Raw genomic sequence first — 288,358 nt, forward strand, 5'->3', positions numbered from 1 at the left:
AGGGGAGACTCCACACCAAAGGCCTTTGTAAAACCATTGAGGGTCTTGAGCAGCAGTGGGAACTCCAGATGTGCTGAGGATGTCATAATTTAGGTAATCTGGGCAGAAGCAAAACATGATCTACAACAGCTACAAGGAAGTTCACAGATCCTCTGAGAACTGGCTTGGGTCCTGCCAGCTCACTTTAGCATAAAAGTATGTTTTAAAAGTATTGTTTTACCTTGATTTTGTTCTAAGACTAAGAAATGGATGTGTACATATTTAAAGAAGCCAGGTGTTACATTCAACATCACATTATGGTCTATGAGGGGAGGAAAATAAGTTATTTCTTCCACAACACAATAAAACATCGTGCACAGTTGTTCCTACAAGACACGCTCCAGAACACACTCTGCTGATATCAGTGCTGTCATCTAAGGATCATTTCATGAGGAAGAGTTGGGGAAAAAAAAATTTAAAAAAATCAGGGAGTTGATATCTTATTTGTTGAACTCTCTTATATAGTCTGTTGGACCACTTATTGTGTTACATCTCTTCTCCTTAGCCTTTTGCTGTCTTTCCTACTCATATGGCAAATCACTTGAAGCAAATAGAATTTTTCCATACGGTGCTCTGTAACAAAAACCAGTGGGTCAGAGCTGTCTATAGAATCCTACAATAAGTAGATTAAAAGGGATTTGTGGCGATCCTGCAGTTCAAGCCCCTGCCCACAGCAGGGTTAATTTTGAAATCACACAAAATGAGAATGTAACCTCATCTTTCTACAGTGACTACACTAATGAAACACAAGTCTCATTCCGGCAATGATATAAATCATACACATGCCTAGAGTAAAGACATATGGAAATCATTTAGATAGAAGACCTGCATTAAATTATTTGATGTTTCCTTTCAATATGCATTCATAAGATGGCACTGACTGCATTGTTGGACTCCAATTATAAAGCACGTATTATCAAAACCCACACTAAAATGAGGCTATCATTAGAATCGTTATTTCCTGAGTTCTGTGTGCTGAAGACCCTCATTTACATAGTTTCAAAAATGTGATTATTTGTAGATGGAATTCAGGAAATAACGCAGAAGAGGAAAGAAGGGGAAAATTCCAAACTGGAAAAAACGGTTACTTTACTCGGCACAGTGGAAAACACTATATGTCATGTACCTCATACAGCCTTCAAGAAGGTGTTCCTCTTCTAAATACTTAGAAAGTCTGCAGAAGAAGGTTTTGAGAGTCAGAAACCATAGGAACTGTGCAGCTTTTGTCCTTCAAGATGCATTTTGATCATGGCGAGGCTTTTCTCACAGGCTGTGCAGTGAGAAAATTGCCAGTGGCAGGAATTACTCTTCACAAGACTTAAACAAGGCCCATGCACTGCTACATGGAGATTTAACCAAGCAAAACAGGGATTAATGTGATTACTTCCATGATGGATGAGATGAATTTTTTTTCAAATTGAATACATCTAAAAACTTTATCAACACTGCAATTCTTCTTCCATACGAAAAAAAATCAAAAACCCTGTTATGCTCACCGCACTTCCATTTTCTGCTCTGCTCTCTATCAGTTTCTTGTATCTACTTTACTTGCATTCAGATTTAAGGACTAGAATGCTCAGATTCATTACTACTGCATATATTGCTGTATTTAATTATGGTGGGCTGTCTCTTTTGCCTTGACAGATAAGCCTTGTCTTTTAGTTTAGCTTTACAAAAATGATTATACTCAATAAAGTGATCATCTTTGTAAAAGAAGCTAATCCACAAATATCCACAAAGCATTTACTGAATTTTGGAATACTGTTTTCTTGGTTTCTCTGTCTGATGGTGGTTGGACTTTGCTCATCTCTACAGCTTAGAAAGGAAAGCAGTGGATGCTCAGCCCTTCCGAAACTTGAGTCAGTGAAGCATCCAAGATTGCAGAGCAGAAGATGATGCATTCAAAACCACTTCCTAAAAATATCATGCCAGTATTTACATTGAAAAGGAGAATAACATTTCAAAAGAACATTCTGCTCAAAAGTTAAAAACCATTTCAAGCAAAAAAGTTAAACATACAAACAAAACTGTTCAAACCATCAGTATTTCATTAGGAAAATAACCATTTCTCATTCCAAGAGATTCCCAATGCATTTAACAAATCATGAAATATATTCAGACTCACTTTGAGTATCTGGTATCCTGATAGACTCCATTGGGATGGGGATGCAGCTGTACTAGACACAGACCACACTGCTGTATAGCTTCTTCCTGGTGTGTTTTAAAGAATTACAGCTGTTCCTTAGCCTTTGCTTGCTAAAACTGCCCAGCACTTTAATGTAGAAGCCCTGTTTTGAGCTCTGGTGTTTTTTCCTGCAGCCTACTGAAAATAACACTTATCTGGACACGCCTGGTATGGGTTAGCTGAACTGGTAAGTCTGAATGTTAAAATATTATGACTGTGTCCTTTGACCCCAGCTTTAGCCTGGAGGACACCTCTAATTTGGCGGCTGCTTTCCCCGACTCTATTTATCCCTTTATCTAACAATGAAATCCATCCTCCAGTGATTTTCAGCAGTGCACAGCAGGTTAGGAGCAGAAGCAACGACTGCCCAATTAAAATTGAAATGTCAGATATGCAGAAGGCAAACTGTAATCAAACTGACCTGCCTGGGTTATCAGGGCAAGATGCCTTTAGGCTTATGCAATTAACTGAAGGATAATTGATGACCACAGGCAACCAACCTACAGATGTGGGTTTCACGTGCAAGAAGTGTGCTCGGGCATTCACTATTGACTCAGAGAAAAGGGCTTGACTCTGTTTGAGTCAAGCACCTCCTAAAGCACTGAGGTTTTCCTTAGAAATCTCCCCAAAATTACCAGCTGAAATCACAAAGCAGTGGCTACAAGTGTGCTACCATTCCCAGTGTCTCTGTGTGGTGTGCAAGGAATGGTAAAATCTGTTTAGCTGGTGGTGGAGACAAAAGGGTCCTTCAGTTGAGGGTGGTGCCCTGATGACTTATTACAGTGAGACAAAATAAAAGCAGATATGGGGAGCTTTCAGGCACTACCAAAGAAAAAGAAATCAAGCCAGAAAAAGGATTATTTTTTTCTAGTGTACTGAAACAACTGCCCTGGGATAACACTGGGAGAGCTCCTCATCAAAACAATCTCTTTATCTTTCCTCCCTTCTACTTCCCACTCTTCCTTTACCCCTCTCTTTAGAAAGAGCTTGCTGAGGCCCAGGTTTTCTTCTGCTATGATTTTGCCTGTATCTCAAGAACGGATGTGTTTAGCTGGTTTTCTGTTTTCTTTTTTACATTAAGACAACCACTGCTTATTAAATTGCCTATGAAATTATTACTGAGCTGTTGCAGGTACACCTCCAAGGAGGCATACTGCGTTAGGCACAGCTAGCTACAATGCCATGAAATCACCTGTGTCTTTTCTTCCCTGAGATTCCATATGGAGCAGTACACCTGGAGAAAACCACTTGACTATTAAACACTGCTTGTTTTTGGCAATGAAGATATAACTTCTAGTACAGAGCCTCCAACGTCAGCAGTGTCTGAAAGTCAGTTGAAGCTTTTCTGTAAAAGAACTAATTAATAATAAAACTCAGGATGCTTAAACAACTGACCCTCAAAAGCCCTGGAGATCTAAGAAAGTATTTCTGAACCCATTCCACAGTTGCAGTTATTAATGAATGATTAATTTCTACAGACATCATCTTGTGCTTGCTTCAACCTTGTTTGCTCCGGTGACTTCTACAGTCAAGGGAAACATCAGAACAATGTTGAAAATTAGTTGGAAAATAAAAATAATTTAATTAGTATGCACTATGGAGATGCTAGTCATGTCTGTGTACCTTCAGCTGACGTGAGCTTTGAACTTAAAATACAGATTCAGTGGTTTTGCTGCGTATGAGAAACAGCATACATTAAGAATTCCAGCACTAACTGTATGGGCACATAATGAATTTCCTGAGATGTAAATCTATTACATGTAACTCTATTAATCTATTACATGTAAATATATTAAATAACTTACTAAGTAAAATTATTCTTAAATATGGGTTTTTTAAGAAACTCGACACTTTGGGTTTGATCTTTAATTTGTTTTTATGGCCACAATAATGGAATAAATAATCCAGATTTTTATTCTGCTTAAAGATCACAGAAATCTTGCATAGACAACACATGAAGATTTTTTCCAAGGCTTTTTTACCTTTACAATACTTTTAATTAGAAAATTTCCCTTCATAAAGCACTTGGAGTTTGATTTACTCCTTCTGATGATGTGAAACTACAAATAGAGTTTTCAAGACACCTGAACTGCCCACAGTTAGAATGGTCCTTTCAAAATGTTCATCACTTCACACCAGGGTTCTCAGCAGGCAGTAGAACCTGCACCAGCTTTCAGAAGGAGCAGTTGGCTTCTCTACTGCTGGAAACAGAGTGAAGCAGCTGCTGCTCGGAATGAGGAAACTCCGTGAGCAACAGTGTCAACACCACTGAATTAAGATTCATCTTCTGTCTAAGATGGGAAAGTATTTACAGACTAGACTCAGTTATCTTTGAGAGTTGAGGAAACTGGGAGGTTTTTTTTGTTTTGATAGATTTAATCTCAGAGATCTGTTACACTATTAGAATTATCAAGAAAGTGCATTCCAAACAGTGTAATGACAATACAGCTTGAAACTTGATAATACCACTTGAAACTGTAAACTAATCTCCCTGACAGAATTAGAAAGCATTTCTTCCATCCCCGTGTGGAGCTCTGCATGTTTGGTTCATAGAGGGTTCGGTCACCTTTCTCAGAATAATACTTTTGACCACTGCTAGTGAAGTGTAGTGAATGTGAAAGACAAACAGTGTGATGTGGTACAGCAAGTGCCATGTACAAACAGCGAGAGAGAAGCCTCCAGTGTCCTGGCTTTAGACGCTCTACACTTCACATGAAAAACAATTACCAGAGCCCGATTACACACAGAGACAATTTCAGAAGTTGGTCCATATCCTAAAATAATCCCTGTTTGGTTTGCAAGTGCCTCTGACCTGGAAACATGATGTTATTTATGTTGCTAGATTTTAAAAGTAAAAAAGGAATGTCAGAGTTCTGAGGGTTTAAGTTCGTACTCTACGAGTTACTGGTGGATTTTTCATGATGAGATAATCAAATGAAATGACTGGGGAACTGGAAAAGAAAGACTAGAGAATGTAAGGTATACAATGCCTAGGGGGGAAAAAGTGGCATGTTATTAGTACTGTACACTGCTCCAAAAAAGTAAAGTCATTTATAAAAAAAACACTGAGTTGGGGAGAGAGAGGAAGGATGGATCTTAGAATTCCAAGAGAGATAAAAAAGAGTTTCATCATGTGTTAGCACATGATGTTCATTTAGGCATTCAACTTATTTTCTTTTACCTCATAATACTTTGCAGCACTGACCTCTGATTTTAGTGCCGGGATAATGTGTCCCTTCTTAGCAAGCTTATTCCTCAAATATTAGTCCCTCCTGCTTAGATATTATTTAAAAGGTACTTTAGTATGGTTCTCCAATTAGCAGAACAATTAAAAAAAAAGGCTACAGGAAGAATTCAGACCATTCCAAAACATATTTTTTTTAAATTCTCATCTCTCTGAAATCCCTCTAGAAATAATAGACAGCAACTATGCTTCAGAGAGAGCATTCTGGGCAAACGTCAAAAGAAAAGGAAGACACCCTTCCTCTCCACCAGATTACCCAGTGGGGTCAGTTCAACATCCCTAGGACAGTAGCAATCAATCATCAGAAGTATTTGAGTACAAAATCAGCCCCCTAGAAGGGCTGTACCGTGGGAATTTGTGTCTTGAACCATGAAATTTATTGTACACACATTTGTTAGCTTAGCTGATGTCTCTACCAATTTTACTCACATTTGTACATGTCTCTTTCCCTCACCCCCCCTTTAAAAAAACACTTGTTTAGTGGTGAGAAAAGAAGAGTAGGCATCCATTTTGCAAGTCCATTTTGCTGTGCATTCCTGGGCAAGTCACTTCACCTCTCTGAACTATAGGACACATTTAAAAAGTTCAGTGCAGCCATATATAGAGATATTTCAATGGAATGAGGTACCAAAACCCATAATACTGCCTTCTCAGGGCAGCAGGGGGTTTTTTGCAGATTGTCAAGTTAGGCTGGTACAGCTTTAGTGCTTCTGTCATCTCAATGTCATCACACTCATGTACGTGGGCCTGATTATAAAGTGAAAGCGTTCACACTCACCTGTCTTAAAGGCTGGGCAAAACACCCATTAACAGGCAAAAATGTGTGCAGACATTAAGATGAAAGGCTTGTGCAGGAAAGACAGTTACTGATGGTAATATACTTCCTTTCCTGCTGGCCAAATATACAAAGAATGGTGGAAAGCTAAGCTAAAAAGATGCTGAGGACTCTTTCAATGGAGCTACAAAATAAAGATTTTGGAAAGGAATCAAGGGACTTACGCAGAAAATTTGTGCTGACTGGGATATGGCTGACAGTCAACCCTGAGCTTTAAATCAAGTGTGTTGCCATCATTATATTGAACATAGATGTGGCACTTTGGGACATGGCTTAGCAGTGAACATGGCAGTGCTGGGTTAACAGTCAGACTCGATTTCAGGAGGCTTCTCCGACCTTAACGATTCTTTGATTCTATAGAGAAATTTGATGAACAAGACAGAATTGCTACATTCTTCTTAGACCAAAACCAGACTTTGGAGATGAGGAAGAAAGGTAGAAGAAATCAGAGCCTAATTTAGATTTATAAAAACCTAAGTAAACTAAAATGAGGTGCAAAGGCCCAGGCATATCAACTGTTGGTAGCAATACTCCCTTACTTGTCAAACGTGGTGTTTTGTCAGCCACAGTGGGTAGGTTTTTCTAACTAATACCAGAGACTGAACTTGCCAGTAAGCGTATTTTATGGTGTGTGTATATGTATATATATGTGTATACATATAAAAATATGTATATATATATATATATATATATATATTTATACATACACACACACACACACATACATATATATATATTACAGCTCCACTAAGAGGAGAATTTCAAGTGAGAACAATGTTAAGGGAAGAAACACAGGGAAGAGAATGAAGACAATTTTCATTGTATCAGGCAATAAAAATAAACCAAAAGAGACTGCCTACAGGAGTAGTCCCAGAACAGTGGCTTAATAGCAACCCCTTGCCTGCCAAACTTTCAGATATTGCTTGTGGCTAAGGAGAGCTGCTGTCAAGCTGCAAGTTGATTGGGAAGGTGAAGTGTAGCATTGTACAGGGGACATCACAACTGCACTGCTGGCCCTTGAATCAGCAAAAACAGAGGGCATTGTTGTATGGTTGCAAGAGCCAGTGTAATCATCAGGGAAAAAAAAAAAAGAAATTCCGTGTAACCAGGTAAAGGAAGATGAAGTTTGAAGAGGAAAGTGATGTCTCTTGCTAGAGTAATGGCTGTAACTCACAGGAACCAGACAAGCCTGCAGACCTGCTATACCTTATGCAAACTAAAGTGAGAAGGCGTAGGAGATCAGGACAAACAGCCTGCTTGAGCAGCAGAGCCCCATTTTTCTGGAAGTTGCCTGTTTTGTCCAGGCAGATCCGTCAGTCTTAACAATTTCAGGAGATGTGTGCAGAAGGGTGTGGTAGAGATGAAAGTAAATCCAAAATCTAGACAGCAAAACTAAGCTAAATTTATCTGTGTGCATTTCACAGTGCATATCCATCCATCTCCAGGTTATTGTGCTTTCCTGATAAAAAAGGGAATGACAGTGCTTGTGCTTGTGCCTAATCTCTTCTTTGTGGGATTGTCAAGTTCAAATGCAAGAATGAAAGAGAAATAAATGTCACCAAATGGGAAAGCCAAGGGAATTTCTTCACTGCAAGAGCAATGCATTTGTTCTCTGAGCCACTGCTAAGGAAACAGGTTCCTCCCTTTCTGTTCCACAGCTCATTTTGCCATCTCATGATAGCCAGAGGTTTTGTCCTATTCGGAAACCTGGGAGCAGAGGCTAAAGCAGGAGTTTCTCTCTTTTCCACTTTCAAGTGGATGACTGGCACTGCCGGCTTCATCACCCATGGTCTTCCATGCCAAAACATAACTGGTAGGCAACTCTTTCTCATCCCAAAGCCTAGTTCCTCCTGCCATGCCCATTTACTAAAAGATGAATTATCATTAAACCTTTCTTCAATGGACAATTATAAATGTGACAGGCTCTCCTGCTGCTGCTGAGGAGAACTTACATGATTGTTTTTTCTAAGAAAATATCGTACTGATAGGATGCTACTAAATCATGTCTTGGAGATGATGTGGCTTTGCTCCTACAAGACAAGCATTATGAACTTTATGCACACAAACACACATGAAACACATGCAGGACCTTGCCATACAGCTCTATAGCACTCCAGTCTAAAGATGTGTCTCATAACAATACTGCCAGTTATTCTTACAATGCATCAAATAGCTTTACAACAACATTAAAAAACATTTGAGGAAAAATTACACCCTGGTCTGACCCCTTGAGAAACCACCACATTTCACAGAAGACATGAGATCAGGAAAAGCAGCTTACTTCAGCAGCAGAGCCCTGGTTCTGAGCAAAAGGAGGGTCAACAATGCTGAATCCCCAGTTGCCTAAAGCATTTTTCTTTCTAGGCATCTTGCCCCTTTCAGTATGATCACAATGGGTGTCTTGGAGACACAATAGCATGATCTCTGCTAGAGCAACCTTAAATTTTTCCCAACCAGGGAAAACTGATTATTTCTTTGCCTTGTGCTTGTGACTAATAAAATAAAAAAAAATTAGTATTCATTATTTTCTTTGCTCTGTTCCAATAAATACACTCCTCCTGAGCACAGCTCTGATCCCCCACTGACAAGAAGAAAAACCTGATGCACCTGCAGTGGAAAAGAAAACTGAATCTCAAGCCTTGCAGATAAGCCCTTACTTGTTTAACTCTGTAGAAAATGCAATGCTAATTTAGCCAATGCATCTACCCGTAAAACCACACAGCAAAAGAAGCAAGCCCCCAAGCAGATCTGTACCTTTGTGGCAGGTAGTTACACTCTGGTCTTTCAGGATCTGTGATGGGAAAAAACAGTGGGGGAATGGCACGAGTCTCATAACAACCTGTCTTCAGCACAAATGCTTAGCAAGGACCAAAGTCAGTGGAGCCATTCGGGACACAAATCTTCAGCCCAGCATCTCAGCCTCTCCCTCATGAAGTGCAGCCAATCGAGCTGGTAGAGTGCAAACCACAAACCACACAGGAACTCACAGTCAGAGCAGCTTATTGAGCTGGGTATGGGACTCAGCTTAGTGTGGTTTTACTGTCTTAGTGCGAGGGAAACTGCTTGAGAGCAGTTCCTCTGAATGCTACAGCTGTGCTGGGGCACCTCACAACTTGCTCAGTGTTCAGTTATTTAATATATCTGTCTGGAAAGCACTGGCCCCTTCAGATTTTAGTAGCGATCCATCCCCAAGAGCAAGCCATCACAGGTGTCCCAAAATGTGCCCTCCTCTCTGTTGTGGGGGGACAGCAATGGCCATAAGCCATCAGCAGGTGAATTGGTGGAGCACCTCTGGTGCCACACACCCCCTGTGACGTGACAGGGTCCATGGGTGTGTGTGCACAGTGCACCCGTGAGCTTGGACACCCGTAAGCAAACGCAGGCGGACGCAGGGATCATCTTGTGCCTGTGTAGGCACGGAGCGAGAGGGAGTAGTTGTGAGAGAGAAACCAGGATGCCACCAGATTCTGCAATAAGTGTGAACCAGGGGGCTGTCTTCAAGCTGTGAGAAAAAGAGCTATAAAAATGTGATTCTTACAAGAACACAGAGAAGGCACATTTGCTGATTTAGTTGTTGCATCAGTTTGGTTGCTACCAAGAGTGTATTGGGGTGGCCTCTGACTGGCAGTTTCCCTCCCATCTTTTCTTCTCTGCTCTCTGAGCTCCAGTCCCTCCTCCTGAAGGCAGCTTGAGGGCTGCCAGGGGTCAGTGTGGCCCCAGAGGGAGAATGATCATTGGTGGTTGGAAAAATGATTGCTACAGGAGAGCAGAAATCCGCCTTTGGAAACGCCAGCCCCTGCCCTGGCCCTGCCTGGTGCTCTGTCTGCAGTCGTTAACATGAGGCATTTCAGAGGAAACAAAAAGGAGTTGACATCAAGTGAAATTTCCCCCTGCAGCCACCAGTCGAGGACCTTTTAAAACCGTAGCCTAAAAACATCATCTAAATTCTGCTGGGAAGCTGTAAGCCGTGAAAGGGCCATTTGCTGCAGCTGAAATAGATTCATAAATTACTGAGTTCCTGAGCCAGTGAGATCCACATGGCTCTGAGTTCCTGAAGCCACTTTTCTTTCTACCATTTCCTTGGATATGGTTCAGAGCCTGGCCAAATGGTCTGTGCTTTTTCCAGTCTCTTGCTCAAAAGCAGCAAAAAACCCCCAAACTTTAACACCTAATTACTGTTGACTTTGTAGAACAAGCAGCCAGGTTGATGAAGTTCCACCTGTGTTCTTCAAAAGAGCACAGGTGTTGCAAACTGAAATGGGCAGAATTTTATTGATAATATTGAACTACCTAGTATTGAAAAAAGTATCCTTAATTATATCTTCAAAATGTTCAAAAAGTCACAGAAACCAATTAAGGTATTTTGTAATTGCTATTAAATTACTCTTTTGCCATTTTAAATAGTTTAAGTACTTTCAATATGAAATGTTCTGATTTTCCAGCTAAAAACAGCTCTCTATCTCACAATTTACTTTGATTTGAATAAAAAGGTAAAAACAAATTATACAATAAAAAATGCTTTTGGGCAAAGCATAACTTTCCATTTGGCTTAAGAGAAAATACTCTTAGTTATTCAGGCAAAAATATTTTTTGTTTTGCATTAGAGGTGTCAATCTTAGCAGCAAACTAAAAATCAGTTACACATGCACCATTGGAGCATTAGTCACATGGAGCTGGCTCAAGAACAGAGGCACAGAATGCAACAATCAAATGCTGATGTCTTTTCTACTGGCACTACGACTTATACAGTGTTCAGCTTCATTGGTATGGCATGATGTGTCTGACATTAACTGACAAACAAAAGCAAAAGGCTGGAAGTTAATGCATGGCTATATCCAGGCTTCACGCTTTCATAGTCCCAATGGCTTAATTTGAATATTACTTAAATGCAGACACCTACAAAATTTTGTATTTCAGAGTGGAGTTTTTTGTTTGTTTGTTGGCTTGTTTTTTGGTTTTTTTATTTTTAATTTTCAGAGGAAGATCTTTTAGGCTCATAACTTCTTTTAATTATGATTCAACTATTTTGATATATTGCCACCAAAACACTGATATTGTAAATGCTATATCAGTTAGTATGTTCTTTTTACACCTCTGAAATATTCCTGAGATCCTGAAGTGAGGAGGAGGAGGAGTATGCTGGCATTGTTCATGTTGTTCCTTTTGTGTGTGTATAGACCCTCAAGCTGTCACTCTTGAAGTTTTCACCATTTACTAAAAACAAAGAAACAGAAGGAAGTGTGGCATACATATCAAAATCCTAGACCTACAAAAATCAAACCACATGTGGACCCAGCTAAGGATAACATGGGGACCAAGGTTTTTGTAAAGCAAGGCTCCATCGCAGGAGGATTAGCTAATCAAGTCGTGAAGCAAATAAAATCAATGTATCCTGCCTTAGAACCAGTGTCACTCTAACAAAGAGAGAGGGGGGAGAGAAACATACAAAGGGAAAGAAGAATTTAGTGATTGAAGTTTTTTAATAGCTTCCTTGAAACACATGATAAAATCAGATTCTCTCAGCAGGAGATAGACAGATAAAAATGGACTCCATTTGAAGTGCAAACAAGAAAAAGACAGGGAGTTGTAAAGTATACAGCACCTTCCTCATAAACATCCCACTTTCTCTCTGTTCCAAGTGTTTGCAACTGTCTCTCCCCACGAAATCTTAATTAAACCAGTATATTTCCCATTTAAGTAATTTGAAAATGTGTAGTTTGATAAAAAGGTTAATTAGCTCTATTCTTTAGAAATGTGAAAAGGTACCATTTTGATCTTTTGCTTGATATTTATGCCAATCCTCGCATTAAAAATATCTCTCAATCTGGACTGCGGTAGGTAGCACACAAGAGAAATATGTTCATAAGGGGCACTGTGGGAAGGGGGCTCACATGGAAAACAAAATTTATTAGGAGTTTTAATATTTTTACTTTTTGTTTTCATAAAGTATATCACACATTGTCTCCCTTCCTGAGGCTGGGTGTTTGTCAGGGCTTGAAATCAAATTGATACATGATGAAAATGGACCTTTTCTGGTGATTCAGCTGGGAATTGCACAGAAACCCACCCAGCCTTATGCTAACCAATAAAAGGAAGGGATGGGAACAGGAACATCTCATAAAGCTGTGAAATAACAATTCACAAGCATCATTTAAATCATTTGGAGGCTGCATTCTCTCTATATGCTACTGCTGCATTGACCAAAATGCATCTCCTATTGAGTATTGAGCTGGGAAAGCTGAGGGATCCGAGCCGATTGGTCTGGAAAAACTGGTGTTACCATTTAGCAGCGCGATTCAATGACAAATGGATGCTCTTGTTGTAATTCATTCACCTCTCTGCTCCTTTTTAGAGCCCTTCCACAATTCCGTAAATAGAAGGGCTGCACTAGACTGACAAGAGACATTTCCTTCCCTTCTCCCTAGTTGCAGATGTTGTTCTTTTGCTGTAATGTAACTTTCACTGACTCTGACATTTGCATTTGGATCTTGTCATAGGTGTGATCAAAATGCTAACTACATTAGCACCATAAGTCTATGGAAGCAGTGGTTAAACAGTTGAAGGTGTTAGGCTGTGTTTAAACAAACTTACTGGGCACTAAAATAATCCAGTTATTTTTTTACTTGCTGGTGGTGCTCTCCATGCTTTTAATTGACTTTTCATAGTGGAACACCTGAATATTGTGTTTTTAACCTGTAAATGTCAAAGTACTAAATTATTATGGCCTACATTATTGAGTAGAACCAAGTCACTTTCCTTCTAGTTTGGTATCAAACTGTACTCTTTCCAAAATGAGAGGCTAGACATATTCTAGCTTCTCCTTGGGTCTGTTATGTTTGCTGTATTTTTGGTTAAGGACAGTTGAATGGGACCAAAAGGTTATTGCAGAAACAATATTCACTTCTCCTGTCCATTAATTTTGCTACCAAGGAATCCTGATTTTGTCTTCCTTATTCAGATAAGAAATGGAGGATGAAATGATTTCTGCCTCTGCTTCTTTCTCCAGAATTTTAAGTAAATGATATCACAGAATTATGGATAACATGAGCATTCCTGCCATCTCCCTTAGTATCCTTGGGTGGGTCCCATTCAGCCCCACAGACTTGTGTGTGTGTCTCAGTGGTGTAGCAGGTCACTGACCATTTCCCCTTGGGTTTTGGGATCTTTATTCTGCTCTCTGTCCCTGTCTTCCAGCTCAGGGGTATGGTACTCCCTGAACAGCTGGTCTTGTTATTAAAAGATAAGAGAGAGAAGGCATCCAGTATCTCAGCCTTTTCCTCATCCTTTGTCACTATGTTTCCCTCTACATCCAAAAAAGGATGGAGATTCTCCATGGCCCTCCCTTTGCTGCTGATGTATTTTTTATTGTCTTTCATGACAGCAGCCAGATTAAGTTCTAGTTGGTCTTTGGCCCTTCTAATTTTCTTTCTGCATAACCTCACAACATCCTTGTAATCCTCCTGAGTTTACTGCCCCTTCTTCCGTGGATCACAAACTCTCCCTTTTTCTTGAGTTCCAGTCAAAGCTCTCTGTTCAGCCTGACCAATCTTTCCTCCTTTTTGGCTTGTCTTTCAGCACATGGGGACAGCCTGCTACTGCACCTTCAAGGTTTCCTTCCTGAAGAATGTCTCCCAAGGGACTCCGAAAACTCATATAATTTCATGACTGCTGTGCCCAAGGTGGCTTCCACTGTATCACCCACCAGTCCTTCTCTGTTCACAAACACCAGACCCAGTGGATGCCTTCCCTAGCTGTCACCCTCACCAGCTGTGTCAGGAGTTCTCTTCCACACACTCTAGGAACCTCCTGGACTGTTTTTCTCTGCTGCGCTGTACTTACAGCAGACACCTGGTAAGTTGAAGTTCCCCACAAGAAAAAGGGCCAACAATTATGACACTTAGCCCATCTCCCTACAGAATATTTTGTCTGCCTCTTCACCCTGGTTGGGTGTAACAGACTCCCACCTTATTGGCCTTCCCCCAATTCCTACCCATAGCCACTCAACCCTATCATTAAACTCCAGACAGTGAAAACACTCCCTAACACACAGGGCTCCCCCACTGCCTCTCCTTCCTCACCTGGCCCTCCTGAAGAGTTTACAGACATCCACTGCCAGCACTCCAGTTGTGTGAGTGATCCCACTGTGTTTCTCTGATGGCAGCTATATCACAGTCTTCTATGTCCTCAATGGCTTTCAGCTCCTGCTGTTTATTCCCCATGTTGCAGGTGCATTGGTGTAGGTGCACTTCAGCTGGGCTATTCATCCTGCCACCTTTTTCAGGACAGAAACCCTAGTTCCTAATTTGAGTGGTTACATTTGCAGATGTGCATTGAGTTTTGTCATTTCAAGAATAAAATAAGCACCATGAGATGTGCCTGGCACTACTTACTGACTAAAACTAGATATAGCTAGAAAATAACTAGAAAAAGTGCAAAAACCTTTATTAAAAAAATCTAAAAAAAAGGTTAAAGTTAGAAAAGCAGCCACTAGCAATTCTTGGGGCCTCCCAAGTTCATTAATGTGGGAGATCACTGAACTAACAGACAGTGCACTTTCTCATTCTGGATTATGGACACAGTTATGCCACTGGATGAATGGCTGCAGAAAGGCCTGGAGGTTTGTGTTCCAGTGCCTCACATGGTTGGACTATTTTATAAATAATGCATCAGAGAAAGTCAGACACCAATATAAACAGGGTTTCTTCAACACTGAGACACTGCAAAATTTTCAATATATGGATAACACTGAAAGGAATCAAGGATGACTTGAGAAGGCCTGTCAATTAGAATTAGTAAATTTGGAGTTGATTATTTAAATAAATTGCTCAAGGGAAAAATAGCAAGTTAGAAAAAGCGTAAGAATAAACAACTTTTCCATGTTATTCTCAGAAAGCAACACTTAAAAATACCAATGCCTTTACGAATAAGAACTTAGGAAAAATGGCATCACTGTTGGTTTTAGGCTTACATAGAGATGGAAGTATTTTTGAATATAAAGACAGATGAGCTAAAATGCTGAAAATTGAAAAGAAACTAGCATCCATTTGGCATTTCTGAAAATTAGTGGCTTGAAAGTAAGCAAGACAAACTAATATTTTCTGACTCTACAGCACATATTAAAATAGATTGGCTTTTATATTACTCTCCCATAGCTGTGTTTTCCTAGATTAATGAAGGGAATTGGACCAAAGGCAGTTAGAAGGCATTTTTGTATACAAATTCCTAGTTACATGAGTACTGATATGAGAATAGGATAAGTAACGTGGCTGCTCAGTTAATGAGAGCCCAGTTAATTCAAGTTACCAAGCAGCACCCCCGGTGTCTGTCAGCTGGCAAGCACGTGCTGAAGCAGCTTCAGCCAGCAAGTTTGCTCATTCTGCAGTTCTGACAGATGCCACAGGTAGAAACAAGTCTGTTTTGAAGCTCATGTGATTTGGCCAAGGAATCATCATGAAGATGCCATAAAAGAGCACAGAAAGAGCACTGCAGCAGTGAAGAGTCAGGCAAAAAGCCCACTTGGCCCAGTGTCCCCTCGCTGGGAGTGCCAACATGATCTGTTTACAGAAAATGGCAGGAGGAAAGGAAACAAAGCAAGCCTTCCTGACATTCCTTCCAGGAATTCTTCACTGCAACAAGTCTGACTTGACTGGTTGAGCCAGAGATTGTATCTGAACAATTATTTAAAAGAGCCATTTATTTCCTGTAAGTTTGTCTATGTTTTTGTCCTTTGTTACGTTCCACGGCAACAAATGCGATGACTTACTTACTGCATGGTATGTAAGAACACTTCCTTCTTTTTGTCTAAAAACTGTGTCTGGTAATTTTGATAAGTCTGTTTCTCCTGGAAGAGCTGGGTTATGCTAACCTAATGGACTTCAAGTTGGTAGTCCAGTGAAGTTTACAGGTAAAGACAATATTTAGTGTTTACCACTCAAAAATCTTTACCATTGGCATTTAAGTAACTTCTACTTTATAATTAAAAAATTGGTTGAGAAACATAGTAGTTTAGGAAATTGTAAGAACATGTAAAAGGTGTTGCCTTTATTTTCAATATAATATCTAGACAATGATTTTAACTCTGAACCTGGAAGAAGATCTTGATAATTACAAATATCTTTATGGAGAAAAGAAATGGAAATGCCAATCAGTTAATAGCAGAAAAGTATCTATACTACAAAACCAAGTATCCAATTCATGTAAATTATTCCAGCTGCTGGAAAACCCCACAGAGAACCTGTACCTAAAAGGGACCATGGAAAGTAAACTCTCTTGTGCATCCTAGTATAGTGTTTCCTCTAACCCATTACTGACACTGCTGGAAGAACAAGAATCATGTTCTATTCTCACTCCTATGATAATTGGTATCTACTAGCTAGAGGAATTGTGCATTTTAGATGTTGTCATCTGGCATATCATATCAGAACCAGATTTTGAAAACTTTTTCTAAAGAATTTTTTTCTAAGAAAAAGGGAGAATGAAGCATCAGTAGACCACTGGAGATTTTGTTAAAAAAGAAATCAAGGCAGCTGTTGCCTATATTTTCTATATGAGAGGTTTAAAAAAATGTAAACAAAACATCCTGCAACAACTATCAGAAAGTCAAAGCCAGAGACAATTTTCTTTTCCCTTCCCCATCTGCACTGAAAATACAGCTCTCTCAATTAGAAGTGGGGTTATTTACATAGCACATGGAATTGTTTATCAAGTCAATTTGCATTCTGGGGAACAAATAGATGGATTACAGTATTATGCATACAACTTATTCCTGCTGTAGTGACCCATGAAATTGCAGTTAATTTTCCTGAAACAGAACATTATATTTTTAAGTGAAAATGAAAGAAAATGAGAAGGAGGAGGTAAGCCATAGGAACTGAACTTCAAATACAAGATTAAATGATTAGCAAGAACACAGCACTGCTGGGAGCAGCATGAGCTGCTCCATGAGGCCACTGACCTGTTGGCTTTCAGACACAATCAAGTATCCTCCTCGCCATGGCAAATTCGATGAATGATGGGTAGCAATGGGCCTGTCACGTTGCACATTCCTGTCCTCAAGTGATGCATGTGAGAGTGAATTCCTGCTGATGCAAACTCCATGCAGCTCCTATGGGCTCTGACAGGCCAGCAGCACGCATCTGCTCTGTGCAATGAAATAATTGCATTTGATGTTCTACGGTACAGCTGCACATAATGATTTTCTTGGTTTTATACTGATGAGATAAATTCAAGACTATTTAGTGACTGTACAAAAATCTGGAGGCTATGAGATTAAACTAAGGAAAACTCTAACTATACCACAAAAATTTGCATTTCAATTCCTTTTTTTCCCCTCTCTCAGCAAAAGAAGGCATGTGCTTCCATCTCCACTAACTTCATGCTAACTTGAAAGTAGTATGTGCCTTAATGTGGTTTCAGAACAAGTCAGAAAAAAACAACTAACATTTGGTCACTCATTTCTAAGTTGCTGTCACTGTCTGAAATTGTTATTGCCCTTCACCTGAGTTTTGTTAACTGACAATACATGTAGCCTTACTCCCTCCTATTTGTGAACTAAAATATCCCAACTTCAAAATCCCTCTGAAGAGGAATTTGAAAGCCCTGTTCTCATCAGTGACAGAAGTAACCACCTGAATTACCATCTACAAACTCATTATATTTGTCCATGGTGTCACTGTATTTAGCTCACCCCAGACTTCATTAGTCTGATGCTGTCAGATTCAGGGCTTGTAAAACTTAGCAACAGAAAGCAGGGATGAAAGAGGAAAAGTAAAGTTACACAGAGAGGGAGATCTTAGTACTGAATTTTCAGGTTTACAGTTGCAAGAGAGGAGGGAACCAGAGGTCTTTCTGTGCCTGCAACCTGTCTCATGAGGCATTTTATAGCACATGTTAATGTCTTTACTCAGCATCCAAAAACCAGGAAAAATCTGCTTTATCTTCCCTTTCCAGTGATTTCTGACAATATCAGAAGTAGTAATATGACAAACAGGCATCAAGACAACTAAAACATAATTAGATGTTGTATCTCTTATATTATGTTCTCCCCTAGGAGACCTACTATCAAAGGCTGCTCACCAATATTTAATTTTGTTTTACTCCTACCAGACTTTCTTTCTACAAACTTCAGCCTAAAGAATTCAATCTTATATTTTAAAATTATCTTTGCTAAATTTTTAGTTGTTTTAAAATGAAAAAGCTTTTCATGCTAAGAAAAGTGGTATTTGTTAAAATAAAGCTTAAAAATACACATAGTGCAAAAAGTAAAAAGGATAGGTCAATGGTTTTAGAAAAAGAGAAAAATAGAAGTATTTAGGAATTAAGCAACGGTCTGTTATAGTACTCTTTTGTTATAAATACAGTTGTGGGTGTTTAAATCTAGCAGAGATTTCTCTGTCTCAATCGGTTTTTCTGTTGTATTAGTCCCTGTTTGATAAAGCTTGGTTTGACCAAAGGATTTAATTAAAAAACTGGGGTAGCAGGGCCTATTGATGATTAGTCTTAAAATAGCTTGACAGAAAGTCCTCTGGGATCCCACAGCTAGGAAGACAAAGACTTGCTTTGGGTCAAGACCAAGGTGCCTGTGCAGAACTAGGAACAGAGCATCAGTAGGGAATAACAAGTAATCAGTGCAAGGGACTCTTGTTGGAATGTGCAATAGCACTGGGACTGAAAGGTACTAGAAGAACAGACATGCTGCAGAAACCATATTAAATGCTCTGAAAAGGTGGGTAGAGATCAATAGAGTGCTTACAGCAGATTTGTAACAACTTTCTTTATGCTTTATTCCAGCTACAGATGTCTTACATAATTTAAACTACTGGTGTTCATACAAACTATACAGGATATATAGATAAAAGGAGAAAATAATTCTTTGGAATTAAGAAAAAGTTTTCCACTTTCCAGGTAGCTCACTACTTTCAGAATAAAATGTCAGGTGATGTTCACTCTGGAATAACGTGGGAATAGGATGTCTGGGTTAACAGGATTCTAGTGTTTAGCTAAATCACTATGGCTCTGTGCCACAAAACAAAGAGAAATTGCCCACTTGTAGCATATTTTCAGTTATTTTTGTGCAGCTTTTGCATATATTGGATACAACAGAAGTCTAAAAAAAAATCACGACTATTTATTAATGAGTAAATAACTCTACATAACATTTAAACCGTAAAATGGAAGAAGGAGCTTGTGAATACTTAATATTAGCAGGAGTTAGTTTTGTTAGGATAATCTTCTAAGATGCTGTAAATTTCACTTGAGCTGAAGTTGCAGTAGGAAATTTCCCCAAACAAGCCAGTCTGTAATATGAGAAAAAAAATACTCAGAATTTTTGCCTTGATTTTCTAAGACTGAAATGCCAGATATTGAATACAAAGTTACAGGACATGACTCTTCAAGCTGACACACCGTCCAAACCAACCAAAGTCACTGTGTACAGCATTTAGTCTCTTGCTGCACTTTTGAGCCTTACCCATCAGTCCTAAATATTTTTGCATTTTGGAAGCAGTCAGTATAACATAAAGGTTGTAATGTTGTCTAGTTTCATCAAGAGAAAAACAGAAGTGCTGCAATTTTAGGACAGGGTGAAAACAAATCTTTTGTGATGTGACAAACTCATTTCAAACAGAAGATTATATCCGCTTTTATTGCTGGGGGATGTGTGGTGTACTTGCTGCATCTATTGCTAACAGAAGTATATGAAGTCCTTGCTCTGCAGTAACATGTGGGAATTATCTGTGAGCAAATCCAGGTGCAGGAAAGCAGGAGGCAGCTCCATGTTTCCGTCAGCTGCAGCGTATGGTCACCAGTTGGCCGGCATGCGGTGTTTGGGCGTTTTGAGGTCTTCAAACACCCCTTAATGTTTCCATACCATATGTACTGTAGTATCTAATCACCATGGGAGTAGAGACTAATGTTTCAGTACAATTTATTTGTTGGCTAATGAAAAACTAGCTAACACTCAAAATGCTATTCGCTATTAGTCTTTTTTTTTTTCCTTTTTCTTGTTTTTAAACCAAGGCAGAGAAAACCACTATAATCTGCAGCTTTTCTGCATTCTGCCTCCCTGAGCTGCTTTCTTATTCTCACCAGACATGAGCTACAACCTTTTCCCTCTTCCAGAAAGGAAACATTTTCACACAAGTAGTTTCAGCTGATCTGTTTCTCAAATATTTGGAACACTGTGTAGCTCCTAACTGAAGAAACTTCAGAAATGTATTTTCTATGGGAGATTGAATCATCCTGATATAAAAGAAATTCCTAACATCTTATGTCCTTTTTTTTTGTTGTTGTTGTTTCATGTCAATAGTTCCATATTGTAATATTGAATTCAAACCATCTGGGAACCACCATAATCTTAGAAATCATTGGTTGGGTGTTTTTTTTGCCCACACTGAATTCTGTTCGCAGCTATCTGTGGAAAAACCAAAATTAAGAAACTGAAGAAAAAGAGAGCCTTCAGTGTGTGCTCCACAATGCCTTAAAGAATATGCTGGATAATAAAATTGTATTTTAGGACTCAGAAGTCCTAGAGGTGGTGAATTGAAACTTTTTTGATCAGTGGAGTGCTAACAATTGCACAGTTACATTGCAGTTTTTTGCCCAGAAAAGGTCTGATATCACCACGATGGTGGTGGTCTTATTTTTTCTGAGCTTTCGGATCCCTTAGAAGCAGATGATGCAATTGGTAGATGTACCTTGAAAATATGGATGAAAGACAGAGAACCCCTTATTAGAGTGAGTTAATAGGGCTAATAAAAGCTGCATCAATCTTCTTCCATGTACTACAGCAGTTTCAATATGGATGTGCAAGTCCTTCATAAAAATCTCACTTAACCATATTGAATGTGGTCACAAGGTGATTCTCACTGGAGGCAACATAAATAATGACATGTGCTCAGATCACAGTGCATGACAACTGTCTCCTTCAGAGCTATGCACAAAATGTGGTCAGCTCACCCAGCAATCCCAATGACTGAGTTTTAACAGAGAGATAATGCTTGTATACAACCTTAGCAATGTATGCTTAAAAACTGAAGGAAAACACAAAACGGGAAAATTTTATTTAAATAACATGATTTTTGTCCTATTTTCAAGTATTAGTCATGCTGCTTTAACTCCAACTGGAACAATAAATAGGACATTTTTTTCCTTTTTGTGTTAGCTATATCTGTCATTTATCAATCTAAAGGGCTTTAACTTCCTGCAATGTGGGTGTTATCATCTTCACTGCATACAAGTTTTCTATCTTTTCATAAAATGACCACATGAAGACAAAGCTCAAAACAGTCTCAGATTTCATTATAAGGGTCTTGGCTTATTAAGACTGGTTACCATCAGAGATACCCAGAAAGGGCTAGCTGAAAATCCATTTATGGCACTGCCTTTAATCAAAACACAAGAAAAAAGATAGATTTTCCCTGACAAGCAGAATTACATAACTGTCCCCATCTATACTTGGGGGCAGTCTCTCATCAGCTTCTCTCCTTTGGCTGTGAATTGTACCAACAACCCTCCCTTAGTGCCCTGCAACTCTGAAAGAAGATAGGCTGGTTTTATGGTTGAGTCACTGCACTGAATGCAGGCCTGCTTTATTATAAATCACAGATTTCCTCTGTACTTTTAGATAAATAATCTCTTTATTCCTCCAATGATAAAACAAGGCTCAAATCTCTTAAACTCATAAGGATATTGTGAAGACCAACTGATTAGTCTTTACAAGATATTCTGATATTAGTGAAGAGATACTTCAAAAAAGTTGGTAAATATACAGTGATCTTTGATTTCTGGACTTCCACAGGTTTTGTTAAAAAACCCCTTAGCTTGCCACATAATAAATCCCAGCTGGGTGACTGCTTTTTTTTCACTCAGCATCTCTCACATTGCTTTCCTAAGTTGGAGCCCATTTTCTTCTCTTCTCCTTTTTGAAGCTCCTTACCCTTTGCCGATTTAGTACAACATATGCTTTCCAAACATATTTATTTGCTGCTTTTTCTCCTCACATTCCCAAGTGTCTTATAAATGCATGTGTGTAAAAGACTTCAAACAAAGAAATGAGACTGCTGCAGGGATACCACATAGCAAACAGATAAACAAGCTATTAAATAATTAGCTATCTGCTCCCTTCATTACCCTATCCGAGCACCCACCATGGGAAGTCTTGGAGAAGAAATAGCATAAATTCTATAGAAACTAGAGGGAGGAACTTTTAATTGTGTATAATGTAATATTATCATGGTCCTAAAGTTAATCACTTATCCTTTCAAGTTTAATTTAGGATTACTAGCCACTCAAAGTATTAAGTATTTTGGGGTTTATGTCTCATCCATAGTTGATTCCAAGGTCAGCATCTTCTGTGAATATTGTGAATAGAAACTCAGAAAAGTAGTCTGAATACTAAACTGTCATAACCCATTGCAGCAAAATTTGTCTTGGAGACTCCTAGCTTAGAACAAACAAGGAAGGCGTGGTCCTCATAGCCTAAGTGAAATATGGAGATAAGAACCCAAAATAGGTGCACATACAGCCCATGTCAGCCTATATCCCCACCGCTATACACCTCTTTGCTGAGCTGCAATGCAGAAGTGAACAAGGACTGCCTGCTTTCCCTAGGAAAGACACTATGATTCAGAACACTGTCTGTATCCTGTACAAAAAAAAACAACAACCAAAAAAACCTATTAAAAGCTTTCATGTAGCCAACAAAAGAACATGCATACATGAAATAACACCAACATCTTTTCCTTTTCCTTTGGTATTTTTTTTTTCATATTTGTCTTATGAATAAAGATTTCTCTCCGGAAATGTAATCCTTAAAATTTGTTTTTCAGCTGTTCCCCACTCTCCTGTTTTGCTCCATGTGTCATGAAGCACATGTGTCTGACATAATGCTGCAATAGCATTAATTTTAAAGTACTACCTGGAAGTGAGGAGGAGAGCCCGATCCTGGTTTACTGAGTGTATAATTTTTACACAAATAAGCAAACCAACATCGCTTCTTATATTCATGTCTCCTTATTCAAAAAGGAAGCACACTGCAGACAGTGGAGATATAGACACAGGAGGCAGCAGGTAAGAACAGGAGGGCCAGGCTGAGCTGTGAATGTCTGGCTTTGTCTATTACTGTAAAGAGCTATAAAGTCTGTTAGAATTCAACTCCAGCCACTGGCTGTTGGCATTGCACTTAATGGACCGAGTGATGCCTCAAAGGCATTTTTCTACTCGATTAATTCTAGGAAATTTAACATCTGTGTAAAAAAAAAATCCCCCCTTCCCCCCCCCCCCAATAATTAAAAAAATATTTCTCAGCAGAACACTTTCCAGGGCAGCATCCCTGTCATATCAAAATCAGCTTTCTCCAGCGCCCAGGCAAAAGCTGCAGTAGCCCAAGCCAGACAAGTTCTCTGAAAATGTGAAATCATCAGAGACCTATTTTATAAGTAATACTGATGTACTTAGAAGGGAAGAGCTGATGGTTATCTAACAGATTTATTTAATCATCATTCTATTCCCCCACCTTCCAAGTAATTAACTAACAAATATCAAACCGATGATGTTAGCACTCAAATGCTTCAAATAAGGATGTTGCTCAGGGGTAGAATTGTGGGACCCAAACAATGAAATGAAGGTAGTGATTTCATATGTCATCTGTTCCCTCTGGTTTAAATGCAGTAAGAACAACAATTAAAACATGTCTTCATGGGTGACTACAATAATACTGAATTTGAGGGACCAAGGTAGTTTCCTGCCTGACTTCCTCTGACAGCAATCAAACACGCATTAAAAAATTGTACAAAATTACCATTTAAAAATTATGTTTGAGATAAAACGTTGTAGTATGAGCATTAACACTTTCTCCAAGTCCTCTGTTGCTCTCTTGGAACTGCAAAGAACGATGTGCAGCTCAGAATATTTCAGTATAGGTTTTACTGAGATATTGTGGTATCTTGGGCTAGAGTTAATTTTCTTTCACATTGTTAAATTTTACTCTGACATTCCAGTGAGACACCCATTTTGAATTGTGCCTTGTACTCACTCATGTTTAGTGCTACCTCACAGCATGGGTAATCCTGTTTAAATTGACCAGGTGCTACCTAATACCAACAAAATATCACAATTTGACTCAGCAACATAAACAAGGGATTAGGTAAATTGACTAATCTGGCATCTGGTTACCAGTCAGCAGAGTTGAAGCCTTCTAGAAAGTAAAATGCTCTCTGATTTTCAGAATTACATTTAATAATAGTGAATGAGTGCACAATAATACATAGCTATAAAACTGCATTGGTATTCTATAGAAAAACTCTTTACCTGCTTCACGCTCCATTGGATGCTAGGGTTCTAGTTTCTGCACAAGACTATTTTTAAACTGGTTAATTAGTATCTAGTTATCAGTGTCTTACATCTGCCATGTGTGAGAAATATTTCACCTAGTTAAAATGTTCAATTTAGAAGATGTTTTATACATAAATATGTCATCTGTGTTACTCAAGGTATGTGCATAATAACAGAGTGCTGAAAGACTTCAAAGCTTTGAAGAATCAACAGTCATCACGTAAGGTAAACATGCTTGTGCTCCTCCCTTGGTGCCAAAACTAGAGAAGGACACTGGTATGACCTATATTGAAACTAGCAAACTGAAAAAAAAAATCTATGAAATTACCAAGGAGCTATTCATTTCTTAGGGCTTTTACAACAGAGAATACAGACCATGGCTGGATCCAAATTCAAACATTGAGTAAATGAGATTTTCAGCCATTGAATTGCAGAGCAGGAGAAAAGAGGAATAAAAAAAGGGGAAGAAAATTCAAGTCCAAAAGATTTTTATCTGTCCTGAGAGAAGCACTTTTTAAACAAATTGTAACTGTTTATAGCTCTACGCTCTATGACTCTGAGGACATATTCTCCAGGCAAGGCAGGTAATTTTTTGTGCACTCAGGAGGGTAGGAATATGCCCCCAAATATGTTACAACATCTTATAAGGAAACAGAGGGCAAACTCATCTCTGTATTATTCCTACCTGCCTGTGATGATCATTTCAATGGGCTTTGTGAAAACCTGTTGTAACTGATTTGCCACTTTCTTGAATACAAATAATTTCCTATAAATTGTGCCTCGTGCATTTCAAAGAGGTTTGGTAATGATTTTTTTTGTTTGTGCTAAAAACATTATTGTATTATAGCAATATTCCACCATATTCTTGCCAAGTTTCTTATTAATATCAGCAGCATCCAATACTATCTAACTCTTCCCTCTGCTCAGCAAGCTGCCTTCTCAGCGGATGATGAAACTTGGCATGGATAAAGAGTAAATCTTATTAGCGATGCCCACACGTGCTGTGCAAGGACTTGTACATGAGCTACAGTGCTGGAGGAAGATGTGCACACTGGTTACAAAAGGGGAACTTGGAAAGGTTTCATCTCTATGGCTGCTCAGTCAGCATGGGCAAAGCTTCCACATCTCTGTTTTTAAGCGGCTTGTGATAAAATCTGCTTCAGTCCATCTTGATTTCTATGCATTGGCTGCAGGAATTTAGGAAAGCAGGGCTTTCCTTTTTCTGGTTTTTCATGCTTTGGAATACTAATATTTAGCATTTAGAAAGTACTTTACTGTTTCAACTCACTGTCCAATTAAATTTCACTGTGCGATGCTAAACCCCTAAAAATGCAGCAGTTGTTCAGGCACAGTACTGCAGAATATTATCTGATGTTTGGCACTTCTGTTCTAAAAATAGGAAATTGCTGTGATTTCTCACAATATGATAGCAGCACTTTTTGACAATAATGACATTAAGTGGTACTCTTCCTGAGGTTAGGGGCCTAGTTCTTATTGATGGGAGCACTACTGCAAGGCAACATAAAGAGGTTTCTTACGTGTTTGAACGCTATCAGGTAGTTTCATTCCCAGTTTTGCATTCTGCACCAAGTTCCCCCACTGCCCAACCTGCTTGCAGGCTCCCGAGCTATAGCTGGAACCACATGCAGAAGTTCTTGTAAGGAGAGTGTGATCCCAGCTCAGATATGACTGTGGGCAATGCCTAGAACCACCTCTTCTATTGTGTCCTGACAGTCCCACCCCCAGTGTGGCCCAGAGCACGTGTGAAATGCTGCCAGCAGCAAACTGGTTGGTTTGTTTACTTGCTGGTAGACTAAATATCAGCCTTCACTTTATATGGGGCTCTGCCACAGGATCACAAAATGGCTGAGTTTGGAAGTGACCTCTGGAGGACCATCTGGTTCAAACCTATGCTCCAGCAGGGCCACCTAGAGCTGGCTGTCCAGGATCATGTCCAGATGGTTTTTGCATATCTCCAAGGTGGGGGAAGACTCTACAGCCTTCCTGGGCAATGTGTGTCACACTCACAGTAAAACAGTGTTTCCTGAAGCTCAGATGGAGCCTCCTGTATTTCAGTTTGTGCCCATTGCCTTTGGTCCTGTCAGTTAAAGGGGATGGAGTAGCCTGCAGCTAGGTGGAAGCCAATCCAAGTATTTCATTCCAGTTTCCAATTGCAGTGTGTGGCACAGGACCATCTCTCACAAAATATTGGGTTAATTTCAGGGAAAGATAGATGCAAGTGTTGCAGCTGAAGAATCTTCAGCTGATGACATAAAATGTGTCAGTCACCTCTGCATGCAAGGTTTGGCATTTGCCATGTCTCTTATACCAAGGGTGTAAAGTATTCAGTGAACTTGACAAGATATTTTCTGCCCAAATTTAGCCTTCAAACTCATAAGTCTCAGCAACAAGTGTCACATGATGACAGCAGTAAGGCTGCAGCACAAGCAGCGTTGCTGTGCTTTTACTGCCAAGGCTGTGGTATCAACACTTGTGCAACCAGCGACTTGCAGCCGCAAATGCAGCTTGCCATGTGAGCATGGATAAACTGCCAGAAAAGCAACGAGATTACAGTGCAATTGTGGGGTTGCTGGGCCATAAAGAGAGGAGGAGACAGAAGCAAAACCTCACCCAGGTGTGGTGCTGATAATTGCATCCACTTAAGGAGAGAATCTTGCACGCACGGGTCCAGATTTTTAACCCCCATCAAAGAAAGTAGCTCTGCTGAGATTAACACAGTGCTGCCTCACACTGTATGAGGATCTCCCTATTGGCAAAAATCAGCCTTCAGAAATTCAGGCTCTTATTTATTTTGCTGACTCCTTCCCCAAACACAACTGTTATTTCAGCAGAGCCCTGCCTATCCCTCTGCATGTTCCTGTAACCACTAAAGAGCACATAAGCAATTACTGCTGCAGTGGTAAAAGAAAGATGTAAAAGACAATTTGAAAGTTTCTACAAAACAAAAATGCATATCCTAAACCTGCCGATTAAAGACAAACCATAACCACTATTTAAGCCACCTTGCTTATAGGTAAATTACAGCACACCAATGCTTTATCTCTGGTAAGCATGAGTGAGAGTCCTACACTGTGGAATTTTATAAGACATAACTAGAGTGAGAAAAATAGCTCTGCTCAATAAACATATGAAAATAACCACAGCAGGAAACTACCATTAATAAAGTTCAGTTAGAAACACATCTCCCAGATTACCCAGAGTTACTTCTCTTTCCATTTTCTTGCTAGTTTTTCGAAATATAATCATCTTTTTTCAAAACTTCACACAAACAAAACTTTTCCTTGGAGTAGTGATTCTTACATTGCTCAAGACCAACATGTCTGCTCTGGTGAGATCAAATGGTGTCAAGGAAGATGAAGCCCAAATCTTCAGGAGATAAATCACTCACTACACTTCAATATAGGAACAGGTTTCTGAGCATAATGTCAAAATGACATCATTCAGGGAATGTAACAATAATGGCACAAAATTAGACCAAAGGTTCCCCTAGTTGAGTATTCTCTGTTCAGCTGAAGGAGAACATAAGTACTATTTTAGGAAGGACTACAAAAGCAGGATAAATTCTGGGTGATCTTTTCCTGAAATAATCTTGTAACTTCAAACCAAGTAATAGCTCTGAAGAACTGACAGAAGCGGTGAGTGTAGAGCATCATGTCCAGTAGCCACAAATTTATTTCTCCTCTGAATTTGTTCAGGCTGCTTTTGACACCCATTCTGATCTTGGCCCCCTCAAAACCCTGTGGTGCTGAGTTTCAATTATGTGCTGTGAGGAAAGCTGCTGTTTTGAGTTTGCATTGAAGCAAATTTATTAGAGCTTATAAATTCTCTGCATGTCCTTTACTTCCTGTGTTGCAAGAAATAATGAGTAGTCATTTCCTATTCACTTTCTGCGCTCCACATGTCCTCTATAGATCCAGAAAACATCTCCTGCTTTTCATTTTGCCAAGCTAATGAAACTATTGAGTACTTCCTCATAGTATATATATATATATATATATAGGGTGTATAAACCACCCTATACCTTAAATCACACTCACACTCCTTCTCTATAGTATTTCTAGTTCTTTGCAATAGTCGAGGTTGGAAATGCCCCAGGAATTTGGTACGATGACAGTTTCTACCCTATTCTTTTCTTTTCTTAGTAACTCTTAACATTCCCTTTGACCTTTTCATCTCTGTGCAACACTGAGCTGATGTTTTGTAATGTGGACAACTGGAGACTAACACTATTTATTATTAGACTAAATATTATGAACAAAGGAAAAGGTGGAATATTAGAGAATAGGAAAAGTGTCAACAGAAGAGACTATTACAACAGGAACTTATAGGAAGAACATTTTGGACAAATTGTTAACACAACATTGTATTTTAAATACATGGTAGGGTGACAAATTAGATGATTTTACTTCTGTAATGATGTTTAAATTTTTTCTTTATGCTTAATGAATGAAAAAAAGCCCTAAGCATATTTTACTGGGAAAATTATATACAAGCAATGCAGAGCATGAGTGAGCAAAACCACAAAGTTTTTTAAACTACCAACACCAAGCTGTGAAACACATATTTTTAAATATTTCAGAGATGTTAATTAATTTAGTATAAAATCTCCCACTTCCCCCACTTCACCACTGCAGGTCTAAGAAGACAAGTTGAGAAAGGCAAAAAAAAAAAAAAAAAGCACACACAAAAAATATATCAGCTTAGACATTAAGCTTTGAAGGAATACATTTCAACCATAGAACCACAGAGTGCTGGACCTACACAACAACACCCATGCAGATGCTGAATTTTGAAGTAGATCAGCCCTTTTCCTTAGTTTTTGGAACATGCCTCTGCTTTCTTGCTGGAACCTTCAAAAGTAAATGGCCTGATTGAGGGTCTCTGTTCATCATGGCCATTGCTCAAATTTTTCTCATATGAATCTAACACTCTCATTTCTCCTTACTGTTTTGTGTAAATTCTAAAATACCTCCTTAGGAACTCTGAAAATGGCCTCCACACTGAACTGGAATACTAGAGCAGAAGAAAAGGCTATTTTGCCTCAGATGGGGAATTATTGTTTACAGGCTCGTGGCTATTTTATTGATAGCAGACATCTCAGAACACACATGATGTGCTGCCTGGATTTATAGGGAACACAGATATGTACAGAATACTGATTTTGGACTTTTTCTTCTCATGACTGTTGGAGGTGAGACAAGATACAGCGGACAAATAGGAAGGCTTCAGGCAGAAGAACTGAATTACTGCTAGGAAAGTGTTGGAATGAGAAAGAAATGCAGACAGTGACCAGGTAACTCCAAAAAGACACTTTCCATAGACACACACAGTTTAAGCAAAACAAACTACAGTGCTGAACTCAAACAGTTCAGTTGCTGCCCAGTGCATTGGTCTCAATGCAGGCAATGCTACGTGATGGATGACAGTGGATTCCACAGCTCCTGACAGCTTTGGAGAGGAGAACTGAAATTGCAGGAACATGTCCTTCTGAACATGGGAGTTATCACTGGTATTGATCTTCCTTGTCTACTTTTGTAGCTGGCTTTGCATCTTCTGCATCCTTAAAAACCTCTAAGAATTCTTTTGCTGACTTCTAAGAATTCATCAGGTCAGAGGGAATAGCCAGAAGTTTGGACTTAAAGTCTAGAATTAAGCAGCTACAAAAAATTTAGACATTGGGCAAAATATTAACTAAAAATATCTACTACCTATCATTTTGTAATTATATCAGTTCTTCAGATTGTTTTAATTACAACTACTCTGCACTAAGACAGACCTTAAAATACAAAGTGATTTCAATCCCAAACATCGTTAATTTATCTCTTTTAGCATTTCATAAAAGTAGCAGCCTCCTTTGGTTTTTTTCCTTCCAGCAGATCCTGCCAGGATAGAGCATGGCCATTGGAATAATATGCCTGTCAAGGGTAGCCTGATTCTGATTTAGAAAAAAAATAAAAAATAGCAAGCCATTGTCTTAAATTGGAATGAAACCTAAACAAATAATTTCAGAGACTCAAGAATGATTTGTCAGGTTTTCCACTCATTTTTTTATTTAAAAGTTCTTTGTTTTCTTTTCAGTGTGAAACAAAACGCAGAAATGCTGGAATGAATCCCCCTCTTCCCTCAGTAATTCTGGGCTACTATTTCAAGACTAAGAGGAAGAGGCAAAACAGAGATCAGCCAAACTTTTAGATGCTTACATGAATTAAACTACCAAGACTTTAAAGTTGTGCCAGTGTGAGAGCAATGTGAAAGAATTTGGACTTCTCTGATATGCTCTTTCTATGTTGTGACAAAAAGGAGAAGACAAGGATGTGGGCTATTCTTTTTTGGTTTTTTGTCAGCTTTTCATCTTGTTGTTATATTGTCTTGAAGAAAGATAGACAAAGACAAGTATGAATTTCAGGGCACTTCCTGAAGAGCTTTGTGTTCAAACTTGCATCCTGTGCAGCATCAAGAAATTGCTTTTCACTTCTACATGTCTGTGTCTGTTAATCCACCCACATTGCAGTCCTATAAGATCATACACATTTATGTCACTCAAAATTCTGCTGCTTCCAGTTATATGTCAATCACAGTTACTCCCTGTTTCACTGGGTGGCTGTCAATTTGTTACCAGGGCAGAATCACTTTCACCTACTCTGAGAATTTATGCCTTTCATCACTACTGCAGAACAGAAATATCCTTTGCTAATAACAGGTGTTAGCAGCGTAGAGTCATGCAATGGTCTGGGTAGGAAGGGTCCTTGTCCTGATATACTCAAGGGTTATTAATATTCCTTCAATTGTATTTTCTTTCTCATCATCCTCCTTTAAGCAAGTTACTTTTATTGTAGCATAGAAAAAAAAAAATAAAAGCCTTATTTTCCTGTTCAACTGCTCTTAGCAGTGCATTGATAAACCCAATCTATTCAAACAACTGGTGGCTTGCTGTAGACTTTAAGCCTTTTCTGTAAACAGAGATAAACATCTCAAACACTACATGCTTGGATTCTAGTTGTGTGTGTTATCAGCCAGTACACAAGCAGAGAAACCTATTACCAATTTCTGATTCTGCTTTTAAAAATCAAACCAACTCCAGGGGCCAGTCAACTAGAATTTCATTTTATGAAAACAGACACAAATTGACTGACTTCACTGGGTCAATACCCCCTCACTTCACATGAAGACTTGGCCTACCATTTCAACAGAGTTAAGAGACCTGTCTCTGTGTGACTCCAGATATAATTCGCTGACAGGTGATGAAGCTTCTTTATCAGGTATTAATTTCCTGATAAAGATTTAAGATTTAAGCAAAACAAACTACAGTGCTGAACTCAAACAGTTCAGTTGCTGCCCAGTGCATCGGTCTCAAAGCAGGCAATGCTACGTTTCCTTAGCTTACGTACCTATTCCCTTCCTTAGCTACTGGAGATGCTCTGGGTGTGATTACACAGTGTCTTCTCCCACTCCAGATATGTCTAGGCCTTTCAAAGCCTATTACACAATAGTGCAATGCAGCTCATTTAATTTAATTCTTGAGGGCATTAACACAAAGGATATGATAAAACACAAGGCATTAATTAGAAGCACTACCAACAGCAGTAAAACTGTCAACTGGAACAAAGACAGCTGTGTCAAAACTTAGCTTTCCAATAACAGCTATGAAAAAGCATTACAAATATTCTATATTTTTTAGAATAAATTTTTTTAAGCATGAAAGAAGCCCTTTAGTTTATCAGGCCTACTAAATAGATCCTCTTTTTGTTTTAAAGGTGGTCAGAGAAGCCTGTGAGTGGTAACTGAAGGGTGCTGTCTTCTTGCTTTAGCAACACAAAGGAGGATCTGCTATAGTTGCAGTAGAAGCACTGGTGATATTACTGCATGCTGCAGGGGAAACATCCTACTCCTCCTGAGCCCTTGTGGCAGAGGAGAGAAAGAAACAGTCAATGTTTTTGTCTCTGTTAAATACCTGTGTCTCATCATCTGAATTTCTCGTGGCTACCTATGCAATCATCTCCTGTCTTAAGCATTTTACGAACATTGGCACTTGGGCCAACTAGTTCATTGCACACCAATACCAGTTAAATATGTTGGAATTTGCAGCTACCTTGCCCTTCTTCCTCCCCTCATAACTTAAAATGGATGAAATTATATCCTCAGAACAGAGTGACTTGTGTATGAACATTCACTGTGTCCTTTATCATTTCTGTATTTATTTCTCATCACAGTGTTCAGGGAAGGTGAGCAGAATACTCCCACAATATCTTCAAACTGTTTTGCCAGAAGCTCTGCAGATGAAAGGTGGATAACAATGCTGTCATGGTGCCTGGAGCAAACAGACACCTTTGCTTGCCCATAGGCATCTTTTACCTTTACACTTTCCAGCTTCTCATGTTCAAAAGCTTATCACTACATTCCATATTGCAAAGTAGAGAACAATGCACTGAGGTATTGTTCATGAAACTCAGCCTCTAGACACATCCAGTACACCACGGGGGGCATTCTCCAAAGACAGTGAAGGCTAGTTTGGGAAGGATGTGTAGCAGGGGAACTTGTTTGGAATCAGACAGTCATAGGGAGAGAGGAACACTGGACAGAAAAATAGAATCAAGGATCAGAGCCAACTAACATGAAAGGGGATTTAAGGCCAGGGTGCCTGAAAGGAAAAGTCTTATGTTTACTGAGAATAAATTATTGTTAATATTTTTAAGATCAGTTTTGCATAGTGCTAGCATGATGCAAGCAGTCCCTGAAACTGAGTTTTCTGTATATGGATTTCTAACAGCTGACATGAGCTTAAAATATCTTTTTATGTAGGAGCAGTTCAACTTCTCCCCAATATGTTCTGTGCTTTCCTTCCTTCTACTTCACTGGGAAATCACTCATCTTCTTTGAGGACAGTCCACCTCTGCCTCCTGCTGCCTTGTCTCCTGCACCTCCAATCAAAATCTTCTGGAAAATCACCATTGATGTCACTAGCAGATGGCTTAGACAATAAATTAAGGCAAGGGGTGAAAAAAGTATTTGTAGTGGGAACTAGTCAACTATCAAGAAACCAAGAGCCTATTTTCATGGCAAAATGAATGCTTGTTTCCTTAGAGATGAAAAATGAGAAGGAGTCAGATGAAGGAAATCTTAGTGATTACAAAGTGAATTGCATTTAGAATTTTTTTTATGTATTCAGAGAGATTTCAGTAACTGTTTGCATTCATAATGAAGACATGAAATTGAAGATATGGAACTGGAGGCTTAGCTTAGCTGTAAAATTGCTTTTAGGTAAGTGTACAGGAAATGTATACAGAAGAAAAAAGTTCTATTGAATTTTATTCCTTTCCTTTGACTATAAAAACATAGGAGAATGTGTTACTATTAATTGTGCATATAAAGCAGGCTGTAAATTTCTTTCCAAAAAGTCTGTGAAAAAACTGTGGGTGGAGGTGGTGGTGCTGCAATGACAAAAAGGTTCATTTTTACTCCTGTTAATGCAATAAGTCATCACAAAAGCTGCTGCAGTAAAAACCAGTTAAAGAACCAAAAGAATGGGAAAAGCTTAACTATACACTATAGCACTGCAGTCCCCTTGCATTTATCCTGAAGAGAGAAACAATCTTTCTATCATATTAGAAAGCCTTCAATAAATTGAATGGAATGCAGGAAATTGTCACGCTGTTCTATATACTGTTGCTTACCTCTCTTATTGTCAATTTGACTGTATCACATGCAGATTCCTGCCCTCACCACACAAGAAAAGCATAGAACAGAATCTAGCCAGAGGGAGCAATGCAACATAAACACCCTAACAAATTAATAAAAAAAAGGCAGAGCTCTAACAGGTCACCTGCATTAATTATACTTCTTCTCATATATCTCCCGCACCCCAAATTTTATACGTTGCCATCACTTGGTATTAATTGCAAACTGGATCATCAGTCTCACATACTAGCAGTTACATTACCAGCATCTAGAAAGCAAACAGCTCTGCATCTAACTGCTGGGTACACATTCACTTGGCAATAATCTCAATTAAATCAAGTCATTGTCTTCTCCAAACTGCTTGTTACTGTCTTTTTCGTGAAGATTATGACCTGTACACTCAAACCTTGCAAAACAAAAGATATGGATACTTTCCCCATGCTTCAGTGTGAAGCCAGCTCATTAGCTTAAAGAGGTGAGGCTTTGAAGCAATTTAGCTGACCTATGAATATCCACACTTGAAATGTGAAAAGGTGTTTTTGTGTTACTAGAAGTAGGGAAATTTAAAAATATTTTTAAATTATTACCGTTTTTTAATGTTAGAACTTGTATTTTGGCAGGATATTATAAATTAGGCTATTGTTCTTGATTTTCCATCCTGATCTTCACTAAACCTCTTTTCTGTACATTTTGTCCCTGATTACCACTATGGTAGGAAAGCAAGAACTCTAGGAAAAAAGCCAGTGATGAGGAAAGTAATTTATTTAAATAATGACTTGTACTGTGGTAGCACTTAGAGACTCCTATGAGGTCTTCATTTTGCTATGAGCCGTGATTTAAAAATCACTCTTTGAAAAGCATAATTTTGTTTTGTGAGAAGGCAACAAGCAAATCGTGAGGAGATGAAGGGAGCAAGTGACACGATTTTGATTAGATTCATGAACAGCAGAATTGTCTGTGGCTGCCTGAACACTTCTTGCCTGAGTTGCAGCTTACTGGTGAGTTCCTAATTTCATTGCTAGAAACAACGACAGTACAAACAAGAATACTTCTATTTCAGTCAGGTTTTCCGTGCTGACAAAATGGTGGAAAACCAGCATTGCTCTCCTTTCAAGTCCTTCTAGCTTTGCAAATGCAGCCCCCAATGCCACTCTTCCTTGTGCAGTCCAGTAACTGCCGTGTGTATTTCCTCACAAACGTGATCTCGGAACCTCAGCTACATCCCTTGAGAAGAGAGAAAAGGTATAGTTCAATTTTTAATAAGCAGCAGCCACCTGAAATTGATGCAAGCTGCTTAGCTCCAGATAAAGCTACAGCAGTTAAACCACAGTTAAAACCTCAAAGAGAAAATGGCTGAGAATCAGGAGTACATCCAAAAAACCTGCAGATTTAATTGCCTCTCCTGATACACTGTAAGCAAGGCATGACTGTGGTCATAGGAAAGTTAAGTAACCTTTATTCTGTTTTCTAGATCTTTCTGTTCTTTGAAAACGAAATTAATTTTGTTGCTCACATTTCCCATGCTGGAGGTTTGCTACCTGCGGTGCATTGCAGTAAAATTCAATGCTGGCCTCTTTAACAAAACAAAAAAATGGGTTATAAATGAAACTCTTGTATTTCCCAGGGGTAACTTTAAAAACAGATCTAGCAGCTTACTTTTGCCTTTCTGTGACCAGAAAGTCTCCAGAACACAAGTTGCCCTGCCTTACATTACCCATAGCACAGCACTTGAATTTTACCTCCCCTTAAAATGCCTTGCCCTTAAAGAAAACCCACCAAGATCGCTGGAGATGGCCCCCAGTCATGACACAGAAATGGGATTTTTTGCTTGGTTATGACTAAAGTGGTGACTTCTCTGCCTCTGTATTTCCCCAGCATCTTCAGTGGTTGCTCTGTGAAAGCAGCCCCAAGTTTGCCAGCAGGCATTTCTCTGAAGGGAGGAACAGCCCTAAAGCATGGGCCTTGGAATAGAGCTGCAGTGAGAAGTCATTCTTTTAGCTGCATTTAGAGATGAATTTTTTTCACGTACCAGTGCACTAAAGAAGTAATTCTGTGTTTGAATGTCAGATTTCTACCCACTGCAAGTTGGGGCAAGTCAGACCTGTAGCCTTTCCTGTGATATTCTTCTCAGACTCAGCACGGATGAATTACGGTAGTCAGACCACTGGCCTGGTCTTCCAAGCTTTCTCCTAGAACAGACAAGTTTGATGAAGTGCTGCTTTCTGCAAGGTGGGCACTGACAGTAAGAATTTCTTTCATCTTCAAAATGTCCAGAGCAACTTGACTTTTCCCTGACTTAAACTAGATTCAGCTACTGAAACTTGGAGTCTAAATAAACCCACTGTCCTACCATTCTCCTTGACCTAATTGTACTCTGGGGTTCTTTTCTTCTTTTAAAAGTTGCTATGGATTTGTTGAAAATTTTTGGCTTTATTGGGACATCAGTGAGATTTGAGTATGCAATTTTTTCTTAATTAATTTTCCAGCCCATGAGACATGAAGCATGCTTGAGGATGACAAACATCAAATTCATTCACCCTTGTCTAAGATGCACCAAAGCTTCTCACAGCCTTAGGAGCAAGAAAAAACAACTTTGAGACACTCAAGCCCTAACTAGAACACTGTACTGCAGTAGTGCAGCAAAAAGAGAACTGCATAAAGCAAAATTATACTGCTTTTAGCTTTCCTATGTCTCCTTGCAGGCACCCAGCCCATTTCTAAGCTCAGACACAATAATTTCTGAGTTAGTTTCCCTTGATGTCAGAGGAGCAGCTGAGCAATTAATTCTTCTTTATTTCATTTTGAAAATGAAAAAAGATGAGTAGCAAACTCTTCAACTACATTATAGGCAGCTTTTGCAAGCAAAGTAGTCAGATCTATTACTGTTTAGATAAAAGAGAATATATTTCTTCTGAGGTAAAGAAAACAAAACAAAAAAAAAAGTGTTTTTTAAACATTAACTCCCTGACAGTGTAAGTGCAGTGAACTGCTCTGCATCTTGTGCTATGAAGCATTTAAAATAATTTCCAGGTACCTTTGAGAGACAGAACTGAAAATAACTGTCTAAACAGCCAAATACTTCCATCATCAGTGCTGGGACTAAAGCTGCATTTTCAGATCACATCCCCAGCACTGTGCTTCTCTGAGAAAGACTCTCCTCAGTTACACCTTTTTGTTCATAACATAAAAAAAAAGGTCTAAAATGACTGTTGAGCAATATTGAACAGCTAAAGACAGAGCCAAGTCTTCCTTTAATTTTAACAGGTCTGTTAAATGCAGAGATCTGGTCTGCAGAGAGCATTTGCTCAGGCTGCTGACTTCCTGTGGGTGTTTGGGGATCTGCAGCAGGGTGCAGTGCAGGGTGCCCCCAGCTGCTGCCAGGGCAGGGCGAGTTCACCAAGCCCAGCACTGCAAGGAGCCGGTGAGGATGCAGAAGCAGCAGTGCCACATCCACAGATGGCTGACTCGGGGCCAAAGAGCCCTGCTCTTTCCATGCCACCTCCCATGCACAGCTCTGTCCAGTCTGGCTGCCAGCCAGGCACGAGGAAGCAATGTGAGCAGTGCATAAAAGCCAAACGTGAGATTTGTCTCCATAATCTCTGTCCTTGCTTGCTGGCTTTCTTGCTACACACATGGATGGCCACTGGAACAGACCTGACTTCTAAAACATATTTGACATCATGGATGTCACCACTAGCTAAGGATGTTGCACTTGCAGAAAGATCACTGAACACAGATAAATCCTGTTCTCTCTTTTTTTCACCCCCAGTGAAAAATGGCTGGTATTAGGGTTGCATGAACAATTTCACCCATCTGTTTCCACATGCAGAACAAAAGTACTTTCCTTTGTCAGATCCAAGCCAAGTTTCTTTTAAAAATAAAAAATTAAAAGTTCAATTCAAACCAAATTATTTTTTCCCCTGTTCTGGGCATCTTTAACCAAAATTAAAGCAAAGGAAGGGAATGACTATGAACCTTAACAAATGTATTCACTCAAGTGTTCACAACTAAAACACAGTTCATGGCATAACTACAATTATCCCACTTCCCAGATTAGTGCCAGGCAATTCACCCCAGTTTTTGGCTCAGTGAATATTTAAATTGTCCCATGCAAAGTAGAAAAGTCGATCAGTAAATTTCTGAAATGTATTTGTGTGCTAGTCTCATAGAGCCTCTCCCTCACATCTAGGATTCCCTTGTGGGTTTGGTAGGTCTCCTTGGTTAAGAAAAGGAATTTTATTTTCTTGGATGATCCTGGGTGAAAATGGAAAACACTAATTCCTTCAAATTCCCTGCCCAGCAAATTCAATGTTAATTCTTGAGTTGTTGTGAAAAGATAAAACAAATTACTGAATAAAAAGTCACCAAACCTTTATCTCTATACTCACTAGACAAAAAGATGTCACCAAAGAGGAAAAATACCCAGGAACTAACATTTGTAGTGTACACTGTCAGTAAGATTAATTTCATGATCTGTGGGAAAAACAGTAATTTATGCCAGCAGGCATCCAGCTTTGTGTTCAAATAGTAAGGCTCTTGTAAGGAGTAATTTTTATTCCTGGTCACAGATAAGTAAGTTGTGGCAGGTTTCTTCTGTCCATCACAATACCATCTATACCCTCTGGCTGGTTTCAGCTATTGCTCCTCACTCAGGTCACTGTGTGACCCTTTCCTAGCCCTGCAGATCATGGTCACTGACTGATTGTCTGCTTTATTTGAACATGTGGACGTTCATTTTTTCTTAGCACCTGTGGTGGGTACGACACCATCCTCCAATGTTAACCACACTGTTAAGAAGACTGTGCTTCTCTTCAGCTCAAAGAGGTGTGAACAACTGATTTGTCACTTATTACCTCAGAAGTGCAGCTTCTTTATCAGAGTTTCTAACCCCTTGGCTACCAGAAAGCTTTGCATGGTCAGGTGGCTGATTCAGTGGGTAATTTGGGCAGGAAGCTGCTTAAGTAATGCAGGGAGTCTTGCCTTCCACCCTTGTCTGTGAATAAAGACAAGTTGGCAGTGACTTCGACCTTTTTGTTGACATATCATGCATCACTGAAGAGCTTCACTATATTACAGTGGGGAGGGTTCGCATTTTCGTTTGTTCAGCCCAAGGCAGGCAACTCTGGACACTTCAGAGGCTGCCAGGAGACTTTGCTGAAGCCTCATGGCACCTGCAATAACTGCAAGGGCTGTTCGAGCATGGGGCCTGCCTTTGGGCCCACGTGCAAGCAGCACTCCAGCAGGAGGTGACGGCAACATAGCAGTTCCAGGGAAGGAGGCAACACTGGGAGGTCTTTGCCCAGAGAAGGGAGGGCCCTGCGTGGGCAAGATGGCAGAGTGTTATTTACAACATTTTCACACTCCTGGCTTGTGACAGACAAACAAACCTGTGCTTCTCACAAGTGGGGAGCATGTGAATGCGCCTGAAAAGAGCGTCTGAGGCTTCACGTGCTGCGAGAGGCTGCGAGCAGCTGTCCCTAAGCCTGCTGTGAGCAGAGGGTAAGGCTCCAAACCCCTTCTGGTCACAGAGCAGCAGGTCTTACCCAGCTCCTCCTCACACCTCTGGCTTAAGAGACCTTTTCTAATGATGGAGACAAAATATGTTTTTTCAGTGGGAGCTCCTGCATCCCTTGGAAACAACTCCATATTCTCTCTGTTTTTTGCTTCCTGTTCTGAGGATATTGCTTGAATATCCTCAAGTAATTAGATATTTTTTTTCCTGATACCACAAAATACACCTCTCTCCTGCCTGACTGTATACCACATATTCTGATAAAAAGAGTATGTGCTCACATCTACAAACACTTTTTTTGGCTTTGCTTTTACAGCCTATAATTGCTTTCCAAGTCCCACTTTGCTGGCTTGTGCTCCTGCCTTTAACTGAAACTGAGCACACTTTGTTTTGATAGCCCACTAATCTTCCACTGCAGCACTGTCCACCGAGTCCCAAAGAGACAGTAACACTTCTTGTGTTTTTGGTATATGCTGAATACACTTTGCCAAAATTAAATTCCTGCCAAACAACAGAATCTGTAAGAACCACAGCTATTCTTCTACAGGAAGGGGAATGTCCTGGCTTTTTTCTTTGTTTTTCATAACATAAATAGCTTTACACATGGAGGTCTTTTTGTGTGGACTCTGCCTTTTTCATTTTCTCCAATATCTTTTCTTACAGTATTTTGAACTTACTTGAGAGAATGCCCAACCTTTTCTCTAGCAATGAGACACTAATTTTATAGCAACTTTTGTTGCACACGAGAAGTGTAGCAGAGCAGGTTTTTCTCTATAGATGTACATTTGAACCTGTCTAGGTCTCTCTCAACCCAAATAAAATCAACATCTCAAGGACACAAAACATGAGCTGCTCTACGGGCTACCAAATTTCTTTTTAACCATTAGGTTTGGTTCTCTGATGTCTTTTTCATGGCCTTGAAATGTTACTACTGCCTGATTTTTCATGAAGGACAAGAGGTAGGCGAAAATATGGATTGCCTCCTCAAACCATTTGCAACCCACTCTCAGTTCTCCCAGAGTTTCCATCTTTGTGCAAATATAATACCTTTCAGATTTCTTGAACATGGTTTCATAACTAGTTTTACTGTTTGAGTTGAAACTATTTAACACATCTAGTGCTTCAAACCCAGCTATTGTCAGAAAATAAAGATCTATTCTGATTGCCTTCCATTTCTGGCAACCATTCCTTGTAGCAACAAAGTTCTGTTTAAATTCTTTCCAACTGTCTCCCATAATTCTAGGAGAAAAAAAAAGAATAATTGTCTCAGATGAGGCTTTTAATGGTGCCATTTTTCCATTTGGGGAATTTTAAAATTTCACTTAACTCCTAGTACTATTATCACTCAGCTGTCATTTAATATCTAATACAAATCTGCTTCATTGAGTCTCTGATAAGAACTGCATACCCTGAGCTGCTGCACAAGAAAAGTGACCTAATTGTTTCAGGTGGTTGGGCCAGAGCTTCTTAATTCACTAAAAAACTCAGGGCTAGAAGGCAGCAGAACGAATGGCAGAATGCTCTGCCATTCCCCCTCTCCTGTCCACATTTTGAGTCACCCAAAACAAATGCACCGGGCCCAAACACTTGAAGTTTTGTGCGCTGATTAAAACACACCTTTTGTTCTTTCGGAAAAGATTTGCAGAAAAACAAAGTGAGTGGTTGTCAAACTCCTCCAGGTGACCCTTCCCCCCTGCAATCCCATCATAGAAGACAAAAACGAGATGCCTAAGTATGTATAGAAAAAGCAGGAATAAATGGCCCATGGCTTTTCAAGAGTGCCTGGCAGTCACTGGCTCAGGGTGTGCAGTGTGAATGCCATGATCAGCTCTGCAGTGCAGGAACCAGGCTGCATCCCAGAGCTGGGGATGCTGCAGCCTCAAGTGTCCTGCACAATCTCATACCTTGGATATTGAGATCACAGCACACCCCGTCTCCTTCCTGCCTGGGCATGTAAAAAGGACCACACACACACCTTCTCATCTAAACCTGCAGCTTGGGCAGGGGTCTGGGCACACAGAGCAGGGCAAACTATGCTGTGGAGCCACCTGCTTCAGCTTTGACAGAAATGCTGAGTTCAAGCACTGGCAGCACTCCTGAAAGCCAAAGACTCTTGAAAATCTACAGAAGAATTTAGCACCCCAACTTCCAAGCATTTGATCTTTAATAACCTTGATATTTTCCCAGTAGGCCTGCTCCCCTGCTTGCAGAAGGTGACAGCTGTCACCTCCCTTGAGCATAAAGTTCAGGACAGTCCTCCACAGAAGCTGTAGCCAGCCCTTTGCACATAATCTCGGTTGGTTTTTTTTTTTTTTTTCAGGAGGTTTATAGAGCTTCACAGAATTGCAGAGGCTTGTCTGATAGCACATTTGCCTGCTTAACTGTCTTTGCTGTCCTTTCATACCAAAGGAAATGAGTGTTTGAGGGGAGGGAGAAGGATGAAGATAGAGGAGGAGAAAGGCAGGAGACAAATGAAATGAAGGTGAATAATCGAGGCCACCTTTCCTGGTATCAGATGTTCTGTAGGAAAGTTTTGGGTGGGTAGGCCTGGAGATACACTACAACATACTAGCATAAGAACTATAGTCCAGGGAAGACCTACAAGAGAAGAAAAGGATCAGCACCTATGACATTTTTTCAGACAGAACTCTACTTTAAAGAGGTTATACTCATCCACTTCACACCAGGTTCACCCCACGTGAAACCAGAAGGCATCAGCTAGCATATATGTGTATTGTTACCTAACTGGAAGACCTTTGGATGTGTTTTCTGCTGAAGCTGGAGCCTGCAAGTCCAGAGTGAAAACATCTACCCAAATTTAAGATGCTTAAAGCTTTTTCAAAATGTGTAGATTTTTACAGTTATTTTATAATTTCCCGTTGCTGGAGGGATATCATTGCCTCATCTTTGTGTAAGAGGTGGAAGATAGAGAAAAAAGAGAATTAAAACTTGTCTCAAATGAGATGTCTGGTAGGACATTGGCAGTTGCTGTTAAAGGACATAACATCTCTACCTTTAAATCAGCTCATTAAACAATTCAAATTTCCCACTGTATCAACTGTTTAATACTACAAGCAATTACTACACTGGCCTTTCCATTATCTCTGAACTCTATATCTTTCAGCAATATAGTTATTGGAGGCAAGATTTTCTTCAGTTGCACATTTTCAAATCAAGAGATAAACCTCTTTTTTTTTTTTTTTTTTTTTTAATCCCTAGTCATCCTTGCTGGCTCTGCTTTGTAAGCTTTAATGGGATATGGCATATCAGGCTACTGGAGAAATTGCTTACAGAGACAATCTCTGAAAAAATCTAGCTTTCTGAAAGCAAGCTCTGGTTAGAGCGCACGAAGAGCAACACAGTGTGTGCCTGTAATGAAAGTAAATCAGCAATCAGGAGGAAGCAGCAGCTCAGGTCTGTCCGAACCGCAGGTGCAGGGACTCACATGGCATCAGCTTGTGCAGCCCAGAATTACATTTCAGCTGTTAGAAGAGACTCCACAGGATCACTTCTCATCTCCTGCATGACAAATTGAGCTGTCTCCCCATACAGGACTGTTTCTCATCATTTTGAAGAGGCCTGGATTTGAATATAAGCTCCAAGTCACATGTAAATTTGTGCTTAGTACTTCTGCAGCCAGAGCTCTCCATGAACACCACCGAACTGTGCCACAAAAGATGCAGCTTTGCTGTTGCAGTGATACAGTGAGGCACAGGGGATATTCTGGGTTTGGAGATGCCCATGGAAGGTCAGAGAAACTCCTTGCATTGGGGTCTTCTGCATATCAGTCTTGACAAGCCTGTGCCTCTTACGATACCTGTGTTGTCCCAGTCAAGAAAAAGTAACTGAGAGAACCTACTAAGGGAGAGAAGCCACATCAACAGACTTCCTGCCATTTAAATGAAAGGAGGAAAAAATACTACCATATGCTGTATGGCTTTTGGATTTCTGCAGATGGTACCTTCTGTTGCACAGTTAAAAAAAAAAATATTTTACTCAATTTTTACACAGATCCTACAAAATTTGCACACATCCCTTGTGTGCAAAGTAGGAGAAAGTATGCTTACTCCTCTTTTTAATTTCCCACACTTGCCTTGCATGCCTACAGCTGCATGTTGTATTTTATTCCCTGTCACAGTGAGACAACACAATGCTGTGGGGCAGCCTCTGGATTTATATACAGCTCTTTTGTCTTTTTATGCAAGCAACTTCCAATGATTCTTGCTCTGGGACTGTTTTCTGGGCAAGCTGGAAATCTCTGCTACCTTCCCTTCTCCACATGGCTCTGAGTTTGCTAACGATCACATTTAAGACCATTTGGTGCCAGCAGCTAACTTCCAGTGAGCGTGCTGTATCAATGTGGGATGAGTGGGTGGAATGTTTTCTACTGTTTCACTTTTTAGGGGAAAATAGAACTAATCTGGTGGTTTTAACAGTTGTGCTGTTACTGGTACGGACACAGTGATGATGAATAAATTGTTCAGTCTTGACAAGACCTTCATCAGCAACAGCAAGATTGCTCATTAGATTTCACAGCATACACACTTCAACTACATTCTGTGCATCTGTGGTACAGTCAACTGATTAGGACATTTCTTATATACACACAGACATCTTCTTTGACTTCAAGCTTTGATGTTTGTGGCTTAGTTTATAAACAAACAGGAGCCTGAATCTTGCCATTTTACTTCATTGCTAATGCATAATACTCTGTACTCTGGCTGGAACTTAGTGTGTTGATGGGAATTACTCCATTAAGAACCACAACAGAATAATCAGAAAAACTTTTTTTTGCAAGAGGCTGAGCAAAATCAATTTTACTGGTTGGTTTTAGTTTATTATTTCCAAACTGTGATAGGTATTTGTTTTCATGCCAAATGTTTCTGTAAATCACCTGTATTTCGATGTATTAAAGCACTGACAATTTGATAGTTTGAATTAAAAGGAGTTACATAAGTAACCCAAAGTCTCTGTGTCACTCCACAGTGCATTACATTAATTGGCAAAAAAAAAAATATTTTGCCCTTCCAGTGCTGGCAGGTCCCTTCACACGTGCAAAGGCAGCCAGTGTTCAGGGCTAACTGTGGGTGGACAAAGAAATGTGCCATTTTACAAATGCTTTCAGTGTGGGCCTTGGAATTACCTTCTCAAAGGACAGAACAAACATCTGAAGCATGATATCTTCCTTAACGTTAAAATATTTCTCAAAAAAAAGTTTCAAGGCTATTGTCTAGAGGAGCAGCAGAACATATTTTCCTCAGGAAATAATAATAAAGCATATTCTGTGATCCTGTGGGTGCGTAAAAGTCCTACCATGAATGCTTTCAGCAGGAAAAACCAGCTCCGAATGACTTTCACCTTCTCCTGGGATTCAGTTCACCTAATGCCTTTAAATCAGTTACTAACACGTGGCATGAATGCCACTAAACTTTATAAGTGTTATTTTTCCTGAAGTTTTTGGAAAGGTTCATTGCTCCCTTTCTGATGTAAAAAAGAATTGAATCAGCTGTTATCCCTGTTTTCTAACCAAGACTAGCAGACCTGTTTGTTTCAAAAGATCACAGGATGATGAATCATGACGAGATGAGAGGCCCGTGCTCAGAAGCTGCAGATTAATTTGCAATATTTGATCACTTCCACTCACTTGCTAGAGCATTGATCATAAAACCCCACATTAGTGACACCATGCAAGTACTTATTTTTCTCACTCTGAGATACACAAGGAAAACCTTTTTCAGCAAATCAGGCACTGCCTTGGAACACCATAATGGCAGTTCTGGTTCAACAGCTAATGAAAAATTATTCATAAAGAGTTATTGTTATACAGATACTGGATTGCAGCCCTGTGGAAAGCATCTATTTTGTTGATGAATTGGGTTAAAGTTTCACTTTTTTTTTTTTTTTTTTTTTTCCCCCAAGAAAGCTTTCTCATAGTTTTGCTGGTCAGGAACTATTGGCACCAAACGATCCTCTGATCCTATTACAAGTAATTGTCTGGGAACATCTTAATCCACTCGGAATGGACAAAATTTTCCTTACCTTCACAGTGGCATACTGATACTGAATAATAAAAATCAACTTCAATAGTTACAAAGAATTTTTTTAAAGTGTTCAAATTATAAAAAACATTGTGTTTTTTTTCTGGAGTATTCTACCACTCTTGCTTCATAGTTTTGTTTGATTTTTTTTTTTCTTGCCATTACCCCTGAGCTAGTGAGAGTTAAATAAAATTGCTAAGAGATTCCTAACCTCTAAACTGTATTTACAATTTCCCCATGATAAAGAAACCCTTACTGTCCTCCTGGACATAAATTTTGCACAGTTCTGTCCTGGCTCAAATGTAATGAAGCCATCAGGGTCTTCCTGACTGTAACTAAGTTACAAAAAAAAAGCCTCCATTCTCTGTAAACACAGACCATTTAGCAGGAGAATAAGACAGTCTAATCTATGGCAATTTAGCTATCTTAAATATAGCTGTTTTATCATATTTTTAAAAATTCAATAGTAAAAGAATCCCAGGGAGTGCTAAATCATTCTCAACTTCATCAGAATTCACTGAAAAGAACCTTTTTAGCTGTACTGCCTTGTTTCAGAACCAAGAGTACTGGCATGATAAATTGCTATTGCCTTCATGTCACCCCACACTTAATTTTTCCAAATTGATTTATCTTGAGAAGCAGCAACAATTACCCGAACACAGTGTTTCCTGTATTGTTATGGATTGTCAAAGCATGTTGGAGAGTGATGTGCCCCACTGCTGCACTATATTAATTTTTTTTCTTTTACTAACCTGTTTCATCAATATTACTACTTGTAGGTAACTTTCTGGCAACAGGGATCTTTAGACTACACAGCAGTCTGAATACATTTCAAGCCTTTCCCACCTGTTGAGCTGTACCATAACTGACAAGACTTACATAATTTCATTTATTAGGCAAGGAGATGGCTTTCAAGTAATTTATCTAGCTGAACTAGAAAATTCACTTTCCTAAATTTCTGAACATGTAGAGGCTTATTGCAATATCCCTTTCTCATGTCAGCTATAAGTATTCATTCACCTCTCTCTTTTTCATAAAATTGCACAAAATTCTCTGTTGATAGGACTGGAGTTGGAATAAGCCAATAATATATGGGGAGCAATGATTCATTTTCATCTCATTTAGTATATTTTACTTTCCTCCTGTGGGGTTAGTGTCTCTCTGGCTGGAAGTCTGTCATGCAGTTTCATTCCAGTTGCACATTTCACATCATGCAAACATCTAAGTGATCTTAACATGTGTCATTGGAGAAGAATAAAAAGAACAGACTTGGGTCACTCACAAGGCCGCCTGGGTTCACTTAGTATTAAGAAATGAGTCCTTAACAGTCACTGTGTGAAGGGGGAAGGGAGTGACATCACTATAATAGAATACAGTACCATATGGTTTATCAGCAGGTCAGGCTTTATCCTCTGATCACCCCAGTCATGATTCAACAACATTTTAAAAAAATTTCAGATCGATCATATCAATGAGGAAACAAAACTCTTTCAATACCTTACAATGCAGAATTCATTCTGAATGCATAGAATAAGCATAAACTTAAGATTATAGCCATGTAAACTCTATATCCTGATTAGTTAAGATAGCTTAGCAGTGGATATTGCAGATGAGACCTCTTCTCTCCCCATTTAAGTACATCAGGACTGTCTTTCTGATTGCAATATTAAATCTCATTGAATTGCAATATTAAATCTCATTTTTCTTAGGTAATCCAGTACCAGAATAACAAAACAGAAACTTTTTGATTCTTGATGTTCTATTAATGGAAAATAAACCCAGATTTAGCAACTTATACTTATGTGCAATTTGCTATAGTGATTGCAATTTACTGTTCATTTCAGTTTCCCTTAAATTATTCTAAAGAACTACTTGATGGCAGTCAGTTTTAGACCAGTTGTGGCGTGGCACAGCTGGAACAGACACTCGCTGTGGGAATTTTAAATCTTCCTCCTTCAGAAATACAAAGCAATTCAACAATATCTTCAGCTAAGATTCTTTAAAAAAGTAACCTGCTATAGCATAATGGAACTCAAACGGATCATGTAACAGGCAAAAGAGAAGAAAGGGGTCATCCAAAAAGTCCTTTTGGAATCTGCACTGGGATATGTCCTACTCATCATATACAGAAATGATCTAGGAAAAAAAAAACATACCATGTAATGACAGTTTTCTGAGAAGCATAAACTAATCAGATTATTAAGACAAAGATTGACCACAAAGAGCTGCCAAAATACTGAACAGAAGCGTTGTAAAAAGGCAGAGGGGGTACAGTGTAGGTAAAGCACTCCCCATGAGGAAAACCAACAACTTTACATACACTGTGGGTAGTTTTGACAATCACTCCTTTGAAGCAAGGGCTTAGCATCATAAGAGAACTGTGGAAACGTGAGTTCATTGCTCATCAGTGGCCAGAAAGCAAATATAATGCCATGACCAATTAGGAATGGAATAGAGACCAAAGGGGATCATTGTTATGCACCTGTACACATTTATGGTGTGCCCACATTTTGCATACTGCATCGTGTCCCCAGAGTCATGTAACAGAACTCTGAAAGCTAGGGAGTGACATCAGACCCTGCAGGAAAAATAGGAAGTGAGGAATGACTTGGATACAAAAGCAAACAAGAGAGACATTAAAAAAACCCAAAGAGTAGCCCTTTCAGTAAGGCATAGATGATCTGTGGAACTCCTTGCCAAAGGATGTTACGAACACCAGAAATTTACCTAGATGCAAGAAGTGTCTGAACACATGTGAGAAATAATCTAATCAGTATCACCACATCTAAAAGCACCACCTCTATCCGAAGGTCCCTGAGCAGTAATGGGGCTAGCTGGCCATCTGGCTTGTCAGGTCAGATGTCTTTCTGGCACAATCTCATTTGCAGATTACATCAAAAGACATAATCATTTTTATGTTGAGACACTTACACTCTGACCCACATGATTAAAACATCCCCCACACCCCACCTGTGGCACATTCCCTTTCTGTGACATTATTTTCATTTGCTGCCTTACAGGTGCCACTTCCTGCCCTTCAGAGACAAACCAAACTACTTCTCAAGCAGGGGATTTAAACAGAAAAGGAGATAATCTTGCCTCAAACCCAGCTTCCTATGCCACCCTGAATCCTCCTTCCAAGAAACAGTTAGCAAGCAAAGGAAAGACACACAACCCATCTTGCTTGATCCCTGATTGCCAGTGCCAAAAAATGTCACGATTTCCATCAAAACCCAAAGTCAGGGATCTTTTTCCACACAGTAGCAAAGCTTCTGTGAAGACCATCTAGGCTATTTCATTGAATGCCTCTCAATCTCTGGAAACACTTCAGTGAGCAAAGCAATTCTGAAGCCAACTCCTTCCTCTTGGGACAGCATGCAAGCATCTGGTAAATCTCTCTTTCTCCAGGGCAAGGAGAGTTTACACAGTCAATGCCACATGGATTTCTTAAATCTGCCCACTCCCAGTCTACTTCCTAGGGCTTGCTGGATGAGAATCCTCTGCTAGCTCAGCTAACAACATTAGCCCTTCACAGTTTAGTGTCTGTTATCAGCATCACCTTTTATGCTGCAGGCAATTCTTACTGTCTCCCCAGGTGAGTACAGTACTGAATTTGCTAAGTTGCTTCAAGACAGTTCAGGCTGCCCAGGGTTTAAGTAATCATAATTTAAATCATCATTTTTCAACAGTAGGTCTTTTTATTAAAGGCTGAAATCTAGTCATGAATATGAGTAACAATAATCTTTAACAGAGCATGTCAAAATCAGGCAATGCACTTGTGTGCACTTAGGTGGTTTTAACTCTGTGCAGAGGCTCTGTCTTGCCAATCACAAACCTCTTCAGCCTCACTGGGGACACAACCAGCCCTTCCTTGCCCCAGACCCCTCTGTCCTTGAGGGACTTCAAACCTTACAGTTATTTCTAGACATTAAGGATTGAAAATGTTCAAAATTATAATTTTTCATTTGGCAAAGTGAGTGAGATGTTCTTAGACTGACATGAAAACAAAAAACGCCTTTGTTTTGTTAGCTGAGCTCAGGAACTGCCTCTTGCTTTCTCCTTGCCACACGACAGCATCACTCACCACTGGGGAATGGCAGTGGCACTCAGAGCACTCGTGCTGCTGGAGGAGAGGGCACTCTGCCAGATAAATTTTCATATCCTCCACATGGCCATTCTGCCACAGAAAATCATTTCAGAGCATCCTAGGGAGAGTGCCACTTTGAAGATGCTGAAAGATGCACTTTATTCCAGTAGAGAGACATTACTGCCAGCAAGAAAATTCTGTACATACCCAGAATAAAAGAGAAGCCATTACAATAGAAGTAAAGAGAAGAGAAGCTTTTGTCTCAAATAGACTGTTAAAAAAAAAGAAAAAGAAAAAAGAAAAAAAATATCCTGTATCATTACTAGCAATTGGAAGTACACAGTCAAAAAGCCAATATTGCTTGCTGGAAAAGGCCAAGGTGACAGTTAAATCCTCTTCTATCTGAAGTACCTTTGAAATCAAGAAATGGACTTCTATTTAAATTATGAATATTATTTTCATAGTCATAATATAATAATAAAAATACATAACATAATCTCACAAAATGATTGCATCTGATGTGCTTTCTCATGCGAGTCAGAGCAGGGCCTTCTTATGCACCATTATCTTGCATCAGCACATTACAGTGTGACAAGGGCAGATCACTGCCCACAAGGACTCCGTCATGTCTCCTGGTGAAAATGAGCCATAAAACTTTTCTAAAAGAGACATCATTGCATTCCTTCATAGGCAGGGAATTACACCTGTTTCAGACACGCTCCTGCATCCCAAAGAAGAAATATTCTGAACAGTAATAAATGACTGAAGGCTTATTTCCAGCCAGCATAATTAATTAGCTAAGAGGCTGAACACATCCCCAGTTGGCCCTAGGAGGTAGAGGAAGGATATAAAGGTGGTGTTCCCACTTGCACAGTTAGTCCTCAGTGTAATCTTGTCATTGGGTTGCAAGGCAGTGCTCAGAGGAGTGATGTAGGAGATAAAACTCACAGGTGGAGAGGGAGAGGGAATCATACGTGACTCCTGAAGCCAGCAGCTGCTCTGCCTGTAAATCTGCACCTCGATGTGCTGCTGTTTAGTATGCTATGGGCTGGGGAAGCACTTCTGGGACATAGGTGAGGCCAACATCAAGCCTGGGACTGTGCCAAGGTCAGTGTGGCACACTGTGACAAGTGAGACTATTGTGCCTAGACTTTTTGAGGATTTCTTTTTTTTTTTTTTTTTTTTTTCCTGCAGGTAATAGCTGCTCTGGGAAACAGGAACCAAATCCTCATTAAATCTCCAGGCACTTTTGCTGACAGCAGCTCCCATTTAACTCTCAGCCCTCTTTCCCCTATTCTGATACCCTCAGGCTGCCCTTAAGAGATGAATGTTTCATTGCTCTCCAGCGACAGGCCCTCAATCCCACAGCTGTCACCAGCTGGTGGTGCAGCTCCACCTCTGTCAAATCGCACATTCCACCCTGCAGGTTACAAAACTCCATGTGAAGGAGCATGTGAGAGCTCCCTCCTTCCACCTGGAGGAACAGCTCCAAGGTTTCTGCTGGGGCCACTGCTAGTGTGCTGCCTAAAGCTTTTTGCATCTATAAGATATGACCCCTGTGGAAGGTATGTCTGATGAGGATTTGGCCTCCCCTCTCCCGGAACACAAAGATGCCCAAAATAAATTCAAGCAACAAGGCAGGACATGGAGATCTAATGATGCAGAAAAGATGAAGAGCAAACAAGCACAAAGATAATTATCCTGATTCTAGAACCCTCTCTTCATTCTCTGTTAAAGCAACAAGCCAGATGTGGTTGTGCAAATAAAACCCCACAGCCAGACAGTTCTTCTGCAGCACACAGTTGTCTTCTTCTCATATAAAACTACTGGCAAATATTTTTGCTCGACATTAATCTTTCTCCATGACCCAATTTCTACCTCCTCCACAATTTCGGATATTTTCGCAGATGCCTGTAATTTTTATGAATTAAAGTAAATGTCAGAAGGAAAGCTGCTCCTCCCATTCCTCTCAAAGAGTTGGAAATAAAACCCCATTTCTAAGTTATAAAGCACAACTCTCCATTTTGGAAAATTGCTAGAACAAGTTTGCTTAGCAGCTCCACATTAAAAAAAATGTTTCCAGAAGAGTTTCTGAATTCTCTCAAACTAAATCAAAGACCAACACAAGCTATATCCCAATATCATTTTTGCAAATGCTTTTTCCCATAGCAGAGTCAGTCTGCACACTCATTTTAACATCAGTGCCTTAATATTTTATACCTTTTCAGACAGATTTGTAACCATATGATTCTTGAAACAGAATTTTTAAAGCCAAGCTGGTTGCAAGCTGAACTATCTGTATTGCATTGATCCCAAATCTCAAGAAGAGTAAGGAAAAAAAACTGTCTCATGGTTGGAGGTGCAAAACTACAGAAACAGGTGTAACTTCATATCCATTCTTAGGAGTCTCATAGGGTAGAGATGGACCCTCTCTCATCAGCCCCACTTTTTCTAGTTTTCCTCCAAGCCAGCTATTTCCCCACAAAATGCAAAGAAAAGGGCTTTCCCTGCCTGGACAAGAAGCTTGTATACCATAAGTCGTTGTCCCTTACAGGCAGCAGTTGAGTCACTCTGAGTACTTTTTGAGATCTGTAGCAGTCCCCTTCTGTTGCCTAAAAATTATTCCCACGGTCTGACTTCAGCTCCTTTTTATTAGGAGGGATAAATTACTTAGCAATGGGGAGAAGAGAAAATGTTAAAAGACATTAATTTTTTTTCCCAGACAGTGTGATGGGACAGAAGGGCACCAAGCCAACCAAGTACTTACAGCTCTGCAAGTTACTTGGGTTTTCTTCCCTTCTGTCCTTAACATAGTAAACCTTATTTATAGGCAGCCCTTGATTTGGAGCTCTCAGAGGAACTGACCAGTCTGGAGTCCCTCAAGACACTGTACTGGGACAAATTATTACAGCAATGGCATATCTTTTTTTTCTACATAACTATAGAACACACATAACTTCTAAATACCTTCAAAGAACAGAGATCCCATTTTAAAATATAACACATTTTGAAATTCTCATTTAGTAGTGTTGGGCTACAATTTCTGAAAAAAACCCCAGTGAGTCTGCAATACTAGATGAACACTTCTAGTCTCAAGATTAATTACGTTAATGGTCTAAACAGAACTAATCTCCTCTAACCCAGACAAATTAGAGTTTCTGTGTGGCTCATTAATCCCTGCTTCTTCATCTGAAGAGGCCACGTTGCACAGCACCAATATATGCAAAAGAACAGCATGCTAGGAATATCTCAGATTGGAAGTGCTGAAAACAGTAGAAGCATTACCCAGTTTGATCTAGACATCTATGGGAGCACTTTGTGCTTTTTCCACCTTTCATTTATCCATGACTCCCTCCTGCCAGTTTAAAGAAGCCTGGAGTATACCACCAAATGCTGTGATCTACTGCAATCCCATTGAGAATAGAAACAGAAATTTAATGAAAAGCTATGTACTGCACATTTCATCAGAGAAAGCTGCTGCCAGCATGACAAAGGAGGAAGGAGCCACCATCTGTAAATCTAATGACGTTGCCACTGAGCTTCATTCATTAATAACAGTTAAGGATCACATTGCTGACAGACCTTCATGTATGTTTCAGTATAAAACAACTGAAGAAACTTTTTTCTTAACCCCTTTCAGTCTTCCTTTGGAGGTTGGACTATCCTGTCCCTGCCAGCTCACCCAGGCACAACTCCTTGAGTGAAGGAGCAGCCCAGCACTGAGCTCGGGTTCACCTCCAGCCAACTGCTGCCTACATTGTGCCTGTGCACACTGAGAATGTGCCTGGCTGTCAGTACCAAAGCAACAAGCACAGGACCTCTCAAGGTGCTGCTGGGATGGTGCAAAAAGTTACAGTAGAATGAAGTTACACCTGTGGTAATTCTTGATTTAAAGTGACTTTACTCTTCTCTCAAGGTGTTTGATCCCTGAGGCCTGAAATCCTCAGTGTGGGTGCAACTTCTGGCAAATCAATTGTTACTGTCAGATATTGTATTGATTCCTGTGGTGCAGTGTCTGTGAGCAGCAAAAGCAAAAACGCCAATTTCAATTACTAAGCAAAACAGAAGATTTCTTTGTGATTAGATGGCAAGAAGAAGACCACTACTCAATACATTCTTGGGAAGAAAAGAAAATCCAAAGTCCTTTGCAAAAAGGACAGAAACTTATAGATTTCTACACTAGATCTATCCAGCTACATTGTTCTTTTTTCCACATTTTTGAAATAAATGATAAATATACATATAAAGACATTAAAAAAATATATAGATATACACACACAATTATGCCATAACATACCCATCTGAATGAATTTAGACCAGAGAGAGAAGTGTAACAGAGTGATTTTCCCTTGAACTCCCCAGTACTACACAAAATTTGGTGAATCAACCACACTCTTGATGCCCTCCATCATCTCTGTGCCATCACTGGCATCACTGAATTTAGCCTGACAAAGCACTTCCATGTGGGAAGTTATCTCATTGTATATCCTGGAGATGAGTGGAGATGAAAGAATAGGTCCAAGAACAACACAGCTGGGTGTCCTTTGGCAAAGAGGAGAACCATGGCTAAATCTTCAGGCATCTGATGTCACCCTCTCTCAAAGGACAACCCACACTAGAAGAACCACATCATTTCCTGGCAAACAGCTAGGCAAAAATTTCTTTTTTTTTTCCCATCGTGTTTTGGCCACTTTTCCCACTGACACTTTTACAGCCCTAACTGTGCCAACAATGACCTCCCTTTCTGAGCTGTCTTTCCCAATGTGGCCTCAAAGGACTGCGTTGCACCGTGCAACGTGCTGACTGCTGCAATGAGCCATCAGCAACCAGCCAGCCCTGGCAATGGCAGTGACAACGCCATCCCCAGGGAGGGGACAGCAGCAGGACAGACTGGAACAAAGCCTCCCTGCCTTGGGCCCAGCAGACTCTGCTCTCACTGACAGGCGCAGACAAGGCTCAGGGCTCTCGGGCTCCCTGCTCCTCTGGGCCTGCAGCTGGGACGCGAGTGCCGCCCATGCGGGCCTGGCTTCACAGAGGTGACAGCGACGGGGACACCGCGGAGACAGCCGAGCCTCCGTGCTCTCCTCACAGATATTTCCTGCCTATGGCTTAATCTACCTGGGGCACGCCTCTGTGGGCTGCAGCTGGGCTTCCTGCCACTGTCTAGAGAAACCTCAGCTGTGTCGCGGTGGGCACATTGGCACTGCATGAGGCGGCCTTGCCGGAGTCACCATGACTGACCGAGCACAGCCCACCGGGAACATGGGCAAGGAGCAGAATGCAGACACTGCAGTGGAGATGTCCTCTTGTTTCTTGGCATGGGGACACCTGCAGTCCCTGGCCTTGGCTCACGTGTCATACCACAAAACTGTTCTTGCATCTAAACTGCAGTACTGGTGGGAGTGGGCTAAGCAGCAAGATCCAAGGAAGGCTACAGAGCATTATGCAGGGAAGAAGGCCCACTCAATTTCATGTTTTCTCTTCTGCTGGAAGGGTAGGTAGGGAAAGCAAGAGAAAAGCTGGCTGGATATGCTTCAGCTTTTATTAAGAGAAAGAATACTCCAGGCTGCTTTCAGCAGCTTCTGATTCAGCTCAGAGCACAGCTGCAGGGGACACAAAGCAATGCTGTGAAGGGCAACATCTGAGGCACAAGAGATATAGAACACAATCTGCACATCCTCATACTTTCTCTTACTCTACACTCCTCTTTCCTTTTAAAAAATAACATTGCTTTTTTGATCTAGGAACACCAACAAATTAGCCTGTTAATAACACACATAGGAAAAAACATTATTTTCATGCCATTTCACACCCTTGTGCTGGTCCCTGTACCATTGCATAGTTGTTGAAGAATTGTTGTACAGAGTTGAACTTTTTTCTAAGATTGTTAAAGCAAAAGGAACATTTTCCTGAATCTACTTTGCAGAGATATTATGTGCAGGAGATGAGTTTAGAGATCTAGAGAAATTTGCAATTAGACATTAATTTTTCCATTGAATGTAAAACTGGACTAAGGTTGTTTACAAACTCCAGTACTTGGGCAGAGTGCAGTAGTCCCCTGTCAAGGGAGAAGGGCTCAGCAAGAGTTCCCCAAATTCACAGGCAGTGCTAGGAGAACACATAACCACTTTGGACACAAATGCTCAGCTGCTGCAATATAATCTGTTTGCAAGAGCGCAGCTTGAACAACTGCCCACTCGGTAAACCAAGAGGCAGGGCTTACATGGTTTGGGAACATCACTCCCTCTTCCATAGCCCAGCACCACCAGCCTAAGGAACAATTTTTTGGATAGGACCTTGGAGGAGGCTTTGCTGTGGTCCAGAGTTTGCTCTGTGGAAAGCTAAGCAGGTACAGATGAGAACAATAGGTAAGTGCCAGATGCTCTGAAAAATTCTGTCTTTAAGGTCTGCAGCCAGTACTACAAAAACTTGAAGAGGCCTTGGCAAATGCTTAAAAAACCCCATTTCCTAAGTTGATCTGAAGTCATGCCAGAATATCATTAAGGATTCTTGCAAAAGTGAACTTCTAGGCCAAGTCACTTTTCAGACAGAGCTTGAGAAAGAAGCATTTGTAAAAAGCAAACGGCACAGCTGATATTAGGGTTTCCTTTCTTCAAAACAGCTTTCAATTGCCAGAAATACAGTTTATTGGCCACATATCACACAAACAAACAATCAAGAGGATGGACTTTGTTACTGAGGGGATTTAGAAGGCTTCAAAATTGGATGCAAAGCTAGTTAAAATCATTACCACATAGGCATCGCCAATTCTCCACGCTGCATGCACATGTACCCTTGAAGTTGTGCAGTCATAAAGGCCAACTGGCTGACAAAGTATAAGACAGTATTCCACTTTTGCAGGAATGTTTACTTCAGGGACACAATATGTTCTCCTGACAAGGAAGGATTATACTACACATGATTAGGAGTATCTCAGTGCAGCTCTCATAAAAATTGGTCTCTGACAACACCAGAGTTGTTTAATAGCACTTGACATATTAGAAGCACATACAGTATTAGCAAGAGTGTAACAGTCTTTGCTAAATAATCTGTGTAGCTTTATCAATGAGCAAACACTTCAGATGCACCAAAATCTTTATATGACACGCTTCACATATGTGAGCAAGAACAATATTTTCAAATCCTCTCTCAGCTGTGACATCTTCTTGTAAGATGGACATGCCTAATATTGTTGGAAAACACTTCTGCCAAGGGAAAAGGCTCCTTCTCTGATAAGCTTGAGTTTTAATGGGGTGAACAATCCTCATTTATAGCGTAGTGCACACTTGTCCTCATTTATTTAGTTTAACTGTTAGACATTAGGCAGTATGTTTTTAGGAGCTCCCACTTTCAAGGTCACATGGCTTCAAGCAAACTCTATTAGGGAGGCATTTGCAAGGCTGAATGAATCAGAATTCTTGCCTAAAGACCTGCACATATCCTGATTGGCATGCATGCACTGGTAGGTTCAAGACATACATGATATAAAGGCAGAGTAGCCCACTCTTTGCTTTCCCAATGTCACTGGGAAATGCTCCATTTAGCAAGACCTGAACATATTTCCTTTAGCCTAAGGACAGCCTGAAGCCTGTGTCTAGCCTAGAAGATTAGGATTTATTTTCTGGGGTCACATGGCAAATATCCTCAGTCCATGATCCTTGTGATGGCCAGACTTGCTGTAGGCTGTAGCGCTTCATATTGATGAAATTAATATCTGCATTGGAATCCTTGAAGCACTGAGAAGCAAATTCACCCACCTGACCTAAAGCCAGCCAAAAACTAAAATATGGTGAAAGGGTGTAAATAGGATGCCATCCAGGGAAAGATGAGCTTGTCAACACAAAGGCTCACTCAGTAATAATATTTCTTGGGTGACTATAATAAGCTGGAGTTCAGACTGGATGAAGATAATATAAAATTTGCAAAAAATTCAAATGTCTTTTTTAAACTTATTACAGAGATGACTCAGAGTATTCTGGCATGGGTTAAGAGACGCCCTAGTCTGAACTTTGCAACCTGTCAATTGACTAAACTGCATCAAAAACTGAATCATAAAATTTTTAAACTCTTGCCCTCTGTTGTTTCATAACACCAACCATGCCATTCTGCCAGAAGAATCCTCTAAGTGAACAGAAAAATCCAGTTTCTCCTCTGCCTTGCCCTGCTTGCCTCCTTTCCCCCCCTCTCAGTAATGCAGCAGGACACTCTTTGGACACCAGGCACTCCTTGGCAGCCAGTGACATGATTTACATTTCTATGGCACATTTCACCCTAATGGATACCAAAGGACACTTCAAGAGGTCTTTCACAGATAAAGTCTTATACCTGAGTTATGATAAAACACTGCAGCACGTGTTACACAGTAACCTTATAACAAGCAGCAGAGATGAGTATTAAATATCTACAAAGGGAATTCTGGAAGGAGGAGTGCGGTTTCTTCCAATGGTTCTGGCCAGTACATCGGAACCACTACCAGCCCAATTCTTACAAAGGGTACCACAGACGTCTCAGTAGCTACAAGATTTTCTGTCTTAGAAGATATGTGCTGAGACAAAAATCATACAGAGAAACTGGAATTAGCAATAAATCCAAAATAAATGAGTTCCACTTACTGGGTCAGTCCCCACCACAACCTGTCACAAGCCTATGTCTTCTCTTCAGCACACTCTCATCAGTTTCATAATGACTTGTGGCGAGATCCCAACCCAGCTCAAGGCAGCATGTCTGGAAGCAGAGGGCTAATCCTCTGCTGATGCACACCGACCAGACGTCACTGGGGTGATGAAGTGGGAGCAACTTACAGCAGCTGAGAGTGTGTCACATAAGGCAATCAGACTTAAAAGAAGTGTGATGACAAGGGTCCTAAACATTTTTAAAACACTGCTGTCAGAACAAATCTCAGTCTACAAAACCCTTCTTTGAGAAGCTGTCAGAGACCCAGATGGGTTACTGGCTTATTCTGCTCTTCCTGGAACACCGTGCATTGTGCTCCCTTTCAGTTATTATTATTCCTGTACCCTAAACCCCCACTGTGAGGAGTCTCTGGTATGACATCATCCTCAACACTGAGCTTAAGACTGGCCAAATATTTCTGCTGAGCTTTCTTTCCCTCCCTGCCTTCATAGCTAAAACTCCAGTTTAAAACTTTCATTTTTCATTATGTCTGTGAAACGAGGAGTTTAAAAACAGATGGAACAACAACCTGTAAAAGGCAATTAATAAAACGCACCAGCAGTCCTAAAACTGCTCAGAACACTTCATTCAGCAATGCATTGAGACAGAACTTCAGCAAAGCTACTAAATAACATGTGACAAAGCGAAATCCAGGAAAAGGCAAAATAACAACTTGTGATTTTTACCATCTTTTATCCAAAGTGCTTTGCAGCCATATATGCATATTATATAGGGATCATTCATCTAGCTGAAATATAGCTGGCGTCACTTCAGAATTAAGTTGTATAACTGCAGACAATAAAACTATATGGCAAAGTCAGAGAGAGGAAAATGAAAAGCAACTGTTCTAGTTGGATTACAGAACAAATGCCAAGTCAGCAGAACACCACTCTTGCTAGGTGAAAATTAGAGGAACATTGAGGATTGCATTCAAACTTGTGGGGAAGATATCGTGGCATCACTAAGGACCCAGCCTTTTACTGTACCTCTAAATGAAAAGATAGTAGCTCTGGCAGCACAATGTCTCAGTTAGCCTTAGAGAGGGCCCAGGTGATACCCAGTGAGTGGTCAACATTAATTTCTGAATTGCTTGCCTTCCCTCAAAAGTGTCCACATAGCTTAGCATCAGACACTGCAGCCTGGTGAAGATTTGTATTTCTCAAGAGCCAGTATGAGCATAGCCCAAGCACAAAACTGCTTCTAACACTTCTGTTGGGCCAGGAGCACTCAATAGAGTTTCAGAGAGGCCAGTCAGGTACAGAATGTGGTTGCTTTTACTCTAAATACTGTGGTTAATAGCATGATGGGAATGAAGTCCCTCATATTCCAGTGTGATTGCGTGGAGAAGGTGGTACTATATTCCCAGCTGTGGATCACATTAGCTAGTTAAGGGGCATGATCCCCTCTAGCTTCTGGAGATCTGCACAAAGGTTGCTGACAGGCCACCACACTCCTCCAAAACTGCAATGGTAATTGGTGTTATTCACATAGAAAATTTCTGTTGCATTCTCCATCACAAAATGCACATTACAGGCAGGAGCCTTGCTCTTAGGTGGCTCTTAATTTTCCTCACTGCCTTCAAGTGCCCAGCTCTCAAATATTTGCATTATAACAAATTTCACATATTCAAGTGACCAGCATTTTATTCAGAAACCTTTGATGATGGATGTTTGGGGGAGTCAGCTCTGCTGAAAAGCCCTAATTCTGGTGATTTGCGATTTCAAGCCTCAAAGTGCATTGGTTATAAGTGGTTCCCATGTGGAGGTTTTCCTTTGCAAACAAAGGCTTAAAACATCACCTGTGATACAGCAGAACCTAAATCTATTTCACAGAGCAAGGTTAGTAGCCCTGCATTGGGAATTTCCTTTATCTTACAATACACTGCACTTCTAATGGCCTATCACAGCACTGGAGCCAGAAACTCCTCTTACAGGAAGCCCCTTGCCTCTTTACACTTTCAGCAGGCTCAGAAGATTGCAGAAACACAAGACAGTAGAAACACCAAGTGTTATTCATCCTTCCTCCTGACCAGAGGTTCCCCAGACAAGCCACTTTTCATTTCCTTTTCCCTAAGGATGTTCCCTGAGGATGTTATTGAGTGGCAAGGAGTAAATGGGATACCTGGGCTGGTGTCTCATCACAACACTCCTGTCTGTTGAGGATCCGGCTCACAGTGAGGTGCAGGCCCTGCTGAAGCAATATCACTTTCTGCCACCTTTGTCTCTGTCCTTGCCTCCTCCTCCAGCCTCACAGCACAATTACACAATTACAGGGCAGCTGCAGGTATATTTGCCCTCTTTCCTTTACACAGTCTGTTTCTCTTCCTCATTCACACATATCAATAAGGTGATTGTTTTCTGGGGTTAAAATTATATCCCCAGACATTTTAAAGCTGTAGTCAAAGTAGATTTGACTAGTCTGAATTCAGCTTTGAAGAACAAATAGGAACATGGAAAGGTACTGGAATAAAAGCTATCACAATCAAAGACTAGAGATTTCCAGCTATGTCTTGAGAGACTTTATCTGGAAATAAGAGAGCCCTTCCAATTCAAGGAAGAACAACTGCTGTGTGACTCCTTCACCTCCAAGTCCTCTTATAATTTCTCATCTCCACGTTGGTTTTCTTGTTCCTAAAAGCCATCCCTTTCCAAGCTATTTACTATGGCCTATTTACTATTTACACCATCCTGAACACAGAAAAACCTCCTCATCCAGGGAGCTTACTGGGACAGACACGAGTCAGTCAGCACCATCTGATAAGGAATAATTCAATACAGTCTATTCTGCACTCCCTGGCCCTGGGACACTAATCCAGAGGCTAATAAAGCAGTAATCCCTTGCTGATCCGCAGGCTCTGTTTCCCACATCACTACTCCAGGTTATATCTGCTCTCACCACCCTAAATCTCCTTTGCTCCCCTCTTCCCCACCTTGCACTGTCCTCACTAGTGTGACATCATTACAGGCACCTTCCAGGACCCACAAATGGAGCCAACTGACACTCAGTTATTTCAGCCTTCCCTCCCGAATTGCTGCTATCCCAAAGCACAGGCTATTTGGTTGGCTTTTTGAGCTGGTGGGTTTCAGCTTGTCTCAGAAATGCCGCTTCTACCCCAGCATGCTTCTGGTTCCCAGGGAGCTGCCAAGAGACAGTAAAAAATAAGTTTCCACCTCCAAAAGCATTTCCCCTGCTTTTCCAGGCACCCCAACCTGCCCCTGAAGGGGAGATGTACAAATTATCCAACCAGAGGTCCAGGTTACAATCTTGTAATCTCCATTTACTATGTCAGCTGCTCACTCATCTGCAACAGGAAGCTCTAAACCTTGTCATGAACTGAACTGGAGGTTGGCTGATCCATCTTCCTGTAAACATCTCTGGCAGGCACAAGGAAGGCAGGAGGAAGGGAAGAAGACATGCAGCTCCCTGGCAAAGCATGGCTCCACTGCCCCGGGTCAAACCCTTCACATGGTTTGGTTTTCCTGTGACCACTGCCTGATGCTACAGAGAAGGTAAATTATGCAAAAGCATCGATCTTCTGTGTTAGTCTTATCAGGCTTCTTGTAAATAAGAATTGCTCAAGGACCTGAAGGACAGAGTTTAGCATAACATTAGTAAATATTACATATTCTGAAATACCTGGATTTTCTCAGTCAGATCTCAGATCCAGCACAAACAGATCTTGCAGAGGTCTTGCTTTCAGTGGTGTGCTGGAACAGGGAGTTAGTTTTACAGCATGCTTTTACTTAGCAATGATCTGGAGCTTGGTTCCAAGCTTGCCATCTCTTAATTTAATCAGATGCCCTTTGTATAAGGTGCTGTATTTTAGGCATGCCAAAGAGGCTGATACAGGGAAAGCTGAAATGCTGCTTCTCTCTCACTTTTGAAAAAGCTCATCACCTGAATTTATCCTGAGACACAAGAGCCAAAGAGCAAAGACAACAGCAGCTTGAAAAGCATACAGGAAAAGAGATACCAAATGCTCCCAACATCCATCAATGTGTAAGCACAAACTATTTGCTTTCAGCAGGAGTCTCAGGGTGTCACTTACCAGCAGTGAGTACAAGGGTTACAGGGTACATTACTACATGGCAGGGTAGGCTGTTCTGAGCTCTCTCCCTTGCTTTTGGGGTTAAGAAAGACTTTCCATCTTTCACATGGATTTAACTTCGCTCCAATTTTTAGAAACAAAGCAGCACTCAAAGTGATCTGTGTGCTTCAAATCACAAATTCATGAGCCATGGGAGTTGCCCTCATTGGTAAACCGCTATTTAAAGAGGACTAAAGCTGACTGCAATCCTCATCTCATTTTCTATCTGTCCTTTCTGCATCCCTTTCTTCTTACCATCTCTCCACATGACAAGGAAAAAGGATGCACTATAAAAGTCCACAGGTTAAGATGCACAAGCCACTTCTTTCCTGCTGACTAGGAAGGAATAGAAATGCAAAAGCAAGTACACAGATTATCAGCCTGTCCTTCCTGACAACTCACTGCAGCTCTCAAATACATATCCTCCCATCATCCCATGAGGGTAAGGAGACACCATATCCCTGCTGGCCCAGAACTGAGCCTAGGAAGAAACTTGATGACCTGGGACAACCTGAGAGTACAGGCATCTGACACAGAAGGACATCACGACATCTCATGGCTTTTGAAATAAACAGAACAAAAATGCCAAAACACTTCTAGGCCCCAAGCTGCCACCTCTTTGATATGTTCTGTGGCTGCTAACCTGCCTGTAAACTCTGCAGTTACAAAGCAGGTGGGCAATTCATCAGCCAGCTGCATCCTCCCAAGTGCCACTATTTCCTTTAATCCCGCAGTGAGGAGAATTTGCCAGCTCTTTCATCTCTCTGACAAGAGCACAGGACCCTCACAGCTCCATCCACAGCTCCTAGCTACCTGTTGGCCCTCAATGTGACCTGCCTGCATTTGATGGCACTTGTGTGAACTGAACACAAGGACTGTGAGGAAGCCATGCTGCCGCATTGATGTCTGAAGATGTAAAATTCAGGTAACCTCTTCCGACCCTATTGCCCACTCCTCCCTCATAGAGGCCAAACTTGTGATGGCAAGGCAATCCCTCCCCATGAACACCTTGCATCAGTCCAACTGCCCCTACTGGGAACAGCTTCTGTCCTTAAGCACCTGACTAGATCATTTGGGATTACAGGCACAGCATATGTTTGCTGCATCCCTGTCTGTAAGCTCTTTATGGAACCCTGGCAGCATGAGGATGCAGCACACAGAGGTGGCAGGGGGCTGGAGAGAGGGGAAGGATATTGGAGTGCTGACTAGGCTGTCCTCCTGAAAGGACAATGACAACTCAGGATTCATCCACTGCAGCTGCTCCCTTTTAAATGCTTATTTTGAATATTTACAGAAGAAGAGGAGAAGTCATGAAATTACCTATTGGGATATTTTTTCCAGCAGGTTTTCTTCCAGAGAAGAGGCCAGCCTGACAGCAGCCAGGCTGCCTCCAGCCCTCTGTACCTACCCAGCTGGCTGAGGCACTGCAAGTTGGTGTGTACACACATCTCACCCACCTCAATACTGCCCTGCAGAAGGCTGAGGGAGGAGGTACAAAAGTCAGGGGCTGATGAAGACACTGCTTAATACTGTATTGATTTTTCTGACCTGGCACTGACAGCTCTAAACCAAAGCCCAAAGCTGTCAGACCACTGCCAAATCTCAGTCCGGTGTTGATGACTTGTTACACTGCTGACCTGGGCTGGACCCACAGTACAAGTAAGCCTGAGAGGCTTAATGGCTCCCCTCAAAGGGCTTATCATCTGACACTTCCCTACTAGAAGGCAACCTGAAGCATTAACCAGAAACTCAGGGGTCATGCAATAAATCTGCCTTTCTTGGGCATTCACCTTCAGCTCAGTCATTGGCTGCAAGAGAATCATGGCTTGGCAAGCTTCCTCTCATAGCTGAGATCACAGAATCAATTAGGTTGGAAAAGACATTCAAGATCATCAAGTCAACTGTTAATGTAGCACTGCCAAGTCCACCACTAAAACATGTCCCCAAGTGCCACATCTACACACCTCTTAAATACCTCCAGGGATGGTGACTCAACCACTTCCCTAGGCAGCCTGTTATAGTGCTTCAGAATGCTTTTGGTGAAGAAATTTTTCCTAATTTCATATCAACCCCTTCCCTGGCACACTTGAGGCCATTTCCTCTTGTCACTTGGGAGATCAACCTCATCTCACTACGACCTCCTTTCAGGCAGTGGGAGAAAGCAACAATATCTCCCCATAGCCTCCTTTTCTCCAGCCTGCTCAGATCCCACTCTAGTGCTTTCTTGCCTCAAGCAGATCAACCCTCCTGCCCAGCTTGGTGTTGTCTGCAATCTGACTGAGGGAACACTCAATTCCCTTGTCCAGAGCACTGGTGAAGATTTTAAAGACTGGCCCCAGTACTGAGCCCTGTGGAACACCACTGATGAGTGGCCACCAGCTGGATGCAATTCCATTCAGCAGCATGCTTTGGGGTTGGTCATCCAGCAAGTTTTTTACCTAGCAAAGTGAACATCCACCCGAGGCACTAGCAGCAGTTATTTGGCTTTTTGGCCTTCCCCTTGATTCTGATTCATAAACACCCAACCCTATTGTCACCATCATTAAGGTAGTTTAAATCTCTTTCCACACATCTGATTAACTCCTTTGGAAAGATCCTTTCCCCCTTTTGAATCAGGTGTGCTGTAACCATCACCAGCAGGCCTGATGTTATGCAAATTGATCCTTGACCAAAACCCAAAAATTCTGCCAGTGACAGCAGGCTTGTATTGATCTGCTGGCTTTTCCCATTTCTTCCCTCATCCTTCCCTGCAACTGGAAGGACAGAGGAGAACACTACTTGTGCTCCTGTTCCCTTAACCAGTTGTCCCAAGGCCCCGAAGTCTCTCTTGACCTCCCTTGGGTTTGTTACTTGATCGCTCCCACCTGAAAAATCAATAATGAAAAAAATCCAAGGGCCATATCAGAGTAGGACACATCTTTAACCCAGGCCCCAGGAAGGCAGCAGACTTCCCTAAGAAGAGTGTCCAGCCTGCATATGGGGTCTTCTATGATTTTGTTCCCTCAGAAGGGAGTGTCCTATGAGAACGACCAAGCCTTTCATGGAGAAGGAGTTTTGATGCAGGGTGGAGGCTGATTTAACATCACTGACACCTCCAAACTAGATGAACCATCATCCCTCACTATTGCTTAGCTCCACTTGCAGAGCCTTGTACCTGTTGTGCAAGGGCATCTTGAGATACAGCACAGCTGAGGCAGGACTTAGCCAGGATGGATTCCTGACAGAATCCTGTTTTCCTCATCTCAGGAAGGGGAGTCAAATTCATGAGAGAGCTTGTTTTGCTCCTTCTCATCTGTCTGAGCTGCACATCCCCTTGCACAGCTCTCTATTCCTCCTTGCTTTTCCAGGCTGTGCACACAGAATCACATTCCTGATCTCCAGGCTACATTTAACATCACTTTACAATAGTCCTCAAGGGGAAAGCTGAGCACCTGTTCTGCTGACCCCTGTGGTCTGGAGCAGATGCAAGCCAGTTTACTTTGTTAGGCAGTCCCGCAGGTTTGTTCTGCCCTCAGCCCCATGATGTTGGAGTTTGGAAGGAAGACAGAATCTGCTGGAGGAGCAAGGGTACCAGCCCCTCCCCAGCTTTTGAGCCAGAAAAGCCTTAGCCACAAGGATATCTTCTCCCCCATGAGATATCACCCCCCATGAGAGGGTGGCAGCAACTCTCCAACAGGCTAAAATACAGATCCTCCAAGCTCCCACCCTTACCTTAAGGCTGACAAGAACTCTCCTGCTCTCTAAATCACCAGTGAGCATTGCCCATGGGGTTTTTCCACTTTCTCCCCCAGCTGTGGAGTCCTCTGTAAGCACAGGCATTTTGTGCAGGCTGATGGATGCTGATTGCCGTGGATGAGAGGGTGACTGTGCATGAAGAGAACTCCAGCAAAGTTCAGTGGCTTGGAAGAGTTTTCCTCAAGGGGACAGACTAGTACAAGCACAGGATTGTCCCTGTCAGACAGCTCATTTTCCTTACCCCTGTCCAAGAGAGTGAGAGAGCACTGTCTGCCTGCATTAAGGTGGTTGCACTGTTGATAATTTGCAAACAGGCAGAGTTCACTTGGGGAAAAATGCAAAGCATGGCAGGGCAGGAGAGGAGAGACTCTATTAAAACATTTTGTCTTTTGTTAAACAAAGTTGTAAGACCTCTGGGGGAAAATCTATACCTAATTAAAAGTTTAGCAAGTCCAAGGAGATAGTCAAGGCCACAGAAACCAATTGGTGGGAGTCTGAGACTTACTCACTAGTCCTTAATATGCTATTTCACAATGTTTGAGAGAAGAACATGACCCAGAGCTGCACAAAGTGTCTAAGGCACTGCTTCTAGGAGGATCAAGTAAAAAGTTCTCAAGTTGTTGGCGAAAGCAGCCATTGTTCCTTCAGGAAAAAAGACAAATAGAAGCTGTCCAGCTATTTCGAAATAGACAATTGCAAGAAAAAACAAACCTGCCTGAATCAGTCTTGCAATCACCAAGGCTGATCAGCCTGAGTTTCCATGGTAAGCATTCCATGCCAGGAGCTTAAAGCAAATGGTGATGGCAGTTTTGATGGAGGGATGCAGGGAAAGACAGAGAGAGCAGGATGGGAGAGGCAGGCAGGAAGCCAGGGAAGCTCTTCCCACACATAGAGGGCAAGCCGGGGCTGAAAGAGACACAGAGGCTTGGGCAGCTGTGCTCAGGGAAACGTGTTCCTTGTCAACAAAGAAAGCTGCACCAAGGACAGACTCTCCTGCACTATCAACTACTTATTGAAAGAGCCCCTGCTTTCCTGAGCCCATTGTTCAGGCCTGGGTGTGGCACTGGCTCTGGAAAGGTTTGGGGAATGCTGCGTCCCCTGCAGCAAGCACCACAAAGCAAACCCCAACAGGAGGGCTGGTAATGTAACTCAGCTGAAGGGAGACAAAGCTGCCACTCATACAACCAAAGAGTCACTTAGCTTGGAAAAGCTTTAAGATCATCAAGGTCAGCTGTTTACCCAGCTCTGCCAAATTCATCACAGCTACACATCTTATAAATCTGCTCAGCACCTCCAGCCCCAAGCCCAGGGCACACAGGATCACAGATGCAGCTCAACAAATACAGAAGAGTAGCTGGAGGGTTTTACTGTGGTCCCCAGTAGCCCCAGAATCCACCTCTGAACCCCTCCGAGGCCAGCAGCAAAGATGCACACAAAGGATCAGTGCCCCCACCCCACTAAAACAGTCCCAGCACAGCCGTGGCTTGGTTATGCACACACACTGCTGGGAAGAGGAAAACCAACCCGATTTGCTCTGCTGCTTGGGCACCCATCCCTGAGTTATTGAGAAATGACCATCACTTGTGCAACAGAGCCTTTCCGTGCCAGCAGTAGCAGGAGGCAGACACAGCACAGGGGACAGAGACTGCCAGCCCCCCTCAGCCCCCGCAGCACAGGCAGACACACAAACTTACCTTTCACTCCTTCCTTCACAAACTGTCTTATCGCCATAGCAACTGTAATCCTAGGTCATGCAGCTAGGAAAAAGCATAAATATAGCACAAATGAAGATATACACTATCGCCAAACACAGCCTCAGTGGTAGAATCTAATTTTCATTAGAGGCATAACAGTGGTTTTGCATAATTATACATATATTAATGCCCAACATGCCCATCTTCAGTGGGAGTTCATTAATTCAGTTCTAAATAAAAAGGGTTGCTCATTATAAGTTAATTTTTTTTTTATTTTAAAGCAGAAAATATTTCTAAAAGCTCAAATCATACTTTCACAGCTTTTCCTTAATCCTGAGATTAACAGAGAAAGGAAAACATGAAGATTAGGTTGGCTCTGAAGTAAAAACATGGAAAAACACATAACAGCAAACTTTGCTGCTTTTGAAATGTGAGGAGAAAGAGCAAAGAAAGAGCAAGCAATAAAAAAAATTGCACTGTACCTGGAATTGAGTCCCAAAGGAAAGTGTCTAACAGCCTTTGGTCCTTGTGGTGAAAGCAATACAGCAGCATCATACTGAGAAGAACACACCACTGCAAGTGGTGGCACAGATTTGGCTGGCACCAGAATTTACTACACAGCTTGAGGTCAGCGCTTACAAAGGAGGCTTATTTGCTCTGATGGCACAGATATAAGACAGCAGCACCAAGGGATGGCCTCAGCCAAGCACACTGTAAGGCAGAGAAACCCTTCCTCTGCATCTTTCCTTCTTTAATTTACTCCTCAGGTTCCTTCACTACCTACTAAGTACAAACACCTTGAGGTTGGCACCTCTTTATTACTGTTTCCAGGTGGGCCTCATCTGAGTGATGGGGAGCCCCTGGTGCTGGTCTGACTCCACCTTTCCTGTGTGTGTGGGGTGTGCCTGGGAGGTGGTTATTGTCACGACCGGTGGTTATTGTCACGACAGGTGCCTGGGTATGTGGGTGCTCTGGGACTTCACACTGAGCTTTTTTATTGCAAGCCTGCATGTGGCTCTAAGGATGCTCCCAAAGTCCTGACCTGGTGCATGCTGGACTAAATAATAAAATAAAAACAGCATCCCAAGGAGATGTCTCTTCACTAACTTCATCAACATCCTAGCCAGGGACGCAAGGGAGAATCTACTATTTGGTTTTGTCTCCACAGAGGCTTATTTAATTCCTCGCTTACTGGAAAGGCAAGAACTAGGACAAAGGGAAGAGGAGGGCTGGGCTGGAGGAAAGGGTTTGGAGGAAGGAAAAAAAGGGAGGTGCAGAATAAATGGAAAGACAGAAGAAGAGATGGAGAGAGGTCTGTCCTAAACAGCAACAAAAATCTCTTGTGGCTGTCAATCTCTAGTTCCTCTCCTCTTTGTATTGTCATTAGTACACAGCTCAAAGCTCAGCCACTGTGAGGGAGACACCTCCCTTCTCACCCAAGCTTCTACAGGAGGGAGAGGGAACTCGCTGCCCACCTGTCCAAGCCAGGGTCTTGATTGTTCTTCCCTGTGCTGCAGTGAGCCCTCCCTGACATGGACTTTTGGGATGTGCAGCAGGTCCAAATGTGGCCCCTTCACTCCACATTGTGAGCAAGTCCTGCCCTTGTCCTGGAGGTACCTGAGCCCTGGAAGCCCACCTATCCACGATGAAAAGAGAAATAGCAGCTTGCTCCAGATGCTGCTGGTCAAAAACAGGGATTTTTTTTATACAATGCACATACACCTCTGACACACTTGTGCCTACTGTGTCTGTCCTCCCCTCTTGAGTGCCAGCCTAGACGAAGAGGAGCTTCTTAGAGAGGTCAGATGGGGCCTGGCAGAGGGTTCTGCTGGGCATGAGCTGTGAGCTCAGTGGAGGAAAGATTCCACCTTCTCTCTGTGAAGATGTGCTGTAGGTATGGGGGGGCTGTTTGCCCAGGATTGCCACTGACTCCAAAGGCTACTCAGCCTTCTGCATGGCCAGAGAGCAGTGGCAGTGTCCACCAGAAAAACAGAAAACCTCCAGAAAAACAGGGTCAGTGTTCAAATGTCTGCGATAAAGTTTACCTGTGGGAGCAGGACAGGCATTGAGATATATTGGCTAATCCAAAGAAAAGATTCAAAATCTTATCTGAACTGGTGAAGAGAACAAAACCAGCCACTCCTCTGATTTTCATGTTGTCTGCAATTACCACCTCTGGCTGCCAAAACTAATAGGTAGGCCCTGGGATGGGGAAATGAGACAGACAGGGACTTGCTCTATCCCTGGAATTATTCAAGGCCAGATTGAACAGGGCTTTGAGCAACTTGGTCTAAGTGGAAGGAGTCCCCACCCATGTAGGAAGGAATTGGGATACTTTCAAGGAGGAGATGAAATATGACTTAGGAAGCTTGTGGAGACAAGCTTGTAGAGTCCCAGAAATATTGTTATCCCCTGCTTCCCGCCCAGTGGCTCCTGCAGTTTTGATACAAGTTTGGTCTCTCCTTAGATGTTCCTTTCCTGCAGATATCCCTGCACATACAACTCCCTTGACATGGAAAACCAAGCCCCAGTATCCCTCCCCACTTGACCTCTCAGGGGATTTTTACCCGTGTTACTTGCTGTGACTCCATAGTGCTGTGGCAGCAGCAGGGAGAGGTACAGCACTGCTGGGAAATCCGCCAGGGTGGTCCCCTCCCTCAAACATGGTCACTGAGCCACACTGAGGAAAAGCAAAGCAGTGAGGATTCAAGGGACACAGTCCCTGTTCCCCTTTGGAGGGACATTTAAGCCAGCTGAAGAGGCAGAGGGGATGTGTGAGCAAATCCAGCAGGATGAGCTTTATGATTTAGGCAAACAGTGTAAATGCTTAAGTACTTACATCTAATACTGTTCCTGGCACTCTCACAAATGGACTTTCCTGCCCAGCCATGCACAGCAGTCTCAGATGCCATCTCACAGCAGGGACCTATGGAATTCCATCCTTCTGCCTACAGGCACACCTGGAAATCTTGCACGTGCAGTGTGGCCCTCTCCTCCTGCCCTGCCTCCCCACCAGAGGGGACAGGCAAGTGATGCTCAGTCTGTCTCACAGCAGCTGGGGATCTCTGTGCCATGTGCATGGCACCTTGGAGGGCGGTATCACGGGCTATAAACATGAGCCAGGGGAGCAGGTGATTTGTTCCAATGTTTTGCTGAAGTCAAGCAGCAATTCCTGACCAGACAGAGAAACGGAAGGTGTGGCAAACCTGCTCTTCCTGGTCCAGTGTTGAGCTGAAGCTGATGCATGCCCATACCAGGGTAGGGGCTCTCCTACCCCTCATGGACTGTCACGTGTTCCCACAGCAGCAGCGAGGCAATCACATTCCTCCTTCTCTCTCGTGCACACTGATTAAAATCATGCTCATCACAAGTACCTCAGCTTGAGCACCCAGCCCTTTAATTGCTGCAATGAAGGATATGAATGTAGGCTATTCCGAGGTCAGCAAAGCAGAAAATTAGCATTTAGCGTGAAAATGATACCACTGCATTATCACCAGTGCAAAGCAAACAACACAACCAGCCAGGCTGCTTCTTTCCCTCCCTACCTGCATGCTTGGACTCATCCAGTGCTGCAACATCCCCAATGCTTTCCACACACGTGGGCCTGTCTCTCTGAGGCTGCCACCAGGAGACAGGCAGGGGCTGCAAGGTGGCATCTGCTTGCTGACTCTGAGCTTTTGATGAAGCAGGTTTATAAACGCCTGGTGAAATAATCCTCCCTCAGATGTCAAAATGCCACATTAGCTGCTGCGTTGATTCCTGTGGTATTTACAGAGCAGAAGAAAGCAGCAGCAAGCGGGGGTGAGGATGGAGGGAAGAAACCTGCACCCCTGGTGTGTCCTGTCCCTCAAGGTCAATCATCCATACGAAGCCAGGGGTCAGATCTTCTTCTCCAGACCCTTAACTCTCTCAGACATTACTGCAAATTCCCCTCAGGCCCTCTCCCCTCTTTGTTACCTAGGCTGCTTGGACACAAATAAACATTAAAATGCTGTGTCCACAGAAGCCTAAAAGAAAAGGCTGGCTTTTTACCAGTCAGGCTGGGATGGAGCCATCATCTGGGTAGACAATAACTGACCTTCCAAATCTGTGAGCAGTGCAAGCATGACTGCCACACTTTCCCACTGCAGCCAGGGCTCTGCATGCTGGTGGTTTCTACTTCAGGGAGAGCTGCCATTTCCCTGCCCTCACAGTGGAGGTGCCTGAACATCCTTGCCCAAAAGGGAGAGTATTTCAACATGTTTCGACATGGATCTGTGACCTCTTTGTGTTCCTGAGCAAATCGATGGTGCTGAAGTGCCAGAGTTTCAGTTCTGATTAGCAGATGGAGTAACAATTTACACAGCATGAGGAGGGTCCTGCTGGTCCCCAACACTGCAAGTGCACACACACAAACACACACGCAGACACACACACACAAACACACACGTGGGGGTCCCACAGCCCCAGGTCCCCACATACCCCACCACTGATCAGCTCAGCTCCCTGCCAACCCAATGCCCCTCTTTCCTCTGCCCACTGCAGCAGGCTGGACAGCACAGGTTGCAGCCCAGCTGTGCCCAGCCTCCAGGCTGCCATGCTTGGAGGATGCCCCTTGTCCCAGGCCCATGGTACACAGCTGGACAGGAGTTCACTGCCCTGGGGCATGCAGAGACCTTTGCAACTCCTTACAGACAGTGCTGCCCAGACATTGCCTGTCTCAGTGCTATGGGCTCTGCTGGTGAGCAGTGTCCCGAGTCAGCAGTTTGGGCTGCTTTAATATATCCTTGAAAAAAGAGACCAGTGGGAGATCTGTTTATAAGCCACAACCACCCTGAAACAAGTATATGCCTACACCCACGCAATACACAAAGCAGCAGTGACTATGGAAGCATATGAATAAATATTGAGCAGACACCAAGGGATTTTCAGAATAGTCTCTCTGGTTTTTTTATTCAATGCCATGTTGTTTGTTGTTGGCTGCTTTTTTTTTTTTTTTTTTTTTTTTTTTTTTTTACCTTCCTGATTTATTTCCTGTGCCTGGGCTTACAATAACAGCTGAAACTAATCAGTGGCCAATGATGATTAACAGTCTCACATGTTATTAACTCTACATTCAGGGTAAGGTAATTTGAAAGAAATTACCAAAAAATATTGGTGTACAGGGAGGACGGGGTAGTTGTATGTATGTAGAGGGATTATACACACAAAAGCAGATCTTTTATCCACACCACCCCATTTACACTGCACTCAGCTCTTCTTCTTCGAAATATCTATTATTAACTAGAATATGTGTGTAGATCATCTTGAAATGAACCCTTCATATGATTCAGATAAGGAGGCGAGAAAAGAAGTAAGTGAAAAAATAAATTAACTGTGTTGGTGAAGAAATTGAGAGGAGAAATGGGATCACCCACTTTCATTGTTATCCCAGTGATTATTAGATGCAGCTAAGGATGACAGTGGTAGTTTTAGAGGGAAGTCCACCTGGTGCTTTATCTCCAAAGCTGTGATAGCTCAAAGCAAGCCTTATACCAAGGACTTGCGTGGTAATAAAAATGTTTGCCTGTGCATGGACCATGTACCTTGAGTTCTTCCACGATGCTTCCCTTCCTTGTGTGTGGGTGTCTCTCTCTAAACAGGCACTTTTCAATTTAAGAGCATTGGATTAAAGATGTTTCACTAAAAATCAGTTTCTCCTCAGATTGGCATCCACAGAGCCCATAGGATCACTGATCATTTATTTTGAAGTAGCATCTTAGCCTCTCTGAGTGTTTCTGAGTGAAGGAAGAGGGGCTGCCCTGCCTGCTTGTGCTGGGTGGTTGCTTTTTGAAGCTACTCTGCCAGACTTTGTGAAGGAACAGTGCTATTCCCTTAGCAGCATAAGAAACAGAAGAACAGAAAGTAAGTTGTGGCAGCAGAACTGTGAAAAATCCCACCTCACTGTGGTCAGCACAAGCAGGTAACTTACAGTTCAAAAATTTCATCCAGGACGAGTCAACTGGAGGAAAGAAAGGGGAAGGGCTGCAGGAAGAGATACTTCGTTTGCGTGGCGCACTACGTGCACCGACACTGCCCCAGCAACCAGAAGCAGAACAGAACAAAACAACAAAACACAGCTGCAGCATCTTTCAAAGTTCTCCAAAATAATGCAGATAGTTAAAGCGGCATTAGATAGAAGGTTAAAGTGCTCTGGTCTCTGAAAATGTCCTTGGTAAAACAGTGCCTCTCCCTCTGCTATCATTCTGCTCTGTGGACCGTGAGAAAAAGGGAGACTACAGACAAAACCACTAAGGAAAAAGATTTGTATTCCTCTGTGTCAACAGCACTGCCCAGCAAAGGGGGAATGTGAGCTGGAGCCTGCTGTGCTTTTCATGGCAACAGCCCAGCTGCTCATGGGAGCAACTGCAGGAGGCATGGAGTCCTCCTTGCCCTTACTGATGCCATGGGCATGAAAGATGCTCAGCAGCGCTGCTGACATGCAAAGCAAGGCTGAGAACGAACCCTGTGTACGGTCCATGTTCGCAACCCCATCGCTGGCATTAGGTGAAGGGCAGATTGTTATTGCTTATTGCTGCAGCTGATGTTGGAGCAAAAGCAGAGGTGTGCCGCAAACCAGTGTCTGGGATGCTGGTTTTGGTGGGGGGGAGAGCTCCTTCCCTGTAAACTGAGCACATCTGCTCTAGAAGTGGCTGGGAGGCATAAATATTGAATAGCAGATTGCCAGCTCCAGCTTCTGTGTGGCAGGATCTCGGTAAATGTAAACAGGGGCTTGGAAATATGCAGAAGAAGGAAAAAGTGCTAGAGAAGAAATATATATATATCTAAATGGGGTGGGAGAAATGAGTGATAACTCAAAGATATGGAGATAGTGAGTTCCTACTGGAAACCAGTGCCTAGCAAGGAACAAAAATAACATAGAAAAAGGAGAAGCAAGGCAGATCTCATAAAGTATTTGTGAAGAGCAGGGAAGGGAGACACTTGGAAAGTCAGGTCACATATAGATAAACTGAACTGGGTGGCACACATCCAGGTGCCTGACTTTGCAAGGTACAAGCTCTCCCTACAAGGTTCACTGTGTTTTGTATCACAGCTAGTTAAAAAATCTACAGGGTTCAATTTTTTCCTTCTCTGTGGAATTCTTGTGATGAACCCAAGTGAACCCAAGCTACTTACCTCCATATCTTCCATAATAAATGTTGAGTTTTTAGTTACATTGGCTAAAAATAAATCTCTGCTTCTGATCCAGTGTTAGGACAACTTTTGCTCTCATTGTACGGTGCGTGTGCAGGGCATATTTCCTGCAGGCATCTCACTGCCTGGGACCCATCTTCAGTGCCCCATCAGGTGGACAACTGGCCTGGGGTCTTGAGGATTCAGTCACCAGAGGCCAACGAGGCCACAATACCTATGTGATGCCCTTTGGGAGAATTTTGAATGTGAGAGCCATTTTGGTGGGAAAAATACAAAATTCCTTGAAACGCTTCAAGGTTTTCTGCTTCGTGTTGCTTCTATTTGAAAATTATTTTCTTGCTCAATTGTGTTTTCAGTTCCTCCCCTCCCACCAAGTCCTGCTCAGCTCAGAAGAATTTCACAGAGAGCTGGGAGTGTGCAGTCGTCTACATGGGCCTCAAAAAAACCTCCAAAACAAACAAAAAACCCTCTCCCCTAAAGCCCAAATACACAGAGCAATATCAGCTAATGACAGCAAAGAGCACCCTGGCAGGAATTGCCTGTGATACAGTCCCTTGTGGGAAGTGGGGAGTATTAGAGGCTGAGTAGATGCCAGGGCAAATCCTAAGGTGCCCTCAGGTGTTGTCTGGGAGGTGGGTGGGTGATGACAGAGGTTTTGTGTGCCAACAGCCAGGCATAGCTGGGAAAGGCAGCTCGTGCCAGGAGAAGCTGCACAATCTGAAGCACTGCAGAAATCCTCAGTAAAAACCACAAAGTTCTTGCTGGGGTTTAGTGTTCTGCCTCTTCTTTGGGAAGGATAGATGTTTTCTGCTTCTTATTGAAACAGTTGGTAAATAATTAAAAGAAAGAGACAAAATATTCTTTAAGGATAATCTAGTCTTCTGTTTCTATGACAACCTCTTCCCTATGCCAGAAGCCTTTTACTCCAGTCATAGAGGGGAGGGTGAAAGCCCTTTTGCAAGGAGGCGGGTGAGGTGGCATGACCCTTTTGGGGGGTGAAGGGGAAGGACTGCCATAAACCCCAAACCACAGGAGAAACAAAGACGTCCCTTCCAGGGACAATCAGGAATAAGCCTAGAGGTATCCATCCAAGGGACTGTAGTCACCCCATGAGGTCACCACCACCATATTTTCACCCTTCTTCCCTCCCAGCTATCCCAAGTGCAGGCCATGCTTCTCTCATGATCAAATATTGGGGTAATTTCTAGCAGTCCACTAATCTCTGATGTTTCTCCCATTGCTCAGTTGAAACATTTCACATCCCATACAACTGCCAGGACAGCTTGGACCTCCATGTTCTCTTGTGACAAACGTCCAAGGAGCACTCTGTGCATTGAAGTGTCTGGGGTTTGGATGGGTTTCAACTCTTTGGGTTTTTCGGTAAGCCCTACCAAGCCCTTCAAAGCAGCTCTGGATTTGGGTTGAAGCCTTGTGCAACTCAAGTTGGTTGTTCAGCCATTTAGGGACTGACTTCCTTCCCTGAGGATGTGAAACCATGTGTCGTGTCCCTCCTCTCTGCCCACGGGAGCAGGGGCAACTCACCCAAAGAACCACCAGTGCAAAAAAAGCATTTAAAGACCCTTATTATTGCTTTAATAAACCTGTATTTGCATCCTTTCTGCAAGGACAAGGACCCAGGCTCTCCTGTCCTCTACTCACAGGTCTGGCCTCCCTGCAGTCAGCATGCACACTTGCAACACAGCAAATGAATTAAGTCCCCACAGTAATTATCCTTTTCCTGGCTGCTGGTCCCAAGTGATGTGCTCGCTTTCTACAACCCTGGTTTGCAAGATGCAGCAGCTGCTTTAAAGTCAGACAGGTCACAATAAAATCAGAACATCTTTTGTGCTGCCCTCTTCACAACGCTTCATATGCCAGCTGGGAGACCTCTGTGAGGGCTGCAGAGAACCTCTTGGTCTGACAGAAAAAATGGGACAGGGAACCCTGCTCCTTCTCCTCAGGGCTCTAAACATTTCTGTCTCCATAGGTTCCTATCATCTTCCTGCTGCCCTTCCCAGTGTGTCTTCTCTGACACACCTGAGTGGAACATCCCTGGGGTGGTACATGACATCCAAAATCCTTTGTTCCCCTCAGGTGGTCGGTTTTCCTACCCACTTGCAAATCTGGGAAGGGTACAAAACCTTGGAGCCGCTGCAGGAGGAAATCCAGGCTGGCCCTGCCAGGAAGGAGACTTGTGCAGTGGTACCACTGGAAAAGCAAGGAGGGATGCAGCTTCTGGAAGCCTTGTTGCAACCACATTGGGAGAGGATCATGCTGGACAGAACCTGGATTCTGAGGCAGGTCATGGTTTGAGGGTTGTTCTGCTCTCACCCTCTGCAATCCTCCCCACACCCACTGCCCTGCAAGGCAGAGACAAGCACAGCTGCAGTTCTCCTTGTCCCTGTCACCCGTTGGTCCAGCAGGTGAGCCAGCTGGCCTGGACACAGCACACATCAGCATCCTTACAATGGCATGTACACACAAACACACACACGCTCTCCAGTATTCTCCAATATTCGCTGCTCTCCATGCCCATGGTTGGCACTGATTAGGACTCTGGTCCCAGCTACACTGATGCAAACCAAGAAAATTCCAGGGGATAATGCTAGGGAGGAGACAGAACCACCACTAAGCTGATGATGTCCTTGCAGGGTCTTCCCACTGGAACTCAGAACAGGGTTAGCCCTCAGTCAAGGGACTGACTGCGTTTTGTGTTGTTGAAGCCCCCTTTGCTTTTATATCTTTTTTAATATTCTAGGTTTTGTATTCTTTTAATATATATAGCTATAGATACAAAAATAACAGATAGGTTTCTCTAGCGATAATTTTTGCACCTTTGGGCTTCTAAAATAAAATATCACAATTACTGCAAATAAAAGGGGGAAAAGTTCAATTTCCTCTCCCCTTTTTACCTCCCCCTTCCCTTCCACCCTACTTCTCCCACTCCAAATATCCCCATGAGCCTTGTAATTTTTTTCCCTTTGTAGTTTTCTTTCTTTGGAAAATGAAAAAACCAAACCCACAAAACAACAACAAAAATAAGCCATGTAGCCTCCATCCCTCCTTCTATGAACGTGCCCGCTGTGTTCACACATTCCCTTCAAAGCAAGGCTTTTCACCTCAAAACGTTTCCCTGTGGTCCATGGCTATTTGCTTTTCTCTGTTGCTGGGGCCAGATTTTCACCTGCTGTAAATCAGCATGAATCCACCTCAAGCCAGAACTCTGCTGCTTTACACCAACAGCATGTTTTGCCAATTTATGCTCATCCTGAAGATCTGGCCCACAATTTTTAACCTTGGAAATGGAAGCATGGACAATAAAGAAGTTCCCAGAAACACACAAGGCAAGCCCCAGGTGCTCTTCTCTTGCCGCTTACCCTGCTTCCCTTCCCTTCACCCCACCCTCACGGTTTGGTGTAGCAGCTCCTTCAGGCCCCCCATTCTCTTGTTCCTCCTCAGCACTTTCTGAAATTCATAATCTCTCAGTAAAAAAAATAAATAAATCGATCTCTCTATATATGTATATGTATATAACTAAACAGCTGCCACGTAGCAGTCACCTGGCTGGAGGGTGCTGTCCCTGCCAGCCCATGGCCTTTCCTTGTCACTATAGTCTCTGGGGTGATGGCCCAGGTCTTGCCCTCAGGCAGGACTGTTCCCGTATTGCTTGCACTCTCCCACACCTCTGAGGTACGGTACCAGAATATTTATTATATATATATATATGTATATATATATATATATATATATATTTACGTATATATATATATATATATTTATAAATTTTTGTTTGCCTGTTTTCTTTTTCTTGCAAATCCTTTGGAATTGCTGCCAGGGAGAAGCTAGTGAAACATGCTCCCCATGCCAGCGGCCAAATGCTCCCTCCCTGCCCCTCAGGGACCCTCATCTGTTCCTCTTGCTGACTCCGTCTCCCAGCTCCAGCTCGGAAGGGAGCGGGGAGCTGCGGTCCCCTGTCCCCAGTCTGCCGGGGCCATCCGGCTCCTCTCCTTCCCTGGGCGAGGGGGTGTCCTTGCAGAAGTCCGTCACCCAGGAGGGCATCGAGAGGAAGCCCCGAGGGTCGACGGTGTAGAAGGGCTTGGCGTGGTGAGCGGCGGGGCGGCGGGGCGAGGGGCTGGCCTGCAGGCTGCTGGTGCTGCTGCACTTCTTCACCAGGCCCAGCGCCGGGGCGGGCGGCGAGAAGAGCGAGGTCAGCGAGAGGCTGCTGAGCGTCTCCGAGGGCTCGCTGTTGTTGCCACCCCCGCGCAGGCTGCTGCCCGCCCCCTCCTCGTCCGAAGGGTCCATGGAGTCGTGGTGGGTGCAGCCGGGGCTGGTGCTGCCGCCGCTGCTGTGGCTGCGCTGGTGGCGGCACAGGCTCCGCAGGTTGAAGAGGCCCCGGCCCCGCAGGCTCCGGCGGCGGGAGGCGGGGGACAGGGGGGCTGCCAGGGGTCTGTGGCTGCCCGCCGCCGGCACGGGGCACAGAGCCACCGGCAGGTCCAGGGTGCACTGCGGAGAGTCGCTGAGGTTGAGGCTGTTGTCCTCCAGCGTGGTCTGCAGGCTGCCGGCCGAGCTGCTGCTCCGGCTGTCCAGCGACGTGTCGCTCTCGGGGGACTGCGGAGCGGGAGCACAAAAACACAGTTCTCAGGAAGGAGGTGGGCAGTGGGCAAGAGACTTTGCCTTATTGGTCTTGGGGGTACTTAGGGACGTGAAAATAAGCCACCATTACGGGATGGGGGGGAAACTGCATTCCTCTCTCACTCTTCTTTGGTGGGGGAGGGAGCCATAAACCAACCAATGCTGGAAAGCACTAGCCATGCACCTGCCATGGGGATTTCTTCCTGGGTAAGGAGGAGGAAAGGATTCAGAATGAATCTGCCCCTCCCACGTGAAGTGCTCCACCAGAGGGAAGCGATGCTGAATCTGTGAGCCCTGCAGCACCCACCACTATGCTCTCCCTGAGCACTGATGGTCCAGGAGGCACCAGAGCAAAGGTTCCCTGTGGGTCCTCACTCACGGCTTGCCTATAAACCTGCCACACAGACTGGGGACACATCTATCAGCTGCAAAAGAAACAAGGAACTTCTGTACAGACCTCCTCTCATTTAAAAAAATCAGCAATATCTGGGGAGAGAAAAGAGGCCCCCATGGTTCTTTCGACCAGCACTAGCAGGAATTACCTTTTCATTTAGGCTACAAAGGTGGGGTCCCCTTCCAGCAGGAAGAGGAAACAGCCTTCATTTCCTTGTATCCGGGCTCATCTAGTTAAGCTGCATTTTAGTTGTTTCTAGGAAATTGGTCTGCACGGTATGATCATCACTGGGACACTGCACTGGGAATGATGCATGTAGGGCTGGAAGCAGTCTCCTGAAGCAGTCTCCACAGTTATTCCACACCCAGTGGTGTGCCAGCTCCAGGGCTCTACCTCTTTTGTGTCTTAATTTAAACCAGAAGTTGCAACAACTCAATCTCAGACCAAGGCTAAATTTATCCTTGGTGAATTTATACACATTTGTATTGTGCCAACAGTGCCTGTCATATATAGCTGAATAACACCTGATTTTATTTTTTCAGTTTGTCTGGAACAATGTGCCCCTGTTCATGGAGTATCTTCCAAGAACAATAACAGGGATCTCTACTGGGCTTTCATCTCTGCATCTTCAGAGATACCTGACGTCCCCCCAATGATTTTATTCTTCTCTTTTGTTAGTGAGAAATAGCTGCCTTTTCAGAAGGAGATTACACCTTTCTAGGATGTGAGAGTTAAGTGGGCAGTGCAAAACAGTGAGCTTAGGGACACAGTGTGTGGATGGGCACTAAGGGATGTGGAGGATGCAGGTGGGAAAAGCCTGTTCCATCCAAGAAGGTGCACGATTTGGAGTCAGTGCTAAGAGGACCCGAGGAGGCTGTGCAGCTGTCACCTCCCTGGCCCACACCATGGCTGCTGTGCATGCAGGTGTCTGCAGCACACCCAGTGCCAGGGACCCAGGGGGGAGCTACAGAGTGATGTGATTTCATCTTCATGTGGGGCCCACTGCAGCTGTCAAACTATTTGTTGATCCAAAGCAGAGGAACAAATGACTTCACGGGTGAGAGCTATCCAACACCCCTTTATTATACTACCCTCTCTCCTCCCCTACCCTTCTGCATTCTGCAGTCCACTGTGCGCCTCCTAGAGATCCAGGTTATCCAGGCTACCCAGCCTGTAACCACAGCTGCCTCTCTCCTTCCTCTGCCCTCCTCCTCGTTCAGCCCCTCTGTTTGGGTGGGATGTGAAAACTGAGTTTTCCTAGCAGACAGAAGCAGGGTTCCTTACCTGATGGAGAAGTGAGCAGTTCACACCTGGAGATCTCAGTGATGCCCACGAGCCTTGCAGAGAGATCTTAGGAAGGTTGTGTGGACATGAGGCTTCCTCAGGCCCTGTTTGGGTGGCAGAGATGGCTGGGTGGAAAAATTCTGTTGGTACAGGTAACAGAGGGGAAGATGCACCTGGAGAGAAGGGGCTGGGACGGACTGACAGAGCGTCAAAAGAAAAGGGAGGAGAACAGAAATAGAAGAAAATAAAAGTTGAAGAGTCCTCTGATTTTATTTTGTGCCTTTGCTGCTGTTACACTGAGCAAAGTCTCAGGTCCAGTGAACAAAGGATATTCAGGAACATGCACTCTTGGCCAAGAAGCCTCAGTCTGGTGTTCACACTAAGGATCCCACTTTTTGCACAAAAACCTGCACCAGACCAGGAAGACCTAACACAGCTCAGAGCCATATGGTAACAGGCTAGCTCTCTTGTTGCTCTCACAGAGAAATGCTGAGAGCTATAAAGCCTTGATTCAAATATGTATTGCTGGCAGAGGACATTCATCCAGATCCTGTAAGGCAAGGGATGAAGGGAGATGTCAGAGCCCAGGACATCTCCCTGACAGTCCTGGATGATCCGAGCCCCAGCTAGGGGGCTTTGAAGCCCTGGCAGGGGGGTTGGAGACCCTGGCATGCAGCCAGAGACCCCTGTGGCTTTGAGTTTGACCCATGGAACAAATTACCACCTTTGTATGAAGGTCACAAATTTAGATAACATAACAGTAGTTGTCATAGGGTGAAAGGTGAAATTTTGAAGAATTTTACTATGGGCGTCTAGGGGGCAAGATGGAGGGATTTGGGCATTGTCCTGTTCTTCTCCCTTCTTCTTCCTAGCCTCCATCTTCTTGGTGATGGCAGCACTTTGGGATTGGTTTAGAGTAGAAATTCACTGTCTAACATAGGTGACAGGTATTGGAACATAACTGTAAATGTCGAATACGTAATTTATAGTATAAAAGACAACACCAGCCCAGGGGTGGGCAGTGTGCCACAGACTGACCAGCTGAACAGGCCTTGGCAGGCCAGACAGAAAATGTTTTAGATAAGAAATAATAAACAACCTTGAGAACGTGAGCCGAAGACTTCTGATTTCTTCTTCGACAGCTGGGTTGGGGAAAAGAGACTTTTAATATATCTCGGGGTCATCTTGACCAGAGGAGATCCCGAGAGGGAGAAAAATTAAGTGGTGGTTTGGGAAAGCTGGGGACTACAGGCAACCAGGGCATGCTCAAGAGTAGAACAGGGACACTTCCACCAAGACATGTGTTACATGTTCCCTGAACCTTTACTTGGTCTCAGGGGGCAGCAGAGTTTTTCTGTGCTGAGTGAGCACAGTTCATCCATCTGGCATGTCAGGATAATCTGTCCCCACTCTTTTCTGACCATGCATGGGTGCACTACTGCAAATGGAGATCAGCACTTTCACAACATTGCAGAGTAATGTCTGAGGGAAGATACAAAAACTAGAAACAAAAATTAAGGAACTGCTCCTGCACAGAGTCATGTCTGAGGGAAGATATAAAAATTAGCAACAAAAATGAAGGAACTGCTCCTCCCCCCATTCCTGAAGCAAATTAGCAAACTGAAAGCTAATTATTGGTTAGTGTAACCCCAAATCACATTAACTCTCCCCCTGGCAGATGGAAAGCAGGAGAAAAACAGAGCTGAACCAAGCCACAGTTTCAGCAGATGTGGAGAATGAGAGCCTGCTCACCTTTGCTACTTTCATGCTTTAGCCAAGACTGAACTGAGTCGAAAGGTGTATTCTCCATTTCACACAGGTAACTGTCTGGGTTTGTAGAGCCATCCTCACTGGATGCTGGAAGCAGGCATTCCCCCAGATTGTCTGCCCCAGTGGAATCAGGGTTGTCCTGGCCATCCTGCTGGAAAAAAAGTGAGGACAAAGTGAAATTTAATGGAAGATGATAGAGCAGACTTTTCAAAGCCTCAAGAAGAACAGATTCTGATAATAACTTCAACCTAGCTAAGAGATGCTCAGTTTTCCAGCCCAAATCACCATTTGACTAATTCAGAGGAAGTTACTAACAGTAGTGAAGAGAACTTTCAAATACATGTATTCTTTTGTTCTCCTCAAATCCTACTCCACAGTATGTCTCTATGGAGAAGCTCTTGAAAAATGACCAGAATTATATTCCTCAGCAGGGACTCCTGGATGAATACAGAACATGTGAAATGAGCATGGCTGTAAGATGCCCATGGCTGTCTGAGGCTAACCTTGATCTCCTTAGGATTCTGCTGAGCAGCGTTTCGATTGTCTGCCTCATCTCCTAGAAGGATGGAAGAGGACTTGTCTGAGTTGAGGGATAATGCTTCCATTTCAGCCAGTTGGACCTGCAGGAAGGGAAAGGAGCTGTCACAGGTCATGCCTGGAATCCACATTTCAAGCAGTCACACTGTTGATGGTGGATAAGTGAGAGCCTGTAGACCCAAAATCAATTTAGGTTATATTCCTTGGATATATCAGGAACTGCCTAACCCAGAACTGGGCTGGGCAGGAGAATTCACTTTTTAAGAAAGGTTGAATATACGATCTGCAAGCAGGCTGCTATCACTCCATGCTCCTCTAGTGCCAGAATTGGAGGAACGAGTCCTGTATCTGTCACAGTGGTACAGCTGGCCCAAAGCCCTGCAAATAAAGCCAGGCAGGCAGATGTCACCTCAGGCTGGTGACAGGGCAGCCAGCTCTGCTTAGGGATAAGGAGTAGACTCCTCTTTCTGAAGGCACCACAGACAGCCCTGCTTCAACATGAAGGTGCTTTCATTCCAGGGAAAGTCATGCCTTTTGCAATCCATGCCAGTGTCATGCTTTTCATATTCTCTTACCTTCATTACTGAAACCCTGTTTCTCTCCAGCTTTCCTGCATCTTGCCTTTCCCCTCTCCTCTAACCTACCCAAGATCTTACCCAACACCGTCTTCCATTCTGTGCTCCATCTCTAAACTCAGCCCCTTCCCATACACCCACACTTGAGCTCTCCTGCTTTCTGAAAGCAAGTCTGACCACTGCATCTCTCTCATTCTTGTGCTTCAGCTCTGCTCCAGTCCTATGCCTGATCTTGCTTCACCTTTTGGCCTGTTTCATACCACATGTGCCCCTCTCCCATCCTTCTTCCTCCAAGCTTTTAAATCCCCTCTGCCTGACAACTCTTTCTCACAATGCCTGAAAAGCATCTTTTTCTACCAGCCTAAGCAGTTACTCTGTCCCTCCTGGGCTTGGATTTCCATCACTGGTCTCTGGAGTGCCAGAAGTTTGCACCACCAGCAGCTAACTCTTGAGAGGTGTATTCTGGGTTGTCTCAGCTGGGACAGCTTCTGGCCATGTGTTTGTGTTTGCAAGAAGCAGGTACAGCTCTTGCACCATGACAGCAGGTGAAACATTTGGAGAGGTGACTTTTGAGCTGGAAGTTTAGTGGCTTCTGCCAATGCCAGAGGCTGGAAGAGGTCTCCATCTGAGCGATAATGCACTTTAAACAAACAGAATGGAAAAGCGGAGCTGGATTTAAATAAAGTGCACAAATGACATCCTCATTTGAGATATTATTCTGACACAGGAACACCGTGCTGTTCAACCATGGAGAGAGCCCAAAACCAACAACTGCTCCTCAGAGCACGAATGCACAAAGAGCCCACAATGAGCTTATGCCAGGGATGCCACACAACCACCAGTCAGCAACAACTCCTGCAGAGAACCACAGTCTTCATTCAGTCCCACTTAATGTGCGTACTCATATATTACTCTCACAAGTGATTGCTACACCAAAGCAGCCTTACAGCTGTGCATGTAGAGAAGCGAGCATGGCATGGTAACATCTGTGACTACCTTTGCCGTCCATAAAATAGGATTTCTACAAAAGCCAGAACAGTCTGTTTGTCACTGAACCACTTGCTTGAAAATTCAGACCACCCTGAGATCTACATAAAATCCGCAATCAACAAAGTCATGACTAAATGAACTGCAGGTGTGAAAACACATTTCACTGGTGCTCACTGACAAACTCCTACCATGGCTGAACACACTTCAGTCATCCATATACAAAAGCCTGTCAACCATCCCAAGAGTGAAATGATGGAAATGACAAGAAGAGTTTAGCATCATGAAAAAAGGAGGTTTTGTTCTTTTTGCTTCACTTACAGTAGAATGTTTTAAAATCTGCTGACTAAAGATGAGGAACAAAAAAGTATTTTAAATTGCAGTGGGGACGAAGGGGCTTTTGACCAGATCCCAGTCCATGAAACCTGCCAGGAGCATCAACCTGAAATACTGAACAATGCACACATATCCCTTAGAAAACTACTACTTGCAGATATTGCTTTAAGAACAGACCCACGATCACAAAAAATCCTTAATTATACAAATAATTGGTTTGAAAATAAAGTATCAGGAGCATAATTGGGAAAGGCACTGTGCGCTTCTGCTCGATGCTACAAAAAACTTAGCACACATTAACGGGTTTGAGCGTGTTTAAATGTTGTGTCCATCCACTGTGCTCATCATCTTGGTGAATTTATCTACCAATGAAATTGGAGGGGACATTTCTGCCCAATATGTGATTTTTGTCAGAAGGGCAGTTTAAGGCTGACTGGGTGGACAGCAAGCATACTGGTTTCTCTAACACAGACGCACTTAGAGCACTGGATAGATAGTTTGCCTATGTAACTTGGTGTCAATTGCTTCTGGGACTGTACAATTCAGTCTGTGTACAATGCTCATGTTGATATACCAGAGTACACTACAATTTAATAACTCTGTGCATTGCTGATGTTAGCTATGACTCCATATAGTGATTTACTATTTAAATTTCCTCAATTCTTTTTTTCTACTATAAAATATGAAGAGAAGGTCATGGGCAGTCCTGGCTTAAAATCCTAAGGTATCACTTTGACTTATTTAATCCAAAATAAAACATCTGTATTTTATTACTAAACCCATTATTGCATAGATAGTTCTTTTCAATTCCACATTTTAGATGTACTGAAATACCATTTTTGAAAGTAATTTATGGCTCTATAACACCCATTAGAATGTATGATCTAAGAATAATTTTTCAGTTGTGATAATTACATCAAATTCTTTGCTCTGGCTGTGGGTTGCATTTGAAGATTTTGCTAATCTAATTTCTTTGCTGGAAAGGTAAGAAAATGGGTTGTTCACTCGTAGGTGGGATACTGAAGACTGTCTGTGAGGTTTTCAAATGTAGCAAACTAGCTGCAAATGACTTGAGGGCAGTCATTCTGGACTGCCTTAGATCTCATTTGCTGAGAAAGCTGAGCACCAATGGCTGAACATAAAGACTTAAGTAAAGCAGTGGAAATTGCAGTTAATTGAAAACTAGTTATTTGGTTGCATTAATGCAGAATTCATTTGCTAAGTGTCTCAATAAGGATAAACTACAGCAATGTTTGCATTTCGATCGTTTCAAAAGGAAGCAATAGAGAAAAGCAGACAGCTGAGAAGCTGAAAAAATATCAGAGCTTCAGAACTAGGCATCTGAGACCAAACAAAATAGAACTTTCTTCAAACATGAATAGAATGATCTGCCAATAAGAGCGCTTTCCCCAAGTTTCCTTGTTTCTTTATAAGCTATAACAACATATCAAGTCAGTTATGGGGAAGGAGAGGGTGAAGTTTACCACTGATGTACCAATTTACTGTCAGAAGAGCCACACTACTGCTACAAGTCTGACCACACAAAATCAGAGCACCTACATACCATAAAATGTTAGCAGAAATAAATTAGTTCTGCTACTCACCTAACCCTTCCCAGACTGTTTTGCTCCTCAAGTTTCACAGCCTGAAAAGACTAATTGCTTAGGAAGAAGTTTTCCAAAGCCTCTACCAACTTTGGTAGCTGAAGTCTAACCCATTTGGTCCTGCTCTTAGCAACAACCCATTTGTCAGCTAACAAACTTTCTCAGTGGGCTCACTTTTATTTAGTTTTTGCTCAAACTAATTAACTGGTTTTCACCACAAACCAATCCTTGCTCACAGACATGACTCTATTCAACAAAGCATTTATACATGTGCTTAACTGATTGACCTCAACAGCAATAAACAAGCACATGCTTAAAATGAGGACAAAACACAAGCTTAAATCTCCCACTGTATTGCTCCTGAGTGGTCTCATTGGGGTGAGATCCTTAGAGTCCTCTGTCTAACATGAGCCTGAACCTAGACTTTTCTTGCAGAATTGAACACAACAAGAGCTGCCAAGGGATGCCTTCATAGTCATTTCTCTACAGGTCATTCAGTCCCTCCTGACACGTGTCCTGTCACATCTCACTTTTCCACCACCTCAAACATCCACGTGTGGCTGAGGAGGGCAGGCCTGTACTAGAGGCAGTGCCAGCACTTCACAACAGATAACAAACACAGGTCAACAAGCTCTACTGTCTACACAATCTACAGCGAGGAGCACACATGGGACGACCTGCGGGCACGTGGGTGTGCGTGTGCAGGTCTGGGGGAAGAGTCCCCTCACACATCCTCGTACGCAGGTTACCTCTTGCTTGTCATGGTTACACTTCTCGCACATGGCCGGCGAGGAGTAATGATGGAAGACGGAGCCCGATAGGTTATCGATGATCATTAACTCCCCGTCGAAGGAGTCCTTAATAATTAAAGAGACACTGTCCAGCCATAAGTTCTCCTAGGGGACAAGAAAGGGGGGAGGATGGGAGAGATCATTTTAAGAATGTCGAGTTTTTTGCTTTCAAGTTTCATGTGAATTTGGGGCTGGGTTCTCCACCCTGACTCATCTGGAGCAGCATCTTGTTCTGCAGGTACTTGCACAGGGTCACTGGGGGAAACATTTGCTCCACAGGGTGTGTAAAAGTGCCAGAGTTCAATGAAAAAAAAAAAAAAGGAGGGACAGTCTTCACTCACTTTCAGTGCTCACGTCTCCCTTCCAGCTCTGCTGGAGTCACTGACTCTTGATCTGCCATTTCTCCTGCACTCTTCTCCTGAGCTCCCCTCTCAAATTTGCTCCTGTCACACCTTTAGCTGATCTGCTCCATCCCTCCTCTGCTGGCCCTCAGGCTCCTACACCATGATGACAATGAACAGGACACACTGCTGTCATAGCCTTGTCCCTACATGATCCTATAAACTCAGAAGTCTACTGCTGAAAGCAAACCTTTCACCCTGAGGTGGAAGACTCTGCTACTGCTAAGCCCTCAGTCATCTGAGCTGCCCAGCTAATGCCCACAGCTCCTTGCTGCAGTCTGGTTAATAAGTTCAAAGGTGTACTCACCTGGGCTGGAGAGTAACATCTCATGCACAGATGTCCTTCTGGTTCTGTTCTATCACCACCTCCTCCTGTTCCTGCTCCTTTTCCCTGTCCTGAGTTTGGAGAGCCTGACTTGTGGGAGCACAGCCCGTGAGTAATTTCCATCTCAAGCTCAGCATCCATCTCTGCATCCTCCTGGGCCTCCTTGTTGCTGTCGTCGAGATGTTTCATGAGCACAGCTACCACCACATTGATGAGGACAAACTGGGCTGTGAGCACAAAGCTGACAAAGTACAGTGGGGAGATGAACTGCAGGTTGCTGAGACAGCTCCGGTCATCGTGGCTGCAGTCACGCAAGGTATCCTTGAGGAGAAGTTTGGATTGAGAGGGAATGATGGAAGAAAGGAAAGATTAAAGTAAGAACAGAAGATTGGCTGTTCTCTCTGTCAAAAAACATTGATGCTAATGGAAAGAACAAAGCAGATACTTCTATCACCCCATACCTTTTGGCATAATTCCCCAAAGAACCTGGAACACTCTCTGTTCATACGCTGTTTGCTTCAGAGCAAAACCATCCAAAGGCATATGAAGCAAACTTTCAGACCATGACATGCTGCTGCCACCGCAGCCCCACACAAGTGAACACGACGAAAAATGAGCAGGCTGGTACTACCTTCTGCCATCTATTCTCAAAAGCACCATTTCCTTTCTCCATGTCCTCTGAAGGAAGGATTTATTTTGTGTTTTCCTGCTAGCTTTGCAGATGAGTGCCATGTCCAATGCACATGTCCTATGCAGTCCTGACTAGACTGGATATTCTCTCAGCCTAAATGATTTTCTTGTTCCTCCCAAGGAAAATTTGCACTTTTCTCAATCGGATGTCTCTAGGACTAGATGAATTACCATAGTGGGGAGAGAGACTCTGCACCAAGCAGGGACCTCATCTAGCCAACGTGGCTTCTGTGATCTGTTCCCCTCCCCTTTGCTAGCCCAAGCTCTGTTGAACAGACCACACCTCAGAATTTCTCTTTCCCCACAAGTAGGAGATCCTTGCCTCCATGTCCCAGTTACCTTCATGATCCCATTCCAGTTGTCACCCGTGGACACCTGGAAGAGTGTGAGGAAGGCCATCCCAAAGTTCTCGAAGGTGGCGTGGCGGCTCATGCCCTCACAGGGGTTCTCATCGTTGCACACTGAAAAACATGGGGAGCGCAGAGTGCAACACTCAGGGGAGGACACACTACCAGCCCTGAGACCAACAACATGAACCCACAACCTGAAGACCTCTGGTAATGAATGGTATCAGCCCCCTGCCCAACAGTTGGCTGTTGGCCATCAGTATGGAAAAATCCCTGATGGCCCAGCCCCAGGATATCAGCCAGTGTAACTGCTGCTCAGGGGGATTCTCCCAGCATGTCGTTGTGCTGCCTTTCTTCTTGGTCAATATTCCATGGCAAGAGATGTAAATAAAATTTCACAAACATTTTCTTGTAATCTTGAAGGCAGTGTCAGGAGCAGAGTGCAGGAAAAGCAAATGTTTAAGAATGTAAGAGAAAACAGAGGCTGCTCTTATTTTGTTAGCCTGTTAGGACAACAACAATTTAGAGGGAAATTCCTCTTACATCAATTATGCATAAGGGAGAATAAAGTTCATCAAATAATTCAGTCTCTTTATTGAAGAGTTCTGATTTTGAGAAACCCCAACCAGCATGTCTGTGGCTCACACTGAAGCATGGTCTACTTGAGACTTACCCAATTTTCCAAAGAGCTCCACTCCTAGAGCAGCGTAGATGAAAAAGAGGAGCATGAAAAGGAGTCCAAGATTTCCCACCTGAAAGCAAAGGCACTGTCAGCCTATCCCAAAGCTTATTTCTTCTGTACAGAAAGTGTTTCTGCATTTCCAAGTCTGAAGAGAACAGCAGTGAAATCCCGATATACAAATGCAACCAAACAATTGCTCAACACTTGAGAAGTGTTCAGGGATGGCTCCAGTTGCCATCAGGGCTGGGGGAGGAGCAGGAAGGTGGGAACAGAAGGCATGGAAAAATTAAGGACTTAATGGGTTTTTTGAAACACTAAACAGTTTCTGATCTGAATGCATGTGGTCACTGGCCTATGTTAGGATCATCACATCAGGAATCTAATTTAGTCATTGCAACTGCTGTGCCATCCAAATTCAGGAGAGAAATAAATGATTCAGCCCACCTACTCCCCTGGACTGCCACATCCTGGCTCCTTGCATACTCACTGGAAGGAATTATTTCTGATGATGACTAAATTAGACACTATAGTAAATGCTGTGAAAGCACAGTGCTGGGTCTGTGTCTACAGGGCGTTAAGAAAAGGGAGTTAATAAAACTTAGCTAAGGACTACATTTCCAAAGGGCTCTTTAAAATTAAACCTCTATTCACTATTAAGAATTGCTACAGTGTAACAAAGACAGAAAGGGAATTGAAACAGGACAACTGGAGATGCCTTGTATGCCATTAGCAAGCCAAAATCCCTGATTTGAGTCTGTGCTCTAGGAACAAAAAGAGAAAGATCAGGAAGAGGAGAAAGTGCAAGGGAAAGGACAGCTTATTTTAAACTACTTTTGGCAAAGCCAATAAATCTTAGAGAATAATATTACAGATAATTCAATTGTCCCCTGAAGACCTGGTGTATAAAATATGGAGACTAAATTCATTCTTTTAACACTGAAACTGGTGGATTTTAGACCTTTAAATTCAGATTTTTACGCACCTATAAGTATGGAGGGATTTTTTTAGCCCTGCTACACAACTTTATTAATCAAAGCCAACCTGCAATAGGAAGTAGCAAAAGCCATTCAATAGGAAGTCATGGGCTTTGATACTGGGGGGAATAAGTACTGCTTGTTATTATCTTCCAGGGAATACCTAGAGACCAAACTTTCAGACATCTACTTGCTTTTAGGCAGGTGTTACTGACCTCCAAAAGACCTGAGCCACAAACTTGGTTAGCAAAGGAGCTGTAGGCAAATGGGAGACAGAAAAATCAGAAATGAGAAAGTGTGGAAGAATATACTTGTGGTACCAGAAACAGAGACTCACAGATCCCAGCTGTGCTCTTTGCCATCTTGAAGAAAACACTTAACTGTCTAACAACTCTGTTTCTCTGTCTACCTGACAGGGATATGAATATTTCCTCCTCTCTTATTTATTATCTGTATTTTGGGGGTAGAAATTGAATCTCATCATTTAAGTGCAAATATACTGCAGAGTCCTCTTACCAACAGTTTCTGGATACTATTTCTTAATATCTGTGTGCATTTCTCTGGGTTTCAGAATAAACATGCCATAGACATGCAGACACTGGATCTGAAGACCTGCTCTGTCCCAGATCCTTTCCTGAGAAAAATTGTCTGTTGTGGCTCCTGGAATGGAAAAGAGCAAGGTGCAAAGAAGCTGCACTGAGCCAGTCTGTGGCAGCAGAGCCAGAACTAATAAAAATTTACATTCCAGATTTGCCTGCACTAAGAACATCCTTCACCTTCCCTTCCTTCTATTGTCCAGTGTATCTCAGCCCACAACTATCCTAAATGATGTTGTATATCCTACACATGAATTATTAATATTGTTGTTATTACTATTATTATAATAAACCACAAATAAATATTGCTTAATAAAAAGCATGGAAGATCAGATAGAGCTCAGGATCCATAAAAGATCACAGAGTTTCCTCTTCACTTTTGTGTCATCATATACCACTAATTCAGATTGACATTTATTGTCACCAGCACCAGAAGTAAATTCCCTGGGTAACTACTCATGCTGTTTTCAGATTGATTCCCAGCTCATCATCACTCACCAGCACTGGCACATTAGCTGATAAATCAACTGACAAATGCCTGTGCATTTTGATATCACGCAGTAGAGCTGCCTTCTCAGGGCCTGCCAAGGGACCAGTCTGATGTATGATCCGCAGAGCCACTCGGTGCCATTACTCCTTGCTTAGCAATTCTCCCTCAACCATCCAAAAGGAAGGGGACCAGACTCCCTGACTGCTCATCCATCACGGAGGATGCATCACAGTGGGCTTGAAGCCTGTTTAAAGCACCATGTCAGCATCTCGTTTGGGAGCAGCTGCCACTCACAGCTCATGAGATCCTTCTGTCTCGATGTCTTGCAGCAGACACTTAACTGCCGGCTGTGTGAGCCACAACAGAGCGTGTCACTGCTTCTCATGCATGAGATGCTCAGAAACACAAAGGGATCCAGGAGGAGAAAAGAAGAAAAAATAGGAAGGGGGAAGCACTGTCTAAGTAAAGGAGAGTGCAAATGAAAGACAAGGAGGGCAAAGGTGACACATTTGGGGAAGGGTGAGAGCTGCAGTGATGGAAAGATGTCCTTTCCTCCTGAAATGGCTTCCAATCTCTCTTGCCTTTTTATGGAGAGGGGAGAAAGGAGCCAAGGACTAGTTGCAAACAGTTAGACACTAGCTAGACGTGATGGGAGGAAACCTACCCTTATCCAAGGGTCAAGCCTTATTTCTTTCACGTGCTGGAGAAAAAAGATGTGAGGTGAGCTGTAACCCCAGGAATGACACGAGAACTTGGACATGACCTTCAGGCAGTTGCCTGCACACCACAGTAGACACCACCTCTGACACCCTAGAAGAATCAACCCTTTGGAAAAAGGGACAGAAGAGGAGAGTCTTTTGGGAAGATGTTTTACCTGCGGCAGGGCTTGAACAACTGTATCCAGCAGCGCTCGCATTCCTGTGGCCATCTTCAGTAGCTTCAGGACTGCGACAACAAGCACAAGAGAAGTGTCAGTCAGACTGAGCTCAGAGGCATCCTTTGTGTGACTTACTAATAACAGTAGCATAAGACAGATGTCCTGTCTCTTGTTCCCCTAGAAAAACTGGATTTTCTCCTCATTCCTCTTCTTGCTTTTGATGGTACAACCCCAGTTGTTCCTTCTCCTCAAGTTGATATCCTTTTTACAAAATATTTTGTTTCTGCCACCCATATCAGTTGGGTTGCTTCTGCTTCACCCTGACACTCCAGCCACATGCTTCTTCCCAGGAATGAGCATTCTAATTATCCTTCTGCTTTGAATTTTCCTTCCATCACTTTCTCTCCCTTCAGCCATCGTTGTTATGCCATCTTGGCACACCTTGGCCACCACCTTACCTAGCATATTTCAACCTGCTCGGTGGCCTCTGCTCACCACACCACTACTATAGTTGCCCCAGAAATGAATAACAGAGAAAGTTCAGCTCTCACATGATCTGCCCACCCTCCCAGTGCTTCACCTCCCAGGGAACCAGAAAGCCTGAGCTTCTAGGCTGTCCTAGATCCTAGAATCCCTGCTGGGATGTGATGAAGGACACCCCAGAGGCTCCTCAAGGGCTGGGGACAGGGCAAGCTCACAAATTTACAGCCACTGCTCAATGAGTCATGGCACCAAGTTGCACTTGATGGCCACATACATCCCTGCTCTGGCCAGAGTCTCTCTCACCCCGGGCAATACGCAGCACCCTCATGATCCGGATGATAGTGGGGTTAATTGGGAGAGCAGCATTGATTTCAATCTCTTCCAATGTGATGCCCATGACAGACAGCAGCACAATGGCCAGATCTAGCTGGTTCCACCTTTAGGAGAAAAATTGAAGAAAATAAATGAAGACAGAATTTTTCCATTTTCCTGAGAAAGAAAGGTACTTGTCTCCACTTCATCCTAAACATTTCCTTACGTGTGAGTTCAAGCCCACTCTGAGTCAGCCTATATGGGCTTTTCCAGAGAAACAGAAATTCACTTTGCACACCCTGAGCAGCCAGAGGCAAGCCAGCCTGATTTGAAAGCATGGAGCTGTGTTACTATGGTGCTATGCTTTGACTAATGGGCTCAGCTTTTTACGGCCTTACTACCTTGAATCAACTTTGCTATATATGTTCTGCTTTAGCATGCTCACAGTTTGCCTCAAGGGCAGGAAAAAAAATGTCTCTCTCTAACCTCATCTCCTTTGCTTTCTAGTCTAACCAGCAGACTGTAACCAAGAGGCAATTTTTGGACAACTCTTGGCATTGCCTAAGCATTGCAGCTTGTGGAGGATGAGGTCAGGTCCATGTGGAACTGGGAGGCAGTCAGAGCACTCTGCCACCACTTCACAGACTAGATAGGGCACCATCCTCAAACCTCTACCTCAAACCCAGCTGTTCCACAGGCACAGCTGACAAGCCACTGCTCACCTGTCTTTGAAGAATCGACGCAGACCAAATGCCACCAGCTTGAGGACTGCCTCAAACACGAAGACAGTGGTGAACAGGTAGTTGCAGTATTTGAGGGCGGTCTCCAGGGACTGCCACAGAAAGAGAGGGAAAAGAATTGAGGCAAAAGCAACATCAAACACACAACCCCCCTGTGTAGGGAGACTCTCCTAAGTGCCAGGAATTCATCCTGGGGTGTGGAAGCTGCCGCAGGTATTCACTGTGGGGTGGGGAGGCTGCCCCACGCTTCCTACCTACTTGAATGTGGAGGTTGCCTACTAAGGGCAACCACCAGCCAGCCCCTTTGCCCATGTTCTTCTCAGGATCAGTTACTGCTCCTTTCTTCTGTACTGTTCAGCATAATCAGGAGGAGGAGGCTATTGCAAGAGAATCCAAAAAATTCCATCAGGCTTTTCTTCTGCCAGTAGCCCATGCCACCTGAATGACACCTTGTTAATGGCACTGGCATAGCTATCAACCAGGAGTGAAGCACAGAGGTTACTCTGGTTGTGGATTCAGGTCATCTCTGACCAGAGATGTGCCTTGGTCTGGTGCCAGCACATCGCATCTCTGAGCTGTTTGGTTCCTGGTTCTTTCACAACTACCAAGAACCAGTGTGAGCAGTGGGCAGCTTTTGGTGGCATTTTGTACTGGAAGGGTTTGAAGTGCTTTGAGAAGATTGTTTAACAGAGCCTGACAGCAGGCTGGCTTGGCTGCAGCTGTGTTCCAGGGAAAGGAGCTGAAGAGTAAGGAAGAGGAGTGACTTGTTGAGGAACAAAAATCTGATGTGAGGATGCCAACAGATAAAGCTTGAGAGTTCCTCAAATATAAAGCTAGGCACCATCTAGGCAAGATGAGAGCTGGGCAGCTGGACAAGGTGAGAGGAGCCCAGCAATAGATTTGAATGAGAACAGACAGATTCAGCTCCTGATCAAAGCCTGAGTTACCTCAGATAATGTGTTCAGACACCAAAGCTATCACCTAAACCAAGGGTCTTCTGAAGAGAAAACTGAAATGTTGCTGGGCAGATGTCATGATGAATGCTTTGTCTGCATATGGAGGCAGATGTGCAGTTTTCCCACCAAAGGCATCTGCAGCTTTGCCAGGAGCACTGATTGGTACATGGTCTGTACCGAAGCAAAGTGAAAAACTTATCTGGCCTCCAAGGTGCTGTATTTGGGACCACACCCTGCAGCTGAGAGAGGCTCTGCTCAGCACTTTGGCCCTGCAGTTTCTCTTATGAAGAAAAGTGGCTTGGTAAAGATGGCCCATCCCATGACATACAACCAGCCACTCTGGTTCTCTCAGCTGAGGCCATAAGGCAGGGGAATTGGGCTGACATTTGGAAATCTGATGCAAAGCCTGAAGCTCCCAGGACACTGCTGCTTCCACAACTCCTATTAGGAACAAGGGAAACATAAAAGCAGAGCAGGCAGCTAAATTTGGGTGACCCACATATCCACTTACTAATATAAAGTACAGAGACTTAATTGTACCATGCTTTCTAGGGGCTTGACTCTTGCTCAGACACCTACTCTCTATTGATTTTAATGGATAACAAGTGTCTGAGTAGGAGCTACCTTTCTGGAAACACATGAAAATCTTCACACAAATTTGCCTACTACAAAACTAATTCCTACAAAACAGTAGTTTTTAGAGATACCGAAGTGTCCTACTTATGCTGGTGGGCAGTGGTCACCAAAGAGCTGTACCAAAATGACAGTGTCTGGCAGGACTTATCTCCACGATCTCACTCACCACAGGTTGGTTGTAGTGCTCCAAGGACATAGTGACCACGTTGAGGCAGATGATGAAAGTGATGAAGATGTCCAGATAGTGGCTGGTGCAGACCGAATGGATAAGGAGGCGTATGTGGCAGTAGGTAGCGTAGTACGGCAAACGCTGCGCCTCTTCAGTGGAAAGAGGGATATGGGCAGAGTTAGGAAGAAATCAGAAGAAAGAGAGAAATGAGTAAGAAACACTGAGGAGGAAGAAGGTGTAAGCTTGGTCATAGGTATTGAAAGAAACTGGAATGTAGTTGGGAGGGAGAAAAACCAGAAAAGAATTGGTAAAGGACATAGGGAAGAGGGGAAAAAATGAAAAAAAAAAAAAAAAAAAAAACCAAAACCAACAACAAAAAAAAAAACACACTGAAAGAAGAAATGGGGAAAAATATGTAGGAAAATAGACAAAGAACGGAATATTAGGAAAAAAATCTTTAGACTGTGTTTGTGGGAATGATGCTAAATCAGCATTTCATGTCTTGACAAATTAAGATCACTTTTCATAAAAGGGAGCAGATGGTTCACGGAGAGGCCCTGGGGTGTTATAGGAGAGAAGGGGAAAACTGGAGCAGAGGCAAGGAAAGCATGCCCATAGGCTGTGAATGGAAGTCTGGGTAGTAGGGATGATTTCCAGGAGCAAGCATGCTTCAGCAATTTTTATCTAAAGGTAACACAAAACAGGACAGAAACACTAGGAATACAAGGTTTCCTTCGCCACAGAGGGTTTTAGATCCCAAGGAGTGACACTGCAACACTGGGGTCAGTGAGACACAAAACACAGGGGTCTTCCTCTTTTTTTTTTTCCCCTCTTATTTAGATTTGGGTTTAAACACAAAGAATGGTCTGTCCAGGTTCTTCTTCAACCACCAGCTGAGCTGCAGGAAGCCCAGGTGGGACTCACCCCAAGCACAGGAAGCATATAGATGTGTGCACGCTCCATGCCAGCAGTGCCTGTCGGCATGTGCATAGGGGTGTTTTTGGTACGTTATCTCCTGAGGAGCAGCGTGCTAAAACCCTTCCCAAGCGCCTTCCCTGGAGTCCCAGCAGACCTCCTCAGCCACCCCTCTTCCCCAGACCGCCCCAGTGAGGTGTGTGGTGACACAGCAGTGGTGCGGGGAGGAAGGCTGAGAGCACGGCCATGAGCGATGGATTTTGGAGACCAAGTCATTGGGAAAGAAAAATAAGAGGAAAAGGTTTTTCTCAAAAAACCTTGGCCTACGAACCAAACAAACACTTAGGCTGTGCCTTACTCCTTCGCTTCTTCTCCAAGCGTCGCAGGCGCTTCTCCTCCCGCCGGCGCGCCTCCTCAGCCTCCTGGTGCTGCCGGCACTTGTGGAAGTTCTCCACCACCACCCCCACGAACATGTTGAGCACAAAGAAGCTGACGATGAGGAGAAAGGAGATGAAGTAAAGTAGCATCCAGGGGTTGTTGTTGATCACTGGCTGGAGTGGGAGGAGAACAGAGGCAGACATTGTCTTAGCAGTAAAGGAATAGGGATGCAGTGGGTGGCAGCCCAACAGATCCTGCTTTACAAGGTATTGAAATAACCATGTGTGGGCCAGGAGGGAGCCAGCATGCCCAGAAAGACACATGGTATTATTGCTTCTTCATTACAAATAGATAAAGGCCCACTGACCCTACCACAGACACCCACAGCATAGCCAGAGCTACACCTTCCTGCATGGACTAGACAAGGCCATGGACCTGACCCCTTGCAAATAGGTGAGCCAAGGATTCAGAAGAGGCCTGGAAGGGACTCTTGGTTTGAGGGAGGTACTGAAGCAGGATGCTAAAGGATGCTTCTGCCTTACAGGCACAAGGAAAGTGAAAAGATCGTTTCACAAGAAAGTCCATGTACCTGCTGGTCAACAGCCACAGCATCGAGTCCATTATACATAATATTGACCCAGCCGTCCTTGGAAGCCAGAACAAAGAGGGACATCAGAGCCTGCAACATAAAAAGCAAAGCTGATGTGGAGCAGGTGCATCTGTCAGGCAGAAAAAAAATTATTGTGGGTTTATGCTCTAACACACACAGTACTGAAATACTCTTCCTGTGTCTCTGCACACATCAAAACCTGCTCTTTCCCCTGTGGAGGACAGGGACGGGGTGACAGGAAGCCATGTGCAGCCAGACCCACCAGAGGAGACAGTTTGTGAAGAACATCATCTTCATAGCAGGAGAAAAGAGAAAATCAAGCTCTCTGCTGCCACCGCTTTTCTTTCCCACTCATCCTCTAAGTGTCATTCTGATACCAACCCACTAGTGGCACAGCTTCTGCATGGGCATGCATGCCAAATAACTGCTCCTTCTGGCCCAGGCATTGGCTTTCCAGGCACTGCATCTGTTCCCTGGGGAGGAGACAAACCCTGTGTTGGGTTCCCATGAGAGGGAGGGGCTGTGGGCCAACTCACCTGTCCCAGGTTGTCGAAGTTATACTTGTGGTGCACCCACTTGTAGTTGGCTGCCACGCAGTCAGACCGGTTGGTGATGTTCCTGATGTCGACCCCCAGGCAGTGGTAGAACTTGCCCTTGAAAAGCTGCAGAAGGGGAGTGACCCCATCAGCCCCTTTCCCCACAGAGTTCCCCATGCTCCCTGGGTTGTACAGAAGCTGCCAAGATGCTGCATGGCCCACAAGACTGCAAGCCACAGAGAGCACGACAGGGACACTACCAACACAATGTACAGCACAGGCTCAACCATTGCACAGGAGTCAGGACCACCCTTGTAAGCTCACAGCTGCCTTTTCAGCCTCCTCCATTGCTCCAGGCCAGCAGTGACTGTAAGCCCACCATCTGACAGCCCTTAAGGCAGCCTTTCTGGGTACAAAGGGAAAAAGTATCTTCTAATCAGTCGCCCAGAGTAATCTTCACTCCCTGCTTCCCAGTTACTGAGAGCACTGATGGGAAAAGAAGATCTCATCTAAGGGTAAAGAACCAGAAAAAAACATCCTCTTCCTCTCATATATATTTTTTCACAAAGCTGCTCTGCACTTCTTTGACTCTTCTGCCCAGGGCTCTTTTCCCCATATGGAAGGTACTGGATTGTGCATTTGTACAGATGCATCAGAGCAAACTAAGTATAGCGCATTCCCTGAGATGGAAGTAACGCCCACACCCTTGCTCCTCTGCAATGCAACAGCCAAAAATAAGGAGGATTAAATAAAAAAATTAAAGAAGTTTGTGGGTGGATTTAGGGCTCAGAGGGGGAGAAAAAAAGCTGACTGGGGGCAGGGTTCATGCAAGGAGGCACTGAGCTGCTTGCCCTTGTGGGGTGACATGAGTGGGTCCAGGGAGCCCTGTGCTGTGCCAGCCCTGGGCTCTCACTATGACACTAAATCCTATGAGCCCTAACTCCTCTCTCTCATGTCCAGCAATGCCTGCACTTGCTGAGCACCTGTCTGTGCTTGCCAAAGGCTGTGTCATGATGGAGATGATTTGTGGAAGAGGGTAAACGCAGAAAATTCACTGGCTTCGCTGCCTCTCCTGCTCTACTTGGCTGCCTGTGTCTGTTATAGGACCTGGGTGCTCTTGGGGTGGGGGCTCAAGGGCTGTTTGATGGACAGTAACAACCTACCTGCACACCCAGGATGCCAAAGATGATGAAGAAAGCACAGCAGATGAGGACAATATTTCCTATGGGCTTGAGGGAAGAAATGAGTGTCTCCACCACCAGCTTCAGACCAGGGGCTCGACTGATGACTCTGGAAAGGAAGGAAGGGGAAGGGTGACAGAGGGACAGGGCAGGGACATTTGGCCTAAGCTAAGCATTTTCAGCAGCAGCAGACTCCTGTCTCCATGTGCAGTGACCCCTCAGTGAAGATCTCTCCCCTGTGATCAAAAAGCCTTTTCTCTCCCATGGATTTGTTCTTTGATGAGGCACCTCCAGCATCAGGCCCATATGGCTAAGGGGGACCTACTTGTGGCTTATTACTTGTTAAAGACCACATTTTGCCTGGCACAGCTGGATCTAACCCTGGGACCCGTCCTGGGGATAACCAGTGGGAAGAGGGGGCCAAGCAGGGCTCGGTGGGGTTCTGACCGGAGGGGACGTAGGGTGCGCAGCAACCGCAGCACTCGCAGCACCCCCAGGATTTTGGCACCGCCAGCAGAGGCCACTGAGACCACAATGTCAATGAGAGACACAAAGACCAAGAAGCCATCCAAGATGTTCCAACTGCTGCGGAGATAAGCCTGGTCCCCAAAATACAGGCCTAGGGAGACCACCTGGAAGAGAGGGGAGAGAAGAGGGGGTGAAACAGCTCCTCTGTTACCTGGTAGAGGACAACTATGGAGAGAATGGGAGGAGGGGGAATAGTTATCAACTCCTCACGACACTGAAGTGTCATCTCATTATCTTTTCCTTTCACCTGGATGTCTGTGAAGGAAAACACCTTTTTTCTGTCTCTCTGAGTAACATGACACTGTAGGGGACACACAGGAAATCTCTCCCTGCCACACCAGAGACTTGGGGACAGTCTCCCAGTTCAGAGATCACACAGGAGGTAAAGTCAGGCACCAAATCCATACTTTGGCTCTAAAAGGGGTAATTTGTTTGTCAGCAGGTCTCAAAAACAGTGGGTGCTACAGAAATTGGTGGTCATGGGGAGGTATTACCATCCTGCAAATCACAGTCAAAATTCAGATATGAATTTTAGGGATTTAACTTCCAGCACACAATTTTAGGACTTTTTCCTAAATATGAGAAGGGAATAACAAGGTTTTCTGATTGTTGCAAAGTACTTTGACATCTATTGAATAATTATCTCAACGTTGAGCATGTCATTAATATTATTGTAATGTCCCCCATTCTTACTCCAGGAGAAAGGGAATGGACATTTGACATCGTTACAAAATCCATACTTGAATGTCAGCTATCCTTCGTGAATACGAAGATCCAACTGGATCTAATGCCTACGATAAACATCCCCTCTATGCCTAACAAGACAGGACTGAACCCCAGGCAGTATCTGCCTTTATAAAGGTAGAGGGAAGGACTGGCACACCAAAAAGATGAACACATTTTAAAAGGGTGCTGAGCAAAGATGAACAGTGTTTGACACTGGGAAAAGGCTCTGAGCTGTTCTCCAGTAACTTACCTTCAGTGTCATCTCAGCTACAAATATTGCTGTGAAAATGTAGTTGGACACAGTGAGAAAGATTCTTTCCTAGAAAAAAAACAAAAAAAACAAAACAGAGAAAGACCTTAAATGTATTTTGACTACTTCTTGTTACTCTGCCAGTCCCCTCTGATGATCTTGATATTTTTGCATTCCTGTGGAGTGTCTGAAAGTTGTTGAAATAAGGGAGATATCCCTGGCAGAGGTCAGTGCTAGGCAGATTTCAGCTCATATACCTTGGCTGGGACAGGATCCTATGCAGCTCTGCCAGACCATAGTGGATGGGATTTTTTTTGCATCCTGCAGATCTGGTTTTAAGGCAGCCTCTGCCCTTTTCCATCAGTGCTACTCAGGCCTAACCTGCTGCACTGACCTGGCACTCCTTCCCAAAGAGCTGCTGAGCACAGACCACTGATTGCGTCCAAGTGCAGCAAAGTCTGGGAGTCAGCTAAGGCAGACAAGCAGAAAAAGTAATTTCACTTGCCAGCTTAAGCCACCTCCGAGACAGCTCAAGAGCAGCATACATGAATGATGATGTGCCATTCCTACAGCATGGAAGTTACTTCTATCTCTCAGTTCCACTCCTTGTCCCTTTTGCCATTCATCCCTTATATGCAGGTTCCTGGAGGAGACACTTACTTTCCAAGACAGAAGGAACTAGGCTTTCTGTATTATAAAGTGGGTTGCCCCATACAGGAGCCTGCAGGGGAAACACATATTTATGTCAATTACTAATATTGAGGTATTTGAACAGATGAGTCAGAGCTGGTGTTTAATGCTGAAATTCTTCCAGAGATCATACCAGTACCAGGAACACTTAGGAACCACTGTTAGAGGTTGTGCTATAAAGTGGGTGACAGGTAATTGTGCTCACCGTGCTTCTGTGCTCAATCTGGGGTCTTTCCAGGGCAATGGTGATGCAGTTCAGGAAGATGAAGGCCAGCACTACATGGTCAAAGAGCTTGTGAGCAATGATGGTTTGGCAGAGGAGGCGAAACCTGCAAGAGAGTTCCAGTAGGCACCTGTGCCTTGGGCAGAACGGATTTAGGAGCAAAGAGGACACAGAATGAAGTATTCTGGCCAAAACTGGGCACTTATATAGCAGCTTTCCTATCTCTGATACTGATGTGCCTTGGAATGGCAATAGCCCAGGGTGGTACATGGTTACATAGGGAGCCTGGAGCAGAGCAAGGACAGAGCAATGTGCTGAACCTCCATTGATTTCTCCAGTGCCAGAGTGGTTTCCTAACCACTATGACCCTGTGCTCCTCTCTTGCCTTGTAAAGAGGCTGAGTTCCAGTTTTCCTCCCAAACTCACACTGTGTACCCCCCACAGCAAAGAGGCCACATGCTGAAAGCTCAGGAGAGGCAGGTAGGCTGGCAGTCATGGGGACCACACTTCTGAAAGACACTGTGTATGTTAACATAGGTGTCACACAGAGCAAAAAAAGCTCTCCCTCATCACCTAAAATGAAAGGCCTTTCTTTTCAAGGAGCAGTATGAATGGGTGACAATAATGCTAGCTGGGGTAGGTGGACATTTTCTCCTGTGAGAACTCTTTAACAGAAGAATTCAACCCAAATTTCCTTTTTTTAAGGCAAGAAGAATTCTAACTTTACCCTAAAAGGTGTGATATAACTTCTGGTAAGTTGATACTGGTACTGTAAATTAAATGAAGATGCTATTCTGGTACGAGGGGAGGAAATATCAGTATTATGGAGTCATCAATAATACATTCTTTATCCTCTTTGTGCTAATATTAGTATTCCCTGCCTTGCTTTGCTATAAATATTTATGATTACAGAAAATAAAAATGGGATGCTCCAAAGGGAGGGAAGATCACAATAGCTATTTAGGATGCTCAACTTTCCTTTCATTGCCACAGTCTAGGAAAAGAAATGCTGTTTGGCTGTAGAAGGGACAACGGAAGAGAAAATACACATTCTCAGCTGCTAAGTTTGAAGTTGACTCCTAGCACCAGGGGATGCAGCCAGCAGAGCAACAGGATCTGCCCCATCTTCTCAACACTGTCATGCCAAAAACTGCACAAACCTGTTCTGTGGAGAGAAGAGATATATGGACCAGTCCTCCCGTAACTCACACCAGTCTGGCTTATAGACTTCCATCATCTTCCGGATGCGAAAGCACAGGCTCTGTAGGGATGCAGCAGAAGCAATTGCCACTGGTCACCTTCCCACTTGCCTGAGAGAGATATTTTTCCTTTCACATCTGACTCAAACGCACCACTACCTGCTTTTCTTTTATCCCTCAATTGAGAAAATCAACGCAAAGGCAACAACTCATGGAAAAGATAGCAGCTGCTTTGCCAGGGATGGTTTACCTCTTGGCATCTGGTTTCCTCCCCAGATCATGAAACATAAAACTGCTGGTGTCCCTTCTAGAGTAGGATGCTGTCCCATGATGCCTTCTTAGAGGTGTTGGAGGGACTGTGTTACATGAGGGCAATGTTTCCTCCCTACGTCAGCTAAATCAGAAGCTAGGACAAGAAGGCTTTCTGTTGGCACTTGGGCTGAGAGTTTCATAGAGACATTTATGACTGTTCAAATTTCTACTGACCCTCACTCCACTTTTTCCACTCTCTGATCTGCTCACAGATTGCTGTCCCCCAGGCTGATACCACAAAACCCACTTGCCTTGCCTGTGGTGCCTGTGCCTCCTGCTCTGGTCTGCTGATGTTCCCCACGCAAAACTCTCACTCTTGCACAGCCTGATCTCTCCTATCTTGCAGAAATCACTGGCTGCACTGCTCTGAAATAACAGCCCCTGATTGACCACATGTACGTCGCACAGCTGCCTTCCTCCCACCACCCACCTGCCTTGCAAGTAGCCTGACAATGTGGTGTGAGCTTGTCTGTGCCTGGAAAGTCCTGTCTGCATTTAGTCCTCCAGGTGTCCTCCAGCTCTCCTAAAGCACCTTTGCAAGCCTTCCCATTCACATGCAAGAAGACTGAAATTTGAGGATGGATTTGGAGTTTCCCAGAGCACTGTGATGAGCCCCAGGCTCCTCCACCAAGCACTCACATAATCTATTTCTTCATCATCTTCTCCCCGTTCTTTGTGGTTGTTCATCTTTGGGAAGATCTCCTTGACAATACTGGGCATTTTGCCATTGCAGTCCTGATGCTCACTGGCCCCAGGCGGTGCTCCCAGCCTATGGGTCACTCTGTGGCCAGAAGGGACCGAGGCCAACTCCAGCAGGTCACAGGAGCCTTTGTTATCCAGAGAGAGTGTCCGGCGGTGATGAAACACCCTTCCTGTCCCATCCGGCTCCCCATCTGCTGCCTTGTGCGTTTCCCCAGACAGGAGGGACTCGTGCTCAGCTGAGGGAGGTTTGTGTTTCAGGCTGTGTCCCCGGGCCAGGCTGTTCCAGCTGGAGCGACGGCTTCCCCAGGCTCCGCTGCGGCTCCAGGCACCGTAGTGGGAACTGCGGGAGCTGGACTGTAAGAGAGGGGGATGGGGACTCAGTGACTCTGGGCACAAGGAGGGAGCATGTGCTCCCCTCTCAGATCAGAGACTGCTCCCTGAGCCCCCAAGCCAGAAGGCTGCCATTTATCAGACACTGAGCAAGTTGCATGGTGGGAATTCAGCAGCAATCTCAGTAAATCTGACAATAAATTGGTAATGAGTTAGCAATCGTGTTGATTGTGATTACTTTATAGCACCATCTGTGTGCAAAGCACTTTCAGGGAAGGTAAGTAATAAAGCCAAAGGCCAGGTGCCTGATACTGTTACTTACACCAGCACAGAGCAAGAGTAAAGTTCTCAAATAATCTGACTGGCAGCTTTTTACACTGCGCTGGGGTTAAGGATAACACAAGGTACAGGGTGATGGATCATCTGACACACCATCTTTGAGTCCAGTCTTAGTAAAAGGGAGAAATGAGAGAAACAGGCTTGTTGGTTACAGCCCAGTCCAACAACATCAGCAAGGTATCATGTAGCTCATGGCTGCTGGCACTCACTGTTTGGAAATAACAGGGGCATGAACCTTTAAGCACCAAGGCACTCCCCAGAGCTGTGTACGCCAGTGGGTAGAAAGCCCAGAAGCTGATGTTACAAGGTGGACAGGTCTGAGATGCACTGGTTAGACAAACCTGCATGCTTGGGGAAGTGCTATGGGGCAGCAGAATCTGCTCAAAGACAAGATTTCCACTGTTACAAAAGCTCTGATACAATCCCATCTGTAATTGGACTTGGTGGTTCTGCCATCACTTCTTAACTCAAGGCTAAATTTTTTGTCCTTTAATCTAGGAAAACAAGGAAAAGGCAAGGAGGAAAAACATGTTCCACTGTAAGAGGGAGACTGTCTTCTTGTTGTTCTCCCTCTCCCACACTCAAAGGAGTATAGATAACTAATCTGGAAATAGACTTCAAAACTCTGGAAATTTAGAAAAATAATGTGAACTGATCTGGATTCTAAAGACAGACAATGAAGCTGTGTCAGAAGCCTACAGCAGCAGGGCAATCCTTCCCAGAAATCCCCAGATGATGGCAGAAAACTGACAAAGTGCTTGGCCTTCAAAGGAAGGGTATGACACACATTTCTACTCCCTCACTCACCAAGGACCGCTGGTCATAAGTCATTCTCCCCAGGGACATCACACTGCTCTTCCGGGAGCCAACAGCAACACGGATCTGGTCAAGCTGCAGTGAGTTGCGTGAAGAGTTGGTGACCCCCCCAGAAGCCACTGGTGGGTTGGAAGAGGGCAAGGATGGGTCCAGGTGCCCATTAGGTGTCACAGGAATTGCACAGAGCTTGGGATCTAAGTGAAAAGATGCAGAAAGAAGAATGAGGAAAGAAGTTGGGTTTCTCACTATCCAGTGACTATTTTGATGCCTAAGCCATTTAGCGTGTTAACAGCAGCTAACAGATTGCTAGCCCTTTAGCACCAATCAACATCAGTTTCTCTGATTTAGGGTGTGGTGACAAAGGCAGTGCAAGCTGGGAAGGCTTTAAAGTAATTTCCTCAGCCTCCAAAACCAACCACGTCTCTCCCTGGGGACAGACAGACGAGCAGAGTGGTGGCCAGGCAGCCTCAGACTGACAGGCAGAGCATGAAGGAGAACAGAGGAACAAGAGCGTGCTTCTGCATGCCAAGAGCAAACACCAGCATCTTCAGGTCTGAAAAAATTCCACCAGCTGTCAGAGTGGCTACTTGAAGCAGTTAGGCTGAAACACTGGGCAAGAGACTAAATGTAGAGATAGCCACAGCCATCCATGTACTGAGGTCACCTTAAAATTCCTGCAATCATACTGTGTACAAAAACTGCATCCCAGTCTATCCTACTACACTGCCCTTCTTCAAATGACTGATCCTTGACCTTTAAGATCTAGGACATTTTTGAGAGAAATTTTAAGTCCTGCAGATGACCATCAGCATTTTTTGAGATGCATGGAAAGGACAGGGTATTGAATTTTAATGCCTGAAAGGACTGGAGCAATCATTTTTGTTTGACTTATTGCATAATGAAGGTCACCTATCCATGACAGACAGCCATGAGTCCACTAACACCTCTGTAACCTCTTCCTCCTCTGCCATCTCAGGGGTTTGACTGCCTGCATTCAGCATAAGCTCTGAGATGGTGCAGCCATGTAACTCAGAATAGGACTGCTTTGAAAAGAGATAAGTTGCACGAAAAAACTATGAGCCAAACTCCCTGCTGAGGGAGCTGCATTTAGGCTCAGTAATGTGCTCGTAGTCCTTGTCTGAGTTGTGCTGTGAGTATGTCTGTGCCTGTCCTTGCACCTTGCTGATCCTGCTCTTGTCTTGCTGGCTGGACTTCTTGGCTTGACCTTAGACCTTCCTCACCACTGTGTGTTTCCCTGGTAATTACCAAACCATTGGCAGACTCTTACTAGTGACAGTGAACCTGCTCTGCTCACCTTGTGCAAGAGTGTGCAGCGTGGCCCCTGCCCTCCTGCGTGGCTCTCTGTCTCCTTCAACTCCTGGCTCACCATCCATTGCAGAGCAAGCTACTCTCACTGCTCCCTGCCACCAAGTCCTGTTTGAAGTATAGTAACTCTTGTAGAAAGACTTTCAGTCTTTGAGGGATAGAGACCTTACCAGGTGGTTTCCACTCAGCTTGTTCCCACTGTTAATTATCTCTCCTTGAAAATATATGGAGTTTTTTTCAGCCTGAATTTGTCTAGCTTGAATTTCCAACCTTTCCAATCTCATTATGCTTTTTTTCTGCTCAATTAAAGAACTATCTACCACCACAACCCCCTCCTTCTGGTCTACAACTGCAGAGCTCACTCTTGATCAAGCAACTTTCCTGATTTCTCTAAGCTTCATTAGTCTCTCACTATGAGGCAAGGCTTCCAGATTTGCCTGAGTCCTTTTTACCATCTTGGTATCCCCTCTCCAAATGTGGGTTTCAGATTTGGATACAGTGTTCCTGAAATAGTGACCCTGAAGATAACCAGAGACAGCCTCACTTCTCACTTCCAGTTGCTGTTCTGGAGGTCATTCAAGAACTGTTCCACTTAGCTACCACATTCCTCAGGATGCCAACATGTCTCTGCTTTTCCACAAATAACACCACAAACTGGCATAAAGTTCAAAATTAAAACTGGCAAGTTCTCAGAAGTGGGAGTAAATTTTCTGCAGAATCTGCTTTTAGGTTTCTCACCAAACAGCAGTAGGACCCAAGCAAATAAGACTGAGCTATTGTACCTGAGCCTTCCTGGACCTCTTGGAATTGATCAAACTCCTCCATGTTTGACGAACTCTGATCTTCATCTGAGTATGACCGGTTAGCATCACCCTGGAACACACAAATTTAGAAGCTGGAAGCTCAAACAGAAAAAAACATTTGTTTTTGTCTTTCATTTCTGGAACAACTGCAAAATTGTCCTTGGCAGTCAGGCATCCAGTGTCATCACTGGAAAGACTCTTCTGTGATTTGGGATGGCTGATAGACTGTACTTCTGCTTTTGTATGGGTAAAGGGCTCACCCTAAAGCAGGTTCTGTTGTGTTACAGAGAAGAGAAATTGTGAATCCCTTTCCAGAGATCCTCTTTCCTTGCAATAATAAACACTGGGTTTTTTCTTTTGCTTAATTGAATACTACCCTAACTAGGGTTATTTCATGAGTGAAATAAAAGAGGGGTGATACTTTTTAAGTCCTCCAGTCCAATATGCTCAAAGTTTCACAAAGGATCCCTTTTTAGCACCTCTATTCCTCTTCCTGATGAAGCCTTGGTGTCAGCTCACCTCAGCCTGGAATCCCTCCACAAGAATAGCCACCAGAAGATTGAAGAGTACATAATTGCCAAATGTCATGAGAGCCACAAAGTAGAGGGAAGCCCACGGTGAGGTGGAGGCCATGCCATTATAGAGTACAACATTCCAGTCCTCCTGGGTTAGGATCTGCAAAAAAGGACGAGAAAGTCAGAAAACATGAAGGAAGAACATGAAGTGTATTCCCAGAAAAGGACAGTCAAAGAATACACATCAGGACCAGACCAGGCCTCTGAACTTCCCCAATAACACACACCCACTGTCACTGTCCAGCTGTGACACTGCACCAAAAACCTTAGCTGAGCAAGAAGAAACAAGAACAACCATTAGGACAATCATGTGCTGAGGTGAGAGTGTTAAAGCTGGGAGCTGCCACAACAGGAGTGACCTTTGCACATCATCTCCTGGGAAGGAGGAAGGTCCCCTGTTTGAGATATACACCAGTCATTTGGTTCCAATGTGCAGTTGCTCTTCCTCCACAACCTTTTGTGCTGTCAGGAGTCAGTGCAGTGCTCCTCAGTGAGGAAAAAGCATCTCCTGATCCTCTTCACTTTGCCCTGGCCCACCCATAGAGGGCAAAGTGGGCTCACCTGGAAGACGGTGACAATGGCCCACAGCAGGGAGTCAAAATTCTTCCGGTCAGGAACAGTATCTCCTGTGTCTGTCCTGAGGCTGAACTTGCAACCAAAGATGTGCATTCCCAGGATGCTTTGGAACAAGATGATGTCAAATATAAATATTTCTGCCATCACAATGAACTCATCAGAGTAATTCTCTTCTCATGAAAATCTAATGCAACATCGCAGCAGCAAGGGCTACAGCCACACAATCAGACCACTGGGAGCTATCTGTGAAGAAGGAACTACATATTGCAACCCAGTAGGTCACAAAAAAATTTGCTTTCCATCTCTTCTGACTGAGAGCTCATATATTGCCTCCAACCTCTCAGTCAGATCTGTCCTTTCTATTGTCCTTTTTGCTCTCATATGTCTTCATCTTGCTATCGGGGCATCCATGGCATGCACCAACAAACTTTCTCAGTTGCTTCCTGCTGCTCTTCTGCCAGAATCAGCCTCCAGACTGAACTGTTCCTGTAGCTAGTCCTGATTAGCAGGAAACTTCACCTATCCTACAATGGGACATTATGCCCAATGTCTCATTTACTGGCAGTATTTCACCACCCTATCCAGGCCAAAATCCTCAGCTGCTAAATCCAATTTAAGGCAGAAGCAAGTTCAGCCCTTATGAAAACATAAATATTTGTCAGTACTGTCTTGGCCTGGAGCAATGGGCAAGGTGAGTTATGCAGTCATGCTCTGAAGCTGCGGTCCCTATGAGCTACACAGATCCACTCCAGCACACTGTGAGCTGACTGCCTGCTCACCTGAATATGAAGATGAAGAGCATAAGGAGCATGCAGAAGGTGGCTACGTTGTCCATAGTCTTCATCAGCACCACGAGCTGGCGGCGCAGCGCCGGCATGAAACGCACCAGCTTCAGCACCCGGAGGAGGCGGAACGTCCTGAGCACAGAGAGGCCCCCGTCTGCCTGGCCAATGATCTCCCAAATGCTGTGGCCCACAGAGGCACGGCAAGTATGCGGGACAAAACAAAATACAAGTGAAGAAACGGAAGAAAACAAGGAATAACAATGCTAAGTCTTCACTTTGGCATTGGCAGTACAAAGGGGTGAGAGAGAAAATCTGTCTGAGCAAGGCAGAAGTATGAAGTACAGGCTTATCCTTGTATGTTGAAAGCTGCATTTATGCCTTAAGAACATGAAAGTGGCAGTACATGTTGCAGTAATGAAGAAAGGCTTGCAGCATCAAATTTCAGCAAGACAAGTTCTTCTATCACCCTTTAAACCTTTGTAACATCTTCAATTTTGCATTTTCAAAATATTTCACAGCTAACATTTGTTGTGAACTTAACAAGGCAGTTGCAGCTGCCTCCATTCTACAGAGGAGAGAACTGAGGGACAGAAATGCTGTGTGGCTTGCATAGCACTGACACCAAGCATTGGAAAAAGACATCTTGGTCTCCCAATCCTTGGCCTTGTGCATCAGCCCAGTTCCTCTCATTGTAGCTGCTAAATCCTTTTTGAAATACTCTGCAAGCTCTGTGGTACTCTTTTCTGTGTGTATTTCAGCTGATCCCCAAGGCCCTTGTCACCTGATGATGACGATGATACTGTCAAAGATGTTGTAGGGGTTGCGAAGGTAATCAAAGAGACCAAAAGCAGCAAGCTTCAGGATCATCTCCAGGGCAAACATGCTTGTAAAGACAACATTGCTGATCTCCAAGATGTTGGTCAATTCCTCTGGCTAGAGAGAATGCAAATTCAGAGAGTCAGAAGTGAAAGAGCCCTGAAATAATGGGAAATAAATTGTTACCCTTCCCAAGGAACAGAGTTGGTAGGGAGTTGTAAATTTCCATGGGTGAGACTAGAGTGGAGCTGGATAGCAACACTTGCACTCCAATTCCTTTGCAGATTTGCTACCTTCATCATAGATTAGATCCCTAACAACTTTTTTTTTTTTTTTCTAGAGGCAATCAGGAGCCTCACAGCCATTCACACAGCCAAGGCTGACCAAGCATCTCCTACATCCCACCTCAGATCCCATTCCCCTGGCTAAAGGATGCTTTATTTTGGGCAAAGAACTTGAGTATTTCTTGAAGGAGAGCAAAATGGGCTGATTTGCAGTCAACCTCTTCCTTCAAGAATTTCTTCTTCTGAGGTTTCTACAGGTAACTGACACTTTTTTTTTTCTCTGAAATTTTGAAAACATTTAAATGACTGGAAAACAGTTCCCCATCTTCCTCTAAACATCCCTGCACCAATCTGCCCCTTTTCCCTCTATTTTTCCACTTCCCCGTTTTTCTCTTCCCATTTTCCCACCAAACCCTTGTATGCATTAGTTTCCTGGTCTTGCTCCATCAGTCTTATGCCTCTGTCCTCAGAGTGGTCTCAATAATTACCCAAGACACTATCAAACTAGACAAGACAGCAGCAAGGAGGACCACACTTGCTAAAACGTATCTGTAAGGGACAGGGAGAGAAGGACTGGGTGAAGAATACAGAGAAATGAACAAGAAGAGGAGAAAGGCAAGTGCACAAGGTGAAAAATCCAAGAATGACATAAGATGACTGTTGAAAAATAAAGAGGGTGCATCTTCCTTTGCCTTGGTCTGAGCTGTGCCTGACCACCAAGCCATTCTTTTAAGCACCACATAAAATGGATGGGAACAAGAAAACTGCAAACATCTCTTGCAGAGAGCAAGAAAGAGACAACAGACATTCCTGGCACTGCAGAAACGAAAAGTGAGTCCCTGCAGGTCAGAGCCAATATTTTTAGCATTAAATCAATATTAGTGCCCACAAGGAAGGGAAGTCATGGTCTCTCCACATGGTCTGCAAAATTGCTGTTTTGCTGAAGGGTGGCCTATGCATTGGCCATGCCTGTTCCCTATAGAGCTGGTGGAAAGGGAAGTGAGGGAGGAAAGCAGTTCTGGTTCTGGCTGTCTGCCTGAAGCTGGGGTCTACTTTAACTCCCGCTCTGAGGCCCCCAGGGGTCAAGATCCTTCCAGGTGAACAACTGATCTGGAAATTGCTCCTCACATCTCTGGCTTCCCATGCCCTTTGTTAATTTCTTGCACTCCTCATTGCAGCTTTTTATTAAAATAGTCCATGTCTTTAAAATGAAAAAAAGTGGAGATGGATCAATTTCCATCCATAGTGACATCTGAAAACCACCCTGAAAATGACAGAGAAAGGAGTGGAGGTAAGAGGAGAGAGAAGGAATGAGCAAGTGCATGTGGGAAGGGAGAGACAAAGATCACTTCACCAAGACCCAGCAGTAACAGTTGCTGAGATCATGAGGTCTATATGCAAAACTGAGTTGCCAATTTCAATCTGGATCAAATCATTATGTCAGTGAAAATAAGCAATGCAAAAGAGCAACGGGTTATGATGGTAGCTTATCCTACTCTCTGCTTTCCATACATTCTCTCATGCTCTTGTGGGAAGCAACTGATTTTTGAAAAACCATGCTTGCAACTTGCTTGTGGAAAAGGTCACCTGTTCCTCTCCTTCCCTCCTTGACATCTGTTTCTCTAGTCAATCCTCACCTGTTAATCTGTTTCTAATGGACCATCAATCAGCCCCAGCAAAGCATCCTTCCTAGACAGAGGGACAGGAAAGACTAGGCAGAGAAAGAAAGACAGAAAGAAGGGATAAGCAGAGATAATAGCAGAAAAACAGAACTCAAAAAACAAAGCTGAAAAAAAATTAAACTTACTAGCATCCACAAGAAGTAGAGAATGAAAGAGTTGTTTTAAATAGTGTAGCAAAGAAGTAAATGCTGGGAAAGGAAGAGCAACACAAAAGAAATGAACTCAGGAAAAAAAGAGGCGATAAAGAGGAGCCAGATGGAGAGGCACTAAGGCAGATCCAGCAGTGCAGCCGTTTCTGGAGATGGAGCTAACTTGGCAGAGTGCAAAGAGCTGTCAGCTGGGGGCCAAGGCTGCAGGGTGGGGCTCACCAGGGGCTGTGTCCTGTGTGGTGATGTCCGTGTTCCTGGGGCAGAGTGGCTGGGAGTGACACTGGACAAAGCTGGTGCAGGGGACTCTTCCCTGGCCAGGGAAGTGTGAACTCGATGAAGTGGACAAGCAAAGAGGAAAACTGCTTCTCTCCTTTTCTTCCTACCAACACATGTGCTCTCCAACACAGTGAATGTTTCTCAGTTGTGAGGTTCCCCCCAGGCTCCCACAGACAACATTCAGGCATTCAGCATCTAAACCCTTCCTCCTCCCAGGTTCTCCTAGAAACTGTAAATTGAAGAATCCCCAAGGAAATAACTGAGCTCAAGGCTACTTTAGTCCGAAAAATAAAGGAACACCAGAAATCTCCCCACAAGCCAAGACAGGACACATTGCCAAGACAGGCCAGAATGATTAACCCATCACACTAGAAGTGAAACTTGAACATAATGATGGGAGCTGGGCATGGGGGTAAGGAGGGTGGTTTGAAGAGGAAGAGATCCCAGGGGGCAAGGCATGTCCAGAGCCAGTGTTTTAACCAGAATAGTTAATCTATCCTGTGTATGGATCTCTTTCCCAATCCATAAAACAATCTAATTCACATCTTTGTGGAATAAAGTCCTCCATCTCTAACAATGTATATCAAATACTGAGAGTAAAATATATTATTCAGATTTACTTCAGCACTCCTGTCCCATGATCAGAAATTAGAACTGGGGCAATAGAGGGCAGCAGCTCAGCTTTTTTCTCCCTTTCAATTTCTTACTAACTTTGGAGCTCTTTTGCCAGATTTGACTGAAAATATAATTAGTCCATTATCTGGCAGGAGACAGAAACTCCTGCATCATAGGAAAAGCTAAGAAAATACAGATCACCATGAAGCCCCTGCAGGAAAAGTTTCTCCTAACCAGGAGTAAATTTGCAACTGTCTAGAAACTGAAGAGGAATTGATGTGACCTATGCAGACCAGCCCTACTGACCTACACATCACTGCCTCTGTGATGAGATCACAAAAAAAAAAATATTCCATAAAGACATCTCTCCAGCCTGTCTATTTTTACTCACAATTTCAAAGTCACTTGGCAATAATTAGAAGAACCATAAAAATCAACTATGGAACACACCAAATTTTACATAAATTTAATCCCCCCCTCCCAACCCCAACCAATGCAGGATTACATTATTTTTATACTCTGGTTCTAGAAGGCTGAGGTAGTGTGGTTTCATCTACCACTCCAGGGAGACTGTTCCATCCTCACTAAACGTCAGCATGATGAGCTGGCTTGGACATTTGCTGAATGTTTCTGACAAGGAGCAAATAACAAAAAGAGAAGCAATAACTGTAAAATACAAACTTGTGAATGCAATAAATGCTGGTACAAAGTGAAATCACACAGGCTAAAAGATAAGAGGGTACTGATCCACAGGATGGGTCTAGTTAGGAAACAGAGGATCATCATCTAATCCACACACAGAGACCTCATAAAGTACTGATCTGATGTACGAAGAAAAACTGTAAGTAGATACTGGAGAAGATAAACCAAGTCACTCAGCTGTCTAAAGTGGCTGCTAATGGCAGAGAGGCTTGAGTCCAACAGGTCATTCAAGAAATACATGATGAGAAAGGCAGCCTGGGAGATTCAGCTGGGACAAGCTTTTCATTCTCATGCTGAATAAGGGAGAAAAGTCAGCAGCACCAGACCCACTGTGAATATTAAGAAAAAAATAAGCCTCTTAAAAGAATTCTTCTGGACAGCCACAAGAATCTAATATTTCCTGTACTGGATTTTAAAAATAGACATTTCCAAATAGAGGCAGATCTGAAGAACTGCTAAAACTATTTCAAGCAGGACAAAGCTTGAAATGATGGGTCTTGGCTTATGCAATGTCTCAGCAATATCTAAAGGCCTAATACTGAGAATATTACATGGTATATTGCACACTGATGGATTTAAATAAACATAGCTATTTACAAATGATATCTTGTTATAAGATCATGGATTGAAAATGACTCATAGAAATGCAGTTTCTCCTAAAATGAGTTGATTTCCCTCACAAGAAATATATATGCAGATGAAAGCTGCCTTGGCCTCACAATCAGGACTGATGAAGGACAGGATGAATAAGGCAAACGAAGCCAAATCCCAAGGTCATTTGAATATGAGTAAAGTTATTTGAGTTGTTGAGGTTAAATCTCCTGGAAGAAAACCACCATAAATATAAAACACCTGAATTATAACAAACAGTTTAAATCCATGTCTATCTGTTGGTCAAGATTGGGCAGCACTCACACATGTGCTCTGTCCCCTGAGTTTGTGTGTTTATAAGCCTGAAATTTGCACCTCACCTGATGGCTGTGGGTGCTTTGGTCAGCTTGCTGGTAAACAGCCTATAAAAAAGTGGAGTGGCAAGTTGCTGACACACATGACATGAGCTGCCCAGCCAGGTATGTCACCAAAGAGTGGCTAGGCTTGTGACAGCCTATGTACCCAAAAATAAAAGCTCAAGAGGTCTCCATAGGCATTAGCTCTGGGTCAGAAGACATCACATGATGAAATAGCTGAAGCAACAGAATCTTCTTCAATCATAGGATGGCATCACCCTGCAAAGCACAGATTCTGGTGGCAGAGGGGCTTTGCTGGATTTGGTTCTGTGAAAATTTGTGCTTTTGGGAGAAAAGACAACAGGGAAAAGGGAAAGAATAGAGAAATAAGTAGGCAATGAAGCACCAGCCTAAGATGTACTGATGGCATGGTTTGAGAAAAACTTGAGGAGACCAAAGGGAGGTACAAATGTCTGTGTGCTTCTGAATTAACTGCTGACAGAAAAGAACCCAACATTCATGGTCTGAATAAATTTTATTCTTCTTGTACCAGGATAACAGAATTGAGTACACATTTTGAATAAACAGGCTGCACCACCTTTTTTCAGTTATGATCAATTTGGCTGACAGCTCTTCTGGTGAAAACAGCATGCAGGGTCATAGGCTTTTCCCAACTACTTATGGATAAAAGTGATAGTACAATTTTAAGGACTATCATTAAGAACCTGCTATGAGAAACCCCAAGGCTGCAGAGGCAGATCCTACTGTGCTGCAGGCTGTACAAACACAGCAGAGGCATCCTAGAAGGGCTTAAATCTGCACATACAATAGCCAGAACATGAGAGTGAATTCTCTATCTCCAGCTCAAGTATTCTTCTGTCAAACTATTATTCACGCTGTGTCCATTAAACCAGGATGAACAATGGCTCTCCCTGCTTAGTGATCACATCTTTAAAATACCAGTGGGCAGTTTTCAAATTGTCCTGGGCTCCAGCCCTTAGTCATCTCTCTGCTACGTGATAAATACTTTGCTCTTTTTTATCTATTTCCATGAGTCAACCCCTCCAGCGTCTTCTTCATTCTCCTCTCTTCTGGGCTCCTGCCAGTATTTTTCTGGTACTGAAGCAGCCAGTGCAGTTTTGAATTCTGGGATCAAATTAAGGTGTCACAGCCTTGTATCAGAAACTAGCTGGGCTTTGAAAATTGGTTTAAAGCTTGATACGTGGGCGGGATCCAGACATCTGAGGCTTCAAATACTGCCTCAGACACTGTGTTGCCTCAAACAGCGAATTTAAGATACTCTGGGTCTGAAGGTATCTTCATCCTGGTACAGCACAGGAATCTGAGCGCCTTGCTTGAACTGAGCTCACTTCCTGTCTCTTTGCTGCCTGAGACTGTGCCCAGGACTAGAATTCACCTTGCCTCCAGAGCTTCAATACAGTCAGCAATCTCTTATTTTGTGATCTGGGCAGACACATGGAGTGACTCTTGGTCACATTCAGACTGGCAGCATAGATCTGAGATGTGGATGTACAGCATGGACTATTCAATGCAAAGCACAGCAGAGCTACCAACCAGCAATGCAGATGCAAGGTCATGGGCATGCTTAACCCCCTCTGATGCTGGCACTGCACATCACAGTGCAGACACAGTCTCTGTCTCCCAGCTATAAAATGAGGGCACACAATTGCTCTCTATCACACAAGTCTGCCATTAGGATAAAGTGTATGGCTGACTCAGAGCTGCCTGCAAACTACTGGTGTGAAAGTCAAGCCTGTGCCCACACCTGCTGCTTGTGTCTGACCTATCTATCACTTCTTATTCTCAGGGCAAAGGAAAGGCTCAAGCAGCCTGAGCTCCCAGAATGACTGGAGATTGGAAGTGGTGCCTTTCCTAGCCTTCTTGTATAGATAGAATGTGCTCAGACATCTCTTAATTAAGTTGGGAAGGCTAGCAAGCTGATGGATTTGAATTGAGATGCTGGTGAAGTGCCTCTGACATCCCCAGAGGGCACATTAAATTAACCACATAGACTAAGGATTCAGTAAGCTAATGAAGAGAGAAACGAGTGAGAGAGACGAGGAAGATGGAAGAGATGAGGATGACAGAGGGAGAAGCAGACAGAATGTGGAGACAGGCAAAAAAAGAAAAACAGTGGGATGAATGACCAGGGAGGAGGAAAAGAGAGACATTGAGAAGAGCTAAGAGGGAAATACATGGAGAGAGAGAGACAAAGCGATTAAGTACAGGTACAAGAAGGTAAGAGACCCTGCAAGATCCTGAGGCTTTCTCCAAAGTCACGCTGGGACCATCTGTGCTGCAATCTGAGGTCCAAATTGCTCAGTCTCTGCCTCCACCAAGTTGCATCAGCTGCTTAGCAAGGCCATAACCCCCAGCAGGAGCGGGGAGTCCACGCTGCCCACCTTGTGCCCTGAGGTGCTTTACCTGTTCATGGTGCTCAATGCCCATGCTGATGGTGTTCACTAGGATTGCAATCATGATCCCACGGTTGAAATACTTGCTGTCCACAATCACTCGAAGCTTGACCCTCACTTCTCGCCACATGTCACTGCAGAGCTTCAGCCGTCCTCCTTCTTCCAGCTCCTCCTCCTTCTCCAGCGCCGAGGCACCCAGGTCCTCTTGGCTGCCCTCCCCCTCACTAGCTCCTCCATCCTCCTGGTCTGAGCCAGCGCTATCCAGGACTGAGAGCCTTCTGGATGCCTCGTGCTCTTCCCTGTGGCATTGGGGGCAGTTGGTGGGATCAGAGGTTGCTGTCACAGCAATGGGCTGGACTAAGCCCTGAGGAGGGCAGCCAAGAGAGTTGTGCTGCTGGCAAAGCCCTGGAAAGAGAAATGGTGCTGCTTAAAGAAAGAGGATACGAAAAAGACATTCAAAGTGGACACCTGCTTGGCTTCTGGGTATTTAAACAGGGTAACTGGGGTTTTTAGCTGCGGGGATGATTAAACACTGACACATCATCTCAATGGAAGCTGTTGCCATTGGGGGCTCTATGCTGACAGGTTGTGTCTCCAAAACACACGGTACTGTTCAGCTTGCCTTTGATTAGGCTGAATGCGGTTCATGTCCATCAAAGAACTGCTTTGTCTCATGCAGAAATCATGGCTTGAGACTCACGAGCTGCGTTAAGTGGGACCTGAGGGGAGAAGTGGTCATGAGAGCTTCTTTTGGCCTGAACTGCTACAAGTGGGGTCTGAGAACCCCCAGGCTGAACTGAACTCTCTAAATCAGAGAAACTACATTAGCAAAGCATCTCAAGAAGCCAGAAGAGGTAACACAGGAACACTTCCTCCTGACAGTGTGCACTATGAACCAGAGAAATCTAAATTTGTGTTCCTTGATCCTCCATTTTGGCCTGGAAGATCAAATGGACAGCGGGGGAAATAAAGCAATTAATTCATTAACACAGTGCATGAAGCCTGCAGAAACTTTTCTCCCAGCAAGTAAAGAAAATGAAAGTTTGAGTATGCAAGACACGCTGAAGGAAAATCTGCCTTTTTGGTTGTTAATGGGAGCATAACTTAGGAAAAGCATCAGCAGGCAGTTAATACTAGCTCTATAAAATCATTTTTACAGTGACTTTTCCAGCCAGGCACCCCATTTAAATGATATCTCACGTCTAATTTTACGCAACAGCATGTGCTGCCATCAAGAGAAATTGTCTCCATCGTCCTTGCACATCAACCAGACTTCAGCATCACTCCTTAGGTTCAGGCGACACCTTATTGCAACTCAACTCTCTTTGCCTCTCTCTTGAGATCTAGAAGCAACTCACTTTGGGAGAAGAGCTCTGGGAGACCTGCTGTGCCACCAGGTCCAGTTCTTTGTCCCACTTTGTTGTATCCCCTAATTCTTCTCTCTCCCAAACTGCTATCAATGCCTGGCTATACCAGGCATGGAGCCCTTCACAAGCCTCAGTGTCTTTATCACTTTATGGTCTCTGGGTTTCAGATCTAGATTATCCGTGCTCCCTGCTGTCAGCCCTGTTTCATTCCCATTCTTGCTGCTCACCCCCACCTTGCTGCTCTGGCGTGCTGGCCATAGTGCCACGCTCAGTGGCCAGTGTCAATTCTAATTCTGTGCTTTATAGGCACAGGTCCTTTGGCAAGCTGGCACATGGAGACGCTCCCAGTTACTGTCACATTTCCGCCACTGGCATTTCCAGCTTTACCCAGGCAATCCTTACTGTAGCGCCTCTGGCTTTTCCTGCTGCTGCCGGGTTTGGCATGGCCAGGCTCGTGGCCGTGGCGCCAGCTCTGCACACTGTTGTACAGCCCCAGGGTGCGGCGCTTGGCCTTGCGCAGGATGTGGCAGATGTACTGGAAGATCTCCTCGTAGCAGTCTCCCGGCTCCATGTAGCTGGCAACGGTGCTGGAGGAGAGGTACCGGGCCCTCTGCTCCTGCATCAGCTGGTGCTCCCGCTGCTTGGTCTCCGAGAACTGCGTGGCGATGACCACCAGGCACAGGTTGATCATGAAGAAGGAGCCCACCTAGAAGCAAAGGAGGAGAAGGGACCAATGTCAGCATGAGAAAGAACATGTGGGAGCAGGAATGTAAGAGGAGGGAGGAGGGGAAGTGACTGGAGGCAGACAGAGGAGCAGGAATCAGTCTGCATGTGGAGTAGAGGTTTCAGAGAAAGCCAGCAGTGCAGGAACTTGGTTTTGATAGCTCACTCAACATAATTTCCATGCAGAATTTAAAGCTATTCAGGAATAGCTTTATTCAGGAAATAGGTCCAGCTTTCAACAGGTTTTGGGACCCTTAGCAATCACTTGTAAGTTACATACAAAGGATAAGTCCACTGAAAACTGGATTTTATTTTCCCCTCTTCTTTGTGTTAAATAGAAGGTAGGAGACAGGGAAACAGTTTGGTTGATTTCTCCTCTGCTAATTAATTTACGACTGGAAAAATCATGCACTGCCATTTATAGTCTCTGCCTCTTGGAAGAAATGTCAGTATTCTCAGATAATTTTAATGACATACTATATAATGACATACTAATGACTAGTATACTTGGGGCATGTTATTTATTTCTACCATTTTTTGATTTCTACCATTTGCACCTTAATTCTCCATATTGGGAGATGGGGCTTTCCTGAAACTAGTGAGCTTTTGAAATCAAAAAAGATTTTACAAACAAAATGTGTCCTTTTTTAGAAGGTCACTGAGTAGTCTGGTAAAGCCAGGCTTCCTTGCTTATTTTCTATTCTTCTGATATCAGACACATCATATTAGCTCTTCTTTAACTTGTCCTCAGACCTACATAGGCTTCTCATTTCAAATAGAAAAACTGTAAAAAACATACTCTCAATTTCTTAGAAAGAGCAAACAAAATGTCCAAATTCTCCCTATTGTCCATAGAGAAGTCTAAATATCTACCAGGCTTAATTTAAACCTTGCATGCTCCCTTTAAACCCCAGTTTTCCTACTGATAAAATGGAGCAAGCATTTCTTTGTGCTGAGAGTTCTAGAGGCAAAATAAACTCACCCTGTGTTACATATCATGAAATTAGAGATTAATTTCCACCAGGAAATAGATAGATAGATAGATAGATAGATAGATAGATAGATAGATAGATGGTAAATCCTGGCTTCAATATTATGAGAATTTCATACATAAAAGGGCTAGTAACTACATTCAAAATAAATTTCAAAAGCTATGACACCTTGATTGATGCCTACTCCCTGCAGAGCTGTGTCAATAGGGCACTGATAAAATGCAGAGCCCAAACTCTGAACAAGGACCCTCCATCTGCAGATGTGCTCTGAAACAGACTCTGTGGGGCAGCCCCTGGGAGGAGATTAAGAACCAGCTCAAGATTTCTGCTTCCCCTAGACCTGTGAGCATCCCTGCTGAGGGGCACCCTGGCACCAGTTTCTCCTGTATGAACCACAGAGGACCCACCTCCCCTCACTGTCCCTCCTTTGCAAGCAAACAGCTCTGGCAGACAGCAGGATTCAGTCCTGACCTTGTCTTCACGTCTCCTCTCCTATAAAGCCTTTCCAGGAAAGGGGACAGAGCAGGCAAAGGTGGTGATAACCTGACCCCAGTGCTTGTGAATGGAAAAAAGGGTTTATTTCAGCAGGTACCTCAGAGCTTGTTTTACGTATCCAAGCAGCCTTTTCCTCAGTTCATAGCCCTTACTGCCCCCCTGACCAGCTTGCCCTTCTGGGTGACCCTTTCTCTTGGACACAGGTGCCCTTTGTTCAAAGGGGACATGTTCCTGCTAGCATCTCAATAACCCTTTGAAACACGAAGCTCTTTCCAACCACATTCAACATAAGGACAATAAAGTATCTCAAAATAAAGGGCTTTTTCCCCCCCCCTCCTCCTCTCAGCACCCTTCAAAGCTGTTCTAATTCTGTTTCCCTTCATCACTGAACCCTTCTCTTCTCTTTCCTTCCCCCATATTTCAGCCTATTTTTCCTTCAGCTTCAGCATGCAGCCTTAAAAATTAAAATAATGCCTCGTTCAGATTCTTTTGCCTTCACCCAACACCTTCCCTAGTCTGTGATGTCTTGCATGTTTTATTTTAACTGATGAGCATATTACTGGGAATCCAAATTCTTCTCTGATGCACAATCCTCAGCAGCATGATACTCACCCGGGCTTTCCCTTTTGGGACAGATTTTCCCTCAGCTGGCACTGAGTGAGGCAGGGCAGGGAGATGGACACAGCTGTGTGAGCATTTCTGGGACACCACTTGTGACACCGCCCCGTACTCTGCAACCTCCCACAACTTCCAAACAACAAGCAATTAGGGCCTGCAACACCTTCTCTCTAGGCCACCAGAGGAGGAGCTGAGGGCTGAGATGCCCTCACTAGGACTGCACTGTCAGCCTAGGGTTGGCTCTGGAGAGGGGTTCAGGTTCACATCCCTGAGCCCTGTCCTCACAGGCACCATTTGCTGCCATCTCCCACCAGACGAAGAAAAAGGGGGGGAGCAAGAGGACTGGATATGGGAACTACTCCCCAGTCCTTATTCTTTTAGCTAGACAAACACAAAAGCATATCAAACACAAAGTAAATTAGCTTGATTAATCTTTAAAACCACAGACAAGTCCATAAACTCTCAGTCTCTGCTGAGCTTGGCACTGCCTCCCAGCTAGGAGAAGGACAGGAAGGGTCCCAGAAGGCTCCTAATTGAGTGATTCATCTCAGCTGGCTGAGCAGAGAGAGTCAGACATGGAGTCAAAGCATTTGAGAGAAGCAGATGGAGACCCTTGCTTCTGAGTCCCAGCACAGGGTCCTGTTCAGCCCTGAGACTGAGCTGTGCTTTGATAAAGCAGATCCTGGCCTCATTCAGGCCAAAGTTCAAGCCCCATCTCTGCAATAGCTAACAAAATCTGACTAGTGCTGCAGATCCTGACTTGTCAATTACTTTTACTGCCTATGCCTGGATATCCAGCTTGCCTTCTGAGGCCCATTCATGTAAGCACAGAGCCCTTCAAGGAGCCTCTGAGTGCTGCAATGCAGATGCCAGTGTAAGAGCTCAGAAGAGCTTGCTCCAGTCCAGGAGCCATAGCAGTGGCTGAGTAGCTGGAGAGGTGTCAGAGACCTGGACCTCAAGCTGGAAAACCCAAGTGAAACACTGACCCAATAGCAGGAAGCATTCCTTCCTTCGTGTCATATCCATGATCTCTGGTCAAGGGGGAAGCATTTTAAAATCTGCTGAACACATAAAATGCTTTTCCCAGGTTGTTCTACGAGACCACTGAGTGCCACAGTCAGTCAGCACCCTTCCCCTCAGAGAAGCACATCTATGCAGGATTTCTAACTTTGCTGGGAGTGTATCCAGGTGGTGCAGCCTTCTTCCTGCCATATGAGCAGTAGCAGGTAATGCCCTTATGTAGGTGTTTGCAGATATTATTGTAGGAAAGAAGTCATGGATGAAAGCACAGCTCCAGACAGAAGCTGCAGAGATCCAGCCCCAGAAGAGTAAGTCTGAGCCAAGGCTAGAATGTGAGTGGAAAAGCAAAGATTCAGGGCTTAAAGTATGACTGTCAGAACAATCCTGCTTAGAAAGCCAGGCCTTCCAAACATGGAGAAGGAGGGAAGGATAAAGGCTGGAAGGGTCATACTTCATGAGACTTAAAGAGGGATGAAGATTCACACAGAAATGCAGCCAAATGATATCGAGTTAGACATGGTGGTGCTGCTATATTTGCAAAAGATGCTTCATACACCAAGAAGGTAGCAGGAAGGCTAAATACTTCCTTGGCCTAACTCCACCTGAAAAAGAAAATATTCCACCTAGCATATGACTCCTTTGTTCTGAGCAGTCCCCAAAGTAACCTGAGATTCATGTTCTCCTCTGTTTGGCAGAAATAAACCTATATGGCTTCTGCAAATGAGGAGGGAGTGTCTAGAAATGTCAATGACACTCTGCAGTAACATCTCAGGTGGAGTGTTTAATTGAGGGTTTTCGGTGCCTGCAAATTCAGAGACACAGTTTGAATCACTGTGAATCCACATGACGTGAGCCAGCACTAGAAGGATACTCAGAAACCAAAAATACGCTGACAGAATTTATGTAGTTTGAAATGTGGGGGGAAGGGCAGTTTCTGGAACTGGCCTACAAAAAGACTGGGTATGCATGCCCCAGTGGTTAAACACTGATCCTGCACAGTCCTTCCTGGCTCTGGGAGAGACTGGGGCTGTGGGACAAGGAGTAAAGTCTGTGTCTAATTGCATATTCTACAAATTGGGGTATCCTGAGCACGCTGCTCAAAGTCAAAATGCAGGTGGGTACTAAATATCTATTGTGTTGTGGGGTATATGAACAAAATTAATGGGAAATTATTATTTTCTGAACTCACGAAAAGCAGTAGATGTCCAGTTTGCCCTTGAGAACAGAGCCTGTGGAAACTCTCCCCCCCCCCCACCATCCCATCCTGTGCAATCACATCTTTGCACTGTCTCTTTGGGATTCTCCAGCATCAAAGTAAAAGCAACACTCCTTAAGGTATATTTCACCTCTGCTGTCCAGGTTCATGCTTCAGCCCACAGGGAGTAGATCATATTCCTGTTTTCATCTCCTTGTCTTTCCCTTGTGAGAATAGAAGGCTGTAAGGCAGGGTGAAATCGAGGATATAGTAAGATTTTTTTAAGTTTTCTGACCTGAATGGGCCAATAGATTTTTTTTGTTTTGGGCCACCCTCCATATGTGCAGGCTGCAGAATTTCTCACAGAAATGGATTAAAGTCTGCTTTATCTCAAGTCATTGCATGCCAGCTTGAATGTAAACTAGATCCTGTGCTAGGTCAATCTGTTAGTGCTACTGGGTGACTGCTTCTAGAGATCCTATTTCTTGAAGGGCATGGCCCCACAGGACAAGTGCTGGATGAAGATCAGAGTCCTGGCCAGGTCCATTCATCCAAATGCACGTTGGCCTTGGAAATACACACTGAGGTCCTTACTCAGTAACCTGAAACTAAACTGCATCTACCATGTACAGATTTTATACTTCCCATAATTCATCCTGTCTTTCCATTTCATTAGGAAATTTTATTTCACTCTTGACTTTGGTCCTCCAGGTGATCAATGTGCAAGAGCCTTCATAAAAACCAAAATCCTTCCTTGTTAGAAACAGGATATTCCCTCCAAGAAAATGCACTTATGCAAGGGAAGCCTGAGGAATGGGGAAGTAATGGCACCATGTTTCTCAGCTCTCGTCCCAGGTGCTGATAATGATTATCCTTGCAGAAAACCAACCTTGAAACTTCATTTGTATAAATCCACAGGGCTTATAAACTGTTATTAAGTTTTCATTGCTGACACACTTCTCTCTTTCCTTTCTATCATCCACAAGGGATCTCACACAGCCAGTTTATTTCGGACTGCTAACACTTTTGGAGCAGTAGCTTCTTTTTGTTCATGGTGAGGAAGTAATTCAGCATGATAGAACCTAAATCTAACAAAATGTGAATCTCAGACTCAACCTGATAAACCCAGGTGCTGCCAAAAGCTCCTCAATCAACATGGTTCAAAAATTACTCAAGAGCTTAAACTGTATAGAGATCTAGTAGAAGGGCAGAGAAAGAATTGGCTTTTAAGTCAACTGGTTTGGGGAATTTACTTTGCAAAAAGATCTGCCAATGAGCACATTATTCTGCACTGGTCACATATAACTTTAAAAATCAATCTTAAGTATATTTTTAAGTGAAGGGTAATAACTTGGCTGACAACTATATACACGTGATCCTGCCTCGGACTCTTGGTGAAAATCAACTAGCTGGATTTCTGAAATTTCTAGAAGTTTGCTTCCCCGGTATCTATGTTGACTTAAGACCTGGTTTTTGTCAGCTCTTAGCTTGCATTGCTGACATTCATCAAACCTTATACTTACGATTATCAACAAGATAAAGTAGATAAAATTGTAGAAGGAATGGGCATCCATCACATAGTACATGATCTCCACCCACCCTTCCAGTGTGATCACCTGCAAAGACAAACAAGAGAAAGAGAAGGGGTATTCCAGAGCTCACTCCTCAGTGTATAACAAGCAGATACTGGCAGGATGGTTGCAACCCAAGAAAGGTGAGAAACAATTCATTTCAACAAAGCCAAATTTCCATTTTGGGAAATCAGCATGGTACTGCTTGGTGACACTGGCATACTGTCAAAGCCTGTGAGATCATTCTAGTCCACAGTAGGAATATTTTATTAAAATAGTTCATTTCCCTGGATCACAGCAGGGCAAAACCTGCGGCAGGTTGCTGTGCCCCTTGGACTGGACACCGCGTACAGCCGGAAGAAAAGAAAAAGGACATGGATTTTAGCTCCCATCTGCAACACGTGCTGGGAATTAAAAAAAAAAAACAACCAAGATTCCTTTACTATAGCTGTCTGGACTAGAGGGGAAACTGGTACAAGCCAGGCTGAAGAGTGGAGCTTATTTTGGCAAGCGCATTCATGTGTGCACTGTCTGCCTTACCAGGGGAGTTACAAGGCCTTTATTTGCATCTCTGTCACACTCTGCAGACACTACCTCTGGAGCCCAGAAAGACTGAGTTTGAAAAGCAGAAATATAAGCTTGAGCCTTGTAAGGAGGCTAACTCAGACTTACCTGAAATATCACAATCCAGGCATACCCGATGTTGTCGAAGTTGATGGCACCCTTGTGCGGATTGGCGTTGCCTGTGCGGCACACGTTGTAGTACTGGTTCCAGTTCACACACATGCCACTGACATTAAACTCTTGCCTGACTGAATTGTAATAATAATAATCATCCTTGTCCAAACAACACTCATGGCCTCGCTCCTTCAGTGGGGGTATTTCGTGACAGCCCATAATTCCATTGTCTCCTGACAGCGAGCAGATAAAGGGCATCTCATCATCTTCCTCTGGTTGGTAATAAGGGGGCAGGACAATGTCACCTTGTCTGCAAAAAAAAAGCCACAGTCACATTTTCTGTGACAAAGAATTTCCTATCTATCAGTGATGCTGCTGGGGCTGGGACCCCCCATTCTGACATAGGGACTGCATTGGGTAGGGGATTTCCAGGTTTATTGACTCAGGAGAAAGGGAGGAATGACAGGGCTCCTGAAAACCAGCAAATTTCTAGGGTGAGCCCCCAGTTTTCAGAGCTTTTCCTGCCATCAGATCACCCCAGGCCAAATTGCACAATCTGCTTGGAGCAGAGATTTGCAGTCTGATACTCTCCCCATTAACATCAAAGCTAAATCAGATTCAATGACATTAAGGAAGTTCATCAGGCTTTACTGTAATATGTTCATATATGTAACTGCTGATGGACATGTTTTATAACATTTGGTAGTGAACTTTCTGTACTTCTAAAAAAAAATCCAGTTCATGCATAATTAACATTGCACAGATAAGCTTTAAAATTCGGAAATGGAAAGATAAAATTGACTTAACCTCAACTTTGACTCCTTCTTGACAGCTGGCATTACGGGTGCAATGTTCTATGACAAGTTCATGTATTTTTTCCAAATAATGCAAGCACCTTCCAAATGCATGAATAATTAAAATCATCTATGCTTGCCTAGCTGGAGATGAGCTAATATCAAAAAAGTGAAAGGTGCAGATACAAAAAAAAAAAAAAAAAAAAAAAAACCAGGATTAAGCTCTATCTGGTGTATTCCTTGCAGTGCTACAAAGCACAACTTTCACGTTGTGCAAATGCAGACTTTTTCACTAAGTGTCATTGGAAGAGGACAGGTTTTGATGAAAAAGACAGGCTCTGATTGTTAACTAAACAGAACTAAACTACAAAGGTATGTTGTAACTCATCCCCATCATTGGTGCATGGGCACCTTCAGAATTGATTTCCCTAGTAACAGCCAGCCAAATATTTTCTAATATCTGTCATTGTGAAGGCTGTGGCCCCAATTCACTTCTCAGTTACATCAACTATGCATGGATGTAATTACACTCATTAAAGAAGTGCTACTCCTGATTTACATAAAGGACAATCATCCTAAACAGTAGTTTTTCCCCAAGGACTAAATAAACACAGGAAATGCCTGCTTTAAGCAACTCCTACTCTGCAACTCCACTGCTGTTCTGCACATTGTATTTTCACACTTTTTTTCCCAATTGGAGATGCTCTAAAGCCTCAGAATTGTTTAATCAGTTTAAACTGATCTACAGCTCTAGATTTTCTTTAAGCAGTCTACACTGATAGCACACCTGGGATTATCATACGGTTTTAAGAAAACCTTTTAAAGCCTGAGATCTACTAAAGCCAGAGAGTCAACAGGAAGAGCTGTGCCCTGAAACTGGGTAATCGGAGAATTCATGGCAGGCAGGAGCTTTTCTACCCCACTGCCTGTGGGAGGAGTAAAGCTGTGCTCTGCAGACTGCCCCCTGAACCCCCAAACAAACCTCAGATACCTGTAATTGACCCCTGTGTGGCTTCAGGCTCTCTTTGCCAGAACTGTTTCCATGTTTCCCCTGAGTTTTTTTGTCCCATTCAAACATTCATTCTTGCTTTCAGATGCTCTCACTTCTACTAATCCACCTGTGGGACACCTCTCCCTCCAGCCCTCTATTCCTTCCCCATGGCACTGCCCACATGTAATTCTACTCCTGAAGTTTTCTAGAAATTTCTCACTGTCCCTCCAAAGGTAATGCACTGCTGTTGAAACAGTGACCCCAGCTCCATTTTGGAGGTGTCAAAGATGCTCCTGGGTGCATCAGGCAGCACTATGGCTTTCTGTAAGACTCCTGTAAACTTTGTTTTCTGAAGAGGGAACAGGTTCAGGATCTTTCAACAGCATGTTTCAGTTCTTTCTGTAGGTGTAGGAGCAAAATCCTGTATTACTAGGCATGGCTGGAGGGGACAGCCACGCTAACCTGAGCCTTCATCAAATCCAAATGAGCCCAGACACCTGCTGTGAAGACAGAAGAAAAGCAGCTCTCTTTGCCCACCCTCCCTTTCCACTGCAAGATGTGACCAACACCCCACACTTGGAGTAAGTGATGCACAGAAGACATGGGCAGGCAGATAGAAAGAGAAGGAGGGAGGGAGGAAGGAAGGAAGGAGTTGTCTCCCAGTCACTCACACTGTGAAGTTCTCCTCCATGAAGCAGCGGTTGCGGAGCAGCCCAGCCCACAGCTGCACCCCAATGATGCCAAAGATGAAGAAGACAAAGAAGCAGAGAAGAAGGACGTTCCCCAGCATGGGCAAGGTGTCCAGCAGCAGGTTCACAAGGATGCGCATGCCTGCAGGGGAAGAAGAGAACCAGAAGGAGCAAGTGTGGGACACAGGGATAGAGAAAGGGAGAGAGCAAGGAAAGGAGAAGAAAAGGAAAGAAGTTTACAAGATGTGCATAATTAAAGCAAAAAGCCCCATGAAAGTAAAAGCAGAGTGTCAGAAATTAACCACTGTCCAAACCTGGCCAGATTTATGGTTATTGCCCTTTCTTGTCCTAACCTCTGCTGACAGGCAGCCAGCAGTGCTGCTGTGATGCTGTGATCTCTTAACCTTAGGCCTCCATCTGCAGCAGAGAAAGAAAGAGAATGAGACTTTTGGTGCCATCAGCTATCTGACTGGCATACCTCCCTCCCCTTTCCCTGCAGAAGGACAACAGAGTGACAACTGTCCCAAAGGGGCATCTCAGCTCAACAGCTCCATTATCCAATGGCTCCAATTGAAAGTCATCTCAGCACAGCAACTGCATCCTGCAGCCTGTGAGACAGACCTGCACGGACAGACCAAGGCCAGCCTGCCAGTGGGATGAACCTTTTCAGAACATATAAACTGGCATGGATAATTGGGTTTTTTTCAGTTACAGTATCATCAGGAGACAGTAATGAAAACCACAATTTCCTCCCCTGGCTAGTCCTCATGCCCCAGTGGGACTGGAGCACACAAGTAGCAGGCACAGCCCACAAAGCTTCCAGCACAGAATCTCTGCCCAGTGCAAATGTTTTTAAAAAAATTTTTTTTTACTCTCTAATTACCTAATGAATTATTCCTGTGGTTTTATTTTCCCCTTGGCTCTTTAGCACAAAGCCACAAGTAGGGGTAAACATAGTCCATTTCTCCATGGAGCTAATGGCTTTTCCTCTGCTCTCCAGGGATGGTGAAAGCCTAGATATTCTTCTGAGCATCACAGTACTGCCTTTATCCCTGTGCACACCTCATGATGTTGTCTCTCCTTGTCTCTATGGAGGTCCCCCCTCAGATACCCAGAGACTTCCTTCACTGAAGGTGTTCCATGTAGGCCAGCAAATAATTAGCTAATAAGGTATTTATAACCAATTCATTGCTTCAGATGGCAGTGCAAGAGGAAAGAGGAGGGGAAGATAGGATTAGGATTCTCTGACAGCCCTCTGAGGCACAGGATAATCTCCCTTGTGTACCCAGCACCAAGTAATTACCACACAATACTACACATTATTCTCTGTGTATTCCCCAGACTGCTCACCCCACAGAGAGGGGAGGAAAGTGGCACCTGTGGTGAGGCAGGCAGGCATGGAATTCACAAACACTGAAGGAAGAGGGAGACGTGTGCCTGCTGTGGGACAGCAGACTAGTTTAGATTAGTAGAGAATGCTTTGGAGACAGAGCGGGGTGGAAGAGACAGGAGTGGTATTTACAGGTACACAATGTGTAGGAAGGAGAAGACGCTCACTGCTGCCTCCATGGGATCATGAAGGATAAGGGATGATGGCACTAGCTCTAAGACCAGGCTGTGGAGCAGTAGTTAAGCCCTGCTGCCCGCCTGTCCAGCTGTGTCACCGGTCACCACATGAGGCAGCTTCTAGGCGACTACATCAGGGACACAGCTCCAGCCACTCGCTGGGGATCGCAGCTGTGACCTGAGTCACTGACAGCTCTCTGACCTCTCAGCACACCAAGTCCAACAGCACAGCCACTGAGACCTGCTGGGCCCTGGAGAAACGCTCTGGAAAGCACTGGGACTTCAAGACCACGCATCCTCACTGTAGTGCTACGTGCTCCCAGCATTAATGTTGTGTCACAGGAGCTCAGTAGTTCCCATGAACTGTCCTGGTCAGTACTTTAGGGAGAGCCAAGTGACACGGGAAGCTGTGCCAGTAATGCTGCAAGAGTGTTTTTCAGATCAATTGATGCTAGCTGCATTTCAGAGCTGGGTAATGAGAGAGATGAGGCTGCCCTTATGCTGAAATGCAGAACAGACAAAACAGACATACCCACCAGAATTCTACAGACAGCATCCTTGTTGGGTCAGAATTTACAAAAATTGGTTTTGTATATGTTCCAAGAGAAAGCAAGCGCAAAACTTGTTTGCCCATATGTTCTCCATCGTGACTCTCAGAGGGATTACTGATGGTACAAGATGATGCTCTCCACAGCTCCTTGATCATAGCTATTGCCCCCATGTTAGGCCCTCTGGGGTACGTGGGGCCATGACCCAAGAACTGGCAGGTGGCCCCACTACCTGACATCTCCACATCACAAAGAATTTCAGCATTGACAGGTTCTAAGTCCAAATGAAACCAGTTTGGGTTTTTGTTTTTTTTTAAATTTCCCAGTTAGACAGATTCATCTTTCTCTTCCCAATGATGTCGACTGTGGATGTGAGATTGGCTATTCAAAAGCAGTAACACTGAATCTACACCCATCCAAGCACTCAAACATCAGTTGCAATTGCAGGAGAAGGAGGGAGAAAGGCTGAACGGCCTAAGGCCAATAGGTGATGATTTACCATAGAAGCTGGTGTCTAAAATAATGGAGTCTCTAAAGCAACAGCCGGACAGTGGAAATGGGAAGTGCAGCTTTGGGAGTATTCTGTTTTGGGGAACTGGGATACCTCCCTTTTCCAAAGGGCCCTTCCTGGACAAGCTGCCATCCACAGCAACACCTGTGCATCTTGAATGACAAATTCTGAAAGGTGCTGGAAAGCCCCTTCATCAAAATCCTGCTGCTGCCTCCTTCCCACCTTCTGTTGCCTCTATGTGCTGCTCAGCTATTTTTCTCTTGCTCTGCCTACAACTCCTCTCTACCTCTGTGCTGCTCCTCAGCTTCTGTGCACCCTTCTCCTGGCCTCCCTCCCCACTGCTGCCTTTCCCCATTTGTCCTTTTCCATTGGCAGAGCAGAAGCCGTGCTGGCTCACAGTAAGGAGGGGATATGAAAGGGAGAGTGACCTTTTCTGAAGCAAGAGAACACTGTTCAAGAAGAGAAAGGAAGAGAGGCTGGGCAGTCTGGAGGAAAAGCGAGGAGGGAGAGCATTGACGAAACAACATTCAGCAACCAAACAGCCTTCCAGGGCATCAAATATGAAAAGGTTTTGCTCTTCAAGGGAAATAAAAGCAAGAAACATTAAATATTCATGAGTGCCAGGTGTGGGCTCTGAACGATCTTTTCTCCACTCACTCTGACCAGGGGAAGGGAGGAAATGAAATGGCCTTGTCTGCAGCATCCAAGGAAGGAAACAATGGTTCCCTACTGCTCGTCCATGCCCTTGAGCAAGGGGTAGAGAAGGGTGTTCGATGGTACCTTGAAGGCAGGGCTGCTTCTGGTAAGATATCATGCAGGAGCAAAGCCACAGGGGTGTTCACCACTCAAACACAGCAGGAGATGGGAGGAAAGTACGGATGAGAAATGGTGGGAAGGTGAGAAAGCACCTGGAAGTGACCATCAGAAGGAAGCACAGGGCTGAGCAAAGCCTCTGAACTCCCTCCGTGGTTCAGAAGTAAATCGTCTGTCTCACCCTGGTGGCACCCAGAGGCCCTTCCTGACAAATCCAGCAGACACTACAATGACCCTAGCTCCCTCCCGACACTCGCTACAGCCCTGATTAGCCTGGCTATCGCACCTAAGCGCACTCGCCTGCCGGGCCTGCCCCGGGGGGAGCGCGGCGCCGGCGGGGCCGAGCGGGCTGGCCTGGGCCGGGCCGGGCCGAGCGGGCTGGGCAGGGCTAGCCTAGGCAGGGCTGGCCTGGGCAGGGCCCGGCCCGGCCGAGCTGGGCGAGCCTGCGCTGCGGGGAGCTGTGCCCGCCACCGCCGGGGCTCAGCGGCGCTGTCGCTTCGCCCTCTCCCCGCCTGCCTCCTGCCGAGCGCCAGGACAGCTGAGCTGATTCACTCCCTGGCGCTAATCACCCTGTGATACGAACGGGATGGCTGAGGAGGGGGTGAGAAGCCCTGTTCTTTCTCAGCTCTGAGGGTTTCAGGCCGCCCCAGCTATTCTGTGAGGGACAAAGCCAAGGCACTGAAGTCAAAAGGAGATCGCGGTTTGAGGCAGTCATTGCCTCGCTTGGGGTAAAGCAGGTGGAGGAGAACATAATCCTCAGCTCCCATCTCACCTGCGTCGCGGACCAATCTCCCAACTGTCATTTTAACTGGAACAAAACCAAATCTCCTTCCCGTCAGTACTTGTGACTGTAGCTGGCAGGACATTTTCCAGAATGCAGAAACTGAAGGGTCATTATGTCCCTCAGCCAGGCTGCTTGTCCAAGCGTGCCTTCTTTCCTTCCTCCCCTGCCCCAGGACACATGGCAGTCCATCCAGCTAGCATGGGGTTGGCAGGATCCTCCTGTGCATGCTCCTTTATGGAAATTTTCAGAACCGAGGAACCATTCCAGGAGATAGATTGTGCAGAAAGTACACAGAGAGAGACGTACACCTTCTTTTTTTTTTTTTTTTTTTTTTTTTTTATTTTTGCAGCCAACCCCTGTAGTTAAAATAATCTCACTTTGTGTGCACAGTGCAAGCTGGTGCTCCAACTTGTGGCCGTCCTCACTGATCTCCTGCTGACCCGAGGCTTAGCTGTCATTCCACACATTGCATTCATAAACATCAGCTCCAGCTTGCGCCAAACACTACCAAGAGACACCAATCAACTGCGGGTCCAACAGCAGACACACTGCCAAGCTGACCTGTACTATAACCCACAGTTTCCCTTGCCATGCAGATCTTTTCTCTTTGATGCATTCCTTCCAACTGATGCCTCTTCTGCAAACAACACGTGCAAAGCTAAAGGAGTTCAGCTGGAAGAGCCAGCGTGCAGCTCCAGATGCTTTGTCCTCAAGCTGCAAAGCCAGCTTCACTCTTACTGCAAACCATCATGGCCTGCTTTGCACCAAGGCAAGAGAGAGAGTGTGTCCAGATGGATGGCCAGACTCAAATTAAATCAACTCTGTGGAAAGACTGGTCCACTTGACAGGCAGTATGAGGTACTGAGAGACCTTAAGCCAGTTCTGCTGCTAAGGAAAAACTGCCCCAGACACACTGGGCTCATTCAGAGAAAAGCAAAGCCTTCCCATCAATCTTTTTGCCATGTTCTGGGTGCGTTTGCAGGGTACATTTAGAGCCGGGGGTTTAGCACTTGCAGATGGTCAGCATGATCCATAGCTCAGGAGCGCTGGTCAGCTCCTCACCAAATCCCCACTCTTGCCTTACTGACAAGCAAAGCCTTTTAGCATCCCTGACTGGCTCAGGCACCTCATCCTACACAGCCTGTTGATGACATAACCTCAAATTATCTTTGTCACTCCCCAGTGTAACCACAGGAGAGATCAAAACATGACATTTCCAGCACTTACAAAGCTTCAACCAGTACAGAGAGCTGTTTTTCATTTTTTCAGTAGCATGGGCATACCAATCCTCATCTTCATACAATGACTTCCCTTAGAATACTCAAACATTAAGTGCCCCTAGTCCTTACCTTCAAGGTACTTCTCAGCTTAAACCTGAGGTAGCCAAAAGAGAGACAAACTCCAGAAAAATACTTGTTGGCCAGAGCCTCACCCTGCTGGAACAGAGCTTTCCAGACTAGGTTTAGAGTACACTCATATAAGAAGAAAAAAAATCTCTTTAAGCTTGCTCCTCACCTCTAGAAGCAATTCCCTTGGGATCCAGGGACTAACACAGACCTCACCTCTTTGCAGTCAGAGAGCAAGACACGGACCAAGTCAGGTCATGAGCATGAAAAAGGAAAGTAAGGGAAGAAAAATGCACCGCCTAAAACACTTCCCAATAGATATTCAGCTAAAACAACCACTGAAAAGAGAGCACAAATGAAACCAGAGATAAGCTCTTTTCCTTGGAGGGGCAGAGGAGCAAATAAGCACACAGGCACTGCGGAGCCACAGTGCTCAGCAGGCTGCCAAAGGGGGCTCAGGTGGCGCTGCCAGGGGATGTGAAGTAGCAAGCTCAGAAATGAAGCCTCATAATTGCAGACCTGACCCCACAGTTGCAGAGGCCTCAAGAAAGAGAGTAGAGCAAAATCCAGAGCATTTACCTTGACACCTAAAAGCTGACACTTCTGGGAAAAGAGTCCAAGCTTTTCTGTCATCCAAAAAGAAGGAGAGACCCAAGCTCTGCAGCAGGCTGCACCTTATGATGGATGCTGTAAGCCCAGCTAAGGTTCACAGATAACAACCAAAAACTCCTCCTCCACAGGCAGTCACATTCAGTACATGCCATCGCAGCATGGTTGGTAGCCACATAATCTGTGACATGAGCAGAAATGCATGCAGGCAAAGGTCCCAGTCAGCAGCCCCCTGCTTCACTGTCTTGCCATTATCCCCTTGCAAGCTTTGGACTGTTAAGCAACCTTGTCTTGCAAAGTGATGACAGGTGTCAGATTATTTCTTAGAGAGGTGTCTCTCTGGAGGATTACTGTCATTCTGTTCTTTTTTGTAATACTGAACATCTAATAAGCAACACCTACTACCACCTGCTACAGTAGTTCATTCACTGATCATCTCATTTTTTCCCCCCATTTATCACTGCAGTGATGACTGCATTCACTTTCAGCAAAGAGTCTATTAAAAACATACAGTGCCAGTTTTTCTTTCAGAATTGCAGGAGCCACCTAACACCAGGGACAAAAGTCAAGTCCATTGCTGTGGCTGCGAGCCACTTGCCTCCATTCTGTAAATATCCTTAAGCTCTTTACACATCTCTAGTGCTAAGTGGGACAGAATAATGCAAAATATTATGTAAAACAGCATTAATGCAACTTCTGGGTAAGACTTAACAGGGCTAATTTCCTCTTGCTGTCACTAGCATGAATCATGATTCTTTCTACTGCAGGCAATGACACGACATTACGTGAAATGAGTGTGAACAGGAGAATCGGTCCCAAAATACACAAAGATAGAGAAATTTAAGGTTATGATTGTAAATTGCCTTGCCCACACACACAAACTTTAATTTGCATTAGTGTGATATGACAGTATCATTCACCCCATAATACACTGTCATTATTGCTCACATTTCCATGGTATCCATTGCTTGATAGGTCCCATGGGACAGATTTTGCAAAACAGCTCCGCTCCCGTTTAGGCAGCAAAATACATGGCTGGGCTTTCGTGATTGTTGTGTACACTGGAGGCTGAGCTTGTTTGAACAGGCAGCAGAATTGTCACAATGGGGGCTGAGAGGTACTAAGCATTTTTTAAAATTCTGGCTCTGCAGGTTCCCCTACAGGAGAAGGGAGAAATAAAGATTCCATCAAAGGTCCTTCTGTGACTGGTTTCTGTAATGTTTTGGTTTGGTTTTTTCCAGGCTTGCTTTACTTTCAGTAACACAAATTCTGAAGTGTTGTTACGGACTCTTGTGATTTTTATCATCAGTCTTTGGATGCATGGCAGAAACCTTCAGGTGGGAAATCTTGCTATGACTTGAAAATCTCAGATTACAGCCAAAAAAAAAAAAGAGAAGTTTTTATTCCCCACTACTATGGGTAGAAAAAAAAGATATGACTCACAGGTACAAAGGTCTGAAAGCCATGGGAAAAATAAACTATTGTAATCTGTGATTGTTTTTCATTTTTCAAATCTCATGCCTTTAAAGCCATCTGAAAAACCTACAAGCCCACAATTAGTGACTTTTGAATACTTGCTAATAATCCTGAAATGAAGTGGACTGGTTCAGAGAAGGAAATATTACTCTTTCCCATGAGTGTGTGATCCTGTGACCACAAAAAATAGAAAATAATCAATGCATCAAACAAAATAAAGCATTGTCAGGTCTCTATTTCCGGCATTTCAGTGTTTCCCAGCTCCTTGCCATGATGCATTAACATTAGCATTAACAAGGGATTATAATTTTTATTATGTTTTGGGGGTTGTCTCCAAAATTTACTTTGATTACCCAGTTAAACATCTGGCAATACACTGCACACTTGTAATCCACATGAAAAACAGCACTGAGATCAGACAAGAAGTAAATAAAACTGGAGCCTGTCTTCAGTGACTGAAGACTTAAATTAAGTACAGGAAAAATTGTTTACTGTGAGTTGTGAGGCACTGGAACACCCAGAGAAATTGTGGATGCCTCATCCTTGGAAGTGTTCAAGGCCAGGCTGCATGGGGCTCTGAGGAGCCTGCTGTAGTGGAAGGTGTCACTGCCCACAGCTGGGGGGTTGGAATGAGATGATCTTTAAGGTCCTTTCCAACCCAAACCACTCCAGGCTTCTATGAGGGCTTCCTCCAGCACTACAAAATGTGGGTCTGGTTACAGACCAGTTGGTTTGTTAACAAGCTGCATTGATTTGCAAACCCATCCAGCATATTTGTGAGATCTTCTTTATGTTGTCCTTGCCTTTGTATCAGTTTTGATTTCCTTCCTGCCACTTCTCTGCATTATCCTACACACAGAGGTGCATCAGGCCTCTGTGTGCTGTGCCTGGCAAACCCTACCACTTGCCTCCTGTGCATTTCTCTTTCTAGCTCCCCTTTTTCTCTCTTCTGGTCTCTATTGATCATCATTCTGCTCTGCTCCCCTTCACACAGTTTCCCTTTATCCTGGGCATGGCCATCTAATTTAGGGCTTGACTAGATAAAGACACTTGATAAAGAGCTGCACATACAGGATAGTGCAGCTCTGAGTACAATTCCATCTGTCCCCCACAGGAAGCTGGCAGCTTCACCTTGAAATACATTTCAGTCACACAGCCTGATCAGGGAGTGATCAGGGCTTTGTGACCTCTTAACTTTTTCGTATGGGTGCTGCCAGAGAACATCACTCCTGTGCCCTTACTAACCTGCTCAGGCTGTGTGTGGATAAATCTGTGTGCATACACATTAGCACATGGTTGAGAGTGTGGTTTGTTTGTCACTGAGGTGTGATAATAAGTATTTACAGAGCACCTCATACAAAGAACTGTGAGTTGGCTAAGTTTAAATATTTGGAAAAATCAACAGTATCTGAGTTTCAGCTATTGCTTCACAAATAAATCTGAGTGGGGGAAAAAATGTACTTCCAAAAGAGTCATTTGGAAGAGTACACTTTTGAAAGGGGATCAGTTTTGGAAGGGAAGAAGCAAGTCCTCTTGCAAAAACACTGAAGCATCTGAAGCAAAGACCCCATGGGGGGCACTTAGAAGAGGAATTTCATAATCCGTTTGCATTTCCAACTGCTAGGGCAGGACTGTGCCTGTCAAATGTGCTTGGTTTTTGTCTGATCTAGCTGTAAATGAGACTGTTTTACAGCCTCATATATCTCAGTCAGAAGCTCATTTCACACACGCTCATCAGTGAAATTAGTTCTTCAAAAACACATTTAGAGAAGTAAATGTCATCACTTTTCCCCCATGCCAAGTGCGGGGTTCGTAGCCAGCTCACTCTGATTTCGGCACTGCTACAGTACCAAGCACAGGTACCTTGGTGTGGAATACAGATTTAAAGCAGGCATTTGCAGGTTAAACATCTGCTTTTCCCATTTCAGCACTCAGATGGTTCAGATTATTTTTATTTTGGGGCTTTGGTCTAGTGAGAGGAGTGCAGAGCTAGGAGTTAGGAGATGTCAGTTGTATTCCTGAGTCTGCTGGTGACACTCACTGGGTCCCACTAACCTGGTGTGAAACATAAGAAAGACTAAAAATAACAAGCCATGGTTTATATCTTTGAGATTCATAGAGGAAAAGGAGAGAACTCCAGTCTGTTTGGACCCATGGAGCTACTATAATTACAATCATTAAAAAAGAAAAATGGAACTAGATCAAGATTTTTTACACACAGCACTTGTACTAGGAAAAAAACCTGCTGTTTGATTGAAATAAAAACACTGCAGTAGTCATTAAAACATTTAGCAAAAAGAAAAGGAGGACAAGAAGAGAGGAAAGCATTCTTATACTAGAATGGTATGATTAAGGATTTCTGATTTTTTAGACTTTTCTGTCAGGAGTCAGTATAGGAAAAAATATTAAATGGAAAAAAACATCTAAAATTAGGCAGCATAAAGCTATTAAAAAGGATGGGAAAAGATTATTTTTGTTCTGACTGAAAAAAACCCCACATATAGAAAAAGCAGAACTTTCCACAAATCTGAAATTTTATTTCCTGCACATGAAATAATAAGAATATAATGTTATTTTTCTAATACCTATAACTCCACATAAATATTACTGCATTTACAGACAGAGTATTAGCACATATGTATACTTTCTACTCTGTAAAATTGCTTTGCAACAGATTCCTCCACTTGCATATAGTGCACCCAGCTGAAGAAATCTGCTTCCAAATGATGAATCAGCTACCAAATTGTAAGTGGAAACTGGAAGACATCACACATAATGCAAGGGCTCTTCTTTGCATAAGGCCAATGTGACAAGAAAGAGTAAAATGAAGAAACATTTCCTTCGTCAATGTCAAAAAAACTTAATAAAAGAAGAGCACAAAATTCAAATTATCAGAAATTATCACAGATTCACTGCTCAAAAGCAGGCAAAAACAAAACCAGCCTCCCCCCCAAACCTTATGCCTTGCCTTGAGAAGAAGCAACAAATAAAAAGCCAGCACAAAGAGCAATATTTCACCCAGCAACCTGCAACACAATCACAAAAGGATAACAACAAATGGATGTGGAATTTCACCCCAAGACCAGGACACAGACATGGCCAGAGCAGAAGGCAGCTACCTCTGACAGAGACCTGGAGGGTATTTTTTTACTCTTTACACTGATTCAGTGACTTGCAGGGCTTGTCACACCAACTCATTGCCATGGAATTGAATCCTGTGGCAATAGGACCAGACCAATCTCTGATTTTTCATTTCCTGCATTTTCAAACATGACCCCAAAAGGCAGAGTTGCTGGGGTTGTAGTCAGGAACGCCAGAATAAGAGGGACTGTTAATGAAGGTGTGATACCTATTACAAGACCAGGGTGCTTCATGTTTTCTCTAGCATGCTCCACACATGGCATGAGAATGGAGGAATGATCGGGCAGGGCAGAGCCCCAGACTGCTTCAGACAGGAAACCTGAAATGGTCAGTAGCACATCCTGCTGAGAAGTGTAAGAAATGCAGTCAATTGCTGATCACTGGTAGCTAAAGATCAGCTCTAGCTCCAAAGGAGGTTTGAAATCCAGAAGTGTCTCCATGTGAGTCCTCACACAATGGTTTGATTTAGAAGGGACATTGAAGATCATCTACTTCCAACCTCCCTGCCATGGACAAGAACACCTTCCACGAGTCCAGTCCCCCAAAGCCCCATTCAAACTGACCTTGAACACTTCCAAGGATGGGAAAATCCTATTGGAAAATCCCATTTTACTTCCTTTACTTGCACAGTGCCACTTCACTTGGCAGCAAGTTTTACAGCCTAACTACAAACTGGGTAGAAACTGTCATTCTCAATGGACATTTACCACCTTTTGGTTACACTGGTTGTCCCTTTCTTCTTCTGTCATGATTCAGAGAGGCTTTACATCCTTACATACATCCTTTGTACCATAGATAACGAGTAAATATAATTTGACAGCTCTTTGTGGGATATTGTTTCAAAGCCTCAGGAGTGTCACTGTGAGGAAGGGCTTTCAGTAGTTTCATGTTGCAAATGAGCACACACGTAAGCAGAAGTTAGACACATCCAATTTGGGAATTTGGGCATTTAAGCTTCAGCCTTGCCCACCTGCTAAGAATATAAAATAAATTTAACATTTTCCTCTGCCATGTTGCTACTGTTTTCTTAGAAATTCCTTCTGAATTTCCTCTCTTCTAATTTTCTGTTACTGCCTTTTTCCTTCATGTAGTACAAAATTTCTATCAGACTTCTCCAGAAATTTCTCATGTAAGTATGTGGACCTTTCAAATACTGGCAGATTAGTAGAGTTCTTTGGGCACTAAATAATCTGCCTGACAGATCACTTGAGCACTCTTCCACTCATATTCTAATCAGTCAGGTTCCTAATCATTTTATCCATTCTCCTGATAATAAACTGCCATTATTCAGTCCACATAGCCAGACTCCCCTGTGGAAGTCAGTCCCTACCTGGAAGGGATCATGTTGAAGCCTTTGAAATGCCTAAGGTGAAGTCTGAGCCCCACTGTCCCACCACAGCCTTTTGAACTTGGCTGAATATCAGCCTTTGGGATTAAACACCCCCACTCCTTGCCTCTCCCCAGACATCTCACACTCACAGCCACGACCTCAATCTCCCTCTGCCTCCTGCTGTCCTATTTCCCACTTTCCTTGGTAGCACCTGCAGCTTGGTATCATCAGTACATCTCACTAATAGACTTTCCTCTTGCTTCAGATTAGTAATGAAGAACTTTAAAAAGACATTAAAAAAAGATTTGTGGCCAAAGGTCCCATTAATTATGTTTGTTGTAGCCCACTATGCACCTTCTTCTAATGCAGCTCATTCCCATTTATCACAAACCTTTGTTTACAGCCTCTTTGCTAGTTTTCAGCCCTCAAGTCAATGCTTCCTCTCCCAGGGAATCCAGTTTCTTTTCTTTTTTTTTTATTTTTTTGTTTTAATTAATGGCAGGATGTCTTTCTTCCAAAACACTCTCTGCATATAACCACAGATTTATGTAGCAAGAAAAATAAACATAAAGGTTTAACCACAGAGTGGAAATTAAAACAGCATCAATTTCATACAGGTACAGTTCTATACTGATGAAAAGAGCAAACAGGCAGTGTCAGGGCAGGGACAGCCAGGAAAAATTCAATGGCATCTGCTCTGCAAAGGTCAGGAAAGATGATGGAAAGCATCTCCAGTGCCTCTGCATGGATGGAGCAGGTCAGTTTTGACGTGGCTCACACTGTTCTTCCCTGGGGCATCTTTGGCTGTTCCAGGAGATAAATAGGACTAATAGAAAGCCTTAAGTTTCTGCCAGGCAAACTCTCTTCCTGGCAGAAGAAGATTTAATTGCTTTGTCCAGCAATTAAAATGGCAGACACCTGTAAGAGTTAATGTCATTCCAGATGTTTCCATTTGCCTCCCTGATAACAGGGATCAGTCTCTCCAAGCAGCCTTTGAGCACAAACTCATGGCATGCCTGATGAACTGGGGAGAAAAGGAGGCTGCACAACGTGAGGATGGTGCTGCTCTCCCATCGTTGCCCATATCTTCCTGGAAGGGGTGAGTCTGCCATGCACAGCCTCCAGGCCACCCCCTCACAGAAAGGTGATGCCTTAAGTTTTAGCTTTCATACTTTCTACCTTCTGTACTGCCTTAGTGTGTAACTCTGAACTTCATATAAAGTGTTAGCAAGTTCTCTTTCCAGGGCAGTCAGACAAAGCAATCCTTTTCCAGCCTGGGAACCAAGGACACTGTTGCAGCTTTGGGCCCAAAAAGTGTAAACAACAGCAAACTGAGGGGAGCAGTCTGGGAGGATGGGACTTCATAACCTGAAGCTGTAATTGGACAATTAACCCCAATATATAAATGGACCAAAACTTATAAAAGTGTGAAAACTCGTGACTGGGTATCCATCTTGGGTGGAGCCATGGCCAGGCTCTTGTACTGCCCAAGGAGTATCTTTTTGAAGGCCTTTTAATAAATACCTACTTTGTTCCTTTAACACCATCTAGCCTCTGTTCTAGGTAGCCTCTCAAGGCATCAACCCCAGGATCAGGGCTGGTTCCCAGTCCTCTCCTCTCTGGAGAAGGGCCAGAGAGAGTGAGACAGACTGAGGGGTTGTTTTCCTGACCATGAATAGCCAAAAGCATCTCCTGAACCTCATCTTTATCATCCCATGATGGACCTGTCACATTCCTGGCTGTTCTCTCAGGGCCCCAACCAGTGGCTTTTTTGTCTGGTCCCCTTCTGCCATGCTGGGCACACAGGACTGTGCCTCAGTTTTTCTTTTAAACCTTTCAGCACCTTCTGTTCAAGGCTATTGCTCAAAGATAAAAGTACATCCAGGAAGAGGGACAAGATCCTCTTATAGAAAGGCTTTGCATGAAGCCAGAGCCTCTGAAATCCACCTCCACTGCATGTTCAAGAAATAGGTGACATCATGAAAATTACTTTGGCACAAGGGAAAACACATGATGCAGATAAAGAGGACAACTGTGCAAACTTTCTCAGGTCTGGAAAAGAAAAAGGAGCATCTGAGTTTGAGAGAAGGATTAGGAGAGCTCTGGCAAGGTCCTAGCCACTGCAGACAGCCTAATCAGGGAGATTATGGAGAGCAGCAAAGAGACTTCCTGCCATTCTGTAAGACTGAAAAAGCTGCAGAAGAAATGCCTAAAGTCTCCCAGGGCTGACACATCTGGGCTGGGCACAGTCCTGGCAGCCCCAGGCCTGGCTCATACACACACAGCAGCTCACAAAGGGGATAGCTGGCAGAAAAGAGAGAACACAAAGCACAAGGTGAGGAGGAAAAAAAAAAATGAGTTGGTGCTACATGCCCCTAACCTGTACTGCACGAAAATTTTTCAGATGAGAGGATCTGGAAGGTCTTGTGAAAGCCTGAGCAAACTAATTCTCCCTGATTCCTGAAGCTCATCCTTCTCCAGACCTCACACACAGGCCTTTTTGAGGCTACAGACATCGTTAAACCTGTGATGTCTTTCAGTAAGAGAAAGAAAAAACCCATTTACTGCTTATGGTTCACCTTCAGTTCCTGAAGTTCCATCAACACGACCATGCACGAGGGATGACCAGGGCAGATACGCTGGGAGACTGTTATTTTCCTGCCCATCCAACAACACCTCTGGGCCCTGGGATGAGAAGAAGCCTGCACCCCCCCCCACAGAAGCCTCTATTCACCGTGTACCTGCTAAGACACACCAGCACAGGCAGCCTTACTGATCATGTCCTCCCCACAAGCGGAGCTGAGAGGGGTGAGAGGGAAGCGCGACTTACTGGGCACGCGGTTGATTGCTTTCAGGGGCCTCAGGACACGGACAGTACGGATTGCAGACAAGTTAATGTTTTGGAGATCCAGGGAGTACTCCACCATCCTGCAGGAGGGGAAAGAGAGGGGGAGAGAGAGAGAAAAAAAGAGAGAAAAAGAAAGTTTAAAAAAATCCAGAATTTTTGCTTGAGCCTCAGGTTTATCATTTCTTCATTGAAGAGTTCCTGGAAGTTATGGGGATGAAGCCTGAGCTTCATCCTGGCACTCCTGGCCAGGGCAGATGTGTGGGGTGGCTGCTGCACACAAGGCCAGCAGGACAGGAGCCGTGTGGCCAGTTTTGTTGGGAGTTACCTGCAGCACAGAGGGGTGCTCCCTGTGTTCCCCTCATCTCCCACTGCAGGGTGTGTGTCTCGGGAGGCAGCTTCAGCTAAACCTGCTTTATCTCACACAGAAATAAACCCTCTCACTTAAAGCACTAACTGCTTTCATTAGGTGGAAAGACTTCCCCCGTGGCTGTGAATCACTCCTTTTTGACACCAACCAAAAGGAGAAAAGCCTAATTTTAGGACATATGCTAGACCTTAGCTCTCCTAACCCAACAACGTGCTGTAAATAACCTCAAAGTGCAAAGAGGTGTGACTCATGCATTGGCTTCACTGCAAGAGCAGCAGGTGCAGGTGACAGAAAGTGACCTGGCCCAGCAATCCTTAGCCCACGTTCTCTCCTCGCCCACTATGGCAAATGTCCTGTCTCTTTAAAAGCACGGCGGGAAATTATTATTTTGAGAATTTGATAATTGCAATGATATAATGATATCATGATAATCGTGGCCAGAAATTTCCACCTGCGGACCTCAAATAATTTTTCAGGAACATGTTTTCATGAACAGAGATGCATGAGGCCCCCAGGAAGACATGGACCATTGTCACCAGCTTGCCTTGGGTAACTCTGGTCTGCACATGGGATCAAGAGGGTGACAAAGTTGGCAGGTGAAATAGCAGCAGAGTCAGGACAGGAACTGCTTCTACTGAATCTCTTCTCAGACATGAATAACGTAATTACAAAAAGTTCCCTTTTCCTTGGCCTTTTAACAAAACGCAGGAGACAGGAAGGGATTGGGGGGACAGTTTTTTGTAACTGCACCCTTTCTCAGAACAAAAACAGAAAGACCCACAAGTCAGCCAAAAGTTTACCCAAATTGCCCTGACCAGGAATCACTGAGAATTAAATGAGAGCTAAAGCGAGAGGGAAATGGGGTACAGCCAGTCTGTAAAAAATAATCAGGGAGAGGCATTGAGTGAAATGGAGCAGTGGACTGATCCTTCTACAGATCACCACCCTCCATTCAAGAGGACCTTGAAGAGCTAATGCCTGGTTATCTGTCTACACCTTTCACAAAGGGGACTTGTCAGAGTGATAGATTTTCAAACACGATGGGGTAAACCTGTCGAAGTGTTGTGATTATCCTCTCTCGTGCTCTCTTTCTTTCTCTCCCTCATTCCTTTCAGTCTGTTCTCTCCTGCACTTTTAGGGTAATTGCATGAAATAATTCTTCCTCTGAAATGCAGTGGCATTCATTTACCTCCCTGGAGCTGTCAGTTCCACATATACCAAGTGCAGAAGGAGAGACAAGGGATTTCATGCAGATAATCAAAATATTCCCACGCCCAAAAAAAGCCCCGACCCCAAACCAAGCAGAAATGTTCAACCAGCCTACAGAAAGAATTAGTGATAGACAGAAGCTTAGGATGCAGCCAGATGGAATTGGCAAGCAGGTACTAAAGGAGGAAAAACACACAGAGATAAAAATGCGTGGAGATGACAACAGGACATCCCTGTGTGGTGCAGAGGCACACAGTGAAAGGGCCTTGAGTAAGCACTGACCAACCTTGCCCCAAATAAAGCAAGATTGTCTCATCAGCACGTTGTTGCTTCAGAATTAGACAGACCTGCTGAAACTTTGGAATTACAGTTACAGGCAAAGCACACTACAGAGCTGTACTGCTCCCAGGACATGAGCTAGCAGCTCTTCACAGAGAGCTGACACACAGAAGCAGCTTCCAGGCTGAAGGAACCCCCAAGTTGCAGTCTGGTGTGGGGTATGTATATGCACAGAAACATGAAGGCCTCAAGCTTGGTGAACTCCCACTGAACTTCCTTTCCTCTCCCCTAAAATCACTTATCTCCTAAGAGAACTGAGTTGCCTCTGAGGGGAAAAAAAAGAAAAAAAAAATTGAGCAGTAGCAGAACAACCTGAAACAAGAGTCAAATGCCAAGTAAGCTGTTGGCCCAAAATACGTCTAATTTCAGAAAGTATTTTTTTCTGAACTGCGAAGAGCCAAATGAGAAGTCCTGAATAATACTCAGAGAAACCGAGCCAGGGGAAAAGCACAGAGCTAGGGGTGACATGAAATGGAGGTGACATCTTCTCTTGGCCTTAACCATGCAAAATTAATATAAAAATGTTTTCAAACCATTTGGGTTTTGTCCTCTTGTGGCTACAGCATGTGAGTAACTGTAACCCTGAACATCACTGCCTTCTCCTAGCTGGAATGAGTCTGCCCCTATATAGTACAGTTCCTGTGTCACTAGAAAATTATCAGTCATCAAGTAGTGCCTGTGAGTCCTTTCAGCACAAGACAAATGCTGCCTTAACTCAACCCTGTGGTTCAGACAGCAGCAAGCCAGCCTCCCGCAGCCCTCAGTGGCCAGAGTCACAGATTTACTGCCATTGTGTTCCAGTGTAGCCAGATAAAAAAGCTGAACAGACAATCACACTGCCAGGGAAAACAGCAGGCTGTTCCCAAGGATGGGTTAGAAAAGGGCAAACAGTGAATCTTTTAGAAAGCAACTTGTAACAAAAATGAACTCAGCCCTAGGAGGCTCCAGCTCGATTAACAGACCCCTTCTGCCTACAGTTCTTCCTGAGGCCTCCTGGTCTTGGCTGTAATAGCAGAGAAATCCAGGATGCCTAAATCCCTGCAGATGAGATACACTATTGTAGTCATGCAGATTGTATCCAAACAACTTCGATGCAATTCCAGTGTAATTTTGCATTAGGACTGCTCATTTTTGCCTTTTTGTTTCTAGTGATCACTTCAGCATCAGCTTATGTTCATTCCTCTCTTTGTGCAATGGTAGCTTGCCCACACAATGCAGGTGACCAAGGTGCAGTGAAACTCCACTGATTATCAAAACCCCACCCATCTTCTGTGCAGGCAAAACTGATAAAATCCAAATGTTGTCTCCATTCTCTAATGAAATAGGATCTCTAAGTGACTCTGCTGGAGTCTCCAGGCATCTGCAGCATTTCAGGGGTTGCTAGCCCAGCTCTTCTTGTTATTATCATTCTCCAGCCAGCCCTGGAAACCCTGGACACTCAACTAGGTTTGGGCTGAACCCCATCTCCTAATGCCATACGTGGGGGTGACATCAGGTTGACACAGAGTTAAAGGGACTCATTGCAAGCAGTGATCAGACAGAAGCTGCCAGCAGGTTGATTTCAGGAGGCTCACATGTCCTGTGTCTAGAGACCTTGTGGTGGTGGGTCAGGTGTACTGTGCTCTTGTTAAGCTGGGTTTTGGATCCTTATCACATCAGCAACCTGCAGAACCCTGCATAAGGCTGTGCTGGGTGTGAGTCCTTCCCCTCTGTCATGAGGGAACAGGGTGATATGCATCTCTTCTGAGGGAAACAGCAGCTCATTTCTGGCATCACTGAACTATTTTCTGGCCTCTTGTGTGAATGAGTGAATAGAAGGACAGGTTGAGAAGCTTAAACTATGCTAAATAAGACAAACTTCTCATCTGTGATGGAATTTGAGCGCTGAGCTGTCATGGTAATTGAATATTTACAGTAATTCTTCTTCCTTTGCTAGAGGTTTTCTTTTTCAAAACCTTCCACTTGAAACTCTTGTGGAAGGAGAGGGGATTGGCACAGGCAGTGTCCTCACACCACACAGCTCAAGACTGATGCATGTTGGGAATGTTGTCAGGGTGGGAAAAGGGACAGGGGCACTGCCTGCATGCATGGGGCTCATCCTGCAGAAGCAGGGAGATGCCTGGCAGGGAACACATCTCTGCTTGAGCTCTGCCTCCCTCCCCCCTCTCAAGGCATCCCACCTGCTCCCTGCCTCTTTACATCCCTCTGACGCATGCCTGCCTGCAACATTTCTACCTCTCATTTCAATTTTCTTCTTAATTCCCACTTTTTCCATTTGCCCCTTGACTTTCCTCCGCATTTTTCCATTTAGGTAAATCTGCTCAGCTGAACACACAAAGGACCTGGAGTTAAACAGAGGAACTGCAGGGGAACAAGTGAGCAATTTGTTAGCACGCTGACCCTGTCCAGAATGTGCCTGATCTGTGTCCCTCTGTCCCGTTTCACGCCGCTGGGGCAGACAGCGAGTGCACAGGGACACGGGGGCATGGAAACCCTCAATGCTTGAGGCCTCAACAACACCAGGACGGCTTCATCAGCTGCAGCTTGGCACTTCTTTGGTCCTGTGCACCTGTGAGCTCCAGAGCAGGCCTGGATCTGCCTTGGCACTCGGGAGGAGCAGCACTCGCTGTCCAGCAGCAGGAATGCAGGGCCAGCGTGCTCTGTGCCAGGCACAGGAGAGCAGACTGACCAGCAGGAGGGAGAATAAAGCAAAGCCTATCTAAAATAGACATAGTGACAATACAAAAGCCACCTAAGGAGTCCAGAAAATTCAGACTTTGTTTGCTGCACGTGTGACCCGAGATAATATACTTAAGCAATGCCCGGCTAGCTGCTACCTAGCAGTCCCATTCAATGAAATCCATTAGTAAAGCAGTTCAAACATTACCATTTACCTCTTCATATTTACATCTCTTTATACCTTTATTAAACACTTATTAGCTTTCCTAATCTTGGCTCCTGAACTTCTGTTTACTGAAAATTAACAGCCAAGAAATGATATGTAAAACCTATTCTGAAATAATTCACGAAAAATACCGAGGCAGTATTTTTCTTATGACACAAAGCCAGTATGTTTTTGTCAAATTCAAAAGCTGCCTAATTCCCCTTCTCTGATAGAAGTTTTCAATTGAAATCTAATTAACTGCAGACTAATCAATTCATGTTTTTGTCAAATAAATTTAGGTTTGGCACTGAAGCCAAAAACTTCATGGCTGTGACTTTCTAGCTGTAATTTCAGACTTGCTATGGGTCTCTATGGGAAATGAAGCTTTTTCTGCCTGTGAACTTCCATTTGATCCCTACATCTATGAGCACCTGATATGACCAGGGCAGAAGACTTTGATTGGTCTCTGCTCTGAATTCCTTCAGCTTCTCAGCTGTGTGAGGGGTCAAAGACTAGTGTGTACCTATACCATGGCTAGATGGGATTTAATCAATGTCTTCTATGTACAGGAAGATATTTCTGTCTTTGGCTCCTTGATCTGGCAATCACATTTTGCAAATTGGAATTTCTACCACTTTGAAGATCTAGAACATAGGAGTCCATAGGAAAAACGTATGACCATCAGTTTTCCCTGACTGAAATTTTATTCAGGTATCTATGCCAAAGGCTGTGTAGCTATGATATTATGAAAATCCTTTGCTGGGATTTTTCCTCTTCTGAGAAGCTGAGGAGCCTCAGAAGAGAAATGTAAACAATTACTATCTGCTGCTGTGGAATGCAACAGGTGCATCTGTGATTGGTCCATGTGGATTGTTTTCGATTGATGACCAGTCACAGCCACCTGTGCCAAAGCTGTAAGGAGTCGCAGGATTTTTGTTATTCTATTCTGTTCTGTTCTTGTTGTAGCCTTCTGATCTCTCTGTTCTTTTAGTATAGTCTTAATGTAGTATTTTAATATAATATTTAACATAATAAATCAGCCTTCTGAAATGGAGTCAAGCCTCGTGTCTCAACACACGGAGAGTCCTCAACAAGGCTGGAGCTGACATCTCTCCATTTACTAAAATGTCTAGCCCCTGACACATGAGCTCAAATCTTCCACCTGGAGTTTGTGGGGTGGTGGGAGACTGATTTACCCCTAAATTCTTCCACTTCACTCATACATACCAGGACGAGAAGGTGGTCTCACTGCCTCTGCTCTGGCTCCAAAGACTGTGGCTATAGAACAAAGAAGGAGCAAAGCTGGAATTTGCACTGGACAATGAACTCCAGTGGTCCCATATCTCCCCTCTTACATTATTGATCCACCCTAGGGGAAGGAAGTTAAAAAAGGCACATGCATCACTAGATCCACACAGCCCTGGTCCTCTGTGGCCAGAGGTGTAGCCATGGGCAGGGAACGTGGAGAACAGGGCTGGCCAGGCTGCCCAAGACTCCATCAGCTGAATCTGTGCTGTGGAAAGGAAAAGCAGGCAGTAAATCCACTTACTGGGGTCCACAACTGCCTGGATAGTGGGGACCACCAGCACTGGAGTAACAGCAATGAGGCAGGAGGAAGAGTGGCAGGAAAAAGAGCACACAGATAAAGGTCTAGAGCATGGGGCACATGGTGCATTCTAGATTCCTCCTGTCACCCCTTGCTAAGGCTGGACATACCTGAGCTTGTACATGAAGAGAGCTGGAAGATGAATCTAATCTCTTGTGAATCCCTTTGGGCACATTAGAAGCAGGGCCAGGAGATTTTGGTGGGGCCTGACCAGACACTGGGCAAGAGCAAAGGGCTACTGCTTCCTCTCAGAGTCTGCAGCCACAGGATGCACACAAACCAGCTGATGCGCCCATGCTCCTTGCCAGACCAGCAGGGCTCTCAAGCCAGGACCTATTTTTTTAAGATTTTTGCCCTGTGCCCCCACCATTTTGATCTGTAACTGGAGCCACATCCTTATTTTCCCCAAAGGTCCAGCAGGCTATGGCAAGACTCTTCATTAAGACTCTTTCATTATTTGGACCCGATCTTTTGCTGTGTGGACATTGTGGTGCAGGAGGCATAGGGCTGCCAGGCAGATCCCAGCACCAACCTTCCTATCAGCTCTCTTGGGATAGATATATCTATATAGACATATCTATATAGATGTAGATACCTGAAGAACAAACTGCATTTGCACCCATTTTGCACAGTTTGGTGCCTCTGGGGCCAGGCTTCAACATGCACCCTAAAGAGATGATCCAAAATCCTTTCAACATCTACCACAGAAAAAGTGGAATAACACAGTAGGCCTCCAAATTGCTCTGCAAAACACAGTGTACTAAGCTAAGTAGTCCTGCTTATCTCTTTTAAATTTAGAGCTCATTATGCCGCAAAAAGACAACTCTCTGCTGACAGGAAAACTGAAACACAGAAGTAAAAAAAAAAAACAGCCTTGCTAGTAAAACAAGAAATGCAAAAATTACACTATTTTTCCCCATTTATAAAGTATAATAATAATAAAGAGTCTATAATTCTGTTAGCAAAAAGACATTTCCTCAGGGAGTTATAGATCAATTACTAATTACACAGTCAGTTCCTGAGCTGTGATGCTTTGTATTCTTAAAAAAATAACCTGCAACTCTCCCCCCTCCAGTACAAAATATTCTTTTTACTTTTTTTTAATATTGCTGTGCAAGCAAAAGCCGCTGAAAGCTTCCAGAGCCTGTGAGACTGGTCCCTTGCTGCCTGGAATGTGATTATTTCACACCCTGGAACACTCAGATTTCTCTCCAAACTGTGTACTAAGAGAAAATGTCAGAGTTTCTTAATAGTTTCAGAGACATGGTACGAAAAGACATAAGCAGGTTTTCACACTGTGATAAGAAAGCCAGAAGGACTCGCCAAGCTCAGATGACTGAATGCAAGTGATGGGGCCTCGCTTTTAAAAACCAAGAGTCAGAACACAGGCTGAGCTCTGTGTTTCACTGCTTAGGGGGGGAAAAAAAAAAAAAGGAAAAGAAAAAAGAATGCTTGTATTTTGGTCCTATAAGCCTGTTGGTTTTACCTTTTTTGGGGCTTTGTGTTTTGCTTTAACATTCACATGGTAGGGAATTAGCTTTCAGGAAGGCAAAAAATCAGAGCCAATAATTGAGAACTACCCGTTACGCAGGCAGGGTAGCGCTGCCTCCTTGTTTTGATTCTTCTCTGGTGTGATTCATTTCGTTTTGATGACTGCTTTCATTTCAATATGTTGCACATCTAGGGATAGCTTTACTGGGAGAAAGCAAATGAAATAATTAGTATCATTAAGGAGGGAAAAGCGAGTGCATGTTTGAGGGGAGGGCTGTGCTGCTGCTATTTCTACCTTTGGTTAAGATCCTATTTAGCCTGCTGCTTGCTGGTTTCCATCTTTTTCTGATCACTACTTGAAACACCTAATTGCTATATTTATTACAGTTTTCTTTGACTTGCCATAATTTTATAGAGACTTCTATTTGGCATCGAACATTAGCTAACTAGGATTTTCCGAGCATTCTGCTGTTTACCCTGCTGCTAATAAGTATTTAATGATCTGAGATTTTAAAGTCATAACTATGCAAATTCTGGCCAGGTCCCTGAAGGACTGCAGTTAATTAAAAGCAAAGAAAAAGCAGAACATTGGCAACACTTCCCCATCTTGTGAGATTAAGGCCAGTTGGTGTGTTTCGGGCTAAGAGGCATCTTCCCAGTGTGGAAGGGCACCACGCAGTGATGGATTTGTTTCCTGGAAACAGGTGGACATTTCAGAATGGGGGGTCGGTACCTGACATCCTTCAGAGAGCTGCCAGTTCCCTTTCCTAGGCTGAAATTTAGAGGGATGGATTTGGGGCCATGAGTGCTTTCCAGGTAAGGAAAAAGTTGATGTTCACAGTGGTGCTGCACATGTCTGAAAAGAGCTTGGATGGATGAATTTGGGAGGAATCATCACTCCAGGTTTTTGGAAAGGATGCCATATCTAGAGAATTATGAGGAACAGAACTCAAGGACAGTTGAGAACTATCAGAAAGAAAACATAAAAGTAATATCTCAGTTAATAGAAATACTTTCCAGACTCCCAGTGTGGAAGCTGCATAAAGCACTCCTGAAGAAGCAACTAGCCAAAATGGACGCAGAGTGAGAAGATGTGTTCTGCTCAGCTTAAGGGTCTATCAGGCTTGTCTGAAAAGGGATCTTCAGCTGTGCAAAACCCTCTCCCCAAAGGCTGCATAACTACTCAGAAAGGAAAGGGTGCTTTGGAAAAGAAATGGAGCTCCAGGAGAGCTGTGCTGCCATACTATAGGTGAAATTAAAAATCAAACATAGGAAGGCGCTCAGACTTCAAAGACAGAATTTACCCATGATGATGTGTTTAAAAACTAATTGTTTTTCTTATCAGGAGAGATATACCACATACTATAGGCTTGGATTTATATCCCTTTCTGAAGAAGTTGGACAATAAATATTCAGCTGAACTCACTGGTGGCCAACAGGCAAAAAGGTGATGGAGGAATCTGGTGACAAAGTGCGGCTTGGCCAGCCACCTAGAGCATGAGACTGGAAGAGAGCTGGGCTAATCCTGTGCAGAAATATTAACTAGCATTTAATTAGAAGAAAAATTAGGTTTTAGAGAACTGGAAGACCAGTCAGAAGATTAAATAAAAGACCAAAGGGGAAAGTGATAAAACTAGGAAAAGAGTTAATTCGTACAGAACCTCCATGTCAAGAACAAAACTAATCAAGGCACTAAAAGATGCAAAGAGGAGAAAAATAGTGTTGCCTATATACCAGTGCCAGGGGCCTGAGTAATAAAGAGAATAAGAATTGTTCATTTTATGAGCAGAATGCCTAAGTGGCATTAGGAAGGCCTGGTGGGGAAATCTGCATGAAAGGAATATTAAAATCAAGAATTTTAACCTAGTCGGGAGGCTCAAGTGGACAGAAAGAGAAGGGGAGTAACACACTGTCAGAAGTAACATTTTCTAGTACAGAGTCAGTGACAAAATACTTATGGATTAATTTTCTGCCATACAGAGAATTCCTCCTGGCTAGAGAAATGGGCTGACAGGAACCTCACGAAATTCAACAGATGAATGCAAGGTCCTGCATTTGGGCTGGACTGATGGACAGTGGTGCTGCTGCAAAGGAGCTGCCAGTCCTGGGGACAGGTCCACACAGGGAAGGACAGTGACACACCAAGCTGCACCAGTCAGATTGCAGCAGGTAGGTCAGGGAGGGATTACTTTGCACTCAGTAGACCATGTCTAAAACAGCACATTCACTTTTGGCCCTCCAATGAAAGGTGTCAATAAATTGAAGCAAGTTCAGTGGAGGCTCACCAGAGTGCTCAAGGTTGGAGCATTTGTCCTGTGAGGAGAGGCTGAAGGATGGGGCTTGTTCAGTTTGGAGAGGAGATGGTTTTGGTGGGACCTAACAGCAGCTCCTTGGTACCTACAAGGCAGTGAGATTTAAGCCAGAATCTTCACAGTACCATATGGCAGGAGAAGAACAAGGCACAACAAATTTAACCACAAAGAGGAAAGGGAGGTTCAGGCTTGTTACAGAGATACATCAGCAGTGGGGCTGGGATGGTGAGAGATGGTGCCATCTCGGGCCGTGGTGGTTGTCAAGACTTGACTGGACAACTCTAACTTGAGTTTGATGTTGACCCTCCTTTGAACAAGATTGGAGTGGAAACTCTACAAGGCCCTTTCCAACCCTGATTCTCTATGATCCTGTGGATGTGATTAGGTATGTCCAGATCACACCAGAATACAGGCTGACTAGCTCTCTTGATAAAAACACTCCCAATTCACCTCTAAGGATTAAATTTGAGCAATGCCTTGGGGGTACCTAAATCCCCTTGGAAGTTCCCAGACTTACAAATCACAAAAAATTGTATTCAAGAATGGAAGACAGAGATTTTCTATCAAGTTCTTTGAAAAAAAATTGCAGAATTTGATTGCATGTGGTATGTCCAACTCATGTAAGGTCATCAACAGTACCAGATATATCTGGTGGATTTGAGAGGCCATATTCCTGGATTTGAAAGCACACAGAAACAGCCATAGAATCATAAAATCATTTAGATTGGAAAACACTTTTAAGATCATTGAGTCCAATTCAACCTAGCCAAGTCTACCATGAAACCATGTCCTTAAGCACCAGTCACATCTACAAGTCTTTTAAATGTGTCAAACTAGTCAGACTTCAATTCATGAGCTGTGGAGTACAGTCAAGTGGTGTTTAAGAATATTTATCAGGTATCCAAGAAGCTTCAGGAGAGACAAGAAAGGTGAACAGGCTAACAAGATAGTACAACATGAGTGAAAGCAAAAGCAGCAACGTAATAGCAGGAAAGGGGAAGATGATACTCATGAATATAAATTAGATGGACTTGTAGAAAATTTGTGAGAACTGAAAGAGCATATAAAATGGTATAAGTTTTAGAACCAGAAAACAGAATTGTCATTAGCAGTGTAAAAAAGGCAGAAAACATCAGTTAAAATAAAAGTCCTCTGGGGAAGGTCAGATGATGTAAGTGCACCATTGATCCTAATGAGCTAATTTCAGATCCAGCTGTGATCAAGTATTTCAGGCTGTGCCTAAATAGGGATTTTCTAAGATAAGCAAGTCTGGACAATTTGTATGCAAGAGTTTTAAAAGAGACGGCCAGAAAAGATCTGGACCAGTACTGATAATTTTTGGTTAGACTCAGAAAACTGGGAAAGCGTCCAAGGGTCAAAGGAATTCTAATGTTGTGCCAGTACACAGTGATTTCAGTGACAGGACTGATGCTGGTGACAGTACAGTGATGAAATTGTCAATATGCATCTTGGCTAGATTATGGTTAAAAAGTGGATAACAAAATTAACCATACCCAATACAAGTGTAAGGAAAAATAGACATCATCAAACTAATGTGTTATCATCTTTTATGAGATTACAAGTCTGGTTCACACAAGTAATTAGGTTGATATGGCTGGAATGATGTATAATCATCATGACATACATTAGCTGGAGAAAAACTGTCTAAGTAATAAACCTCACACGCAACACTAAATGGGGATTCATTTGTGAGCAGATGTACTTCTGTAATGCACAATTCTTGCCACTCTGTTCTTTATTTATTTATCACAACCTGACGGAAAACTAAAAAAGTCACTGATGGATTTTGCAGTTGAGGCGTATTTTTGGAAGAACAGAAAAGAAATGAAGATGACAAGTCAGGGATAGAACAGCATGAACTGCTTTGGAAACGCAAATAATATGTATTCCAGTATTGCAGTGTGAAAAAAATGGAACCAACATACATCTGTGAAAAAAGTTTACTGTTCCTACTAATAGGAAGGGGTTTTCTCTCTTCAGAAGAGGAGACAGGAAAAAAAAAACCCAACAAATCAAGCTTGGAGACAATTAAGAAATCAGCTGAATTAATTGATTGTGAGGTGCTATGATTGAATGGACAGGCTACTGCAATACCTGGCTATAGGAAACGGGAAATTTCAGGCAGGAATAGTAAGACAATATTGCAACCAATGATACTGAACCAGACTGAAGCACTGACAGAATGCTCTGTCTTATTCTGAAATGCACCACTTTTAAATGCTGTTTAAGAACATCCCAAGAATATCTCAAAATGCCAAAATATCCAAAATGACGTTCCTCACACCAAAGGTAAGGGCACGAGAAATTTGACCCCAGTTTGAGATCTGCATGGCAAACTCCACTGTAATGATGGAGAGAGGTAAAGACAGCATTCTGTGAAAGACAGACCCTCTCCTCAGTCAATGGAATTCAAACAACAAGTAGTTAGAGAAAGATTTTGGGCATATTTTGGGGGATACACGTGTAATCACAATCAAACACTGACACCCCCCCCCCCACACACACACATAGTGAAGTCCTCTGCCCCTTAATTTACCTGACCTGTCTCAGGGATGCCACAGAAGAGGACAAAGAGAGACAGAATTCCCACCACAGATGGTTAATTACAGCACTTGGATCATGAGAGGCAGAACAAACTCTCCCTACAGGGAATTCATGCCTCTAAGGTTAGGGAGACCCTCAGGTCAGGTGTATAAAGGGATGGTATCTCCATTCCTAGAGGGACAGTGGCATCATCTCCAGCCACATGTCACTGCAACTGTTTGACAGAATAGAATGAGCAGGGGCAATTGTTCACTCTTGCATTGCTAGAGAACTGCCTGGCTTAGAAAGTTGATTAGTATGAGCCCAGAAACAAGCGACTCTCCCCTTAAATTCACACACATACAGACTCTGGCTGACATTTCCAATCTGATTAGCTATCTCATTATCTCAACTTTCAAACCATCACAGGCTCTCAACTTGAGGAAGCTGCCCTCTGAGGCTGCCTCAGTTCAAGCTCTCCAAACACACCCATCACTGTGGGAAACAAATGACGACAGACAAGACCTAATCACGGAGGGAAGGGAAGAGGGACTCCCACCAGGACAGCTGGTGGTGACGAGCACAGTCTGCTTGAGACGTCTGGGAGCTTGCAACCTCCTGTCACCAGCAAGCAGTTGGGAATGGGAGCATCAACAAGCTGAATCCACAGCCCTGGCTGTTTGTGCACACAAGGGGCGTTGACACTCTTCAAACCAAATTGCTTCATCTGATTTTTGGAGGTCTGAGGGGAACACTGAGGGAGAACATTAACTTATAACTGTTGTTTTGGGTTTTTTCCTAACCTTCTCAGAAAAAAACAAAAAAAAACATTTTGAAGGTGGTTAGGGGAGGGAGTGTTTGAGAGGGGAGAAAATTCTGGTGATGTCAGCTCCTATTGCCATGGAAACTGAACATTTTTAGTGACAATGGAGTCTTCCTCCTTGAGCTGCTGGGTTGCAGGGGCAAGCAGGGCAAGGGCACACGAGGGAATTCAGCTAACTAAAACTATAGCTTCTGGCTTTCCAAGGAAGTGAGGAAATAACTACATATGATTGCCTGAATAGATGGTTTATGTAACCAGAACCCCGTCTGGGGCCATAGCAGCCGACACTCATTACACTCTTTGAAATGTGCTGTTGTGCAGCGAACCAGGTGAAGGCATTTCAGCTTCCCAGGAATGCCCCCCAGCACAGGCCCTGCCCACACCTCACTTTTCCATGCTACAGTCTATTCTTTGCGACCTTTGCTACCTTGCTGGTGTTTATTTGGAAAGGGAGAAGGAAGGAGAAAGGGCCAGGAAGTACAGTCCATATTCCTGAAACTGAGAGAAGCTGCACGGACTCTAGGCTGGGCATTGCTCCCCAACATCAGGGGTGTTTCCTCAGGAGCCAGGTTTATGACCTCCCTTACAGAAAACAAGAATCCAGGATGACGAAAAGGAGAAGGCTCTTAGAGAAAATTGATTAGCCTCTGATCAGGACCTAGCTCCCTGGCATGGAGAAAATGTGCAAGACCTAATGCTAGGTGGCCTCCCTAAGTCAATGCTAAGGCAGCACCTGGACAACATGGCTTCAGTAAGCTGAAGCCATGACCCAGATGTGGAATCAATAAGGATAAAGGTTGGAGCTTACATTTGAGGTTAAGCAAAAGCCTACAGAATTTAAGGAAAAGTTAAAGCCTTGGATTTGATTTAAACTGTGCAGACAATTTTAATGAATTTCAAAGAATAATGAATTAATAACCACAAGCTTTTATAACTCGAAATACATTATATAGTCATTAGTTCTATATAACTAAATGGAAAATCTTTCTTTAGCAGAAGTCCTTTGAGATCAGATATTCTAATGAGATTACTATCATTTCATTCTGACACCTTATGAGGACAATTGAATAGAAATCAGGAAACAAATTTCTTTCAGTTTTGGACCTGAAATAAAAAGAATCCTCTACACAGATTATTTCATATCTAAGGGGTTGATTCAAAGTCTCCATGGCATTAAAAGAAGTTCAGATATGAGCTTTTTTTTTCCTGGTACTGCTATCAGATGCACAAAAGACTGTCTCTCCTCAAATTCCTGCCAGCAATGGTGACAGAAGGAAATATGTAAGGGAGTTTGCTCCCTTCTTGCCTAGGTAGTGTGGATTTCACTTGTTTTCTGCATGAAGTATTTGAGCTCTCCCTTCCATTTAGTATTGCCCCACCATCTCTTCAGACAGCACCATTCACATACCATGCTTGCAGGGACCCCAGGCAGACAAGACCCCCAGTTCCCAAGCCTTTTTACCTCGTGCTGGTTTTCCTGTGCCCACCTGGAGCAGAGTCTTTCTCCTGGCACACTGCAGGACGTCACCCGCACTTAGGAGCACCATGGGCTCCAACATCCCCTTTTCAAACCTACCCAGCTTCTCCTTCCTCAGAGGCTGCTGTGCTAGGGTCTTTGCTTTCCCTGCATCCACTCTCCAGCAATTTAGCCACCAGGAGCTCAGGCTAGAACACACAATGATCTGGCTTTCCTCAGCACCAAGTCTCAGGGGCTTTAACTGGCACTTCTTGTGTCGGACCATTTAAAATCAGATGTTAAGCACACCAGAATCAGCCACAAGAATGGTCTTCCCATCTCACACACATTGTGTTAATTTAGAAAAGCCTACACTTTTCATCTGCCTGTCCTCTTTCATGCACAACCTGGCTGAGAATCAGACTTCAAATTTTTACAGCTGCACCAAGTTTGAAAATCTCTGCTCCTCCCAGAAGCAAACAATTATCTGCTCCTCCAGAGGGAATGACTTTCAAGTCTAGCTGTAGAAGAACTCTGTCAAAAGCAAATATAAAGACAGTGCTGCTCCACACCAGGGGGAAAACTGCAAAGTGAGCTCAAACTCACTGCTAGCTCAGTCAGTAATACATGCACTTCCAGGCAACAGTGGAACTGGTAATTCCTAGCTAAAGAAAAATAAAATTGAGGGCTTCTATCTGAAAAGATTTTTACTTTTTTTTTCTGTGAGAAGAACAATACATCATATTTATTTCTGAATTTTTTTATCATAAGTCAGTCTAATTGAAAATTAGAATTCTGAGGGAAAAAAAAGCACATCCCACTGGTATCAGAAATGGACATTTTGCTGTGATTTAACAGGCAAATTCTGGTAGACTTTCCACTTGATGCATGCAGAGGGGAAAATCAAAGCTTCACCATAGCAACTTTGTTGTAAAAAACCCTCAAATGTCAACTTGTCCCAATAGTACTGCGGGTAATGCTGGTGCAATACAAAAACAAAAAGCCCTGAATAAAAAACCTACATCCCTACCCTTGAAACACTGCTGCCAGAAACACAAATGCTAACTTTAATTTGGTTCTGGTAAAGGATACCCCTCTTCTACCTAGACATTTTAAAAGCACAAAAACCCAGAAAGGTCTCTGGGCAAGCCCTTCAGCAGGAACAAATGAACAGCCTCTGCTGAAGTTGTGCTAGACAGATGCTGCACATCAGCTGAGGAGTTGAGCTGCCTTGTCTGCCCTTCCTTCCATTGCCTGCTAACCCCAGCATGCCCAAATCCAGCTTGGCTGCTGCACCAGAGTAGCACCAGAGTGGAAACTTTCTCCTCAGTCACATCATTTCTGTTCCATACAAGACTCTAGTAAACGCAGAATAAACCAACCCAGAAATTATCAACCTACCCAGCCATGACAATGAAGAAGTCCAGGCGGTTCCAGGTGTCTCCAAGGTAACACTTCTTGCCAAAGATCCCCAGGGCCACCATCTTCAAGACCATTTCCATGGCAAAGAAGATGAAGATGAAATCATCAAACACCTGCCAAACAGAAACCCAAGAGCATATGTGACAAGCATTCTCAGCCTTGGACTTTCAAACACAGAACGTGAGAAAAAATACTAATTTCAGTACTCCTGAAAATGAGATCCAGGCAAGGCTGGAAAAGTTTCTTCCATGTAGCCCTGGCATCACAGTTTCTTGCTGCTCAAGTTCTTGCTGCTGAAGTTATAGGTTTTTTACCCACAGATGAAGTAACTCATGAAGACTCAGAGACTCCTTACACAGACTTGAAAAGTGGTGTTGGTTCAGCACCAGCAGATCTAAACCTGACCAGGAAAACACTGCTTTTCCAAGATTCCCCCAAGGAGGGACTCCTCATCACATTGCTGCAGATGAGGACATAGTGCAGCTTCCCACACAGCCTGGACAGCACACACCCATCACAGAGAGAAGCTTCAGATACCTGAAGGCCTTAACCACAGCACCACTGTAGATGTCACCTTTTGCTGTCACTTTCTCTTTGAGGAAGCATCAAGCACAGCTGGTGTGTTACAGTCTGGATATACTCATGGCCCTTCTAAGCATTCTCTTTATTTCCTCTCCCTTTGGGCATCCTGAATTCCACAGTATCTGTTGAATCAGTAATAGTCTTGCACATCACCAGACTACCAAACGCATTGGGATCTGCTGTTCCCTCCTGCCTGGGTTGTGTGACCTAGGTTATTTCTCCCTGGTCTAACCCTGACCTATGTGTCTTGTGGGTGTCTGTGTAAGGAAATCCCTGCTCACCTGCAGCTTCAGGAATATTAGCAAGCGTTCAGTATTGCATAGTCACAAGTAAAGTTCATTCATTCTCTCTCTTGTCCCGTTCCCCTGCTCAAAGCAATCTCTTGCCATTTTACAACAGGATAGCTCACTGCCAGGGACAGCCTTGCCAGCCTCTCTGGGAGGGTATCGCCCACACGCTGAAGGAAAGCATGCATGAAAATTTGTGACTTGGACTGAAGCACCATCACAACAAGAAGGAAATCTGCTTACCTGCAAGATTTTACACCTGTCAGAAAGGCAGTCCATATCCTCACATGGCTGGTACATTCCCAGGGTAACACAGTTTAGCAAAATCACCATCATGCTGACACACTCGAACCAGGTGGAAAAGAGTCAAGGAAAACTTCTGCAAAAGCATCATGGCTGAGATAAGCTTGCTCTAGGCTTGAGTAGCAAAGTAGGCAGATTAAGGGAAAGAAGTGCTGGTAGGCTGATTTATTACACTCCCACATTCTCTGCACTCAGTTCATCACTACTCCATTCCTTGATTAAGCCAAAACTCTTTTGTAAAAGGGAAAGTAGAGGTAGCACAAAAGACCTAAAGTACTTACACGAGTCAAATAATTGCCATAGTCAAACACACACTTGCTCCTCTCCTGTTGGTTTGCAGAGTCCCTTCTCTCGTTGGTTTACTGAATCTTCCCAACACATGGAAGAGACTTTCCAAGGTGGACTATACCTAAACGTATCACAGACCTCCAAGATCAAAATGGGCAGATTGATCTCTCCATGATGATTGCCTTTTGCAAAGGGGATACAGGATGAGGCTGGAACTCTCTGTTGTCCCCTCCCAGAGGAACGTGGGGGTCAAGAAGTGCCACTGATCCTGTCACTGTGTTTCCAGCAGTGACCCACGATGTATAAAACTCCACAACGTGCCCAAGTTACTCACTAACTATAAGGAGAATTTGTGTTTCTGACCCCAGCTGGTGATCTGTTTATGCCCTAAAGCATGAGGATTGATAGTCCTTATAATTGTTTTCTCAGCTACACTGGTGTCCCTGCAGATGCTTTGCTTATTCATTTGAATCCTTTGTTGATAATCTTGCTAAAATATCAGCTTTGATAATAGTTAGCAGCCCGGAGCTACATTGGCTAATTATACTTTACATTAAAAACTGTTCCCTCCTATTTATTATTAATTTGTTGTCTTATAATTTTGTCAAGTACCACTTCATTTATATATCAGAAAAGTAGGTAAAAACAGTGTATTTGTGTGATCTTTGTACTCTACACACTCTAGCTGCTCCCTCTCACCATTCCTCTCCTCCTGAAGGAGATTTAAAGCCTGATACACACTTATCCAAGGACTCATTTACAGTATTTTAGCTCTAAAAGTGGGTGCATTTGTGCAGTACTTTTCAGTGTTCCAATTGCAAAGCAGTGATGGAGAGTAAATAGACCTCCAGCGTCTGGCAGAAACATTCTTGGGCATTTTACACACCTCACAACAACATATCTGCCCAGTCTCCACTGTCAGACAATTTTATCTTTTTTAAATAGAAGGGGCACAAAATTATCTACTTAAAATACAACCCACTGAGTGCATCCATTTTCAGTACTGAATCTAAAAGGGCAGCCTGTATCTCTGATCACTTCTGAAAGACATTCAGCTTCTGTGGTTTGTTCTGAGCAACTCTTCCATAGTCATTCTCTGACAGTGATTTATGACTAAACTGCACAATCTGATCTAGAAGATTATTAATTCTCTCTCTTCTCCCCCACCTGGTTTGTGGTGAGCTACCTCCAGCTGCAAAATCAGACAAGAGCAGGGCACTAGTTCTACTGTTCCAGTTAAGCTCTAAGGTGATTTCAAGAATGTGTTATCACTATCCCTCACAAAGTTAATCCCATGTGCTCTACAAAGTAATGCACATGAAGCCCACCCTCAATGTGGGCTTCAAAACCAGGCCCTTTTCTGAGAGGAATGCACCAAAAGGGCACCAAGTATTTTCACTCAGGGTCTGTGCAACACAACTTCAACTTCCCCCCTTCCTCTCTCTTGCACGTTTCTTTAATTATCAGATCTGAAGCCCAGGAAAGCAGTTTGAGAGGTTTCCATTAGCTCATACAGGATTTTTAGATCAGACTGCAGTTCTTTTTTTCTGGACTCTTCAAAATCTGTTTGGTGTCACCATTCCCTTACAGAACCACAGAATGGTTGATGCTGGTAGGGCTTCTGGAGGTTATCTTGTCCACCTTCCCTGCTCAAAGTAGCATCAACTACAACGGATTGCTCAGGGTTGCATGCACTTGGGTTTGAATATCTTCAGGTATAGAGACACCAAAACCTCTCTGGGCAACCTGTTCCAGTATTTGATTATTTACACAGAAAATAAGTGTTTTCTTAAGTTTAAATAGGACATCTCCCACTTTTCAGGCTGTGACCATTACCTCTTGCCCTGTCACCGGGCATAACTAAGCAGTCTGTGTCCTTTGCTCCTCCTATCAGGAATCAATACACATGGATAAGAGCTCCCTAAACCATCTCTCCTCCAGCCTGAGCAGATCCAGCTCTCTCAGCCTTTCCCTTTTGCAGGTGCTTTAAAAGGCAGCACCAGTAAAGCCCTGATAGAGGGATCTGTGCTGAATTACATTCTTCAAGGGGCCAAAACAATATCAGAGCAGTCTGAGCCAATGGTTGCAAAAGTCCTACTCCTGGGCATAAGGAGGTCAGAAGATATGTAGACAAAACCAGGGCTTCAAACATCCCTGGATTAAATTAATGCATGACAAATGAAAAGCAGAAATTGTTTTAAAATCCTTTTGGCTTTTATTTTCTCCAAAAAGCATGACAGAAGAAAGTTGGAGGCAGAGAGTATTCCTCTGACTAAAGCCCAACTCAGGAAAGTCAGGAGTTTTTATCTAACACAGATCTACACTTCTATGCATGTGCCTTGGCAGCAGCAATGCCAGGGCAGCACGCTTCCATGTTTCTCTCTCTGCCCTTGCAGAGCCCCCCACCAGGCCATGCAGACCATGGCAGGGTGCTCTCAGCTTCTGGTGAGACCCTGCAGCACAAGACCTAACGAGACATGGCAAGCTCTCCCAAAAGCCTGAAACTTAGGGCAGCTGTGCAATCTCATCTCATCTTCCTGCTCAAAACGCCATGGCCAGTTGCAGATGGTTTCTTCTCCCCTGCTTTTTAGATATCGGCTGTCAGAGTTTGCCAGCATTGTCCAGGCTTCCCAACAATATTACAGAACCACTGGCCATCCCCAGGCTATTACAGTGGCATTAGAAAAAGCCACTGCCCCACAGTTTTCCTTTGAGAGGAGCTAGAAACACTAAAAAAACCCATCAAACCTGCAGCAGAAAGGAACAAAGTGCAAAGAGAAAACCAGAGCATCTCCTACCCTGAATTGGGAGGGGTTGCTGCCTGCTTGGGTCGGTGGAGGGGGTAATTAGGACTCTCTGCTGCCTTCAACGTGTCACTGTTGTCAACCACAGCTACTGCCTCCTGTCACCACAGCAACAGCCTGCAGCCAGGTTTATCATCTTTCTTTTGGTGATGCCTCCCCTCTCCCACATCCCTCACCCCCCTCCTTTTCCCTGTGCCTGAGCCTGTAATTAATTGCAGCTGCTGACAAAGCCAGTCTTCATAATCTGCATCATTCAGTCAGAAGTTTCGTTATTAATTAACTTCTTTCAAAGTTTAAATCTCCTAATTACAAGCAAACCCATGCACATGTTCTCCCCACCCCGCTCCAGCCCTTCCTCACTGCTTCTCTCCCTTCCCACAGCCTCGTTCCCAATGTCTTTCCCAGTGAATTCTGGGGCCTGTAAAAGGTTTGAAAAGCTAAAAGGAGACCCACACCGTTTCTGCCCATGGTCAGCTTCTCTCCTTGGCCACCACAAGGTGCACTTGAAAATTCACAGGAATCCACTATGTAATAACTTGCCATTAAAGGGAGAGGTTTTTCCCCACTAACTGTGACAGTTCACAGTTGATCCAAACCCTTTCAGATAAAAGGACCAGGGCCCTCATTTGAAAAAAAGAAACACAGCAAAAGAAGTATTTCCTGAGTTAATCACAGAATATTCTCAGCTGAGAGGATCCATAAGGATCATTGAGTAACCATTGGCTGGTCTCATTATCCATGGAAGTCTGGCCTCCTTAAAAAAGTTTTGTTCATTTCAGCACTGTCTGGAGAAATCAAGATCCATATCTAGATTATATTTTACCTAGAAAACTTGCACTGGTTCTATAGCTGGTGCCTGCCTGTGGCAGCAAGTCTTTTCTTTGCTGCTGGGTACCAACCCTGTCCTTCTGCCCCCTGAGCAGAGCCTGGCCAGCTGCTGGCCAGAGACAGCCACTATGAACATATTGGCCCTCCACACCCTGTCTTCCTATGGACAGGGCAACTCTGGGATGAGGATACATTCAACAGGGACATGCATCACCAGCACACACCAGGAGAAACCCATCATTCACCCCAAACATCTGGGAGGCACTGAAAGCCACGAGCTACAGGACACTTAAGGAGATATGCAGATGTTTCTGGGACATGCTTTGTGGTAGTGCTTGATAACACAACTGTGCATAATGGAAAATGATGTTAGAAACAGGTGATGGGAGAGAGGCAAAGCTTTTGGGCTCAGTTTCTGAATGACAGATAGCAGAAGAAACGTCTGCTGTGCTGGAGCTGTAAATACCTTGCACCTAAAAAGCTGAGTACCACTTCAGGCTCTTGGGATTGACCTTCATCTCTATTTTCTATCACTGACAAAAACACAACAACAGAGCAAAATAAAACAGTGCTTTGGGGACCCCTCTCTTCTTCCTCCGTCATCAGCTGCAGAGGCACAAGTAGCTCCCCAGAGGCTGGCAGGCACTCCTAACAGCACAGAAAATATGTAAGCTTTATAAGCATGGCTATCCCTCAGTGTTTCCTGCTGCTATTTCCAAACTACTCCGAGGGTATGCCTTGTGCCAATTGAAGTCCTGATCATCTCAGACCTGTTTAACGTGCAGAGAAATGTCTGACTACAAAGCGTTTACAGCGAGGGGGAAAAGCCTGCCAGCCCAGTGGTGTGGCTGGTCATGGCAGAACCTGTTCCTGCCCCAAAATGGAGAGAAGAACAGCTCAGTGAGCCAAGTGAGAACATGGAGCCCCATGCAATGCAGCCCAAACACCAGCCACGCCTCATACAACTCCTTGTGGCCTCCCCTCTCTGAGCTGCTGCCAGGCAGGCTCAGCTGAGGACACAACATCACAATTGCATGAGCACTCCTCTCTGCTTCCCCTTGGGCTCCTCCCCACCTACCACTCATCCCACCATCCCTCCCACCAGCTAAGTGGCTTCACCGTCATTCCAGTCTGCAGTGATTACATTTTCTTGCTCTCCTTTTGAAACAAGCTAAGGACAGAGTTGTGTTCCTTCCCTGTTTTTCTCCCCTGCTTTGTGACTGTCCTGCAAGAAGCCAGCAGGCCAGATGCTGTACTTGAAGCAGGACAGTTAACATTCCATTTGTAATGTAAGGAGGGATTTGTTGTAAAGGTCAGAGCAGGCAACAGCCCCAATGAAAGAAATGCTCATTTTCTCTACCTTCCTGCTGTTGTCTTTTGAAAATGTTTTCACAGGCAAGTTTCACTCTTTGCCCCCTCCCACTTTTTCTTATGAACATTCAGAGCTTTTGTGGGGTTTCTTTCCTTCTGTGTTGATACATGGGAGTTGTCTTTTCCTAGAAAACAAGCTGGTAGAATGAACAGGGTTCTTTCTCTTCAGCTCAGTCAGCTGAGCTAACTCACTAGAAGAAATTGAATGCAACACTGTGTTCACGTGAAGGAAAATGCCTCTCAAAATGTGTTTGTGTTCAAATAGATCAAAACAATCAAAACATTTTTGCAAACAAGAAACTTTAAAAATCCTATTTTGTTAAGACTGAAGCATTTCTTCTATGTCTTTTTTAGTGCAAAGAAAAAATCCAGCATAACAGGAAAAAAAGGTTGTTTTTTTCACCCAACAGAACACCCTGGTTTGGAGTTCTGAGTTTCTGTTGGAAATCAAATGCCAACACCCAGCATTGCAGTGTTGGGATTTCATGGTGGCCAAGCCACAAGGGCAGTTTATAAAGCTTTTTTGCAAGCACTCAAGGTTGACATGCTCTGAGTGTTCCCATGTTGTGCAATCTTGTACACGTTTGCTTTCATCACACAATCACTTATACACTTTTGTCATGAAAGAGCAGCACCTGAACTCCAGGCACCTGACATAAACATTGCTAAGGTCTTCAAGCCTTCAACAACATTGATGCCAAGGAAAGGACTGTGGTACAGCCAAGTGCAGTGAAGGTGTTACATTGATTTGAGAGGGATTGGGGAAGGCTTCTCGTGTGCTGGTGTTATCGGGAGGCAGGACAAGAAACTGCAGAAGGGGGATGCAGTAGAGAAATTTTAAATGGTTGGCAGTGCTTCTATGTTTCTGCCCTTTGGAAGGGACCTTCTATCAAGGACAGATTCATTACAAAAGGCAAAGACTCAGTTGTTCCCATGATAAATCAGATGAACACCAAAAACAAAGCACCATCGGTCAGACCCTCTGATCTTACTTCCAAGGGCTGCTCAGAAAGTGGGTCCTGTACAAGGCCACACAGGCTTTTGGCTGCATAGCTCCATTTTCATTAGGTTCTAAGTTAAATTTGAATTTAAGTCAGTTGTTTCTCAGGCATCACATCATATTGCCCTCCAAAGTTTGGCAAGAATTGAAGATGGCTTCTGAAAAATTTTGTTACGTTTGCTTTTTTTCATTACAAAAACAAGATGAAGCAAATATTTCCTTTCTTAAAACTCTTTCCATAATGATTTATTCAGATCTTCTAACTGCATCCATTAAACTCTCAAGTCCACTAAAATGAAAAATAGTAGTGAGAAATTTCTGTCAGGAAAAACATATAGTGAAGATTAAAAGGTTAAGAAGGAACCTGAAGAAAAAAGAGGTCTTAACACAATGAGACAAGTCTTCAGATACTCCAGGAATGGGAGACAACAGGAGATCTCTCACCTAATCTAGGGACCCTAATCAAACAGGAGGCTGCAGGGAAAAGCAAGGCTTCTTTCAGATACCCTTCACCACCAGGACTCACTGGTACTAAAGCTAGCATGAGTTACACCAGGAATTCTGTCACACCATTTACACGGACACACCTTGGTCTTCTAAGGCAGCCTGGTGTTTTCTCCAGGAGAGGTGTGTGCATCTCACCACTAATTATTCAAATATCTCACAAATACCATGCATCCTCATCAATGCTGCTGCACAGCCCTGCTATTAATGATTGCCTCCTGCCTGTAGCAGCTGAGCCCCAGAGCTTTTGGACTGATAATGACCCACCTCCAAATTGCATCTGTCTTTCAGGGTGTAACAGAGCAGCACTCCTACAAAGCTGTTTACTACAGAAAGCATGAAAAAAGACTCTACCTAGGAAAAAACCCACCTGAGAATCTTTTTTTAGGTCAGATGAAAGTAATTACCCAAGTTTAAACTTAAGCAGGGTATTAGTGATAATGACTGTTCCTGGAGAAAGAGCTTTTCAATATCCTCAGATGGCTGGGATTGAGGTTGCCTGTCTTTCCTGCCAGGAAAGCAATACTCCACCATGCTGTGGAACCAGTTCAAGACTGACTTGAGGAATCACACCTCCTGCTGACTCCCAAATGGTGCCTCCTGCAGCATTCTGGCTCTGCCTTGGAGATTGCTATCCAAAATCTGACCTGGCTTCACGTTAGGAGCTTCAACAAGGTCACAGCATGAGGCGATAGTACTGCAGATTGGAACATTGTAATGCTGTGTGACAGGTGAAAGAATTTTGCTCCAAAATCTCCTAGTCAGTGTGGCAGATCCAGCAGTTGCTTCCTGCTGCAAATGGAGTCATAGGAGTAACAGAAATCAGAGAAGGACCAGCTGAGAAAAACACCTGAACCACAAAACTGGGGTCCAAATTTTAAAGTTCTTATTGTTTACTGATATTTCACATAGCACAAGGAATTCCCTATTGACAGCAGTGGCAAAGTAGGGACCTTGGAAGAGCTAGTCTTTGATTTGGACTCAGTTGGACCTCTGCTCCAGAGAAGAGCTAAACTTAGCAGGCCAAAACAGGAAGGTATTTGTAGTCCAGAAGTGATTTCAATTAGTAATGTGCTCCAGAATGTTGCAATCTGAATTTTACCAGTGTAGCTGAATGTCCTGGTACAGTGTCCCATCCTCCACAATCCCAGGAAGTGACATGATCAGAGAGACTGCTGGAGTGACCATTCTCTAACCAGAGCCTGAGCCACTTTTTATCACATTGAACCAGGCTGTGGCCAAACTTACTTGGTGAAAATTTCCATTGAAAGTATAAAAATAGTGTTTTGCAAAGGGAAAGGAAAGAAATACCTCCCAGTCCTCCCTCTGCTTCTGTGTCTCATTGCCCTGTCACCCATCTGCTTCATCCAAAGTTGTCTAAGTGTTCCTCAGCACCTGTCAAACTGATGCAACAGTCCTGCCACGTTTGGTGGTGCTGCAGTCCCTTTTTTTACCTTCATATCATGATTGGTTTGAAAAGAGTCCTCATCTGGGGGGGCCCACTAGACCTAAACACTAAATAAATACAGCACCATAACAGCAGTGTTTGTGTGACTCAATTCCAAGGAAGGAAGAGGAAAGAACAAGATTTGGCAGGGCAGGGAAGAGAAATTTAGACGAGGAAAGCCTTACTTTTATGCCCCCTCACTGCTCCTAATGTTGTCAGGTTTGTTTATGGATGGGTGTAGGGTTTGTCCTCTTGTTGGGGGTTTTAGGTTCCATGTGCCTTGGGAAGCCATCTGAGGGGCACAAAGAGGATATTCCAATGAACCTCCTGAAGCAGGTGCTGCTATGCAGCTCCCAGTCACTGCCCAGGCTTGAGCTGGGAGTCACCACACTCAGACTGGAGGCACAGAACCATGGAGGACAGAGATTTGGGTCCTGGGTGCTGAACTTTACGGCAAATACAAAGGAAGGATGGAATGTCTTTGAATAAGAAGCCATTTCCCTGGAGAAAAAATAGAGTAGAAGAAACTTCACCAGCACCAAAGGGCTAAAGCCCACCACATAATAACTCTGCTCCTGTTCCTTTTCCTTGCACTGGTTTCTTTGTTCAGGATTGCCATCTTTCTAGTCCATAGTAGCTTTCAGATGTTAAAGACTACTTTTTCCATTCTTTGCAGCTTCCCACCTATCCCTGTCAAAGGCCACACAAGTGCAAGCTGAGCTTAGAGGGATGTACAACTCAAATATATCTGAAGGGAGTTCAGGGCACCTTTAATAAAAGGTTATCTTGCCTGGCAGGAATGTAAAGATGACAATGAAAATACAAAGGGCAGATTAAAGACCTTCTCACAGTTTTAAAAGGTGTGTATGCCCTTTTGCACAGGGGCTCTTCTCTCTGCAGGTTTCAGGGCAGTATCACGTACCCCAGCACATCACCTGGTGAAGGATGTGGAAGTGAGCACCTTGCTCCTCCAGACAGCCAGTTTCCAAGGCTAAATTATCCTAGAGGGTACTCTGCCTCTGGTAGAAGTCCTAGATAAGAGGGGCAGAAGGAAGGGCAGAGTGGCTTTATTCTTTCTCTCTTCTCCCAGCAGCGCGATGTTTTCAGTGGCTGGAGCATCACTAAATCCTATGCTTGGTGCTTAGCTTAGCAGTCTTTACTGCTTCAGAAAAAGGGAAAAAAAAAATACATACAGGAACAAAGCTTTGCAGCAAAGTAAATAAAGATTAATTCAGAAGTGTAGGGAGTGCTCAGGTAAGGTCACTCAGAAGAAATTGCATACAGTCTAGGCAAAATGCAGGGCAGTAACAGAGAGCTGGATGTGAACTTCTGTTGTTTGTTTGATTTACTGGCTGTAATGAAAGCATAATATTCAGAGTGTAAGTTGCCACCACCCCCTATTTTGAACAAACCTTTTTCTTCACAGTTTTTCATTCTTTTGAAGGTTTGTAGCTGGCCACTCTACCCTGGTTCCCAGAGGGTGTGGGAAGATTTGGCACCAATGTCCTGCAGGATGTGTGCCTGGAGAAAAGACTGCAGATGACTGAGCCAATCTGTCTCAGCAGATAACTGGAAGCTAGGAGCTCCAGCCAGCACACAGGCTCACAGCAGCTGCTGGAAACTCCTCGAGCACACTGCTGGGCTGTGGATGCACTCCTGAAAAGGAAGGTCCTGATGTGTCGCCGTGACAAAGGAAGGGAGAGATCCTCAGTATTTAAGTTTCTCATCTCAGGAGGAAAAGAGACCCTGTGGTGGGTGAGCAGATGTGTCAGCACTCTCCTAGTACATCTGGTCTCTTTTCCATCCCTCCTCTTACATCCTGCAACTAAGAGCAGTCAGAGAAAATGAGATTTTATAAATCGTCTAGTACTTTCCTTCAAGACACCATGTGAACTTCTACTGAATTCTACATCTACCTCTTAAGGTACATAAATCCTTCCCCTTTGTTCCTGATTAGAAAGCAAGCACAAGAAGAGCAGGATTTTTCAAAAGTGTTCCCTAGTTTGGGTTTTCCCATGTATGAGCTTCTTAGAGACTGGTTTTCAGGATGTGTAATACTTTTAATGTCTAACAAAAAAGCTCTGCGAGCCTCTGGCTCCCACTATCTTGAGTGAGATGGCCACAGACCAGAGTTCACTTTAAAAAAACCCCAAAACCAAACACCATTACCCAGAAATTACACAGTAAGTTACTGCCAGGGCTGCATTAAGATCCAGGTGCTCCTGACACCCAGTACATGTTCACTAAAGGCCTCAGCTTTCTGGCTAGTTGACAGATTGAACCATGCCAGGGAAAGGAGCCAACATGACTCATGCTCAATCACTGCGATGTCGACAGTGCTGAGTGCTGTTTTAGGGGGAGGTTAAATGCTGTGAATGTGCTAAGCATTAACAATATTAAAATATTATTAGTATTATTTATGAGGTATCTCCACGTGTCCTAGATGATGCTAGCCAAGACCAAATTATGCAAAATGTTACATAAACATGCAGTAGAACATGCTGCCTGCTCCAAAGGGTTTTTAATCTAAGTGAACAGGACAGGCTAACGATGCATTATGATTTCTGCTTTGCACACAAGAAGCAAGAGCACAGAGAAATGAATGCATTCACCCAAGGGCAGACAGGAGACATGGGGCACAGCTGGGAACTGAGCAAGAGTCTCCCAAACTGTTCTCCAGCATCTTTGACCTCAGAGCATTCTCTCTCTCAACTACTACTGCATTTGATGAGGACAGTGCTCACAGGGAAAATGATTTCCCCAAAAATCTTTCCTAAGAACAATGGGAGAAGTGTCCAAGTTCCATGTGTAGAGGCAAGTAACATACTGAAAATAGATTACGGTAAATGCAGGGCTGCCTGCATTCAGAGAGGTTTCTGGCTGTTCAGGTGTGCAGGACAAACAGACAAAAGCCAGAAGACACATGCTCTCACCTCATCTTCCACTGATACCTTCACTGGGGCCTCAAGATTAAATTCAGCCCATAGTTGTGATAGTGTAACACTAAAATCAGTCTAACACCCATGCATCTCTCTCTTTTCCAATCTGCCAAAGAATTTGCTACCTTCCAAGAGCACTCCAGGTTCCTTTAATAGAAAACACAATATATAAGAGCAAGTTACCCGCACAACTGACTACAGACCAACCATGTCTGAAAAAGGCAGGTCCTACACAGCATGTTGCTAATAGGGCAGGCTAGCTAAAGCCTTCATCAATCAGAGCAGCATAGCTCTACTGCCTCTTTGATGTCTTTCTGCCTGTTGTATTCATCACCTCTATTCAGATTTAGGACTGGTACCACATTTGTATTCCTGTGACCTGCTTGTTTTCATATAGATTCAGCTTCACACTCTATTTATTCTAGAGTTTTTGACAGCCTCTGGAAATACATGTTTCTTCCTCTTATTTACAGTCCAACTTATTTTTCTCCATACTCTTTCCAGTCAGAAATTTTGGTTGTGCATTAATCTCACTTCATTTTAGACACAGCCAGGTGACAGCCTAGCCCATTACCCGACCCTTACTTTCTAGCCATGCCAAATATTTCCTTTTTGCAGAGTCTCTCATGAGCCTTTTAGTTTTAATTTTAACAACCATCCCCCATTCTGCCTGACTCTGTAGGAACTGCTTCTTTATTGGATTGCTCTTTGGTACCTCCCAGATATCCATTTAAGAATTTAAAATTTTTAAATAACGCCAAAGGATCATGTGCATTTCCTCTGTTCCGTGCAGGTTCCTTTACCTTCACTAGGTCAGCTACCCTCACATTCCTGCCTCCTCTCCATAGTGCACACTGATTCAATACTGCCACTGCAAAGGTGTCCCTGCCCACAGCAGCGGGGTTGGAACAAGATTATCGTTAAGGTCCCTTTCAACCCAAACTATTCTATGATTCTGTTGAGGGTGGTGAGGCACTGAAAATGGGTGCCCAGAGAAGCAGACCCTTTTCCTGGGAATGTTCAAGGACAGACTGAATGGGCTCTGAGCAATTGGTCTTGTGAAAGGTGTCCCTGCCCTTGGCAGAGGAGTTGAAACAAGATGATCTGCAAGGTCTCTTGGTGTAACTCACACCATTCTATGATGCTTAACTACATCACTTCCACAGAACACTTCCAAAACTTCCCTTCTGCTTCTCCCAATTAAGTGACTTTACCACGAGGATGGAAGAAAGATGACTGCTTATCTGAGACACAGCTAGCACAAAATGTTGGTGAGCAGAGTATTAAACCCAGCCATCTTCCCCTAACCAGAGGGCAGGGTTTCAGTGAGGTCTCAGCAGCCTGCAAATGTCCACTGCAGGGAAGGCTGCACCATGATGCAGACATTTCAGCCCCTGGATCAGCAGATCACCAAGGCAAAGGGTCATCAAATTATTGGTAACCTGCCCAGCTCAGCAAGATGAGACTTTGTCAGTCTCATCTGGAGGAGCACCAGTGACCAGATATATGTGATAAATTAATTCTTGGTGGATGAGGATGGCTGCTTCCTGCCCTGTACAACCCTGTCAGACCCATCAGGAGCAGTTGCTTCATGTGCTGCTCTCTGAGATAACATACCATCTCCTACTAGACTCAGGATATCTACAGCTGAAAGACCCATCAACTTCTGAACATTTATTTTTCAAACCCTACATGCAACACCCTTCTTCAAACACACCTAGCAGTGACTTAATAAAACTCACCTTCTCTACAGAATCTTTTTCTTCACCTGAGAATGATCCTTCCTGCCCAGATACAATCAGACATGGAGACAGGTGTAGTAGGAAAAACTACCACAGAAAATTTAGGTTCCTTACTCATAATCTACCCTTATATTTCAAGACTTACTTCCTACAGATCCTTATATGCCCCAAGCACTCATCCATTTTTCTGCCAGGATGCACACTGCTTCTAGAGCCCATCCCCATGGAACGCTATGCAGGAAGGACGTTTGGTTTGGTCTGAGTCAGGTAAGAGTCAAACATAATTTAAAATTTATCAACAAGGAAAAGAAGGGCCAGCCCTGTCATAACACCTCTTTGAAAGAGGTGAAAGTCCCTCTGCAGCACTGCTTGTTTCTGAAGAGGAGCTGCCATACCTGTTTGTGAGGCAGCACAGGGGGTGCAGCATCACAGGGGGTGCAGCATCACAGGGGGTGCAGCAGCTCTGCAGCACAGGGGATGCAGCACAGGGGGTGCAGCAGCTCTGGAGCACAGGGGGTGCAGCACAGCCTCCTCCCAGGCACACCTGGAGCACCCAACTGCACTGCACTGCGCTTAAAGAACTTCCACATTATTTGTGGCAGTGAGTGGAAGGGAAAGAAAAACCAGAGCATAGGTCAGGATAGTAAAGACAGACTTGGCACACCGTGAGGAGGCAGCCGCTGTGCACCCACAGTAAATCTCAAAGAGCAGCTGCAGAAGAGCTGCCATCTTTCACAGCAAGAACAGCCTGTCCCTAAAGCCAGCTCCGCTCCCCATCCCTCTGCCGTCAGGGAGAATGACAAATCCCCAGCTGAGAGCAACATGGCAGAGGTCCTGCAGCCCCGTGGGTACCCTTGCCAGGCAGTGCTGGGGCCAGGGCAGTCACACTGTGCCAGCTCTGGAACCAGACACCCACTCAAACCCCTGCATGCTGCACCAGGCTGATAAAGCAATTTTCCCCACACCACTCTGCCTCACTCTGCACTCTTCCCACCCACGTGCCACTAAAATTGGGGAGGAAGGTACAAAGGAAAATCAAATTTGCACTAATATTTTATGCACAGCAACCCATAGTATAATTTTTAATTTGTTTTAGTTTAGCTTAATTTCTCCAGGATAATTAGTTTTAGCAACATTTCAAAAAAACTTCTCAGCCTCACAGAGCCATAAGTTTCCAAATGACAATTGTCACATCAGGCTTCATTCTGATGTACAAAGCTTTAGTGGTCCTGCCTACCTCTGTGCTTTAAGACTATTCCACAAACACTCAGCAGACCTGCCTGATCCTTCCCTCTCCTGTCAGTAAACACTTTTCCCCTCACGCTCTTCCTTTCAGCTTCCCCATGCAGCCTGAAAGGATTTTGTTTGAAGGTGAACGAAAAAGAAATGACAGACTACTGCTGGCCCCATTACTGGCTGCTGCATTACAGCTTTCCAAAGCAAGCATGCCCGTGCATGTGTGACACAGACAAGGATATAGGCCACACACACAGGACAACCATCAGCTGATACAGGTCTTTCACTGGGAAGGCATTTACATTCAGGTCATTTGATAGTCTGTCAAGTGATTTGTTTCTTCAATAGAATGCCCAGGCTTTTTGATCACTCATTTGATGCACTTATTTTTAAATTATCAAAGTCCTCTGTTTTAAACCATTCATACCTATTTGAAAACTTAATCTCTCTCTTGAGAAGGACTTTTCTCCCCATTTTAGAGAATTCTCCAATTTTTTTTCAATTAACCCTAATTTAAAAGAAACCGAGAAATAAGCAATCGTGATGTTTCATTGCACTGAAGCACTCTGCTCTGCATAGGAGTTGCAGTGATCCTTTAGAACCCTCTCTTGTAACTACCACCATCAAGGTCCAAAACAAAGCCACTGAAGCCAGGAAATCTCTCCATCCTCACAGACAGGGTCCTGAGTAAAGCAGCCACCTGTCAGTCCACGGCACAGAGAACTCCAAACACAGGTAAGACCCTGGAAACTTGACTTAGGGTTAGACAACCATCTCCCCTTCCCAGAGCCCATCAAATATTGGCTGACTCACCTCTAATCTCAATAGCACTTAATTGGGAATCTATGCTTATTTTCTTACTTATTACATCAAGAGGCAGCAGCATGGATATGCACGTGCAGGTTTGTCTGCTTCTTTGGGGCAGGAGTAGCATAACCTTCCCTTTTCACCCAGGCACTGTGACCACTCACTGGGTGATGTTTTGCTTCTCATTTCAGGCTGGTGAGAGACAGCACGAGACTGGGATAAAGCAGCCAAGGCAGAGGGGAGCAAGAACCCATGAAATACTTGGCATTCCTATGGAAACACAACCAGTTTTGTACCTGATCCAGGGAGAATCACCCTTCCATAGGAAGGGGCCTCCCACATTCTAGCAATCCTCCTGCTTCCCTTCTAATCATGAAATGGCTCCAAAAAAAAAAAAAAAAGAAAAAAGAAAAAAAACAGTTTAGCATTGGGGGAGTTTATCATGGGCTATCTTTTAGAAACAGAGATGGTTCTTTCCAGCCCTAGCAGATGGAAACTAATGGCACATTATGCACCTAACCCTGGCAGGGACAGAAAAACAGCTGCAGGAAAGCAGATCCGAATTCCCCAAGCCCTTCACAATGCAGCCGCTTTCTAATGTGCTTTAGAGCATGTGGTGGCGTAATGGAAAGGTTTTATTAACACAGAACCTGCATAACTCAATTGTGAGTTTTAAGCCAGTACAAATCACATCAGTAAAGCCTGTCTGCCTAATCCCCATTCTACAGCTGAAATAGCAGAGGACGATGGCTCAGCTGAAGGAAATACAGACTGGGACAACTCCAGTGCTTACTGTGCAGTGGCTTTTCAGAAGGGTCCTATATTTGTACACTGGGCAGGAACAGCCTGTAACTCCATCAGTCTGTGCAGCTCTACACCCATTTAACATATCAACACCGAATCATATCTTAGTTAAGTAGTTAATTTGGAAGGCACCTTAAAATCCTCTAGTTCCAGCCACTGTGGGCAGGGATACCATGCACTAGATCAGAGCCTCACCCAATCTGGCCTTAAAGCAGGGGAACGGAAGATGGCAACTGCTTCAGTCTTACCAGGGTGACCCAACACTGCCTGTGGGACAGGACCACACAATTGCAGTCAAAAGCAGAGCGCAGATCTGTTATGGCTGATTTATGAGGCCACTTGCACATATCTAATCAGGCTTTCTGCAATGCACAGATAGCGCTGGGCAGCCGGCTCAACCTGGTTTTAAGACACTGAAAACTGCACTTTGTCACAGCAAGGCTGGGATAAAGATATCTCACCCATGGGAGCTAGGCTCCTCAGGAATCTGTAAGTGGAAGTAGAGAGATGCCCAACACACACTGTGTATCAGGAAAGCCTGTTAGTAAGACTGGAGACTGGTCTCAAGTTGAACCTGGAAGACAGCGAGACATGGGGATTTTATCAGTTTCTACAGCAAATGACAGAGGGATTTGGGTCTTGTGACAGAATGATGAAGAGTGAAGCTAAAATTCAGGACAGGGCTTGCTTGACCAAATTCAGTCACTCAGCTCTGTCACTTCTGATTTCATATTAAAACTTCCACCTCTTCCTATAGCAGCACCTCCAGCTTGCCTCACCTTACACACAGGTTAGTGAAACATTTAGCTACAGGTTTAGGTTCAAGCCTTGGAAAAGCTCTCCATGCTGCCATGCTCCTATTTCTGGTGTTCTGTGAACAGGGTCTCTGTTCCAGAATTTCTGCTCTCTTTCCTTGCCATGAGGTTACCCTGCTTCTAGACTACACAATTATATCATCAAGGTTCTCAACAGCTGTACCATTTATCTGACAAATACAAATCCAGAGGGAAAAAAAAAAATGCAGGTCCCTATTATGTTGCTGGATGTGTAGGGAGAGAAGAAGTGTTTATTCATCACTGACCCTTTAAAACAAATATTTTCCTGTCTGGATTAGAAAACATGCCTCATCTGAGTAAAATTTAGCTCAAATCTCCTTTCTGTTTTTCTGTTGCTCTTCAAACAGGGAATTTCAGAGGCTGCTTCACTGATGAGAAAAAAATGGATTTGGTTTATTTCAGGAGCGGAGGTTGTGCCTTGGTTCTCTCAGATATATGAAACATCCCTTGATTGTGCAAATGCATCCTGATGGTGTCTTTGTGTTCTTGTCACTCCTGATTTATGGGGGCCTTTTCTACACTCAGAAAAAGAATTTGCATTTCAATTTCCATTACTTGTTTCTCTCCTCACAGCACTCCAGCTCTGGAAGGGAGCTTGTATCTGGTTCCCCCCAGCTGGCCCACATTGCTCTGGCATCGGGGAGGATACAGGAACAGGGGAACTACAGGCTCTGCTCTATGGGAACAAGGCTCATGCTGCCATGGTCTCTGGTGAGATATACCTTTGCTTATGTCCAGCAAGGACCCCTGGCATGTTTGCTCCTGTCTCTCAACCCTTCCTCCATGCTGTGATGAAGGGAGGCAACAGTCCCGTCTCCTGCCTGGTTCCAAACACGAGCCCTTCCTTGCACACCCGTTCTGAGAAACAGCAGCCAACAAAAGAGTGAGGACGACTGGGAACACTCACCCCTCTGCCTTCTCCACTCTTGCAGGGATGGCAGGAGGACAAGCAGGAAGCCTTCGGAACTCATCCCTTCCTTGTTTCCTGCAGAGTTGTGCCTGTTCTAAGGTGAGTTTGGAAGCAAACTCCTATCCAAAACCACCTGAAAGGATATCACATGTCTTGGAGAGGTGGGTTGCACAGGGATCCGAAAGCCACTATCCCCTCGAGGCTTCATCTTTACCCCTCCTGCAAACCTGGTGGCTGCAGTAAGTTCCTGTGCCAGCCCAGGCACTGTCTCTTCTCATTCCTGCAGTCTGGATAGGCTGTCCCAGGCAGCCTGAGCTCACTGCAAACCCTCCGAGCCTGCACAAGGGGTGGGATTGGAGCCAGCAGTGTGTGGGAAACCACACGGGCTGCATTGCAGGCCCCACCATCCACCTCACAGCTGAACTGGGGCTTTGATAGATGTAGTTCATGTCTACCTAGGAAACATTAGAAGCTTTGAAAGAGAAAAAAAAAGAGAAAAGATAAAAGATAGCTTCATAAACGGGGGAGGAGTTGCCAGGACACATCAAGCTTTAAAGATGTGAGTTGCAGAAATGCATTAAGGCTGGTTGTTCAGAGCTGTCAGCCCCACAGCCTTTATCAAAACTGAACTTGGTTAAAAATAAGAGAAGCAAAGTGAATCTTATTGAATATTTGTTTGGACATTAAGGCCACAGATTCCTAATAGGTTGTTGGAAGTCAAACATCATGGGCCATAAGCCTATGTCATCTTAATTTGCAATGGCCTGAAACAATGTATTCAAGAATGCATTTTGCTTTGACTTGTTTGAAGTACATTTGTTTTGACGTAAGGGTTTTGACTATCACCATTACCATGTTGACTTTTACATTAACATATAAAGCCAAAGGAAATGTGTTGAGCTGATTAAAACATGCACATCATTTCCAGGGGGCGAAAGGGTGACAGTACATTTGTGCTGACTTCACTGAATCAGCAATTTCCAATTGAACCCAGTTCCAGGGCAAACTTCTCCAGAAGCACCACTGGGAATCGTCATGCTGTCCCTAGTGTTCATCTGAGACACTCTGCACGTCTGGACAGTTTCAAACACCCAATTTTGGCCCCTTTTTCTCCACTGGGTTCCTTTTTTTTTGATTTTCAAATGTTTGTACAGAGTGCTGAAAGCCATCATGTTCAGCAGCATCTGCCCTATTTATCCAGCTCCCAGCTGGCTGCAGAGTAGCTTTCATCAGTGGGTCTGAACTCACAAATGCTGACACAGAGATTATCCACCCTGTGAAGAACAGTTTAACCAGATTAATCTGTGGGAGGTCCCCTCAGCCTCTTCTCTGCAGAGCCCTACAGCAAAGGATTGGCATCATCTATGATTGGCATAATCATAAAATAGCTCTCAGAGCCTGTGGCGTATGCTCCCCTCGGAGGAAGCTACCTGATTCCCCAGGATGCTCAATCCCCTTTCCCAAACTGGACTTGGCTCCTTCGCAGTGCCCACCCTCCCCTTTCAGGGAAGGGCCAATCCTGGAGGACAGTGGTGGGGCAGGAGATTGCATTCATCTTCCATACCCTGGAGCTAGCAGCCTTGCTCCCAGCACGGTATATTGTGGTGGTAGGGACACAGCAAAGCCCCACAGCCCTCAACCCCTTAAACCTATCAGGTTTACACAGTAGGGTGGAGTAAGGGGAATTACTGACAGTCCTTTCTCACCTGCTGACTCCAATTTGCTTGTTTTTATTGCAGCAGATAAGGAAACAAACCATTTGGTCAGCAGATCCAAGCCCAGGAATCAATCACATTCCCTCAGCACCTCTTGCGTTGTCAGAGGAGACAGAAGCAGGAAAGACCAATCGAGTAACACCTTACCCAGACTCAAACAAGGGAGAAAGGTTTCACATTAGCATTTCTACAACTACCTCTCTCTTTTTTTTTTTTTACTCCCCTCTCTCCCCTTCAAGCCTAGCTTTAAAAATCTCAAAACAGGCTGATTTTGAGGTGAACTAGATATCCTGGCAATGGATGATGACTAATACACTATGAATGACAGAAACTTGGTGGAACACTAAAAAGCAAATTAGATGGTATAATACCTGGAAGCAAGTTATACAGAAAAGTGGGTTCAAGCCAAAGGTTTGAAGTAATAATGCAGTCTTTTCAATACCTCAGTGAGTTAATTCAGAAAACCTTAAAACTCTTAAGGGGGAAAAATATGTGCAGAAGATCATACCATCAACACAGCATGAAGTCACAACCCCAGGAGTTACAAGGCATTTATAATCCCGTACTGCACATCCATCATCAGGGCTGCAGCTAAAGACAGCTGGGTATGCAGTTTTGAAAGAACACACAATTTCTGGAAAATTAAGATGGTGGAATTCACCTGTAAGCTGGCACAAAGAACACAACAGCTCTTCAGGTCTTTAAACAATTGCTTCTCGGAACAGCTAATTCAAGCACCCACAAAGAAAAGCAGCAACTCCTGACTTAATTTTCAGCAACATGCAGGAACTAAATCAAGAAGTGACAATATCTGAGCTCTTAAGTAATATGGTTCACAGTGTAATTACGTTCAGTGGCATAGGAGGAGGTAGTGAATCAAGAGATACACAAATGACACTAGATTTTAGAAGACCGTTCAGAACACAAAGGGAGTCTTTCAGAAGGACATTGATTCACGGTAAAGGAAGCAAGTGCTGTACAGATGGTTTAAATAATATATAAATTATGTGGGAAGAGAGCTTGTGGTGGGGTCACAGAGTCTGTAGAGGATACAGGTTATTTTGGGGAGTTCAAAACAGCCTCTCAAGATCAGAGAGAATTCTTGGGTGTTGGATAGAGACTTAATCAAAGCAAGGCAGATAGCCAACACAATGACAAGTGACACTGTCAATTAAAACAAACTGATTATCCTGGAAAACCCACATTAAAGCTGCTCCAAGTCTTCTCACAGGATTTTGAGGCGCAAGTGCAGAGGAGCTGGGGTCCCCACACCCAGCTCAGCGCTGCCCAGCCAAGCACAGTGTCACCAGAAAAAGTGCCCAGCTGCAAAAGGACAGAAGGAGGAGGGAAACAGATAATAAGCAGGATTGGCTATCTCAGGTTGCAACAGTTTTGCAAAACCTGAGAGGGTTCACCTGAGGAAGGTGGCAGAAGTGATGGACAGCCTGGGAACACTGTTGTCTCCAAGGAGGGGAAAACTTTGGGTTGGTCTCTTGTCCCTTTTACCAAGGAGTAAAAGGTACAAGCAAGTTGGTGCTACAAGCACTAACTGCATTAGCAATACCCTTGGTTCCTGCCAGGCAGGGCTGTCACCACAGTGTATTACTGTTGGGGATTTTTGATCTGCTATTGCATTGGTCCTACATCTGCTGTAAAGCACACAAAAATATTTCACAGCCTCTGACGTGTGAGAGTACATTTTTGGCAGCTCATTCTGGACTTAGCACAGGGGCTCATGATTGCAGGGTGCCTGATAAGGCAACTCCATCCATCCCTTTTGGTCCTGAGCTCATCTGAACAGAAAAAAATTATACAAGTGCATGAAATAATAAAACCAATAATGGGCAAAATTCTGTGCTCCCAGCACAGGGCCAGGAGGATACACAGTCATTAGAAGATGGCAAATCCAACCTGGCAGAAATGAAATACTGCTCTGCTCTCACTCCCCTCCTCCCAATTTCAATACATGATTAAACAGCAGAACTCTGCCACAGAAGGCAGCAAGACCAGGATCGCCACATCACTCAATACAGAACCAATCAATTCACTGCAAAATAAATCCGTATGCAGAGTTATCATTACCCAAAGCCCCAGCGCTTACACCCATCTCTAACCCATACACAGGATAAATCCACACTTGCCTGCAGCAAAGTCTGGACACCTTTTTGTGAGGTGCTCCCTGCTGTGGTTAATCACCAGCAGTTATGTACTACACCAGCTCAGCCATTCCTCTTTCATCCAAGCTGGATGACATTTATAATCAAGGCAATCACATTTACTGCTTGATTTTTTGAAGTGCCTAAGCATATTGGAGTCATATGCAGAAAAGCAACATCTGAGCCAGAGAACGAAGCAAGTAAAGGGCAGCAGATAAAGTGGGCATCAGCATGAACTTCTGTGATGCTCATTTGAATATTTTTCCGCTTCCAGGATCAGTTTCCTCTCATTATTTTGAGTCAGACCTTCACAGATGAGGCCAGGCAGACCCTGCTTAACACCCCATTTTCGATTTATAGAAGCCTTGTTTCTGTTAGTACAACTGCAATGATTCCCATGTTAGTTAACAGCCCAGAAGGTAGAGACACCTTTCAGGCACCAGTCAGGCACTTGTCACCTTCCCCACCAGTCACTATCAGAGAGACCAGACCAGCATATCAGACTCAATCCAGCACCACACATGCCCAGCACCCGTCTCCCTTTCCACATCAGCTTCTTCTGTGAGATAAACAGGCAGAGGAATGTTTGCTTAGCTCTGCGTCCAAGGAAAACACAGCTACAAGATGGTATTGCACTGAGAACTGCTGAAGTGACACAAGCCAGTTTCAGGATAAGTAGATTGCTTTGCCAGCTATTTTTTTTTTTTGCATTGCTTTATCTATCTCAGTGAGCCTGACTGCCAAATGCCCAAGCCTTCTCTGAGCTTCCAGCTCCTTTGCAGTCATGGCACTTGACCATCTTTTCTTTATAGATTGCCAGACAATGAGAACAATGCTCCCAATTCCTAATTAATTTGACAGTCATTCCCTTATCATTGAAAAGGTGTATGCATGCAGGACTGAAGCTTACACACACGTATTATGAGCAGCTAGAGCACATTGCTTCCTTTCAATGTAAGATTAGTCTAAATCTCAATATCGTCGCTCCCTGCCTGCTGCTGCTTTTCACTGCTCCCAGGATAATATTTATTCCTTCTCACATCCCTCAGGGTATTCCTCATCTCTTTTTCCTCTTGCATCACTTCCCACTTCTTCCAACCCCCACCTACTTTCCCTGCCCCTCTGTAACAATTCCAAATTTCTTCTCCTCCATTACTGTCCTGCCACTTGCTAGATGTCACTACTTTTATTCCTGCACATTTCCACCTTTACCCTAACATATTCTCACTTTGCAGCCCTCCCTCTTCTCAGGAGAGCAGAGCGGGGAGGAAAACACCGCCTCTCATTTTCATACAGAACATAAACCCAGCCTGTTTTTAGATCAGGCTCTGACAGCCAGAGCACTGGAACTGCCTGCGATAGCTAATGATCTCCTCTTCTGCAAAGCAAACCATGAGCTTTCCTCTTGGCTCATTTTCTTTGACCTTAGCACAGCCTTATATGCTGAGCACCTCCATCCTCCTGGAATTCACCACTGGCATCTCTTGTTCCTGCCCAGCTTCCCCTCATGTGTGATACACTTACTTGTGGGGCTGGGCCAGAGCCAAGGAAACAGTGATAGGGCTTCCAGTCTGACTGACTAGTAATTAGCATATTCCCTCAGTTTTGTGCTTGAGCTGATGCTTCTCTCCCTAGAAATCACAGAATATTCTGAGTGGGAAGGGACCCAGATGGATCATCAAGTCCAACCCTTAAGTGAGTAGCCCATAGCAGGACCAAGCCCATGACCTTGCTGTTATTAGCACCATGCTCTAACCAGCTGAGCTCATCTCAGCACTAAGATGCAGGTCAGCAGTGTCAGAGATGTGCAGCAGCCAGGCCCTTTCCCTTGAAGGATCCTAGCAACACAGTTCCCAGTGCTTTTGAGCTGGGTTGCAAGTGCCACAAGCCACGACGAGGCATTCGTCAGCCTAACACCTTCACATGCACACAGCTCTCTTGAGCATTCAAAATATTTTGTCCCTTTTCTCCTCCAAAAGCCTCCAGCATTTCTACAGCCTTAAAGTAAATCCCTCCTCATCCCTGGGACAGAAACTTTTCCTATTGTTGTAAATTCCTTCCAGGCTTCCTTGTGACTAGTTGCTAAGTTGAACAACCCATAATTAGAACTTTTAATTCTTTCCTGCTAGAAAGGGGAAGAAAAAAAAATCAATCCATCCATCCATCCAGATCCTTTGGCACTTGCCTTGTTTTCTCTTTCACTGCTTTTCCTGTTTTGCTCTTCCCAAAATCCCTCCCAGAACTTGGAGTACTCAATGTGTAACAACTGCAATCACACAGGAAAAAGGAGGACTACATGCCAGCACTACAATGTGATTTCTTGTTGTGCACCTAAACAATTTGTTTAAAGCAGGGACCATTTTCTCTTCCTATGTTTACACAAGGTCTACCACAGGCAGGTCCTGATCCTCCCACATAACAGTAAGAGCAATGTGCTCTGAACTGCAGAATTGAAGCTTTTGCAGTTTTTGTCTCTAACCTCCCTAAGTCCCCTTTTCAGGAACAGGTCTCTGTGTCCATGCCCTTCAGGATGACCCCTCCTGCCAGCTGAGACACAAACATGAGGCATCATTAGCTCTGCTGCTCGCAGAACTCATCTCTTCATCCTCTCTGGGTTTGCCCACCGGCCAGCACACCTCAGGTCAAACTCTCCTACAGCTCTATGCACTCTTCACCACACCACAACCTTTTATCCTTCCTCCCTATGTTCCCAGCCTCTCCTCAAGAGTTTGCCACCATACCTAGGTCCACTCCTTGCTGCCACCAGTGCACCCTACTCAGCACAAAACGCCCTCCCAGCACGGCAAGTGTTGGCAGCCACCTGAGCTGCTCCTGCTCTGCATGGGTGCTGTTTGGCCATCTGGCCCAGCAGGCTGCCTGCACAGATCACTGCCTTTCAGCAGCTGGTGGATCAAGCAGAACAGACAAGTGCAGATCTTCTCTGCCCATCCTTCCTCGGCTGAGGGCATTAGTGTGACTGCTCTCCTCCATCCGCCCACCTGAGACTGAAATCAGCCAAAAGGTTCTTACGGGGGTACACTGATCACCTTCATTTCCTTAGGAAACAGAGCTAAAAATAACAGTAGTAACAGCATTAACAGTGCAGTTCAAAATCACAATGAACTTTTTTTTCCTGATACTTTGATTCGTAACTTCATACCTAATTTACTTGCCTTTATTACCTGTAGGACTCTCCAAGTGTGTGCTGTACATCTCAATGGCTTTCCGATGTACAGATGGGAACAGTTATTTAGGGAGAAGCCTAATTAATCATCATTACAGTTTTACCGTTTTCCTGAGCTTCCCTTCACTGCAACCTTCATCCAGACTTTCATTTCCTCTTATCCTGACCCATTTCCCTACTTTGCCTCAAGTCCCACTTCACTCGACCATGCCCCCAATATCACTCTTATTGTTCATGTTGTACAAGGAAAAAGCTATCATCTTTCTTGCTCTTGAATAGATTCATTATTAGTCTCCAATTCATTTAGAAGAAACTAGTTTAAATTTTCCCTTTTAAAAGTTTTGTCTTTGCCCTCTTTTCCATCCTTTTCTGCACTAAAAGTGAAACACTGCTGAAAGCTGAGGGGCCAGGAAGAGAAGCAGCTCAGGAACAAACCAACACAGTGAAACCCAAAAGCTTCTACTCCCAAATATTACACCAGTGATCTCTAAATAACCTGCAGTATGAGGTGATTCCATCACTAAAAAATTCAATAACATAAACCAAATTGGGGAATTAGCAGGCCACACTTTGCATTTGGAAAGCATCTCAGAAACCTCTATACAATTTCAAATTAGACCTCACAACTGACATAAAATCATCTTCAAAAGCATAGTATCTAAACATCTGGAAGTATATGCTGTAACAAACTATTTTTTTTTAATACACTAAAGAAACCAGTGTCTTGCCACCCTCTGAATATTTCAAACATGACAAGCTATTGAATGAATAAAATCGGTCTATGTTTGTAGGGCATCAGTGCTAAAATCCTTACTACAACAGTGAATTTTGGGAGAAATAGAGACTCATTTCTAGGCTGTGTCACATTTTACTTAAACACACTTAGCTGGAAATGAGAACACACAGCAAGTGACAAAACTGCAGACAACGCCAAGTTATTTGATGTAGCCAAGACCAAAAGGAATAGGGAAGAACCTGAGTGAGACCCAAGCAAATAGACTGTGATAAGAAGTTATATTCAATGTTGATAAATGCAAATAATACCTCTAAAGAGGAGAAAACTGCATATTATTCACACATCTTTCAGATTTATGAAATAACTCTCTTACCAAAGAAAAGAATCTAGATGGCAATAGGAACAGCTGAATGCTGAGCTCAGCTTACTGTGCAGCTGTGGCAAAAAAAAAAAAAAAAAAACAGCCACGATGTCAGAACACAGGAGGAACAGGATGAAGCAATACAAAGACTGTGCTGAGCCCTCTATAATTCAGGGCTGGAATCACACTCAGATTATTATATGCAGTGCTGATCACCATCTCAAAGAGGGGAAAGAAATGGGAAAAAATGAAAGGGTGAGGGTGAGTAAAATAAAGCTATGACCACGATCCCACTGTGCAGTTTTGGAGGAGATACGCTGACAGCTCTTGCAGATAGAGAACCCACCTATCCTAAGGCCATTCCCTGTGCCCCCGTCTTCTCCACTGCATTTCAGGAAAAACAGACACCTGGATTTCCCCCCATGTCACTTCCTATCAAAGTGTTTCTGTTGTTTTGTGACTGGCCCACAAAAAAAAAATCAATCTTGCATTGAATTTAACTCCCGTGTATATTAAAGCTCATAGCTGGAAACATCTCTTGTTTTTGTCAGTGGTTCACTTCTCCCTTCCCTCTACTGTTGCTATTATTGAATCCCCTACTTCTGTTATGTAAAGTAATTTGTGCTATTGTGTTCAGAGAATACAGCTAGCACAGCAGATAGCACACAAAATAAGATGATATTGTATCACTTATCTGCAAATCTGTGCTTAAAGCAGAGGAGAAAGGAGGAAAGGGTGCCTGCAGAACAGCAGGTGGGGGTCTGTGGGGGGACCTGGCCTAGAGCAACGAGGTGGGCACTGCCTCATGGTCCTGACGTGTCACTCAGCAGCCCAGGGGACATGGCACGTCTGTGCTGCATCCTCGGTCCCCAGCGTCCCCGGTGATGGGTGCCAAGGAACAGATACATGGAGCAAAAGGGGTCTTCCATCCCTCTCTTCCTACACCAGGGAAGCAGTCTGCAGCAGTGCAGGCTCCTGGCAGCTCAGAGGGTTGCCCAGCTACTGGATCATGTTTTGTGTGCCTGAAAGAGGAGCTGTGGCAGAAATTATAAAACTCTCCTCCTTTTGGATGAAGGAAAGGATTTTGTAGCACATGGGTTTGCTTTGGCTAATTAAAAGCACGAGGCCATGCAAGGAAAGCAGCACTTTAAAGCTGAAAATAGCTGGAATTAAAACTAATCACAAGCATTTAGCATGCTACAGATAAAGACGTTTGAAAGTGTTTCAGCCAGGGGCCTGTGGGCTGCCTTTGCACAGCTATAGGATAAAAGGTACAGAGTCCCTCACTGATGGAACATCTCATCCACCTTTCTGCAGGGGTGCTTTGCCACCTTCCCTGGGGGCTTAAGGGCCCTACCAGGGGGCACAGAAAGTACCAGGGCTTCACTCCTCAAGGACTAAATCTTGAGACAAAGGCACCTCAATCCTGGGTGAGGGAGTCTCCAGACTGTGCATCAACAGGACATGGAGTGGGCATCTCCTTGATGGACAACCTGCCAGCTCCTAGGGCAGCCCACCACATCAGACAGCCAAGAGGCACCACATTGTTGAGGGAGGGTGTGTAATTCACCCCAATCCACCTCCCACCCCAGCCTGAAGCCATGACTCGTGCAGCAGCTCTCTCATCCTCCAAGCCCTGCTCTGACACAGACACAAAATGGGAAGTCACTTGAAGCACATGAATGCTCATTGTTCATGGGCCACTGGTTGGACCAGCTGATTCATTACTGGGGCCTTTCCTCTTACAACATTAAGTCCTTGGCTCCATGGAAGATTCCCCCAAGTGCGGACAGAGCTTTAAAACAAGGTTTTTATTAAATTTGAGGTTACATCAGGACAGTGCACTCTTTCCATCTTCCTAGAAGTTTCCTACATCTCCATTTTCTAGTATCCTCCTACAGATGCTAGATACAGATAATGAATGATTTACAACAAAATTCAAAAGCAGGGGGACTCAATGCTTTCTCCCTACAAATTTTCTGTTACTCCTTTTGCTGATTTTCTGCCTTATTTCTGAATATTCAAATTGCTTCAGAAATGCTCTTTAATTAACTAATATTATATTTCAGCTACTGAGATGCAAAGATGTACAAGTGAATGATCCTAGCCCATAATCACACAGTCAAAACCAGCACTGGAAGTACAAGAGCTTTTGAACAGGCTATATTTTTGTGAACCTGCAGCTCGGTGGTCACACCAAGCCAGGCAGGTGAGGACACCTGCTCGCATGCAGACAAGCATCCACTGTGAGAAGAAGTACAAAGATGTGTCACACCACAATGGGACTCAGAATTTAAAGTACACATCAGAGCCTAGATCAGTGGAGCACCACTTTTGCAGGCATGCTCTCTGCCCTTAACCACACTCAGCAAGGCCAAAGACTGCAGGAGGACTGAAATTACTCAAACTGCCCTCCTGTGTGGCAGATGGACAACAGGACAGTTACTCTGCAGACCTAAACAAGATTCCAGGGTTTTGGCAGTACCTGGAAGCACATGTTCAGTTATGAGGAGTACCTGGCCATAGAAACTCAGAGTGCTTTGCTTCTAATTGGCCTGATTTAATGGTACTCAATGACAGAAGCCAGACTGTCACTATTTCCCAATGAATAAGAGAACTGGGGAGTTTTGTTTGCTTGTCCCTAAAAGAGGCAAGTTTTTTTTTTTGTTTTTTTTTTTTTTTTTTTTTTTTTTTTTTTTTTTTTGCCAGCAGCAGTTTCCTTTGCAATAGCTTCCACCCAGTATCAAATCATCCCTTTATTTCTGATGACAAGGTCAGCAGCTCCACCTTACCTTCAGAGCCCTTACCACTCCCAGCAGACTGCCTCTCCCACATGCCAAATTCATAGCAGAAATGATGAGCCATATCCTTTTCCTTTTGTGCCTAGATGGGGGGCAGTCAGCTGTCAAGCAGGGTGATCCCCACTCAGATGCCACACTGGCCACATCAGACAGCTTGCTTTACAGCAAGGAAAGGTTCAGGAGTGCAGCTTCTGCCCATCAGCAGAGGCAGCTGAAAAAGAACATGCAAGACTGTGTTTGCAGGGCTTTCACCAGAAGGTTAAGGAAAGCATTTCTTTCCCTTCATACTGAATACTTGCTGGACCATGCATGGATCAGCTCTGTCAGCACAAGAAAGACATGGACAAACTGGATCAGGTTCAGTCTAGGGCCACCCAGAGCCTCAGGAGGCTGAAGGACTTGCCCTGCAAGGAGAGGCTGAGAGACTGGGGCTCGTTCAGCCTGGAGAGATCTGAGAGAACAGCCCTCTATCCAGTACAAAGAGGAGATGGAGCCAGGCTTCTTACTGCAGTATGTAGAAGGATAAAAGGAAATGACAGTTTTTCAATGAAATGGAAGCAAAAGAGTCTTCCCTACTTAGATGGCTGCAATAGCTGCACTATCACCCAGAGGGGTGGTGCAGGCTCCACACACTGAGGTTTTCAAAAGCCAGTTGGACAAAGCCCTGCCTAAGTTCAATGCCCACCTTGCTTTCAGCAGGAGATTGGACTCCTGAAGGACGCACTGAGGACCCTGCCAGCCTAAAGGGTTCAATGACTTATTTTTCTTTCTCCCCAAAACTACAGCACCAGTTACTTTAACTTTTAATCTCATCCAGACATTGAAATACAGTGAATATCTCAATAGCGAAATAAAATGGAACAGCTCTGAAAAACAAAACCTGTTCCTTAATCTCACACACTCACAAAAATCAATAGGTCTATCTGCGGGAATCTTGTCTCTCTTCGTCCTACACAAAGGCAATGTCCCTCTGCCCTCTACAGAGAGCATCCTTTCCTGAGGAGAGATGCACTATTTGATCTTTCACTCTTGTTTATTGTGTTACAGCTCTGCAGCTACCCTTACTCTATGATTTGACAGCCCTGTTCTCTTGCCAGAGAAGGAAGAAGTTTCTCTGCTATGACACGAAGAGATGTCACTTTTGTATTCCTGTCATTTTCCCCAGATGCACATCACTCTCCCAGTCTGAGGGAATGTGCATATTCATACAAAGTTGGAAACGAATATGCCTGAATCAGCCCCTAGACTGGGCATGCATACACAGCCTTGTGCTAACACACCCACCCACTCAAAGATTAACTAAATTTTGACCTGATTGCATCCAATTAACCTGAATTTCTCACTTTCTTGCAAAGCAGTTTCCTCCGCAAGCCCGTTGGCCTTTACCTCATGGCAATATTCTAAGTGTGATGCCCTAGAAAAATGCAATGCAATGAGAGAAAAATAAAGCAGAGAGCATAAATGGAAGGAAAATGAGATAGAAACGCAGAAAGATGTGTAAATAGAACAAAGAAAAAGGAAAAAGGGAAAGGAAATCAAAGCTAAATAAGGCACAGAAGCAAAGTATATATGTCTGGTAGAAGTCCTGGGGGCACAGTGGATCGAAGAAGAGTTACAGAAATATATTTATGGACCAAGAGAAAAAGGCTCCAGTCTGGGGGGCAGGAGAGACAACACAAAGCCAAGCCCACAGAGCTAATTAGAAGACACATTAGAGAAAGCTACAAGCTACAATCAACAGAGACTGAGTTCCTGGAGCCCATCACTCCCCAGTGCCTCCCAGACAGCTGCCAGTCTCCTTCACTGCAGGTGCATCCCTGGCACAGCAGATCCAGCAGGAGCTGGGACATCACATCCCCTGGTGACATAGCAGAAAGAATGGGGGCAGATGAAGATGGAAAGAGAGCAAACCAGAAATGGTATTAATGAGTCCAAGCCCATTTATCAAACGAAGCAGGAAAGAAATAGAGACTTATTTTTGGATAGTGCTTCTGAAGTGAGTAACCCTGCCCCCTCCCTGCTTGGTCCTCTAGCCCACCTCCCTCCCTCAGTTCAGTGCTCTATTTCGGGTATAATTACACACTGTGCACAGGGACAGAACAGACCAAGATCTTCCCTGGTGCAGAATTCAAACTCCTCTATTTTACCTTTCCCCCTTTTCATTTCACACAGGCTTATTAAAAGAAGGAAACTAAAATAGTTTTGTTTCTCAGATTAATCAGAACATCATTTGTTTTTCCCCCCTTCAATCAGGCCTCTGTGCCTTATTGTCAAGGCAGCTATGTCAATCATGAGCAAAGGTTTTACAAGGGCTTTTTTTTTTTTAGCTCCTTTTAACAGAGGACATAGACTGAAAGGGGGGAAATGCAAACAAGTACATGGGCTAAGGGAGCCCATGCCATGCAGAGACCAGCTCACACCCAGAGACCAGCATCCCCTCTGCAGCCCTGGGCTGTCCTGCAAGAGCTGCAAACCTCATTTGGAGACAACCTGACGAAGAGAGGAGAGCACCAGTTTGTGAGCAGGCTAAAATAAATTAGCTCCTCCCAATTCACAGGTCAGAAGTGCCATGAGCCCACACAAGATTAAAGAGAAGCTGGCAACACAGCAAAAAAAAAAGCTGTGCTGATGGTATCCGGGATAAACTCGCAGCTTCTACATACTTCTTGTCACCAAATAAAGCCTTTCTTTGCCCAGCCATCCAGCTCCAAAATGCTCCTCTGCTGCCTGAGACCTTGCAATTAGCACTACTAATTGTTTGCACAACTGCAGTGCTTACATATCCTGGTCTAGTCAGGGCCCATATCCCAGATCCTCTACAAAGGAAAAAAAGAGATGATGCCTTCCCTCCACCACAAACCACCAAGCAAATCTCAGAAGCAATATGAAATTGGGGTGGAGGGGGTGAGTGTTCCTCTGCAACCTTGAAGAGCAGGCAGTGCAATCCCTCCTTGCAGCAGGCTCCCAGCAAAGAGGCATGCATGGCTTTCAGATGAAGGAGAGGATGACAAAACCAGGTACAGGGCGCAGGCAGATGTCAAGGCAAGGAACCTCTTTTGTGCAGAGAGGTGCTGGTGTGGGACCTTCCTCCTTTGTTCTTCATCAATGGAAAGATGAATCAGTAGATGCATATGACAGACTTAAAGCTCAAATATGTCAGTCTGAGGAAATACAGTTCTTTAGTGAAGAGATTAGGCTCATACACAGAATACAAAAGGACCGAGCAAGTCACAGGCTCATGTGGAAAGCTGATTTAACCTTAACCCAAGCCACAGAGATTTTGAAAAAATCTGTGAAATGCAAATTCATTTTACAATTAAATGCAAATTTAGGCTTGAGACAGCAGAAGCAGCTATTCCAGGTGACATCGTTGGGAAAAGAGACAAAGAAATCCCCAGAACCAAAAGATACAGGAAACTAAAGCAATCACAGATCAAACTAGAATCGCAAAGGGCCAACTCCACACCTCATCACAGCCAAAAGAAGAACATCTGCTGCAGCTGTAACAAGCTTTACACAAACAAGAAAACAAAACCAGAAAACACTTAGCATTTCTTGCGTGTAAGCACTGATGACGTAATTGACTAAATGCTTTCTGAATCTCAAAGTTACATTACAGCTACAGACAAAACTTCCTCATGCTTGGTCAGCACTGGCACAGTGTTTGGTAACTGTGGTGACCACAGTACAAACTGCTTCAGGAGCTGGAGTTTCACAATCCTTGTGGGTCCCCTCCAGCTCAGGAGGGGATGATGCTGTGATTGCAGCTACAGCTGAATAGAGCCTGAGCTCTGTCTTGTCATGCCAGACACCGGTCCTCTGAGCGGCATTAATCATCAAAAGTAAATAGCAGATCTAAGGAAAATGCACAGAAATGATAAGGCAAGGCATGCTGCTGGTTCAGGACTCAAAGTACAAGTGCAAATAACTATTTCAACCCTGGTCACAGAGGGAAAAAAAACAGCAGTAGCCATTGGTGACAACTTTCCATGCAGTGCACACAGATTAATGTGTTGTACCTGGATGTGCCACAGCAGTGCCAGACACGGGGACACGGGCTGCAGGTCTCTTCTGTACAGCATGGCTGCCTGCAAGGCCCTGCAGAGAAACACAGGGCTCCTCTGTGGAGTTGCCCTCCCTTCATGGACTGCATTAAGCTGGAGAGTAATCACCACTGAGTCACTCAGGATTGGAAAACAAACTCCAAGCAGGAGGAAGAGGAGGTGGGAGCAGCCTTCGGGCTTGGAGGTCGGGTGTCAGATGCATTTCAGAGGCAGAGACTCCAGAAAGAGTAGCTTTTAAAAATAAATTTGAAGAAAATCTCACCTCTGTTGTGTACAAATATCCGTCTTCCAAGCTGCATGGATATCTGGGGGATGAGGGTTTCCCCTCTGCTGACATTAAAGCAGATGAGTAGCAGACTCCCAAGGCACAGGAGCTCTGCAGGGAGCAGGGGCTCCCTTGCATGCATGTGTTCCAAGGCTGAAGAGCCACGTGGAGTCCCTGCTGTCTGACAAACTGAGTGCACACAGCAGGATTTCTGCTGCAAAGACCTTTGTGTGGTCTTTTATATCCATGCGACCTCCTTGCAGAAGCTCTGCTTTGATACCTCTGCTTCTCTGCCAACAGGGACTCAAGTAGGACCAAGGGATTCAAGAGATAGATGGTACAGACACCTAGGAGCTTTCCTCGAGGAAACAGAGCTAAAAATTTTATTTCTCCCAGCATGCAAAAACTGTAGTAGCATAGAAAGTCTGAAGAGTTGTAAAAAAAGTAAAGCTTCCTGTAAAGCTAGTCTATGTCTGTTACTGAAAGTGTGAACACTGCCTGAGAAAACCCACTGCTGAAGAGAAAAGCCAAGTTCCCAAAAGACACAGGACATTATATATGCAGGTGCATACAAGCATTTTGGCAGAAAGCAAGGATTAAGCTTAAATTAATGATCATGCACATTGTTTGGATGTCATGAGAGCTCTCTAACTGGCTTTAAATCTCCTCTTCAGGTCTTGCAAAGACTGACTACTTAGATCATTACAGAATTACAAATTAGTGCATTTTAATTATTAAATAATGAATTTCTAATTAGGGTAATCCGTTAAAGGAACAATTAACAAACAGGGCCTAATTCTCTCTGTTTTATTTCACTTCTCCTGGATTCTGTCATGAGCATAACATAACAAGTGGTAAAGAGCACCCTACAGACAAGCTTTGCTACAAATACACATGCATTAACTAGTAAATGCATTAAAAGCACTCTTTTAATAGAAAAAGCCATTTGCTCTCCACAGCTGAGATTCATGAGATGACACAGCTTTCAGCAAGCCACACAGCAGCTCAACTCCAAACCACACTACAGATTTCCCAACACGAGGTTCCTGCTGTTCTCCAAGGTCACTCAACCCCACCTTTTGAGGTAAAGGTCTCAGATGTTAAAGTCTTCTGCCACAGTAACAAATCTCAGTGGCATTCCCTAACCATGCTTCACTTATCTACTGATCTTCACACTACAGGGCGTCAAACATTTTCTGGTCCCAAGAGGTGCTGAACCTTTACTTGTTGATGGGGAGAGGATTATGAGGAAAACTGGATGGCCATGTCTCCTTAGGTGCTGAGAACCTCAGCATGCTGGCACAGGTGCTCTCTGGTGCTGCAATAGTCACATACAGGTTTTAAATCTTGCCCTGTGCTCAACTCAAGTAACCCACACACAAAATCCATAAACTACGGGCTGATCACAGCTGCACTCGCCCATGCAAGAAACAAAGTGAAGAGATGGATCTTCCACATGATAAACTTGTGTGCAGGGTTTGCATGTATACATGAAAGCAGCTTTATTTCATGGTTACACATGCACAGAAGAGCTAATATGAATGGACATATATTTATATGCAAAGCTTTAAAAGCATACATTTCACATCTGCTGGAGCATCCAGCAGCACTCCGGTTCAGAAAACAATATGGACATTCCTTTGTGCTGCTCTCTGCAGGGCAAACAGATCATCTCTGCACATAAATCACAATTCACCTTCATTTCAAAAGCCCAGCTAAGGACAAACACACACATTTTATTTCCCGATGAAATACAGGCAGATACCACAGAGGAGAATTCTTTACCTATGCCCAGCTAGGAGCCAAGGAACAGCCAAGCTCTGGATCATCCCCTTTTATAGAAAACTTGACTTGCAGTGAACAAAGGCAGCTTAAAACAAAATAGAGGCTATGGGGAAACAGCCATACCAGAATCTAATCTGTGAAGATTTGTGAGTGTGATAAAAACTGGGTGAAAAAAATGCACATAGCAAGTCTACTATTAAACAACAGAAACACTCCAGAAAAGTGCTGGAGCTTGGCCTGCCTCCAGCAGCTGGCTTGAGGGATGTAGAACAGCTAAACACACTGGTCAACAGGCTATATGTAAACTGTAATTTAAATAAATCTGCTGTAATGCCAGCACCATCTATCCCTTTCCCTCCCTGCTCCCAAAACAACCTCAAAGGTTCAGAAGGCATTTTGTTCCCTCAAGAGCAGCAGCCAGTTGCATTTGGATTGCAGTCTCGACATAGAGCTAACAGAAAGCACATCCAGGTGTTTTGTAACCTTGTTTTCAAACACAGTACTGTATAGTAGAGAGAGAGGGAGAGAAAGATTTAACTGGCTGAAAACCTTTTGAAAGGTTGAATGCCCTTTAGCTTAGTTTATTTTATGCTTACCTTTTAATACAGAATAATAAACTCCCTGATCTAAAATTACAATCTCATAAATATCAAACAGATGGCTGTGAGCTCCTCTTAAGAGCAAGCTTTGGAGCAGCACCTAGACTACAACATACAATGCCAAAGCTGAAAAGATGATGGATCTTCTTTCACCTAACAGATCCACTTTGCTTTTCTAAAAACCACTATGTAGTGATGCATGGGAGGCAGCAAAAAAAATGCCCTTTTTTCCCAGATAGAATACAAACAGAGAAAAGTCCATGTCAAGGGAGGTGATGGTCCTCCTTTGTCCTGCTCTCATGAGAAACTCCCTGGAGTTCTGTGTCCAGCTCTGGGCCCCTACCACTGGAACATGGACCTGTTGGAGCAAGTCCAGAGGACAGACACAAAGATGATCAGAGGGCTGCAGCACCTCTCCTGTTAGGAAGGGCTGAAAGAGCTGGGTTTGCTCAGTGTGGAGAAGAGAAGGCTCTAGGAAGGTCTCATTGCAGCCTTTCAGTCCCTGAGAGGGGTAGAAGGGACCTGGAGATGGACTTTTCACAAGGGCACGTAGCAACTGAACACGAGTGAATGGCTGCAAACAGAAAGAAGGTAGATTCAGATGAGATAATAGAAGAAAGTCTGTACTAGAGGGTAGGGAAAAGACCCTGGCACAGGTTATCCAAAGAAGTGGTGGATGCCTGATCCCTGAAAGTGTTCAAAGTCAGGCTGGATGGGGCTCTGAGAAACCTGGTCTAGTGGAAGGTGTCCATGAACATGACAGGAGGCTTGGACCTAAATTTTCTTTGAAGTCCCTTCCAAGCCAAGGCATTCTGTGATTTTATTAAAAAGCTGAGCACACCTACATCAGCAATTGCTTCAGAGTGACATCTGTCAGTATGGAGGTAAGAGCAGACCAGGTAGAGCCACAGGTAGAGCCAAGAGCACTTTCCCACAAACACTCGGAATTGGAGTTCTCATGCAAGTGTTACAACGGGCTGTCTCAGCTTTCATTAGAAAATCTGCTGCCTCAAAGGACACCCCAAGCAATTTCAGCAAAGAATATTGAAAACTGGCACCATTATAACAAAAGAACAAGAATTGCACATTCGTTCTCCAAAGCTAAGGTATTTTTTAGTGTTTGCTGCTTGTGTGTGTGCATTACACTACTCAGAGATGACAGCACTTGCATAAGCAGGGCTTTCACAGCTTTGGGGAGGACCAAAACCTGCCCTGGACTTGTTATTGCTCAATTCTAACACTTGTCATACAGAAGTTATGCACACCCCACAGTGGTGCTCAGAAGCAGAGGGAAGCTGTGCCCGCACCAGCAGGGCGCTGAGCACAGGGAAACACTCCGCGTGCTTTATTGCTTTATTGCAGTGCCACACACAGGTAAACTGAGCCAGGGTGCAGGTGATCAGGGTTTGTGCCCACACCCAAAGGATGGCAGTCACAGCCTCAGGAAAGCAGCTGTCTCTCCACATCCAGATGTGCAGCATTTCAAGCCAAATGACAAGGAAATGCCTTGTTTTTCGTAAGCAGCAATCAGCAGTTTCCCAGAGATGGCTTACAGCAGGTGTAACTTCGGATGGCACTGGCCACTGCCAGAAGAGATCAGTGAGAGGAACCTTCTCACATGAAGCAAGACAGATGACTTGAGCAACACTGAGAAAGAGACGCTTGCTCAAATGCACAGTGATCACTCCTGCCTCAGAAACAAAGTGCAGGTAACAAAGTGACTTCATTTTACAATGGGAAGGAAAGCTCAAACAGCATACCAGATCATTTACTGCAAACAGAAACACAGGAGACCAATTCTCAGCTGTGAAGTTGTCTAATTACACTAAACCACATTCATTTCACCTTTTTACTTCCTCATCAAGATGCACACAGAGAACCAGACATCCCATTGGACAGCAAATACATGTGACTAAAAGAAGCTAAAACTGACAATAAAGAGCTATATCTATCTCTGCTGGATCCTAGAAACACACCAATGGAAAGATTAGATTTCCCATCACAGATGCCAACAAGTAGACAAACAAGTACTTTTATCCCCCACAAGACATCAGTTATCCAAATCCAAGCAAACCCCAGACTTGCAAACACAGCTGGGCGAGAGGCAAAATAAACCAAAATTTTACTATGACATACAAAACCATCATTTAGACAATCAACCAGTATGGCTGAGATCAAACAGTTACAGCTGGAAGTCAAAAAAGCAAAGCTACCAGCCCTGCTCACTATGCAATTAAGTACTGCAGAGGGCAGCAGGACAGAAAAATAAAGAAACATCTTTACTTTTGGCATTAAATCAAAACACTGATTACAGAAAAAAAAAATTAGCCATTTGAATTCTGAAGTCTACTTACATGGGACTCCTATCCACTTGTTCAGCATTTGGACTTCTCCCTGTATTCAGTCCTTGTTCATACCACTTTTGTGGGCAGGGCATGGCAGCTATTTTGGCAGCCAGGAGTAGCAAATCCTGGCAGCCAGGCATCCTCAAGAACAGGTGTCTGGCTGCTGTCATACCCTGCAGATGACCTGCTCTGTTATGAGCCAGAATTTACTGCAGAGCCTGGATTCTCAAGGCTTACAGGAATCATTGCAGGCCCTGTGGTGCTGTGCTTGTTGCCCCACATAATCCTTTCCTGTGAAAAGAACTCTTTTCATGGCAAAGTTTCCATGAAATTAAGAAGACTACTTTCTGTTGAAAGACAGTTGTGATGAGAAGCTCTCTGAAAGAGATCAAAACACAAAGGCACAGAAGAGCAAATAACTAATATTTACCTGAAATACCCAAGACAAAGCAGACAGAAGTTCAAACAGGTACATAGCCAAAGTGGGATTTCTTCAGTGGAACCATATTTTCCACAGGGGAAACTTCCCAAATATTCCCTGTACAGGGAAAGCAGAACCCATATTTTCCTGCTTGCAAAACAGACAAGAGTTTAACACAGGTGTTTGGCTCCAAAACAATAACTGATGGATGCTCCCACCAAGTGCCAAGGCAAAATCCCAGTGATTAGCTGTCCCTGAGGAGGCTGCAGCTCCCAGCCCTGCTGAAATTCAGCAAGAGCTACACAGCCAAGGGTCTCACCACTGTGATCTGAGGGAACAGCTGCCATGGCACCACATAATCCATTCCAGTGTGGTGTGAAGCATTGGAACAGGCTGCCCAGGGAAGTGGTAGAATAACCTCCCCTGGAAGTCCCCAAGAAGTAACTGGACTTGGCACTGAGTGCTGTTATTTAATCGACATGATGGTGGTTTGGTCAGAGGTTGGACTTGATGAACCTGGAGGTCTTTTTCAAATTTCATGATTCTATGATTGTAAGGTTAGTAATTTCAAGCATGAGGTCACTAATTCGGTTATTTTCATTATGCACTGCAGACCAGAAATCCCAAGTACAGCTTGACTGACAGCTCACTTCTGCATCTAAGGCACTTTGAATCCAGCAAGTGCTACACTCCACAGACTCTGGAAATTACTAATCCCATGTAATTCTAATTAGGATTTCAAAACTACTGAATGCTTCTGATTTCAATCTGTGCCCACTTCTATCTCCTCTGTAAAAGCCAAGAGCCAAGAAAAGCCCTTTCCTCCCAGGAGCATTGTAAAGATAAATTAATGTTTGTGAAGCACTTGGGTTCTATGGCGATGAGCACTCAGATACTACTGTGATAAAAAAAATAAAAAGGACTATGAGGAAATCAATAATCCTATCTGCAGAGCAGGACTTACACAGTGTGTTGTCAATAAGGCCCAGAGCCACACATTGAACAAACACAGGAAAACAAAGTGTAATCTGGCTGCTTATTAAGTGAACACCATCCTTCAAGCACCTGACAGAAGTAGGAGAACAATGGGAAAAAACATGGTCTGTGAAAACATTAAAAAAGGCATCAGCCAACTTATTTAATGCTGCCCCTTTGAACAGCAGGGGACTTGGTTCTGCAACAGTTCCTTATGTTTCCATCCTCCTCTCCTTCTATTCCTTAAGGACACCTTAATTAGACACCAAGCAGTAAAGCACAATTATTTTTATTTTCAGGTGAGCAAGAAATATAGACACATCCAGAAACACACCCAAGGTCAACCTCAGAGGCAAAGGGAGAGTTTGGCTGACTTCAGCCTTAAATTTTCATGGCAGGACAGCTATCCAGGTTTTGGCTGGAATAGAGTTAATTTTCTTCTGGTACAGTGCGGTTTTGGATTAAGCACAAGAATCCTGTTGATAACACAACAATGTTTCAGTGGTTGCTAGGTATTGTCTTACCCTGAGTCAGGGACTTTTCTGTTTCCTGCGCTCTGCCAGTGAGGAGTGTCACAAGAAGCTGGGAGGGAGCATGGCCAGGACAGCTGGTCTGAGTGGACAAAGCAATATTCCATGCCACAGAACACCTTGTCCAGTCTATAAACTCAGGGAGGGAGGGAGTTGGTCAGAAGCCACCGGTCAGGAGCAGGTGAGGCATTTGTCAGGGGGCGATGAACAAGTGTATTGTGCACCCCTTTTTCTGTCAGGTGTTATTCCTCCCTCTTCTCGTCATTACAATTAGTATAATTAGCAGTATTAGTATTGTTATTTTACTTTGTTTAAATTATTAAACTGTTCTTATCTCAGCCCACAAGTTCTATCTCTTCCCACTGGGGTTGGAGCAGAATGAGTGAGCAGCTGCATGGTGCTTGGTTGCCAGGTGGGATTTAGCCACAACAACAGCTCATGCTGCAGTCAGATCCTTGACTGAAACACCTGGCTTGAGGACACAAAAGCTGTAATGATAATGCTTTCTGCATCCCGATTCAGGGAAAAAGGGAAAAGTGTTCAAACATTAATACTGACATTCTAGTAACGGTTATAAGAGAAAGAACAACTGAGTACCCACAGTTCTTTTCTTTCTGTGGAAAATGGTCCTCACAGCAGTTTAAAGTTGCTTTTCCAAACAAAACCAGGGCCATAAATCCAGCGCTCAGTTCCAGTGGACCCAAAATTTTAGTGCTGTGATGTTGCCATCTTATTGCAAAGGTTTCATACCTTCTTGGTGATGTCTCATGGACAGCTCCTCACAGCACTGACTCCTTCTCAGCACAGCCAACAAACTCCATCTAACTTCTCGACCAGCCAACCTACTCTTTTACAATACCCATCCTAATTGGATCTAGCTGTGGCCTATTAAGGGCAGGCCTGTTCCTAATTCTTGATAATTAGCACAGCTGTAACTCCTCAGGGGTGAGCTTACCTTCACCACTATCTCTGTTTTCCTACATTCCACCCATCCATACTGTGACTCTTGCCTAAGCTGAATGGACAAACCTGGAAAGTCTTGCTCCCCACAAAGAGTAGTCCAGGTTTTGCTGGGCTTCTATTCTTTCAGCCAGAGTTATTTTTTTATATCATGAATACAATTTAAGAGGATGAAACAAACAAAAAAATGAAAGCATACTTCCTATTGTCCTAGGGTTAAAGAGCAAGCACTCTCAATAGGGCTAAATTACAGCAAGTCTGTACATGCCATGAGATATCTATTCACCAAGGAGAACAGCAGATTAGGAGAGTGCCAACAGCCACCACACGTTGGATTAATGACAAGAAACAACATCTTTATATAATAAGATCCAGTGCGTCTAGCACTGTAAACTGCAAGGAAAAATTGAAACATGTACAAAAAAGCTGAAACACTTCCAATTTTTCTTGCATTTTTTAAGCCTTATGCACACTGGGACACCTCTTCCTGCCAAGGGAAAGAATAGAGAGGATCTGGGGAGTGAAGGCAGAGAAAAGGAAACAGCAGAAAGAGCTCAGGAGTTAGAGAAAGTTCCTCATGTCCCTGTGCCTGAGGAGCAGCCGCACGTTCACACACACACAGCTCCACTGACAGCCTCGCCACCTCCTGGAAACCAGCCCCAGGGAGCAAAGCCCGACTGCCAGCACTCAAAATGCCAGCCTCATCCCTGAGGAGAGCACCCCATGAGGACAGGATGCCATTACTGATGAGCAGACATGGTGCACTCCGGCTGATCAGGACAACAATCAAACGATACACGTTCATGACACACAATGGGATAATGGCAGAGAGTTCTCTGTCACACACACACCCCCAACTCAGATTCCCCTCATGTCCCTTCAGCCAGGAGACAGGGAGCCCATGGGAAGGTAGGGATGCAGTTTAAGTTGGTAAATTAGGCTCCCATTCTAGTCACTGGTGGGGTACTGGCATCTCCACGGACTTTCATCTCCTCATCTCACCCCCAGTGAAAACCTGTCAAACTGGGAAATCAACTCTCAGACAAATAAACCCATCCTAGGGAATGGGGCTCTCTGAAGTGACTTGTGTCAACCAGCACAGTTCTCACCTGAGCTCAGGAACCACTGCACTGCCAAGGTGCTTTGGATACACACTAAAGCCTGCAGATGCTCCACCACGAGGCTGCAGCTGACCACAGCCCCTGTGCCATCCAAGCAGCTCATGTTAGCTGCTCTCCTGGGGGTGCCCATGCAGAACAGGTCTGCACAGGCTGGAGACATCTAGGACCCCAGGAGAGGAGGGAGAACAAGGACCAGCTCCTGGAGACATCTAGGGCTCTCTGCCTCTCAGGTGAGCTGGCTGATCACACAGGTAAACTCTGCTGAAGGTGGATAGAAAACCATCCTGCAGAGCTGCAGCATCATCAGCCCTCCTGCCAGTTTCACATCCTCCTGGCCAGTTCCCTGTTGCACCATTTCATGGGTCTGTCCCCAGGCCCCAACGACCTTTAATCCACGCATATTCCCAGTTGCTTTATCTTCTGCTCTCATTACCAAGCCCTCTCTCCATTTGACATACAAGGTTTTCCTCTCCCTCAGCTGCCACCCAAACTGCCCTTGTGCACCAGGACCTGGAGCATGAGATGCATGGGAAGATCCAGTGCAGGAGCAAAAGGCTTACTGCTGCAACATCTCTGAGCATCACCTGCAACTCTGGGGAAAGCTTCTGAGCCCCATCAATTCCCTCCTTGCATGAACACAGAGCCAAGGTTTTCAGGACTGGTTTTTCTAAACCACCAAAGGTCAGAGCCGACTGAAGCTACATAGGGAGCCTGGAGGGGCCAGTTCCCAAGCCAGGAACACCAGATGTCCAGCTCCCCCGGGGTACCACAGCTGCACCCTGCATACTTTGAATCCCTTTCCTGTATCCACCAAGCAGCACTTCTCACCGCTGCTCCAAGGGAAAGCAGAAATGTCAACCGAGGTTGCAGTGCATCAGTGAGGGGTGGGAAAAAATAGCATCAGGTAAAGGAGAACTGTAAGAGACAAAGGAGAAGGCACCCTGGGGAGGTGATGTGAAGAGATTAGAGAGATAGAAGCAGACATACTTAATAAGGCAAGAGCTATCAAGGTGATAAAACATTAGATAGGGACCAAGGTGCCTAAAACATAAAACAGATGGAGAGACTGGTTTGGTAAGAAGGCAAACACATTTATATTCTACTACAGGAGACTTCAAGGTAATATTGCACATACACCTGAGTGCTTTCCCTACAAAACCCCCTCTCTAAGGAGCACAATATTCATCCTTCCTCCTCTCTTAATCAGGGCTCTTTCACAGAGTCTCATCCTGCCTTCTGCCCAGACAGGGGTAACCCACAAGGGACCAGATGATCAATAAATGAAGCACTGTCCCCACCGCACTGCCCGTCAGGCTGTGCCACCCGCTGGCAGGTGAGCACCTCTGGAGCTCCCTCCCTCCCTCCCTCCCACGGCTGCTGAACAATCATTTTCACCTTCTGAACTCTAGCCCAGTGCTAGGCAGAATTTTTACAAGTTGTCATTTTCTTTAAGCAACCTCTTGGGCAAATTAGGCACTTTATCCAATTTGAATTAGTCCCTCTCTTCAACATCTGTCCTGCCCTCAACATAAATTCCCATCTAAACTGCTAACATCAGCTTTCTCCAAACATTTTTTTTTCATTTTCCCTTTTGACTTCTTTAGGTGTACAGGATGCTTCTACCAAGGGGGAGTGGGTTCCCTGATGACCCACCCCTCCAAAGCCTTGATCACCTTTGTCTCCATTAACACTGGTCTGTGCTACTTGTCAGTAGAACACCTGTGAACAAGGACCAGCTCCTGGGGATTGAAAGCAGGCTTTACCAAGGCTGACAGCATTTGCTTGTCATTCTCAAGAAGTTAAATAACACTCCTGCCTGACCCCGAGTCCTTTACAGGGCTCTTTCTTGGATGCCCATCAAAACTCGTGTTCATTCATCCCATTGCCTTCATCCCAGACTACTTCATGCTTACAGTATTTTATTAGGTGCAGTCCTGAACAGTAAGCATGACTTTAGAAAACAGCTTAGGAGGTCTTAAAACCTCAAATTATGTTGAGTCTAAAGAAAGAGGCTTGGGAACAGCACCCGCAGCTAAATCCATTACAAAAGAAATGTTGGGTTGGGAGGATAGCAGAACAACCTCATATAAAATAACACGAGTTACTTTGAATATGATTTTAAAGAAAAGTCAGAAATAAGTTATTTTCTCATACAAACACCCAACAGCAAAAGAAAACCAGTTCCATTTAAGTCACCTGCATCTCTTGCTGGCATATATTGGTGTTATGATTAAATCATAACTCCAGCCTGTGGGAGCTTGAGCTGTTGTGAGAGTACAGAAAATACTGCAGGTCTGGTGTAAAGCCACAAATGGGAAATGCAATAATTATGCAACAGGTCCGTGCCTTTGTGCAGTGGAACAAAAACTTCTGCCCAGGCAGTGTTTCCTTCAGCAGCCTCAGGCTGCTGGATTGCCTGTGAACTTGACTGCTGTGCCACAGATCTGTTCTCAAATGAGCCTCAAGACTTGGCTGAGCCTCCAACAAGTAAATAAGTTGGTCTAGATCTTTCTTTATCATCATGGACTCTAACTATCACAGCCAGAAGGAAAAGGTCACCACGATTAGATGTTTAGACTAAAAGCTCATATGCACTCAAAAAAGAGAGGGAGATGACAAACCAAGCAAGCCTTGAAGCAGAATTCAGTGTACAGATTAATCAGAGCCAGGCTCTGATTGTGTCCAACCAAGGGTCCTCCACTTGGAGGGCATTCCATCCTCTCAAAGCAAGCAGTTCATCTCTGTGTGGCATCTATTTTCCCAACCTATACTTACCTCCCTCTTATGGGAGAGCTCTTACTCCTGATCTGCTTTCAGTGGATGGGTGGAGGATGGGACACCACAGAGCCTGGACAGGGACACTTGTCCAGCCTGCTCCCTCAGTGCTCCAGGCAGCAGGTAAAAACATGGGGTGGGCACCACCAGGTCTCCAACCCCACACACTTACTGATGGTGAGCAAGAAGTCCCCACCAAGAGGTGTTGAGCAGAGCAGATCCTGTTTCCTCCAGAGCTGGAGTTTCCATGTCCCCCTAAATGGGAACACCCATTAAAAGGACAAGTGTTTTGAAAGAAAGGGGAAGGGGGGATGGCAGATGGTAATAAGAATTAAGCAGAAAAGATGTTTAAAAACAACAAAAACCACAATTGACCTAAGAGTTTACAGACTCGCAGCCTACACAAGTCAGGGAGCATCAGAATAATATAATAAAAACAACTAAAAATGAACATCTCAAATTGGACCAAACATCTGCCCAGACTGGGCAGCAACACAGCTGCCCAGAGAAGTGTGTAAAAATGGGATGAGCAGACACAATACTTCCCTTAGGCACTCTTCCAACTGCCAACCACTCTCAGCTCAAGGACTTCCTGAGCCAAATCAGGTTTCTATATTTTTCACTCCTCCTTCATGGATTCCTCCTAATGAGGGAGGAATGAGAACAGCCAAAGAGAATAACAACATTTGAGGAGAGCTAAGGTAATGCTCAATATCAGTCTTGATACAGGATTATAGAGAGACAGCATCAACATGCAGGCTTCCCATGCATAATCTACTCAGATATGAACTCCATACTGCTCTTGCAAATTCAGATACATATTTCACATCTTTGGAAGAAATCAGATTAAATGCTGCTGTCTTGTACTGTGGCTGTTTTATCGCTAGCCTTAACCGCATATTTCAGTACCTAGGAACATTTACAAAAATGCTGGGGGGAAAACCCAAAAGGTTTTCTGAACGTTTTCTCTCTGTGAATACCAAAGGGTGGAAAAAATCAGCTCAGGTTTATTGGAAGCCATCAGTCCTAGGAAGGGATGCTAGTTCGTTATGAAAGCATGTTATTTTGTCGCCTGAGATAACATTTACTTTTTGTTCACTCCAGCACATTTATTAACTCATGGTGGTATAGTCCTGTAGCACATCCTGCCTTTAAATACGGTAGCAATTGCCTGTGTCCTGTGTTGTTTTCTGATGCCAGACAGAGAGCAATCAAGAAAACCTGGAGACCAGGCCCGGGGTCACTTGCTTCCTGACCCATGTCAAATGTACTTCATATCCTTCCTTCCATTATTGCCCCACTCAAAAAAACTCCCAAACCCAACAACTAACATGGACCTGTCACCTGGAGACCTCAGCTGGATGAGCAGCAGGAACAGACAATTCCACCATCTTAGAAAAAATCAGGCACAGTTCACAGGACAGGGAGGCAGCAAACTGTGGCTAGGACACACCATGCACAGGAAGATCACGAAAGAAAGATGCAATATCTGCCACCCCTAAATGAGTTCTCCAGAGCTGAAACATTCAGAATTAAGCCTGGACTCCCTTCTACATTTAAAAACTTCATCTGCTACAGGTGTTGAGATTTTTTTTTTTTTTTTTTAATATAACCAAGCCTGATCTAAATTACTACATGAATTTAACATTGGATTTGCAGGACATGGGGGTGGAACATAATAGTTATTTACTGTATTTTGTAACTTAATGGACATGGTTTTTTCTCCTAGATTCAGTTCCCAAACTAGGTCATGGTGATTACACACATCCAGTCTAAAGGCAACAGCTCTCTCTGCTCTCATGGAGGGAAGGGAAGTGGGAAAAGCAAAGGGGGATGGAATTGCATAATGGTATTTGTATATATGCAGAATGCAGGGCACAGTGGTCCAAAACCTCATGAGCTGAGACAGTTGAGCTTCCTGTTTTCTCTTGGGCTCTGCCATTCCCTGGATCCTCAGACACTCAGTGACATTCATTACACTTCAAGTTTTGCCTTTGTCAGCCAACGTGGGATAAAGTCGGAAATCCTGTGGATACTTTTACAGCCAGATTCTGTTCCTGCATCACCTCAGCTGAGCTCAAGGCTTCACTGAACTGATGCAGGTCAAGTCATCCCACTCCCAAGAGCAGATGTCAAAAGGACCAGGCACCAAGTGGAGGAAGAAAAGGGAGAGAGTCAAGGAAGACACATACGTGCCCAAAGAGGACACTTCCAAAGGGGACAGAGCTACACCCTACCCCAGCAGCAGGAGAGGGGAGCAAGAGGCAGCTAGACTGAAGTTGGTTACTGTGTGACAGGTGCTGTGAGCTTGGGGAACAGGGAAAAGATGAAGAATGTGAGGAAACATAAAGCAAAAGCAAACTAAAGCCTCAAAGGTTGAAGAAACCTGGACTTGTGTCCAGCATAACTGGACATCTCACCTCTGGAGAAAGGAAGGTCCTAGAATGACTTGAGATGGAAAGGACCTTAAAGATCATCTGGTCCAGTTGCCCTCCTTCCCTTCCTCCAATGCCACCCTCTATATCAGCTTCCCCAGGGCCCCAGAGATAAGAAAAGAGATGTAAAGAAGAGAGCTACACGTTGTCAGGTGTTTTAAATTATTGGGGTTTTTTTATCAGCCAAATTTTTCTTGTCCCTCCTACCCAGAATATCGCCACCATTGAGAAGATAGTTTGATGGAGCGTCTTAAATATTTCATGCACCCTTCAGGCTTGCAATCCTTCGCTCCCCATCTGCTCCAGCCTGGCCCTGCTGACTTCTCAGCAGGCCCATGGCAGACTGCCTAGGCAAGGGCTCCTTTGACCCTCCTTTCTCTCCATCCACCTCTCTGTCCTCTCTTGCCCTATAAAGACTTAGATTTTTCCTTCTCTCCACTTTGCCTTCAGAGAAATCAAGTCCCAAACTGAATTTCTCCTCCCCTTTTTTCACACTTCTCCCTCACAATTCCATCAGCTTTCAACCTCTTTATTTCCTCTTCTATTAATTTTCAGTTGTATTTTCATTAATGACATATTGCCGTAGGTCAGGATTAATAACCAAATTTCAGACACTGTCAATCCATCAGTAACCAAGTGTGGGCACAAGAAGCCTGGCAGCTCACTGTGAAGGAGAAAGACCCACTGGAAAAGCTGCACAGGGGCCTGGGAACCCCACAGAGCTGAAGGGGTCACAGAATAAAGCAGAGAGCAGTCTGGAGCAAGAGAGCAGCAGGGCTCCCCAGAGAGGACTCCCCTGGGGTACCTCACCTGTGACAAGACTCAAGTCCAGATTTCCCAAGCAAAGTGTTTGCACTGAACCCTGACAGGAAAGGGCTTCTTTTCACTGGAAGTGCCTCTGCCTAACTCAGGAGTATTTTTGACTGTCATGGGACAGGGAACCTCTCCATGGAGAAGCAGCTGCTTATTAAAGCAAGGAGAGATTCAGCATGCTGCACTCTGAGAAACAGGACTGTTTCTTCATCATTTTGGAGCTCCCTGTCTGAGCAGGGGTTTGGCTCACGCCCTGCAGCAGTTCCATCCCACTGAAGGGAATCCCACATCACCTGAACTGCTCAAGAGAATGGTCAACCCCATGTAGAGGAACAGCAGCAGCTTCTCCCTCTACCACCACAGCTCCTTCTTTAGACATTATTTCCCCCATATTAGATGCTGAAGGAATAGTGACTCAACTATTGTCTCCCCATCTAACAAGGGGAGTGAAAGGAGAAAGTGATTTTGCTGAAGGAGAATGATTGTAGGCACAGACAGGTGGGGGCCATTCTGGCTGCTCAGGGCTCCTGGGTCACAGCAAGTCTTAGAGAGAAAAAGACCATGACAGGTAGTGGGGCAAGACACTGGGCCACAATCAGAGGGATGGAGTGAGCGGAGGGGCAAGGGGTGAAGACATGAGATTTGATGGGGCTGGTCCCCAGCACCCTGCAATGGAACAGTGTGGCTTACACAGCTGAGGGGCCCAGGAAGGGACAGCAAAGGATCCAGAAGGCAGGAGATCTAGAGACGGTCAGATCACAAGGCAATGTGAGATGGACAACGGTGAGAAAATTCCATGGAGGAGACAGAGCTAAGCAAGATGAACAGGGTTAAAGTGGCATCCCGTGTCTTTTCCTCCTTGCTGATCTTTCTAGGTCACGTTACCTGTAATGTCTTGTAGTCGAGGATCTTCTGACATGTCTGCTACAGGACTATTATCACACTCAGAAACAGCTGACGAGGAAGCTCATTAACATCAGACCACCACAAACCCAGTTCTGCTCATGTTTACCTTAGTGGAAGTACTGCCACTGCTTCTGCTGCCTTCAGTCCTACACCCACACTCCTGGCTTTCCAGAAAGTTCTGTTCTCTCTCTCTGCTTTGTTGTTCATGCAGCAGCTGTGGCAGGTGTTCTCCCAGGCTTCCACGGCATGGGAAAGCAATGCATTAGCCTGGGGCAGCAGGTACCAGGGAAGCTGCTCCACCAGCCCCTGTGGGGGGCTGAGCTGCAGAGAGGCCCGGGTGCTGAAGGGTGCAGGAGCCAAGGGGAACACACTACAGCAGGAATGGAGCCTTTGCTCTGCATTGTTTTTAATCCCCTCTCCATTCTTCTTTGCCTGAATGGAATTAGAGAAGCAACAAGGGAGCTTTATTGCCAGGCACACCATGGCAACACGTCAGCTTTAAAGGCATTCCAGCGCCTAGGAGCACTAACACACTGTTCCTCTCATCCCCCAGGTCCTCTTTCCCGTGCTGTATCCATGCTCCAGGCTGCCTGGCCATCCCAGGAGGCCCTCCCTAGCAGTTCTCCCTCAGACAGCTACACAGAGGACCAGTGAAAACCCAAACTGGGAACCTTCACGATGCTTGGACTGTTGCCTCCTCTCATGGTCCTCCCTCCTGTTTCCCTCCAGCAAGACCTGCCCCACGAGCATCCCCATGGAGCAGCATCCCACCCAAGCACAGGCAGCAGCTCGGCACCAGCTCCTCTGGGAGCTCAACTCCCTGCCTTCCACCAGAGGAGAAGGCAGATGATGTTCTGCTCTGTCTCCTCTTCCCACTGTGCCTTTGTGAAAGCAGAGAAATGACAACAGCTGCCTCCCTGTCTGGGGGATGGGGTGGGAGGTACGAGCATTTGGGGGAAAAAAGAATTAATCTGAACAAAGCACAGGCCAACTGAAGCCGAAACTCAAACTCAACTTGCCAGCTCAGATTTAATTTTGTTTCAGTAAATGCCTGGTTTGAACAGAAGCATGAAACCAGCACAGACACAAAGGCTGCTCTTTATGGTATACTCGCCCTGACCAAAACAAGAAATGTGGCCAAAGTTCTGCAGGAGAGAGCTTGTTCTCTGTTCTAAAATTTACACCCAGTTTGAGAAACCCGAGAGGCCCTGAACCGGGGTTAGCAAAGAGAACTCTATAAGTCAGTGGTGTGGTGTGAGTTCATTAACCACAGCACACACAACTCAAATGCTTGAGCACCTACCTGCAGCTTTGGAGGCTCAACACCAGACCTGGCGTGCAGCCAGCAGGCAGGGGCAGCCCTTTCCCACCTCTGCCAAACAAGGCTCTCTCAGCAGCAGCCCGCCTCCTGGGTGTGAGCCCCAGTCCCTGCAGCACGCCCCATTTTTTAACCAAATCACAACTCTCATCTTCACTGGCTGCCTGGATATGTCATCCCACAGGTAGGTGCCCAGAAAGAGTTGGGAGGACTTCGCTCCCACCATCAGCACAATTTCTTGCACTGGTGATTTACTCTGGGATTTCAACACACATGAAGAGCATCTGGGAGCTCACTGATTTTAGCTGTCTCATGCCTTTCATGATCTCCAGGTGGCCCAACATACAGCAGCCCACTAAATTTCCAACACCATGACCTACTCTCTCCTCATAACTCCAGACTTCCCTCTACCACTTGATCAGTAAAAACAAGTTTAAATCCTCACCTTCCCCTCAAAACCTTCTCAGTTCCCCCAGGATTTCAAACACCAGTGAAAGGCTCCCCTGCTTCTCCCTGCATCCCTCTGGCATCACCCAGACAGATGCACAGGGGGAGGGACAGCAAATCTCTCCAAGGGATAATTGCAGAGGAATTCACCAGTAGGTCAAATATTTACCCAAGACTCATCAATGCAAATGGTTTCTAATCCTCCTGCATCTTTCAGGGATGGCAAAGGAATGGTGAGTACACCTCTGATTTATACAGATGCATATAAATTAGAGTAATAAAGAACTCAGATGATTTATTATGTAGTAATTGTATCACTTAATCAAATATCTTTGTTGTGTATATGTATCAATATAGGAGTTAACAGTATAAAAGCAATACATACACTGCACTAACAGTTCCTGTACTTTTCTTCTGGCCAGTCCTCAGTGCTATTTGGTGTTCTGACTGCTGCTTGTCCACACTTCAGAGAACCACTCTGGCTCCATGAGGTGCACGAGGCCTTCCCACAATTTTGGGAGCTTGCAGCTACATGCCTGAGGGCACCAGGCATAAGCAGCACACTTGGTGGGGAAAGGGTGCAGACATAAGCCTATAAATACAAACCCACCTGGGGGAAGCAGCAGTGTCTCAGAAGAGGTCATTCAGTGGGATGAAATAATCCCAGGTGCAACTATTAAACCCAGCAACTAAAGACTTGGCATCACATCCCCCACTGGGAATGTCTTTGTGTTCCTGAAAAGCTGAGACCCATGAAAACATTAATAATCAGAAAATAACAATCCTGAGTCCATGGGGGAGAGGTGTCACAGCCATGGGTGAGGAAATCCTTCATGTATGCAAACAAGAATGGGAAATGCCAAATGGGTACAAGACAAAGCCTCGAGTGCATGACACTAATCAGCTTAATCGTGCTCAAGAAGTACCCAGAGAAGTCAAGTGGCTGGGGAAGGAAATAATTACTTTTGTGCTCTCCTGCTAGATCTGTCTGACCTGCCCCCTTTGCTTCCACTGTTGGGATCACTGATCACTGACACCCTCAGTCCAGTGGGGGACATCCCAGGTTGCTCACCCACCCCATTCTCTTGCTTCCACGCAGGAGGCATGCCTCTGTGTCCATATTTCCAGGGATATCCAGCACCTTCCTGCTATCCCAGCTTTGTGCCCTCAGTGACAGCTTCCCCCAGGGCTGTGCTCCTCAGTCCCTAAGAAATTCTGCCCAGAAATGCCTCACAAGCATGTGCCTGTGCTCACACATACCAGCAGTGAGGACACTGACTGCTGCCACAGCCAAATAATTTTTGGGCATTTGTACTGCCCAGAAACTCAGGAGTGTGCCTCCCAGGTTGTGCACAAGAGGGGTGTGCCAAGTGCCACTGGCAATCTTTTGAAATCTATAGCTGGAAGGCTCTTCTGTCCTAACATGACAAACAGGGTCTGCTGTGCATTTAACTTTTAATTTAATTTACTCTGTAAGAGACACCTGGTATTTATCCCCACTGCATCTGTCTCAGTAAAGGGGGATGTTGGCACAAGCATCACCTGCAGGGGCTTGCAGCAGTTTCTCTGCCCAGCTTCCTCCCCTCCCCCTGATATTGCAGGGGAGACAACAGAGGGGGCTGCCCCAAGCACAGTGCTCAGTCTGGGAACAGGACAGAAAACACAGGGACAACTCACCACAGCACAAGGACAAGGGGACACAAAGCCACATTCAGACAGAGCAGAGAGGAAGGAGTCAGAACAGAAACACAGATCTGCAGATAGAGTTTGTTGGCCAACACAGATGACAAATTCCCTTCTGCCTGTCCATAAACCACAACTGTGCAATGGTGGCCTGACACATCTAAAGTGATTGCAGCCCTGGCATGTACGATGCCTCTCCAGGAGTCAAATTTGGAAGCACACAACCCTCAAGTGCCAGCTCACTTCAGCAACCTGGGTCACAGCTATCAGGAGTTTCCTTAAGGTTTGAGTAACCTCAAAGCTGCCACCTGCCTCCTTCTCATAGAGGAAGGTCCAAGCACAGACTTAGTGTTACTTCTGTGTGTCCAGAGCATGCTGGAAAGTCCCATGGGGCAGGGTATCCCTGAGCAGACCTCCCCATCCTGTTTCCCCCCCTTGTAGCCTGCAGAGGATGTTCTTCAGTGGGAAGTCCCCCTTCAGCCAGGGAAGGGATCACATCTTCCCTTGTGCAGTTTACATATGATCTGGATTCATGTCTCACACCCAGATAGAGAATCCCTGATGTGACAGCTCAGGAAAATCAAATGAAGTGTCAACCCTCTTTCATTTTCCAGTAAAATAACCCCCATATGGGAGAAAACACAGTTTCCCCAGACATCTGCCACACATTCCAGAAAAATGCATTACAGACATGCCACTAAGTGTGAAATAGATTTTTAAAAGTTAAAAAGCTATTGGATATTTAAAGGATGTGTGACATATCACAATATGCTGTAAATGAATTTTAAAAAAATAACAGCACCTCAAAGATACTGTGGAAGGATGCAATTAATTCTGTGCTTTGAAAAAAAAAATCCTGGGTTATGGTTTTCTGGAGGAGGAATGCTTTTTTAAAGTATCTACTTTAATAGTTAATTATGGCATTGTAGGGGAAACTTGAGGCTTCAGAGAGAGCTGACCTATATGGTGGAAGGCTGCATGCAGCCACACTGATAACACTAATTTTAATTAATCCTACCACAAACTCTTCTTCCTTCTAACACCCTGTCTCATTTGCTTAGAGCTTCATTTGATTGGCAGCTTGAGCTGAGACTTACATAGCAGGTATGAATGCTATGAGGAAAATCTAAGCTGAATGTCAATGACTGCAAACAAAAGTTATTTTGTCTGTTCTTAAGTGTCCCAGATGTATTTTTGACTAGAATTTGCTGCTGGATGCTCCGAAACACTGCTTCCACACTGGACAGCAGAGTAACCCAAGACCTCTTTCACTCATCCTCTAACAACCCATCCATATGGAGATAAATTAGCAGCTGCCATAGCAAAAAAAAAAAAAAATATACTCAAGAGAGACTGACTGATATGACTCAATCCAATAAATTAAGACAGAATTGAAGATGAATGTGGAATCTCAGTTTGTCCCTCTCCACACCACCTTCACAACACAACCTTTCATTGCAGGTTCACGTGTTCAGGTTTGGCTTTTCCCCACAGGATCCCTGCACCCACAAGAGGGGATGGCATCAGTGAGGACAGTGATGTGACTCCTCTTTAGCCAGGGAGCTTACAGGAGTTTGCTGGCAGCAGGGAAACAGAAATAAGTAGGAAAGCAAAGCACAAAGGCTGTAGGGCAGGCACACGACTTCACTCCACGGGCTGCTCCCATCTCAGCCCTCCTGCTGCAGGCTGAGCCCTCCAGCCCTGCCTCCACTTGGGCTCCCTGCCCCCGCAGCTCCTCCAGACCTTCTCCTCACCCACCCTGCTTACCCTCCACCATCCTCACCCAGCCCAACCAGCCCACTCTCCAGGCTATGCTACAATGCCATTGCTGCCCGGCCCCTCCACCCTGCAGGGCACATAGCTGGTGGATAAGCTTTCCACTCCAGATCCCTGCTGGCTGCCTGACCCAGCGGCCTGATCTTCCTCCTCGGCTTCTCAGTCCCTCAATTCAGTGTCCTGCCCCAGAGTTTTGCCTGGTCTCTGCCTCCCAGACCTCAAATTAAGGTTTTATTAATGGATAAAAAAACTGCTACAATGGAAAAGTTGGGCAGCTTTTGAAAACCATGCTACTACTTCATGTAAGAATGGAAACTACATCTTCCATTTCTTCGGTTCTATTCATGTTCTGGCCCTTGTATGAGCTGTGTGAGATTCTTCAGAGATCCTGCTGGGCAGGAAAAGAAGGAAAAACATTACTCAGCACCAAGCAAGGAAGAAAACATATAATATGAGGAGTTTGTCTACACAGGGAAAGATAACAGGGTCAACCTACAAGAAAAAAGAAAATTGGGAAACTGTAGCATGGGATGAAAAAAAAATGCTACAAGGAAACAGTGAGAAGACTGCTGTCTCCGAAGGACTTTCCTGTATAAAACAAGTGGGATAACATCTAGAGTCTCCTCCACTCACTAAAATCCCACTTCCAGAGAGGGGTCCAGATGGGAAGATAAGAGCAGCTGCCAGCACAAGGCTGCTAAACCGTGGGTCAACAAGTACAGAGAAGAGAGAAGCAAAGTCCCAAGCTGGAAGGATCCTCCTCCATCAAGAAAATTAATCAGAAAGGAGCCATAGGGAAAGAAAAAAGCAAGAAAAAAATTGCCTTGAGGGAAAAAAATCCTTCATTAAGAAATATCACAGTTGGCCAGTGGCAGTGAACATCAGGCAGTACCAAAGGCAATATATTATTACTGTTGCACTTTTATAAGCCTGTCTTTTTTAATATAACTCACTCATGACAAACATTTTCAAGGTCTGGCCTGAATCTTGCATGTGGATAAAGCAGAGCCTTCTGAAATCACCTATAAACCCAAGAGACTTATTCAAAGAAAAAATTACATCACAAGTCAGTAAACACAAACAAAAATAATTACATAAAAATTGCACGACATCAAAAAACCTACTTTTCTCAAATATGTTTTAGCTTGATTATTGTTAACAATTCTTGTTAACATCTGCTAGCTGGCTGGTAAATGATCTGTAGAACATTTTGTAGAAAATAAGGACATGGTATTCTTAGGGGAAACACTAGAGTGAGGCATTCTTGGCTGCAAAGCAAGGTGCAGGATACAGGTAAAGACAGGGAGATTTCCTTTTGGGGTGTGTGAATGATAGTGCAAGGCAGATTTGCCAAGTACTGGTGTTTCAGTATGCTTCCAAATAATAAGCAGGGCTTGAAAGATGAGCAGATATTTTGGATCTTTGATGTGAGAAACTATCAACCTCTGCCTGGAAGAAAATATTTCTCCAACCTCAAATACTGAGCTCCTACATCTTTCATGCCATGAAAGAGAACAGCTGCTGTTTGTTGCAAACTGCCTGTTCCAATAGGGAGGTTAATATTTTACCATGTGTTTTCTTTCCTTCCTTCCCTTCTTGCCTGTTGAGGCAAATCTCAGAGCTAGCATTACAAGCACTGGATTCAGCAGCTTTCTCCTGGATGAATTTGTACTGATGTTAGCCTTTTTAATCCGTGACTCTTTGAGAAGAGAAATCCCCCAAGAGGTACATTTGGTTCACTCTGCCTCTCACAGCATCCAGTTCCTACAAGCAGTATTAAGGCCCTTGTAGTATTTCAGCAATTTTTTGCTACCCTGGGGAAGTAGTGACAAACAATACCAAGTTATTAAAGCAAGGATGAAGCAGCCCTCACAGAAGTCCAGGGGCCAGGAACAAAGGCTGAGACAGCACTGTCGGTTCAACTTTTGCAAGTGAATCCTTGAGCGCCTTGCCCAGCTTCCAAGCTGGGGCACAGGGCCAGGGGATTGCTGTCACACAGCTCCCAGCCACCCTGCTGAGCTCACATCTGTCCAGGCCAGTCCACGAGAGCCAGACCTGGGCAGCAGGATTAGCAGAGCACCAGCTACATCCCAGAGAAGGCCAGGGCCAGCTGATCCAGCAGCAAGTGTCACCCAGGCTGGCTCAGGATGTGGTCACCTCCCAGCAGCCTGTCCCTGCTCCCAGGTGGATGCAACCCTCAGACTCTGCAGCTCAGAAATGAGCTCAGTGCTCCTGCACACCGACAGTTCAGGATGGGGATGCCAGAGGTGCCACTAGCACGTCAGAGAGCACAGGAAGATAGCAGCTGACCTGGGCTTGGAATGCTCTAAAGGGGGATGGAAGCAGCCCGTGAGTACAAGGAAGAAGCAATCCCACCCTGCCATGTAGAAATCCCTTCCAGAGAAAGAAGAAATCTGCTAATTTCACAGGTAAACTCACACCTCTGCAGAGCCCTGACCTTTCTCCTCATTCTAAATAAGCCAATGAGTGATGTACTCTGTTTAAATCCCACCTCCAGGTCTCCCCTTTAAGCCCTGACCTTTCACCCCAGGAAGCTGGGTGTCCACAGTATTGGCCAAGAGAGGCACTTAGAGAAGGAGCCAATTCAAAGGCAGGAACAGTCAGTGCAGACAGGCTGCTAGCAGCAAAACCCAGGAATGACAGCAAGAGAAATTATAAAAGAGGGGGGAAATGACAAACTGCTACAGACAGAGAGGAAAAGGGATAGACAGAGTGGCTAGTCACAGGGGAGTCTGCTAGAGGAGGTGCAGGGACTCAGAAACATCAAATCACACTCAAGGAGGGGGAGCAATGGCTTCTTTTATAGACTGAAGCACAGTGGGTGATGACAAGAGGAGACTGGGGGAGAGAAAACTACAGGAAGAAAGGATAAGCAAAGAGTGTGATGTATCATTAGCCAGGACAGATTTATCTTTCCTCTTGGATGAATTGCAGTACGTAAGTGTAAGTGGCACCATTGTCTCAGGGGGACAGATGGTCCCCCACATCACAGCTTGGCACATCTCCCATCCCACCTGAGGGAGCTGCTCCCCTCCCCAAACTGCACTGATGCACTGGGGGCATGGAGAAAGCTGGAGAAGGGAAAGGCAGGGAGGCCAAGCTAAGCTTTCCATCTCCAACACCACATGCTGACCTTGCAGTCAGGATGGGCAGGCGAGAGCTGTTCCAGCCACAGCACTGCACACCAGCTCCATCCCTCAGAGCAGCCAAGCCTATGCAGGCTCTCTAGCAGAAGGCTCACACTGCCTTCACACCACCTTCTTACTTCACCAGTCCTTGATAGCAGCCAGAGATCAAGCACTCATGCTGATTGTCTCAGGTCTGTCAGCTGCTTTCAATTCCATTGATATCAAGGTTTGCTGAGATGCCTGCTAAGGTCAGCAGCGATTTGCATCACCTGTTCTCAACCTAGATAACCTCCAGATATCATTCCCCATCAGTATCTTACATCTTCATTCATTCCCCATCAATATCTTACATTTTCATCATCACACTTCACCTCTCATTTTACAGGTCCAGCTGCACTCTCACCTGCCTTCCTTGCTCATCTCAGCCTCATTCCCTGGCTGCTGGTCACAACCCTGTTCTTTTCTTGAGATGGAATAAAAAGCCATCCCCCTGAGCTAGCCTCTCTCCTCCTCGAAAGCTTCTCCTGAGATGATTTCTTCTCATTTGCACAGCTGAGCCCAGGGAGCCCCTCCAAGGAGGAGAGGCAGGTAGGGCAGCAGTCCCTTCCTGGTAGAGGAGCAACAGGAGACAGCACAGCACAAACTCACAGCCCAAGGAGCAGCAGTGACAAAGAGCAGGGCAAGCCCAACCCACCACCAGATCTGTCCCTCTGAACAGGCAGCCCCAGCTGGTGGCTCTTCCCACCACCCTCAGCCCTCATCAGCCAGATGCTGTAAAACCCTATTTAAGAGAAGCACTTTTCAAACTGGACATCCTCAGCCCTGCTCCCAGCAGACAGGGAAGCACAGGAGAGGCAGTGGCACAGAGATACACCAGGCACTCCAGGAAGGGGCTGACCAAGGTGCTCCAGGCCAACCAGGGCCAGTGGGCAAAGCAAGCACAGGACAGAAGTGGGTGCAAGCTTGAGCCTGGTCCACCCTACACCAGACTAGAGCCTTCCTACACCAAAGTGCCTATCCAAAGATAGTGTTTCTCCAGGACCATAAAGATCTTTCCAGCTTAGAGGTTGACAGCTTGGCAGACACTTTGCTCCTGTTCTCTCCCTAGCTCTGTAATGGGCCAAGTGTTTCATAGCCTCATCTTAGCCATACTGGGACCAGCTGCAGAGGAGCTGCAGCTCTGTTGACTGTTCCTCACCTGAAGCAGCTCCTGTCAAGTACTGTGCTCACAACCCACAGCTGCAGGCCCTTTCCCATGCTCTAGGGTGGGAAGAGTGTCAAGTCCTCAAAGAAGCAGCTGGTCAGTTTGTTACTGATTAATTCTATTAATTCACATTGTTATAACAAGACATGCAATTAGAGGTCTGGTCAGAGTATTTTATAGGTCTTGAACTCAAAAGGAGCATTTTTATTGCCCTTTCTATTCCTACAAAAGCCTATTTGGCACTCTAACACACCCTGCTCCAGTGTTCATGAAGGCTGAAAAAGACAAACTGACCATTTTTCAAAGAATAAGTGGTTCTCTTCTCCAAGGCAAAATATATTCCACTGAATAAGCACAATATGCTCCAGAAAGGTTTTTCAGCATTTGTTTCAGTTCAGTAATGCACTCCTCAGAGGGATGGGGATGTCCCTCAGCACAGGCACTGCTACCATCCCTGCATCCCAGCTGAGCACACCATTCCTCTCTTCAGGCCTAGCAATACCAGATACCCCCAGACTGCCACAAATGCACAGTGCTGTATGACAAGACAAGACCAATCTCCCCAGACTCACCTGAGGAGCAATGGCTGGTGCACATAGATTAGTTCTTACTAGGTATAACAGAATAACACTGATTTATACCAGAAGATTTTATGACTTGCATCTTCTATGCTCTCTCCCCTCCTTCCCTGCACTTTCCACATTCATTGGTCAGGTGCCATGTTAAGGCACCTCATCAAAAGCTGTTGCAGTAAGAGTCCTAGCCCTACTTTCCTAAAGCATCAGGGCACAGAGTCCTACAAGGTCTTTTATTGGGTTTGAAACATAGTAGGGAAACAGGGCATTACAAACACAGCAGAAATACCCCTCTCCTAAACCACAGGCTCCTCTGTGCTTTGCAGTTATATCCCTTCCTCCAACAGTTGGAATCTCTCCTTCAATAACAGCAAAAATGCTCAGATCTTTGAAAAAAAAGACAGTAGGGATGCACCACGAATTTTCAACCTTATTTCCACTTTTGTTAGACCCCACGAACATCAAATCTTCAGTCAGAGCCCTGGTTTTGTATGTGCTGCTGTCCTGATTCATTTCCAAACCATGGTCTTTGAGTTCTCACTGCAAAAAAAAAGCTCCAGGGATTAAGCTAAAGGGATGGGAGGCAGGGATTTATCCTGTTTCAACATTTGTGCTTAGATACCCAGGGCCATCTTGTAAGCTAGCCAAATTTAGACCTCATCCCTTTACATCTGCCCACTTGCCTGAAACTGCATACATCTCACATGCACACAACCCAGTCAATTTCTTATAGATCTCAAGCATGCAAATCCCCTTCAAACACATCCATCCCTTGTGTGCTACTAATGACAATGCACGAGTTTAAATTCCATTTACACCACATCTGACTGTGCAAACGGTTCCTCTAAACTTCCACTCGTAAATTTGCGCATCAAATGACCCGCACTAATGGCACTCCCTTGTCACTAGTTTTGTGGAGACAACTTCCTTCTCAACCACGTGTGAAGGCCCTGAGCTGTCATGCTTCCTCTGCCACCTGCCTACCAACCACAATCAGGAAACAGCTATCCTAAGAAAAACCTGGAATTCGGAGAATTACTTTTCCCCAATCCAGAGTCCAGGTGGATGGGGTCCTTTTCTCCCACAAAATTAAGATTACCCAACATTTCATTATGGAAACATTAAAATGTTCAGACCGTGTAATTTCCAAAACTAAACCTGCTCCCTGTCTTTCTCTTTGCCTTCTTCTAGAGCATCTGGGAAACCAAACAGCATAGCAATCCAAAATGCAAACGCTACAGCCTGCTATCCAGCAACTACTGCTTTGCTAAAGGAAGAACAAGAACTTCCAGAGATCTGCTTCACCCTCCAAAGAGAGAGGTTCAGTTCACTGAATTTCCTGCTGCAGTCTGTCAAATATGTACAGAGACCTTGGGTGGTTTTCAGACAGGTAGAGTTAGGGTAAAGCCTATCAGCTTTCCAAAGGGAGAGTTAACAGGGAAATTAAGGGTCAGCTCACAAGGGGAGGACATGTCTGCTTTAAGACACTGCGAACACAAAAGGGGAGGAGAGCACTTGATGATATATTGATCCACTGCATTCAGTGCCTTCAAATGTTAATCAAGATAATGAACAACTGATTCATTAGAAGTCACCCTTATATGCCAATAGCAAGCTTCATTCCAGCAGTGAGGCTGGCAGAGGGGCAGAAAACCCAGCAGAACCTAAAGCAGTCCTGCTCCCTCCAAGCTTAAAAAGCATCTGGCACAAGCCCATGGGAACACCAATGCCCCAGCACTGCACACCCACTGGAGAGCTCTGGCCATCTCAGTGTCCCATGCAACAGGAGCAACTGCAAAGTTGACTTAGAATGTTGTGGAGTGCAGAAGGGTCAGAAAACCTCTTAGAGAAAAAGAAAAAATCGTGCACTTGGTGGGGCTTGGTGTACAGCTATATCTCCTTGGCTGGAAAGAGGACACAGCAGCAACATCTGCCCGGTTACCTACAATGATATAAAGCTGTCAAAAGTCCTCAAATAAATGCCAGAGTCTTCATGTGTCTTCCGATCCAGGCTTTTTAAGACAGACAGGAGAGCAGCCCTTAAAATGGAGATACATGAACAACATATACATTTTACTGTTTTTCAAATCTGCACCTAAAAGCTGATACTGATGACCCCAAGAGCAGAAAGCCATGATCCCCAGCTTCTCAGGGATGATCAATGCTGCTTAAAATTCATAAACCATTCAATTTTTGACATATTATTACACTTTCTGGTCACATTTCCAAGCTTACTCTACTTACTAGAGATGCAGAAAACCATGATTTTTATTTATATATACAAACACCTGTAAAAAAGAAAAGTAAAATTCAAATGATTACAGGAACTCAGGCCTTAGGACAGTCAAACTACTACAAGATTTGCAATAAATTTGCAGATTAAGCTTGTTTATTATATAGCTACAGCCAGTCATTAAGAACAGTGTGTCCAGGGTTTGACAGTGTACAAACTTAAGGCAGAAACAAGCACAGCATACAACAGAATCTGCACATATAACTTCACTGGACATAAACTAATTGCCCAAACTGGTGTTTAACATGGGCATATTTTACATATATAACAGATTAACCCAAAGCTTAATTAGCAATGGAGTCATTGTCCCCTTAACCACACAGCACCCAAAAAGCAGTGATTCTGGCAGCCCACAGTTCCCATGCACTGTGACACCTCCTGCCACTGTCACCAACAAAAGTACCAATCCAGTCACACATTTTTTCTCCTCCAACATTTGATTTTGCACTTGGCTCTCAGAGGGCAGTGCCAGCATGAGGCACCACTATTGCCATCACCAGCCATCCTATACTCCACTGACTCATACATAAATTATCCCTGTGGGGAATAAATGCAGAGCTTTCCTCTGATTCCAACCAAAATGCTCAAGGCCAGTCCTCTTTCCTTGTGCACAGAGCACACAGTCCAAGCTGACAATGCCACCAGTAAAAGCCACAGGAAAGGTATCTCCAGAAGCAAGGTGGGATTTTTGGCAGCAGGTACAATGGCAAAGACCCTGTTCAGTGGGTTTTGAAGCTAATGAGCTACAAGACAGCTCCTCAGTACACACAGTCATACCACATCTGTAAGAAGTCACCCTGCTCAATACTCTGTAAAACACAGCTCCCAGTAATAAAAATTAAGTGTGCACATAAGCTTTTGCTCATCTGGGATCTGACCTGCTGCTCCTACACCACTCAAATCAGCTGGAAATGCAACACTTCACTGCTTGAAAGCAAAACGGAAGCCCAAAGGGCCAACAGCTTCACCAAGGGGTTGGTGCATAAAAAGCAGGAAAATGACAGAGTAGTGAACTGCAGAGCCTCTCATGAGGATCCGTTTGTAAGGTGCCGTGTGGCATGCCCATTATTTAGTCCCAAACATTTTATAAATTCATAAGATAAATGTTATGCAGTTGGTTTGGAAACATATTTTTTACACTTTTCATCCTATTCCCCATTCAAGCTTGACCTCAAATTCTATATGACAGAGTTTAGGTTTTATAAAAGAAAAAAAAAAAAAATCTTCCAGCCATTCTCATAACCATATCTCAAATAAGGAGTTGTAGCTGCAACAGCTCCATGATCTACAACTCCAAGTGGTCCAATCTTTTGTTATCAAAGCACAAATTAACCTAAACAAACCAGCTGGCTGGTTGCTCATGTGCTGCATCACAGCAGCTCCTTTCTAATCAGGGCACAAGCCAGGCTCCAGGTGCATGTTGTGTTGCACTGCACACCCAGCTGATACAGCACTTTCCTGTCTCTAATAAGGTATGTTAGGAATAAAAAAATAAAACTGCTTCCAAATAAACTAAGGTTATTCATGCATTCACTTGTGCTGTAGGTAAAGCCATCCCAAAAACATGCAAATCACCAAACTTGAAAGCATCAGACCCCTTTTCACCACACGCTGCAAGAGCAAAAAGCACAGCAAATCCTCCCTTTGGGGACAAACACATGGATTTTCACAGGCATCAGAGTCCTCTTCATAAAAGGGAGTTAGGATCTACAACTTTTGCTATGACAGCATCACACATCTCCACACTAATACACTTCCAGAAGCAATTTTAAAGCAAAGAAATAAGTGGTTCTTTCTCCTATTACTGCACTGCAGCAAAGCAATGTGGCAGCTGTTTAATAGCACATAACAAAATTGCAGGACTGCTCACAAAAGGAAAAATAGTCTCCAGGAGAGGGGGTTTTAAGTAGTTAGAATGCAATTACCTAAATTGAAATTTGGTGGTTAATGACCTCGTGCTTAAAAAAAATGTTGCATAGTCCTTAACTATCAGAGCTTCCTTTTTAAATCTCATTGACAATACTTCCATAAAAGTGATCATGAAGCTCTAATCTAGGAAAAAATTCCACAAGAAGATTAATAGGCATTTAATTAATGCCCCATCTTTTGAATCTTCACGAAAGGCCAGGTGTTGACCTACGACTGACTCATCCTGCCCCTGCTTAGCTTAAGCACATTGGAGACCTAATAGCTCAGTATAACAAGGATGAAAAGCAGGCAAGCATATCAGTTCCTAGAAGATATGATTTGATTTTCATAGAAGTATCTCTTATGAAGGGTCTGATTCCCAGCCAGGCATGTGCCACCAGGCCTTGTAAATGTATCCTTTCTATGATGCTGTTAAAAATAAGTGTGGTGCCAAGTGCATATGATTGCATGCAAAAAGCCTTCAGAGTGCAGAAGTAACCGCTCATTTGAGGAAAAAAAATTTATTTAATGCACTAGCCTTTCAAAAAGAGGAGCACAAGGGGTTGAAAGGAAGTCAGAGGAGGCCCTGAATCCTCACCTCTCAGTCTCCACTAGTAATGTAAGCTTCCGACTTCACACAGCTGAAACCTCAAGTTTGACACAACGCTTCCAAAAGGTTACCAGCAGCCCCACCATTGCCCTTCACTCCCTGGTGGCCACATGTATGTCATCAACAGGTGACTGGATGAGGCTTTTTCCTTCTTTACCTAGTTTCTAATAAGAAACAGTCCTTTTCTAAGTCAAAGAATACATTTGTCTGCAGATTAGGACAAAAGTAACACTTAAAAACTAAGACAGCCCAATTTCTTTTGTCAGCAATAGTTCCAACAACTTAAAGCACTATACCAAATTGGAGGGATTACTTTGAGTGACTTTTTAGCCAGCAATAAGGACAGGCTCTTGTCTTCTTCCACCACAACCTCCTTCCCTCATCCAAAGGCAAGCCTTCACCCCAAACCCACGCTGTTACTCTTCTTTCACTTCCCAAATCTAGCCTTTTATCGTGACACAAATGTCTTGTGCTTTACTCTGAGTCCTGTTCTGAGTTCTGCTCTACCACATGCTGGGACAAGATTCCCAGGACATAATAACTAGCACAGGCACACTGTGATAGAAAAGCAATGCATAATTCAATGCAGAGTTTTAAAATTTTATGGAGCAGCCAGTAGAAAAGAAAGCAGAATATCTAAATCTCCAATGTGTTCTCAGCCATAACCTGTGCTTGAGACTGCAACATCTCTTCAGTGGCTTTTGAACTTTAAGACAAAAGCTCAGAGCTCAAACACAAACCTTTACCTACACTTGAAATTAAAACAAATCTCATCCATTTAAGGTCAGCTTTTACTGCTGACACTACTTCAAGTCCTTACCTGGGGTTAGGCTCTTAAAGCTGAAAATACTCTTGGAAACATTTTGCTAGTCTCCACTGTAGGCCCAGATATTCTGAATTAATCTATACATCAAAACCAGAGCAGGCATCCTCACAGCTAATACCTACCTAACCAGGAACTAAGAAATTTCATGGTACAAAGTGCTGCCGGTTGAGATTTCTGTCTAGAAAAACATCCACCAAAAATCTCAGACCAACCTCTCTGATGACTCATCTTCTTCTCCATTTCCTCCCCACCATCAACGATCCCACAGTTCAAGGAACAACAGCTCTTCTCTGCCTGGTTTTTATACCACTGGAGGAACAGAGCCCAGCTGGCAGGCTCCTGGTGATGAGCTGTGCAGGTGACCGCCATTGGCACTGGTGGCTGCAGGGACCTTCCTGCCATCAAGGCACTGAGCATGAGTGACAACACCTGTGTGTGATTGCTGACCATGGAGAGGAGGACATGCCTGTGTCCCAGAGATCTCTCCCAGGCTGTGTAGAACACACATTCTCCCGTTCATTCCCGGCCAGATATCCCAACAAGACACTGGCAGGAGAGTGACATGTACTAAATGGAAAGGCAAGGGGTCACCTAGGTTTCCCTGCAATCAGGGTGCAAAAGGAGTGGTGGTTCCCTCACCAAGGCAAGGTGAGCTCTCAGTAAAGCCTGTATTTTCAGACACCTCCTTTTCATGGCAATCTGAAAAGCTCCTGGGCTGGCAAAAAGGGAGCTGGGAAGGGGAAGAACAGACTTTCTAATGTACCTCTCCTCACACCTCCATTCTTCCCACTCCCAGTCCCTGTGCCTAGGACTGTTAGCAGCTCTTTCCAAAGTCCCTTCTTTGTAATCAATGTCTTTTGATCACACACTAAAACAGCAAGGGTTCTGTTTAAACACAAGCAATGAACAAAGAAGGTTATTAAACGCAATAAAAGCTTTTCCTTACCTGCAAGGCACCCCAGGAGGGCAGGATGAGGGAGGACAGGACAGGAGGGAGCCAGAGGCGGGGAGGGAGAAGGGGCAGCTCAGAAAGGATATGGGTTGCACACCATTTTGATGCACCAGCTCCGTGGGCTGGTGGTCTGCTTCAAGCAGAAGAAGACAACCGGGGCCAAGTCTGGGTAGGGCACATCAGGATCCGGAGGGGAGGTGACTTCTTCATCCTCACCCAGCTCCAGGGGCGACGGTGGCTGCTCCGGTGGTGTTTGCTGCTCCGACACGCCCGGATCCACAGGCTCCAGTGGGCAGATGGCAGAAGTGTGAGGGGGCTGTGGGCCTGCAGGCCAGGTGGAGGAAGGCTGGGGGACGTACTCTGCCATGCCAGCCGCAAGCGAGAACCCCTGGAGAGGAAGCAAGAAAGAGAAATTATACCCCACAAGGAATCAGCAGCAAAAGCACAGCACATCTGGGCTCTCCTAGCAAATCCAGAGCAGGGGAGAGCTGCAGGACTGATGGCTCTGACAAATGATAAACCACTTGGTGCTGAAGCAGTTTTAAGCTCTCTTCTGCCAGTCACTCCCTCCACCAAGACTCCTCTGGCTGCTCCTCTCCATTGCCATCTAAAGCATCCCTGCAGCCCCTGAGACACCTGTCAGAGTGCTGCACCACCTCAGAGGGTGGTGGCAGCTCTTTTGGAAGCAGCCTGACCACCATAACAGAGCACAATGTTTTGAACTGTATGGGCCCATCCTGGCACAACAGAGCCATCCTGCCCTTGCAGTCCCTAACAGAGTCCTGCCAGCTCCAGGTGCAGCTTTGCTGGCCCAGCTCTTCTATCCAAGGGCACCCTGGGCTGGCCCTGTGTCACACCATCACACAGGCTCCATCAGACTGACACAGGCACATGTCAAACCCATACACAACAACACTCACTCAAACACTCAGCTCTAACACAAGCCAGAAGTGGGATTAAACATTAAGCACCTTTTACTCAAGCTTGAGCTCTCCTATGCTGGAGCAGTGGAAACATCATGAATACAAGCTGCAAAAGTTATTTCCCTGAACAGAATGGTCAGAGAGCGTGGGTGGGCATGAGAAGAGCAGGTCTCAAGCTCACTGGCAGCCTGTGCTGATTTTGGCTGACGAAGGGTCAATTTTCTCCACAGCAGCTGGAGTAGGCCTGTGTTTTGGATTTATACTGGAAACACTGTTGATGATACCAATGATTTAGTCACTGCTGAGCAGGGCTCACACAGCACCAAGGCATTTTCTGTTTCCCACCAGTGAGTTGGCTGGGGATGCACAAGGAGCTGGGAGGGTTCGCAGCCAGGACAGCTGACCCCAGCTGACCCAAGAGATGTTCCATATCATATGACATCATTCTCAGCACATAAAGCTGGGGGAAAAAGGAAGAAAGGGGAACATTTGGAGTGATAGAATTTGTATTCCCAAGTTAGTGTTATGTATGATGGAGCCCTGCTTTCCTGGAGATGGCTGAACACCTGCCTGCCCATGAGAAGAGGTGAATAAATTCCTTTTTTTGCTTTACTTGAGTACACAATTTTTGCGTTACCCATCAAACTGCTTTTATCTCACTTTTTTGCCTTTTTCTCCTTTTACTCTTTTGATTCTCCTCCCATTCCAGCTGGAGGGTAGTGAGCAAGTAGCTGTGCATGGCCTAGCTGCACCCAGGGTAGAACCACAACACTCCTGTGCACTACAGAGCACCAAACTTTTGCTAAAGAACATCACTTTTTCTGCCTGGGTGCTGTGGATTCAATAGCAGAGTGGAAGTGGCTGGTCAAACTGAGGGGAACTAAATAAACTCCAAGGCTTGGCTTTGGAGGGGTGTCACATGGACACTCTCAGGAAAGAGAGCTTGGCCAATGACTACTGGTTGTCTTCCCTTCACCCTGTTGGCATGTTCAACCATCTGGAGTGCCCATGCTGCAAGTACAGATTTAAAAGCCACACAAGAGCCCTCAGACACACTGCAGTACAGAAAGGAATGATGAGAAGCAGGAAAGGATGTGTCTGTCCAGACCTCATCTCCTCACATCCTGGCCCTAGGTTATCCTCCCTGGCACTTGTCTCAGTTCTCTTCACTTCAGGATCACAAAGCCCGTGAGCAGCTCTGTTGACACTGCTCTGCCTTAGCAATGCACTCTTGACATTTTAGCCCGTGATCCTTTTGATGCTCATGCTGCTAGATCCGTGATCTCCAGTGCTCTCCACACCACTCCCCTGTAAGCCCTGCCAACCACTCCACCTTATGTTGCAGTGCCCCATCATTCCCAGATGAGACCCTGAAAACTGCCTACCTATCCTGTTTTCTTAGCCTCCTGCTTCCAACACACACTTTGATCCAAAGCTTTGCTTGTTCTTCAAGGCTTGGTATTTGTCAGAATAAAGAGCAGCAAGTGCAGGGGTTTAGAAAGCAGACACAGTGTCCCTTAGGGGATAACAGAGAGACTCTTCGAATTCATTATCCCAAAGGCCTGCAGCTACTGGAAAGAACAGCTACCATGTGTCCTGACTGGCTTCGGGATGCTGTTCATAATTTTTTAAGCCCTGTGAAAATTTCCAGTGCATCCTTCTCACCATCTACCACTACTCTTTTCAAAAAAAAACTTTCAGCAGATTTTTGACTCTGGGCACCCATGCAGCTACGTGTACCACCTTTTTCATTCCCTATTCCCACCAGCTCACCACTGCCTCCTCTGAGCTGGCTGCCTTGCAGTCTATTAACATGCACTGGCTGAGCCCAAGTTCCCTCCCATTACAGCACAGAGGAGAAAGATTAGCAGAGACAGCCAGGAGGAATTACTTATTATGGTGCTCAGAGCATGCACACTGATGAGGGCATGACAGTTCCAAACTGCAGCGTACAAAGCTTCATAATTACCAGTACAACTGAGAAAAGGAACAGGAGAAACAACCTCATCAGCATTTCCCTGCTTTCCCTTCAGCAAGCATCCAGGGCCTCTTCTCCATCTCACCACTACTAGATGCAGCTGGGACTTAGGGATGCAGCTCTGCCCATGTGAAAGACGCATGCACAAACTGGGTAGCGTGTATATCACAGACAGTTCATCACTCTAATTTGTGTAGCTCGTTAGGGCTCCTATGGACACAGGCCCAGATGAATCCCTTTGGAAGTCCTGAAGCTAAATACAGTCCTTGAATGACAGCTGCCCCACTGGAGATGTGAGTAATGCCTGCTACCTTCCTGAGATTAAACCCTGTTCTGCCTCCCAAGGCTGTGATCACGATGTATTTCCTACATTAAGCAGGATTAATATTTGTTGCAGCGTGCTTTTATACTTTGTAATACTTTGTAATAGTTGGATTTTGTACCCCTTTATTCTCCCCAGATGATGTACCCCTTTTTGTACCCCCTTCCTCTACCTATGTAACCATTCTCCTGTGTTGAGATCATCCCCCAAATCCCCGCCCTGGCTCTCTGTCAGTCACTCAGCATCCCATCCCTTCTATCTAGATCTTTCGGTCAAAGCTGTCGAGTGATTAGCCCAAAGCCAGGGGTCAGCCCCCCAAGGATGATGTTATACGCTATCCCAAATGTCCATCCCCTAAGGCTGTATCCCTGGAGGGTCTTTATTGGTCAGCAAATGTATCTACCCTCAGTTTCCTCCCCCCCTTTAAATGTAACCTCGAGACTCCTTTGTCTTGCTCTGAGCACGGCCCACCCTGAGGAGAGGGGCTCCCTGGGGAGCTCCGAATAAACCTTGGATTGGCCCCCTGTTCAGAGTCGGCCTTTACCCTTCACCGATGTCTCCAGCGTCTCTTCTGCTGCAAAGGCGACTAGCCTAGCTGCCCTCAGTACCCTCGGGGCACCAGAGAGTGTCCCCCCGTTGTCGGTCACTTCGGGGCTGCCCCCCCGCTGTTTGCCGACCCGGGGCTGGCCGGGGTTCACTGGGAGGCACCCAGAGAGACAGAGACAAATATTCTATGTCAAAAGAGAGAGAGGGGAAAATCAAGCAATGGGGCAATTTCGAGCTCTTCACACAGTCAGTCCTCCCATCTCGACTTCAAAGAAGAGTAGAGTGGTTTTCTGCCAGAGATAGGTCCAGGGTTGTCTCTGCTACCATTTCAGATGTGGAGGTTGGAATCAGCTATTTTCTCTATTTTGGCCAGGCTGCAACTCATGCAATATCACTATTTTCTCTGGGCTTGCAATCCTGGCCTTCCCTTGCTGTAGCATTGCTCTGTAACTTGGTTGGAGTCAGCCTGCTACAGTATCTCAACCCAGGGGAGCCCTGTTTAAATCAAAATGAAGAATGAGTTTGGCAAATGCATTTATCTGCATTCACAGAAAAATGTGCATCAATGGGGAGGGCTCCTACCCAGATAAAAGGCAGTTATAGTAAGACTCAACAGAATTATAAATCTCCAGAATTTGTCTTTGGGATGCCTCTAACCTCTCCTTTGTGCAAGTGCAGCTTGCTGTGACAAGGGCAGTACAGGAGGACAAGGATACAAGATGAGGGTTATGGGGTGCCCAGATGCATGTTCTTCTCACTCAGCTTTTTCTCAGGCAAGCCTAACCCCAGCGAGTACAGCAGGCCAGATCCACCAGAAAAAAACACATTCTCCCCACCCAAGACTTATCTGGCCAAATGTCCCCCAAATACACAAAAACATTCCGCTGCAAAAGTCACATACCACTGGAGGAGTGATGCTACACCAGCTGCACTTCCCTCCCAGGGGAAGGAAAGTTATTTGTGGGCTGGCAGCTCCTCCTGCTTCCCTCCCTGCGCAGCCTGTGCCAAACCCTTCTGTGGAGCCAGGTCCTAAGTCTGCACTGTCCGTGCCCAAGGCCCATTTAAAGCCACCACCATCGTGAGCCGAGCACCCACTGGTGCTGCATCCGGCACGCACACCTGCCCTGGACATGTGCGCTGGCAGGGAGCTCATCGCCTTGGCAAGCACAAGAGAAGCTGACAGCCTCTGGCTCAACCCTTCCCCAGAAGCACCTGGTCCTGCCAGAATACAGAGGAGGGAGGGAGAAGGATGCTCTAAAACAGCAAGAGAAGTTGTGGACTTAATCAGAAGTGGAAATTGGTTAGGAATAAAAGGAGAAAATATCATAATGCAGGTTAGGGGTGTCTGTCCAAAAAGGCCAATGTCACCCCCTGGCATGCATTGCAGAAGTCTCTGCTCAGACACACTCCCCCTTTAGGGCTGCAGCTGGCATCCCAGGGCTGTCAGTGCCATGACCTGCCATGAGCCAGCCAGCCCAAGGTGTGCTGCAGGCACCACACTCCAGCCAAAGCAGGCTCCCAGCTCCTCACTGCCCCCTTGGCAGAGGGGCCGACAGGAGCCATGGGTGAGGGAGGGCTGACAGGGCCTTTACAAGGCTCATGCAGCCCTTTCTGAACTATTGCAGCTTGACAGTGAAAGGGCCTTTTGAAGCCAGCCAGGAGAAGGAAATACCAGAGAGAAGTCCCCAGAGCACTGTCCCAGTGCTGGAGGGGATCCACCCAGAGTCCAGCAGGATACAACTCCACTCTCACGTGGGACCATCCTCAGAGTTCACCTTCCCCACCATTTTCCCTAACCCTGTATCCCTTGCCAGCCCACACTGCCTATAAGCCATTCCTTCCTGCCTGTGCACTGCTCACACAGACAACACTGAGGTCCCCATCAAAAATGAAAGTGCAGAGTATATTTCCTTTAAATGTAAACACAGCATCTCCCATTCTGAGGGCACACAAGTCCTTTCCAAACCATCCATCACCATCAGTCACCCATTACTCAGAAGCAGCGGGCAGCACAGCAGCCACTGTGTCCTGCTAACACCCTTGCAGAAGAGGGACAAAAATGACAACCTCCAGCTGGTGTTCCAGGGGACAGCAAGATGGTCCCATCAGCTGGAGCAGCACCTGAGGCACACATATTTATTTATCATCTCCAAACATCCATCCAAAAGTTGACAAGCGTCCAGGGGCACGGCTTTTGCAGCCAGCTTTGCACAGGCCCAGACTGATTTAAGGAGGGCCCTGCCTGTGTGGCCGGTTTCGGAGTGCGTGGGGGTGACCCCGTCCAGGAGCCGCGCGAGCCTGGCGGGCGCTCTGCTGCGCCCGCGGCCAGCCCGCGGCTCTTGGTTGCTATAACTGGCAAGCGTTACCTTTGATGCCTGCGTCTGGCTGCAGGGACGTGTTAGTCATACAGGTTTCACATTTGGAGCGTTTGTCGTGGTAAATATAATTAGTGGTACCCAGCTCCCTCTGTGTTTGTGTTCAGCTGGCACTGGCATGTTTCTCTGCCTGTTCGTGTGAGACAGCGCCTGTTCTCATCTGCCTCTGTGTGTGTGGGGCTGTATGAGTGCCAGTAAGGAACAGGGTCACTTTTCTTAGCACTTGATTTGAAACCAGAGCTTTTACATCTCCATCATCTCAGCACCTCCAAATGCAAGGGGACATGGCAGAAAGCCAGCAAGGAGTGTTCCAAATGGTGCCCGAATCCATCACTTGCAGATGCTGGTGCTCCCACACACCCCTGAAGCACAGCATCCATGGCCTGCACCAGAGCCAAGGTCTCCCAGGTTCCCTGCTCTGGTCAGATGCCATGACCTGTTGCCTTTGTAGCTGCATGCTGATTGATTGCTGTCCCTTCTTTCCACACATGCTATTATCCTTGGCTAGATTTGCTTGACAGCCTCACCCTTTTCACCCTGGTCATTTTGTGTCCCTCCTCCTGTTAAGGACAGGGAGCAGAAGAAATTCCTGCATCCTACCAGCCCTACCAGCCGGGGGCTATGTACAAACCACGAACGGGACAGGACTGCTAGGAACGTGCCTTGAGCTGTTTTATTTTCCAGCATCAGTCTCATTACATGACTATGACAACAGGAAGATGCCATCAGCTCACAGCCCAGGCAGCCGACCAAGAACTTAATGTTACAGCTTACTTTAAAAGTCTTTTGACCAATCAAAAAACAAAGCAAAAGCATATTGACAGTAGTTCCATCCAACTGTTATAAGCACACGCACCTTTGGTTAAAACAATGCTTGCTTATTTCAAATGCAATACCTGCTTGTAAGCCTTAAAACACAACGCACAGAGCTCCATTATTAAGCTTAGAACTTCCTAATATCTCGCTAGATATACTTTTCTGCAGCTTAGGGAGTTACTCTACCCAAGTGTTAATTCACAGACCATTGTTCTATTTGTCCTTGCTTTTCTACTTCTTACATAATTTTTCTACTGACCAATCTTATGGCTACTGCTTAGCTCTAATCACAGTTCTGCTGTCTCTGAGGCCTGCCTTTTGCAGCTTTCCCAAAACCCTCTGATTTTATGTATTCCCACACATCCCACTGAACAGATGAAGGAGCAGTGCAGCCAGGACAGGACAAAATAAGCAAACTCTCTGTCCTGGGTCTCAACAATACCCTGCCTTCAACCTGTACTGCAGGCAGCATTCTGCAGCTGTAGGAAGAGCAAACCCTGATCTCCTGGACACTCCCACCCTCATCATCACAGTCAATGTCCAATGTATCACTTCCCTGATGTGTGGCTGGGATAGCCCCATTCTGTCCACACTTCTGGTCCCTGCTCCTGGCACAGCAAAGCAGGAATCTTACATTGCTAAGAAGCCTTTGGCCAAGCCAAAGATATTATGGAGACTAGTAAAAATTTTGCTGGAGAGATGGAGGAAAAAAAGGTAAACAACAAGAGAAGAAAAGGCATAGGGGTAATATGGTCACTTTGGGTGTAGGCAAACAGGGGAGAAAGAAGTTTCCCATTGGAAAATCTTTACCTGGCCTTAACTATGGGGAGTGTTTGAGACCCAGAGGTGAGTGCTGCTGAAGACCCTAACCTTATCCCACTGCTTCCCAGAGAATATGCATACTTGTTTTCAACAAAGCATTTTCATTTTTGGTGTTCCAAGTGAACAGACTCTAAAAATCTCCTTCTGGGGATGACTCCATCCTGCAACAGATCCATCTATGTGGAGACTCTGCCCCAGAGTCAGTGTTTTCCCTTTCAACTTGCCCTGCTCTCTCCGTGCACTGTTTTGGTCTGCAGCGCTCCAGCGATGCCTCCTCCTCGTGCCCACGGACACCTTTCACGTGAAAGAATTCCTGTCATGTCCTCTCACGTAAAACCACCGCTCAGCCAAGCCGCACAACTTTAGCACTTAACCCTTGTTCGTAAATGAATCTCCTCAGCCCCATGGTGGCTCGGTGCGGATGTCACAGCAGCCGCTGCTGGATGTCACCCAACCGCGCCGGGACCACTGCACCGCCTGCCCCCGGGCTGCCGGCCTCGTGGCTCTTGCTGGCCCTGCCACGCTGCGAGTCCATGTCTCATGTGTCACCTACCGTCATATCTTGTGGCCTGAGCCGTCCCTTCCTGGCCCCTCACCAGGTTCTCAGACCACATGTTTCAGATTTTTGATTGCCTCCAGATGCATTAGCTTGCATTTTCCCTAAGATTAATTTCATTAAGTTATTTTCCACCCATCTTTCTGACCTTACTAGTTCCCTCTGCGTTATTTTACCGCATCTTCACTGGCAGGCAAAAACCTGGTTTGTCATCAGCCAGGGAAGTCATTAATGTGCTGTTTCCACTTTCCTTCAGGTCAGCAATGAACACGGCAATTAAGAAGGTCAGATGAGGATGATGAAGAGGAAGCTAGTAGTGTCACGGGCTACCAGCAGTGATGGTTTTGAGGCCATCCCCACACTCTTAGCCCTTCAGGATCCAGATCCTAAAGTGCTAGCAGGAAAGACAAAATGTGCAAATACCTCAGCTGTGCCTCCAAGAGAAGCCCACGCTGGGACAACAGAGCCGCGGCTCCTGCCCGCCACAAGGACAGGTGCCCCGTGTGCAGCTGCCAGCACTGCACCCCTACAAGAGGATGGGAAAGGGCATCCTGGGGCTGCTCCCACTCAGGCCACGCCAACAGTGAGAGCCTCTGCTGTTTCACACCATCCTTCCTGTGTCAGCCTCTCTGCCCTTTTTGTCTCAATCCCAGTGCCCAGCCCAACCCAGTGTCCCCTCAGGACCTGTTGGAGCGAGCGGGAGCAGGAAAACAGCAGCATACAAGGAGTGGGAAGACACCAGGAGACTCCCTAGTCCCTGTCACAGCACAGAACTGAATGCAACTGCCCACTGCTGCACAAGCATCCTCACCACCTTCAGACTTTTTCCCAACTCACTATCACCACTCACATCTGGAAAGGAGATTCCCTGGGGTGAAAATGGAAATGGGGAGGTGGAGACAGTAAGCAGCACATCTAAAAGGAGCACAATATGAAGAGCTTTGGGGAGCAACAAGGGTTGCATCTACAACCTTCTCCTCCCTAAAAATTACTGCTCCCCCTCAATCACTCCAAAGGAGATAATCTGCATAAATGCAGCTATGCGTTTGGAGCAAACTAACTCTTGGCAAAAACAAAAACAGGAAGGGAGCTAAAGCTATGTGGAGTGTGATGATGCCCCAGGCTCTGCCTCCAGAAAGGAGAGAGGATATAGGAAAGAAATGTAGCTCTGAAGATGGGAATCTTCTAGAAGCAGAGAAGAGACAAATGTTGCTAACTCTTCTGCAAAGGCCTACAGGCTGTTCACTCTCAGGTCAATAGATGGACCAGGACCTTGTGATGGTTTCCCTGCATCCCACATGACTTGATTACTGACGCTGCTGCTTCTTTACATAAGCTTAAAAGTCTCCTTCTCTCCCTGCTGTCACCAGGGGGGAAAAAAAGCAAAGCTGGGACAGCTGCTTGAATACTGATCACTGAAAAGCAGCAAAGACACCAGTGCAAGCATATCTGACCACAGACCTGAAATGGACCTCTATATCCAAGCCAAATGCTTGCAGCCTTGCCAGAAAACCCAGTCTGAAAGAGTCCATAATGAGTTACTCTGCCCCCTACCTCCATCCATCCCCTCTGCCAAACTCAGAGTTTAAAGGCAAAATAAGGGGAAAAAATGTCCAAGGAAGACAAGCAATTGAGGGCATCAACACTGCCAGAAGTCCCCCCTCAGAGATGAGATGCAGGATAGTGCTGGGCACACTGCACACTTGTATACACATGCACACATTTGTAAGTACACACATGCAGCAGCAGAAACAGGATCCCAACCACACCTGACAGTGTGACCTGCAGAAAAATCCATTCCTGACCTCTCTCCTGGAAAGCAACTGAATTGAACCTGTCAGACAGACACACTGAGGCAACACCTGAGCAAGGTTTAGCAGCGCTAACCCCACCTGTGCTCTCCATACAGCCGTGGTTTTCAGCCACAGCCAAACTCTGACACTTCAGAGAAAGGAAATACAAACCTTCCCTACCCTCTGCCCCCCATCCCAATGATCATACCAGACAAGCACTTTCAGCAGCCACATCACAGCAATGAAATCCCTGGCATTTTTCACTTCACCAGCTACCAACAGCACAAACCAGCAGCTCCTCTCCACCCCGTTCAACCCCATGGCCATAGCCCCAAATCCAGTAGTTTCATAAGGATATGCCCTTTGCTTGCCCTCCAGGGAGGCCCCCATGGAGCTTTACATCAAGGCACAATGGAGCAGGATGTGGTGCCCATGCTGCAGATGATGGTTATGTCAGAAGCAGAGACCAGCAGTACCCTTGGTACTGTTTTTTTGGGTTTTTTAGTACACACATTTGATAGGAGATGCCTGTTTCAAAGGCACCCTTCCAATCCTGCCTCGATCACACAGAGACAGGGCTTCTGCACTGCATTCTGCAGGTGCTGGGAAGCACAAGCTACTGCAGAAACCACCACCAAGCAGGATTCCCCACCAGGAGCCCACAGGCTGCAAGGACTGGCAGGAATCTGCAAAGCCCCTGGTGACTGAGGCTGGTTTGGCCCAGAAACCACCTCCCTCCTGTGCCAGCACAGCAGCAGACACCTCCAGTTCAAGGCAAGAGAAGGCATTTTCTGACATCTCCTCATTGCAATTAGTCCCTGATACACTGGTCTGATTGCTCTTCAGGGCACACTGCGGTGCTTCAAACACCGAGGCCTGACAAGCACCGGGAGAGTGAGTTTATTACAAAGTTACTGGCTTGATTTATGCAATTTGAGTTATGATTAGAGGGCTTAAATAAATTTTGTATCAGTATAAGACATTTTTCAAACCACGATGTGATTTCTAGGAGCTTCAATATATGCACTTCAGACACAGATGAATAAACCAAGTAAGCCGCCCATATTAGGTCATTATAAACAACGATGTACCTCTGCATAACTGACAAGAAAATTCTACTTTCCATGAGCAGTTTGAGGTTTTACAGATCTTGAACACTCTTCAAATCAGCTCTACATTATCCCATCTAATAATTTTTTTAAAATATAACGAAGAAATGATACTACATGATCTTGCAGATCTACCCATACCACTTGATTTCTGAATCCATCCACAGACTCAGAGATTCTAGTAAGGCTCTGGGCAACTGCAGAAATTCACCTGCTTGCTTGAATGTGCAGGACTGGGACTTCAACTTAATAAAATATTAAATTTATTTTAAATCAGTGCCCCATTCTTTTAAAGATTCCTAACACTGTGTGTGCTTTTCATGAGTTTCCAGCTGTAGACACTTGTTCTTTTTGAGAAAAATTAATAAAAATTAGTTTCAACTTTTTTTCACTAGGAAAAAAAGCTGACCAAGCATGTGGTTTCTGTGCAGCGCAGCCTGGAATTACAGGCTTTCCCAAAATCAGAGATGGCCAGGGCTCAGCATAAGCCACCCTGGTTTGGGACATCCTCCTGGTGTGGGACATGCTCCTGGTGTGCCTTGCTGTCATGGGACAGCTCTAACATTAAACAGGGCTGTGGGCTGGCACCATGTCACACTGGGCATGGACACATGCGCTCTCCAAAAGTGGATCAGGCAGCAGAGATGCAGCCAGGTGGGGGGTTGGTGGAAGGAAGGAAGCAAGCAAGCAAGCCCAGGACTAGAAGCGATGCCAGAACTGCAGCCTGGGGCACAGGTACATTATGGCACCTTGAGGATGCTCATGACTGGACCATCAAGGAAGGTGCTGCTCTTGGTGGGGACAAGAGTGAGGACACAGGAAAGGTCGCCCAGCACTGTAGGGGCACTGTGATAGACCCAGGAAGCCCAGCTGATCTCCTCAGAGCCCTGCCAAGGCCACCCTGCCCACCCAGAAACAGCCACAGGCAAGCACTGAGCTCCTTGTGAGAGAGCATCCCCTCACATGATGCTTCCCCTCACTCCCTTGGATGGCTGTGGATGTCCTGGCCCTGCATCAGCCAGATCCACAGCCTGAAAACACTCCCAAGGCAGCAACAAGGGGAGGTTTTGAAAGATAAAACATGAAACAGGCTGGCATAACCCCCTTTATAATAGGCACTGTCAAATTGATCCAGGCTTCACAAGGCAAACCCCTTAGATGTGGCAGATCAAAGCTTCTTCTTTGTCCCCCTGACTCTCCTCTGAGATATTCACTACCAGATCTCCTGGCGAGGCACATGTGCATCTTCTGGTGCATGGAGGTGGCCAGTGTTTCAACACAGCTTTCCAGGGAGATCTGCAGGGAAGCTGCTCTTCCCCACCTTCCTGCTGGAGTCAGGGCCAAGGCTTTCCCAAACAGGAGCTGCACCCTTGCCCAGGCAGCCTGGTGCAAGCACCTGGGCAGGCAATCCAGTGCCATGCCCAGACTCCATCCCTGCCTGCCTGGGAGAGGATCGTGGCACCAACCTTCACTGACAGGCATGCACTGCTGCCCTTCTGAGGAAGCTCGCATCCAGTGGCCATGCCATGAAACTATTTTGTTATTTAATGGAGAGAGGAATAAATGCTCTCAGTCCCTTGTAGGCAGCGGGCAGCTCCCTCCTGCCTGGGGCTGTGTGCCTGCCCAGACCTCAGGGATGGGCCACTGCTGGCTGGGGAAGAGTTGCTCAGAAGGTGTCCTTAAAATATAAAGGGAAAGAGAGGCAAAATGGAGCTCTTGGATTCTCTTTGCAGTGCTCTTAATTAAAAGTTTCTTTGTAGGTAGGGTGTTGAGAAAAGAACATGCTTGAGCATTGCTTTCCACTGGCAGAGCAGCTTATGTGTCGGAGTTAAAACACTGAGCGTAAGCTAGATGGAGGGTCAGCAGACCCCTTCCTTCTTTGAGGTAATAAATCCTCAGTCACCAGCCCAAATGTTAGACCAGGAGCTCTGCAATTGCACACAGAAACAACTGACAATTTACATAGCAGTCTTCTAAGCGACAGGGACACAGAACCAGCAGCAACCCCCAGATCAATGAGATAAACACCTCCTATTAGCAGAGAGAAAATGCACAACAAGTTCTGCTTTAGATGTTTACCGTTTTTCTCTGCAATAATTTGCAGGGAAATTATATATATATATATATATATATTTATATATATATATATTTGGGGTTTTTTTTCTTTTTTTTTAGTTTTTTTAAGCCACTGGTACTTTTCACACAGCTGCTGTTACCAAGAAGCAAAAGGTAACCATCAAGAGGGTTACGAAAACCAGTACTGGCAGAAAATATACCTGATAATTGCTGGTCAACAAGGTCTAACATTATTTCTGTTTCTCTTCTTTTCTAGTTCTTCTGTTTCCACCCCACTCCACCCCCTGACTCCAGCCAACAGCTTCCAGTGATGTACAGAAGATGATGCATTTTGCTGAATTAAAGTACATCCTATTCCATATCCCTTTTCAGGATGTTGCACATGCAATTGAAATGCAATAACAACCATAAACAAAACAAGAAAAGACAATTTAGGAAACCTGAATTCAAGACAGAGTTCTTGCTTTGGAAAAAAAAAACAAAACAATATCCCAGACCCAAGAAGACCCTAAACAGTGAGAAGGTTTTAGGAAAAGTTACGTATTTACAAGTCTCAGGCAGTTACCTCTCCAGGGAGGAGATTTTGTAACCCTCCCTCTTTCCCACCATCCTTCCCCATCATAACAGAACAAACTATCCAGGGCTGAATTTGAAATTCCTGGAATTATTCACACTCCTTGTATCATTTACAGTCATGTATAAAGAGCTGCTGATTATCTGTGAGATACACATTCCCTGCTGCAATTGCTTATGGACATGAACTACTGGACACACAGTTGTTCCCTTTCCACCACCACTGCCCAAAACACACCCCAAAATCAATTATTGCTACTTGTTGGGTAAACAGAGGCAGTTTCACATACATGGGCACTGCTCTCGGGCATACACGTACCACCGGACATGCACACAGAAACAACTTTCCTCTCTGGAAAGACAGAATTATGCACATTACAGACATGTCTACCCTCAGCTTTTACTTCTGCCAGAGAGGAAACAGGTATGAAACAGAACAGGAATGATGCAGGTACATGGGTGGGCGCAAGTTTTCTATTAAAAGGACAGCAAAACGAGACAGACACAAGGTTAGCCAGGTGTGCATGCGTCTCACCTACCTTTGCATGGAAAAAAAATCTCCGAGGGAGAAGTCTCCAAGTCAGAGAAGCAAAATAAAATAATAATGAAGATGCTTTGAAAAAATTCCCCCACCGAGATAAAAAAAAGGCCCCCCACCTCCCCCCCTTGCACACAGGCACACTCACATGCAGACACACACACCTCGGTGCCCGGGGTGGGGAGAATAGGAGAAAAAAAGATCAGGATCAGCTGAGTGATGGGGAGCAAAGAACCTGCCGGCGAGAAGCGGGGAGTTGTGTTAGATCCGTGCCTGCAAGGACTGAGCGTGTGCAGGAAGGAGATGGTTTAAAAGGAGAATACATGGTAAGAAATTCTGGCTGCTCAGGCTGGAGTCTGAAGCTCTAGAGTCCGAGCAAAGAAAAAGAGGTTAAAAAAAAGGACCTCTTCCTTCACAGGAGGGCTTGGGGGGGTTTTGCCTCTGTGTGTTTTTCCAGGCGAGTGGTGTTAAGAAGTGACAGAAGCTTCCTTCCAAAAAGACCAGAGAGAGGGTCAGAATAATTGCAGGACGCTGAGAGGTGATGGAGGTGTGGGTGGGGGCAAGGTAAGCTATTCCATGGTGGGGAAGTGAGGAGGAAGGGCTGGTGTGTGGTTTCTGTCTGTCTCGCTCTCTCTCTGTCTCATGGTATGTTCACCACGGCTTATGGAGCGAACTGCACCGAGAGAGAGAGAGAGAATAACTGTAAGGCAGAGAGAGAGAAACACCGTCCTTACAGTGACACCAAATGTCTTTAGGGGAACCTACAATTAGAGGCACAGAATGCAGGAATCCTTGCAACACAGGAGGAAAGGCAGAAATCTCCTTGCACAGCATCACACACCTGCATCCACAGCGGGGTCTCAGGACAGCTGGTTTGTCCTTTCCTTCAGCCCACTCGGCCTTGCTTTCCTGGTGGACACTGCCTTCAGCATGCTTGCCTTTCCTTGAACTTTTAAGGATGTGTCCCTCCACAGGTCACAGATCAAGCAGGTCAGAGAACTATCATTTGGGAAGAGTTAAAAAACCAAACAACCCTCCCCCAAAAGTCCTTCCCTCAAAAACAATCCCTCCTCTCTGCCCCATCCTACACCCAGATCTGTTACTGGAACTCAGGGGGTGGGAACAACTCTCTGCAAATTAGTTTCCCTGGTGCTTTGTGAAGCCAGGGGGAAATGAGGGGGATGGATAACGTGCAGGAATCCCACCTTCCAGTGGCTAGAACAGAGTACAGCCTCCCCAAGCCTCATCCAATGGAGGACCAGCACAGCCATCTGCCCCCACTGGTCCCATTCTGTGGCTGAGCAGCCCTACCCCACATGAGCACAGGGCCCTCATTCTTGAAGCATCAACCTTCAGTCTTCCTACTGGGAACACCAAGTCAGCTCTGGGAAAGAGACACTGCAGGAAGCCATCACACTCCTTAAGGTTTTCATGGGTTTTTTCTGTTCAGGCCAATAAAATTCCAGGTCTTATGAGACATGGAGATATTCTTGCTTCTACCATGGGCATATATTTTAAATAAGAAGCTAAAAAACAAATTCCCAGCTGCCAGCTAGGGTACAACACAGCAAGGCAGCCCATAAGCTCCTCTGCTTCCTTGCAGGGCTCCACAAAGCCTCTCCAAACCTTCCTCACCAAGATGATGTCCACTCCATGTCACAGATTTTGCAGTGCATGGCTAGAATAGCTGGGTAGAGGCAATTAACACTAAACTACAAATGGCTGGGAAACCAAGCACTATCATCATACTGAGAAACAGACCCTTGGATGTTAACTCTCCACAGGAAGGCAATGGAGCAAGCCCACCTGCTGGTAAAGTCAGGACCACTCTGGTTTTACCTCAAGGTAGGTCACATGTGTTCACCACCTAGGATGAAAAACATCCTGTAAATATCCTCTCCTCTGCAATTTATCTCCAAGTGGCTTTGGTTTGCTGTGGCAGGGACTTGAGGCAGAAGTCAAGGAGCCTCTACCTACTTACACCACATAAGCCAGGCTCCTTGGAGCTTGAATAACATGGTTGGCACCATCACTGTCTCCCACGGGGCCTTTAAAAGACTTTGGAACAAAGACAATGGCTGCTGTCCGCTTTTAACGAAACACTTTTGTGGTTTTTAAAGTATCTAATCTTGTTGCCTCTCCTGAAAGGTAAACTCATCCCTTAGAGGATCCTCAGGCTGCTCCAGAAGTGCTAAAAAAGAAAAAGAGCAGTGTTATAAGCAACAGGAATGTTGTGAGCATCAAATGTTACCTGACTAACAGCTTCCATGAAAAGCAGCTCTTCCCCAGACAAGTTCAGCCTGTCTTTTTTCATAGCTTCTGACCAGGGCTGCAGTTCCACGGTGTACCCATGCATCTTCCACAAGCTGGAAAGAGATCTTATTCCAGGACAATAATTTTCTGTGGTGCTCAGACCTCTCCCTGCCCAGGGTCAGAGCCTGTTCGTATGGGAGCAGTGCAAAACACAATCTCTGGTCACCTTTGGCTCCAAAAATGGTTGTGTTTACCCTGAGTTCATTGTCCTGCATGAACTGGAAGGCTCCCACCGGGAGCAGGGAGCCCATCCACAACAGGAAGCCCTTGAAAGTGAAGGATTTTGTGACATACCAACCTCACCTTCTCAGTGTGATGGGGATGTGGTGCTGGGCACAACCACAGACCCGCAGTAGAGTTTGGGGTGGTATCAAAACTCTTTAAGTGTCCCAAAAGCTGGCTGAGGCATATGCCCAAACAGATCTTAGACAATCTCTCTAACTACAAAGGTGTCAGACTATTCCTTCCTCAACCAGTTCTGGGCAGTCCCCTAAGAGGTTTTCTGCTCCCTAAGGGCCCCACTGGCACCACACAGAGAACGTGCAGCAACCACAGGCACTGGCATTCCACATACACACACCTACCTGCATGTGCCTTCCCCATTCCTGCACACAGAGGGGCTGGCTGACCCTTTAGTCCCCTCTGCTAGCAGGGCAACTCTAAGCTGCCAAGGCTAATCTCCTTGGCTTCTTCCTCACAAGACACTCACCACTCCCTCTCCTCATAAAAATCATCTATTATTCCTTCCCAAGAAACAGAAGGGCTTCAATTCTGTCCCAGAAATGATGAATCTGAGCATTATATGATTTCAGATGCCTGTAATTCACCAACAAGCCCCTTCAGGGGAAACAGGGAAAAATGCAATTGAATTTATTCATGCATGAATATCAAATGAGAAAAAGAGAATGAGGAGGGCAGGAGAGAGAGGGAGAGGGTGAGGCAGGATGGAGAAACAGGGCAGTAAGGAGAGGCAAAAGAAACAAAACGTTGAAGGGAGATGAAAAGTGCATGCAGAGGGGCACAGCAGGACAGAGGCACATAAACACACACTCAGGACAATCTGTGGGTCATCTCTCATGTCTTCATCCTAGGATCATGTCTGTTTGCCTTCCAGCACACCCACAGCACAGGGATACAGAGACACTTGAACTCTCACTCAGACAAGCCCTCCAAATTGATAAAAACATGCTACAAACCTGGAAGGAAGGGAGAGGGAAAGGGGCAGGGTAGGGAAAAGGAGTCATGCCACTCCAACACATCCCAGATTTGGAGCTGATGAAAAGAGCAAGCCCGGGGCAGCTCATGCTCCAGAGCAGAGCCCCTCATCCCCACAGCCCTCCCCATCCATGCATTCTGGGGGGATTTCCGTGGGCTTCCTGGTACATACACTACAGGCATCCCTCCAGAGCAGCAATTCCAAGCCTGGGGCTGGGAAGCTGTTGCTCTCCCTGAGCAAGGCCCTCCTCTGCACCATCCACAAGGGAAGAGACTGAAGATGGTCTCCTTGTCCTGCAGCTCACAGGGCTCCGTCTTCCACCCCCAGTGCACTTCAGGGAGTTTTGTCATCTGTCCTGAGTGATACAAGTGGGATTGCTTGGAAGTGACCTGGGGGTAGGTCACACCAGACGTGAGCCTGGCACAAGCTGGTCCTACTTTTGCATCCAGAGCATTTCCAAGAGTCCCCCTCTGATCTTTCTGTGATTTTTGAGAGGAACAGAAAAGTCCATATTGTTCCTGTCACTACCTGAGCCAGCAGCACTCGCTGGTGAGTTAGTAAGGAAAGTATGTGAGTCACTGTAGCTGCTTAAGAAGGTGGACCAGGGGAGAGGGGAAAAAGCAGGAAAGGGGGAGCCATGTCAAAGCAGAGACTGCAGAGATAGCTCAGTGAGATGCAGCCCTCCCCTCTGCAGGTTTGCAGGTGGCTGTGGGCTGAGCCCACCAGGCAGCAACCTACACTGGATTTAAAGGCATCTTCCAGCCAAGTCCTACTGGCATCTTCTTGCCTCCTGCCAGCTGAGCCAGCCCCAGCCCTTCCCACAGATCCTGCTCCCCTGCATGCCACATGGGAGCCAAACACAGAGAATCCTGTTGCTGTGGCCACAGGAATGGCTGCTCAGCCCATTCCATCCTCCAGCTCATCTGCACAGTGCACAAAACCCCTTGGAGCTGGGTCCACTGTGTGCCCAAATTTGCCATGGCTGCATGTCGTCTAAACTCATCCCCGGGCATGCAGCAAGGAAGAGGAGCAGTCAGGCAGAAAGCAATATTTGTTACAGTGCTCCAGGTAGGGCATCAGGTCCTGCATCTGTTGCTGTTGTGGGTTTGTGTTTGCTGCTTCCAGGAGACAGTGCCCAGCTTTTCCCACATCCTTCAAAATAGAAAGAGAAAAATAAAATGAGAGAGAGAGTGTAAGCTCTGACGTGAACCTAACTTTAGATCCAAGGGCTGATGACTCACTCCACTGGGGGAGAAGTGGCTGAGCTGGCTGTAGGTTTCTGTTTATATACCTCACTGAGCTAAATATGTAGACTGAGAAGTTCTTCTGTTCTGGCCCAACAACTTCAATCTGCATTTTATCCATCTAAATCTAAATGTTCCCTTCCCTACTAAATCTCTCTCTCTTTTCCCCCAGCATTGCCTTCCTAATCCCCTTTATGCTTGCTTTGTTGTAGGAAATTGAAGAAACACATGTCCCCACCTTCCACTCTGGTGTTTATGGTTAGACTGACAGGGGATTTCTGAGAAATGATTCAGTGTTGTGACTCTTAAGCACAGCTCCTCACACAGATCTGCCAATGCATTCCAGACCTGGCCCAGCACTCCCAGCCATGCTGCTGGCAGTCAGATCCTCCTGATCTGCTGGTCCTCATAGCTACACAGCTCACAGGATGAACACCAGTTCCCTCCCAGGGATCCCTTGTCCCATTGCTCCAGCACGGAGCTCCACTCCTGACCCCACCCACGTGTCCCAGGGCTAGAAGGTGCTGTCTCCTCCAGCCCACTGCCCTGTGGCGTGATGTCACTTTGCCATCGTGCCTCAGGCCCTAGCTCACACTGTCAGGTGCTCCATGAGCAAAGGCTGACAGCCACTGCCAGCTACTGCCCTCTTCTGAGACCAGAAAACAGATTTTGTCATCAGCAAAGGGTAGCTCTGTGAGAGCCCCATAAATCTTTTCACTTGCCAGAGCATGGCTGGCACTCCCAGCACTGTCCCTCACACATTTATGGCACGATGGTGCCACGGTCACTCTCCCATTTGCCAATCATCACATTTCAGACACGGGCTGCAAACTGGCCATCGGCTGCACAGGAGGTCACTGTGGATCTGTATGTAACATCCTAAAGCTGGAATATGCCCTCACCTCATCCATCCTGATCTGAAACAGCAAAGGGGATGGTAAAAAAAAAAAAAAAAAAAAAGCTCAGAAAGAGGCAAAAGGGAAATTATAAATTAATCCCTCCAGTGGAGAAGAGAAACAAAGAGCATGCAAGAGAAAAAGGAATCTCCGCCCCAAAGGGCAGCTCTGAACTAGGGTGGCAGACAAGTTTCTAGATAAAAAACAAAGACCATTTACAAAAAGGTGGTTTTATGAAAAGCAACAGTGCAGAAGAAAAGCATAATGCGAGAGTGTGTATTTGACAGAGAGGTCTCCAAGGGATGAAATTCAATTCAACTCAGTCCAGGAAAGGAAGACCACCTTTGCAGTTCAAGCAGATGCTGGGAAGAGGAGCATTGTGTTTGAGAGCCCTCTATGAATCTTCTCTAGATGTAAGTCTGTGGGACCCATTGGTGAAACCTGGATCTGAGGTTCCCCAAGGCATCCTTTGGGTTGGACCTAAACTGTGGTACATCAGTCCCTAAGGGACAGTCTCATACAGCACCTATTTGTCATCTTGCTCCAAACCTTCTCATCTTCACACAAAATATTAGAGAGTTGATTTCCCAGCAAGTATCAAAGCTGAGGCATTCTGACCTGCTTCACCCCACTGACAGTCCAAAGGAAACATGGAGAGTCGGTTCTCCATGCAAGAAGCACCAGCCCTTCATTTGGAGAGCATAGGCAATCTAACACGTGTGTTTGCAGAAGGATGGGCTCTGTTTAGGCTGAGGTCAGCAGCATCCAAGAGATCCAATACTCTCCTGGCTCAGTTGTGCTCCTTGACTCTGTCAGGCAGCCTCTGCCTGCCCTCACACAGCCAGAGGGAGGCCAGAACAGGCAGGAGGCTTCCTCTGATCAGCAGCTACTCCAGGAAGCAGAGAAAAAGGCAGCAAGGGCTAGGGAGCACCCCAGGGCAGACTGCAGTCTCCTCTCAGGCACGTTCACTGCTCCTTAAAAAAAAAAATAGAAAAAATCTGTAGTTCAAATAACAGATAGTCCTTCCCATCACCCATCCATCCCTTTGGCCTTAACTCTTTGAGGATCTGTGCCATGTTCTGCACAGCTGCTTTGTCTCACCTGGCTTTGGAGCCAGGGCAAACCTCCGCAATCAGCTGAGTGGCAGGGAGGAGCAAGGGGTCGAAAACGAAGAGGGCTGCTGGGGCCAGTAAGAGTAAAGGAGGAAGATTTAGAAAGGCAAAATAGAAATAAAGGCAATCTTGTGGTGCCACCTCATGATGGATTTGCACAATGTAGCCTGGGCCAAGAAGTCCTGGGACCAAGGGCAGAAGTGGAAAAGTACTGAGGTGGAAGTCTGTATGGTTTAAGATGAACAGAAAGTGAGACTCATGCACGTTTGCTGCAGCTCAGAAAAGGCATGACCTTGACTGAGACATTGCTTTTCCTGAGAGCAACAAAAGCCCAGGGAAGGCAGTAGATAACTCCCAGCACAAATGATAGAGGACACCTAAACCACTGACGGATTCAACCTTTTTCCATCATACTGTACCCTCTGGCAGAGAAGCTATGGACTAAAGGAACAAAACAATATAGGAATGAAAAGGAAAATGTACTTTTTATTGTAGGACTCACCACTGCAGTGGAGGGGTAGCTGCAAAGATGCCTTTTGCTGAATCAAAAGCATAAACTGGCGCAATATAAAAGGTTTGAGACTCACCTGCTCTCCAACATAAGTGAAAATTTATTTCATCCAATGATCCTTATTCTAGGCTTTGGAGCAGGAAAAAAAAGATCAAATTCCCAGGACATAAGCTTAGAGGAACCTTTCCTGTTGGGGTGAATATCTCCCCAACATTCTCTCTTTCCAGCTCTATCTGAAGTACGGTGTATACTGATTTCTCCCTCATCAGGGGGAATATGCCCTTCCAGGTACTTGATGCTACCAGCAAGGAATTTTCCATGTCTAGAAATTGCTGATATACTTTCTCTTCTATTGTTGAAGTATAAAACAAGGCATCTCCTCCAGCATTTTTCAGCTGGAGAAATGTTACATAAGCACTTAGTTCTCATCTTAGGGACAAGGAAACTGAGGTCCAGAGGAAGAAGGTGATCCATTCAAGATCACCCTGCAGAGCAGATGTAAACCTAGGTCTGCCCAGTCCCAGCTCAGCACCCACAGAGTGGGCCATCCTCTACCAGCAGCCAGCTGGGAGATCTCCTGATTACCAAATATCATTTAATGGAAACCAAATCTGACACTTCAAGGAGTGCACTGCCATGGGGAGGGTGAGGTAGGTGCTTCCTGCCAAACTTTCCATCACACAGCTGTGTTTTTCACCGGGATAGGCAGTTCAATTTTTCTGTGAAGGGAGAGTATGGGCAGAAATTCAGATCTTGGAGTAGATCAGGTAAAGCAATGTGGCATACCCCGTGCTTCTAACTCTTCCCAAGTCCCACAGTCCTCTTGAGTATATTTTCTAAATAAGAAAGGAAATAGAAGAGACAAAAATATCTAAATATTGAAGGCTAAATTTGAGCTGCAGCAGTGCCTGAGGGAGAAAAAGAAGAAAAAACAAACAAAAAAAAAGAATCAGAGAACAGTTTATCAGATGCAAGGTTAGGAAGGGACAGGGGTTATGGTTAATAATAAGCCAGTTTGCTGTTCTGCTCCCAGGCTAGAGCCCAGTCTCTCACTCCCCTCCCTGTCGCTCACTCTTTCTGCTCCATCACCTCGCGTCAGGCTGGGGATTTGATGCGAGGCTCCTGCCTCTTCCCAGGGCTGCACATCGCTGACCCCACCGCCAGCACGGCACACCGACCCCTGGGCACACTGACCCCTGGGCACAGCGACCCCTGGGCACACCGATCCCTGGGCACACTGATCCTTGGGCACAGCGATCCCTGGGCACAGCGATCCACCAGGCACACTGATCCACCGGGCATGCTGACCCATCGGACAGCCTCCACCTCGGGCTGGGGAGGGAGTGCTGGCAGCACACCGAAACTGGAAGGAAGAGCTCTGCACTGGCTGGCTATGGAGCAAGGAGAACAGTCTGTCTGAGCACCCAGGGCTGCACGGGACAGCCAGAGCTGAAGGACACGCACAGAGCCACCACGGCCAGCCCAAGTGTCCTGCTGATACAGCTGCTCCAGGGCTGGTGCCCTGGCAGTGTCTGCATGGCACTGTAGTGTGCCTTATATACGTCCAAGGGCTGCCCAGGAGGCCTGGGCAAGGAAAGCAGGGTTTGTGTCCATCTTGCAGCACAAGCATGCCTCTGGTCACCCTGTCCTGCCCTGTGTGATGTACAGACTTTGAGCAGAAAAGCTTTCTTCCACTCTGACGCCCACTGGGACATGAGGTCAGCCCCAGCAATGTGCAGAGCAGGCTGCTGCTAGTGGGTTGGACAGGCAGGAAAGGACTCCAGTATTTTAAACTGTGAGATGAAGAGTAAGAAGAGTTCCATGTGAAACAACTCCCCATAATACATCAAAAAGACACCAACAAAATACTTTTCCTGCATGCAAACAGAGAAAATATCTGGCTTCTTGTCTCCATCAGTACTCCAGAGCCATCATTTCAAAGAGGAGATGCCTTGATGTCAACTGGGCAGCAAGGCAAGGGCCCCAAACTGGCCAAGAACATTTTAGAAAAGCTTACTCTCATCTGCAAATCAAGATAGCACAACACCATCCTCCCTAGCTAAAAGGCTGCTCATCTAAGCAGCTACTGATGATCTTGGCCTGTCTATCAAACTAACTAACTGGGGTACTCGAAGACCAGCTCAGAGCTCTCAGGAGCCAGCCCTGAGGTGGGATAGAGCCATTGTCAGCCAGAGAACTGCTGTGCCATAGCAGGCACAGACTCTGCCATCCACACCCTTCCAGCCTCCCTGCTGTCATCAGTTCCTGGTGACTCTCCTCATTTCCCCTCCCTGGCCCCCATGGGTCTGAAAAGCAGCCAGGCAGAGAGTTCAAATACTGTGAAAGCCACCGGGGCTGGGAGGCCTGTCTATGCCTAGAAATGCCCTGCAGCACTCACATACCTGCCTATACTTGTTCACAAGCACTCACAGCCAGAACAAGGTCAGCCTGTGCCCACACTGGGACATCTTCACAAGCACAGACATCACTGGTGGCAGGATGGCTCTCAGGCAAGCGCAGGCAGACACAGGCAGGACTGCCTGCTCAAGGGGAAGCACCAGGCTTAGGCTACCTGCATTTTCCTCCCAGCTCAGGCACAGACAGGCTGGGCATCTCTGTGTGAGTCACCTTCCCCTCTGTGCAGAGGGAAATATCTCATTTTGCTGAAGAATGTTGGAGCCCAAGGCTGCAAGGCAGCCCGTAGGAGCCAAGTGCTTATTCTATGTCCTGAGCACACGCTCACTGCTCCTGCATGCGTCACTGCGTGTGAGCCGAACTTCCAGCAGCCAGGGACATGAGGGAGGGAGGGAGAGAGGACAGGTGACATTTCAGCTGCGTGCAGCAGGAGCAGAAGTGGTGAAGGGTGCAGGCAGGTGGCTCCCAAAATACAAATGCCAGCTGAGGCTCTCACAGCCACTGGGGTGAGATCCCAAGGAAGAAAGCAGCATGAGGAAAAGCAAGCAGGGAGGAAATAATTTTCAAAGCTGAGAACTGCAGCATCAGGGAGATGAGACCAAGGCTGAGGAGAAGACTTCAGCCATGGCAGGTAGGCAGAGCCTACAGCCACAAGTAATGGAATACTGTGTTTGGGTCTGAGGCCCCCAGCATAAGAAAGACACAGACGCACTCAAGCAGGTCCAGAGGAGAGCCACAAAGATGATTCAAGGGCTGAAGCAGTTCCTCTGTGAGAAAAGGCTGAGAGACTTGGAGTTGTTCAGCTTACAGCAAAAGGGTCCAGAGAGAATTTACATCAACCTTCCAGTACTTAAAAAGGTCCTGCAAAAAATGGGGAGGGACTCTTTACCATGGACCGTAGTGATAGAATGAGGGGCAATGGCTTTAAACATGAGGAGGAAATATTTAGATTAGATATTAGGAAGAAATTTTTTCTGTGAGGGTGGTGAGGTACTGAAACAGGTTGCTCAGAGAAGCTGTGAATGCCTCACACCTCTGAGTGTGCAAGGCCAGGCTCGATGGGTCTCTCAGCAGCCTGGGCTAGTGGAAGGTCTGCCCCACCCCAGAGAACTGGAGCATCTTTAAAGCCCTTCCAACACAAACTATTCTATAATTCTGGGATTCCGTAAGTGGGCAAAAAGAGGATGAAGGTAAAGAGAGGTGCTTGAATGAAATATCAGAGGAGAATGAGTTTCTGCTAGCCCATAGGACACACAGGGGAATAAAAAACTGTGCAATGGTGAGATTGGCAGAATCTTGCTATATCATTTTCATGTGCTGTTTTGCACCCTGGATGGAGGAAATAAAATCCTAACCATGCAGATGGGTTGGCTGAGGGGACCTAAAGGTTGGTTTTGAAGGCAGCCACCCAGGGAAAGCTCATCTGTTTGCTGACTGCAGGCAGTAGAGTGAGTTTCCACTGCTGAGATGGTTTTCCAAGCAGCATTGGAGCTTGCACAGGGTGAATTGAAAGGTTCTCCGCCCCTTAGATCAACACTACAGACACGTTCAAAAGGAGACACACACGCACATAAAATCAGTTTTCCTTTAGACACCTTTTTGGCTCACATCTAAGCCAAGACTTAGCTAGAATTAATTGCCTTAGTGAACAGCAGTACACTCCAATCCAAGCCTTGTGAGGCAAATCTGATGAATGACTTTGGTTGTCTCAGAAAATGACATGCAGTCAAAGTGGTATTTTGAGGAGTGAAGGATAGCATGCCTCTCTATGAGGACTTACAGTTCCACGGGTGATGGACAGGTTTTCTTCCATCATCTTGAGAGTGATGGGGGAGGAGAGCACAGCACTCCTCCAAATAGCTGGGAGAACCATGCCACCATGAGCAGAGATGCAGAAAGCATGACCTACCAGAAAGGTACTGAGCAAAAGGAAACTGTTTAGACTACAAACATTTGAGAAGGGGTGCAATAGCCATCCTCAGATGCTTACAAGTTTGCTACAAAAGGAGAAGAGCTCTCAGTTCTTAGTGTCCACACTGGACAGAAGGAACAACAGGCTTACATTGCAGTACAGGGCATTTAGTGGTGAGGAGGGCAAGGTGTGCAACGCTCAGACTGCCTGAGCATCATCCTGCACTTCAGGGCTTTGAAACCAGGCCAGCCCAAACCTCTTGGGAATAATGCATGCACAGATCATCCTGGGATGAATATGAAGTCAGTGACATCCTGAGGACACAGCCAGGCCTTCTTCTGTGGGTGTCTAATCCCAAATGGCCTGTGGCCACCACCACGATCAAGTGCTGCTATTGTGGTGCTTTTCGTGGAGAAACAGCAGCTGTTTCTCCCCTGGCCATTTCTTCCTGAGCAATACCCATTTATTTTGTCTTCCTGAGAGTCTCACAGAGCCCAGCATGTGTTTGCAACACTTTGTGAATAATAACACTCATATATCTCCAGCAAAATAAAAAACTGGGTCAGCTAAGGCATATGCCTGTGTACATGAGGAGCAGCCAATGCATCTGCCAATGAGCCCTACAGTGCTGCACAATCCAACCCACTAGGCCCACAGGGGCTACAAGGCAATGTGCCTCCACAGGGGAAAGAGGGGAGAGATCATCTATAACTGGGAACACGCAACCATTTTAGTGACATTTCACAGGTGAAATCATGAATAAATCAGGACCTGAGAGAGGGATCTAACAAATTGCTCATACTAATATCCTGACCACTGGAAGAGAGAGAATGTGCAATTACCCCACTCCAGAAGCTGCCTCCAGTGCCTCCAATTTGTGTGCATACATATCAGAAAGGGCTAGGTGCAAATAAACCAGACACACGTACCTACCTACTGTAGAGTGCAGGAGGGTGGTTAAGGAGGAACATTCAGAAGGAAAAAATGAGTCAGGAATGTTGGGGAAGAGCAGAGACAAGACAAGAGCACAGCACACTGCAATACAGAGACTTTTTTAACCCAGAAGAATTTAGAAAGAAACCAGAGGCCTGGCTCACAAGCTGGAGCAGACTCCACACAAGTGATCAGAAGGTCACAGGTCCCTGAATCCATAGGTTTCTCCACTGGCTGCAGCACATGCATGTAGATGCCAAAGCAACTACACTGCATTAGAGAGAAGCTAAGCTTGGGATGCTTGTTAAGAGACCAAAATGAGGAATCTTTGCTCTGTTCCTCCTCAGTGAGCAGGACCTTCAGCCACCTCATGTACACCTGTGTGCATGTGCACAGCTGTCCCTCTTGGGCAAAAATCCAGGTTGAAGTCACACTCTCTGTTAGAGACAAAGGTGTTTGCTGAAGCAAGGTGGCCAAAATGGAGAGAGAAAAAACCTCAGCAATGGGAGTCACGGGTAGGAGCTGCCCAGTTGGCCATTTCTCTTCCCATATTTTACAAAGCCCTAGCGAGCAGCAGTGGGTTCCCTGAAAATGCTGTGCTGTGTGATCTCAGCATGACCCCACATCCTGCACATTAGGGTACAGCCTGGAGAAGACAGACAGAGAGCTCAGTGATAGTACCCTTCGCCCTAAATCATCCCTGATCACCTCAGTGAAACTGGCTTAGGCCAGTCCCCTCCTCAAGACATGGATGGGAGACAGGAGAGGGCAATTACCAATTTTAATGCAACCAGCAATAATCAGGATGGCAAGGATGTACAGAGCACAAAATCAGGCAGCAGGAGTACACAGGCAGGGAGCCGGAAATAATTACCATGATACTGTAACCAGAAAACACAAGGCCAAGCTATTTACCATACTAATTAGTGTTTATCCCTGTTTATGGCTGCACATGGCAGTGGGATTGGAGGCCTGATTGGAGGCATAAATGCTTAAAGGAACAAGCTCTGGACTTAGACACCAGGTCAAGGGAAAGCTTCTGCTGAGCAGAGGACAGGGAGAGCTAAGCCATGCATCCCTCTCTTCCGGTACCGGAGAGCTGGAGTTGCTGAAAGGAAAACCCAGATGGTCCTTCCAGAGCAGAGCTATGGGGAAGTGCCCAGAGACTGCTACATGCTATTTATCTGCTAATGCATCTCCATGTCTTCATTTCCCTCCGGTCTTTTTCTCCTACACTGTTTCTCTTGGATGCTGCAACCAGATTAAAGATTTCCCTGAAGTGTTCCTTAATGCTCCTCCTTCTAAACTGAGTCTGTTTCAACAAAATAAGACACAATTTTCCCTATATTACAGCAGAGTTATTTTTCCAAGCAGTTTTCCCACATTTTCCCCTGTCCAACACCTTTTCTTTTTTATTTCTGAATAGATAAGGAGCAGAGGCACAGGAAAAAAGGAGGGATCTGCCGCAGTTTGCCTGCATTGACAATTGCCACTGACAAAGGTGAGCCCCAGGATGAAGATTCAGGAGTTGATAGCAGGAGCCCCTGCTCCAAACCTTGCCCCAGCACTCCTTTCTGTGTGACCTCCCACTGGGACCTTCTGCCAGCAGCAGCCAGTCAGCCTCTGCTGCCCATCCTCACCACTGCCTGCAACAAAACTGCCTTGACAACAGCAAGAGGTAGCTGAAACACTCGCCTAACCATTTTTTAATCTGATTAATACTGTAGGCTATGTCCTAGGGAAATAAGTCTCTGGAGGTGCTGCTCATGCTAAGGAAAAGTCTGAGTGTTCAGGCACTGGGCACTGCTGATCTTTCCAAGCCTGGGTCCATCAGTCCATCCTGCAGGAGCTGATTCACTCTTCCCTTGCACAGCTCATCGCCCACAGACTCTCCCCCCAAGAGAAGCCCTGCAGCTGGTCTTGTCTCTGCCCCTTGCACTTTATTCTTCAGCTCGAGGATTAAAACAGTGCCTGCCTTTGTCCTGTGAAGCTCTCTCCCAAAATAAAATCAAAAAGCAGTGTTGGCCCCAATCTGTCCCTGTACCTTCCCTCCATGCTACATTACCAGATGCTCTCAAGGAGCTTGGCATGTCCTATTTGCTTCCATCGAGGATGTGATATCTGAAAACCCCTGGGAGATAATGGCTTTCCAGTCTGGAGAATTTGCCTCCCCCTCTGCATCAGATGTGTCAGAGCAGCATTTCATTTACCTTTTCCAGTGAATTTTATCGGTCTAGTTATTAATGAGGAAGTTTAACCCACTCCTGGGCAAATCCCTGGCAGTCAAACAAGTTATGGCGAGGAGGAACCACTGAGAGGAGAACAGCTTAAAGTGAGACAGACTCCAAGCAGGTACTGACCCTTTGGTGCTCCAAGAATGATCCCACCTCAGCTGATTCTGGGTTCTGTCCCCTGCAAAGGCCTGTGGGCACCCTGCCTGCCACCAGCATGTCTGGCTGTGCACTATAGCCATGTCACTCTCCCTAGCTCTCCCAGTACCAGCACCCTGCACTGCTGTGCTGAGAAGCCATGGCAACCATGGCCACCTCAACACAGTTTCTAGACACAGCCATGGCCAAACCATTGGTCCCTATCTGGGAAAGGCATTTAATTTCTCTGGTAAAAAATAACTCACAAAATCTATTTGAGTCTGTTTGTCTGAAGAGCTGCTTCTTTCCTCTATCCTTGTCCTCCAGGATAATGTCCTTATTTGCCCAGTGCCCAGACTTTCACCCTTCTAACCCACATTTTCCCCACCGAAGGATTCTACCACACACCCTTCACAGTCCAGACACCTGAGAAATTGCCATCATGAAAGGAAAATAAACTTCCCAAGGGGAAAAAGTGACTACATCGAAACCTCATTCTCATCCTTCAGAGAGGACTGCTGTAAGCTGTCCAAATTCCAGTGTTTCCAAACCTCCCCTCCTCCATGCTCTTGTCACTTTATCGGACAGACATACCTGTAATTCCTCCTCTACACACCTCCACTTCCAACCAATGCTCCCATAATGCCAGAAAATACCCCAAGTGCATCTGCATTTACATTTTGGCCACAGGCGAGGGGAAAGCAGAGCTGCTCACAGTGTTTATTTACCCTGGCTCTGGCACAGCTGCATGAGGGAGCCGAGCCACTCCTCCACTGCCACCAGTCCGTACATAACACACCCTGACACACAGCAGCTGCTGGCCCCATGGACCATGGCAGAAATTTGCACAGCCATACGTCGGCAGCTCAAGCAGTGCAGAGTCACACCTTGGCCTGTGGGATACAAGGGGCAGCTCATCAACTCTCCCAGAACAGCCCCCTCCCTGGCAGAGGATGCTAATGGAGATTCCTGGTGTCCTACTGCTGCACCAGGGGGGAGTGCTCAATGTCATTTGTTGCTAAAGCCTGTGTGCATCTCACAGCCTCAATGCAGTTGGTTTAATAGCCAGTCTCTGCTGGGAGGCAGCTTAGGGAGGAGAGGGAGAGAGAAAGAGAGGAGTGAGGGGGATAGCAAGCAAAACAAAAAGAGAGCAACGTGAGTAGGAGCCCATAAAACAGAGCAACACTGCCAGGCAGAGCAGCAGCTGAATTGGCTGTGACAGGCAGACCCTCTCTGCACCTGGGATTCAAACACAAGCTTATTTTCCTGGTCTCTTTGAGAGACAATGAGTCCTGACTACCTGTCAACATGTACCCAGGAGATGTCTCCAGGAGAAAAGGGGCCCCAGGTGCTCCTGACCCACATTGCTGACACAGTTATGAAGGCTGAGGTCACAGGTTACATTTCTCAGAGACGAACAGCGAGGAGCTTAGAGGGAAAAGAAAAAAAAAAAAAAAAAAAAAAAAGAAAAAACCTGAACAACAGCAGAAACCAGAGATCCAAAACAATGCACCTGTCACGACTCCTGGAGTTCCCAGAGGATCCAGGACAGCTTTGCCTCCTGCACAGCTCCTGTTCTGCTCATCTGAGGGGTCCGAGAGCAGTTAAGCAATGTGTGCCTTCAGACAGACACACTTCTTCCCCAAGCCCCAGCAGGTGCACAAGTGAAGACATTCACTGTCTTTCCTCAGCCTGACAGCTTACTGCGGGGCCATGGGTGACATATTCCCAGAGAGGTAAGGTAGGGCTGTGCCAGGTCTCCTGACAAGCAAACTACACCCTTAGCAGCCCATCAGGACAAGGGTATCACAAACAGCTGCTCATGTTCACCCACAAGGGACCAACAGAGGATCTCTTGAAGAACACAAATTTCACTCTACAGCATGGCTCCCCTTCCCAGGGCTGGCTGCTGGTGCACACCCCTAAAGTGAGGGGCCATCAGATTGCATTTTTAGCCCCCCTTCCTGGGAAGGAGCAGAGCAGGTCATGCCACATCTCCTGGAGAGACACCCAGCCACTCCTGTGCTCTCTCACGTGTCCACACAAAGGTTCCTCCTATGACTCAGCACCTCCCCCTGCCTCCTCCTCCTCCTCATCAAACCACCTGCACACCCTTCACTGCTGCAACAGGCCAAGTAGCTGCTTCCAATTAAAAGCTGCTGTTCTCACCAGGTTTTTTTTTAATAAGAAAAAAGTAATTGAAATTTAATTTAGTCAATGACCAAACAACAGGGTGTGAAAATGAGCCAGCACTGGCTCAGGTTCTATTAGGAATGAGCTTGTGGGAGGGGGTGGGGGAGCTGCCTGGGGGAGCTGAGGGGGATCTGTACAGGTGGTTTTGAATAAGGGTCTCTTGAATCACCACATCTGCCAACCATATTTCTTCCCTAGAACACCCCCAGTGTTACATGCAAAGCCTCCAGGCACCCTCCTTCAGTAATTCCCATACTCCAGTAAAAACTTTCCTTCCCTTTCCATCCCCACAGCCTGCAAGAAGTGTCTCTTTCCTCCCTCTTCCCAGCTCTGCTGCGACTAGATCCCAGAGCTGGCAGCCACAGGCCAATCAGCACAAACTGCTGGCTGAGAGAAAGGGAGAGAAGCAGAGGAGTCTTGGGGGCCCGAGAACAAGCCAGGACTCGTGAGTCATCCCCTACGTACCCACAGCCCCCGCTGGCTACCGCCAAGCTCCAGGAAGATGCTGAATATTCGATGAAGAGGTTTTTTTTAGATCTGCTGAAAATGGCAAGGGAAACTCCACTGACAATTTTTTAAAAAAATAAAAAGGGAAAGATCACAATCTCATCGCCACAGCCAGTCTTTCACTTTCCCTGAGGATATGTTAGAACAGCCAGGGGTGTGAGAGGAAAGCAGCCCATGGCAATCTGTTTCTGGCAGGCAGAGGGAAGGGAGGATGTGGGAATGGCTGCTTGAGGGTGCAGTGTTGCCATCCCCACCAGCCTGGATGTGTGAGGGTGCACAAGCAGCCTGGGTTTGCAGGTGAATGGGAAGAGCACATCCTGAGGGAAAGCATCACCATCACCTGGCTCTGACACCTCTGCAAGAGATCTCAGCACCTCTGCTCTGGCTGCTACTAGAAGACCTCACTTGGGAAAGGCAAGGTTAAATACGATACTTTGCAATGCCAACCTGGACAGCAAGGACAAGTGTCACAGGTTGTTTTCACACAGTGTCACGTGAATCACTACAGAAGTGTGGGGTGTCAAGGGACTACATGGGGTCAGTTTGCTCTTCCTCAAATCAGTGAGGCAAAAACCACCTCTTGCTAATGTTAACAAAGTAGGCATTTACTCCTTATCTTGGAAAGCTCCTTCACATCAGCTGACACAGGGTTAAATCTTCCCAGTCAGTAAAACCTCAGCCCAGTAAGAGAGGAAGCTCCTGTTGCGCCTTGGTGTGACTGTCAGAAGGAGATGTGGCACAAACACTCTGTTCTAAAGCAGAGTGCTTGGCTGGGGAGGTGGAGAGGAGGGTGGGAGCTGGGAATTGCAGGCAGGGATGTGGAGTAGAAGTTCTGGGCTGAAGCCCCTCAGCTCATCATCAGAAGAAACAGAGTGCCACCAGAATGGTGCCAGGGGAAGTACTCAGCACAGCTGAGGGAGGAGAGGATACTCCTGTGTGTGAAGGAACGGGATGCAGAGGTTTACAGAAATTATAGAAATTTTCTTTTCTCCCACTCTCCTCCACCCTGTCATTTCCTCTTCTCCACTTTTTCTTCTGGTCTCTCTCTCACCTTCTGTCTTTTCCTCTGTAATCACTTGTTGGCAAATCTTCTCCAAAACACAGTTATTTTGAATGTGATGTGTTCCTCTACATCCCTTACAATATTTTCTCTCTCATTCTCAGTTATTCTCCTTGCTGGTGAAGCTGATCAGTGTAATGATGATAATATTGAACATGGTGAAAAGGTTTCTTTCACACCAAAACCAATTATAAATTGCTCTGCTTTCAGGTACCAGCCTTTCATGCCTTTCCTTGTCATTTCAGATGCAGAAACTCAAATATCACCTTTTTTATTCCCTCCACCATCTTTTCCACTTGGAAGGGAAGGACATTCTTTGTCATATATTTTTAATCTGCTCCTTGAGAAAGCCTGAGATGTAAAATGGATTATTTTAGTCTTATCCCTCATTCCCAGTCAGATGTCACTCTTGGGAAAGCCAATCTCCTCAAGTTAATGGCTTGCCTAGTGTGGAAGTAGCAAATTGTATCTTTCTTCTCCTGATATCCAAACCCTTGCCCAGACCCCATCCCCATCACTTTTGTGCTCACTGCACAGACATAACTCCCCCAGTGCAGAAGCTGATGGTCCACAGTAGGGTCATGCTTTTTCCAGTAAAAGAAGACAACAGATTATTTCTGCTTGTGATTCATCCTAGAAGAGAGAACAGTGTGGGCTCCCCATTTCGCTGTGCGTCACAGAACCTGCCCCCAGTGGGAGCCCACAGAATGACTGGTGTCAAAAGGCATCTCAGGAGGCTTCAATCCAAATCCTTGTTCAAAGCAAGGCTAAGCTCAAGGCCACACCAGGTAGCTCAGAACCATGTTTGCTTGAGTTTTGAGTATCTCAAAGGAGGCAGACTCCAAAATACCTCTGGGTCACCATCACACATCGGATCCACCCTCATGTTTATGGTTTTCCTTCATACAGAGCTGAAATTTTGCAAGCTGCAACTTGTCTTTGCTGCCTATTGACACGTGCCTCTGGGAAGAGTCCAGCTCCATTTTCTCTACACACATCCCCCATTGCCTCGTCAGTCAGTTCCCCCTTAAATTGCTTTCCTGCAGGCTGAACAAAGACAGCACCCTCAGCATCTCCTTACAAGTTACGTGCTACAACTCCTTAGCCATCTTCATGGCCCTCCACTGAACACACTCCAGCTTGCCACTCTCTGTCTCATAGTGGAGAGAGTACCTGAGTCCTTGCTTGGGATCTCCCTACGTTGAACTAAACCCTGCTCTGAATGTTTCCTCCTTATTTTACTGTTAAATGGATGATAACCAGCCTCAGGCTATCCAAGTCAATTATACTCAATAGAAACTGCAGTTTGGATCACCAGGTTCATAAGACTGCATCTAGATTTTACTATCAGCAAATCAGACTCCCAGTGCAGAGGAAAAAATTCCCCTGACAAAACCAGGATAAGGAATCAGATGATTTTGTAAACCTCTTATCAGGGATGAGGAGCCAGAAAACAAACCTAGTCTTGTCTTTCCTGCCCAGCTGTCACTGCAGTTTGGGAATTAACTCACCATGCTTTATTTATCATCAAAATTTTCAGTCAACAGCCAAAAGAGAAAGGCACATTTTTTCCTCTGTAAAATGTACTCAGCCTTGTCTCAATCTCTCTCAGCATCCACTTCCACCCAGCATCCTTAAACCCCTTCACTTGATTCTTAAAGAGGAGGGAGACAAGCTTCAGGAGTTCCATCTGTACTTGGTAAAGGGAGGAGGAAGACACAGATTCACACCATCTTGACATAAAAACAAACAGAGGAAGGAGCAGGGCCCCAAGACAGCAGCATGGAGAAGGAGAAAGCTCTACTCATCCTGCATCAAGGATGACTGATGTGGAGAACTCACTGCTGAAGGACATTGCCAGTGCAGGCAGCTTGAGTGGGCGTTTAACTGGAGGTGAGTGGGTTTAAAAGCATAGATGACATTTAAACCTTCCAGTAACCGTGGCAGCATCTAAGTGCTTCCAGGTGGACATTTGTGAACTCATCAGGGACCTCTTCTTCCTTCTTTCCTGCAAGATACCTCAAAAGAAGCATCACATGGGGGCTCAGATGGGAAGGACTCACTTCCTTCTGACAGACCTGTGCAACAGCTCTTCCACTTTGGTGGAAGTTACCTGGTGACCCACACACATTTGCCCTGTTAGAACAACTCTGTGAAGAACTTCAGTGATGCCTCAAATTATCTAGGGGGAAAGTGCCACCATTCCTGGGGAAGGGCACTGTATTTCAATTACATGGAGATATTTGAGAGTGATTTTGAGTGAGATGCACAGTCCCACCTATTCCAATTCCCCTCCCTCAAGCTCCTGTTGCCATGGCAATGGTACTGACAATTTCAACGCATAAACCCAAATTTGCATTTTAATGGAACATAATTAGAATGCTGAGATAAACGATTCTTCCTTGATAAAAGGTAACATAAACATCACATCTCACAAATATGCTCTACCAAAAATTATTGCACATACACACACGCACAGAGCCTATAAATCACTGGGCTGTGGGAGCTGGGAAGTTGCTTTCACTTCCTTCATGCCTAGCTGGGAAATTTTGAAATCCACTGCAAAACCCCACAGTTTCTAGAACAAAATGTTAGAGTTACCAGATGTTTGCTGCAAACTGGCTCTATCACCTCCTGGCTGCTGTCCTCCTGTTCAGTCCTTCCAGGTCCAGCCAGGGTCAGCCCTTATCTGCTGTCTCAACACTGGACCCTGAGATACTCTCTGTATGCTGACAGCTCCCAGGGGCTCAGTAGCCCCTGAGATGATATCCCAGGGATGACGAAAAACCCCTCCAACTGTCTTACTATTTATTTTCCTTTTGTTTTTAGCTAAATTTGTCATGAGACATGCTCTCACTCAGTTTTCTGCAATATGCCAAACAGTGTATTCTCCAGCTTTTGGATCAGGAAAAGAGTGCATTGTTAGCACTTATCCCACACTGTCAGCCAAGCGGCCAAAGAGCTACAAGAGGGCAGAAAGGGATTTTTAAAAAGGAAATATTGCCAAGACATCCTTCTTTACTTCAGCAAAAGGCAGGGAAAGGGAATGGAGGAGGGGGAGAAGCTATTCTGCACCAAATATGAAATCAGAAAATTAATTTCTCCTGTCCTTGAAACAAACTAAATTTTAAGCAGGCAGCTGGCAGGAGTGAATACAGACAGAAGAGAGAAAGAAAAAAATTAAAAATAAAAAAGGAAAGAACAGAAGAAAAGTAAATAAGTGAATCAGAAAAACTGCAAACTGCTTGGAAACTTCATTTGGCTTTTCAATTGGGAAGTGAAATGATGCATACTTGGGTAGGGACAATCACACCTGGGAGAGTCTTAAAGTAGCAGCAGCCCAGACCAGCTTCTCCTGACCCAGCTGAGTCCCGCTGGGCCACCAGCCTTCAGGAGACTTCAGGCAGCTCTGCAAACAAGAGGATGGCACAGGAGTCACCTCTGCCACAAGGCAGAGTCCATCTGCCTCATCTCACCTGCCTGGGCTGTGAAAGCAAAGCCACATGTCCTGCTGAGCAGCACTGAGAGTACACACCACTGACACTGAGTTGCTATCTGCCAATGCATCAAGTAAATGACACAGAAGTTGCTCCTCAGAACTCTGTGGCCTGGATCTGTCCCTTTCTTCCTGCAGAGAGCTTTCCAAGGGGTCTGCTTCAATCCTACCCCTTCTATCAGCACTGGCTAACTAGCCATGTCCCCTCTATTAGATTTGTATGATTAGGGCCCAGAGGGTTCAAGCAGCTCACTGCTCCTTCTGCATCATCCCACACAGTATTCAGCCTGGTAGAATCCTCATTCCTCCTCCTAGAAAGCCCTTTAGTCCTACTCCTCTGGGCTGCGCAAAAAAAGAGCATGTCTGCCTCTCACCACTCCCACCACCCCGGCTAGCAACCCCATTTAATCTCTGCCCTCCTTCATTCACCAGAATCAAATATTAATTGGGCTGCACTGTGATAAAGTGACTGTTAATGTGCCTTGGCACAGGAACAAGTGGAGCTGGATTCAGCCTCCAGTGCAGCACACAGCTAAAAGAGCAGGGCAAGGTGAATGCAGTGGGGAAGTCTCTGGGGCCCCCCACCAATTTGGCCGACCACAAGGGCTGCAGGTCCTGGTGGTTTGGACCCATTTGCTCTGCCATCCTCTCTAGCACTGCTGCCCGTGTAAATGCACACAGCCAGGCTGCACACAAACACACAGAGTCCCCTACAGCCACCCGAACCCTACACGGCGATCTGGCTGCACGACACCAGCTGAGCAGCTCGCACACTGTGCCTGCATGGCACTTCTCCCTCTGTGCAAGTACACCCAGGTAGAAACCCACATGGATGCTGACATGTATATGGGGTGTGTTCTCATCCCAAAATAAATCACGGTGTTCCCAGTGAGACAAGAGGCTGTACAGCTACATGCAACCAGACCAAAACACTTCCCTGGAGCTGATGGCTATCCACATAACCTTTGTTCAAATTGCAGTGGATTAACTTAAAAATGAAACAAACTAACTCTCCTAAATACTATCTGTGCTGCTGATACAATGGTTCATGGGGCATTTATTAGTTAGCTACTCTCCCTTAGGACACAGTTTACAGGTTCTGCTCAGTAGGGACTTCTCAAAGGTTGCAGACATGATCCTAGGGTCCAGTTTACAAAGTTTAAGGAACAAAAAGCAGAGCAATGAATACAAGAAAGGAAAGAGATGGCCTTTTGATTTAGATGAATTCAAGTGCTGGGAGTAAAGCTCAAGAGATAAAAGGCCCACCTTGCACTCATGCCCCACATCTTCAGCAACAAGGGCCCATGGCTCCAGCCACCTAGCTTCCTTAGCAAGAGACAAACCTGTAGTCATGATATTTTATGAAAAATCCTTTGCTCGGATTTTTCCCTGCTGGGAAGCTGAAGAGCCTCAGAAGAGAAATGTAAACAATAACTATCTGCTGCTGTGGAATGCCACAGGTGCATCTGTGATTGGTCCATGTGGATTGTTTTCACTTGATGACCAATCACAGCCACCTGTCTGTCGAGGCTGTGAGATTTTGTTATGCATTCTATTCCTATTCTTTCTAGCCTTCTGATGATCTTTCCTCTCTATTCTTTTAGTATAATTTTAATGTAGTATTTTAATATAATATATATCATAATATAATAAACCAGCCTTCTGAAAACATGAAGTCAAGCCTCGTGTCTCCACACATGGAGCAGCAGACACAACACAAGCCCAGCCCCCGGCAAGCCTCCCTCCACCGCTCATCCCCACCGTGTTTGGGGGCTACCACGGTGCCTCCCAGGGATCCTCCCCACAGCAGCCCTGACACAGAGGCAGCACCACGGCCACTCGGAGTACAAAGCTCTGCTGGGGCCAGGGCTACACAGGGCTGCTGGCAGATGGGACAGTAAACAGCAATCCAGGGCAGAGCACTAATTAGCAGGAGACTCCCTGCCCAGCCGGTGTGGTGACCAACAGGAGATGAGCAGGACTCAGACCAAAGTCACCCTAATGCCCTGATGACTGTCACACAGGATGTGTGCTCCATGGCAGTGGCATGGATTTGCACCCCAAAGTTCCTGTGTATCTGCTGGTTCCCAAAGCTTGTCAGGGATGGGTAAAACCTACAACAACTCCACGTTTGTCCTGAAAATCTCTTCCATGCCCTCCCCCTTGCTTCTGGCAAGCCTGTCCTTCCTAAAACTCATCACTCAACACCTGTCTCTCCTGGTTGCAGTGCTTGTGGCAGGCAAAACTCAGCCTCACAGTGACATCTAGTGAGGAGAGCCCTAGTGGCACCATGCACCCTTACAAGGAATGGCAACAGCCTCGTCTCCCGCTGGCATTTGTTCCCGGACTTCAGGGGACCGAGGCAGAGCAGGAGATGTGCCCTGGCAAAGGCAGCCTGGCCCGCAGGGGTCACAGGTCACAGTGTATGGGTGTCTGGTACCCAGCACCTCCAGGGCTGCCCCTGCACCCCAAGAGAGAGAGGGTACCCCAAGTACCTGCTTTAGTCCTTATACTGTGCTGAAGAGAGAAGAGTGAAAAGGAAGGAGGAGAGGAGAGACCCAAACATATCATTTAGAGAGACTCAACTGCTGGGAGTCGAGAATAAATAGTAAAAAGTCAGGTTGAACTGTCACCCTCCCACGGCCCCAGAAATTGCAGATCCTGTTTGGAGAAGCAAAAACAGTAAAAAGAGACAGCAGTCAAGGAAGCAGGGAATAAGACAAGGAAAGACAAAATACAGCTATTAGAGAGAGAACACAAAAGAAGGAAAGGGGAAAAAAGGAGATAGAAAAAATTTACAAAGGCAGAGTGCAGGGAGAGAGAGGCCTGGCACTACACTGACGAATGCAGCATGCCAGCCACCGGACAGAATATCTTCCCTTGATCTGAGAAACCTCACAAATTATTCTGTGCAGTTCTGAGCAATACTGAAAAAAAAAAATCCCAGAAATTAGGAAACCACAGTGAGCGTTGCAGCTATAAACATCCAGCCCTTCAAATCTGAAGGGAGTGGGGAACAGCAGGGGAGATGTCCCACCTTTAGCAACTGAAGCAGGGACATGCATGACATAGCTGCAGCCACGGGAAGATGAGGCTGTGCCAGCAGAGGACAGAGCAGGCAGGGGCTGCAGCAGGAGCAGGCAATGCTGCCCCAGCTCCCCTGGCTCTGCTCTGCACCAAGCAGCACAGACATCCTCTAACAAGGCCTGCCTAAGGCAGCAAAACCCGTGATGGCCCCAGCCCACCTCCTGTCTCCAAACCCTTAATAATTGATGACAAGCATAACTAGCTAAACTTTGCTGCATTCTGAGCCAGCTCTGGGGCTTGTAAACATTCTAAGGAGCAGAGAGGCTGGGAACAAAACTCAGAGCCTTCCACCTCTCTGTCATAGCTTTGAAAGCAGCCACTGACATTCCCAATTTCGCATCTACAGAGCATGAGGACACATAAGCTCTCAGCCTTAATGCAACATCTTCTCTGTGTATTTCCAAGCTCTTTACATGAGAAATCATTAATTCCACTGTAACCAGGACAAAATACATCCTTCCTGGAGGAAACTAGATGTTATTTCATCAAAGTCCACAATATTTCCAGAACAGAGAACCACTACTCCCTTTTAATAAATCCTCTAGTTAAAAAATGTTATATACTGAACCTTGCCACAAAATCCTCATTTCAGTTTCTGTCCATTTTCTCTGTATTCAGTGGGGAGCTTTTATGGGGTGAATTTCGCAGATTCTGGCATAGAAGACCTGTATTTCTGACTAAAATACAAAAGAAAGTCACAAAGCAGGAAACAAACACAGTAAGGAAGAAATAAAGAGTAAATGGAAAGCCAACAGTGAAACAAAAGAAGGCCAGGTGTCAACCAGAGAGGTCAGTCTCCAATTTAAAAAGGAAAGATCAGTTCTAGAAGCAGAATGAAACAGCTCTAAACTTCTGATCCAACAGTGCCAGTGACACAAAACCACAAAAATTAACAAGTCAGATCCCCAATAAGCAAGATAGGGACCTAAATCTCTCAAGTTTGCAATCATTCCCAATTAGTACATGTGGCAGTAAGTGTTGTCCACAATTTGCTCACTTGTCTACAAGGCTTTTCATTCAGCCTGAAAGTCTATAAACCAAACTTGTACTCTCTCCAAGCCCTGCCTTTGCCCCTTCCTGTGTCTGCCATCTGTCACACCTGTTCTCCGGCATTTAGCAGTTCCACAGCTCCTGTATATTTTGTTCACTCAGGCCCATCCCTGCTTCTAAGGATCTTTAGCATCTTCTCCTAGGTTCTTAAGGAAAGAGAAAAGCAACTACAGCAGGGTAGGTTTAGGTCTTTCAAACTGAGGGGAACAGTGGCAGTGAGGTCTACCCTTTTCTCCCAGAGCCAATTCTGCAGGAATGAAGAAGGTGGGGGAGGGTAGGAGGAACACCCAGAAACCATGTCCATGGCCCACAGAAGGAACAGGGCAAAGTCAATCCCTCTGAGCCCTAGGATCCTTCTACTCCTTCATCCTTTTGACATTTAAGGATAGCAGTGGGAAACAGAGAGAGAAATCGTTCCCCTCTAGCTGCAGAACTATTTTGCCTGATCCACTCTAGGAGGTGTGCAAGACCAGCAGATGCTCTTCTGAAGAGAATTTTCCCTTCAGGGAAAAATAGAAAGTATGAGGGCATTGGACTTTCAGGCATTTTTGTGAGTCTGGATGCCCAAACCCATTTTTCTGGCCACAAAAACCTTGTGACATCAACTCTGTATTTTATGTAAATTATTACTAGCAAAGTGCTTTCTTCTGGTATTCTAAGCCCTGAAGAAGGGCTTGTTTGTTTTTTGAGGGTTTTTTTCCAAACAATATTAAATATTTCCTCTATCTATAAAATGGGGTCCTACAGTACCAACAGAGCTACTGATACTTGTTCTCTTTCCATTTGGGGCAAAAGAAAACAACAGATAGAGGACAAGGACATCGAGAGTTGCTTAATCTTTGTGCTTCCTTATCTCTTCTGTATAGGATGTCTCTTTCAGGGGCAGAGTTCATTTCTTGCTACAGTGGGAAGCTGATTTAATCTTAACCTGCTCCAACACTATCCACAGACCCATGCAAGGCAGAGCCAGATTCTTGGTGAACTGGAACAGGTCACTGAAAAGTGAATAGAAGAGGTAGATGTCTGCACTGAATTAAAAAAAATAATAATAAAAAAAAAAAACCAACAGAATAAAAGACTTTGTATCAGTCTAAAATAACTATATATTATCCATGCAAGTGTATGAATCAAAGCGTTGCCCAGCCCTTGTTCAAATTCAGTAGGCTGGAAAGTTAAATTGCTTTTCAAAGGCATGTCACACTGTTAAAGGACAAAGGTTCCCGTGCTCTTGAGGTACAGTGATCCATGGCTCTTTGTAGGAACGGTGGCCACAGCACAAACTGCTTCAAGTTAGCAAACACAGCTAAATATTAATGACAGCAGCATTGGGTGTTGCTGTTCAAGAGAAAATACAGAACATGGGAAGTGGTAAAACCGGACAGCTGCTTAAAGCAAAGCACATTCCATAATCCACATATGAAAAAACATGCTGAGGTGAAAATCTGCTATGAATGAGCTTGAAAATCAATCTGATTCATTTGGAAGAGACAATACAGAGATTTGTGTCAGTGTGGACCGTACCAAGTGTTCAGACATCAGGATCCCATTTCCCAAAATCATAAAACTGTGTTTTTTTAAAAAGCCCTAAACTAAATAAATGCTTGTGTTTGTTATATTTTACTTCTAATGCTGCCCTTAGCTTCTGTCTCCTCACATCCTTCACAACATTCCTTCAGACTGAGACTCCTACATAACCCCCTGAATCCAGAAGCTGGAACATAAAGTAAGAGCAAACAGACAGCTATTATGAACTGCCACAGACAGCAGTATGATTAGAGATAAATATCAGGTACATCTTTGTTAGCATGTGACACAGAATAGTAAGGTGGAACGAGCTAAATCAGATGTCTTCCAAAGCCCAGAATAACAGGGAAATAATAGCTGTTCCAAGATGAACCAGGAATTTTATCCACATGTTCAAGCAGGAAAAATTACCATTTTTCAGTGCCATAAGAAAGCAAGCAGAAAGTGAACTGATAATATTCACAGATGGAAGTTACTTAAAACTCCCAACTGATCTGTAGGCTGGGTTATTTAGTACTTGAAAAGCCAGCTACCCAGTGAGGCATGAGATTTAAAGGAAGCAATAAAACATGAACATTAGCACCAGGAAGCTTTCAAAGACATCTTAAATCTCAGAAAGAAAGGCATTCTCAATCTGAAATGCAGCACCTGTGGCTTTTGCTGTCTGAACTCAGATTATTCAGGCTCTAAGATAGTGATTTATTTGGATGTTATATATTTAAATGAAGACCACTTGGCATTCATTCTGTCCCCAAAGTGCTTCAAAGAGCTAACTGAACTGATCTTTGAGGGATTGCAAAGCAGTGAAATTTTAATTTTATTCATCTTGGATGAAATTTTAATTTGGACAGAGGCCTTAAAATAGTATAATGAAATACTGATTTTTTTTTTTTTTTTTTTTTTTTTTTTTTTTTGTACTGACACAGACAAAATCTTATAACATTAAGTTTTTAATGGTACATACTAGTCTGGAAAAAGCTATTTGTAGGGCCTACTCAGTTGCTTTCAGCAGTGACTGAGTAAAAGAAAGGCATAGTTAAATGTATATATCATGATGACACAAGGAGTATATCACCACTGAGAGACTGATAAAGCTATGGAAGCTCCTGCAAAGAGAAATACAGCATTTCATATGCTGTGCTCAGCACAAAGCAGATTGATCAGAAACAGACAGTTGACTTAATCTGAGGTCAGCAGAGGATATTTTGCAGTTTGCAACATGGAGAAGACATGATGTGATCCAAATGCCTACATTCTACAGCTATAGTAGAAGTAACATATACTACACAGGCAAAGCCCAGCTCATATTAAGAGATGATTTTACATTCCTAATATAAGCCAACAAATTTATCTTGTTTTGCAGTGCAGGGAGCAGATATGAGCATACTTCTCTATTAAGGTCAAAGAGCAAAGGAAGGCTCTGCACCTCTGTCTGCATGAGTGTGGCAGGTGTTGGTTGTACCAGAGCCACCCAGCAGGAACAGGACAGATGCTGAAATCACCACGTCTGGTAAGACCAAGCACAGCTGCTGCCAGAACACAGTCAGGAGGAACAGCAACAATCATGCCCTAAGAAAAGCTGTCAGATCCTGTTAAAAGGAGATGAAGAAACGTAATGTATTAATAATAGGTACGTGATTTCACCAAGTGTTAAAAGCCCCACAGCCTATGTTAGACCATGATCTTTGGCAACAGATCCAAGCCTGGGGAATATGTCAAACCACAAAGTGTGTGTCCATTTAACCTCTTGTTGAACTAACCAGTTTCAAGAGCCTGACCAGACTCTGACTGTGGATGCAGTTAAAGAAAGTGCCTTGCCTTCCCTCTTCAGCAAAGTGACCCCTGTGTGCTCATTAAATTTTATTCTGCAGGTAATTGCTGACTAAAATCACAGCAAGTCTGCGCCCAGCCTTGCTGGTCAAAGGAGGAGTTGTCTGCATTATGGGTCCTTGCTACTGAAGGTATTTAATAAAAAGGGACTCAGACTTTCTGAGACACCTACATAACTGAGAGTGTTATTAATTGGCACAACAGAAATGGAAATTAGATGGTAATGGTTTACTTTTGAGGTAGAAAAGGGGATATGTGTTCCATGAACAGGGTAACACATCGATGCAGCTTCTATCACACTAATTTGCTAAACATGTTTTGCAGTGTTGGCAAAAAAAATGTTTTTCCATCAGATGCCTGCATAAGGCATTTGTGAGGTTGCACCATTCTGACACAAAGCCCGTGTAACAATGTATTAGGTGTTCCTAATAAATTATACAAACACGGTGTTTAATCAGTAGAATAAGCTGTCTTGAATATACTGTGTGATATGAAACCATGAACAGCTTTCACAGAACCTGTAAATTGTACTTTAGGGGCTAAAAGAGAGTGTGTGACTGATGAAGTATTTTGAAAATACCTTCCCCATGGCGTTGGCAGCTATCATTTATCTCACTCTGACCAAGATGAAGATAATGTGCATATACAAGCAGAAACAACTTTTCTGCTGACTATAATATTCTTTATTGCTTTCTTCAATTTCAGCAATAGGCAGTTAACTCATGGCTTGTTCAGCTTCTTCACAAAGCTACAATAACCTCTTTGTAACTTTGTGAACTTTCACACAACTGGAAGGACAAATCTGGCAGGGAATAAGAGCTGAACCGGTTCAATTTTCCACCAGCTACTAACAGAAGACAAGAAAATGGAGAAGTGTTCTGCATTACATATCCAGTGACCGTCCCTCCAAATCAATTTTAAAAATATATAGGTCATTAAAGGGAAAACTAGGAGTGAGAAGTGACATGCTGAACAAGCAATAAACAGTTCCCGAGCTCTGGAGCCAGGAATAGGCACTATGTCCGTCCTGTCCAGAAAAATGAATTAGCAGCTCTAGCAGAAACTGACACAGGATGCTGACACCCATCCAGGCAGGGATTCAGAAGGAACAATAAAAGACAGGCATTGAGGCGACATCTGCAGGGGCTGGAGAACAATTTCCAGAGAATGACTGTCTTTTAATACACAGAGGTTTAACTGTCATTGGTCCCTGTTACAGACCATGACTATGAGAAACAATGAGAGCCATTTGTATCCCCTTCTCCCTGCAGGACACGTTTGAGGGAGAATAAACCGCTTTCCTCCTCCAGTGTCAGCCCATTACTGGCAGCACTGGCTGTAATTGAATAAGCTTTATTCAAATGATAGCTAAATTTAGTAGATATTAGCATGAAGTCTCTAGAGGGGTGAAAACTGGAGAAGAGAGCTTTAAAAAAATAGACTAAAGTAATCCTGAATAATATATGCAATTTATGGCAGAGTCAACCTCTCGCCCTGATGAGTCTAGCACAGTTAAATCTGGATTTTGGGGCCTTGCTGAGACAAAACATGACACCATCCCCTTTCATCCTGGCCTGTGATGACTCCTGACATGGCAGGACTCCTTGTGTTGTCCACAAAATCAGATTCATTCCCTGGTGTGCAACAAGCCAATAATTACACGCTTAGGAGAGACTTGATTATTTATTTCAGAGTTGTGTGAACCCAGGTGCTCGGTGACATTCCCCAAACCAAGCACACCCACCAGACTTTCCACACCATCATTTATACACAGAACTTCAGGGTTTGTAACTTTCCAGTTACAGCCCCTGTGTTGTGATGAGTTGGTAGGAGTAACTACATAACCCCAGTTAATCTCTGTGCAGGCTCAGGGGAAGGGCCTTCACCTGAGCAGGGTCTTTTTGACCTTTCAGCATGACTTTTACTATTATAGAGAACATAAACTGACCTTGAGTATTTTGCCAAGTTAGCAATATATACATAGACATACATCAACATCTTGATTTACTACATCCTAAAAGGTTGTTAGTTCCAGGATATCCTTGAGTAAGGGATCCTAACTGCTATCAGTTCTACTGATACAGAACATCCTGACTTACTACATCCTTCAAGTCTCTTAGTTCCTGGATGTCCTTCACTAAGGGATGCTGGCCGCTGCCTGTTACACCGATTAAGTCTTTTTTCTTGCTGATTAGCATTGAAAGCATTCAAAGATCTTGCATCAAAGAACATCCTGGCTTAAGATAGTCACATAATCTAGCCCCAGTTCCTGCCAACTCAGGGTCACCTAGAGCAGATGACACAGGAACATATCCACATGATTTTGAATGGCTCCAGAGACTCCACGACCTCCCCCGTGCAGCCTGTCCCGGCGCTCTGCCGCCCTAACCGCGGAGAAATTCCGTCTCGTTTTGCGGTGAAAACGCCTGTTTCAGCAGCCGGCCCCGGCCGCGTGTGCTGCGTCACGGACAGAGCCCGTCCCCTCGCAGCCGGCCCTCAGGGCGGGCCGCGCTCCCGCCGGCCGCGCGGGGCGGGGCGGGGCGGCGCGGCCATGTCGGCATCGCTGCTGCGCCGCGGCCTGGAGCTGCTGGAGCCGCCGGGTGAGCCCGCGGGGCCGGGGCTGGGCGGGCACGGGGGGCTCCCCGGTACGGCCGCAGTGACTCCGTGCCTCTTCCCGTTGCAGGCCGGGCGAAGGCGCCGCCGGGACTCCAGCGAGGCCGGGCCGGCCCCAGGGCGGCGGGCGCGGCGAGGCGGAGGAAGAGGGCCCCGGAGCCCGGCAGGAGCAAGACCACGGTGAAGGGCAGGGTGGTGAAGTCGGCGATAGGTGAGTCCCGACCCCTCCACAGCCCTCGCACCGGGGGCCTTTGTGGTGTCCCGTGGCCACGCTGCCGGTGGCCGTGTCCATCCCATCCCGTCCCATTCTCCTGCACGCCCTCTTGGTGTCGCTCTCTTCAAACACAGCCTCGTTCGGGGGCGCAGCCCTGAGCTGTAGCCGTGTCTTCCTCCTCTTTCTCCCGGGGCTTTGCTGATCCTCCTTTATCTCTTCTCGTGAGCTGCGTGGATGAGCAGCTAATGCGTTTTGTCGCTTTCTGCTTTGCCCCAGAGGAGTACCATAAGAAAAAGCCTGTGAATCACTTGAGAGAAAACCTGCAGTACATGCTAAAGGGACGACGTGTTGCAGACAAAGCCGTCACAGAACAAGTAAGACTGTAGTTTCTTTTGGGGTTGGGGGCGTCTGTTTCCCCCTGAAACACGGGGGAATGGGAATCATCCCTGGATCTTCCAGATTTGTACCTTACACAAGAGAGTCAAGTTAAGTTTCTGTCTACAGATGGCCTTGAGGAATTTCTGTGTGCCCTGGCAAAATAAGCTTTAAACTGTTGTTGATATGTTGCCCCCTGTGATGTTCTCTGATACTAGTCAAAATCATAGAATCATAGAACAGTTTGGGTGGGAAGGGACCTTGAAAGATCATCCAGTTCATCATCCACCCTGCCATTGGCAGGAATGCCACCCACTACATCAGGTTCCTCAAAATATCCTGACAGCTGTTGGCTTTTCTTAATTACCAAAAATATTTCATAGTTTCAGCTGGCAAAGATGCCCTGGTTCAGACCTTCTCATTACTGTCGATCAAAGTGGCCTCTCTGTAGCTAGAGGCTGATTAACGAGGAAGCAGATGTGCTGCTGGCTCATCTAATGGGAATTACTAAGCTTCCTAAATGGTTTTTCTCATAACTTGAGAATTTCTTGAATGGTCTTCCCCAAAAGGTAGTCTCGTGCCAGGATTTGAAGAGAAGAATAGGTGACAGTGCTAGAATCTTGGGATGTTTTTATGAGATACAGACTGTTAACTTACATAAAGAGAGAAAGTGGCTTAGGCCAGTGTTTCTGAGGCTGGAGATTGTGACAGGAGGTGACAGTGTATTAGAAAATGCTGAGGAAATTCCACCAACTTGTTGGGGTTTGGGTTTGTGTCATGGAGAGAGGGGATGAAAAGGAAGGTAATAGTTTCAGAAAGTTCTGAATTGAAATCCATATTCTTATCTCTGTGACTCTGTGAATTACTAGAAAATAGTTTTCATATTTGACTCAGAATAACAAGTTGGTATCTGCTGTTGTCCCAGTGTCCTGCTTTGGTTAATGTCCGTGGTTTGCCTCTCACTTTTCTTTGAGGGCACTCTGGAAAATAGCAGGGCTCTTGTAGAACAGCAGGGATGCTGCAGGTGAGCTTGAAAATCACTGTTTTGTGATTTGGTCTGGATAACAATGACGGTTGTTTTTTCCATTTCTGTATTGTCTGAAGGTTCTTGCTCAGAACAGAGGCAGGAAGTCCAAAGATCAGCCTCCAGAGAAGAGAGAAAAGAAGAAGCCAGAAGGCACTGTGTTTACTGAGGAAGATTTCCGTAAATTTGAGAGGGAATACTTTGGGATCCCATAAACATCGTGACAGGGATTCTTGCAGCTCCAGTCTTTCTGCAGCTTCTCCAGTCTGGCTCTCAGGCCTGGGCATTTCCATGGCACATGGGGGATGTGCCTCTGTGTTGGACTTGCAGAGCAGCTCTGCATGTGGGCAGAGCTTGTCACTGGCCAGCTAAAGCCACAGAGGTGCTCTTGACTCTGAGGTGTGTTATCCTTATAATTATCTTCCTGCAGCCAGCATGTCGTGCATTCTTGATGTAGAAGGGTGGACCAAGCCAAATAAAAACCTTTTTCCCCCTTCCACAGGATATAAGGCTCCTGCTACCTGTGTTACTTGGCCAGGAGTATTGAAAGTACTGTATCTGAATGGAGAAATGTTTTGAACCAGCATTAAGAAGGGAAGGATGCTTTGAAAGACTGTTAAACTTGAGTAACCCTGCAGTTTGGGTTCTGATTACAGCCCCTGTCAGGTCTGTCAGTCATTGCAAAAACTTTTTATAAGTCATTTGATTAAATACTTGTTGCAGACACTGTCTCTCTTTGCCTTTGTAGTAGTGATTATTGTGACAGGTGATGAAGATGAGCCGTGTCATTGCTGTGATCCAAGCATTCCTCTCTTTAGGATGACTCAGTTGTGTGAATGGCCTCTCCATTTCATGTTAACACATACATTAAATCATCTCTCTGACATGCTTAGGCCTTCAAAGAGTGCAGGCTGGAATGGAGATGACTCCTCCATTTTGGCTACTCACAATCTTCCCTTTCTCCAAGGAGTAGTTCTCACACGGAGAAAGTTATCCTTTGAATGTTTATAGCTCAGTGACCCCCTGAGATTTACCCATGCCATCGGGGCACCGCTGCTGAGTCCTGTAGTCCAGGTCCTGTAGCCAGGAGGGCTTGTGTCCCAGATGTTAGTCTTGGCATCAAATTAAAATCTGAGCATGGGCTTGTGGTGCTGGGTTGAAGGGAAGTTGTTTTCTCTGCGACTGCCACGAAGTTCCCAGCTGTAACAAACAGGAGGCCCTGCAGGTGGGAGTGTTGTTTCAGAAACTTCCTGACTAAACCACTCTAAATGTGCTTCTTGGGTGGCTCTCCCATTGCCTTATCCTGCCCCTTACCTAAAAAGATGGAAAATGTGTTCCCTTTTTTTCCCTTGGAGGAAAAAAAAAAAAAAAAAAAGGTAAGGAGAAGGACTAATGCCAAGCTTTGGTTAAGCTCAGGAGTTGATTACAAGGGGCCTGTCTGACCCAAGCAGCAGCTGCTTGATGCCAGCACAGGCAGGAGTTCACTTCTCCTTTCCCTGCCCTCTGATTATAGCTCCTGGTGCTGTTCTTTTAACTCTGTGCTTCCTCTGTTGAGTTCTTTTCCTGTTGTCTGCATAGGAGGAAAGGTCACTTGGATGGATATATGAGATCCAGACAGGGGAAATAAATAGTGAACGTACTGAAGTGTGTGTACTGGAAATTGGGTAATAGCACGTGGGAGGGGATTTCTGGTAACAGGATCAGGTTCAACTGTCTGCAGCCAAAAATGGTAAGTATAGAACAGTTCAAAGAACAATTCCCTTTTTTTTTTAGTTTGTTCTTACTTCCAAAATTTAAAAAATTAAAAAAAAAAAAGAAAAAAAGCTTCTTAAAAGAATAGAAACACTACTGTTTAAAAAAATAGTTGAGCAAAATGTGTATTCAGCACATATCTCCCTAAAACTTCTTCTGCACTGTGTGCCTGCTGCAGTGCATGTGAGCTGGCCTAACACAAGCAGCTCTGTGTGAAGCTGTCATGCTGTCATGAGGATAATTAGCTGGGAAAAAGCTGGCTGTGCCACAGCTTGGCTGAAGGAGGTAGATTTCTGGAGTGTTATTTTGTTTTAATCTTCATCTTCAGTATTTGGCATTTCCTATGACCCTACACAAGTCCTTCATGTCCTGTCCTGCTCCTGCTCTACCCATTCCTCCTACGCACCCTTGTTTCTGCGGTTGTTCAGCTCCTGGGCCTTTTTCCCACAGGCTGAGGGAAGCAAAACCATCCTTCCTTGCTCCAGAAAAGGGCAGGAGGGTAATGCGGTTCACTCTCTTTGTGCAAAAGCCAGCCTGTTTGTTTGCAAATGTAAGCAACAGGAAAGCTCTTCTTTCAAAGCTAATGGGGAACTTTAAAGTGAGGCCCAGAGCAGTTCTCCCTGGGGATAATAACACCCAGATCAGTGGAGTTTCAAAATTGAGTGGCAGCTCTCATCACTGGCTGGAAAGACTATTAAGGCCAGCACAAGTAATCAACACACTTCTTGAGGCATTATGTTGCCAAGGAGAGTAAAGCTACCTGACAGACTGAATTTTGCCATTTGAAACTAAACCTGATTGTAGAGTCAACAGTATCCGTAAAGAAATTAAACTTTAATTTGTGAGAAGAAGAAAAAGAAGCAGAAGTGAATGGTGGCTGGTAGAGATGCCATCTCCAAAGGGCAAAGCTCTAACGTTGCAGCCTTGACTTTCCCCCTCTCTGGCAGGGCATGAGCTCCTTGGAAAGAAGAGCAGTGCCACCTGAATACTGGGCAGGTAAGGTCAGGTAGTGCCCTGTGAGGAGAATGTCTTAAAGGAGAGGGAAGAGCAGGTACCAGCCTGTTGCACGTGCCTGGTGTAAGCTGAATCCAGGCACCTTCTCGTAGTCCCAGCTGTCTGTCTAGCCATGCCCAGAGGATGCCAGCTGTGCTGGGACCCCAGGAGGTGGCTACCTTGGAGCAACCGCCCTATCCCTATAAGTGTTTGAGGCCAGGCAGGATGGGGCTTTGAGCAGCCTGCTCTAGAGGAGGGTGTCCCAGGCAGGGGGGTCGGAATGGGATGATCTCTAAGGTCCCTTCCAACCCAAACCGTTCTACGATTCCGTAATCTTTGCTCTTTGCAGCCAGACTTCTCTGCCCGATGGAAGAGACAAGAAGGGGTTAGGGAAACGGCAGCTGCCGTAGCTGCTTTTCCTAGCTGGCCTCCAACCTGTTTCCCACGCTGGAAGCTGACGGGCTGCCGGCCACAGCAACCTTTGGACCTGCTGGACAGCATTTCTTTCCCGAGCATCTGCGAGCGGCGGCGCAGGGACGTGTCCCACTGCTGCCGGGCCAACGCCGCGTGCTCGCTGAGCTCATCAGGCTGCTGGCTCCCTTCCCAGCTCTGCGACACCAGCTGAGCATCCTGCAGCAGAAAATAGAGGTAGCTGAGCTAGGGAATGGGGAGGGTGCCATCTTACAGGGCATCTCCACCCACACGCAGCAGGGAGTCAGAATGGGCAGCAGTAGCAGCAGCTTTAATATGAATGCAAATAAAAGCTCTGAAGTGTTATTAGTGTGGTAGAACCTTTCCAGGGAAACTGTTTAGAACAGTTCCCAGATGCTCAGCCTTGAGCTAGCTTAGTGTGAATAAGATTCATCAAGCCTCTTAATGGCCTATTGCTCCCTTGTTATGTGAATGGAAAGCAAAAAAAAGGAAATTTGTTCCAGTGGGTACAAACTAATGTAAGCCCATACAGCCTCTGCTGTATCAACAAGTCTCCACTTCCTTGCCACAGAAAGCAACAACAGCTACTACCAGCACTATGTGAGTGTCAGAGAGGGGAGGACAGCAAATGTAAACCAAGAAAACACATTTGTTCAGGACACCAACTTCTTGCCTCTGACATGACATAGCAGTAACAAACCTGGCTGCCAAAGAACTTGCTCAGGCTAATGAGATTGAAAACACTGAAAAAACAGTAGGGGAAAATCAAGGGGTAGGGGGAGAGTCCTAAAAGCCTTAGCCAATCTTACCCTCTGGTGTTTTTTTCCATGACTGCCTTACAATTCAGTTTTGTTTTATGATCAGCACCTACAGCACTTACAGGCTCCTGAATGCTTCAGGAAGGGGACTGGTTAATGTAAAAAAGGGTACACAGCAGCAGAGCCCTGAATAACTCACGAAAGGAAGTTCCTTATTTTGAGACAAAGACCCATCAATTCAATTCGAAATGAGGAGTGTGAAAGAAGGCAGACTGCCTACTGTCTGCTTACGGCTCAAAATGTGGAACTCCAGGCAAGGCCGGCTGAAGGGTGGGTAGGATGGAGAGGGATTAAAGGTTTGCATGTTTATCTGTAGTTATGTTAAATAGGATTAACAGGGCCAACCACTAACTGGTGGGGGTGGGGGACACAAAAAGCTTGAAGGTTGCTCTGCAGCTGTCTAGAGGGTTACTCACACCTTTTTCTGAAGAAATAAGCTGCTGGCAGGGCTAAGCAGTAACATAGCCAAGCTGGTCTGTCCTGAGCTGCAGTGTTTGCATGCCAGCAAGATCATTTATCTCCTTTAATGGGAGGCAAAGACCAGGGCTCTTTCTCCACCTGTCCGCACGCTGCAATGGAGATGCAGAGGAGTTTCAGGACTAGGAGATTCTCTGCCCTATATAAATTAAGCTGACGCATCTGCTGCGCCTGGAACTCGCTCCTGCCGTTCCTTAAAAGGGTGTGTGCATGCAAAAGAGAGGAAGAGAGCAGCTGAAGGAGAAGTGAGAGGTGGCTGGCCATCACTTGGAGAGCATGCACCTCTGTAATAGGGAAACTGGAGCTTGTGGGTGCAGCCAGCTTCCTCCATTCAGTGACTTTATTCACTTCTGACAGTGCATGAGTGCACTGAAAATAATGCAAAGACTACATACCTGAGATACCTGAGCAGCCAAAATAATATTGCCTTGGTCAGGGGACTGAATTCCTGTGTTAATTCACAGGGCCTGAAGCATTTCAATGAGAAAGTCAGCAAAGGTGAGCACTCCTAGCCCAGCAAGGGATGCTCATGTTAAGAACCCGAGTTGGCCTTTGCTCTGGAAATGAAGTGTAACAAGAGTTTATGAGCAGCACTGCATGGCAAGTCTGTGAATACAGCAGGACAGAGGAAGGTAGGATATCCCCAGAAGCTACTTGGACCATACTGAGAAAAAATTAATATGCACAAGATGGAAATTATGCCTATAAGAAGGACAACAGAGATCCTGTTTGGTTTGTTTGTTTATTTGTTTTTCTGAAGGCCTAAGTGTATGGGAAGACAAAGAAAACTGGTATTCTTCTGGCCAAAAATGTATAGATTTCCCACCCCCCAAAAAAGGCCATGAATAGACTACCACTGTGTGAAACTGCATCAGAATAAGCCACATTTTCTTTCTTTAGTCCAGATTGGAAGCACTGGAGGAGCATTAATCTCCCAAAGGACAGCCTGTCCTTGCAGCTATTTCTGGGCTTTCTGCCAGGGCAAAAGCTATTTGAAAGATTTTATCATCATTCTTTCTTCATTCCCCAACACTGCAGCTGTGGATTTATTTTTGTAAGCTTGCTGCAAAGGTGCATCTGATTCTCCACACACGCATGTGAATAAGTTATCTGCAGTGATGGTTTCCCCTTTTCTTTTTGAAAGGGAAGGGCATGCACCTGGGTCTCTCTAAAGGCAGGGTGAAGAGGAAGGTAGTTATAAATATTATGATAACAGCAGAAACAAGCTTGTGAGAAAGGGCTTTGCAAGCAGTGAACTGTAAGAGGTTGGTTGGTTACGTGGGGGAATATTGGATTCCTGCCACAAAACTGGCTGAGGGATCAGAGCCTGAGGGTCATGCACACTGTGCGTGTGAAGTCTATTTCGCTGCCCTTAATTCAGAGGAAAAATAACTGAGACAGAAATCCCATCAGCTGTGCCAACTTCAGATTCAAACTGCTTTTATAGAACGCAGTTTGGGGGAATTCTGCTGTTTCCAAGTATGCAGAAGAACTAGGCTCCTCCAGGGGAAGGTAAAGCCTGCATTTCATGCACTACAATCTAATACTGGACATGGTAACATGCTCTACGGAAGCTGCAAGGAATCAGTTGAAGGACATTTGTCCTGTGAGGCTGTGAGAAAAAGGAAAGAGGTCCTGCAGTTTGCAAAATATAAAATCAGTTATTAGGCAGGAGGCTATCAGACGTTTTACCCTTGTGGGCTGGAGCTTGTGACAGTGTCCTGGGTGTTCCTTGGCTCCTGCTGCAGGCTGGACAAGCTGCTGGGCTGCAGAGCCAAGTGGCGTGATGCTTGCTGCGCCTAACTGAAGCCTGGAGGAAAAGTCTAGATAAAAAATGCAGAGGAAGAGTCAGCCCTGATCTCCAGCCCCTGTAAAATCTTAACTAAGCTACTAACTATGGAAACACAGCGTCATTTCAGCAGGCATTGCAGGAGATTGCCATATGGGCTGCCTCTGCAAAGCCACAAGCTCGGAGCCTCGGCAAGCACTGACAGCACTGACAGCGCTGACTGCTCTTTAAGGGCAGCTTTCTGACTCTCCTGCAAGGAGTTCTACAAAGCACACACACAGCTGCAGAGAGCAAAGCAGCATGGATGCATCATGCATTCCTCCTCACCTGTTCCAGCTCTGATCTTCCTTTCCTGGAGTGAGTGTCATTTGGTAAATAGGACCTGCATACCCTCTGCAGGGCTGTAGAAACCAGAATCATGTACTTACTGGCCAGCTCAGACACTGCCTCATCCTCCTGAAGACCATGAATGTGGAGAAAAATTGGTTTTAGCCACAAGTGGCTCACAGACAGTCCTGCCAGGGCTGTTAGGGCAGCCCTGCCAGGGCATTGATCCCCTCCCCACCCCACGGACAGGGGTGAGGAGATGATAAATGTACTGCAAATTTTTCCAGGCTTCGGAGAACTGAGTAAGGGCAGCTGAACACAGGAGATACTCCCTCAGCCCTGGCTGCAGCCAGGTGTAAGCAGAAGTTGCTATGGCTCTAAGGGAAGAGGAGGTGATTGCCCTGTGGTGGGAAAGGGGGATCAGTATGAGGAGGAGAGGAGGGTTTTGCCCTGCACAGGGAAGCCACCAGCTGATAGACTCAGCCACTTTTCTGTGGCTCAGCTGAGACCAAGCACAATGTCACCTCAGGTGCAAATTTGACCAAAACTTTGGGGCTTTTCTGCCTCTAATTATCCCCATCCCCAACCTGGCTGATGCAGCTCATTTGAAGGAAACCTATTACGTTGGTCTGCCTCCTAAACCACAACAGAGTCCCTCGTCCCTGCTTGCAGTGCATCCCATTCATACAGTACACGGTCACCAGTGCTCTTACCCAGGAGGTTTGAGACTAGTCAAATTGCCTCATGATACCCAGGGGAGGGTCTTCATTATCCACCCCCTCCACAGTGTGGCACAGGCCCTAACTAACTCCTGATGGGGAGCCTTTGTGCTGTAATTTAAAGAGCAGCCAGGCGCAGCTGAAAGCACAGACCGCTGAGGGCCGGGGGCACTCAGCCCTCCACGGCAGCAAGCAGCTCCTGCTGCCAGCAGCACCATCCATCGGCTGGAGTAGCACACCAGGGCCCCCAGCACACAGCTGTTATCCCACCTCACATAATGGCTTGGGCAAGGAGCTCAAATGTCAGAGACCACGACCCCCAGCAGGCTGCAACTGGAGAAACCATTCTCCAAGGTTCCCTTAAGGACCTCTTCCCTCCCCGCTCCAGCACAGACTGGAGCCCTGATGTCACTGCACTGCATGTGCGTGCCAGCCAGGCTCAGATGTCCAGCACCTGAGCCCAGCAGCCCAGGAAGCCGCACTAGTGGCGTGTCCACATGCCAAAAGGATTAAGCAACGTTAAATGTGGGTATCAGCAGAAAAAAAAAAAAAAAATTGAGCACACATGAAGCAGTTAAAAATAGCACATCCCAAATCCTTAACACCCAACACCCCCACACAAACACAGGTGCTGCTCCAGCACACCTTCCCTGCACAGCTGAAGCAGGACTAGAGCTCAACTACTTTTATGGACCAACTCAGCCATTGCCTCGGCTGAATGAAGGCAAATTTATCTTTACAGTTTAAAATTTGACTTATAAGTGGTTGGCTGAAGCAGCAGACTTTCACACTGGTACAGGAACGTGAACAGTAACCCCATCTACCTGGCCCAGTTCACACCAGTTTGACAGGGCCAGGCAACAGCTCCGGCTCTGGTTTGGGCACTAGGGAGACCCACGGCATGTGGGTTAGCTGCAACCCAAGGGCAGTGCACACTGGGGCTGGCCCTGCACTTGTCTCCTAGCAAGCTTTCTTAAGCCAGTGCCCACAACTTTATTTTGTCCCTGGACCCCTTTCCTCCCCTCAGAGAAATATCCGAGTCTGAAAATAAGCACCTCCCACCACATGGTACTAATGACCTTTTGTCTTCCATCTCTCCAAGCTCACCCGAAACCTCACCCATTTTAATTTGCTGAAAACCCCGAGGCACCTCAGTGTGAGGCCCTTACAATACACCAGTTATGGGGAGACAGCTCAATTGAGACACTTGACACACACTCCAGCTCCAAGCACTCTGTGCACTGGCACTGCATCCACCACCCAGAACAAGCAGCACAAGTGACACACTGCACTCACTAGACACACAATAGCTCGTTGAGCTTGTACTGACACCCAGGTGTGGTTCAAGTCAGGCTGGTTTTACAGGTACCACTCATCACACGCCATCATTGCACATTTACTACAAAATTATTTATTAGACAGCAATACACAGCTTTAGCAGGAAGCTTATATACATGCACACAACACTGCTGACTACCCTACTCGGGGACTCTAGCTCTTTTGCCCTTGGCCTTGCGGACCTCTTCTATCAGATCTTTTAAGTACTGAATTTCCTTGCTAAGGGAATCTGCTTTCTCCTTCAGGGCCTGGTTCTTCTGCTCCAACTCTCTGCACTCCCCAGACAGTGCCTCCTGTTCTGCCCTCTTTTTCTGCCGGTAACGCGTGGCAGCAGTCTTATTCTGCTCCATCTTTTTTAGTTTCTTATCTATTTTCTTTTCTCCTTTCACCTTTGCTGACACCACCTTCTCTGCAGGATGATCGTATGGTTTGGACCGCACAGAGCCACAAGGGGCATCTGCGGGGAATTGGTTGCCATTGGGGGATCCAACTGAATTGGTGGGGCTGTGTTGGGGGGTTCCCAGGTAGGAGTCTGGGCTCATGCATATTCCACTATCATCAGAGTGGTTCTCGTCCTCTTTCTCAGACTTGGTGATCACCACCACAACAGTGGGGTACTCTCGCTTTCTTTCTCCTTCCAGAACATCCACTTCACTACCTAGCTCTAAACTGAATGAGTGGTCTTGAGTGGAAGTCAGAGACCCTGGGGAGAGGGGGAAAGACCAAAGGGAAGACAATGGAGCCATTGGATCTGCTCCAACGGGGGATTCGGGGACATGGGTGATTATGTTATTCATCAGTGGAAGTTCTTTGTTGTGAAATTCCTGGATGGTAGCATTAAATAGATCACACGTGTCTTCCAACGTGGCCATCAGCTCGTCTGGTGAGACGGTGGCTTCCAGATGTTCCATACCTAACAGGGCATCAAAATCAAATTCCTTCAGATCCATCTTCTCCACCATCCACTCCATGCCAGAGAAGGCATCCTCTGCACAATACAGAAAGTAATTTACCACTTCAGTAAACCATCACACAGTGCAACTAAATCTTATGAAAACAATCTATCAGTTTATCATCTCAGCATTTTTCCCTTCTCATATATTATAGAACAAAGAATAAACCATCAAGGAAAAATACTTTTTCATTATGCTCCTAAAAACTGCAGGGTACAACGTAACCAGCTCTTGTGACATTCCAACCCTCTCATTTAAACACCAGAAGTACTCAGGGACATTCACAGCATACAACCACGCTTTCTTATTGCTCCCTCTGGCAAGAAACAGTACCATTGGCAGCTGGTGTGTTATTTCAAGGCCAACACAAGAGGCACTTTATCATAACCAGCAACCGTGTACAGGGTAAGCCATATAGCACAGACTTTTTCCAAGCCCAGATAACACATGTGACATTGCCCTCATATTTAAGAAAACCTGGGAACTTATTTTCAACTGGACTGTTGTGGTACTATGCAATTTATGCCCTTTATGAAAATAAGTAATACCTTACCCTGACTGCTATCTATGGTGTTGCCTAAACTGTCCACAGCAAGCCAGTTGGAGGAGACTGCCTTAGCCTTGTCGCTGGAGAACCCATGCGAACCGAGGGGCTCGGCCACCTCCAGGTAGTCATCTAGGAGTCCCAGACTTTCCTCAGCCACCGAACACGGCTGGCTGAAGGGGGATATTGAATCCCCCAACAGCATCTCGTTGTTCAAGAAGCTCATTTTCGTCAGCTTTTAATGCTTTGACGTCGAAGGATGTAGACAAGTAGAAGGTTTTTTCGTCGACTACAGCAATGCTGCTGTGCGGTGCCGTGAAAAACCTGCGAACAGAACTTGCACCCATCAGTATTTGGTTTGGCCAACATAGTAACCTTTTCTAGCAGGGGCACCTCAGGGAGTACGGCGGAACTTCACAGATTATCTCACTTCTTTATTTCTGCGCTGCTGCGCGTCCCCCGCCTCCCTCAGGGGCCGGCCCCGCCCACCCGCCGCCATTTCGCGGTCCCACCGCCATTTTGTGTCGTGCCACGTTTCCACCGCGGCTCCACCGCACAGGGCTGGGCGCCCGATGGCCAGAGCAGCCTTAACGCTGCGTTACTACAGTATTTAACATTAGTACTGGCGCCACATGAAAAAAAAACCCCGTTCGTTTATCTGCGATTACAGCACGTGGTCCTTAGACTCAAAACCCTACAACCTCTAATGCCCCATTTTCCCCCACACACAACAGCACTTTCTCTCGCGAGAGCTAAGAAACCCTCTGGGAAAGTCCCTTAGTCCCATGAAAACACCAGAAAATAAGTATTACGTAACAAAATGCCAGATTTTTTCGAAAGCAAGGCTTTTCCAACGACAGGAAACGTAGACGTTCCTAGTAAATTCTTTCGAAATAGCATTTCCTGCTATTTCTGGGACTCGCCGCACCCGGGGGTACTGAGCGTCACAAAGATCTCCCCACCTCGCACCATTTTGGTGTAACTAGGTAATTAATGTATTAATTTGGTATACCTAGGTATTTCCCCCGTTCCTCATGAGATACCAACTAACACCACACGCGCAACAGACCCACCACAAAAACCCACTTCAAGAGAGTAAGGGGGCACCTATCAACACACAAGAGAGGGAGCAGCCGTCCTCACACACAATACTCACGCCATGGTTGCAGATGCCGGGGATGTGCTGAGGCCGCCGCCGCTGCTGCTGCGCCTGCTGCACTGGCCGATGCCGCCGCTGGCCCTGCCGCCTTAAAGAGCCATGGCGGCCAGGGGAGGGGGGGCTGCTCGTATCCGCGCCGCGCGGGAGGTGCTGCGCACACTGACAGAGCCCCGCACACAACCTTCTCTCTCGACGACAGGAAACAATGAGGTGGCACCGGCGCTGCTCCGCTCTTATATATGAGACACCTCCCAGACAAGCTGGGGCGATGAGATATCCTTCCGCCAAGCGTCACCTGCCTGTTACCAGCAGCTCGGGATCTTTGGCCTGTCTTTGTTGGTTTCTCTCCTGCTGTTCTGCTACGAGTTAAACACAGGAGCCACCGACAACACACCACGGCTTCACGACAGGACAGTCAAGAAGGGACTATATAGTGTATACATGCGCGCCAGGCACTCCCACCTCGGGCGCGGCTGTGCCACGTGACCGGAGCGACTGAGGATGCTCCCCCCACGGGGAGCGTTGTGGGGGGGAATTTTACCCGCCAACAAAGAGCAGCTCACCACGTGGGAAGGGCGGCGCTCATTGGCTACGGGAGAGTCGTTCACTTGCCCCCTGAGCTGTCATTGGCCAGGGCTCGGAGGAGACCAATGCGGAGGGGAAGGGGGGGGAAGAAGGAGCAGAGGGATGGGGAGGGGAAATGGCGGCCGTGGGGGAAATAAGGATGGTGCTGGGAGCGGGTCGAGAAAGAGCGGCCGGGCAGGGAAATGGCGCCTGCCCACGGCAGCCGTGCGTTTCCCCTGCCATGCGCCTCTCGAAGCAGTGTGTGCTCCTCACTTCGATTTCCAACGTCTCCTTTTGTTCGCCTCGCAAAGCCCCGCTGAGGTCAGGCGGGAGCTGGCGGCTGCGGCCCTGGCTGAGGCGCTGCCATGGCGCCCTGCTCCCTTAGATAACGCGCTGCCTTCCCTCCCTGCCTGCCCCACACACGGAGCGCGTAGATTACGAGCTCTCCGCAATGTTTGTGTGCGGGCAGGAGGGCGTCTGCCCGCAGCCCGCCGGCCTCGCAGCGGCCATGGCGCCGCACCGGCGCTGACAGGCTTCTGAGGAGCCTGGCTACAGAGCCGCGCTGCCGGGCAGCGACAGCGTGAGTCTAACTAGTGCCTTCAACAAACATGCAAGG

General features: G+C 45.0%; 3 protein-coding genes across 3 annotated transcripts; 1 reads left to right on the forward strand and 2 right to left on the reverse strand.

Moving 5' to 3' along the window:
* Nucleotides 1–79,231: 79,231 nt before the first annotated feature.
* CACNA1I (calcium voltage-gated channel subunit alpha1 I) lies at nucleotides 79,232–233,721 on the reverse strand. Its single transcript, XM_041416693.1, has 37 exons — nucleotides 233,692–233,721; nucleotides 227,643–227,944; nucleotides 162,293–162,404; nucleotides 161,160–161,293; nucleotides 144,710–144,807; nucleotides 129,738–129,897; nucleotides 127,276–127,591; nucleotides 126,556–126,648; nucleotides 120,392–120,695; nucleotides 118,633–119,027; nucleotides 111,498–111,649; nucleotides 110,711–110,896; nucleotides 109,917–110,034; nucleotides 109,300–109,455; nucleotides 108,760–108,850; nucleotides 106,643–106,845; nucleotides 105,104–105,520; nucleotides 104,114–104,214; nucleotides 102,936–103,059; nucleotides 102,041–102,109; nucleotides 100,984–101,168; nucleotides 100,519–100,645; nucleotides 99,356–99,481; nucleotides 98,799–98,888; nucleotides 98,190–98,382; nucleotides 96,914–97,065; nucleotides 95,138–95,247; nucleotides 94,407–94,540; nucleotides 93,618–93,688; nucleotides 90,675–90,753; nucleotides 89,994–90,115; nucleotides 88,947–89,285; nucleotides 88,197–88,343; nucleotides 83,912–84,028; nucleotides 83,391–83,559; nucleotides 81,639–81,835; nucleotides 79,232–79,936 (listed from the first exon to the last, which is right to left on the reverse strand). Exons 2-37 carry the CDS (start codon nucleotides 227,921–227,923, stop codon nucleotides 79,232–79,234), a joined length of 6,573 nt encoding a protein of 2,190 aa, XP_041272627.1. The 5' UTR covers nucleotides 227,924–227,944; nucleotides 233,692–233,721.
* Nucleotides 233,722–274,099: 40,378 nt separating this feature from the next.
* Nucleotides 274,100–276,601, forward strand: RPS19BP1 (ribosomal protein S19 binding protein 1). Its single transcript, XM_041416594.1, has 4 exons — nucleotides 274,100–274,251; nucleotides 274,335–274,475; nucleotides 274,755–274,852; nucleotides 275,958–276,601. The coding sequence occupies exons 1-4, from the start codon at nucleotides 274,203–274,205 to the stop codon at nucleotides 276,090–276,092; spliced, it is 423 nt and encodes a 140-aa protein (XP_041272528.1). The 5' UTR covers nucleotides 274,100–274,202; the 3' UTR covers nucleotides 276,093–276,601.
* A 7,971-nt stretch (nucleotides 276,602–284,572) lies between these two features.
* Nucleotides 284,573–287,625, reverse strand: ATF4 (activating transcription factor 4). Its single transcript, XM_041416595.1, has 3 exons — nucleotides 287,176–287,625; nucleotides 286,029–286,343; nucleotides 284,573–285,510 (listed from the first exon to the last, which is right to left on the reverse strand). The coding sequence occupies exons 2-3, from the start codon at nucleotides 286,243–286,245 to the stop codon at nucleotides 284,663–284,665; spliced, it is 1,065 nt and encodes a 354-aa protein (XP_041272529.1). The 5' UTR covers nucleotides 286,246–286,343; nucleotides 287,176–287,625; the 3' UTR covers nucleotides 284,573–284,662.
* Between the last annotated feature and the right edge of the window lie 733 nt (nucleotides 287,626–288,358).

The sequence above is a fragment of the Onychostruthus taczanowskii genome, unplaced genomic scaffold (genome assembly GCF_017590055.1).
Source record: "Onychostruthus taczanowskii isolate IOZ18803 unplaced genomic scaffold, ASM1759005v1 scaffold53, whole genome shotgun sequence".
NCBI lineage: Eukaryota > Metazoa > Chordata > Aves > Passeriformes > Passeridae > Onychostruthus > Onychostruthus taczanowskii.

What these genes read in the sequence shown, in the direction of transcription:
- CACNA1I (XM_041416693.1), bottom strand. Translation starts at nt 227,923, where the DNA reads ATGGCAGAGTACGTCCCCCAGCCTTCCTCCACCTGGCCTGCAGGCCCA. An exon ending in AGTATCATCGTCATCATCAG is followed by an intron (nt 110,897 to 111,497) that starts GTGACAAGGGCC and finishes TGTGGGCCACAG; the next exon opens with CATTTGGGAGATCATTGGCC. An exon ending in CCATTGTCACCGTCTTCCAG is followed by an intron (nt 109,456 to 109,916) that starts GTGAGCCCACTT and finishes CCTTTTTTGCAG; the next exon opens with ATCCTAACCCAGGAGGACTG.
- RPS19BP1 (XM_041416594.1), top strand. Translation starts at nt 274,203, where the DNA reads ATGTCGGCATCGCTGCTGCGCCGCGGCCTGGAGCTGCTGGAGCCGCCG. An exon ending in GGAGCTGCTGGAGCCGCCGG is followed by an intron (nt 274,252 to 274,334) that starts GTGAGCCCGCGG and finishes TTCCCGTTGCAG; the next exon opens with GCCGGGCGAAGGCGCCGCCG. An exon ending in GGTGGTGAAGTCGGCGATAG is followed by an intron (nt 274,476 to 274,754) that starts GTGAGTCCCGAC and finishes GCTTTGCCCCAG; the next exon opens with AGGAGTACCATAAGAAAAAG.
- ATF4 (XM_041416595.1), bottom strand. Translation starts at nt 286,245, where the DNA reads ATGAGCTTCTTGAACAACGAGATGCTGTTGGGGGATTCAATATCCCCC. An exon ending in CACCATAGATAGCAGTCAGG is followed by an intron (nt 285,511 to 286,028) that starts GTAAGGTATTAC and finishes TGTATTGTGCAG; the next exon opens with AGGATGCCTTCTCTGGCATG.